This window comes from Candoia aspera, chromosome 9 (assembly GCF_035149785.1).
Source record: "Candoia aspera isolate rCanAsp1 chromosome 9, rCanAsp1.hap2, whole genome shotgun sequence".
In the NCBI taxonomy this organism is placed as follows: Eukaryota; Metazoa; Chordata; class Lepidosauria; order Squamata; family Boidae; genus Candoia; species Candoia aspera.
This window is the reverse complement of record NC_086161.1, coordinates 12,592,453-12,877,094: the sequence shown is the minus strand read 5'-3', so window position 1 is coordinate 12,877,094 and position 284,642 is coordinate 12,592,453. Positions and strand designations below refer to the sequence as shown.

The 284,642-nt window shown below is 42.6% G+C and overlaps 5 protein-coding genes across 9 annotated transcripts; all 5 read left to right on the top strand.

Annotated features, from left to right (window-relative positions):
- Positions 1-20,990: 20,990 nt before the first annotated feature.
- On the top strand, positions 20,991-74,246 carry OGDH (oxoglutarate dehydrogenase). 5 transcript variants are annotated; one of them, XM_063311157.1, is made up of 24 exons: positions 20,991-21,083; positions 27,918-28,166; positions 35,443-35,631; positions 39,263-39,365; positions 46,815-46,859; positions 49,400-49,515; positions 53,353-53,507; positions 56,918-57,064; positions 57,371-57,461; positions 58,144-58,323; positions 58,523-58,651; positions 60,207-60,386; positions 62,180-62,332; positions 63,877-63,979; positions 64,380-64,508; positions 65,117-65,267; positions 66,706-66,833; positions 66,951-67,129; positions 68,167-68,238; positions 68,711-68,833; positions 70,923-70,995; positions 72,271-72,434; positions 73,139-73,293; positions 73,976-74,246. In XM_063311157.1, the coding sequence occupies exons 2-24, from the start codon at positions 27,945-27,947 to the stop codon at positions 74,094-74,096; spliced, it is 3,108 nt and encodes a 1,035-aa protein (XP_063167227.1). In that variant the 5' UTR covers positions 20,991-21,083; positions 27,918-27,944; the 3' UTR covers positions 74,097-74,246. The 5 variants fall into 5 exon arrangements, with proteins under 5 accessions (XP_063167227.1, XP_063167229.1, XP_063167230.1 ...); XM_063311159.1 differs by lacking the exon at positions 39,263-39,365 and adding an exon at positions 39,041-39,131; XM_063311158.1 differs by having other exon boundaries at positions 21,021-21,083; positions 27,915-28,166.
- Positions 74,247-106,101: 31,855 nt separating this feature from the next.
- ZMIZ2 (zinc finger MIZ-type containing 2) lies at positions 106,102-188,750 on the top strand. Its single transcript, XM_063311397.1, has 19 exons — positions 106,102-106,457; positions 154,845-154,986; positions 155,896-156,010; positions 158,453-158,655; positions 161,821-162,013; positions 162,336-162,590; positions 164,913-165,092; positions 166,804-166,884; positions 168,842-169,046; positions 171,256-171,397; positions 172,696-172,906; positions 173,532-173,637; positions 174,929-175,086; positions 175,400-175,467; positions 176,497-176,565; positions 178,660-178,907; positions 179,301-179,467; positions 183,192-183,479; positions 186,973-188,750. Exons 2-19 carry the CDS (start codon positions 154,937-154,939, stop codon positions 187,078-187,080), a joined length of 2,847 nt encoding a protein of 948 aa, XP_063167467.1. The 5' UTR covers positions 106,102-106,457; positions 154,845-154,936; the 3' UTR covers positions 187,081-188,750.
- A 14,646-nt stretch (positions 188,751-203,396) lies between these two features.
- On the top strand, positions 203,397-206,615 carry PPIA (peptidylprolyl isomerase A). Its single transcript, XM_063310925.1, has 5 exons — positions 203,397-203,590; positions 205,454-205,484; positions 205,579-205,667; positions 205,917-206,089; positions 206,300-206,615. Exons 1-5 carry the CDS (start codon positions 203,522-203,524, stop codon positions 206,433-206,435), a joined length of 498 nt encoding a protein of 165 aa, XP_063166995.1. The 5' UTR covers positions 203,397-203,521; the 3' UTR covers positions 206,436-206,615.
- Positions 206,616-214,686: 8,071 nt separating this feature from the next.
- Positions 214,687-221,326, top strand: PGAM2 (phosphoglycerate mutase 2). The gene is made up of 3 exons (XM_063311206.1): positions 214,687-215,200; positions 217,626-217,806; positions 221,105-221,326. Exons 1-3 carry the CDS (start codon positions 214,787-214,789, stop codon positions 221,272-221,274), a joined length of 765 nt encoding a protein of 254 aa, XP_063167276.1. The 5' UTR covers positions 214,687-214,786; the 3' UTR covers positions 221,275-221,326.
- Positions 221,327-236,173: 14,847 nt separating this feature from the next.
- On the top strand, positions 236,174-281,696 carry NUDCD3 (NudC domain containing 3). The gene is made up of 6 exons (XM_063311546.1): positions 236,174-236,553; positions 239,410-239,723; positions 259,423-259,555; positions 265,903-266,046; positions 275,232-275,420; positions 276,972-281,696. The coding sequence occupies exons 1-6, from the start codon at positions 236,356-236,358 to the stop codon at positions 277,080-277,082; spliced, it is 1,089 nt and encodes a 362-aa protein (XP_063167616.1). The 5' UTR covers positions 236,174-236,355; the 3' UTR covers positions 277,083-281,696.
- The last annotated feature ends 2,946 nt before the right edge of the window (positions 281,697-284,642 follow it).

Sequence of the window (284,642 nt, the reverse complement as noted above, 5' to 3'; positions counted from 1 at the left end):
GTCCTGTTTGTTATCTCTCTCCAAACAAATCTCCCACTATCATCTCTATCCCAGCATTGTCTGCAGCAAGAGTGGGCAACTAGAACCGGGCATCTTGATAAACCAAATAGTAAACATCGAAATTTGGTAGGCTTTTGAGATTTTTTCGTATTAAATTGAAGTAAGAAACAAACTGGGTAAGCCCAGTCTTAATGTCCTTGGTGCTTTTGTTAAAAAAAACAAAAAAACAAATTTCCATTTAAACATTCCCAAAAATAAGAGGTCAAACAAAACTGCCTTGTTTCCTGGGGGGTTTGGAAGCTGGACAGAAAAGGAATTTGCCTGGTTTACACCTGAACCTCTTGTAAAACTCAGAATCAAAAATTGGCTGGCTGGGGAATTCTGGGAGTTGAAGTCCACACATCTTAAAGTTATCAGGGTTGAGAAACCCTGTTTTAAAGGAAAGGTATATTGGGGGTTGCTATGGTTATGCATGGTTTTGGGTGGGACATCCTTTAGTGGCATGCATGGTAGAGTTCTGAAGCTCTAACAAGATTTCCTAAAACCTTAAGCCTTTGGTTGACTTCTCCTGTTTTAAAGTCATAGGAGCATTTGTCAGCAATTTCACAACCTTTTGCAAGGCTCAGCTGCAGAGACAGCTATCGCCCACAGTATTTCTGACTTGGGAACGACGGCAGTTCTCCTTGCGTGGTTTTTAGACAGATAGAGAAATATATTGGGCAAAGAGGTTGGCCACAGTTTTCAAGGCACTATTTCCACAGACAGCTAACTTGGTAGGTAGGTCAATCTGCCAGAAGAAAACCATCTTCAGCACTAGCAAACAGAATGAGCTTTCTTTCAAACATTTGCGCAGGAGTGTCATGGGTTCTTTTTAAACTAGACCCAATTTGATTGCCTCAGGCTCAAAAGATCCCTCAAAAGCACTGGACCCTATGACAACTAGAGTTTTTCTCTCTCCCTATAAGGGTTGGGGAGATGTTTTATCTTAAACCAAAAAATATGTACAGTACAAAAGTGAAACTTAGAAGTATCTACAGTATGTGAGTGTTTTCTACAGCTATTATCTTAATCTCCTATCTTATACTCTATTTCTATTACTTATGAAACTATACTATACAAAGTTATCCTGTTATTACTTCACTATACTCTATACCAGTGTTGCTCAACCTTGGCAACTTTAAGATCTGTGGACTTCAACTCCTAGAATTCCCCTTTATACAAGATATTTGTAATCTAGTAATTAGATTAGGAGGACTGGGCCAAACCAGGCAAGTTTAGTGGGTGAATTGGGGAATGGTCATCATCTCTCACCTAACATACCTGTCAGGAGCAGCCCAAGAACAACCAAGAGTCAGTCCAGCCAAACTTCAGTTCTTTATTTGCTAATGCTGTATAGACAGAATCTTGCCAGACTAAAGCTACTCTACCTAACTTAAAAGGAAATAACCTGGGAAGGCTCTAGGGCAGGGCTATTCTGAACCTCTTGGTTTTCCCACAACTGCCCTCTGGACTATGTTTCCTTTTATCAATTTCACCTTCTTGGAACGTGCTCCTTCCTTCCTGGGAACCAGCAGCACTCCCAAATCTACCACAATACCTTAAAATATAGTTAACAGGATTAAATGGAGGGGGCGAGGTGTTTTAGTCATTTCCCACTAGTATCTGATACTATGGCATCAATATCTAACCATCACAGGGCCAAAATACGAGGCATATAATATAAAATATAATGAGGTCAGTATATGTCATGAGTGCCGTTGAGCTGAAGTCATCAGCGCAATGGCACACATGACAATAGCAAGGAAATAGGTGAAGGGGCTCAAGATAAGTAGCCATCAACCCACAACGACTAACGGCCAACAAACAATAACTAAACGGATCACGGAGCACACCCAAGCCATCAGCGCCAATACAACGGAGATCGCCCAGCTGACAGCAATCACCAGAGGAATAGAAAACCCGATGATGGCGATCCCGGAACGCCAGCGGGGCCTCACAACCCCTCACCCACCGGCAGGGCAACGTATTGGACAAAGGGGGGTGACGTGACTGCGAGTGAGGGGGCGCTGACCGGCGCGGGGTATTTAAACCCCGCACCGGCGCACTCCTGTCACTCTCAGCTTTTTTCTTCCGACGCTGTAACTGCGCTGTGAATAAATCAGAGCCTGATCCACGAACCAGTGTCTGAGTATTATTCAGAGGCAGGCAGCGCATGACATAAAGCTGAGAGTCATAAACTCAGCCTCGCCGAGCCCCACCGGACGACAACGAGCCGCGGGAGGAGTAGACGGCGAGAAGACCAGCAAGATGAGGCCGGAGCGGCGCGGGCAAGGAGCGCGAGCCGCGCGGCAAGAGACAGAGGAGGACCGACCAAGGCCAGAGGCACCGCGGACTCCCGGAGCCATGGACGCCCACCCCACCCGACCCGAGCCTCAGCTCCAACCCCAAGGGGAGATGGCGACGGAGGCAACCCGACCGCGGGAGGGAGCAGCACGACTTCCGAAACCAGCGGAGGACCCCGCGCCCCACATCGCACCCCAGCAACGGGCGTGGAGCGACAGCCCAACGGCGGTCAACACGGAGGAGGACGATGGAGACACCCAGCAGACGGCGGAGGAAGCGGACCCGCGGCAGAGGGAGGATGAACCCCGCCGGCAACCCACCCCCACGGACGCGCCAACGGAACCGGCCCCAGCGGCGGCGCGGGCTGTGGACGAGGAGGCACGAGCTGAACTCGCGGCCATGCGGGCTCAACTGACGGAACTCCGGACCATGCTCCAGTCGCTTATGCCCCCCGCGCCACCCAACGACGTCCCCGCACAGGCCCACACCCCGAGCGAAGCACCGAACCCCCACGGGCCAGCGGAGGGTCAGCAGACGGCACAGGCGGACGACACCACAGACCGGGAAGCGAGAGGCAGGGCCGCGCAAAACGCCCGGGCCCCAAAGGACTTCCCCATCTTCTTCGATGGGACCCCCACGAAACTCTCGTTCTTCGTCACGAACGCTAGGGAGTTCATGGGGAGGCACGGACACTCCTACGACTCCGAGGCTGACAAGATCGCCGCCGTGGCGATCAAACTCCAAGACAGGGCGGCGGACTGGTACGTCCAACTGTACGAGTCCAGCTCCCCCGCCCTCGCCACCTTCCCTGCTTTCATCAATGAGAAAACGGCCATTTGGGTGGTGAAGGACTACTTCTCAAAGCAGGCCCACTTCATCCCCTGCACGTCGGTCCCATCCGCACAACAGCTAGCCAAACTCTTCCTCATCCACGTGTACAGGCTACACGGATGTCCCGCACGTGTGGTGACCGACAGGGGCACACAGTTCACCTCCAAATTCTGGCGGGCCTTCCTAAAGCTGACGGGGACCCAACAGGCCCTATCTACGGCTTGGCACCCCCAGACGGACGGAGCCACAGAGGTTCTTAATGCCACCTTAGAGCAATTCATACGATCATATACTAACTACCACCAAGACGACTGGGCTGAACTGCTCCCGTTTGCCGAAGTCGCATACAACAACGCCGTCCACACGAGCACGGGGAAAACTCCGTTTGAAGTAGTCTCGGGGCGCGACTTCGTCCCCATACCGGAGCTACCTCAACCCCCGGAACCCCAGGTGGACGCTAGCGACTGGGGACGGAAGATCGCGGAAGCATGGCCAGTAATCACGGCGGCGCTGAAGGATGCACAGGCAGCCTACAAAGAGCAGGCCGACAAGCACCGGCGCCAACAACCGACGTTCCAAGCGGGGGATATGGCCTACCTATCCACCAAGTTCCTAAAGTCAACCCAACCCTCGAAAAAACTGGGGCCTAAGTACATCGGGCCATTCCGAGTCACGCAAATAGTGAACCCGGTAGCAATACGCTTGGACCTGCCACACAACCTACGGAGACTCCACCCGGTGTTCCACACCAGCCTCCTGAAACCGGCAACCACCTCCCGATGGCACCCAAGCACGCCACAGCCCTCACCGGTGATGATCGATGGGCAACACCACTTCGAGATAAGGGACATTCTCGACTCCCGCAAGCAACAAGGAACTCTACACTATCTGGTCAGGTGGAAACACTTCCCCCACCCGGAATGGGTGGCGGCGCACAACGTTAACGCGCCTGACCTAACCAGGGCATTTCACCGGGCATACCCCGACAAGCCACAACCAAGGTCAGCAAGCCAAACCCCCCCCCGCAGGCCCCCCCGCCTCCCGTGCCCCAAGGGAAAGGGCCCCCCCAAGCCCGCGACTTGGGTGGACCTCCCCCCCCGGGACTCACTCCCCCCGCCCCGGGCCCACGAGGTGGTGACAAGCGTTCGCCAGCACCCTCCCCCCGCCCCCCCGGCCGCGGGGGAGTGGCAAGCAAGTCAACAGGGCAACCTGGGGGCAACGCCCAGGAGATACAACAAAGGCGACGCACTTTAAATGGGAAAAAAAAAGAAGGGCCCTACCTGGAGCTGATAAGCACCCGACCAGCCACGCCTCTCTCCTCGCCGAACTGAGCCAAACAAACAGGGTGTGGTTGGAGCATGCGCACGCCAGGACGGGACCCGGGCATGCGCACCATGGACACACCCTGGGAAGGCACGTGGTAGAGGGAGGAGCAAAGGGAGGGGCGACAACTACTCCGGCGGGAATTTCGAAAAAAAAAAAAAAAAATTCCGTTTGACAGCTCCACCGGAAAAAAAAAAAAAAAAAAACCAGAAAACCGGGGGGGAGCACTATTCGGAAAGGGGGCAGTATGTCATGAGTGCCGTTGAGCTGAAGTCATCAGCGCAATGGCACACATGACAATAGCAAGGAAATAGGTGAAGGGGCTCAAGATAAGTAGCCATCAACCCACAACAACTAACGGCCAACAAACAATAACTAAACGGATCACGGAGCACACCCAAGCCATCAGCGCCAATACAACGGAGATCGCCCAGCTGACAGCAATCACCAGAGGAATAGAAAACCCGATGATGGCGATCCCGGAACGCCAGCGGGGCCTCACAACCCCTCACCCACCGGCAGGGCAATGTATTGGACAAAGGGGGGTGACGTGACCGCGAGTGAGGGGGCGCTGACCGGCGCGGGGTATTTAAACCCCGCACCGGCGCGCTCCTGTCACTCTCAGCTTTTTTCTTCCGACGCTGTAACTGCGCTGTGAATAAATCAGAGCCTGATCCACGAACCAGTGTCTGAGTATTATTCAGAGGCAGGCAGCGCATGACAGTATAATTTCAATGATGGCTGGGTGATGCTATGAAGATGCTGTACGTCCCCAGTAGGGAAACATCCTTTATGAAAAAATCCATTCCCACAACAATATTAGTCCCAGAGAAAATCCAAAGAAATGTTCAGATAAGGAACTGCATAGATGAGGCCAGCTCAAGCTTCCATTTTTCCTCTTAATTCTTTCTCTCAGCCCTAGGAAGAAGGCAATGGCAAACCACTTCTGAAAATCCTTGCCAAGAAAACTGCAGGGACTAGTCCAGGCAGTCACCATAAGTCAACACTGACTCAGGTCAACACTGACATGGCATCCTTTAATCTTGCTTGGGATTTTTACTCTGTAAGACTGGGTGTTGAATTCTCTCTCAGTCCTTTCATCCAATCTAAATCCTCTGTATTTTCTATTAACGGCAGAGATTTAGACTAGGAGGAATGATAGTTGGAGGACTTTGATCCCCAGCCTCACAGCCTAAACTAGTGCACAAATGGAAGAGAGAAATCTGAATGCTAAAAAAAGAAAGAAAGAAAGATAATAAGAAAAATAATAGGAACTTTAAAAAAAAAAAGTACCTGAGCAGATGGAATGAGTCCTGCTCAACTCTTGAGTTTTCTTCTGCTCTGGATTTTTGCCTGGTTTTGTGTAAGTTTTTACAGCCATCCAGAAATTGTACTTCCTTGATAAGTTGCAATCTCAGGCTTAGGGGAGGTGGTGAAAACATAGCAGGAAGTTGCCTTCCCTTAAAGTGGGAGGCTCAATATATTTTCTGCAAATTTTCACACTTTAACTCACCAGGGCTTTGGGTAGCTGCTTCATAAGGAGAGGAAGCTAACGTGGCATGTGGTGTGGAGTGATTTTCATGGTCTTTGTAAGAATCTTCCAACCTGAAAGGCTGCCACTAGCATGTATGAGGGGGAAAATCATTTTTTTAAAAGTGGTTGTCTAAGGTAGCTTTTGTTTGTTAGATTTTTATCCCGCCTTTATTTTTGGTCAACCCAAGGCAGTATATTATACCTAATATTCCCACTTCCTATTTTCCCCATAATAACCCATTAGGTTGGGTTGGGTTGGGTTGGGCTGAGAAAGAATAACTGGCCCAAAATTACCCAGCTGTCTTCATAACTAACAGAGGACTAGAATTCCCAGTCTCCTGGTTTCCAGCCTAGCACCTTAGCTGCTACACCAAACCAGCTCAAATGGCTTCCACATCTTTCTCTGTTAACACCCTTTGAATAAAAAACACAACATTCCTTCACTCCACTTCTATGAGCTGAAAAAATGTTCCAAGGCTGGGCCTCAGCTTCCGTAATTTTTAGTTAGCATTGAGATTTTAAGAGCTGCAGATCCAACCCCTTTGGGTGGTACTAGATTCAGAAACCCTGGCATACAGGAATCCAAGCTTTAACTTGGTGGGTAGGAATGAAATCAGCAGACACCCAGAGGTTGAGGATAAACCAATGAAAACCTAACTTTTCTGTTGGCTTCCTTATTCCTTTAGTTCCTGACATTGATTGCAAGGAACCTGACAGAGCTGTAGCTAACAAAGTAGGAAGCAAAAAGTCAGAAATCAGGCATTTTATTGCATCATAGACTCCGTTGGGAAAACTTGATTTTGAAAGTCAAGGTGCAGGTGTTAAAAAATAAATAAATGTTGAATGTTGTGGGCACTCCTCCAAATTAGCTTGCAATGGCAACCAGCCTGCTTATAAAATGGCTGCCATCACAGGGACTACATCTCTAAACCTTCATTCTCCAGAAGGCAAATTTGTAAGGTCGCTCCCCACTGCTCTCTGTAGCTTCTCAAAATACTTTTCAACGTACTTCTGTCATTCCTTTTCCTCAGCACTTTTCCAAATAAAACATGGAGGTGTAACCATCTGCTATTTTTATTTTCTGAGACTACTTTGGGGGCCTATGTGGTGACCCCAAACATTAAAGACACTTTCCTTTGCAGTACGTCAGCTCCTTTGTTTGTTCATTTTTTAAATCAGAAGGATCCTCAAAATCAGGTGAAGGAAAATGCCTGGCATCAACTCCATATTATTCCTGTAACTTCTCTGAATTACAGGGCTCATTTTATTGATCAGGCTTTACTGATAAATCACACCCTTGCAAGAAGTGGAACTTTTAAAACTAGTCAAACACCTCTGAAGTTACAAACCATCAACTGAAAACTTGAGAACCTAAACCGCAGAAAACATAGATGGGAGGGTGGGACCATTATGTAGTCTTATTAGAACTTGAACAAGCTTGATGCCTGAGTGGAAAATTACTAACAGTGCTAGCTAGCTAACAGGTGTTTTGTGGTTTTGGGTAGAAAGTCCCTAAAGTTCTCAGAAGAAAAGGAGAAAGAGGGTGGTTTAAAGGACAAGCTATAGAATATACTGCACATGCTTAATGAATATTATCTAACACACCTTCCATATCTAATGTACTCATTTTCATACACGTGCAATGTATGTACACGTATGAAAGGGGGAGAACCAGGAAATATGTAGAAGGCGGATGGACAGATTGTAACCTCATAGTACCTAAACCAATGGGGAACAAGAAGGGCTGTACCGATCAGGGCAGAGATGTATAAAAATAAGAGTTGTTGAAGTGTCGAGCTGAGCTGCTTGAAGGGAAGGAGTGGCTCGCATTTATTGCAATAAATGCTTGTATACTCTCCTCCTTGTGTTCAAGTGATTTATTAAATGCGGTGGGGACTCTTTGTCTCCAGTCGAAGTGATCTGGCCACCGCACAGCCAACACCCTTACCTTCACCTGCTACTGTGAGAATCTATTGCTAACAATCTGACAGTTGATCTGCAAGGATCCTGACCTCCACTATACAGATCACAACAATTTAGGTTTCTGTATTTTCAAGTTCAAATTGCTATATTTCATTCGCTCAACATTTAAATTAAAGTAGGTCATCCCCAAAAGATCTTCTGGAAAGCAATACATTAACAACTAGAATCTAAAGAATGATTAATTGCAAACTACATGTTAAGTAAGCTTAATTGCATCCTAATTGTTCAAAGATAGGGCAATTTGCTATTCTGTGCCCATAAACTTTGACTGCTTCCCTAAGGTTCCTCAACTGTTATGCCTCAAGTTATGATGTGTAGAACATGAGGCTGCACACAGTGCCTGTCTTCTTGTGAAATGGACATGACACACCAACTAAAATGAATCAAACTTGTTTATTCATCTATACCCATGTACCATTACAAGAAACATGAACGGAATGCTACAAAGCACCTGAAGGACACTTACAGATTGGTTGGTTGGTTGGTTGACTGATAAGTCATCCAACTCCATTTGGAGTTCTCTTCAGACAAAGCTCCTTGATACAGTATGAAAACATATGGCTGTGATCCCAAAGAAACTCTCCCCTCCCCTCCCCACTTTCAGCTTCCAATGCTATCAAATAAGCAAAATTCATCTCAATGACCTGGGCTGTGGTCTTTTTCAGGCAAAGGTCTACTTGCAACTAAGGACATAACAACGCAAGACCCTTCTACAGAAGAGGGTTTTTTTTTAAAAAAAAATACTTCTTATTGAAGCGTTTAACAATACTAAAGGATAATACAAACTGAAATCAGAAAGAGAAAAGAAAATAGAAAGAAATGCAGAGTGCAAAAAAAAGGAAAGAAAAAGAAAAAGGAAGAGAAGAGAAATTAGGAAAAAAAGAATATTTAAAGAAGTGACTCCCAATCTTGCAACAAGTGCAAGGAAATTTAATATCCCCTCCCCATAAGATTATATACCTAATTCACTTCTTCCCATAACCCCCTCCCCTTATCCATTCACAAATCCAAAAATCATTATCATTTCTGTCCAAGTATCAGCAAAAAGTCCATAAAGGGTTTCCAGAATTTTATAGAATTTTATAGAAAATGTATAAAAATTTAACCCTGATCAAACAAGTCAACTTTATATTCCTTTCTTTTGCATCTTGATCTTTAATTAATCAAATTGCTGTTGTAGGATAGATAGTTAGATAGACAGTTTATTCGGTCAATGACCAGCAACATAAAATTAGTAAGAACAATAAACAGCATCAAACTAAATCAAATGAATACAATTATACATAGACAACTAAAAATCAAAACAATTACAATATAATCTCTAAGTCCCTAGTAAAATGATAACATATTTGTTTATCTAAACATTAATAGATCTATTATATTAATACTATATTATTTTGTAAAATATATATCCTCTAGAAATTTTTAAAAAACATTAAAAAATTGCTAATCAAAATATTCGTAAAAATAGAAAAATGAGCAGAGATCCCTACTTCTTTAACCAGTTTTGCCTTATTATCATTGCGGCAGCACAAAATTTAGCTACTGCACGTGTGATGGCTGGATTTAAATCCTGAAGAAGATGGTTCTCATAAAAACTATCAGGTCTCCCAGGGAATATTTCTATTAAGGGGAATATATATATTGATCTTATATCCCTGTAATATTTACATCGTAATAAAACATGAGAGATGTTTTCAACCTCCTTAATGCCACATATACAGATTCTTTCTGCTAAGGGAGTTTTGTTATACCTGCCTTGCAAGAGTGCTGATGGGAGGATATTGAGTCTAGCTCTAAAAAATGCTATTCTGATCTTAGGAAAGGTTAGGTCTTCCAGATAGCTTGCTGGTTCCCATGTACCCCACCTTATCTGATTTCTACTGTGCCTCTTGTGCCGTAACTGGAGGCCAGTGAGGAATTTTGTCCAGATTAATGTGACTCTCCTTCATATCACAAGCAGGGTCCGTATACAACCCTCTAAAAAATTCTTCCCATGCATGTGATGGTACTTGATTAGGTGGGGATGGGAGCGATTTTCCCAAACCTCTAGTGATATGCCAAAAAAGGGATGTATTCACACACTCCCACACTCCTGCTCTCTCAAGGCTGAAGGAAGGGCGGCACACTTAGGAGTTGTCACGTCACCAAATAAAAATTTAACCTTTTTGTCACAAAAGACTCTGATAGAAAAAAATTGAAACAAAGCTAAATACGACCTCATCTTAAATAGCATCAAAGGGATGGTACACTGCTTGAAAGACAAGAGGATCCGCTTCCGATTTGGAACACTTGGGAGCCATTCTACAGCATGCAAATCTATCTGCCCCTGTTGGCAATGAAGAAGCTGACCCAGGGAAGTTACAATCGCTCTCCTAGTATTCCAGCGTCTGACATTATGTCTATTCATGGAGATAACAAGAGCAATCTGTTGCGTTTGCAGTAGACGATTTAATTTAGCAGGAAATGCTTTGTTTATTTCCAAAGAGTCTTTGTTGTATGTAATTGCCCCGCTCTTTGCCTTATCAGAAGTTAAAGGGCTGTTCTTTAGGAGCTGCAGCTTTTTATCTAATTGTTTAACTTTTCCTTTAGCTGCTTGCGCTTTATCAGCACACTTGCCTTGGGTGTGAGGCTTAGCTGCATCTGTTTCATGAGCTTTTATAAAAGTAGAAGGTTTAAATTCTTACTTTTGCACAAAAGCCCCAATATCTCCTTTCAACACATCCAGCTCATGTTTTATGTCTTGAGAGCTGCTCCAATATCGAGTTAACAGTTTGCACCGTGAGCAAGCATTGCTTTGCCATAAACTCCTTTGAGTTTTCCCATGGAAGTCTCTCCATATTCTGACTTTGTTTTTTATTTTTAGTATTAGACTTAATTTCAGATCCCCTGCGACAGATATTTGGGCTAAGTACTTGGAATGACGATGAACGAGGGGAACCCGCACCAAAGTCCTGGCTCTCATTTATCTCTTCCCTAACAGATAGGGATAGCTCTAATAACTGTTGATTCTCCGGCTCTGTTTGAAGATCCCATTCCAGTATTTCAAATTTGTTGGAGGTGGGAGGAATGTTTATTTTACTTACGTTTCCCTTTCGTGCAAAGCAATCTTAAATTCTTGGTTGTTTAGCAAGCTTCAGTGGAGGAAGGGAATTTGGGCTAACACCATTTCTTTTCTTCCGTTTACTCATGTCAATCAGTCCCGCATAAAATCCTTTAAATGAGCATTTATCCTGAAAGTCATCTTATCCAAACAAAGTTACTAAAATTAAAATAGGTCTAAAACTACTAAAAAGGGAAAAGAGAAAAAGGAATACTAAAAAATACTAAAAATAATTTAATCTATTTTAGAGTGGCAGGAGCTGCAAAAAACGTGTGCTATCAGGCTCACTGTTGTAGGATTGAATCTCCATTCAAGCATTCTTTCTCCCTTCTCAAATATTTCTTCAAGGCTTTAGAAATCTTTTGTAAATCCAAGGGTAAGTCCTTACCTAGCTCACTTTTCATCTCTTGGCTTATCATTTGTATTTCTACTTTGGCTGTCATCTCTGTCTTATAATCCAGTTTTTCATTATTTTCCAGTGTTTCTACCTCAGCTGGAATTTGTTTCACCTCTTCACCCTGTGGTCTATCAATTCTTCCACATTGTTCTCTTTCCCATCTTTTATTTCTTCTTTAGAATCTTCTTCAAAAATGCATTAGCAGGTACAGTAATTATTGCTGTCAGTTTAACTATAAGCTTCTCTCCCAATTCTTCAAAAATCCTTTGAAATGTCTCAAGTGTCATACCATTATCTGTCATTTTGTAAATTTCCCTCTTCCTCTTTTAGTTCCAAAATAAGACAGTTTTTTCCTCTCTCCTTACTCTTCTTTTTTTCTTTTTCTTACCTGGAATGTTAGTCCCTTTTAGTGTCCCATTTCTATAATCACAAGGTGTTAAGTCTTATGAGGTAGACCAGACAGGAAACATGACCAGATGAGCTTCATTCTATTATATTGTAAAGTTACATTAACAGAATCTTGCAAGTCTGAAGGTACTTCTCTCCCCGTCCCCTTTACATCCCAAAAACTAGGGAGGGCCTCCTCTGAGCTTCTTGCCCTGCCCATATTCCTGCTTCATGCTAAGCTACCTTTTATTTGACTGTTCCCTTGGTTGCATCTCACTGCCCTGTCTCCCAAGGTCATTCCCACATACCATTACACAGTCCCAAATCTGTTTCTTTATTTTCAAATTTCAACCAATCATCTGTTTCCTAATAGACTAAACAATTTATGTTCACATGAAGATATTGTTTTGCTTATTTAGTTATTTCAAAATTCTTAGCAAAAGTCCTAATATTCCAAATTCTTCTGGTCCCTTAATTCATTTAAAACTTTCTTGAATTAAATTCTTTTTTAGCTTTTTGCCATTTGTTTTACATTCATTAAATTCCTTAAGCTGGTGGTTAGTTTTTCCTCTATTTTGGGATGAAGTTTAACACACCAGGTAGATTTTCAAATCTGTTGCTCGGAAGACCGCTTTTGACTTTGAAATAATCATAAATCCAAAAGTGTTTAGAAAGTGAGGGTGGACAAATCCAGTGTCCTTAAAGGCTCTGCTTCAGTTGAGAGCTTGATGGTTTCCCTCATCTCCCGGTGCTCAGAACAAGTTGATCGCTGTCCTGCGGTCTCCTCATGAGGAGCAGCCATCTGGAGCACAAGTGGGCGATTTCTTATCCTCTCCTTGTCCAGAGAGGTTCCATCTCCAGTCCATCGGTCTCAGCCACAGTGGTGTCTCTGCTCCTCTGCAGACATCTTAGCTCACCATTGCCTCACCCAGAAGTTCCCATTTCTCCAGAAGAGTTTTTGTTAAGTATCTGAAATTACGGCTTTGATGCAGCTATAAAAACTTCAAAGAAATGCAAGCCACCAAATAAGTCCATGTAGATAAAGGTTCCCTATCGTCATGACAGAAAAGATTTAATACTTTGTTGGTATGAGATATTCCACAATGTACATTTGGCATGAGGTAAATTTTGTTTACTAAGAAGAATTTCAACCATTTTACTGTCAGCATCACCTGAAGAAATCGATGGCTGAATATCAGGGGAGATTTCTCAAGTTTTTGAATCTGTGTCTCTTCTTTGTTTGATATTTACTTTTTTTACATTGTTTAGGTACACACTTTTTACACTCCATCCATACTCTTACCTACAACTGTCAGTTATCAGTTTGGCCAGTTATTCCTACTATATTTTCATGGTTCTCTGCCCTGTAGGGAGATCCAAGGCTGCAAAAAAAAAAAAAAAAAGAGGACAACTATTGGTGGTAGCAAAATGTTAGCATTTCCGGTATCTCTGTTTTTATGTTATTTTAGCCATAACACTTGGTTGCCATGTTGTGGTTGTCTGGAGTTTAGCAGCCCAGATATGATAGCACAGTCCAATGTGATTCTACTCTGGAATTGTCAGCTTTCACCACTAGCCAGCTTGAACATTTGCAGGGCTGCAGCTGGTCTACCATGTGGTAGACAAACTGCACCACAATGGCTGAGCTTCACAACACAAAAAGCCAAAATCAAATAAACGATATTATGCTCTAATGTTATAAGTGAAGTTGTGAATAAAGCCAGTCTGGTGGGATGACTTAACAGATGACACTCCAAGAAGCATAGATCATAGAACAGCAAGCACAGAAGCAGCACCCACTTCAGGCTCTGGAGTCCTATCCCAAGGGCTGCTGGAATGAAGTTGCCTCTTCACTATTAAAAATACGAAATTCAAAAGCTTCTGCTCCTGTAAAAAGGTCTTTAGATCCACCTTTCCCAACCTTACCAGGAGGGGTTGAACCTTTGTTCCCAGTCAACATGTCCAACAGCCATCCAGATGGTATCAGGTTTGGGAAAGCTACCTTAGCACATCCTAAAAAGGTTAACATTTAAAAGTAGGATTCAAACAATCCTCCTGTTGGAAGAAATTAAGATCTCTCCCTGCCCTCCATGTTGTCTTCCCCCAGAACACTGTCTCCCTGCAATATTGCCTTCTCCTTAAGCAAGGTAAAAGGTTAAAGGTTACGAAGTAGAATGAGTTTGATGCAAAAAGGAGATGCCAGAGAGTAATATGTAAAAGGAAGCCCAACTGGTTAAACAAAGGATTCCCTTCCGATTCAATCAGAAACCTTGGAACACAAAGGGCCGCTCATTCACAGACTTTAGCAGAGCCCATTCAGGTAAAGGTTCTTCCCCAGCCAAACAGATCTCCATAATCCAGTCACAAAAGATCCCTTCCAAGGTGAACATTCCAAGCTAGTAGACAAAGCCACAGCCCTGCAGGGGACCCAGACGACCAGGACAGGAAATACCAACAGCAGGGGGCCTGACCATAGAGCGCCTCCTCTCTGAATTCGGGTAAACTGCACTTTCCTCAAGTTCCTAGGGGGCGGGAACACCTTTGCATAGCAACAGCCAAGTTCTCCTATATGAAGGGCTTGTGGGGGAAATACAGGTGTGGTGTGGCCACCTTCCAACTAGCATACTCTGTACATGCTCTTGAGAAATAAACCTTCAACCTCTGTTCCAGCAACTGCCTGCGTCTTTTCATTCCCAGCTGGGGACGAACCCTGGTAAGAATTCCTTCTAACACTCCTTTCCCCCTACATACACATTTATGGAAAGAAAACATGATAACGTCACAGAACCAATCAGACTAGCCATCTTCTCATTTCTGACCCAGACAGATACATCCTAAAATAAAATAACAAAGGCTGGTGCCAAGTAAAACCTCTCTTGGTTTTCATTAAAGCTATTTGGAGAAAAAAAGTTGAGTCATTGTGACTTGTGAACAGATTGTCCTCTGGCTCCCCCTTGTGAATCCAAGTGAAAATAAAAGCATCTTGTTTCAAGAGATTGTAGCAAATACATAAGGCTACCAGATCTGGGTTGCAAAACTCAGGTCAGCAAATGTTGCAGCAAAGAGATGCCGAAAACCCTTTCTGATGCCATGTAGTGGTCACCCAGATTTTTACAGCCCAGATTTGCTGGCTCTGCACTAAACTATGGCTTCCTTTATCATCGTTTCCTGAACAAACCAGTCAGCTTTGTTCAATCTGTTGTCCCAGGAACTCTGGGTTCTTTTAAACCTGGCATGCTACGCCAATTAACAGGCAAGGCGGAAATCTCTTTTATAGCTTTATTCTGCAGAAGAAAGGACACCCATGACTTTAGTTCCATAAGTGCTCCGAACTTGCAGATCAGCACAACTTTTATACACGTTTAGAACAAAGAGGTCCATGATTATTGGCAAGCAATAATTATTCACACCCTTGAGTGGGCAAAACACTCCCAAAAGGTGGGCACTTTCGCTGTTGCTGGGGAGAAATATGAGCTAGCTGTTACCCATCTCTTCCTGTTATGTGCAGAACTGACCACTTCCTCCTCCATTCCTTCTCTAGTTTGGGAGTGGGGGGTTACTGCCTTTCTCTTCTTGCACCTGGCTGACAGTGGGAAACACACTGGGAAGAGCTCCAGTCTTATCTATCAGCCTTTGAAATGCTCAAAGCAAATGAGCTGGGTGTTAGGGCAGCTGATTTCTGCTGCCTACTTCAAAATAACCCTAGAATCACCATTCCAACAAGTCAATATGCTAGCCACAAACAAGAAAAAAGGTAGTGCTGTTTAGCATGTGGCTTGCAACTAGCCACTAGCCTCAAATTTCACTCATCCCAACAGGTAAAAGGTTCCCATTTAGTCGTGTCCGACACTAGGGGGCGGTGCTCATCTCCATTTCATGGCCTGAGGAGCCAGCGTTGTACAAGACACTTCCGTGGTCACATGGCCAGCATTCGAAAGCATGCAAATGAGAGTAGATAAATAGGTACCATTTTGGCAGGAAAGTAACAGCTTTCCGTGACTGTCAGTCATCACAAGGGCCCCATTAATCCTATGGAAATGTTGTGGAAGGTCCTGAAGTGGGCAGTTCATGTGAGGAAGCCCACCAGCATCCTTGAGTTGGAGGTGTTCTGTCAGGAGGAATGGGCTCCAATGCCTCCAAGCCGATGTGCAGGACCGATCAACAGTTATCAGAATCGTTTAGTTGCAGTTATTGCTGCCCATGGCGATGGGGGGGGGGGCATACCAGTTACTGAAAGCAAAGGTCCACATACTTTTGCCACACACAAGTATGTTGCTTTGGACAATTTTCCTCAATAAATCACTGAACACGTATAATGTTTTGGATTCATTTGTTTCACTGGGTTGTCTTTATCTAGTTTTAGGACTTGTGTGGAGAACAGATCACAGTGTAGGTCCTGTTTATGCAGAAATATTGAACATTTCAAAGGGCTCATAAACTTTTAAGCACCACTGTATATAATTTTTTTTAAAAAAATAAACTTTACTGTGAAGCAAAGCCACTTTGGCCACTTCGCTGGCAGGGTTTTTTATTAACCAGAATGCCGATGCTTGGTTTTATTGCTGGGTGGAGCTGTAATATTTTTTCAAGATCATAGCTGGATGACATCATCTAGGAACCCTCTCTCACACAGTGTTTCTCAACCCTGGCTACTTTAAGCTGTGTGGACTTCAACTCCCAGAATTCTGGGGGATTCTGGAAGTTGAAGTCCATTGCTGGCTGGGGGATTCTGGGAGTTGAAGTCCATTGCTGGCTGGGGGATTCTGGGAGTTGAAGTCCACACTGCTTAAAGTTGCCAAGGCTGAGAAACACTGCACTATGAGGTGCTGAGATCCTGTGTTTCTTCTTTCTTCTCTCTCTGCTAAATCTAGTGGCCTTTCCTGGGGTGGGGGAGTCTTTCTCTTTGCTTCCCCTTCTCTTCTCTCTCCTTGACCAGCGGAGTCCTTTCTTTGCCCAGCAGAAAATCTTTCATACTTGCCCACTGTTCTCCCACTCCTCAGGTCATGGTGGGTGACCTGTTGGGAGACCTCCACTTGTTCTCCTCTACCCCAGCCTCTGCTGCCTGGCTTGCTCAGCATCAGCTCAGGATGCAGCTCCTGCCATGGAGTGCAAGAGCAGGTGGGGTCTTCCAAACTCTGGTGCTGCTGAAAGGAAGCCGCTCTGGATGGACGGTATGGTTCAACTGACCTGGCTCTGCTGTTGGCCGGAAGCGAGCTGCGAGGCCACTGCCCTCAGACGCTACCCTTTTGGAGTGTCTGTGCAGCATCTGGTGTCCACAGAAAATTCCTTTGAGGCCACCTGGGCTGTGAGTTTGAGACTCCTGCTATACACCATGGTTTACAAACCACACATTACCCTAAGCCAAAGCCAGCAAACCACACTGTGATTTAGTATGATGTGGTAATCATTAATTATCAGTTCCTAGGTGGAGCCCAATTTCAATTGTCTCCGTTGTTTCAATTCAGCAAACAACACCCTTGTCTTTCAAGTGCTTTTGAATACACCTTTATTTAGAAAATGATAAGCAAACAGCTGTCGTGTAGACTTTGGAAAAAAAAACTTTTTAAAAACCAAGTAAGTTTATAACTATTGTTTGTAACATAATTTTCAAATATTCTCAATTTGATGTTCAAGAGTACAGGGAGGCTGTGGAATTATGGAGTTCACTGGAGTTGGGCGGCCAATAAATTTAAATCAATATTAGCAGAATTAGAATGTCCAGTATATGAACATCAGGACTTCTATACATCTGTTTGTGATTGTTTCAACAAAATATATTATCCTTTTCAAGAGGAAATGGCTGAGCTAATTGTTAGTGCTTAAAATGCAACATTGGTTTCTTTGAAGTGGTGATGTGCATCTTTGGACATTTAGTGATTTCACTTATCAGTTTTGCATTTAGGAGATGCATTCACTTTGTAGATGCTCAGATTCTTGTGAATGATGGATCAGTTACATACCTGAAAGGAGGACAACAGAAAAACATACTGCAATTGTTGATTGCTGTATTGCCAAAATAGCCCCTGAAGAAGATTATCTGTTCTCCTTCAGCTGTATAAGGACCTAAAGAATTTCCCTCTTTCTATATTTGAACACACATATTATTACCAGGAGGACTAACTGGAAGTTTATTCAGAAATTTTGACTGCATTACTGTTTAATGAGAGGCACAGCTAAGATGGAGCAGCCGCTTCCCTGCTGGGCTCCTTATATTTTATTTGTTCTCTCCATTTTTTTATAAACAGCCTACCTACAAATCTTAATTTTTATCTAGCTTTAATGGGTTTAATCTTTTTTCTTCTCTTAAGAACAGTGATTTATATGTTAATAATTTAACTGCAAATATATGTAATACATATATTTACATAATTGGTATATACAAGAATATTAGTATATGAGAGCTGTAAATTTTCATGAGTCCTTTCCTTGTAAATGAACTCAAATCAGTCCGCATCCCACCTACCGCAAAACGCTGAGCAAAGAGAGGCCAAGCTTCGCTCTTGCGCACCTCTAGCGCCGCCGAAGACGGAAGCGGCTCCGTCTGCGCCGGTGGAACCAGGCCAGAGCGAACAAGACCGCGTGGAGACGGTCGGGAGTTTCCTGCCCTGAAACCGGCGGTCCCCGCTGTGCAACGGCATCCCGTATCAACGCGACGTTTCCCACCAAAGGGAAATCAGGCGAGGAGGCGACGCCCCGCGCTTCCAAGCCCCGCGGACTGGCCTGAAGGGGCGCCGGCGCTCCTGGAAACTTTTTGTCCAAAGTCCGGAGAACTCACGTTTGGCAGTCTGGTAAGTTCAGTGTTTTTCAACCTTGGCAACTTTAAGATGTGGGGACTTCAACTCCCAGAATTCCCCAGCCATCATCTGGCTGAGGAATTCTGGGAGTTGAAGTCCCCACATCTTAAAGTTGCCAAGGTTGAAAAACACTGGTTAGTTTGTAGCATCTGGTGCCTCGCCTGCCTTGCGAAATGCAGGCCTAGTCCGTTTGGTCAGTTTAGGATTCAGCGCGTGGGGTGAAGCGAGGAAATGGCTGCGTTCACCCAAGGTGTTGAATCAAGATTCTGAATTTAACCTGCTTCCTGCGTTTGCCCAGTGCAGTAAGCCATAAAGCGCCCCAGCAGGCATGAGTTCACCAAACCACCCAAAATTAACCAGGATTAGAACTACTCAAGCTCTGCATGGGTGCAGGCAGCCACTAGGTTTCTAACTGGCCTGGTTAAAGGTACTATGTGAACTCAGCTTAACTCGGTTACCAGGTTAAGTAGGTCCACCACCCGTTGCATTGTAATCACATGCGCTCTGTTGTAAAGGATACTGTAGTCCCCTATTTCAGCCTTTCCCAACCTGATCCCAGAATTCCCATTCACATGACTGGGAATCCCAATAGTTGGAAGTCCAGCCCATCTGGGGTCAGCTGGGGAACCCGCGGCTCAGCACACACTGATGACACGGACTTCACATTCCTGACCGTTGGCCATATTGGTTGGGGTTGGTGGGAGCCGCAGTTCAGTGGCAAATGAAGCTGCTTCAATTGAAGTCCATTTTAAAGATTGAGAACCTTGAAGGTACCTTCACCCTGGATTCTTTGTAAACTGGGGGGAAATCCATTCTTCAAACTGCTTCCGTCTCTACTGCTGTGGAGTTAGCAAAGCTGCTAACAGCAAAGGCATGTATTTTCCCTCATGTGATCAGTCAGAAGCAGGTTTGCTCCACAGAGATAAAAAAACGTGTTAGAGTGAACTTCTTCATTCATTTCCCAAATTTTCGTTGCAGTCTGTTTTCAAAATCCCTGGAGTGGGGGATGGAAAGAAGGGAAAGCGCCTTATGGAATTGAGGGAGAAATCCAGAATGTTTTTGTTCAGTCTAAGCAAAAGCCTTCCCCAAAAAGAGAGGAATACTCTTCTGACCATTTTTGCATTTTCTGGGTTTGTGTAAAGTTTTATTTCAGAATAAAACATTATTATAAATATTCCATAATTATTACATTATGGAACATTTATAAATAATTCTGACAATGCGGGTTCTTGCAAATAAGATCCCTCGTCCATATATTGTGGGAGAGCAGAGCAGGGCACTAGCATGTCTTACCACACCTCTGGTAAATAAATCTGGAGGAGTCTGGGAGCACCTTTTTCGACTCAAATTTTATTAGAAGGCATATGTTTTCTGCAGCTGACTTCATCAGATGCACGGAAGTCAACTGCAGCTCACAAAAGCTGATAACTTTTAATAAAATTTGTGAGTCAGAAAAGACTCCTCCTGAATGTTTGCCACCATGGACTAACACAGCTCTCTTCCAACACCAGCTCCGCAATGTAAGCCTGCTGTCCTGCAATTGGATGCAAGTCCCACTGAATTCACCATATCACTCCTTAATCTGAACAGACCAGTACAGCTTGGCATACTGTGTCTTTGGCCAGGATAGCAATCGTGACCACAGAAGTGTCAGGACCGCATTTCTGAGATCTGGAAGAATGAAACCAAGCCCAGCCTCAATTCAAGCAGCATGGATTTCCCAGAGTTTGCTGGGAGACAGGTGGCATAAAAATTTAATAAGCTGCTGTTGTTGTTGTTGTTGTTGTTGTTATTTGTCTTTAAATGTGTGTTCACTTGAAAACTCCAAAAGCAAAATTGCAACTTTTCACATGAAATAATGCCACCCCAGATTTGTCCACAAGGAAGCAAATCCCATAGAGTTCAGTGAAATTTACATCCAGGAAATAGTAAACATTGATTGGCTGCCCTTCTGTACCCACTGAGTAGGGAAGTAACCCCATTAAACTCAACTGTTATTTATCGAGATCTCCTGTTGGTGTCCCACCCAGCCTCTAACCAGGTCTGACTTTCCCTTGTGAAAGTCTTCCAGTTGAGCTCAGCTCCCGGTGCCTTCATGGAATTGCCCTTCAAGATCTCTCAGCCACAGTGCAGCCACCGGGAGGTTTTTCTGACTTCTCGGCCTAGCCTACCGTGCCAAGATTTCCTGGTGGTCTCCCTTCCGAGCCCGCCCCTGGGCACCGCCTTGAAAAATCAGGCGAGGTCGCTCCGTCTCTCCCTTTCTAACTCTAGGGCTGGCCTGCGTGCGTGATGACGCAGCGACGGGAGAGGCGGGGCCAGCTGTTGGCGCTGTCAAGGCTCGCTCCGAGCGCGCGGGGGGCGGCGGAGAACACTGAGGAGGCGCTGGCAGGTAACGGGCCGTGAGGGGGGCGCTGGGGCTGAGTCGCTAAGCGGGCCCCGTGGAAGCCGCCAGCACAGAGGAGGTGTCGGGGCGGCGACGGCCGCCGCCGCCCCTCTCAGAGGCCGGGGCGGACGTCCAGGCCGGAATGTCCTTGAGGCGACGTCCCTCGGGATGGAACGGTGGGTGGGCGAGCGGGCGGTCAGCCGGTCAGACCCCGCGCTCCTTCTCGCCTTCCCCGCGCATGCGCCGCCCCGCCGTCCTGCACCCCACCCCGGGAGTCGTGCCGGGCGGCTGGCTGGCTTCTTCCGCCTTTGCCAGAACGGTCCCGGTCGCCTTTCCCCGGGGCCTGGCGGGTGGGCCGGTTTCCGGGCGGAGAACCCGCTTGGGAACGGAATCGCGCGCGAAGCGGGCCACGAAGGCACCCTTGTCCTTTTTCCTTCTTATGAATGAAAGCCATGGGGCGGCGGGGGGGAGCGGCCAAGCCAGTAATTAGACCTCCTTCAAGGCTGAAGTAGATCGGACAGCAATACTGACAGTGATTTTTGATAGCGAAAGAGAAAAACGTAGCCATATGTGGGCTGCAAAAATGTGTAGCAGAGAGCTGCAGCAGTGTTTCTCAAACTTGGCAACTTTACTCTGCTGGCTGGGAATTCTGGAAGTGGAAGTCCACACATCTTAAAGTTGCCAAGTTTGAAAAACACTGAGTACAGAGAAGTCTTGTATAAGGCTTTGCTGCCTTATAGAGATCCGGATTTATGCGTTGAAAGATCTGGTGGTCCTATACACGCTTAAGCACCAACCACACAAGCCATGTTTGAGGTTAGCCTAGTGCTTGAACCCAGCTATTGTGGATTGTCAGCCCTGGTCTCTGCTTTACTGTATTTTGGGGATCTAGTGAGTTGTGATTTACACAATAAATTGTGGTTAAATGAATCATGGCTTAGTGCAATATGTAAATTAAGCACATACATCAAGGCCCATTGGGTTTAGGTAGGTCGTAACTACTGTACAATAAATACTTGGCCTTCTCATAAAGACTCTGGATACATGGCTGTAATAGAGAATGAAAGAGAAAAAATGTCGTATCAGTGATTTCAAAGTAAGTTTTAAGAAAAAGGACAATAACACTATTTACCAGAAAAATGGAGGGAGAAAATTTCAAATAAGAGAGTAAAGCATATTAAATGAAGATATTTTGGGGTACAGTAGCGTTGAAATACCATAAATAGTTATAATAAGTTTAAAAAGTTTTGCTTGGCACCTAAAAACTAGTAAAGTTGGCACTACATATAACTTCCAGTGAAGAATATTTTATAGTGAGTAATGTGATATGGGAGAAAGGCTCTCTTCCTCTTAACTAAATTCAGTTCTGAAGAGCTTATTTAAAGAAAAAGCATCAGCCAATAGGTTTTAGGAGAGGAGATACCCCCTGTACATGTTTGGGTCTCAAGCTTTTAAATGTGAACAGCAGCATGTTGAAAAGGTTAGAAGGAATTAGTGAATTCTTTTTTTTTTTCTTTAAACAAAATTGCCTAGCCAAATATTATTGGTGGTTACGTGGCTATAGGAGAGCCAGTTTGGTGTAACGGTGAAGACACCAGGCCAGAAACTGGGAGACTGTAAGTTCTAGTCCTGTCTTAGGCACGAAACCAGCTGGGTGACCTTGGGCCAGTCACTCTTTCTCAGCCCTTGGAAGGAGGCAATAGCAAACCACTTCCAAAAACCTTGCCAAGAAAACTGCAGTGACTTGTCCAGGCAGTCACCAGGAGTCAACGCTGACTCGAAGGCACACAGACACACACACACAGCTATAAATTGAGTCTCCTCTATTCAGGTTGGAACTTAACCACTGTACCATACAGTATTTATCATCTTGTGCAGAACACATTGTACTCAGCTAAAATTCAACTGGCTGTGGAAATTTAGCCATTGTCTTTGCCTGTTGTGTGAATCAGGCCATCGCATTAAGCTATAATATGGCTTGTTTGGGCATAGCACGTTATATAAAGATAGCAATTGTGTTTCATAAAGGTGGTTTTAAAATGTTCCATGAACTCAGCCAAAGTGTCTTAAGGGGCCCTAGAGCACAAGAAGAAATGAAATGTCAAGTACTGAGTTAAATAAAATACTGTAAAAGTATTATTTTGCTTACTCAGCCAATAGCAGAAAGACTAATTACATTTTAAGGAACTTAGGCACTAACTGTTTGATATGTGTTGCAAAAGAGGAAGATAGAGAAAGATAATCACTGGACATTTGGTTCAGTTTCAGGGGGGGAAAATGATAGGAATAGCTAGGGTGGTTACTGTACCTCATGGAAAAACAAAACTGTCTCCATACATTCTTTTCCAAGGTGACTCTTGAGTTGAGATTCCCTTCCTTGTGTTGTGATAAGGAAGGAAATTTCAGCTGATGAGATTTTCTCTCACTTAAAATTTAGGATTATGTAAATTGTATGTATATTGTTCCTTGATATGTGGTCATAGTCATTAATCCTACATAGATTTCTATCAGGCTGGATGAAGTCTTGGCGGTTGTAATTTGTATTTAATCTGGTTTTATATTCAGAGCTACTTTAAAATATTGCTGCTTCTCTTGTCTCTTGTAGGATGCATTGTTCTTTGAGCTCTGAACAGTAATAATAAAGGAAGCTTGCAGTCTCCTTTTATGAGAACTTGGTTCTGGAACTACCAAACCATATGACTGAGCAGCAGGTTTCTTGTGTACTTTTTTTTCTTAAAAAATTGGCTGACATAAACTACCGTGTGCTTTGTAGTGAGGTAACTTTTCCAGGTCTTGACAGGTCTTCTTCCTTTTGAGTATATTTGGCAAATACATGAAGATCTGACATTAAGCCAGATCATTTTATTAGGTACATTGTAAACTAATTCAGATTGTATCACTTTATATCACTTTATATCTATCAGATGAATAGAATGAAATATTGAATATCCCTTAGAGGCAGATCCCTTAAATATTGATATCCCTTTTCATGACTTTTAAACCAAGCCAAAAAGAATATAGATGTTAATTTTTGCATTATAACTAAGTAGATATTTTTGAAACAAGAAGCTTAAGGAAGCAATGTTTGTGCCTTCAAAACATACATATTAATACTAAATTGTCATGTGACTATATAAATGGTCTTAAAAGTATCTTAGGATTCTCTGTAGTATATAATATCATTCAGCACAAAGAACTATGATTCCCAGACATCCACCCACAAGAGACTCTGAAGGGGATGAAGGCCAGCAGAATGTTCTCTTTTTTTGTAAAGCAACTCTTTTGGAAAATTGTCACCTCGTAATTGCCATCTGAGTTAATGAACGAGTTTGTTCCCTGGAGCCAGCTTTCACATGTGTAAGCAAAACACGGTCTTTAAGGATATATCATTGTGTATCCATTAAGGACCTCCATCCCAATTGGCTTTAGCTATGTATACTGTGTACATGTTTCCTCCAGGAAATTAGAGAGATGCATCTTTTTCAGACAAATTATAGAGCAAAACAGTGGCATCAGGACAGAGCAAGTACAAGTATAGCAGTCATGTTTCATATTAATTGTATCAATCCAGATAAATTAGTCACGAAAATTACTTCTAATTAATGAGTGATGGCAGGATAAACTAAATTAACAATTTAATTTGCCAAGAAATATTCCGCTTTCCTTCTGAAATCTTGCTTTAAATAAAGGCTTCCATTTTCTAATTTCCAGAACCATTATGCTTGCCTTTGGTTGCAGAAACAGTAAAAATAGGTTTCTGTGCAATTACTGAAAATAGGCACATGATCTAAAACAGAAGATAATGATGAGCCTGGAATAATGCCCTACCTACTAAGAAGGAAGATAATAATTGGAAAGCAACTTGTATTTGTTTGGATTTATCTGTACTTATCAATGGGTTCCAGGCAAATTAAATATTGAAAATAAAACTTGTTCCAGTATCTCAAGGGAAGCTAAAGCATTTCACCACCCTATAGTTCAATAATTTAAATAGCAGCCCTGATTATTTTAATATTTGTCAGACACTTAACAGTTAAGTAGATGATCAAGAAATGAATAGATTTTAAAATAACTGATTTAGCTAAAGCAATGTGTTTCAAAGAATCAAAATAATCAATTTTTATAATAAACTTCATTTTAAACTTTAAAAGTCAAGTTAAAATCCACCATAAACGTTGGACTATTTAGATCTAATAAAAAGTACTGTACAGTAACTAGAAACAAGTATTATTTTTTTCCTTTTGGCAGTTGTATATTTACTAGTGGTGAGTAGAGTTTTGGATTCAGTTCCAAACATGTTCTTTGGAGAATGCAGGGGCACAAACATAATACCTGTCTGCAGCTCTTTAAAATAGTTGCACCTTTCCCCAGGATACTGCATGAACCTGGAAAAGATTCACGTGTTTTAAATAAGTTTTAAATAGGTACTATGTTTATGTTCATGCTCCCACATGCTCTGAAGCATCATTTTTTAATTGAATCAATGTTACTCAAATCAGGATGTTGTGATTTGTACAAACAGGTGAGCGTCCAAAAACACTGGGATAAAATTACCGATGTGTCATTTTGGAATATTTCATTATGTTGAATATGCAAGATATTGACAGAGGTTGGACTCTGGCATAGCATATTGATCTGGTGGGTGACTAGACATTTGTGCTTCTTAGTGTATCTGTTTCTAATTGGTCCTCATTAGTCAATATCAAAAGAAAGTTTCCAAAACATGCTTATGGCTTGAAGAGATCTTTGTCTACAGTTTTCTAACGCTTGATATATTTATTCCTCAGTGCAAATATTCTTGTCACTCATTTCATCCTGAAATTTCCCCATTCTTCAGATTCCACTTAATCCTTTATTAAATTGCTTCTCTTACAACTCTAGATCCTACTTTCATTTTTAGAAAATAAAGGAAATTCCAGGTGTGGTTGGCAGACTTCTAGTATATTGTTCCCTTTCATTATGATTATCACAAAGGATTGTTTGAAGCATATGTAATAAAGAAGGACTATCATATCAGTTTTAAGTACTGCCCTTCTAATTACTATGTTCTGTTAGTTCAGAACTTGTAACTCTGACACGAATTAAAAGAATGGCAAAGGACGATTGGGTGGGTTTACTTGATTAGAAGAATTAGGTCCTGAACACAGTTAACTTGTTGAATTATTCAGCTAGAGTTTTCTTTAAAGAAATAATAAAATTTGCCAGTGTTTACTAACCCAGGATGAAATAATTGGTCATGTCTCCAAGATTAGTTTATGTAACTGAGCTTTTTACCACATTTTCCAATAACAGAGAATTATGCAACTTGTTCTCCATCTTCACATGAGAATTATAATGGAAACAATGATTGTAGTACAGTTTTATCCTATGCTATCTATTTTCACCACCCAAAGTTCTGTCTGTTCTCAACTATATCAACGTTCACTTACAATTTGAGGGACTTAATGCGGAACACCCATATTAAAAGAAATGAATAATTTAATTTGTAGATCTCTAAATTACTTGCTTCTGTTGTTGTATCATAATTGTACATTAAAACTTAAATTTCACAGTTCTAGGTTTTTTACTCCTTTAAACTTCATACAAATACATGTCCCTATTAATTTTTTCAGGCAGGAATAAAATCACTGGTTTCCTCTGATGAAATGGACTGTGATCCATTGAAACAAAGGCAATAATAAATTGAGTTAGTTGTTAAGGTGTCCTAAGATTCTTGCTGTTTTTGATGCAAAACAGACTTAACAACACTACTCTTCTGGACATTGTTTCATGTTGAAATTCTTTAAGCTGTCTTATACTGTGTGACCTATAAATAGTTATCTGTTAGTATTAATCTATTTTGAGGCTGGTACAAAGGTATTCTTAAGGAAAATGATTTTAAACCTAATTGTAAGCAACTGCGTTTTAGAGTATTATACTAGAGAAAATTCAGGTGTTCAAATTGTGATATTCTCATGACTTTGCTGATGTGCAGAAAACTATATATGAAGGGAAAGTTAGCATTTGAATGGTGACTGGATTCATAGAGTGTTCATGGGGAAAACCTGAACTAGTATGAATAGATGCCATCTGTGGAAAATACATGCTTTGCAAGTGGAAGCTTTTGGGCTAAGAGCTTGCATCATCAGCTAAATTATAGATGGAAAATAGTTGTGCCAGTGAAAGTAGACAGTACTGTACAAGCTGAATAATTCACTGCCTAATATTGTTCAGCTCTTTGTTTTCCAGATCCATAAGAGAATCTAGTTAAGAATACAATTAAGGATTCTTAATCCTTAATCTTCAATTCATGATTAATCAGATCTACCATACCTCTTTTGTTCTCTGTATGAATAGTGAATGATTCGAAATATAAATTGCCATAGTTTCTGTTGTGGCTTGTATCATTGATGAGTCTTAACACTATTTCCTTTGGTCCTTATCCACCATTGTAACTTCTATCTCTAAATAATGGTGTTTGTTAATGAGCTATATTTTTCCTTCTCTTGCAATCAAATTGGCTGAAGTAGTTTGTTGCATCACTCAGGGCAGTCTATCAAAATGTCATTCACTGAAATTGTTAGGCTTCAGTGCACTTAACTGTTTGCTATACTGTATCTATTTTAAATGTTTATATAATGCCCTTCATTAGAGCTTTCAGGGTGATTTACAAAAACGTATTCATTATGATTTTCTCCACTTTATTACCGATTTATTGAATGAACATTAAGTAAATCTCTTGGCTGTATCATGGTATGAGAGTTCTGTAACTAATAATGAAATCAAATGAGCTTGATTATTTTATTAGCCTGTGTACTTTTGTTCAAGTCACTGACTCGGATTTTGTTTTTCTCCCAGCAGGAATCTGTCTGTTGCTGCAGGACAAAAATGTTTCACTTAAGGACTTGTGCTACTAAGCTAAGGCCACTGACAGCCTCACAGACTGTTAAGACAGTTTCTCAGAACAGACCAGCAGCGCCAAGGACGTTTCAACAGATCAGGTGCTACAGTGCACCTGTTGCTGCTGAGCCATTTTTGAGTGGGACTAGTTCAAATTATGTGGAGGAAATGTACTATGCTTGGTTGGAAAATCCAAAAAGTGTACATAAGGTAAGGAGTAGCCTCCCTGCAGTGAAGCTTTTCCTTCCGCACGTTGGTACTCAGGGTTTAAGGCTAAGCGTTTTCAGGTAAGTGCAATTGGTCAGAGCTGGAGCTCCATCTTGAAGATGAGGCTGGAATCTTTATGAATACATTCCAGTTTCAGTTGTGCAGAAACCTGGTCAACACAGGACAACACTGGTGAGAAAGGCAGCAGATTTGGAAGAAATTTGTCAAGTTTTGGGCCATCTTCCCCTGAAGAATTATTCTCCTGACTCCATCAAGGATACAAAAAAAAAAGGAAGAGCTATTTCCCTTGATTGTAATCTGAGGAATCACAAAGCAGCTGTGGATCTTTGCTTCTGAAGTAATAGAGATGGATCTTGGATTGGAGAAAAGCACTTGTACTCTTTACATTGTTTATATCCTAAACTCTTTATACTGTTGTATAATTTCTCTTTATACTGTTTATACTGTTTAATTACTTCAAGCCAAATTCAAGAACTACTGCAGGGTACAGTTTGCAAGGGCTGAGATTATGTTTAGTTGCAGTTTGTGCTAACAGTATTTCTATATTTCATGACACACCAGAAGATAAAACTGCATGTTATGAGATGTACAGCTGGTCCAATTTTTCTGTTGCTTTGTTTGCAAACTAAGTAATAGAGGACTCATTAGTATTGGTTACTCCTTTGAGGACGAAATCCTTTGTCTTGGATTCTAAACACGGCCATGAGAAAGAATTTGCCTGGAACAGGACATGAAGTCTATATTGCTCAGTTGGATTTAACTGGTGGTGATTACGTATTTGAACTTTGACGTTTCTGTCACAGCTCGAGATAGTTGCAACACCACATAGGTTCTCTAAACTTTTCTTAGAGAAAGTAGTCCCCGCCTTTTGAGATAAGACTAAATAAAAGCCTGGTGACTTGTTTGAAGGTCAAAGATTTATGGCATAGAAATCAGACCTGCTGACCTGTTGTAAAACTGGCTAGGTCAGGATGTAGTTTCCAAGGCAGTGACAGAGCAAAAAGGGAAGCATAGAACAAGATCATGTTAGAGATAGTTCAAGGATAAGCACAACAATAACGTTTGCATGGTAAATGGTCTGAAGCCCTGAAGTAATGTAGATAATTGAAGAGAAACACAGAACAAGACAAATTCAATTTGCTGATTATACTGACTGATACATGGCCTATTGAAATGTCTTCTTACACTAATCCATACTGCACCAACTGCCACTGGAAAATGAAGAAGCATAAAAAACAATACTGCTACTTTCTAGGCCAGCATAATTTGTATTGCCTTTTTTCAGAATATATGCCATTTATAAATGCCCACAAAATGCTGTAGAAATTAAGGTGACTCTACTCAATAGGGAACTATTCTGAAAGTACAACTTTGTTCCTCCCCGTACCTTTTGGGGTCTTGTATTTAAATATGAAAGTGCAGGTCCAAATATTCTCTGTTTTCTCTACAATGAGAAATTCATTAGAAATGGAGTGGTTTGCGAATAAAATCTGATATTCATATTTATATCTTTATTTGTATGCTGCCTACTCTGTAGTTTCTAGGCCACTTACAATCATAACAAACAAACATAAAAAGAGCCACTGTGCAGCGCTGCCCCCTTACCTAACTAGAGCGCCAAACAGTAGAGCGCCCCCCTCCCGATCTTTTGATGCTTTAAATAAGAATTGGGGAACCTATTGCCATCAAGACATTACTGTATATGATTCAGTGCAGCCTCAAGCAGTGTGGCCAATGGTGAGGAATGCTGGGAGTTGTAGCTCAACAATGCTTAAAGAACCATAATACGTAACCTCTTTCTAAATGCTCCCTCTCGCTTTCTGTTTTCCTTCTTCAGTAATTAAACTCAGTTTACTCTATAATTTCCTTTTAATCTTTCACCCAGTACTTATTTTGTAGTAAAGACTTTCTATATTTTACCCTTCCTATTCTCCTGTTATTCTTTTGGAAACATCTCTTGTCCACCTACTTTGTTTCCATGCTATACATAATCTATTAAATTTGAATAATCAGTTTATCCAATTCAGTGTTCCTTTTATGTCTCCACATTCCTGTAATTATCCCTGCAGTCTGGATTTTTTCCCTTTTAATTCTTTAGATCTCCTAAATTTTTATTTTCTCCTACTACCATCTCTAAAATTATTATTGGAAATGATTAATTGTCTCCTCCTCTAAGCCCCTCTAGGTAGACCAGAGCAGGAATCAACTCCACAGGAAGGCTACAACTATTATTGAGATTGGCTATAACAAAAGAATCTTACAAGTCTGATTATTCTGTACCACCTCATCCTTTTAGTTCAGTGAATTAAGGAGATGTCTGCCTGAGCTGCTTCCAAACGTTATCATGTTCTAGACTTAAAAAATGCTTTGGTCCCTTTTGCTTAGGCAACAGATCCTGCATAAGTTCATCAAGATCATCATCTTCCCTCTGTGCACTTCCTCCCTGCTCACCATGATGATCTCTAGATAAGGAGAGGGAAACTTGTTCCTAGGAAAGGCCTTTAACCCATGGCAGAATCCCAATCAGCTGCTGCAATTGATAGAACCAAGTCTAATGGAGAGCAACATTTGTAATATTACAGGACTTGCATAGGCAGAGGGTTGCAAAAAACTTTCCCTGCCTTCTTGTTTTGCATAAGGTGTTGCTTGCATTATTCAGGGCATGGGATGTTGCTCTTCAACTCTTTTACAGGCTTTCCAAATCAAGTAGAATACCATCCTATGTTCTGCCTCTATTTTCACCCCCAAAAGTTCTCCCAACTTGGCCAATTTTCATTACAGTCTAAGGGATTTAATGTAAGCTATAGCCATTCTGTGTCACCTAATTCAAAGACCATGTTTTCTATGCAACCTTTGGCAGATCCTTTGTTTCCTATCCCTAAAAACTTGGGTAAAATGAAAGCTAGAATGGCAGAGGAATCCAGAGTTCCTGGCAGAACATTTCAACAAGCCTTAAAGTCCTGTCAGCTACAAAGCAGCAGGATCACTTACTGCTGCTTTTTTCCTACTGGGGCAGAGGAAGGCGATTAGACAAGTGCTCAGATTGTTTAAATGTAAGTATTTGGGTCCTTAGCAAAAGATTTGCTGAGGATCCATTTAATATTTTTTTAGCCTTGCCTTAGCCCACCACACCTCCATTTGAGATACTCAGAGGCCAGAATAGTTGTCCGTAGAGGTCATGGAGGAGGTTGGATGAGGAAATAGGACCTTCTTTACCATTGAAAGGAGACTTCCCTGCTCTCCTCTTGATCTTTGATGGAACCCTTACATAAAAGAACATAACTATATGGGGAAGAATCATCTAACTTGACTACTTACTTAACTAATCACTCCTTTTCTAAGCCTACCAATAAAATATGATCTAATGCTAACTCCTAAAATTCCTTTACAATTGGTGGTCCACAGATTGCTAGAGTTTATCATCAATTATTACAGGAGGACGCAAAAGCTAGCTTGACCAGAGAAATGGCTAAGTATACCTGAAGAGTGTTATAGTTCAGCTGCACTTGCCTTTTTTTTTTTTTTTGGTAGGTTTAATTTGTTTCAGAAGACCAGGAAATGTCTAGAGGCAGTTTATTATTCTCTGTTCAGTTTCTGTTCATAATTACACTATGCTACTACCCTCCATGGAATGAGATTGGAGGAAAATGGGACTGCGCTTAGTGCCACTTGTTGAATAACTGTAAAAGATAAGCTCTTTTGTGTTGGACTAAGGTAATCACAAGTGTAACGGTAAAATTCTCCATAGTTTTAATGGCTTGAGATACTTTAGAATAGTGACCATCTAACAGTTGTCTGAACTATGAATTATTGGGTTGCTTTCACCTGAATTATATGAGATAATATAATTATATTATTTAATTATATATAATTACATAATTATATTATGAGAGCCAGTTTGGTCTAGTGGTTAAGGTTCTAGGCTAGAAACCAGGAGTCTGTGAGTTCTAGTCCCACCTTAGGCATGAAAGCTGGCTGGGTGTCATGCGCTGCCTGCCTCTGAATAATGCTCAGACACTGGTTCGATGGATCAGGCTCTGGTTTATTCACAGCGCAGTTACAGCGTCGGAAGAAAAAAGCTGAGAGTGACAGGAGCGCGCCGGTGCGGGGTTTAAATACCCCGCGCCGGTCAGCGCCCCCTCACTCGTGGTCACGTCACCCCCCTTTGTCCAATACGTTGCCCTGCCGGTGGGTGAGGGGTTGTGAGGCCCCGCTGGCGTTCCGGGATCGCCCATCATCGGGTTTTCTATTCATCCGGTGATTGCTGTCAGCTGGGCGATCTCCGTTGTATTGGCGCTGATGGCTTGGGTGTGCTCCGTGATCCGTTTAGTTATTGTTTGTTGGCCGTTAGTCGTTGTGAGTTGATGGCTACTTATCTTGAGCCCCTTCTCCTATTTCCTTGCTATTGTCATGTGTGCCATTGCGCTGATGACTTCAGCTCAACGGCACTCATGACACTGGGTGACCTTGGGCCAGTCCCCCTGTCTCAGCTCAAGAGCCAAGCAGCTGTAGAAGGAGAGTTCTAGTCCCGCCTTAGGCATGAAAGCCGGCTGGGTGACCTTGGGCCAGTCACTCCCTCTCAGCCCAACTGGGTGCAATGTAGACTAGCCTTCTCATGGTGCACCCCGGGCAATGTGTCTTGTCATGGCTAAATAGTCTACACATCTGGCTGCTGGACCTCACAAGGATTGCCCAGCAAGAAAAAGCAGCATGAACACCAAACGGCTATGCCACACAATTAAAAAAAAAACTAAACTGAATTATGTCATAGGTCATGTGTTGCTTTCATTTCCTCTCCTTTATTAATATGTACAAAATCTGAGATCACCCGTGTAACATACAGAATCTGCACTATTCCTGCAATCACCTCATTTAACAATTTAGAATTGCATGAACTTTGTTAAAAACTATTGAAGAGAAATAGAGAATTTAGTATGTTCCATTATAGAAAAAAACGTGTCTGCACTTGCAGCGTAGACATTTTTTTTCTCTTTAAGTTTTTCACAAGCAGGTTAGATTTTCCCTCATATTTGGAAAACCTAATAGCAGCATCAGGTATTCAAGGCTGAGAAAATGTCTTTGGTTTTCCTTAATCTGTGATGTTGAAGAAATGTCTGGGTGTGAAGAACGAAGAATGTGTGGGGGGCCTGCATTCATACACATGTATATATTACCATATGGATTTTATTGTGCAGGATCTTGCTTCATTTTAGGTGAGCTTAAACCTAAAGCATTTGCATGTTTGCAACTTAAATTTACTTGGTATACAGTAACTGAGTGTTAAAGTGTAATGATATTTAAGCGTTCTGTTTGCTTCTCTCCTTTGCCATGTTATAACCATTAGTCTAATAGTAGAAAACACTGAATTAAGTGTATTATAAGAATAATTATGAGCTTTCAAATCGCTGTATTCTATCTGTTCCATAAAGTTTTTCTTTTAAATAAAATTGTTAATGAAGTATTGATGAAATGGAGACCATATTGGAGAGGTTATGAAGAAATAGTACTCTTTGTCCTATGGGTCAATAAGAGTCCTAACCAATCTTTCTTACCGTATGTTGTCACATTTATGGCGGTCAGTTGAGCAATTTATTACAATAGAGGTCAAAGTTTTATATCAGGACTTGTGAGTCCTCTGTCTGATCCTTGTCTGCTTTTGTATCTGGCAGAGCAATAAGACAAAACCTTATCAAAAAAACTAACACTGAGAGCTGTTTTGTTTGGGGTTTTGCAAAAAGACTTGTTTTATGTCATGACAAAGCACGGGTTATTGCTTAGGCAAGAAACGTATCTGAAATTCCACGGGGACCAAGGCTATGTAGCCCTTTGGAAATAATCTGGAAAAGTTCTCCTTTGATTCCAAGAAAAGGTGCAGTTGCTGTAAACAGTTGCAGATAGGTGCTGTGTTTGTATTGTCTGAAGCACCATTTGGGAATCAAATCTGAAGCATTGTGTAATCATGGCCCAGAGTCTGTTTTTTCAAGATCCGTGTTGGTATGTCTTGATTTTGTCCTAAAATTCATCTTGTATAGTCGTGTGATACACAGTTTACATAAAAAGATGATGCTGAAAATAGGTTCAGCAGGAGATAACGGGGACTGATACTACTACGGTACTAAATTGGCAGGAGTTCATGAGATATCTTTTTCTCTTCTGACATCCAAGAAACCTTCTATAACAATGGTGCATATAATTATCAGATTCCTGTATTTATTCCTTGCCCATTTTACATTGATAGGTCCATGTAACAGACAAAGGCAGAGGTTCAACAGAAGTACCTTCTGTGAACTCAGCAATATTTAAATTTGAAAGCAAAATAACTTTTTGGTTACCTAAATTTCCTTTGAGAATCTAAACACTTTTTTTTTAAAAATGTGAGAGAACATGAATAAACTATGGTATTGTGGGCATGCCCCTTAGTTTAAAGAAGTGAGATTATTAAAATAATAATCTGTAAGTAAGTTATTACCATTGTTTCCTAACCATCAATATCCAGGGCAAAGTCATAGAATAGAAAACATGTTTCTTATCGCATATGCATTTAAGTACAACATGTGGTACATGCTTTGTGTTAGGTTATTCACTGATTTCTAGGAAGAAAATGCTGTCCTAAGCATTGCTTTTTCATTTAACTTTTGTTTATGTATATGTCAGAAGCAGGACTGAAAAAAATCTTGGTAGTTGTACTGACACTTTCTGTACACTTAAATTTCCTACTGAAGCCTTTGAACCTGCTATACCCTGTTGGCCCTCACTGCAAGGACCAATCGTTATTTTAGCAATTTGATCAGTGCAACAATGCTAGAGAGGTGTTGAACTATTTTGGTGTATTATTGTAAACTCCTGCCCCCCCCAATTGGACTAAATAATAGACAGACAGACAGATACGTAATTCTTCTGATTTTGATCCTTGTCTGTTGCAATCTGCTTATTTTTCTTTTCCAGATAGGTACCTTTTTTTGTTCTATTATAGCAGGACTAATATAGAGATTTAAATCAAAAGAACACCACAGAAGACAAGGGTTATCATTGCTATTCTCCATGTTCTACAACTCTTATCATATGAAATGAATTAAGGGGAGACGGTTAGACTCAGTCTCCAAACTACATTTTGGGTATCTCTAGTACTGTGTCTAGTAATGTACTACTGTGTAGAAGTTATAGAAATGTAATTCTGCATTTGCCTTTGTTAAAATAGATTAAGTTATTTGGAGAAGCAATTCCCTATAAAATGGATTTTTATTTTTATTTTCTTTAGTCATGGGACATATTCTTTCGCAATGCCAATGCTGGAGCTGCTCCAGGTACTGCTTACCAAAGCCCCCCTCCATTAAATACCAGCCTATCAACACTGACACATGCACAGTCGCTGGTTCAAGCACAGCCAAATGTAGATAAGTTGGTGGAAGATCATCTTGCAGTCCAATCACTTATTAGGGCATATCAGGTAAGGGGTTTTTTTTTAATTTTTTTTTTATTTGTATGTGACAGTTATTTTGTCAGCCACAAGTCTAGAGATTTGAACTTGGTGCTTAAAAAGAATGGAGCATTCTTGGTCAACTTGCTTTACTTTATTACAGTCACTGACCAGAATACAAGTTAGCAGCAGATGAAACAAACTAAAAAAGTATAGTTCATGGCAAGATAATTGATGCAATCAGAGTGTGTCTGGTTTTACAAACAGAATAGCGAAATTTGGACACTCACAGAAATTGAACCATACTGGCCTGATAATAGCATCTCTACATAGAATAAATCAGAATTGCCTGGATATTTTGTTAAATAGAGAATTATAAGGACTCTTGCATCCTATAGAAATGCAATATAGCAGAATCCAGAGTCTTAGTTCATACTGTAGTGGATTTTTAAAAAAAATTATGATCATTGGTTTAATTCTCCATTTCAGGTATTTTTCAGTATGGTTGTGCAAATAAAATTTGCCAAAATCTAATGAGATTCCTACCATATTTTTAAAAACTGAATAGGGTTCCAAGATCTGAAAAGTTGTCAGACCCTGTGTTATATAATTTGTATTATAATGTATTCAAAGCTTTTCAAAGCCTTTTTTTTCTCTTGATTAAAAAAGTAGTTTTGGTTACTCCATTTTTACTTTATTCTATATTTTCATTGAGATGTCTGTAATGGATCATGAAGCATTAATTAAAAATGTTTCAAATTCTTTCATATTTCAGAAAATTACCTGCTTAAGAACATTATTATGATTGCTCTTGTTATATTCATATTTTAGAATCCAATAACTGCTGTGGTAAATTGCCTTCTTCACACAAATGTTGTTACTAATTTGGAATCCAGATACCTGTTCCTTAAGCATCTTTTAGGAACAATATCTCCTTAAAAAAATATGTTTTGCTTTGAGATAGCACAGCTTAAAGAAACTTCTTCAAAGAAATGCTATAAAAGTCAAGAACATGATTCTTATACGTAAAACTAGAAGAAAAAAATTAATTTCATCATAGTTAAAACTGTTCCATACAGATAGGGTAAGATAAGTGCCTACCATACTTAGTAGTAGTAGTTTATTAATTGATTAGTCCTGTGACCTTATCAATAAAATAAAATTGAATTGTCTAATTCCAAAAAGAAATAAGAGAAAATACGTAATACAATACATATAAGGTAATACAAGGAGTCAGTAATCAGATGTATGAATCTCCCTTACAGGATACTCCAGTTCGTTCAGTGTATTGGGTTCTCATGACCACTGCCATAGTTATCATCTTAGCAGTTCTGTGTACAATATGCACATTAGAACCCAGAAGGAAATAAGGCTTGGATCCCAGTGTACTGTTCTTTCTAGTAGGGGTGATAGATATTTAAGCCTAATGGATACATATAATTGGCAATTGAACAAAAAATGAAAAATATTTATTTATTTATTATTCAGATTTCTATTACCGCCCATCTCCCCCCAAAGAGGAGGACGCTGAGCGGTTTACAATAAAATTATCCCTTTAAAAACCTCAGCATATAAAATTACAAAGTCAACATCCAAAATACTAAAATAATAAATATAAATATAAAATCCAAGTGGGAGAAATCACATTAGGTAGGGAGAACTCTATGCCACCAGCCACCCCCAGGAAGAGCTATTGCCCTTCCCGTCCCAGGTGAGGCGGCAGAACCAGGTCTTCAAACCCTTCCATACTTAGTCATATTTCTAGACATAACATTTATTTTCAAATCTGCATCCTGGTCTGGCCTCTCAGATTGCACCGGCCAAATTGTTTTTATGAGAAGAGTTACATGAGACCTTTTTGTTACTGCAAAGAGAGAGGTGACTGGATTTTCTTGAAGCTTAGCCCATTCAGAAGATTCCCAGTCAAAGTACTGTACATAAATATAGGGAAATAGGAAAAAAAATACCTTAACAGGATCAGTTTCAGAGAGATCATTATATTTTAATAAGATATGTTCCACCCTTGCTAGACTGAGGAAGTATCTATATCTAGCAAATGAAGAAATTGCACTACATCTCCCAGGATTTTATCTATTCACGTCCTTCAGATTTCCATCTGATGCATAGAACAGGGTAAAAACCCAGTCATCTATGGCTTCATCTGTGTGGATGTTGTCCAAGCATTCAAATCAACACAACACAGTAAATAGGAGAATTAGAATTAAATTGGTCTAATATAAATTGCATTCTTTGTGTGACTTTCTCAGAATAAACTTGTAAACATTAGCCACAGAAATTGTTTGTGTTTTTGTTTCTATTTTTCAAATGAGCATTGTTAAAATGAGCCACAAAAATAAACGATTATGAAGACTTTTTATTACTGTATTTCCTATGTTAAAGAAATAAATATCATTTCTCTTTTGCTGCCTAATAACAATATTCACAACATCGACTGGCATATTGGTTTGGACTAGCAGCATTTCAACAAATTTGATGGTGAAAAACCCCATAATTAATGTTTAAATATTTGTTGCAGATAAATCAGTTTGATATGCAAATATTAAAGACTGAATGAAATAAGGAGCAGGAGATCTCCATTTTGGGATACTGTCTTAACATCTTATTTCAACATTTCAACAGATCTTAGACTAAGGCTTATTCAACAAAGAATAATATTTTGGACTTATTGGACTTAAGTGTATTCGTATTAAAATGGAATTAGTAAATCATTGTATTGCTGGAGAGACAATGAGAATAATGTTTCATTCAAGCATACATTCCTTCACTTTTCCTAAAATAGTTATATTCTGGAAAGAGTTCTATCTCAGCGTTTATGAAACAGGTTTTAATGTTTTCAGATGCCCATATCTGTTTGGACTACGTATCTTTATACGTGGAAATTAGCAGCTGGACAGTGGAAATTGATTTTCCAAGTCCTTATTGCTAAGAGACTTGTGCTTCAACATTGGAAAGATAAATTTATGGCCCCAATTACTACTCAGTGGTCTGAAGACCTGATGTTACTTGCAACTTATAAATGAGTTGCGTATAGCAATAGATTATATGTGAATTATTATAATGAAATACAGTAATTATTTCATGAAACTTTTGTGTAAAATTGTGTGTGTGTGTGTGTATGAAATATCCTTCTGTATATCATTTTTGTTTGTTTTCTCTTATCTTTTTTTCCAGTTTAATTAAAGAAATCAAGGGAAATTTTTAAGTAATAAGAAGCCACACAACTCTTACTAAATACTTCACACTTTTTTTACTTCAAAGAAAAAATACATTAGTATTTGAATGCAGGCTAGTTTTAAAATTCATATTTCTGTTGAAATACAGCAGCACTGATTTGGATAAATTCAGTCCTTGCAGAAATCCTGCAATGGGAAGGATGATTGTTACCCAACTTCATGACTAATTTTGTTGTTGTTTCTAGGTCAGGGGTCACCACATTGCCAAGCTTGATCCTCTCGGCATTAGTTGTGTAAATTTTGATGATTCGACAGTAACTGATTCTCCAAACGTTGGTGAGAATTATTCTGCAAGTTAATTTTAATATAATGTTTAACTTTTATACCCCTTTCCTTTCCACCCTTCTTTCCCCCCATTTCCCTCTTTTGGTTTCCACTATCCTTTTCATTTCTGGCCCATTTCATAGATTCGAGGGCATCATGTAGCCCAGCTCGACCCATTGGGCATCTTGGATGCTGATCTGGACTCTTCCATTCCAGCCGATATTATCAGTTCCGCAGACAAACTGGGTGAGGGCTCCAAAAGCAGATAGTGCCGCATTGCTTGGGCTCCTCTCTCACTTTCACAGCTTCTAGTTAAATTGCTTCACTAAATTTGAAGGGAAAGGTCTTAAGTTTCCTTCCTAATGATCACTTTCAAAAAAATGAATGGTGGCAGCGTTGATCTCTCCCGAGTCACTTACTACTCTAGACGCAAGTGATAGCATACCTAGTTCAAGACAGCTTGCTCTCTCCTCCCTACAATTCTTGTGATTTGGAGTCCAGCTGTAAGAAGGTCTGACTAGCAACTGTGAACATTCTGCCACTCCAAGAAAATGAGTGTATTAGAGTGATGGACACATAAGCATCCCTTAACTGAAAGTATCCTAAAGGTCAGTAGAGCTCTTGTTTAGAGCTCTGGTGACTTCCTCAGCCTAGAGCTCTGTACTGATGGCTATTGTAGGAAGGAGTGGGGAAGAGAGACAGTTTCTCAGATGTCTTCCTCACTCACTTGAGGTAAATGCATGATTTAGGGCAAGCTGCACAGCTAAGAAGACACACATATACAGTTTCAACGTTGACTAATGACTCCATCAGTGATCATGATAAGGAAGCTTTGGAATGCATTCCCACATCTAATCAAAAGACTGAAATGATGCAGATCCTTGGCTGGAAAGGTGCATGTGTGGTACTCAGGTGAGGGTGTACTTGCTGAGCAATACTCGGAATTTGTTTTTCCAGTACAGCTCATTGTGTTCATTAATTCTGGCCACTATTTTTTCCTTCAGGACAAGGCAAAATATGGTGGCTGAGCTCTACTGATCTCTGGTGCTTTCCACAGGTTAATCAACCTGGCTCTGCAAATGCTTCTAAGTAGCATGCTTCTAACTTAGAATAGAATCACAATAATGACAACTAACCCCTTTCAAGACTAAAATGTGATTAGAATATTTGTGCATGTAAAATAAATGATGTGCTGTTGACTCATTCAGAATTGACTGTGTATCCATTAGAATGGGTATGAGTGTATTGGTGTATGTGTTGGTGAAATGGAAGGCATCTAAGAAAACAGCAACATAACTTTGATGAATGTGTAAGAACACATTGGGTGCAGGTGACTTTGCTAAAATTCCACTCTGAAGTTATTGCCCCTGTACATTAAGCAGGACTCCAAAACCCAGAAGGTTGTACCAGGCCCTAACAGATCTCCAATATTGGGGGTATATACTGTGGAATTCCTTCCACATTTCACAAACATTGAAGATTCTCCTTAAGCAAGCATAACTGTTTTAGGATAATGGAGTGCACTGGAGTGGTGGTAAGTTCAGAAGGAATTAAAGGTGTGCGTGTATGTGGGTGGGTGGCAGGTTTATAAGTTTGGCCCCTGAAGAATAAGAAATTTGACTCCATATCCATTTTTTTTACTTTGATATAATTGCTCAAGAGTAGCTCTATTGCTGTTGGTACTTTATCAATAGTACTGCATTTAAAGAGTCTCTCTTTTGCGGGGAGATGGGCAGTGGCAAAATTTGGTAAATAAATAAATAAATTTAAATATCAAGAGCCTATTTAGTTTATCATTACTGTCTTTTCTCATGGTATTCATCTATGTAAATCCTAAAGTATTAATTATTATTACTGTTCATAAATTCACTGTCTTCTCTGAAGAAGGTGTATATGAACTGCTTTGGATAACTTTAATAAGAGAGATCTAAGTATTTGAAACAATTCATTAGCTATAATTTTTTGAACTTCTATACAGAACCGTATACAGTTTTATTGGCCTCTCAGGGCAGGATTTGGAATATGTTCTGATAAATGTGAACCACCTCATATCCTGAGTCACCTATAGAGAGAATAGTACAAATTAAATTAGAGAGGATGCTAAAGTCATTCATATTACCAATTGTAACCAAATTGTTTTATTACCCTTGATGTAACAGTGGTGTTTCGGCCTATAGTATAATAATCAAGGCTAACTGCAGTTCCGTTGCAAAAAAGCTGAATTCCGCAACCTGAATTTAAATTAATAAAAATTAAAGCTGTTAAATGTGGTGTTTTCATTTTCTCCCTGTTTACCGTCATAACTTGTGAAACTTCTCCAGGTGTTAGTACACATTCCCCAACTTGTTCTAACTAGAAGAACTAGAAGATTTTTCAGGATTCCATATTCTTGCTTTATGTACCATGGCATATATTTCAAACTACTTTGTACTGCAGGCATTTGCCCTCACAGTTCAATATTTTGTTGTTGTTTTTTAAAGAATTTTATTAAGTTTCAAGACAAGGATAAAAGCTACAAGAAAAGAAAAAAGAACTAAAAGGGTGTGAAAACACAAGAGAATTTTTTTTTTTCAAAATTACAGAAAGATGTGACTTACAACTTTGAACAGCAAGGATATACAAAAATTTCCATAATCAATCTCTTACTCTATATTAAACCAAAACCACATTATTTCTATAAATCATTCTACTTTAGCACATGATAAAAATCTCTAAGTACAGTTACTCCCCCTTATATTAAAATAAAGAAAAAAATTCATATAACCTCCTAAACAACTTCCCCTCCAAAAGATAATACTTATTTAATTATTCCCATCCTACTACTATTCTATACATTTCTGTCTACTATAATAAAAACCAAACTAAAAAGCACATAAATTGTCTGCCATTATACTTAATAGTATAATAGTTTTAATAATCTTAATAAACCCATAAAACAAAAATAATTCAAAACAGTAGCCTTAAATCAAATCCGTAAAACCATCCAAATAAACATATTTTTGTATCCTAATAATCTTAATCCAAATCCTTAAAAGCAAATAACATCAGTTGAACCCTTAAAGCAATCCAGATAGACATTCTTTAACACTTATCCCACTTCAAAATAAACCAGAGCATTTACATATCCTTACAATGTGCACAGAGCTTTTCTCTTGAAAAAATCAAACAGCTCAACTGCCCCCCTCAAAAATTCCAGCTTCTCTTCAAAAAACCTCCCATACATAATGACCCCTTCCTTTTCATGGCATTCCACCAGAAAGTCAATTTCAGTTATTGCTTGCAGATCTCTCTCTCCCTTAAATTTCTCCAACTCCACTATCCAATCTTCTTCTAGCATCTTAATAGAAATCCCAGTCTCACTCTTAGAAGAAACATTTCTATCACTGTTGAATTCCTCAATTTCATCCACCACATCCCCAACCTGATGGCACATTTTAGAGCTCATATTTTCCACAATGTCCTGAATATCTTGCATAAAAGCTTGGTTGAAGTCACAAGAAATCTGTTTAAAATCTTCCATGTCTCACGCAGTAGATTGTAACACCCCCTAGGAGCTTAACCAGCGAAAGTCAAAGATATGGAAAAGTTCTGGAATGTATTTACACAAGCAAGAGTGAGATAGGCAGACAGTTCTCATGGGAAAATAGAAACAAATCTGAAGGTTCAAATCAGTGGATTCAATGTGTAGGAAAATGCTAATATCTTCAAATTTAATACAAAAATAATAACAGGAAAACAGTTGTTTACTCCCAGTCCTCCTTTATATTTGGAAGGAAAATGAAGTCCAAAACTTGGTTTTTTAAAAAAAGTAATCCCAAAAATAACGATAAGCACAAGACAGCCAGGTTCTCCTCACTGTAGAAAGCCTCTCTCAGGTTACGCATACTTTAAAAAAAAATCATAAATTTAATGATTTAGAAAGGGGTGGCCAGTCTTAGTGTCCCTTTAAGTCTACAGCGCGGCTTGGAAAATGATGGCAGCTCCACCTCCACCTCTTACCAGCCAAATGTGAAAAGCTGTTTGTGATCTTCTGGCTGCAAGCTGCCATCCGGAGGACAGATAGGATGATTCCAGTGTTCTCCTTTATCTGGAGAACATTTCTGGGCTTCAGGAAAACCTGCCCGAGCCCGGAAAAAATGCTGCGTTATCAGCAACACCCGCTAAGCCCCCGTGCACAGCTGCTCAGTCCGCCATTTCCCCCACCGGAAGTCATAGTTCAATATTTTGAATATTGCCTGGCAGTAGCTGTCCTCAATATCTGGTCTGAGATCTTCTGCAACACCTGCTACCTAATTCCTTTAAAGTGACAGTGGCAAAGGTTGAACCTGAGAATTTTGCATGTGCTTTGCCACTGAGCTATGTTCCTTCTCTCATAGCTAAAGAGTAAATAACTATACATCGCTGTTTCTTTATCATAGCTTAAGCTTTGATAGGCTGACTGAAAACTGGATTTTCTGTGATCTTGCTGGCTAGCAAGATTTCATATTTAAACAGACCCATTGTAAGGTAAGGGTGGACAATTACTGATGTTAAAATTGTTGGGTACAACTGGATGGTGCAAATATGGAATGTTGCCAAACAATATTGCTAAAATAACCAGCTGTGAGCTATGAAGTATTTTAAGTATCTTCGTAATGGGTGCTTCAAGCAGTTTCATCTGTGAATTACCTTCGCCTTCTGTTGAATGGTTGAAATTGTAACATGAATATTTTATTAGAATGTAGAAACTATGAGAATTTTTTGAATAAAAATTAAGCATTAAATTAATGCAGGATATTATTTAAGAAATTTAAGGATCATATTTTCTATATTATACCAGTCCAAAATACAAATATATTGTATCAAATATAAATAAATAGCATGGGCTCTGTGCGCAGTGGTGGTTGTCAGCCCTACAAGGTAGACCAGACACTGCCATGTTGATCAGTACTATTGTTATAACAGCTATAGTAACAGAATCTTGCAAGTCTGAATGTGCTTCCCCCTCCCTCCCTTTATCTCCAGGTGAACTAGGGAGGGGCTTCTCTGAGGTGTTTTCTCAAGTTACTTTCTTGACCCGTGCTCAGGCCCCTTTTATATGACCTTTGCCTTGGTAGCGGCTCTTCCTCCTGTCCTTCAAGGCCATTCCCTCGCCCTTTACATCATTCTGCTGCCACTTATTTATGAATGAAGGTCAGTACTTAGCTTGAAACCATATGCATACATTCAGAACAGGAAAACTGCATGAAAGATGGATGCCATTCATAATTGGTGGTAGGTAGGTAGGTGGATTATCAAGGAGCTGGGTAAAACACACCTCATCACATCTACTGATGAAAGAGATCCTCCAGTCAGATAGTACAGTACTTAACTTGTATATACTGTAGTTCAGGGGAACTCAGATAAGGATTGCTTTTGTCTCTGTAAATCTGAAACGAAATAAACTTTAGCTGAGACAGTTTATTGAAGAGATGTGCAACTTCTTTGAAATCTTAGTCAAGAGTTTGAGAAGGAAGCTAGCTAAGTTTGTATTATCTAAGAATGGTGACCAAAATCATATTCATATTAAGTGTTTCCCTTTTGATCCTTTCCCACATTTTATTTGCATTTTAATCTGTAAGAGCATTGCCCAGCCAGAACACCCTCCAGATATGTGGATTTCAACTCCCAGAATTCTCCAGGCAGCACAGTGATTGTGGGGAATTCTGGGAATTGAATTGCAACATATCTGAAGAATAGCAAATTGGGAAAACATAGTCCCTAACTTCAGAACAAGTCAGAACCTCTTACAACAAGGTTGTTATAATTGTCCCTGCTCCCTGCCATATGTAATGGATTGAGAGTTGAAGTGATACTTGGGAGAACAGGAGGAAGTCATCTCATAGCCAAGTAGGCAGGAAGACCCAGAAGCCCGTGAAGTTATTTGCTTCTAAATGTGGGATAAGACTTCAGGATCATATTGCAAAAGTAAGATTCAGAATATGGCATATAATTATTTTGATGATGCATAACTTAAAGTCCTCTCACCATTCTATAAAAGTTATCCTGTTCCCATCATAAATCCTATTGGAGAGTTGTTCCCAAGAAACTCCTAATTGCCCCATCTTTTAAAATCTCAGAAATATTAATTTAAAGAGGGTTGCGGGACTTCAGCTTTTTTGCTTGTTCTGTTAGACAATGCAGAATGTATAATGCTGCGAGTCATCCAGAAATACATAGTAGCTCAAGGGTCCCACATACCCTTATTCAAAAGCCACATAATCAGCTGCATCATTCTGGAACTGAAATGTCATGCTATATCTCTGGCATAGTGGTGAAAATCAGTGGCAGGATGAAATACGCAGTGGAGAAAAGGCAGCTGCTGTGCATCACCATATCCTTTTCTAAAAATGTAACAGGGCCTTTGTCCTAATCCTCCAGGCCAGTTAGACACCATAAGCAAAATAAAAGCTCATCCTAGTAACTGATATATGCTATCTCTGATATTGAAGGTTATAAAAGAGCCCGTTTGGCCTAGTGGTTAAGGCAACGGGCTAGAAACCAGGAGACTGAGAGTTCTAGTCCCAGCTTAGGCATGAAAGCCAGCTGGGTGACTATGGGCCAGTCACTCTCAGCCCAACTCACCTCACAGGGGGGTTGTTGTGGGGAAAAGAGGAGGAGGAAGGATTAGGTATGTTCGCTACCTTGAGTTATTTATAAAAATAATAAAGGTGGGATAGAAAATAAATAAATAACCATCAAGTAGCTGTTGATAATCTTTTCATCCATTCATTTACATAACACTTTTTAAATGCAAATTGGCAGAATTTAAAACATCCTGAAGAAAAGAATTCTGCAGTTTTAACTCTGTACTGTATGAAGACATCCAAGGAGATACAGAAACGTAGTTATGTCTGCAGACTACATCCAGTCAAATTACTGTTGGAGATCTCCTTGTCTGACAGAATTGTATTCTGTTTTATGGAGGAGTAGAGACAATCTAGAAGGAGAAGAATTCCGTTTATTTACAGAATCAAAAATATCGACTTGTTCTCAAAGGAAGTATGGTTCTCACTTGGATAAACAAATTAAAGATAAGAATAGGAAAGCTGGAATTGTCCTGGCTTAGATTGTTGACTTAAGGTTTAGGTATATAGACAAGACTATAAATTTTGCTAGTCTTTGATATATTTCAATTCTGTCTACAGTACAGGATATGGTAAGATAAAATACGTGAATCCTATGCAGTCCTATGCTTTGCAAATGCAGTGATTTACAAAATCTTAAAACACCACTGTCTCATGTAGAATGGGTGCAAGATTCTGTAATACATGTTCAGCTTTGATTTTTTTTGACTGGAAACTTGTCCTGGGGGAATTTTACAACTTTAATGTTTAGGATTTTTTTTTTATTCGCATAAACAATAAAATCCCAAACATGTAACTTAACTGCTATTATCTGCCAAGTGTAACTGCTGTGCTTATTTTATTCTTTTTGCGGTCAATATGGCTGGTTCTGAAAGATTCTTCAGATTTTCTCCAGGAGTACAGTCATCTCCCATTCTAACCTCTTTCTTTTGGTGGTTTTTGACTGTGTATGTGTGGATACTGTTTTTAAAAACTTACTTCCTCTTTATACGACTACTTTCTCAATTCTTTGGAATTTAAAAGAAAACTAACTTTGACTCAGTCTCTCTGTCTTCTCCTTTCTGCACCCCACCTTTCCCTCCTTCCCCAGATCTTGCTGTATTCAAGGAGCGGCTGAGAGTGCTAACAGTAGGAGGTATGCAAATAATGAGCGTTTAACCCTTCTGGAATTTAGGACTCTCTGAATAGTTGACTCTGGGCATGTACCGTGTAGGTAAAGTTACAACTTGCCCCATATTACAACAGTGTTTTTGTTTTTGTTTGGTTTCTTTGTTTTTTGTCTTTTCCCCTCAGAATCGCTTTCAGTGTTGACAGTGAGAGAGAAGTGTGTGATCAAAGTGCTTCATCAGTCACGCTCCTAAATTATGTTCTCTTTCATTGGGTTCATTGTGGTAGTTATTTTCTCTTTATTTGCTTTTGTTTGCTTGTATTGAATATTTCAGGAAGCATTGTTGTGCTTTAACACATCGGTCTCTGCTAAAATGTAGTTGTTAACTGGATGTTCATCAGAGCACATATAAAATTGATTGTGATGTGCCAGCCAAGTTTTACTTTTGTTTTATTTTGTGGTGTGGTATTTACTTTTGTTGTGCAGAATGTTCTTTGTGGATACTGAAGTTTAGGGTGTGATGTTCAGGTGGATAGCTGGATTTATCTGCATTGCTAAAAGAAAAAAGAAGTGCCGTCCTTTTGTAAGCCTGTTCTGTTTACTGGCAGAATAGCTGAGCACATTAATTGCAACCTTCTAGCTGAAAATGTGTATTTTTTCATCTAATGGTTGAAAGGAACAATGTTGATTTAAAATGTAAAAGCAGCCTACTGATGTTCAGCAGCCCATCTGGGTTTTTATTGTGATGGCTATGTGCATAACACGGTAGGGCACTGAGAAAATTCTCTATCTTTCATGCAGATTTTATGCCTATTTAAACTACCCTTCCAGTCACATTTCACAATGGAACTAACTGTACTTTGGCTTAAGGATGAGAATGACTTTTGGCTTTTTCATGCCAAGTATCTACAATGTGAAACGCTATTACATTTATTACAGTAGATCTCTATCTCACCTTCCATTCAGGAGTTCTAGGTGGCTGAATATAGATTTGGACCAAAAATATATATTTCAGAAACAAGCCATTCTCTACTACAGTAGGGAATTAACCAGCCAAACAATCCTCCTCTCCGGTCTCCCTGTCACACTTGTCTCATATTTTCTTTGCCATCATTCTGCATCATTGCTGGCAGCTGGTGTGTAAGCCTCATGGTATAGGTGACTAAACAGTGTAGCCAAAAGGTAAAAACAAGAACGGAGTGGCTCTTCTTGGTGTTGGCCCTATATGGAGCATCATCACATGAATTTATTTTTCCTGTTGATCTACTTTGAAGAATTTGTAATCTTGTTAAAGTGAGAAGAATGGAGTAGCCTCCTATGCAATCTTTTCCAACTGTTGAGGTCCAGTGTGTTTGGCTGCATCTGAAACATAGCTGGTAGAAATCTGGGGGAAAAGCCTTCTTGATGTAGCAACCAAGGTATAGAATTTGCTGCCCAGGAGTACTACGTCGCTTCCAGTAATGCAGTAGCTTTACCAACCTCTAGTGGTTCTTGTCCCCCATCAGGAATTTGGCCTTTATATGATTTTGACCTTTTATATAACCAGGGGTCTTTTGTCTGGTTTCTTTTGTGTTTTGTGATAATTCAGTGATTCTGTTGGATTTGTCCCTAATCCCTTTGGGTTTGCTGATATTAGCATTTAGTTGAAGTGAAAGGTGAGGGAGTAATTTCAAAATAGATGTATCTTGTCTATAATAGTTGCCTGACAGTTGATAGATGTGAAGATTTTTGCTTTTGTTCACATTGGGCTGCAGTACAGAACTGGCACTTCTGAAAATTTCTGTTTCTTTCTACCAGCATCTTTTTGGCTTTCAAAGCTATCTGATCATCAGCTGCAAAATTATTTTTAATTATTCCAGCAGCTGTTGCAGAAGTATATTAATGTTAGTACTGTTATAGTCTAGCTACACAATCATGTGTAGTCAATGTGGGAAGGAATTTTTGATAATAGCTCTTTAAGTGAATTGTCGAGAAATATTTTCAAGATGTCCAGAAGGTGACGTGTTTGTGAGGCTTATAGAAAGAGTTTTGCTTACATAGACACCACTTCGCTGTAGAATCATTGTTCCTTTGTAGTGAGCTATTCAGGAGAGTCCTTTGCAGCACCCTCTATCATCTTGCAGCTTTTCATACTTTTGGTTCTGGGAAATTGGTCCTTTAACTCTACATTTCCTGCTTCAATTTATTATAATTTTGAATATGTGGTGGAATGTGGTGGCAATATATGTTTGCAGTACTTGTATCCCTTTATGTTCTACAAATGTATGTGTGGAGGTCTAAATTTCTTATTAATTGCTTCCCTGGGTTTAATTACCAATTTTCATGGCAAGTATATTACTTATGTTCATATCCTGTGTTACTTTTATAATTCTTTTATTCTCATTTTACCTGTGCAATATTTTAATTCCTGCTTGTGTTTTGTTCATACAAACCTCCTTCATGCTTACTTTGTGCTGCTTTTCTTGTCCCTCCCTGTCTCTACCAAAAACCTGGTTCCTGTGTTACAACTGTCTTGAACACCTTCCCCAATCCTCCTTTGCCTTCTGCTACCCATGAAAATCCTGCAGGGTTTTATGGCCTAGATGAATCAGACCTCGACAAAGTCTTTCACTTGCCTACTACAACTTTCATTGGAGGAAATGAGTCTGCTCTTCCACTTCGGGAAATCATCCGCCGTTTAGAGGTAAGAAAGCCACCTAAGCATTTCTGGGGTCCTATGGACTGTTCTACCTTGTAGGCAAAGCCAGTCATGGACTTCTCTCTTGAACTGACAGCTACCCAAAGTGTGTTGAGTGAAAAAATGTGACAAAAATTGGCAGTCAAGTAGCATGAGACGTATTCCCAAGCTTGTTCCACACGTAGGAGGAACATGGGATATGAAGCAGTTCTCTGGAGCACAAGCTGTGGAACTGTTGCCACCAGCACTGTTTCTGATGATGATGTTCTACTCCTAACACAATTGGTAGGAGAGCACATTGGGCAAATTCAGTTCTGAAGACAGGATATGTTTTTTCCGTTTTCCTTCTGACATTCGAGAGAGACAGATTTTATTTCTGTCAATGATCAGCAAGTAACAAAATAAAATAGAATACAATACAATTAGGAATCCATACAACTATGAATACAGTATGAAATTATAACATAGAATTAAGAGCATTAAATCTGTAAAATCAGCAAGACTAATTTAAATAATTAAACCTAAAAGGAATCTGATATCCTAATATGTTGAAATGTCTATGCTAAGATGCAACAAAAATACTAACAACAGAATATGGATAGTGGAGTCCTTGGTACTCTCTGAGCCTTGTTGTTTGCTTGCAGATGTTTCATTGCCAGACTAGGCAACATCTTCAGTGCAAGCTGAATATGAATATGAATACTTTGTTACAGTTAGTGGCCACCTTTTTGCTTATTTACTTGTATCTGAGTGACTAATTAGTCTTGGAAAGGGTATACTTTATATTAGAGTATATTGAATCTTTATGTCTTAAAAGGGTTACATTTACTAGTTGATATTAGTGTTTTTTCCTCTTTTGGTTTTATTGAGGCATGGCTCATTCATATGAATCTCAGAATGAGCTGTACAGTGGTGGCATTCTTGTGGGATGTTCCCTTTGTATACCATCTGAACTAGTCTGGAAGCCATGGAGTAAATTAAAGCATAAGAGAGATAGGGAAAGCAGTGTGTGCATGTGTGTGTGTCTGTGAGAGGGAAAGAAAGAAAAGTGTGGAACATGTGCTAGCCACAACCTTAAAATCCCAGATTTTCCCCTTCCAACTTAGCAGCAGAAACAGGGCCTTTTCTTAGCATGCATTCAAACAGCGAGCCACTGTTTTTTGCACTATTTCACTAGAAAAGGCTATACTTCCTTTTTTTTTTTTTCTTTCCCTAGGACTTGTTCTAGCTTCAGTTTACTTAACTGGCTTCAGGTTTATTGATTAGTTTGAGTTCAAGTGAGAGAGGCTGACTGTGAGTCCAGATTACAGTTGCTTTGAACTGAGTTTGTGATTCTGATTAATTTTGTTGCCTTGATTCTGGGACAGCAGTGGTCATGTTGGCTGGGGGAATTCTGGGAGCTGAAGTCAACAGATTTGGAGGGCTCTCAGGTAGAAGATCTATAAACCAATAAGAAAGAAAGGTCCCCAGTCATTTTCTGACTCTGGGGAGCACCGCTTTCATGAGATTTTCTTGGCAGACTATAGAGCAGGGTGGTTTGCCATTGCCTTCCCCAGTCGTCACCTTCCCCAGCAAGCTGGGTACTCATTTTACCGACCTTGGAAGGATGAGAGGCTGAGCTGACCTGAGCCGGCTACCCGAGAATCCAGGTTCTGCTGGGATCAAACTCGGGTCATGGGGAGAGCTTCGGTTGCAATACTGCCGCCTACCACTCTGCATCACACGAGGCTCTAAACTACCGTTCTGCCACTCGAACCTAGTAAACAATCCAGTAAAACAATAAGCAATAGAAGAGGTTAGCGACTAGTAAAAAATCAAAATAATATGCCAGCACTGCAATCTGGCTTAATATAGGAGGAAGTTTGCTCTGTAGGGTGGACACCATTACAGAGAAGACCTGCCTCTGTGTCTGCAAGCTTTGGCATGAACAGAAGAATCTTTTAAAACTTTTGGAAAGCTTATGGATAAAGTTTCAGAAAAACTGCTGCCATGTATAATCTTAAACCTAAGAATCTATTTTAGGGAAATAAATTGTGGGGCTACTTGATATCTGGTAGCAGATCAGATCAGCCATGTTTTCATAACATTCTGCTGCATAATAAACTAAACCATGGTTTACCAAATTAACCCGATTGCCTGAGTTCATAAACACTGGCTGGGCTGCACTAACTGGTTCTCACACTACCCTGAAGTACAAACTAGCCAAACCTCTTTTAGCTAGCATGATGTGCAAGCCCAGCCACTATTTTCGAATGTCTGTAAAATAAAAACTAAAATGAGGTTCCCCATACCCTCAAAAACAATCAGGAAGGTGCAAAGCTGACCTAGTGAGTGCTCTATTCTACAAAAGGATGGAAAATGTGCACATATGAAGGCTTAATTTGCCATTCCCAAAGGAAGCACTTTTCTTCCTCTGTTTCCTGGCAGTCACAGTTTCCTTTGACAATAACGGGTGACTCTTTGCACAGTGTGTTTTTTAAAAAAAGCTGTTGCTGACTCTAAAAAAAACTGAAAAAGAGGAGGATATAGGAAAGGAAAGCAAAAAAAAAATCTCAAGGTCACAGTAACTCCTTTACGGACTCTGCTGTAATTGCCTTAGGTAGAAATGAAGCATCAGCTACCTCATTAGCAGTGCTTTTTCCCTGGCCCAGCTTCCCATTTATTCTGGGTTTTAGAGTTGTTCTCCTCTCCCCTGATAGCCAGCTTCTAATTTCCATCCCTCATTAAGTAGCACTACTTTCTGATGAAGGAAACAGTTCTCTGTCCTCTGCTCATGTTCTCAGCGTCACGACTGTGGCTAAAAATAATTTCCAACAAGGTTATTTAAATGCCATTTCTTGCCAAACATTCCTTGCTGCTCTGTTTATAGTTCCTCTACTCTATCCCTCCCTTGCATCACAAATATTCTCAGTTACCTGAAGTGTAAATTCAGTAGTTTTCAGATTCCTGCCTTCAAGCAGCACTTTGCACCTAGGTTCATCTTTCTTTGATTTTTAGCAAGTATTCAGATTATAGAGTGCACTGGACAGCAGACTGTGCTTGCTTTGAAAATTATTCAGAAGAGGTGCTTTGGAAAACATGGAAATATTATGCCTTTTTAAAGCACCTGCATCTTTTTTTTCCAGCTTCTTCATAAGCCTGAAAACAGACAAGGCCATTCTCATTAAAGTGCGGCTTCTTTAATAAGTCAGCTCCTTAAAGCAGTCATGTTCTTTTCAGGCAATTTTTAGCTAGAAGACTAAAGGAAAAAAATAGCATGGCTCTTTTTAAAGAAATGCCACAGTCATGCTCCCGCACATTTCAAACCATCTCATTTTGCCAGCATCTCATGTAAACTGGGCACACTCCAAAGCATATCAGCATTTCTGTGCAATAGCATGTTGCATGCATAAATCCATAGCTAACAATATTTTCCTAGGAAAATTGTCTGCCACAACTGATCTTTCCCCTTAGTAGTCCCTGATATCCACTGTTAACAGAAGATCTTGGAAATAACCAACTTTTTATTTTGTAATTGAATATAACTGCATAAACAATTTTCAAATGCCAAATCTTGACTGCTTACATCCTTCAGTAATAACGTAATGTCCAACTAGTGCGTAATTTGTTGAATTTGATTTGTCAGCACTTGGATTGAAATCCTAGTTTATCTGAAACTCCACTAACTGGCTTCGACCTTCTGTATTGACTTAATCATCACAGTATGTTTGTGTTATTAACTTAGTCATTAGAGGGAGAAAAAGAAACGAATAAGATTAACACATAGCTCATATAATTTTTTAATTTGTGCTTGGAGGTGGCTGAATCTTCTGATCTAACTTGCATCTTTCCTTTCTTTAACAGATGGCTTACTGTCAGCACATTGGAGTAGAATTCATGTTTATTAATGATCTTGAGCAATGTCAGTGGATAAGACAGAAATTTGAAACGCCTGGTATCATGCAGTTCTCTAATGAGGAGAAGCGCACCCTGCTGGCCAGACTAGTGCGTTCAACCAGGTATTTCCTTTTCATCGACTTGCATAATTACCATTGGTTGGAGGTAGAGGTGGTTCAGGTTTCATGGACACAATCAAGGACATAACACCTTCAGTAAATTGAGATGTAAAGTTTTATCCTAGCCATATTTATAACCTCACAGAGTGTCATTAGTGGCATTGGTGAAAGCATGTATCTCATGGAAAATGTTCTCCATATATGTTTAGACTGCAGGTCCCATCACTCTTGATCCTTACCTTTTTTGGGGAGAGATGATTGACTGTAATACAATATGTCTAGAGCAGTGTTTCTCAACCTTGGCAACTTTAAGCCTGGCTAGGGAATTCTGGAGTTGAAGTCCACACATCTTAAAGTTGCCAAGGTTGAGAAACACTGCTCTAGAGGGTATTAGGCTTGAAAAGGATAGTGTATGTTATTAAACAATGGCTAATCTTTTAATTGGCAATATAGAACTTCCCTGTCATGAGTAAGGATGGCGAGCAGGGGGCTCCCTTCCAGACTGTTAAGCGCATGCGTAGCACTGAGGAATTGGTGAGCCATTCCAAGAGGCACAGAGTGGGACCGCCTTAACCTGCGGGGTTATATGGCTGGGTTTTCCTACGTTTGTTCAGTTTGTTAGGATTACTGTTATGTATTATCAATAAAACATTAGAGACCAGATCCTTGTCTCAGAGTGTTTCCTGGGAGTTAGGACATTCCCTGACATAACAAGCAAAGTGGGTAATAAGATCTGTCAAATTGGATGACCACTTTTTTTTCTTAAGTACCTTCAACGTTTGACATGTTTTTGTTGGCAGTCTTGGTTGACATGATCCACCTACTGTCCAGCAGGGAACAAGGATGTCCCTGAAAGCTGAAAAGTTTTTTTTTAAAGCAAGATATAAGGGAGCAATGTCAGAGCTAGATGCAGTAGGTGAGAAAGGGAACTATGTTGTGATTTTAACAAAATAGGAAGGGACATTTGCAAGTGAGACTTCATGGGAAGTAAATGATTAACTCCATCATCCAAACTCCAGAACTGGAGTTGAGCATCCTTGAAATGGAAAACAGCTAAAGAGGAGAAGACTTCTGGGTGAGGAAATGACAAACTAGACCTCTCCAAAAGGGCAGTGACAACCAACAGACCACCAGTAAGCTCGGTCCAACAGAACCACTCCGGACAAGGAGAGGACGAGAGATCGCCCACTTATGCTCCAGGCAGCTGCTCCTTGCGAAGAGACCACAGAAAGTGGTCGTCTCACGGTCTGAGTGCCAGGAGATGAGGGAAGCCGTCAAGCTCTCAATCACAGCAGAGCCTTTAAGGACACTGGGTTCGTCTAACCTCATTTTCTAATCACTCTGGGATTTAAAATTATTTCAAAGTTAAAAGAGGTCTTCTAAACAACAAGTTTGAAAAGCTGCCTGGTGAGTAAAACTTCATCCCAAAAGAGAAGAAAAATTAACAGTTTAAAGAATTTGAAGAATATAAAATAAATGGCAAAAAGCTAAATAAGAATTTAATTTAAGAAAGTTTTAAATGAATTGAGGACCAGACAAATTTGGAATATTAGGACTTTTGCTAAGACTTTTGAAAAATTGAGTAAACAAAATAATATTTTTGTGGGAACATGAATTATTTAGTCTATTAGGAAAGATCATCGGTTGAAAGTTGAAAATAAGAACAAAGAAACTTGAGACTTTGTGAATACAGAAATAGGACACTAGAGGGGACTAAAGTTCCAGGCAGGAAAAAGAAAAGTGAAATTTACAAAATGATAGACAAAGGTATGACCCTTGAGACATTTCAAGGGATCTTTGAAGAAATGGGAGAGAAACTGATAACTAAACTGACAGCAATAATTTCTGCACCTGTAAATGCATTCTTTGAAGAAGATTCTAAGGAAGAAACGAAAGATGGAAAGAGAATAATATTGAAGAATTTATAGACTGACAGGATGAAGAGTTGAAACAAATCCCAGCTGATGTAGAAATACTGGAAAATAAAGAATTTGTGGATTATAAAACAGAGATGATAATCAGAGTGGAATTATAAATGATAAACAAAGAGATGAAAAATGACTTGGCAAGGACTTATTGTTGGATTTACAAAAGAGGGTTTCTAAAGCCTTGAAAAAATTTTGAGGAAGGAAAGTTTGAATGGAGATTCAATCTTACGACAGCAACTTGATGAATTAAAGATTAAGATTGTCAGAAACAAAAGAAAAGAATATAAATTTGACTTGTTTGATCTGGGTTAAAATAAGAATTATTTTTATAAAACTCTGGAAATCCTTTATGTACTTTTTGCTGACACTTGGACACAAATGACAATGATTTTTGGATTTCTGAATGGATAAGGGGGGTTATGGGAAGGAGTGAATTATGTATGTAATCTTATAGGGGGTGGGGAAATATTAGTTTGCCTATACTTGGGCAAAGAAGATCAGGAGTCGCTTCTTTGAATATTCTTTTTTCTATCTCTTTTCTCCTTTCTTTTCTTTTTCTTTTATCTTTTGCACTTTGTATTTCTTTTCTTTTTACTCTCCTTTTTCTCTCTGATTTCAGTTTGTATTATCTTTTAGTATTGTAAAACTCTTTAATAAAAAGTATTCTAACCAAAAATGACTAAAGAGGACTATTTCCAGGGAAGAATTATCAGGAATTTTCAGACTTTTAGGAGAGGGTGGAGGGTGGCTGTTTGGCATAGGTATACTGATCTACTTCTTTTACAGGACTGTAGATCTCCCAGGGGATCAATAGTTCTGTGAAACTATTAATAGATGCCAATTCTAATACATTCACTGGATGACCTCTAGGTGGCAGCATCTATGAATAGTCTTATCAGCAGAAAGGCTTGACACCTTCTACCATGTGTTCAGGAGAGCAAATGGTGGTTAGTTGACCTGCTGGTAGGTGACACTTGGGGCAGGGGGAGGAGGAAGGATGGCAGAGAATCCACTAATCAGTATCCTCAAGCTGCTCCACATTTCATTCTGTAAGGGCAGCAACACTGCCCAGCCTCATTCCTGAGATGCAGTGAGGTAGGCTATAAGAGCAACACAATTTATATCCATATATTCTCCTCACAAGAGCCAGTTTGGTGTAGTGGTGAAGGCACCAGGCCAGAAACTGGGAGGCTGTGAGTTCCAGTCCCACCTTAGGCACAAAGGCAGCTGGATGACCTTGGGCCAGTCACTTCCTCTCAGCCCTAGGAAGGAGGCAATGGCAAACCACTTCTGAAAAACCTTGCCAGGAAAACTGCAGGGACTTGTCCAGGCAGTCTCTGAGAATCAGACACGATTGAATGGATTAAAAAAAAAAGTCTCCTCACAAGGACAGGAGGGAAGCACATTAGCATGGCTTTGCAGAAGAGCCCAGAGACTCATACGGGTTATGTGACCGTTGTCTTTAAAGACATTTCTGTTTTCCAGGTTTGAGGAATTCCTGCACAGAAAGTGGTCTTCTGAGAAGCGATTTGGTTTGGAAGGCTGTGAGGTTCTGATTCCTGCTTTAAAGACAATAATTGACAAGTCGAGTGAGAAAGGAGTGGATTATGTTATCATGGGAATGCCTCACAGGTAATGTTGTGCTTGGAGGAAACTGGTTGAAGAGAGGGAAGTTGTGAAGAGAGAGTATGCCAGCTGTCAGGCTGTACTTCTGGGTTGTATTCCTCCTGTGGTTCATTTTTATGATTTTGCTCTTTTTTAAGTCCCAGCGCCTCACTTTTTTCAAATGAGAACGATGTTGGTATGACATAGGTTTGCCGTAAAGAGGTATACAAAATAGTAATCAAAGCCTTGTTTAAATCGGAAGTATTATCTCTCCTATAGCAGACTGAATGTATTCCATGTAGCTTCTGACTAAATACGGTTTTGGTTTTCTAGAGGGCGTCTGAATGTCCTTGCCAATGTTATCAGAAAGGAATTGGAGCAAATTTTCTGCCAGTTTGATTCTAAGCTAGAAGCTGCGGATGAAGTGAGTTGCTAAATTTATGACATCTATTTTACCTGACAGGAACTTTCTTCGTATTAGTTAGTAACTATTGTGCTTAATTTTGAGGACAATGAACAACGTCTGTGTCTGCCACTGCAACAAGTCAGGTGTGACCTCAGCAATGGGCTTCCAACATTTTTCCAGTTATTCTGGGGATCTTTCTCTGCTGTACCCACCCTGCAGTTTTCTTACTCTTCTACCATGCTTTTTCAAAATGGCTCTTGAATGTCCAGAATGAGGTTCCCGGGGCATTGAAGTGTTTTCATGTCAGCTTAAGCTTAAAGGGTAAATGCTGAAACCACCTCAAATGACTTAAAGAAACAGCTGAGTGTAAAAATGATAAGGATGTGTGATTCCTGGCAGCGAACACTAATACCATCTACAGACTGAGTAACAGTTCTGATACTGTGTATGCCAGTATCTCATTCTAACTAGATATATTCTGCTAAATCCTATTAATATAATCCAAAGTGAACACCCGTATCAGGAGTTTAAGTAGCAACCCCACTGCTGTCTTAATTCTGATTTGAATTTTAGACTCTACTCTAGCTGAATGTATTTTGGATCTCTGTTCATTTCCTTCTAAATTGCAAAGTAGCCATCATGAAGCTCTACAAATTCACAGAAAAAATATATCCCAGTTAATAATAATCTCTTTTCTCAGGGTTCAGGGGATGTAAAATACCACTTGGGAATGTATCACCGAAGGATTAACCGTGTCACTGACAGGACCATCACTCTTTCACTGGTTGCAAATCCTTCTCACTTGGAGGCAGCTGATCCTGTTGTTCAAGGCAAAACAAAGGCAGAACAGTTTTACTGTGGAGACACTGAAGGGAAGAAAGTAAGCAGGCATAGATAAAGTAGCTTCTCCTTTGCTCTTTTCTTTGCTGTTTTATGCATGTAAGTGTCCAGACGAAGAGATTCTTTTTTCTTTCGTTTTTACAGTATAAACTGTTGTGAGTGCTTCCTTTTTTCAGCCACTCTGACACCTAATGCTCCAAAGTTATTAACAGATCTTTAATTTGTTCTGGTCTAAAAAGGTGATGTCAATCCTTTTGCACGGAGATGCTGCTTTTGCTGGCCAAGGGATCGTTTATGAGACTTTCCATTTGAGCGACCTGCCTTCCTATACAACACATGGGACAGTTCATGTGGTGGTGAACAACCAGGTAAAATACGTATTCTTTTGTTACAATGTCAGATTCTCTAGCTTACTTTTCTAGGATAAATTTTACCAAGAACAAACAACAGATTAGGAGCTCCTTTGGTTTCATGTTGTTTGCGTTCTTAGTGGAACTTTAAAGATAGTGTTTTGGTTAAGTTTATTTACCTTTAAGCGATGGAAGAGTTGCGAGAGAATAAAAACCGAAGCAAATTCAACTCAGTGTTAAACTTGTCAGATGAAGACTGATTTCCTGATGGTTAGCCAAGAATTTTGAGTGTCCGAGTCCAACTCACGTTTCTTGCTTTCTGATTTGACAGGGAACTTTAATGCCAGTGATTGCGAAACTAAGTGATGGATCTGCACATTGCGCTGCCTTTATGGGCTTCTGATGATATTAATGGCTAATGAAAACCTCTTGAAGGGGATAACTTATCCTAAGTTGTTTGTTTTTGCCAGAGCAATTTGGGGGGATGGAACTTCTTATGGAATAGGGACACTACTGTGTTTAGCACTTAACAGCTGCTGCTGTCTGAAACTTAGGTATAAAATAAAGATCTTGCATCTTGTACTGCAAAACTCTGTAATTCCTTTTCTTGTCTTTCCTTGGTGAGACCCTCATTCCTATAAGGTGCCTTTGCATGGTAGTCCTTGAGAAACTTCCCTTCAGTTCTATCTTGACAGCTCTGTTTATTCCTGTAGGTGAAAGGCCTTTTGGAACAGGAAAGCAGTGGTCTTGGCCTTCTCTTTGTTAACCTGCAGCCTCCCTGGAAAAATTGTAGGAAAGAACAGCTTTAGGGTTCTAGGACATTGACTGCTGTTTGAATCAGAATGAAGAGTTGCCCAAACAGAAGGGTGAAGGTCAAATTGCTAGTCTTGGGAGTATAGAACTAGAAACAAAGGACAGAGCATACTTTGATTAGCTGTAACTCACCAGAACAAAAGAGGATCCTGGACATTGTGAGGGAAGAAGAAGAAGAAGAAAGATGATTGTTCAGAAGTATTTGACCGTAGCTTGATGGAATCATTATCTGGGAAGCCTACTTTTGATTTGGTTTGGGCATGACCAGAAGAACTGATAATATGGCTGATTGACCAGATGTCTCCTGGAGATAAGCTTGTCACATCTAGTCATTCTGCAGTGCACCCCGATGTAAATAAGGCTAGTTTAATTTTTTCCTTTTCCAGAAAGAAAAGTTAACCTTTTTTTAGAACTGTCAACAAAATTAAACTTTTCACAGAATACATCTCTTTACTCCTAGGACTCAGCCTGAGTACTCTTTTCATCTTCTGACTGTTCTTTCCAGAATCAGGACTGGAGAAATTACCTTTTAAAATCCATGCCTCATACTAAAGTCTCAGTATTTTTACTAATACACATCATCCTCAGTAAGGAATATTCTGCAAAAGTGGTTTAGCAACACCTTCCTGACTCCTTCAATATTTAACTGACTTTCCATTTATCACCTAAAGAATTTTGAGTCGGTGATGTATTAAGTCCTCTTATAGTTTGTATTACCTTTGTGGTTATTTTTTTAAAACGGCTTCTATCGTCATCTCAGATTGGATTCACTACCGATCCTCGTATGGCCCGTTCGTCTCCATACCCAACAGATGTGGCTCGTGTGGTTAATGCACCCATTTTCCATGTCAATGCTGATGATCCAGAGGCTGTGGTGTATGTGTGCAATGTGGCAGCTGAATGGCGAAGTACTTTCCACAAAGATGTAGTGGTGGATCTGGTAGGTAGTACTAATTCTTCTGACATACTGATAAACTTAGCTGGAACTATATAATGGGTTACTTAAGAAATTTACAAAAAAAAATAGGTATCTTGTGATATACATGCTGAAACTTATCATAAGTAAATGATAATAAATGTCCCTTGGTTGTTTAATGTTTTTAATGATTAAGGAATGCTTTGGATGATAGAGGTGTGTACATGGTGAAAAACTAGAACAAATTGATGAGTTTGTGTGCCTTGGTATATCTTTGCTAAAGATGGGAGATGATTGGAGAAATTTTAACAAGAGCAAATGCTAGCAGAAAGATGGTGGGTACTCTTTTACTAAAAGCAGAAAAAATATATGTGTGTATGCTTCTACAGACTTTATTATATAGAAATGAGAGCTGGCTATGTCAAGAGAAAAGTGAAAGTGAGTTGAATAGAGTGGGAATGCAGGACTTAAGAAATGTGTGTGGCAAAACCAGAAGAGAGAACTCTAGAATGATTTGCCTCTAAATGAATGTATAAGTGACTGATTAGTAGAAATGAAATATGCTAAAATGGCTTGGTCACATAGAGAGAATACATGAGGATCGAATTGCAGAATAAATGTACAGCGGAAGAATGAATGGGTTGAGAGGAACACGAAGAAATTTGTGACTGGATGCAGTTGATTATATCCTCAATAAGAAGAGATAAGTTTAAAGAGCAAATATCAGAGTGTGAAGTGGTATATTTTACTTTATTTTATTTTATTTATATCCTGCCTTTATTATTTTTTTTATAAGTAACTCAAGGCGGACAACATACCTAACACTCCTTCCTCCTCCTATTTTCCCCACAACAACAACCCTGTGAGGTGGGTTGGGCTGAGAGGGAGCGACTGGCCCAAGGTCACCCAGCCGACTTTCATGCCTAAGGCAGGACTAGAATTCTTAGTCTGCTGGTTTCTAGCCCATTGCCTTAACCACTAGACCAGGACAGAAAGGTATGGAGAAGTGTAGTGAGTGATTTGCTACAACCTAGATTAATTATGTTTCCTTTTCTTATTTATGCCTTTAATTCCTTTGGCATAATGTTTCTTACTCCCTTGTGCACTTCACCTAATGTTGTTTACTCCAAAGGAGAATAGTGTAAGAGGTATTTATGTTTGTGTGTATATCGTTTTAAGCCAGCTTTTAGAACCAGACCCTTCCATAGTGATATACTAAAACAATACAAATTACAGGTCACTGTCTCAGAAGAGATTTCCAGAATCAATCAGAGGTAACCTTTAACAGGCCAAAGGGCAGGGCTGAAGGACTGATGTATTGGTTGATTGGAAGGGAATCACACAGATCATTACTAAAAGCTTCGTAGTGTACCCATAGTGTGGGAAATTGAGGAAGAATTGGAGATTGAGTGGAGCAGAAGATTCCTGTTTTTTCACAATCTCCTCCGTGCTATAGTTGGGAGTCTGCATAAGTCAGTGGTATTTATGTTAGTAAATAAATAAATAGATACCTTGCTCCACTTAGCTATATCTACCATTCCTTGGAGGAGCTTTTTCAAAGGGCTTTGTGGAATGGTGGAAGGAGATTATGTAAAATGTAAAATCTTCCAAAGCTAGAAGGTTTTTCTTCTGTGATAACATTCCAGAAAACCTTGCTTTCCATTTTTGCTAATTTCTCATCATCTTACGCCATGCCTGTCTTCAGTTAAACGTTTCTCTACAATTATTCAGTTTGAAAACCTTTTTTGATTTGGGAAGTTGAATTATTTAGGTCAAGAATGAATATATGGGATTTTTCTCCCTTTCAAACATGCTAGGTGTGCTACCGGCGAAATGGACACAATGAGATGGATGAGCCAATGTTCACTCAGCCACTGATGTACAAGCAGATCCGAAAACAGAAGCCTGTGCTACAGAAGTATGCTGAGACACTGATTTCACAAGGGGTAGTAAATCAGCCAGAATATGAGGTACTTTCATTTATGGCTTAGCAGTCAATCTGTAGCTCAGCCATGCTTTAGACATTTTCTCCTCCTTTTCTTCCTCCTCCATTTTTTTTAATGAATAAACTGGGAAGGGGGTCAATTGGGGTCATAAGTGCAAACTAAGAATTACAGGAGTAGTTCCATAAAATAGCTTGATCCTCCTGTAATACATGATGACATCAACTATCGCTGTCCCAGGCTTTGTTCAAGGAATAATAGCAGCATCTCAAATATGGACTAGAAGGGAAGAAAGCTAATGTGGTATGAAGAGCAAATTGAAGACTCCTGGTAACCTCATGGAGATGTCCATGTAGTAGGCAACAATATGGAAGTGATTGCTATTGCCTGCAGACAGGGTTTTTTTAAAAATATATATTTATTTTTTCAATTTTGATCTATACCCCTGGAAGTTCCTGGTGATCTCCTGACTAACTGCTAAGCAGGACTGACCCTGCTTTTCAAGATCATCTTAACTCAGATAAAACCAGTTGAAGAAGCAGTCCATTAATTAAGGAGGAGAATGTAATCGAGAGCAAAGTATTACTCCTCTAGCTTGTGTCCTCCATTTTGGGATTGCTTGTGCAATTGCTTTTTGACTAACAGTCTTAGGAACTCTCCTCTTGGAAGCTCTTGTTCTCTTGTTTATTTAGACATTCCTTTTTTTGTAAATTGCCCTGTTCTCTTGCCATGACAGACACACCTTTTTCTATCTGGAAAGGTAATCACTAGCACGAATTAGTGTAATGGCATGTGGGAAAGACCTTGGGAGACTGAGCAAAGAGATGCTGCCAAGGGAATGGTCAGAGAAGAGACAGCATAGCCCGCAGCTGGATAGTGGGTGGGGCAAGAGGCTCAGAAGAGACCCTCCCTAGTTCCTTAGGCTGTAAAGGAGATGGGAGGGGGGGAAGAATTGTACATTCAGACTTGCAAGATTCTGTCAATGTAGCTTTACAATAAAATACGGTAAGCTTATCTGGTTATGTTTCCTATCTGGTTTGCCCCGCGAGGCCAACAGTTAGTGGGCAACTTGATATTCCTCATCCCATTATTGTACCTATCGTCTCACAATTTCAGAGACTTTTGACATTTGATATATATTACAATACGTGGCATAATACAGAAACATTCAGGACACAGCCAGGATTAGTCAATAGTCTCTCATTTTCCTATGGCAACTGGTAATGTTTCTCTGATACTGTGTATCTTATTGAAACTTGTTTAATCACATATACAGTATGCCATTGTGCATATGGAATGGCTTGTTATATAATAATTATCCCTTTCAGAAAGCCAACTGTGCTGGCTTTGGAAACAGCTTTTCATAAACAGACAAGTTTGCCCCAGCAGAAGCTCCAACTTTATTATACAGAAAATAGAGACTGATATTCCCAGCCCAGTAGATAAATTATAATTATTTGCTACTATCAGTTTTGACTGAGATAATTCTAAGGCGGCATTTATTTAGACTAAACTGTTGGAAATGTTTGTCCTCGGGCTCACCTCTTCATTATGCTCCTTTTGCATTTCAGGAGGAAATTTCCAAGTATGATAAAATCTGTGAAGAGGCTCATGCCAGATCTAAGGATGAAAAAATCCTTCACATCAAGCATTGGTTAGACTCACCATGGCCTGGTAAGTTACTGTCTGCTTGATAATGGCCATGGTTAAAAAACAGTTCTTGGCCAATAGATTACCCTTGCAGTTTCTGGCACAGAAATGAGTTGTACTTGCCTAGAACATCTAGTTCTGAAAATTCAGTACAAGGGTCATAGGCTATAGTAAGCATTATTAATAAACAAAATGTGCCTGCATTAAACTAAGAGGTACTTGATGAAGAACTGTTGTTCTTCTCACAGATGCTCTGGCAGGATGATCCAATAGTTTAATTGGACAGGATTTATTTGCCAAATGTCTTCTAAAAAAAAATTGGCAGTTAAGGACATCTTTTTAAAGTAATTGTTCTAGTAGCTCAATTGCTCTTCCTCTGTATATCTGCCTTACCTCTTTTTATGTCCTCTTCTTAAAATTCCAGGTTTCTTCACCCTGGATGGCCAACCTCGGAGCATGACTTGTCCTTCTACTGGCTTGAATGAAGAAGATTTGGTCCATATAGGAAAGGTGGCCAGCTCAGTTCCTGTTGAAAATTTTACCATTCATGGGGGTATGGTTTTCTATATATATATTTCCCTTGAGTTTCACTTTTTAAAGATTGCATTAGAAAATACAATGTCTTACTTGTATGGTGGGCTCTTTTGCAAAGTTTCCTTGAAGCCTCTTTTAGATAGATGTGCAGAACTGATGGACCATCAGTACTTTGCTTGTCTGTTACCTGTTTTAATTATTGTTAACAGGATTCCATGTATAATATATCCTAGTCCATTTGGGCCAATCTCTTAGCCAATCCGAATTGTCAGCAAATTAAGATGAAAAGAGATTCTGCTTCAGGACTTAGTCTTTCAGTTTTGCTCTTTTTCTACATTTTATGTTTGTGCTTTGATTTATAACAGCCTTACCTGAGCACCCTCTAGGCACGTGGATTTCAGCACCCAGAATTCCACAGCCAGCATGGTCACTGCTGAGGATTCTGGAATTGTAGTACATACATCTGAAGGGTACTCAGGTTATGGAAGTGATCTATGATGCAATATTCTTCACTGTGTGTTACCTGAAGCAAAAGACTTTAAAGGATCTGTAAACACATCTGTACATTTTGGAAAAGGCTACCATAAGGTTTTCAAGCAGACTGAAGACAATTGTTTTTCTCTGAAGGTTTAAGTAGGATTCTAAAAACGCGGGGAGAGATGGTTGCCAATAGGACTGTAGACTGGGCCTTAGCAGAGTATATGGCATTTGGCTCTCTTCTTAAAGAAGGAATCCATATTCGGCTGAGTGGACAAGATGTTGAAAGAGGAACATTCAGGTAAAGTATTTTGACTGTACATGGACAGTCTTTCTTTTACCAATACAGAGCTTTAGTGAAAATCCATAAAATTTGGGGGCAAATGCAAAATACGAATGTAACATTATGCTAGGCTTAGGCCATAATAGTGAGCAGCCAAATCACTTTGCATCGCCTATAGTAGGAAGGACATCAAATCAAGCCAATGAGAATGCCCTCCTATATTTAGGGATTGGAATTTGACATAGGTATCTAGCAGGTCTAAGGAGAGTGAACAAATTGGTCAGGAATATATCTTTGGAAAGACATGCCTTGTCTAATTGGGTATCAGTACCCAAACGTGCAAAGTTGGGTTAATGAAAATCCAGAAGCTCCATTTTTTTGCCTATTGCTTTAGGCCAGGATGACACAAAGTTGTCAGTAAGGATCCAAGGTATCAGACCTACAAGGTCAAAGTCTATTTTGGCCCAATACATGAAGGTAATTAATCAGGAATTAATCTCAATCTGATTGATGCTGGCTTTACTGCAAACAGCTGTGTTTGAGACAGAGCAGGGGACTTGAAATATGTCTGAACAATTTCTAGAGGACCAAAGGAATCAAATGGGTTGTACTCTAACTTTAACTGAGTACACTTGGTGTACAGCTGGGATGAATCAAGCCCCCTTAGTATAGAAAATGATTACAATATGTCTGGGACATGAAAAACTATGTTTAGGTATTTAAACAACTTAACCTGCTCAATAGGATGATTATTTAGAGTCCAAACATGATGGCATTTCACAAAGACCATCACCTTGGTCTTGTTGTAATTGATTTCCAGAGCTTCAGAAACACAATAATTGGCCAACACTTTCAGTGCCCTTCTTCGGCCCATCAGGGAAAGTAACGCTGCATTATTCGCATATAATAGGAGTGAAATATGTTTGTCTAGCTATGGTGGGTGGTGAGAGAGGTCATTCATCATGGCAACTAGTGCATTAATATAGTCGTTAAACAACAATGGGGCAAGAATGCAGCCTTGTCTGAGTTCTCTGTTAACAGGGGTCTCACTGATATAGTGTCCTTTGGAGCTTTATATAACTTTTATGATATTTTTATTATAGAGATCATAGACAGGCCCGCAACTAGGGTCTGTGTCACCCGGGGCAAACATGGATTCCGTGCCCATTTTGGCACCACCACCCCCAGCACTCATTTTGGTGCCACCCCAGCATGACACCCGGGGCACATGCCCCACTTGCCCCCCTTCCCCCATTGCAGCCCTGATTATAGATGAGTAGTAGCAGCCTTTTGTCTACGGAAGGAGTTTTGTAATTTGCACTACAGGTTGGGCCTAGAAGTCAGATTCAGAGCTGCTTTGAAGTCTGTGAAAGCTGCATAGACTGAAGCCCATGGTGCGGAGGAGTACTTTTCTGCCAGGGATTTGAATGACATTTTCACCTGTATTCTTCTTCAGCCATCGGCACCACGTCTTGCATGATCAGAACGTTGACAAGAGGACCTGTATTCCCATGAATCATCTGTGGCCAAATCAAGCTCCTTACACCGTCTGCAATAGTTCTCTCTCAGAATATGGAGTCCTAGGTATGTCCTTTCCTTACTAAGACTTAAGGAAGTTAAACTAAACTGTTGATTTTTAAGCCTATCTGCCACTGATAATCTTCTCCTCCAAAAACATGTTTTCCATTTGTATCACTGCAGGATTTGAGCTAGGCTTTGCTATGGCCAGTCCCAATGCTTTGGTAGTATGGGAAGCTCAATTTGGTGACTTCCACAATACAGCTCAGTGTATAATCGACCAGTTCATCTGCTCTGGGCAGGCCAAGTGGGTGAGGCAAAATGGCATTGTACTTCTTCTTCCCCATGGCATGGAGGGCATGGTAAGGAAGCATTTGTGTTGTTAATAATTCACCTTTTACCTGCCTGGTAGATTTAGACTTAAAATCTATATTTAGACTGCTAAATTAGATCCTACATAGAGACCATTTGCCCCACAGTGAAAGGTCTTTCATAGGTTGAGGTCGCCAGTGCATTAAAGGTGGTGTCTGCATAACAACATTGAAAATAAGAATATTAACTTTTGTTCCAATATCAGAGCACGTTCTAATGGTACATTGGAAAAATGCATACCAGTTTATACTAGAATTTGGGGTTTTGAATTCAGATTGATTTCATTATTGCTTGTTCATTTATTATTTTTTACACCTACCTTTTCTCTAAGTGTTTCAAGGCATCATATATTGGCTGACTCCTCATTTTATCTTAACAAGAACCTAGCAAGATAGGGCAAGTTGAGGGAGAATATAGGTAGTCCTTGCTTAACAACCACAACTGGAACTGGAATTTTGGTTGCTAAGCAAATCAGTCATTAAGCAAATCTGACCTGATCTTACAACCTTTTCTGTGGCAGTCATTAAGCAAATCACCATGGGTGTTAAGTAAACCACTTGGGCGTTAAGCAAATCATGCTGTTCCCCATTGTTTTTTCTTGCCAGAAGCTGGCTGGGAAGGTCAAAAATGGTGATCACGTGATGCTGCAATGGTCATAAATGTGAACTGCTTGCCAAGTGCCCAAATTGTGATCACATGACTACAGGGACGCTGCAACGGTCATAAGTGTGAGGACCGGTTGTAAGTCAGTTTTTAGCACAGTCATAAGTCCAAACCATCACTGAACAAATGGTTATTAAGCAAGGACTGCCTGTAATTGACCCAAAGAAATCCAGCTAATTCCGCTATTAAGAGGGGGCTTGAACATGGCTCGCTCTGCTTCCAATCCAGTACTCTAACCACTGCCCCACAGCAGCTCTTCTTCTAGAAGAAATGCTCACTTTTGCCACATGCTCAGTGTGACCTCAGTGTACCATTTAGCCAAGGAGAAGCTATTCCTCTTGAAAGTACCCTTATCTGTTTGCAGGGCCCTGAGCATTCTTCTGCTCGACCAGAACGATTCCTGCAAATGTGCAATGACGATCCAGATGTCTTCCCGGTGAGTTGGCTGTGAGTCTGCATGGGCCACACCTTTCTGTCCACGTGCCCCCTAGCCACATTTCTAAGAGGTCCAAGAAGGGTTTCTGGAAAAAAATCAGTCCAGAATCAGCTTCTTGTTGTAGACTGAGTGGCTCCTCGGTGTGTCCCTGAACTCTCCGTAATCATCCTGATGCTTTGCTTCAGGGTAGGCGGCCTGAGATACCAAGGATGTGTGCTGCCCTCCATCCACCCCCAACCTCTTTAACAAGTGCCACAGATTCCTAGCATTTTGAGATGGGCCATATCTGGCCTGCCCTAATTCTGATCTCACCCCGCTGTGTTCAAGTCATCCCTTGCTTCCCCCCACCTTTTAAGTGGAACCCCCTTCCCCAGTCCCAGAGATGTACGCTAGAAATTTCACAGCTGATTTCCAGGTTCTTTACGCATGCAGTTCTTCTATCGTTCTGAACTCCATCATCGTTTTCCTACAGAAACTGGATGACTTTGATGTTCGCCAGCTGTACGACTGCAATTGGATTGTTGTGAACTGCTCCACCCCAGCAAGCTTTTTCCACGTTATGCGGAGGCAGATACTTCTCCCCTTCCGGAAACCAGTCAGTATGAAGAATGACTTCCTTAGATGTGTTCTCCCTTCCTCCAGCGTAGCTTTCTAGCTCTAATTAGACCCTGAAGTCAAGGAGAGAGCTGTACATGATAAATAGTGAAATAATTCTGGACTTACCACTAGTCAAGGAAAAACACACTGCTGGATGGGGGGACTATAACCCAAGCGTAATTTGTAAAGAGCCTGTTTTGCTTGGAGGGTTCTGATTATCATGCCAGTTCTGTTCCTTGGTATTTTTACAGCACCCTGTTCACCACCTGGAGTTCTCTTTCCAATAAAAGCCAGTGGTAAATGATTTCACTTCCTCATTGAACCTCATGCCATATACATATTCATGCCTTGGAAAGGCTGATTAGCTAGTTACAGCTGATACGCTTTACTGAATATTAATATCCTATTTTTCAGGCAAATGATTTTAAATTGTACCTTAGAAAAGATTGTAACCCAATGACCTTGGAGCCCTTGTTTTTCTGGCTGGTGAAAAATATTTTTTTTTCCCAGCTATATAATATCAGAGCTGTTGAACCGAGTGGCAGCTATGAAGGGAGTATCAAATACAGGTAGTCCTCACTTAACAACCTTAATTGGGACCGGAATTTCTGTCACGAAGTGATGTGGTCATTAGGCAAAACATCACGTGACCACACCACTTAGTGATGCCAGTTTCAGTAGTCCCAGTTGTGGTCGTTAGGCCATCATCTCACACTTCTCCTGCCCTGCCGCGCTCGCCTCCATTTCAACTCTCCTCACCCTCCTGTCTATCCCCCATCTCTGCCCATTTGGCCGCCCTGTGCTCCACTGCCCCACCACCCTGCTTCCCTGCACTCCCACTGCCCCTGCCACCCCCACCACCCCGCGCTCCACCACCCCATGCTCTGCTACCCTGTGCTCTGCCCTGCACCAGCTGACCTTCGCCATTTTCTTCCTGCTGCTGCTGACAAGGTGCACCAGCAGCAGCCAGCAGCTGCCTCGTGAAGGGCCAGGCTGGGTGCACCTTGTCAGCAGCAGGAGGAAGATGTGAAGGTCAGCTGGGGGCAGCAGGGGCAGCAGAGCACAGGGCAGCCAAAAGGACAGAGATGTGGGGGAGTTAAGCAGGTAGGGGGGGTTGAAGTGCATGCTGCGGTTATAAATGAGGGTGAGCTGCCAAGCACCCAAATTTTGATCACATGACTGTGCAGGCACTGCAATAGCCATAACTTTGAGGACTATCGTAAATTTGAATGGTCACTGAACAAATGGTCATTAAGCAAGGACTACTTGTACTGAGTTCGCAGATTGGGGCACCTAGAATGGATCCAGTCCAGTGTTCTGATTCCTGTGGCTCTTAATCCAGTGCTTGTGGAAAGCCAAGAAACACAGACTTAAGACTGTAGCCCCCTCCCCCGATAGTCGCCCCCTTTGGCATCCAGGTTTACAGCTTCTGAAGATCGGAAGCCTGCATAGCCACTACAGCTGCTGCTAGACGAATCTTCCATTATTGTATTTTAAAGCCATCTCAGCCAGATTCCATCACTCACCTGAATCCATGAAATCTGCTGGCGTTCCTTCTGTTCATACTTTCTTGAGGCTTTCTTGCTTCAGAGCAATGTCTTTACTTTGCTAGTCCAAGTATGTTGCCATTCCAAAAGCTGAACCACAGATCCAAAATAATCTAGGATCTCTATAGCATCCCAGCAGGTGCACACTTTGGTTTTCACTCTAGCACCATTGGTAGTCTTATAAGAGATGAGGGATTACAAATCAAACATTTTCATGGTATCCCTAAGAATACTGTTACTGAAGGGAGCACTTTGATTGTTTTGCATTCAGGCTAAACATCTCACTGATGAGTATGAAAATTAATTGATCCTGGTGTATAGCATCATCTTACTGTGCGCTTTGTATTTCTCTTTGGTCAATGCTGTCCTAGTAACGTCAGGTGCAGTTCTGATAATATACAAAAGCAAAACCTTTGAATAACTAACTTCAGATTATTGGTCTTTCATTAAATTCTGAACACTCCGGTACTTACACTTCAATAATAATTAGGGGTTGTGTTCCCCTCTCTCTCTCCCTCCCTCCCTCTCTCTTTCTTTTAGCTGATAGTCTTCACTCCAAAGTCCTTGCTGCGTCACCCCGAAGCTCGGTCCAGCTTCGATGAAATGCTGCCAGGTACAGCAGGCTTGGGATCGGGGTTGGGAGGAATGTCTTCTCTTGTAGGAAGGAATATGTGACTGAATAGTTAGGCGAGGACATGGTAAGCATGACATGGAGCAGCTACGTCCCTATTAAAACCTCAGCTATTTTTTTCCTGGAGCAGCTACATCCCTATTAAAACCTCAGCTATTTTTTCTAAAGAGAGCAAGCTTCACTGATCAAATCTGTTCCCAGATTCCTATAACCTGGGCAATGTATGGAACTAGAAAAATAGTTGAAAGAGCTTTTTTTAAAAAAAAAAAAAAAATCACCCTTAGGGGACTGTTAAAGGGATTTGCTCCCTTTAAAAACCCCTTATTTTATCTGAGCTTGTTAGGTGAATACTGGATAATTTCCTAACGAACACTTGGAAATGCTACCAGAATGATTTGTGATAACAATCCAATAACACGTTTGCTTGATCCACTGAGGTTTTATTCTCTGGTACTGCTGAGATCTGGTCATGCATGGGACTCTCCTTCAATCTTATAGTTTGTCAGCCATGAGTACCAGTTACCCTCCTGACCCATACCAATTTGCAGCTCTGGAAATTCAACACAAGGCCACAGTGGCAACTCTGCCTGCCAGCGTTCCTCAAGACTGGTTAACTAACTAACTAACTTTCTTTCTCTATCTATCTATCAAATTTTATCACCGCACATCTCCCCCGCCCCCCCCCCCGAGCTTAGTGGGAGTAGGGGCAGTTTTGGATTTCTCGGTCTTCTGGGCTAGGAGAAATCATTACCATCTCTAAATGATACCCAGGGAAGGGGGCTGTATGCAGCAAAACATTTGGAGCTGTCATTTGCCTCTGACTCAGGGGCTTGGAACCTTGGCTTAAGGTGATGAATTTTGTGATTTTGCTCCTCCAAGGGGCAGCATAGCACTTTGCTTTTTACTTGGAGTTTCCTGTGAAGAAAGACACAGCAGGAATTAGTTCTCCGTTGCTGCACCAATACGCCAAATAATTACTTCTAATTAATCTTGATTTTTGTAAAACCGCATGGCATCAAAGAATAATCTGTTTTCTGTCAACCAAATCAGTTCTTTATGGAAAAGATACTCTGCTGTTAATTCTGTCCTTGGTAAGCTTAAGTAACTGCTTATGGCTTCCTGATTTGCCCACATCTCTGTATGTGTCCTCTTCATCTTTTTTTTCAGTCTTCAGTTCTGGTTTATAAGCTCCTTGGAGCAGATTTTACCATGCACACTGATGTATAATGAAAATTAATAACCTGCACTGCATTTCAGGCACCCATTTCCACCGTGTCATCCCAGACGCTAGTCTGGCAGCAGAGAATCCAGAACAGGTCAAACGAGTTCTCTTCTGCACTGGCAAAGTCTATTATGAACTTACTCGAGAACGGAAGACACGGAATATGGAAGCAGATGTGGCCATCACAAGGGTAGAGCAGGTACAGCCTTTGTGGAAATGGTATTGGTGGCTTACAAAATTAGGCCTCCTGTGTGCTTTTTGAAGTATTTCAACACTCAATAGAATTTTAGGGAGAGGAAGCTAAAGAATTCCAAACTGCTATTCCAAAATCCCATAGCTGGATGACTAAGTATTCCACTGGCAAAAGTAAAAATTAACAATGAGGCGTATTCTGGCCCTCTAGCTTTGTTCGGTGGACTACAGTTCTGAAGTAGAGTCAGGGTGGCTTGTTTGTTTGTTTTTTGCAACACTTTGCAGGTTTCTGACAGACAGCTGGTTCTGAAAAGAATCCTAAAAGGTTTGTGCAGCAAATATCTCAGTGGGTCTTATGGATTTACTCTTCACTCCTTCTAGCATATGAGCCAAGATGGAGGTTAAAGTGTGAGTGATCTGACTTTGCCTGCAGGGTATTGGGATTAGGCCCAACTTTTTGCTAAATGAAAGTCCTTTCTTGGCCTTAAAAACTTCTTAAATTTCAGGTATATTGCTGAGCCTTTTTTTTTTCCTGTTCAAGAAAATGTCTACTTAACTGTATAAATGTCTTATGGATTAAATGCTTGTTTTTCCATTTCCCCAAATGGAGCTTGTGAACCAGATTGACCTTTTTGTTTTCCTACTGCAATTTGTTTATATGGTAGAAGGCTGAAAATCATTCGTAATAAACCCGAGGCCTTTTGTTTCTAGCTGTCACCATTCCCTTTTGACCTCCTGCTGAAGGAATTCCATAAATACCCCAACGCAGACCTAGTTTGGTGTCAGGAAGAGCACAAAAACCAAGGATATTACGATTATGTGAAGCCTAGACTCCGCACAACCATTGACCGTGCAAAGCCAGTGTGGTAAGTGATGTCTTCTGGTGCTCTGATGGAGGGACAAGGTTTATATACCGGTAGTCCTCACTTAACGACCACAACGGGGACCGGAATTTTGGTTGCTAAGCAAAATTATCAAGTGAATCCGACCCGATTTTATGACCTTTTTTCCAGCAGTCATTAAGCAAATCACTACAGGCATTAAGTGCATGGTTGTTAAGTGAATCACGTAGTTCCCCATTGATTTTGCTTGCCAGAAGCTGGCCAGGAAGGTTGAAAAAGGCAATCACGTCACCCCGGGATGCTGCAACGGTCATAAATGCGAACCGGTTGCCAAATGCCCAAATCATGATCACATAACCGTGGGGATGCTGTGACAGTCGTAAGTGTGAGGACCGGCTGTAAGTCGGTTTCTTGAGCACCATTGTAAATCTGAACTGTCACTAAACGAATGGTTGTTAAGCAAGGACTACCCGCTCTGGCATAGTCAGTCCAATTCCACTGAGGGCACAGGAAAGGTCCGCTCTAGGAAAAAAGGAAAAGGAGCAACAGGGCTAACTCAGAGGGACTCGGGAGCCTAGCCCTTACTTCTGGGCACCAGACTCAGGAGAAGTGTAAAGCAGCAGTCCCCCAAATTCTGTACATGCCAGTCGATAAGCATGAGCAGCAATTGCAGGTAAGCACTTGTGCTTCTCTTTCCTCCCTCCAGGTACGCTGGCCGAGAACCTGCTGCTGCCCCGGCGACAGGCAACAAGAAAAACCACTTGACCGAACTGCAGCGCTTGCTGGACACTGCCTTCAACCTCGACTCTTTCAAGGGCTTGTCTTAGATACACTTGGACCTGGTTCTCTCCCAGCACCCTCTGTTTGTGGTGTTTCTCTCACTTCCTTTCTGTGTCCTTAACTATCGACCTTGTAAACTAACTTAAGGAGTCTGTTATTAACCTCTCCTTGCTGTTAAAGAAGTGCCCCATCAACAATCCCTGTCTGGATATCTGTGTTAAGTCTCCTGAGTGTTGCTGCAGCTCACCTGTTCCGGAGCAGCATGGGTTCACTCCTGCACAAACCCCTGGAGCTATCCTGCTCCGCTGCTCCAGGGGGAGAGCTTTGAAGGGACTAATATTTGCCTTCCAAAGGAACCTCCATGGTGGAAGCTCTGGTGGCTTTCAATTAATGCCTGATTCTTGCTCTTAATCCCAAAATGAATCTGGAGCTGGCCCTGCTTTTGGGCCCAGCGAGTAGCGAGACAAATTATGGTTTTCACCCCCCTTTCTGCTCAAGATGCATTTGATCTAATGCTTGAATTGGGTGACAATACCCCCTTTCCTTAAGCACCACTCCTCTGGCAGTGGATATCCTGGGCTAACAGCCTGTTCTACTGCTGCAACTAGCATTGTCTTTACTAAACATACAGACATGCCTCCTTGAGGGTGTTTTTGTGGAAGCCTTGCTTCTTTTCAGGAAGGAAGCAGAGTCATCCGCAAGGCACAGGCTTGGCTTCTTGTTTTACCAAATTGTAACCCTTACTAATTCAAATCACATCCTGGAAGAGGACCTGTTGGATATTGGAATCTAATACCCTTTTTTACATAGTCACCATAGCCATAACTAGATGGGCCTTCAGCTTCACTTAGCTTTCGGCTCTGATTCTGTATCTAGAAAAGGGTACACCTAAAAATTATGAAAATGCATTGGGTTCTAATGTCCCTTCTAAGAAAACTTACAGATGCTTAGCTCTTCTCTTTCCTCTGTAATTCTATATCACCAGTAAAAGTTGCTTCATTAGAGATTCTGTTCTGTCTCTTGAGCAGAAAGACAATCTTTTTTCCCCTCTCAGTGTATATTCACACCACCCATTTTCCCCTGAACTTCAGGCAAAAACGGTCAACCTTTGTTTTACACTCATTTAATATGGGGGGCATAATTCTTTCACGGCATTTACTTGAGGGTTCAGCAGTGTTTTAAGAAGTACTTGTGTATATGGAAATGACAGATTTAAGTAGTCTGAAAATCCACTTTTTGCCCATATAATACTTTGATTTGATTTGAAGAAACCTGGATCATAACTTGGGTCATGCTATTGATAAATAGCCACAAGTAATTTTTCAGTCCTGGTTTCCATCATGCGTAAGGTTTTCTGTGCATACAAATACATGGGTCAATAGGTTATAGACACACACACTGTTAGTTGCTGAAATACCACTAAACCTACATTATCTTAGTATTACGGGCATAAACTGTCAGCAGAGCTTAGATTGTGTGCGCTTTTGATTAGAGAAACAACTCATAGTGACTTTTCACTGTACAATTAATGCCATTGGTCATTGCCATTTCACTTCTGCCGAGTGAAATCAGTTACCCTTGAGGGCTTAAAACAAAGAATTTGGGAGGAAGCTCCAGACATCTGTTCTGTGACTGTCTCCAATTTGCTTTGTCCTTGTCTTCTGCCTTTTGGAGGTTCCCCAGGCATTGAGTTTCCTTGGTTTTCTCAGCACATACTTTACTATCTAAAGCAATATTCTTAAGGTAATTGCATTCTAAGAGCACTGAAAGGATCCCACCTAAACCTGAAAGTTTTTACTTAACTGAAGCACACAATGGAAAATTTAGATTGGCTTTACTTGTGAAGTCCAGAGCTCAAGAACCATCACTGTTCAATGCAAGCACGCATATCTTTTGTGGCAGGGGCTGCTGCTGCTGTTCAGCTTCTTTTATCCATCTAAGAACCGGTGGCTGCTTCCAGGTAACGGGGTTGTCGTCTGCCAGCACTGAAGTGTACCTCAGTGCTTTGGCTGAGGGCGGCAGAAGACTTTCTTGGCCAAGGGTGTCCAAGTGGTAAAATCCTGAATCCATTAGTGCCTGCTTTGGCCTCAAGATACAGCACGTGCAGTTTTGCTTTTTCTTCTATGTATGAACGGGTTCTCTGTCGCTCTCCTGAGCTTCCGAACGGCATGGTCCTATGCTACGTCAGCATTCCATACCTCCCAAAATACATGCACATACAAAGGCCTTGAAAACCATTTGGAAGAAACGCCTCAGATCTTGCACCAGCGCAATACCTCACTGCTGCTTGTTAAACACTCATGTCTTTTTCCAGCTTCCACACAGAAGCGTGGAACAAAGATGTGGCCTCTTCAAGAGAAGCATGGCCCTCGGAGAGTTGGACGTGCCTTTTCCAAGCCTGCGTAGACCCCTGAAAAAAGGATAGGTGATGCTGAGGAGTAGCAAAGAGGAGCTTTGTCCTTGCCGGTTCCAGAGCATTTCTGAATCATTTTCAGACCGCGCACAGCCCAGAGAGAATGAGAGATTTCGGGTTGCCGCCTTCCGTGCGACACATCCAACGTGGGTTCCACCTGGTCCCATTCTGGGCGTGGCCCAAAAGTGCAGCTTATGTCATGCCGCCTCTTGTGTGTGCTGCCAGCCATACTGAAAGAGTGAGCCATCTTACGAATAAAGACTGAATGTATCCGCGCTGCTGCTGTGCTAGTGGAAACAGCACGTGCCAAGCAATTCCTGCCATTGAGACAGAGAGGCTTTCAAGGCTGTGCTTGTATGGTTGCTCCCAGTGACGGTGCAGTGCATGCTCTTTTAGCCCAGCAAAGGGAGGAAGGAAAACGCTGGTGTGCCTAGCCTTTGCCAAAGCCAGAGGCCAGTGAGGGAGGAGGTTTGCCTATTCTGGGCCAGCTCTGCTCTGGATCTCCCGTCACCTCACAGCCTGATTTACTTATTTTGGTTTTGAAACAAACACTGAGCTGTGTGTGGCTTATACAATAAAGCCTGATCTTCTGGCTAGTGTGTGTCCAGCTGGCTTAGTTGTCTGAGGTTGATTCTTTTACTCAGTGCAAAAAAGACAGCCTGGTCCCACCTTTCTGGGCATACGGAATGAACCTCAGTAGGGGACCGTTCAGCCCATAACTTTGTGGGCTCAGTGCTGCGAGCAGGAAAGGCAGTACTGTAGATCGGTGTTTCTCGACCTCGGCAGCTTTAAGATGTGTAACCTTGGCTGGCTGGGGAATTCTGGGAGTCGAAGTCCACACATCTTAAAGTTGCCGAGGTCGAGAAACACTGCTGTAGATTATGCTTGCCTGAGTGACGTCCCAGCTGGTGTACGATAAACCCTCTTGATTCTGCACTGGGAACCACTCAAATGATGTCGCTCAAAGCCCTCGCGGCATTTTGGAGGTGCCCTTGTGCGTTAGGACTGTCCCTCGTCGCTCAAAGGAGCAGCAGCATTGCTACCCATTCAGTAGGGACGTTGGACTGTACTTCTCTTAAGGGCGGTGCACCTCACCTCAAGTCCAGAAATGTCACTCACAGACGGTAGTCCTCAATCAGAACTACTGTGAAAAGCTGGCCAAGAAAATAGAAGCAAGCGTACAGCAATTTATCCCATGAAGTGTCATCAAAAGAATTGTGGTTGATTGTAACCATAAAGCAAGGGAGGTCTATCTCAAGGCAGCTATTTTGTCAACGGAAGCACTTGTATTGCGATACAGGCTCATTAACCCACTGCATTCAATGAAGTCAGGGCCTATAATGGGACCCATGAGTGGATGAGTTCCAAGTTTCTCTCATGGAGCTGCAAATCTAATCCTCTGCCTTTCTCTAATGTTCTACGGCTGTCAAGCACGGAAAATTGCTTATTTTAAGAAAATTTATACAGGCGTGGGCTCATCTATAATTTTGTGAATTGGCCCTAATACCTAATGGCACAGTCTGATGCAGATAGGACTACAGCATTTAATGCTACAATTGATAACTTGTCCTCAATATTTAAAACATTTTAACAAGGGCTTATAACATGTTAGTTTTGACAACGAAAACTAATTAATTGGCATTTTCCCCCTTTCACATGTCAGGAAATTTAAGATGGTACTTATGCAGGTATCAACAAAGAGATCATAATCTACAGCTTCTGACAGCCAATGGTTTGCTTGACCTTTGGGCAAAACACACTACTGTAATTGGTTAAACTGAAAAGTGCTAAAGGGAGGATTTCTGCAGCTGCTTGTGCAAAATGCCTGCATAGCTTCAGCAAGATTATTTTTGTTTGGACTGCACCATAGGAAGATACACACTTTATCCGTGCTGTGATACTCACCCCCCACCCCCCAGGAAACAGCATAAGTGCTAACTAATGCAAAAATACATTGAACCAAATGCGTGGGCTGGCCCTCCAGTGGGGTTAGATTGAAAAATCGAAAATGTGTTCCCTTTGCAAAAAGTGAATGGTTCGGTTTGTCCTTGGCAGAGATGCAAGAGCAGTGCTAAGTTGCTTATTGATCTTTGAAGGTTCTTGCTTATTTCTTGACCTATTTTCATTTGGGTGAAGGTTCTTGGATTATATCGTATGGTGCTTGATCTGCTGAGAATAAGCCAAGAACACTTTGCATTTCCTTCCTCTTTGTATGATCACCTTAATCATTTCAATGTGTTCATGTTAAATCCAGTCCAGACGTAATGCTGCATTTGCACTACTGGTTGCCTTGAAAATGTGAGTTTGGGAAATCTACACTTTAAGTCTTGTCTCGATTGGAGACTTCTTATATGGGTCACTTTCTTAGCATCTTTTTTCCTTCTCCATTTGGGGGCATCTTTACCAGCCTGCCAAGTGAGCTTGCAAAGATTAGGAATGCATGTTTTAAGTTTGTTAATAGCAACTCTCATCTACCGAGAACAGAGAACAAAGCAACCGTGTCAAGCTGAACTTTGCATGCAGGATAGCTTATAACAAAAGAATTTGAGAAATGCCATGGTTATCACACCAGGAAATAGCATATGCACCTTGTAAGTGATGACCCCGAAATCACATCTTGGTAGATTCTCTTATGTAACTGTTAGACTAAAGTACTGCATTCCCCATGGATTTTATCAGTGTGTCCTTTGTCTAGAACAACTGTTCTCATGTAGATTTAGAGCAACTTTTCCCCTACTGTTGCAGGAGGAGAACCATACCACTCTAAGGTCCCCAACAATTTTAGGGAGTCTGGTAGCACACTTTCGGACTACCAAAAAGTCTGATACCTGCTGAAATGAGCTACAATTCAGGAAAAGGTGTGCCTTTTTAAAAAATGACTTGAGTCTGGAAAGATGCTACCAGATGATTCCTGATTTTTCCTCTACCAGTTGCCTTCCAGGGACTGTTAGCCCCAGGATTGCCAGCCATCATGGTCAGCAGCTTAGAATTCTGGAAGCTTTCATTCCAACATCAGGAGAACTCACAGGCTGAAGAAGACTAACTTAGTGATCCCATGCAATATAATGTGGTACTACATTTTTGTATTTCATTTCTGTCAGTTCCATCAAAGCAGTATAATGGTCTCTGGAGCAGTTGTGTATGTCCTATTGCAAGGAGGATATTCTATTCCATTCATCAACCAGTTTCCATGAGCCCAGCCTTGCCCAAGATGATGGTCTTCGGATGATTCGGTCTATATTCCTTTCCATCATCCTTAAGTTTTCTGCCAGCTGGCTGCAGTACAGAGTGGTGCTTAACTTTTTGGAAATGTCCAGACCTGGGAGGTGTTTTCTGTCTGTCAAGCTGGTATACCCAAGAGCCTTTCCAAAGAAGTGCTAAAGTATTTTATTGAAGTAGACCAGATCCTCATATAATTATGTTTATTCAGTTTTAATGAAGCACTAGATGGCAGCAGAATATTAGCACAGATGCGAGACAATATATTTCACGGGACCAAACATTACTTTAAAACGTATTGCAGCAAATACTTTAGTTCTAAAGAGCACTTCAACCAAAATGAATGCTCAGAGCACAGCAAGTGTTTGCACTTGTTATATCTCATGGAAAAATCAAAATGTTCTAGGACAGAAAGCTGCAGGTAACTCTGTCATCTCTCTCACCAATTGCTATGGGAGAAATTACATAACTTTACTATTTATTAAACAGGAGGACAACTTTGCAATAGTGTTTTACTGTTTTACTGTTTTCACTTAATGAGTTTTTGCACCTTTTGAATCTGCCTAGTTTTCTTGCTTGAGCTGAATGTCATCTCCCTCAAGTTGACTTGAAAAAAAAAAGTAGTACTGTTGACTTCAGATGGCACAGTTTTATTATACTAGATGTAATTTGACTACCGAAAAAAAGTTAGGATTATTATAAAACAGAGATTCTTATTAACTATAAGAAACCAAAGGGTTTTTTTTTTAAATGAGGAAACTTAAAACAAGGAATGGCTAGAATGAGAGGATTTGGAACAAGTTTGGTCTTGAAAATATTTGGGCTCTTCTTTCTAGTTGTTCTTAAAGTGGATATCTCACAAAAAGTCTGAGCTGACTAGGTATGAAGAATTACACGCAACCTTTTGAAGGACTTCCTAATCCCAGGGCTTCCAAGATATATGGTAGGAGCTGCTTACAAGTTTAGAATTGGGTTTAAATACAAGAGCAAGCATTGCAGATGCTTTCTTACTGATGGCACCTCTGCACAAATGACTCAGCTCATCGACAATCTGATTTTAACTGATGCTTATGTATATAGCCAGAAGAAAAGTGTTCTTCCAGGATGACACACATTTGGGGTTTGACCAGCCTCTGTGCCTCCAGTGCAGTGATCACAAAGTAGTAATTATACAATACAGGATGTAGACTAAATTGACCAGATGCAGCCTTCCCCAGTTGTAGTATACCAGATTCCATCAGCCTGGGCAGTAGGTCAGGGATGATGGGCAGTAATCCAAAACCTCTGGCACATAAGAGGTTGAGCCAGGCTGTTCTGCAACTTCCCCCTTCCAGAGACATCTGTCTGCAAGGGTTTGCTCCTTCCTCTGGTGATATCAATGGCCTATCAGGAAGCTCACAGAGGTCACAGGAAGGGCCTGGCTCTTCCCTTAAAGGGTTGCTTTCTCAAATGTGCTGGAGTGGGAAGCCCTTGAGATCATTATACTGGAGCTCTCCTTCCTGTATAGGTGAAACTGCAAAAGGCACCCTTTGGACTGCAGCCAATATTTGTGCCTAGAATGCTTCCATCTTCACTGCACCCTAGGGAATGTTTGAAGGTAGCTCCAGGGCTCTTGTCTTTCCCAGATTTGTACAAGGGCCTTTCATTTTGTTCTGGTCCTTGTAACAGCCTCTCCAGTACAAAAGCTGAAGGTGACTCCTGTCTTCTCACTCCCCCAACGTTAACAAACAAAAATCAATGGTAATTAATATAATGGAAGGTAAGGTCAATGAAGCCAAGTGGAGACAAATTGAAAAGCTGGAGAGCAATTCAAAGACAAAGGAGGCAGTGCCATAGGGCAAAAGAAACCCCAGGGCCAGGATGACCTCAGGGAGAAGCCATGATCTCTGGTGATCCATTGAGAAGTACTGAAAGCACCTGAAGTGAGTGGCCAGTTCCAGCCAGTGGGGATCAGGGAGGAAAAATTGTGCCTTGGTTGCTCCTTTATGGTGTGCCCCAGGGATTGGTTTCCTCCCCCTGTCATTTAACATCTATATGAAGCCACTGGGGGAGTTCCTCTGGCAGTCTGAGATCCAGTATCATTAGTTCGTTGACATATCCAGTTGTCCATCACAACCCCAGGTCCCAACGGGGACACTGTTTATTTTATTTCATTTAAAAGATTTGTATGGCCACCACCTTAAAGCACAACTCTGGGCAGCTCACAACAACAAAACCACCAAACCGTGACAACCATAAAACAAAAATTAAACATCCAATGCCTTAGCCATCCCCCTGGGATGCCCCAACAACAACAATGCCATCTTGTCACAGTGCCTGGAGGCTGCTGTTGGGGTCTGGATGGGAGAGACCAGGCTCAAGCTGAGTCCTGATAGGACGGAGCTCTGCTTGTCCCCCCAGGTTTATTGCCCACGGTTGCTGCTGGCAATGTGACAGCTGGGACACAATTCGCAGGTGCAAAAGGGCAAGAGACAGCTTCCCAGGTGGAGGAGGAGGACATCATGTAAGATCTTTCCCCACCACTTCACAGCAGGCCTGACTTTCACTGGGTGCACCAGGAGGAGCTGGCCAGGGATTCAACACCCTTAGGCTGTCAGTTAGGGAGACCAGCATGGCCAAGGACAAGGAAAGGTGGTGTGGTAACCCTGTGGTTGCCACGGCAATGGCTCTCTGGCCAGCCTGCCTGCCAGAAGGGAAGCAGAAGGCCTGTGGTCCCCAGGGCAGCATTCCTCTCTTCTCCAAAACTAGAGACAGACCAGGTTCCTCTGCTGTTTCTGGGAGGCCAGGGTTTGTTATCAGTTACCCCAGTACCATAATCCACTTCAAGACCTGCTGAAGCTCAAGCGAGAGAGACCCATATGCAGTTTTTGACTCATATGCGGAAGGTTCCTGTTCAGTCTCCAGCAGCTCCTGGCAGAGCTGGAAAACCATCCCATCTGCAATGCTGGAGAGTCGTTGCCAGCTGGTTTAAATTAAACTGGAAAAATGGTCTGGCTTGGTGGGATCCAGGCATTGCACCAGTTCAGTTAAGGGGTTGTGCGAAGCAGTCAAGGGTGATTTACTCCAAAAGCCTACTTAACCAATCCAAGCTTTATGCAGGAATGTAAAAGTGGGGAGGACCAGGAATGGTTGAAGGCCTTTAATGGGTAGCCCTGGTGCCTTCAGCACTTGCACAACTGAACATCCCCATTTTGCTGCAGAAAAAATGGGATATATTTTTGCTGCCACCCACTATGGGGACCACAAGAAAGGAGGCTGGCAAATCATCCACATTGGTCCTTCTGGCTTAGTACAACATGTGAAGCAAGTCACTTAAAGGCAGGCACTGTAGTCCTGTCCTGCTTCTATACTAGTTTATAAATACCCTCCTTTTTCCCTCATATAAATAACAAGGATGACAGTGGCTTACAGCCAACTAGTCATCTCTGGCATTTGCAAGAGGAGAGTGAAGATGCTTCACAAGTCCAGCTGTGCTGCCAGTTGGATTCACCTGGTACGGTAGGTGCAGGGGGAAATCTCTGGCCTTAACTTTTTAGTTGCATTTTTATACCAACTTTTTAATGATTGAGTAGCTTAGACAAAGTACCTTTTAGTACTTGCTCAGCAGGTTTGGGTTTGTTTTTTGTTTTAATGGATACACTGAGAACATAATGGGAGGTATTTGAAAAGAATACTGTATGATACACAAATACCAATTGAGAGTAAATGTTTAGAAAGGGAGGAAACTTCTGTTCAGCATGGGCTGCAATACAAAGTAGCAACATGGCAGCCCAGAGGTTAGTTGTGACTCCTATCAAATGTGTGAGAGAAGGTTCTTCCACTTTAATCTCTAGGAAAAGTGATCCAACACAGCACTGATGGAAATAGCATAGGTAAGCCACTGCCTATCCTAGTGTTTCTCAACCGTGGCAACTTTAAGACGGGTGGACTTCAACTCCCAGAATTCCTCAACCAGCCATGCTGGCTGGGGAATTCTGGGAGTTGAAGTCCACCCATCTTAAAGTTGCCAAGGTTGAGAAAAACTGTCCTATCCCTTTCTAAGCTTAGAAACACCTCACCTGTTGAATCTCCCACCAGCACCCTGTTGCCAAGTCCTGCCTATTTTTTGAGGAAAAAGCTTTTCCTGACTTGGTGCCCACTAGTTATGGTGGAATGTAGCTCGCATCATCCCCAGCCAGCTCAGCCAAGGGGTGTTCCTCACTCATCTTCAGTGCCAGCATGGCTTAGATGTTGAGCTTCACTCTGGCAGACCAAGTTAAACTCCCTCATAGACCATACAGATGACTGGGTCACAAGGTTGCCTCTGTGGGGCTGAGAGAGAGAGAGAGAGAGAGAACACACACATACAGTGAATAAATAAGGAAAGGGTGACGATCCTGAGGATATCTGCATATAACTGACATCTCCCAGCATTTTTCATCATTTGTCCTACAAGCTGATGCTACTGGGAATTGTAGTTCAGCAACTTCTAGAAGGCAATAAGCTTGCCATTCCTGCTCTACTACCTAGCTAAAATTCAGGAAGAGTCTGGAAGCACCTTTTTTGACTAACAAACATTACTGAAGGGGATAAGCTTATGCTTTTTAATAAAACATGTTAGTCAGAAAATACTCCTTCTGAACTGCGTTTACCATAGACTAACACACGTCTCCTCCTACAGTAATACTAAGCTACTAATCTTAGTTCATACTGCAGTAAGGGCTGGAGCATCTGTGCACTATCAAATGTAGCTCTCTGGGGAATTTTAGGTACCTGTGAAAAAGGACCAGCTCAGCACCCTCTTTCTGATAATAACAACCAGGTGCCCCTTAGAAGCTCCACAGCAAGGCAGGAAGCTAAAGCTTTTCCATCTCAGAGAAATGAGTATTTAGGAACTCCTGGAGACCCTATATGGCTATTACAACTGCAACCCACAGACAGATTTCTCCTCCCCCATTAATTTGTTCCCTTCTCCTTTAAAGCAGCCAAAGCTGGCAGCCCTCACTTCTTGTGGGCTAATATGACGTGGCACCAGATGGCCCCAGCCATGTTCCTGCTGTCACTGCTGGGGGCAGCTAGAGCAGACGTCAGCATATGGGGGAAGAAGCTTTTGAGGGCTGCTCCTTCAGAAGGCAGCTTCAGGATGACTAAGAGCTCTTCCCTCTGCCTGAACATGAGCTGGGCTTTAATTCAGCCCCTCAGAGTAGTTAATTTTCTGCTTTCTCAAGTGGAACTAGTTTAAGCAGAGCTGTAGGAGGTGAGCAGAATCAGTGGTGGCAATTAAGAGCCATTGTTCGTGTAACTAATGGCCTCTCTTGCTGCCCCAAGGTACGTGAATGGCTTTTGGTGTGGAAAGGATGCCCAGTACTGAGTCACAAGAGCAGCCATGTTAACAGGTGGCATATTACCCAGGTTACAGGTAAACCTGCTGTGGCTTTAAGCATGGGAAATGGAGAATTTTAAATCACTTCTGGCCCAGAGAGGTATCAGGTGCTGGAAAAAGAAGCAAGCTGGACAGGTCTGTACTACCACAGCAAAGGAACTGGGGACCCTGTGTGCATCACCTAATAACAAACCAGTAAAGAATCTTGGGACACCTTAGACTGTCCCATCAGCAGGAAGATCCACATTCATGTCCATCCTTAGCCATGGGCACTTAGTGGGCAATCTTGAGCCAGTAACCTCAGCCCAACCTACCCCAAAAGTTGCCGCAGTGGGATAACAAGGTGGCGAAGGCATGCAGAGCGAGGTGTTTGGAACTCTTTCCAATCCATTTACTAGCAGTGGCATCTATATTTTCTTTAGTGTAACAAATACTTGCACCTATCTGGGTGTGTTTCTGCTTTCCATGTTGTCACTATGTAGGCTTGCTGGATTTGTCTACTGGGTTTATGGGACTAGGGGTAGAAGGACAGTTGGCAATCCTCTGAGGATACCCAGCCAGAAGGATACATTGGGGAAACTGAGGGGGGATTTTTTTCCTCCACAGCGCCCAGCCAGATCTGGTCTGTTTTCAAACTCAGACTTCCTTTTGCTTCCTCCCTTCAGATTTAATTTGGTTCATTTAGTTCATTTGTTTACATTGTCATGCTGACAGATAGAATCCTGACCCCCTTTATATAACTTATTTCCATCATTCCATTAGGTTGGAAAGAATAAAAATGAAGGGAAGTTCCACCCTCATAAGCCACCTTGAATTCCTGAAGAACAGGCAGTAAATAACCTGATCAAACAACCGAAAAAGTATCTAGAGAATGTCGTCTTGGGGCTGTTTCAAACACTGGCAGGTGAGTTACCCAAGTCGTTTTGAAATATTCTAATAGAGGTTACCATTTTATTTGCCACATTAAGAATTCCTTTCTCTGGGAACTCAAAAGAGTGAACTCTCAAAAGAGCAGCTGTGTTTGTACAACATACAGTACTTACCCATGCTTAACTTAATTATGGTTTACTCAATATAATTATCAGGGTTCACCTAAGATACTGAACCTGCACTCCCATCACAAACATGAGATTAGCACAATATACTAATCTAAAATGAGGTTGCTAGCGTTGTTAAATAAGAGAGCCAGTTTGGTGTAATGGGTAAGGTGCTGGATTACAAATGGAGAGATTGAGTTTTAGTCCTGCCTGAGGCATGGAAGCCGGTGGGTGATTTGGGGCCAGTTACTCTCTCTCATCCCTAAGAATTAGGCAGTGGTGAGCCATTTCTAAAAAGGTTGCCAAGAAAACTGCACAGACTTGTCCCTGTAATCACTAGGAATCAAGGTTGACTTGATGGGCCACAACAACAACAAGGAGTTTTGCTAAGTATTATGTAGGTGTACTCAGAAGTAACTCCTCCTGGGACCCACAGCATATATTAGCATGCATAGCTTTGCTGTTTTAGGCTCCTTTTCCAGCTGTGAATTTCACAGCATGAAAACCTTAAGAGATTTTAACAAACACATCATCATCATCTGTGGCATTTCTGTCCATTTCTCTCTCACCTCACTATTTACAGTCCTCTTAACCATGAAGGTAATTCAGGGTTTGCATTTTGTCAACTAATGAAGTTGGCTATAGTCTGTAACAATTTATGTGCCAATACAATGGTTAAACTTTAAAATTCTTTGTTTGTGTTGCCTAAACTAATCTGTGCATGTCTCTGAAAACAGAAGTTTGACTATTTCTCTTTCTTGAAACTATTTTCCTATACCATTGCTTTATGCAATTAAAAATATTTATTTTATTTCCATTTATTTTTATTGAAGTAAATTTTCGTTCAGCCATTTCTTGCTTTACTTTTTGGGACGCGGTGGCGCTGCGGGTTAAACCGCTGAGCTGCTGAGCTTGCCAATCAGAAGGTTGGTGGTTCAAATCCGCGTGATGGGGGGAGCTCCCATTGCTAGTCCCAGCTCCTGCCAACCTAGCAGTTCAAAAACATGCAAATGTGAGATTAATAGGTACCGCTTCGGCGGGCAGGTAACGGCGTTCTGTGACTGTCATGCTGGCCACATGACCACGGAAGTGTCTACGGACAAACACCGGCTCTTCGGCTTTGAAATGGAGATGAGCACCGCCCCCTAGAGTCGGACACGACTGGACTTAATGTCAAGGGAAACCTTTACCTTTACCTTAGCAAGGGTAATAAGTTTTTAGCAAGGAACATTGCCAAACTCAAGCAGTGAGATGGTTCAAATCTGAGCAAGCAACAGGAGGCTGAAGTTTGTTTTTGCTTTGATCTGATACTAGTCATTTTTTTCTCCTAAAACAGAGAGGAAAAAATGTGTCTTTAACAACTGCCTGGCATGCAGAAAACAAGCAGGTTTCCATGTTTTTCCTAGGCTGGCCTTGGAAAACCCAATTATAAGGACAGCTAACCTCTGTTCAATTTTTGAAGGTTGTGAAAATTTAAAGGCACAGATCCTCAGGCTAAGAGAATGTATATTTGGGTGCAGCAATTTAGAGCAGATGGGCCTTATGTGTGGGTCAAAAACATGCAGTTGATATTAATCCAGTTAAAACTAGTTACCATGATTATATGTGATCTGTTACCTTCCCAACAACCCTGTAAAATAGGTGCAATACACCCTGTGTGCATTCAGATAGTATGACTATTTTCCACTAGGGCCTTACAGCATCATTCAGGCACAGCTGTTATTCTGTCCAAATAAATGACAGTTATTTTGGCACAACAATAAAAAATACTTTAAGTTGCTAGTGGGGAAATGATCGATATCTAAAACAGAGTGCCTGATCCTTGTGACTGCATATGGAACTGCTGTAGGTTCAGTGTTATTTATTAATGTCTCCAAAGGATGAACATGCTGGCAAAGGAAACTGGACTTGAAAGGCAGATGGCCCTGAATTTAAACTAATCCCCACCCAAAAAAGAATGATTAGACAGCCACTCATCTTCTGCTTTTGCTGCATTTTCTGTGAACTTAAAATAACCTTCTCTTTTTAAGGGGTAAATTATCTTGGGGGAAAATCCACCCTTCCTTTTGAGTATTGTTCTGTGTGATGATGCTGTAATAATTATTTGAGAAAGGGGATACCTCCCAGCAAAGAGACAAAGGACACTTTGGTGTCCAAAGTCTACATGTAATTATTTCAGAAGGGCTGGTGGGCCAGATCCAAGGTGTGGATGGGACTGACTTATAGGGGGAATTGGCAAATGCTCTTCATTTTTTAAAAACCAGATATGCCTATTGAAGGTGCCTAAGCACATTACCCTGTGTGTCCTACTTCGAAGTGGCAGGAAACTGGGGTGATCATTTTAAGTGATCACAGTCTGAGGGACCCCTTTGGGCTGCATTTTGCCCATCCCATCTCCCTACCAGCATCCCAGCTCTTTCAGCATCCAGCTAAATTCCCCAGTGAAATCTACAAGCATAAAGCAAATGTCATCTCTCTTCTCTCACTGATGGCCATACCTGCCATTCAAGTTGGTGGCAATACAAGATCTGTAAATGTATAAAGCTTGGCTGGCTAGGGAACTCTGGGAGTTGAAGTCCACACATCTTAAAGTTGCTGAGGTTGAGAAACACTGGTATAAAGGTTTGAATCAAAACCTTCTTTATGAGGGGGGAAAAATCCCTTTTATCCCTCTTAACTTCATTTGTTAAACCCAGATAGTAGTACCCTGAGGATGTAATGGTATGTGGGGATGAGCCCGGGGAAGGGCCACAGCCAGGGCAATGGTCAGATAACAGGCACCCGAGTCCGCAGCAGGAATGTGGGCATGGCGAACATCTCAGAAGGGACCCTGCCTGGTTTCTTGGGCTGTAAAGGTGACGGGGTGAGAATTGTACTTTCAGGCTTGCCAGGCTGGTAATGTAACCTTACAATAAAGCAGAATTAGCTCATCTGGCTGTGCTTCCTGTCTGGACTACCTTACAAGGCTGACAGAGAAAGAGGAAAAACTTCCCACGGGTGTCCAAGGAGGCTCAAATGAAAAAATGCGTGTGACAATGTAATCATACAAACACCAAGATTGGCGTACTTGCATTAGAAGTCTGAACACAAGTAGTTCTGTGATGTCACTGCACACCTATGGTCATTTTATCTTCATTATGCCATGCTGTGGATGCTGCTGGAAGTCTGTATTTCCTTACCACAATTGGTCATTTTAGAAACCTCTATCATACTTCCTTTTTACTGCCCAAGGTGTAACATCAGGTTGGAGATGCTTGATAATTTAGGCTTCAGTCTTTGGAATAACACTGTGCAAGAAAAGCTGCTGTTTTTGAGGGTACAGTGTTCTAGCCAGCCTAGAGTAGCAGTCAAGGTGCTGGACTTGAAAACAGGAGATCAGAGTTCGAGTCCTCCCTTAGGCATGAAAGCCAGGTGGGTGACTAATCTCTCAGGGTTATTGTTGTGGGCAAAATTGGAGGCAGGAGCATTACGTACCCCTGGAGTTTTGGAGTTGCACAAAATAGAGCAGGATATAAAATAATAATAATATCTTTACTGCAGCTGTGGTGCCATCAAGGCAGAAGACTAAGTCCCTTTTGATGGCGTAATTAAAAGAGACCTCAAATGCAGCAAGTCAGACTTACTATATGTTTAAATCAGTGAAGTAAATGCACATCACCATCTGGAGAGAAGCACAGCTAAGGCCCTAGTCTCAAAGCTGAACATTTCCAAATTGCAGCACATTCAGTTGGACCCAGGGTGACTTATGCCCAAGGACACGCGCAGAGGGCAGCCAGTTACATTACCTTTCTCCTTCCTGCCATGCAGTGCTCCAGGTACCTCTGACCCCAAAGATTGTCCCTGTTAAGTAAGAGGAAGCTGGGGAGACGGGGGCTCAGCTCTTCTCCCTCTAGGGCAGCATTTCTCAATCTTGGCAGCTTTAAGATGTGTGGACTTCAACTCTAGAATTCCCCAGCCAGCCATAGTTCCACATCTGTTTTTCAGAAGCTTTGGGGGAATTTCTTCTCCCCCCACCCCAAAGCAATCAGCAGTAAAAGCCAGCTGAGATCTGGGCTGCAAGAATCCAGACCACCAATAGAGGTTTCTTAACACCCAGCATTGTACAGTCCAGCAAAAATATGGACAGGTTTTATTTCTGATATGTTGTGGGGGAGGGGACAAGAGGTCAGCAATGCCATGGAAACTCATTGAGTGACTTTTGGTCAATTGCTCGTTCTCTCCCCAACCTACCTCACAGGGTTATTTTTTTGTAATATGATTTTTCTTGAAACTTAAAAAAAAAATGATAATTAATACAAACTAATATGAAGTAAGAAAGGAAAAAGAAAAGGAAAGAAAGCAAAAAGTTCAATAAAAGAAAAAAAGTGGAAGAAAAAAGATACACAGAAGTGGCTTCCAATATTCTTCACAGCAGTTATAAGTACAGTTATATTTTTCTACCTCACGGGGTTGTTAGGGGAAAAAAATCAGAAGAGGAAGGGCTATGCCTGCTGCCTTGAATGCCAGAAGGAAAGGCGGGAGGTAAATCTAACACATGAATATAAAAAATTGCAGCCCTCAGCTGCCCAACAGTGGCCTATCCCCAGTTTATGTTTCGCATCAGTATGACTTCTTCAGCAAAGGAGAGGTAAGACCAACCAGCTTTAGCCCAGCATGTGCATTCACCCGGTGTCCATGGGTTTGATTAGGCTGGCAATCAGCATGTTTCACCAGAGATCTTTTTGGTAAGTTATTGATGAAAAATCATGGAAGGATGCGGTAACCCTTCCCTGGCAAATCAACTCTTGTTTTGCTTTTTTGTCCCTAGGCAGACTGACTGGGGATTATGGGAGTTGCAATCAGAGCCCTTGGGAGACCCAGGGCACTGAGTTGAGCACTGCCTCTGAAGGGTGCCAGGAAGCTGCCTCCAAGCTACCCTTTCTCTCATCCCACCCATGTGCGCCGCCACGATGTTCTGACTGAAGAAACCACGTCAAGGAGAATTGCTGCTGAGTAACATTTCTCTGACATACACAGAGAAAGGTCAGCCAGGGTAAAAGCTGAGCTGCTGTGCCCTCCCTTAAGATTCCTGAGAAGTCTGCCACGGAGGAGGACATCTGCAGGGGTTGAGCCCTTCCTTCCCAAAGCCCCACATTTGCCCCAGAGCCACCCCTAGCCAAGGAGGAGGGGGAGAGACTCGGGCTGGAAATGCAGCAGTGAAGTTTCCAAGCCTGAGCAGTGACTGGTTTGGCCCTCCTCCCAAAGCTCTGGGATGGTTCAAGCTTAAAGCAGTGTCTGAAACTAGCTGTGGCTCATGAATCAGTGGGTTGCTCAAGAGTGGCTGGTGGTGGCTGATCCAGGAAGCTGTGGTTAAGAACAGCTTTCATGCAGTGTGTGAACCAGGTCAGTGCAGTACAATTTCCCTCAAGGCCACGCTGATAGCAGATTGCTGGCTTTCTCTCTTGCCACCTACCACTTTCAGTCTCTTTCTCCACCCTTACTTGCAGGCTGGATCAAGCAGTAGCAATGCCACCTTTTTTTCTCTCTTCCTTGATTCTGTTCTCACATCCAGCATCTTGGATCAGAGTCCATTGGAGTTGGGTAGCCAATACATTTAAATCTATCTATCTTGGTTTTATTGGCCATGTCTATTGGCCCTGTCTTGGTTTTATTGGACCTCCAGGGAACAGTACTTCAGCTGATTGTGTTTTGAAAAAGAAAATTAAAGACCTCTCTGGATCTGGACTGAGAGATCCTCCATGTTGTGGCCCCTGGACCATCACCCCTGGACTATCTTTGACACAAGGGAGCGGTTTCCAGTCAGTCTGGCAGCAGAAGGAAGTGCAGGGAAGCCCAAAGGAGCAATGAAAACTCCGAAGCAGGACACTGGCATTTGTGGGCAGAGGTTGGACACCTGGGGACCAAAAGCTTCACCTCTTTCTAAAGCTGAAGTCTGTTGCCAGTAGTGTCCCAGCCATCAAAGATACGGCTCATGTTTTGTTTGACGGTCAACTCTATACCCCTTTTAGGCTTAAATATTTAACTCCCCTACTTGAAAGAACAGCCCACTGGGACCTGAATCGCAGATTGTCCTATTTCCTCCTGGGCTCTAACATAGACTTTGTGAGCAGAACTGCCAAGTTTATAGACAAGGCAGTTCAGCTAAGAACCAGTTATATCGAACAGATCAGGGTTTCATGTAAAGGTGATGAATTTATCTGAATGCTGACTCTTTGTATTTACCACATAGGTATTTTATTATTGTGGCTTCTTTTATCCATTTGACCCTGGAATTTGATCCTGTATTTTACCTTTATTTTCTTTGATACAGTTGTAAGACTAATCAATTAATAAACTACTACTGCTGCTGCCAGTATGAATTTGGAACATCAGGCTATAGTCTGATCTAGTAGGAAACAGGTGGTAGGTCCTCACCCTCCAAAGTCATGGGAACCCAGGCAGCCTGCTGACCAAAGGCCAGAAGGTGGTTTCCATCACGCACACATCCCTGCATTTCCTCACTTATGATGGGAAGACTTGTCACTTATGGGGAAACAGACAATCTGGAGCCTTCAGGAGGTGACTACGACTCCCACATTCTCTCACCATTGGTCATACTGGTTAGGGTTGAGATTCAGTTCTTCTACAGAGGGGCCACATTGTGTTTTGTTTTTGTAAATCATGATTTATGGTTTTGCCCATTCAAATCCAGCCAACTGGATCTGATCCATAGCTCAGCACAATGTGCAAACTAGGTCAGTGTTTTCTTCTGTGTCTTATGAGTGGTTAACTTTTTGCAACACATATTCTATGTAGCTCATTTCATTAGCTATGAGGTGTCTCAGATTTGAACAAGGTGTGGCTTGTTGACTGAAACAAACATTTACTGCCCCTTCCACCTAAAAGGTTTAAGGATCATGGACTGAGAAATCACACAGTCCAGACAAGCTGGATTGCCATAGAAAAACATTGGGAATTACAACTGTTCAACAGGAAGTTCCAAAGTGTTAGATAATAGTATTTTATATCATCTAGAGAGTAATCTTCAGCAAAGGATTGTTACCTTGTCGTGGTGCTGGAGCTTGAGCACCTCAATGATGCCATGAGCTAAACCGTGAAGGGCCACCCAAGACGGGAAGGTCATGACAGAGAGGTCAGACTAAATGCGATCCCTGGGGAAGGTAATGGCAACCCACCCCAGTATTCTTGCCATGAAAACTAAATGGATCAGTACAACCAGAGATATGTCTAAAGGCAAAACTGAAATACTTTGGCCACATAATGAGAAGACAGGACAGCCTGGAGAAGATGCTGATGTTAGGGAGAGTGGAAGGCAAAAGGAAGAGGGGCCGACCAAGGGCAAGATGGATGGATGATATTCTAGAGGTGACGGACTCGTCCCTGGGGGAGCTGGGGGTGTTGACGACCGACAGGAAGCTCTGGCGTGGGCTGGTCCATGAAGTCACGAAGAGTCGGAAGCGACTAAACGAATAAACAACAAGAGAGTAATAGATTCCTCCCACACCAGAGTCCCCTGACATAGGGTGTACGCACACATTATTCAAAACCATGTTGTGGTTTGAGTTAGGTTAGTGTGTTAGGCTGAACACAGCCATTGAGATAGCTTAATAGGTTGCATGAACACAGCCAAGACTGTTTTTTTCAGCAGTGATGTAGCGCACTATATCAACACGAAAGTGTATGCAGGAGAGAATTTAGGCATTTACAGGATTGGTTTTGTTGACAGTTGTGACTCCATTATCCCAGTCAGAAGCAATAAGAAGTGAAAACTTGAGAAGGTGAGCAAATAATTGTGAAACAAGGTATATCTGAGTACACACTCAGCTCAGGAATTGGTTTCAGCAGCAAAAACTAGAGTTGTGCATAGATTTCTTCACGCACACATACACACCTGTGTTTTTATTTAGGAAGGGGGAAAGAGGACATTTCCTTACTCTCTCTCAATCTATTGGGAATTGGGAGACTTTGGCTGGGATCTTACAATATAAATTGCAGAAATATGTTCCTGTTGTTTCCAAGGTCCATTCTGTCAACACTTTCTTCAGCTGCTCATTCTTAAATTTTCTTAGTAGTTTGTATTTACAGCACAAAGGTAGAAAGTATAGTGCAGCAGGGCATGCTGGCTGGGGAATTCTGGGAGTTGAACTCCACACACCTTCAAGCTGCCAAGGTTGAGAAACTGGTGTAGGATGTACATCTAGGGCTGGTTCCCAGTCTATTGTCTGTTTTTTGCTGGCAAAAGCTGTTGTTTATGGATGTTAGGTCTTGAGCAGAAAACATGCCTTCCCAGATAACTCGCAAATGAGCATAGCTTTATATTTATATTTCTAAAAATACATTTATATTTATTTTCTTTTGGGAGAATGGAGTAGTGGTCCCTTGCTTGCAAACCTTTATATTCACATAAGATTGCCAATGAACACTAAGACTGGAATTAACTAGCACTGTATGGAGATTTGGGTTTCTTCTGAACAAACTGAAATGGCAGGGGTCCTCTGGCTCAAATATCTATAAGAAGCAAGAGAATTGCAGTAGCTGCATCCAGCTGCCAACCACGAGACTGCAACTGAGTAATCTCATTCACTGATTTGCAGTCAAGATTGTCTGGTGGAGCATCATTTCCTTTGAGTGGGCCTCTGCTAATGATGCTTGGAAAACTGGTGGACGGGCATGGTTTCAAAGGGAAGAATGTGCAGCATGCAGTTGCAAGCCCCTGTTGCCTTTTTGAGATAGCACCAAAAGTCTTCACATTCCTTCCATTTTTGCCTGGAGATTAATTGGAGAAGCAATGCCTTCTCTTTGGAACTGCGAGTCTGCATGGTGGGGTTTTCCACTGTATGGAAGGAAGTAAAGAAGGCCATCCTTGTTTGAAAGAAAAAAAAATCTGTTCTACAACCAGTTTTTCTGGAATCCAGGAGAGAAAAGTTGGTCACATATTAAGTTGTCGGTGGGGCTTGGAAATCCAGATGAACTGGAAAGGCTGCTCCAGGTCCTCTCTTTTAGGTTCAGCCCAATTAAACCTTCTCCGTGGTGGCCCCCAAACTGTGAAGCTGACCTGCAGTCTGCCCTGTGGGGTTTTAGTTCAGCCTTGACAGCCTGGGACTTGCCCAGTAGTTCACAACTCCAAGATGGTTCTCCTGGGGATTGTGGTCCTTACACAGGAGGGCACAAGGTTGGGAAAAACAACTTTACTTAATGGTGGCTTCAGACTTTGTAGAATTGGGTGAGAAATTCAATGGACTAATCTCTTCAAATGGACCCAGTCCTTCTTACCTGTGGTACATTTGTTTGCTAATCCCCTCTGTGCCCCCTGGACATCACTACCATGAGGAAAAGGCAAAGTACCTGCAGGTAGCAGTGCACTTCCTTGCAGATGTCACAGCCTGAACATCTGGAAAGGGCTTAAGAGATAGCAATATCAAAGAGAAGCAAGACCAGCAAGATCTAGGATCAGCAATGGGACACACATATTTTCACACCCCCATGGGAGTGTGGACCTTGACTGATTCCTGACACCTCCCTGCCTTTAGGAAGATCTTTCCTACCAAGGTCCCCCAATAGGGAAGTTAGGGTGTGAATTTGCTTCTATCTTTAGATTTGGCTCTTTGTTACTCTTTACCTTAAAGTCATATTTGATCATTTCTTTGGGTCATAGAAAAGCATACAGGAATTCCCATAAATCAAAATTAATGTGTGTTCACATACCTCCAATTTGCTGATGCGAGCAATGAATGGCACATTGGCTTGCATAGAATAGCATGAGCAGTAAAATTGAGCTTTGGTAACATTTGTAACATACTGGACAAAATGCACTGAATCTGATCCATACAATCCCTATCATTAGCAGGGAATTTTCCACTGATGCAGGTACAACTAAGGCTTGTAACCTAGTCTACACCTTCTTTGTGTTACTAAAAAGCATTATGTGAAAGCATTAAGTGATCAAAACCACAATAGGCACCTGTCAAGTGTAGTGGTCCATGGCAAATGGAAGACTGGGACTTGGAACACAGGAGTAATGATGGAGAAGAGCATGAAGTAACAAATGAAAGAAAGGAAAATAGATATACTGTCTGTGAATCCAAGTGAAAGGGAACATTGTAACTGATCTTGTGAAGTTTATGAATACATGACAGGAAATGAAAGTGTAGGTTTCATTATGAATGGGCTAAAACTGATATCAGAAAGTATGAATTGCTGTTTCTAGGTTGTCATGGATGCATATGAAAGTAGGAATTTGTTGGTGATAATTGCATGTTACACTTCACTGAATAGTAGTAATGAAACAACCATAGATGAATTGAACAATTATGCAACGTTCTAAATTAATGCAATCAAGGGGAAAACATTCTGTTTGATGATATGAATGGACAGGTGGGGACAACACCAGTTGTACTTAAAAAGTTACTTGGGCCATTGGGAGACCCAAGAAAAATGTGCAAGTATCTGCTTAGCAGACTGGTTCTGAACACATGGTTTAAGCATAAATCTATTAACAAGCGCACATGGTGAAAAAATGAATATCAATCTAAAAGCATGATTGATTTGGATGATGAATCATTCTGAATGTGGACTGACCTTTTTTGTAATGACACGAAAAGATCTTGGGAGAAAAAATACATGGAAGAAAAGGGAAAAAGTGAAAGAAACTAGAGTGAAAGTAGAATGATTGCAAGAAGACATAGTATGAATCCTGTTTTAAAAAGTATTAGCAAATAGACTAATCTCTCAACAGAATGAATGGGGACATAAGGAAAGAGAAGTTACTTGGAACAGAGTGAAAGGAATTATATTAGAGATGCCACAGAAATTGTGGAGTTACACTAACAGGAAAAAAGAAAAGGGCTGCTTAGTGAAATGATAAAAAAGCTGTAGATGAAAATGATTAATGCAAAAAGTAGAATGAGAGAATAATCCTGTATACGGTATATGAGAAAAACATACTTTCAAAGAACGTAATCAAAGAGAGCAAAGGTAACAACTGTACATTAAAAAGATCAGAATTTCCAGGGTGTTTTATGAAGTAAGGAGTTATAAGGCAGGCCCTTTAGTTCTTATAGAGAGTACAGTAGAGAAGGCCATGAGCTGCAGTTTCAACGGCCCCTTGTCCCCAGGGGCACAGTCTCAGCTCACAGGGGACTTTTTTGTATCAGCCCCTCAAAACTGCTGTTGGGAGAGCATTGCAGCGTGCTACAGTTAGTGTTCTTCGGAGTTTGGAAAGATTTATTTATTTATTTATCAAACTTTATCGCCGCCCATCTCCCTCCCAAGGAGGGACTGTTATGAAACAGTTAGGTGGTTTAAGTATCACGCTAGTTTCTGAAAAAGGGCTTGACTGCTCAGAAAGATGTTCTTAAGTAGAGCAGACTGGTCCTGTTGGGCTTCCAGGTCTCTGATACATTGTTTAAATGTGTTAAGTGGATGTTCATGACGCATCATTAGGAGCACCTCCCCAGCAAAGCCAAGATGTTGAAGTTTTTGTGAGACTGTCCTGAACCATATTGATCCGTAATTGTCCTCAAGGAATTATGTATTAGTGGCAAAAAAACAGAGCACATAAACCGATGTGTATGCCTCCACAGAATATTTACTGTCGATAGGAACATTTTAGAAGTGCAAATAGTGGTAGAAAGTAAATCTGCAGTGGGGAATAAAAGCTTATTGAAGGGGGGGAAAAAAGCAAAAATGACTTTGCACAGTGTGTATCTGCTGCGAGTGAGAATTGGGTATGTCAGGACAAACGTAAAAATTGAATAGCATGGGAATGCAGAAGCTAAGAAATGTGTATAGTAAAACCAGAAAAGATAAGAGTTGAGAATGAATGGCCTCTGGATGAATTCAAGTTGAATACAAAAGGGACCGATTTGTAAAAAAAAGAAATATGCTAAAGCAATTTGGTCACGTATAGAAAATCACAAGGATTGAATTGCAGAACAATCATGCAGTGGACGAGCGAATGATTTGAGAGGAAGACTAAGAAAGCTACGATTGGCTGGAGTTGATGAGATCCTCAATAAAACAGAGGTAAGTTTAAAGAGCAAAAGCCAGAGACTGGTGCATAGACACGGTGGAGAGTTTGCAAAGTTAGAAAGGTATGGAGATGCCTAATGAATAGCTTGCTACGAATTAGATCTAGTTATGTATCTTATTCTTATTTATGCCTCGAATTGCTTTGGCATATTTCTTACTCCCTTTCTGCATTTCGCAAAACTTTGCCTATGCTGGAAGGGAACGGTGTGATGGGTATACATGGAGGTAAGCTTCAGCTGCATGTCTTAAATGCTAGAAGCTGGGAACAAACTTCTTAAACCAATTTCAGTCCTACTTGTGAAAGATCTGGGTTTGTTATATTCATACATTTCATTTTCACACAACTAGAATAATAGTATAGGGACGCGGTGGCGCTGCGGGTTAAACCGCTGGGCTGTCGATCGGAAGGTCGGCGGTTCGAAACCGCGCGGCGGGGTGAGCTCCCGTTGCTCGTCCCGGCTCCTGCTCACCTAGCAGTTCGAAAACATGCAAATGTGAGTAGATCAATAGGTACCGCTTCGGCGGGAAGGTAACGGCGTTCCGAGTCGTCATGCTGGCCACATGACCCGGAAGTGTCTTTGGACAAACGCCGGCTCTTCGGCTTAGAAACGGAGATGAGCACCGCCCCCTAGAGTCGGACACGACTGGACTTTACGTCAAGGGAAACCTTTACCTTTACCTAGAATAATAGTAAAAAACTTCCAGCATGCAAATTAACTGACCGTCTGTGTTCCACATCACACTGAACCATGAACTGACCTCATTTTAGTCTGCCACGTCATGCAAACCCCAGATGGTGTAGTTACTTTATGGTTTGGTGCATTATGTGAACTCAGAAAATTGGCTGGAGTAAACCATGGCTCAGTTAATCACTGACAAGCATGCCACACCAAGACACAGTGTGTCTACCTAATAGTGTCATTGATAGGACAGAAGAAGGTAATCCACGTGCTCAATGGAAGAAATGGGCTGCAAATGTGATTAACAGTGATATGTTTGGTGGCTTTGTGTTTGTAGGCGTCTTGAGAATACGCATCACAGTTGTCTTGAGAAACATTTTCTTCTGACTCTTTATGTTCTTCTTTTCTTTCATCAGTTTATTTAAACCTTCCCCAATCTAACAGCCTTCAGCATTCTTGATTATAATTCCCATCAGCCCCATACTGGAAGGGATGCTGGGAGTTGCATCCCAATTGTGAAAATTAATTGGGGGAAAAAGATAAGACAACAGATATTTCTTGCTCTTTCTCCCATCTCTCTCTTTTTCTGTCTCTCCAAAAGCAAGCATACTTTACAGACAGTGCTCTGCTTTTTTATTTATTCTTACCATTTGGAGTACTGGTAGCCAAACATTATCCCACCCAAACTCATGACAGCATTTGGAAAAGGCTCCTTTGTGGGTTTTATGCGTTGCCCAACTGGTGAGGCTCTTCAGACTGATTCAGGCTCTTCATCTTTCTTCATGTAAGCTTCTGGCCTGGCAGTTCTGGATGGATATGCACTTGGGCAGGCAAGTGCTAATCTGAATAATCCAGTGTGATAACAGTCATTTCTCTGTCTAAGGACTGTCCCATGCAAGGTCTACTCTGTTTTTGCTTTGGTGGTTTTCAAGGTCACAGTCAACAATCCTAGCCTGATGCACAAGACAGTCTGAAAAGAATTCTAAAACCAGGAATTTGTTGAATGCCTTGCTTATCCCAAGCTTTCTTTTCAGGAATACATTTAGGATTGGGGCATATTGTTCAGCAAGAGGTCTACTGCATATGACCTGGAAATCTACCAGCAGCCTTTTATCTACCTCCTGCCCTTCCTTGGGCAAGTAAATTTCATCATCTCCTTTTCTGATAGCAATCCCTTACAAAATACCCTTCTGCAAATGCCTTTTGTCTCCAATCTCCCTCCCTGCATGTCCTGAGAGATTAAATCATGGGGCTTGGAGATAAAGGTACTCTGACCCCATTGTGTGCTTCTGTGCCCCAGGGTGAGGAACAGGTGAGGCATCCTTGGTTTACACCTCCTACTCAGGATCTCCAAGGTGTCCATCTCAATTTGTTGTTTATTCGTTTAGTCACTTCCAACTCTTTGTGACTTCATGGACCAGCCCATGCCAGAGCTTCCTGTCAGTCGTCAACACCCCCAGCTCCCCCAGGGATGAGTCCGTCACCTCTAGAATATCATCCATCCACCTTGCCCTTGGTCGGCCCCTCTTCCTTTTGCCCTCCACTCTCCCTAGCATCAGCATCTTCTCCAGGGTGTCCTGTCTTCTCATTATGTGGCCAAAGTATTTCCGTTTTGCCTTTAATATCATTCCCTCAAGTGAGCAGTCTGGCTTTATTTCCTGGAGGATGGACTGGTTTGATCTTCTTGCAGTCCAAGACACTCTCAGAATTTTCCTCCCACACCACAGTTCAAAGGCATCGATCTTCCTTCTCTCAGACTTCCTTATGGTCCAGCTCTCGCAGCCATGTGTTACTACAGGGAACACCATTGCTTTAACTATGCAGACCTTTGTTGACAGTGTGAGGTCTCTGCTCTTAACTATTTTATCGAGATTTGTCATTGCTCTTCTCCCAAGGATTAAGCGTCTTCTGATTTCCTGACTGCAGTCAGCATCTGCAGTAATCTTTGCACCCAGAAATACAAAGTCTTTCACTGCTTCTACATTTTCTCCCTCTATTTGCCAGTTATCAATCAAGCTGGTTGCCATAATCTTGGTTTTTTTGAGGTTTAGCTGCAAGCCAGCTTTTGCACTTCCTTCTTTCACCTTCATCATAAGGCTCCTCAGTTCCTCTTCGCTTTCAGCCATCAAAGTGGTATCATCTGCATATCTGAGATTGTCGATGTTTCCTCCAGCGATTTTAACTCCAGCCTTGGATTCCTCAAGCCCAGCGTGTCGCATGATGTGTTCTGCATACAAGTTGAATAGGTAGGGTGAGAGTATACAGCCCTGCCGTACTCCTTTCCCAATCTTAAACCAGTCTGTTGTTCCGTGGTCTGTTCTTACTGTTGCTACTTGGTCGTTATACAGATTCTTCAGGAGGCATACAAGATGACTTGGTATCCCCATACCGCTAAGAACTTGCCACAATTTGTTATGGTCCACACAGTCAAAGGCTTTAGAATAGTCAATAAAACAGAAATAGATGTTTTTCTGAAACTCCCTGGCTTTTTCCATTATCCAGCGGATATTGGCAATTTGGTTCCTAGTTCCTCTGCCTTTTCTAAACCCAGCTTGTACATCTGGCAATTCTCGCTCCATGAATTGCTGAAGTCTACCTTGCAGGATCTTGAGCATTACCTTACTGGCATGTGAAATGAGTGCCACTGTTCGATAGTTTGAACATTCTTTAGTGTTTCCCTTTTTTGGTATGGGGATATAAGTTGATTTTTTCCAGTCTGATGGCCATTCTTGTGTTTTCCAAATTTGCTGGCATATAGCATGCATTACCTTGACAGCAAGGTACGCGGTGGTGCTGCGGGTTAAACCACTGTGCTGCTGAGCTTGCCGATCAGAAGGTCGGCGGTTCGAAACCGCGCGGCGGGGTGAGCTCCCGTTGCTAGTCCCAGCTCCTGCTCACCTAGCAGTTCGAAAACATGCAAATGTGAGTAGATCAATAGGTACCGCTTCGGCGGGAAGGTAACGGTGTTCTGTGCAGTCATGCCGGCCACATGACCACGGATGGGTCCTTACAGACAACGCTGGCTCCAAGGCTTAGAAACGGAGATGAGCACCGCCCCCTAGATTCGGACACGACTGGACTTTACGTCAAGGGAAACCTTTTCCCTTTACTTTACCTTGACAGCATCATCTTGCAAGATTTTGAACAGTTCAGCTGGGATGCCGTCGTCTCCTGCTGCCTTGTTATTAGCAATGCTTCTTAAGGCCCATTCAACCTCACTCTTCAGGATGTCTGGCTCTAGCTCACTGACCACACTGTCAAAGCCATCCCCAATATTGTTATCCTTCCTATATAGATCTTCTGTATATTCTTGCCACCTTTTCTTGATCTCTTCTTCTTCTGTTAGGTCCTTGCCATCTTTGTTTTTGATCATACCCATTTTTGCCTGGAATTTACCTCCAATGTTTCTAATTTTCTGGAAGAGGTCTCTTGTCCTTCCTATTCTATTGTCTTCTTCCACTTCTGCGCACTGCTTGTTTAAAAATAATTCCTTATCTCTTCTGGCTAACCTCTGGAATTTTGCATTTAATTGGGCATATCTCCCCCTATCACTGTTGCCTTTTGCTTTCCTTCTTTCTTGGGCTACTTCTAGTGTCTCAGCAGACAGCCATTTTGCCTTCTTGGGTTTCTCTTTCTTTGGGATGTATTTTGTTGCCGCCTCTTGAACAATGTTGCGGACTTCTGTCCATAGTTCTTCCGGGACCCTATCTACTAAGTCCAGTCCCTTAAATCTATTCTTCACCTCCACTGCATATTCCTTAGGAATATTAGTGAGCTCATATCTAGCTGATCTGTGGGTCTTCCCTAATCTCTTTAGTCTGATCCTAAATTGTGCAAGAAGAAGTTCGTGATCTGAACTACAGTCAGCTCCAGGTCTTGTTTTTACCAACTGTATAGATGTCCGCCACCTTTGGCTGCAAAGGATGTAGTCAGTTCATCTCAAAGGCACATCCTATTAAGGGGTCCCTCTGTAACTTCATGGATGTTGCTTTCAGGTGTAAGGACCTCTCAGGGACTCAGTAAGATGGGGATCCATTTATTCTTATCTGTATTCTTCTTCCCTTCCCTTCTATAATTATTTTCCCTAAGTGGGCACCAACAAGTAGATAATTTTAGATATGGGACTTAATCATCTTAGGAAGCCTCTCTTCTTAAGATGATAAAATATGTATTAATTTACTTGTTTCAAAATGTGGTGAGTCAGCAGTGCTGCCTGTGGAAGAGAGACCTTCTCCTCCAGATCTGCTCCACAGATGCATCACTGCATCTAACCACCAAGCTACTGGGATAGTACTAATTAGTACTTTGTTTCTAAACAAACAAACAAACAAACAAACAAAAAACCTCTTTCAGTTTATGAAATGAATTGCTGAGTTATTGCTTACCCAAGGGTTAATATGGTTTGCAGCTTGCTTGATAAAGAAGCTACTTGATCTTTAAGGCAGGAATGTCACTAAGTTGATGCCTGAATTTTCTTTCAAGTGGATGAATCCACTTCACTAGCAAGCAGAGGTGGATGGGGCAAATCTTGTGCCAAGGTTTCGCGCAGTGTTTTTCAAACTTTTAAGATGTGTGGACTTCAACTCCCAGAATCCCCCAGCAAGCACGTTTTAAGATGTGTGGACTTCAACTCCTTCAACTTTCCCATGCTCGCTGGGGAATTCTGGGAGTTTGAAGTTGCCAAGTTTGAAAAACACTGGTTTAGGGGGTCTGGGTAGAAAAACAGAGAAAGGGAAAATATTATTTATATGCATGCTTGTTGAGGGGTGATGTCTCATTTGTTGCATGCTATCCAAACTTCTTCACTTCTGGGAGTTTTCCCATTTCAATGGCTATTCCCCTCTGCTCATTATTCCAGAAAATTTACTTTCACTGGAAAAAGTCATGTGTTTCTCCAAACAGGCTTTTTGCCATTTGGAGGGCAGGGTGGAATGCAGTTATGTGAGTTTCATGGGCACCTGCTAAATTATGTTGGTGACGCCACTAAACAGGGCCACTCCCTGCCACCCCAACCTCCAGGCTCTCATCACTTTACTCGTTGCTTTTTTTTAAGTTAATCATTTTGTTCTTTTCCAGTGGGTGGCTGTTCCCATCATAGACTTTAAAATCTCTCTTTCTAAATCATCCAAGAAGAGACACTTAATATGTTAGTCTATGGCAGTGTTTCTCAACCGTGGCAACTTTAAGATGTGTGCACTTCAACTCCCGGCAAGTTTCTTTCCTGCAATCCTAATCCCAAAATCTCTATACGGCCATATATAGGTCGGAGGTTAGTTTATGGCAGCAGCTGTGCTGCCTGGGGGATTATGGGACTTGAAGTCTATCACATCTGGAGGGCATCTTGTTGGTGAAAGAATATGTCTACTCTCTCTGGTGTTAGACTGGATATTATTGACTGGGAATAAAGCCCCACAATGACAGATTAGCTGTCTATTCTTAGATATACAATAGCACCATTCCTGGACAGGAAAGCACCAGGAGGAAGTTCTAGACAGCTTCATGGTGTCACCATTCAAGTGCAGTAGAACTTGGCTTCTTCAAGAAGTGCTAGGAAATCCAACTTCTGCCACTGCGGGATGATCATTTTGAGGAACCTTTGTCTTACTTAGTGCAGCAGGATACCTGTGTTCCTTGTTTCTGAAAAGTCACTCCTTCACAAAATGTAGGGCAGCCATGTTAGTCTATGGCAGTGTCCTTCAACCTTGGCAACTTCAAGATGTGTGGACTTCAACTCCCAGAATTCCTCAGCCAGCATGGCTGGCTGGCGAATTCTGGGAGTTGAAGTCCACACATCTTGAAGTTGCCAAGGTTGAGAAACACGTCTATGGAAAGCAAAAAGTCAAAAGCAGCCTGATGACATCTTTTCTGATGAACACATTTTATTAAAGGGCATCTGCTTTTGTAAGCTGCAGCTCACTTCATCGAATACATCCGATGCAACTCACGAAAGCGGATACTTTTTAATAAAATGTGTTAGTCAGAAAAAGTGCTCCCCAACTTTTATTTTTCTCCCTTTCTTTATTGGAGACGAAGTGGAAAAAGGTATTTCCAATGGTATAGACCCTACTGTCTTTTGTGCACTGCCTCTTCTATTCTCCCAGTTTTGAAAAACGTTTTAATCCTTAGATTCTCACACCGACCACATCACAGCTTAGTACAATGTGAGAACCTAGCCCCTGGTTCTTCAAAAACCAAATTAAAGCCTGCTTTTAAAGCTGAAACCACAATGCCAGGCTTCCAGATCTCCCTGATTCCTATTCTGATCCTTAAATAACTTCAGGGACTCTCAGCTGTTACTTAAATTTAAGTTGTAGATATACTGCAATTCTCTCTAGGCTCCTTTTGCACCAACCAGTTTATGGCTGGGAACTGGGAACTGGGCCACAACCTCCATCTTCCACACTAACGGGCAGATTGCAGGAGACTGGAGGTGTAGTCCAACCAGCATGGTGGACGCCTGGTTGGGGAAGGCGCTCCGTCCGGGGACGTCACTCCCTGCTGGGGGCTCCCTTACAGCAACCCCGTAAAGTCGGCCAGTCCAATCCAGACCCTCCCACCCCCCGGATCAACAAGTTCGGCGCGCGGCTCCTCGTCTCGAAGCGCGACGCCCGCCCAGCCTTTGCCGCCTGGACGCATCCGCGGCTGCAGCGAGCTTGAGACCGCGAGCGGCCGGCTGACCCTGCTCACCGCGGCGGCCGCTCTGCACAAAGGCAGCCGGGCTTCGCAGGAGCCGAAGGCGCTTCTCCCAGCTCCGCCGCCCCGTCCCGCCCCTCTCCTCCCCGCCTGCCGGGGACGCAGACAGCCCCCTGGCCTGCCCGCCCCCAGTCTAGGAGAGGCCCCGCGCGGCACCCGAGCCGTCGGCCCCCAGGGCTTGCCACCCGCTCCCGGCAAGCCCCGAGTGGCCGCAGGGCGGAAGCAGCGCGCCCAGGGCTCACGCGCCCAGCCCGCCTCTTCGCGGAGCGGAGGCCGCAGAGGGAGCCGGGGCGGGAGCCGGCCCTTCACCCTTTGTCTGCGCCTTCCCTCCGCGCAGCCCCGGGGGAGGCAGCTTCCCGCGGGCGCCCCCTCCTCCCCAGCATCTCACGTAGCCGCCGCCGCCGCCGCCGCGCGCACGTCACCTGCAATCCGACGCAATAGGTGCCGGGCGCGAAGGACGCGCCCCCCCTTCCCTTTCCCTCTCCCGTTCCCTCCTCCTCCTCCTCTCCTCCTCCTCGCGAGCCGGAGAGATAGGAGCTCTATTGCTCTAGCCTAAGCTCCGGGGGGGGAGGGGAGGGGAGGGGAGGGGGAGGGCGATGAATATTGATGAGGCTGCCCCGGCTCTATTGTGCAATTGGAGCGGCGAGGTGAAGGCGCAGCCGGAATGGAGGTGGGGAGCTGCGCGGCGCTCGTAGGTCGGGTGCTTCCGCGGCAGCAGTAGCGAGCCGCCGCCGCCTGCACAGGGGCTTTGTTCAGTCCGCCCGGCCGCCGCCATCCGCCTCGCCCTTCTTTCCCCGTCCCTCGCAGCCGAGGCGGGCGGCCACCATGGAACCGGGTCGGAAGGAGCTGTAGGGAGAAAGCGGACCCCCGAGGGAAGGCGACGGGAGAGAGAGCGGCTCGCCCCCGGAGCCTCCTGCTGCTGCTGCTCCTCCTCCTCCTCGATCCGCCGCGCCGAGAGGCCCCCGCGCCGGGAGGTAACGACCTCGAGGGCCATTTTAACGTGGCTGCCGGACGGCCCCGGGCTCCTTCGTTGGGGCGCTTGAAAAGCGGGGCGGGGGCGCGAGCCGGGTCTGTTGCTGCCGCTGCTGGTCGAGGCTGGAGGGGGGGATCGGAGGAGCGGCCGAACGGGCTCCCCAGAGGGTCGGGGAGAGGAGCGGGAGGCGGCGGGGATGGCTTGGCTGGGCGTATTTTGAACCGCGGCGGTGCTCTGGTGGGGCGGAAGGACCCCTCCTTTCCCACATCTTGATTGCAGCTCTCCCCCCCGCGGCCGCCGCCACCCGCCTTTCTCTGGTTTTGTCCCTCCTGGGTCCTGGGGTGGGCGCGTGGACCTGGAACAGAGCGCCACGCGCGCAGGCAGAGCGCGCCCGCTCCGGGTTTGGGGGCTGCCCATCCCAGCCCGGGGATTGCATGGTGGAATTGCTGGGGCTGATCCGGATCTTCCCCGTTGGGTTTGGGCCTTGGAAGCGAAGGTGTGTGCCCCCAAAAGTGAGTCTCCATGGTAACAGAAGCTGCCGGCCGTGGGGCGGTATGGCCGTGAAGTTGCCCCTGCCTTTTAAAGATGGGGCCACCCACAGCAGCGTGAGGATGCTGGTGGGGTGGTTGCAAAGGGCACCTGCTGCTGGGCCGGATGTGCCACGGACCCCGCGGTGGTATCACCTTGGTCTTCTTCTAGGAATCGGGGCATCGGCCGATTCCTAGAAGTGGAGTGGCCTGCATCTTCGCTTCTCAGAAAGGAAAGATGCTTTGATGCTTGGCAATAGTGCCCCAGGAATTTGGTCTGCTGTTGGGAGAATTGCAAGCATAACAGAGCTGCAGAAAGTAAGGCTAACCTGGCAGAAATACCCAGCACCCTGCTGGAAGGGATGGAAGTCAAGTATTACTGAAAAGCTCTATCAGGTTGCATTAGCTTTCAAGTTGGTGAATGATTTAAGACGCGGGAAGACTTCTGCAAGGTTTCGGTCATCTCTGGTGGCTGAAGGCTGGAGTTTTCCAAGCTGAGAAGATGTCCCCTTTCAGATTCCCTGCTGTTACTTGAGTCCTGCCCGCAACCCAAGGTTCCAGGGTAAGAGCATGGCAGGGCCCAAAATATTTGCAGTATTTGCTCAATTTAATCTGTTCCGGCTAGCTGAATGCTATCTTGAGATCCTATTCAGGAAAAAAAAAGTTCTTGCTGTACTTTTGATTGCATCTTTCTTCTGCTTTGTATATCAGCTGTGGGTTTTTTTTTTTTTTTTGGCTTTTGGGTCTTGTTTTTGAACTTTTTAAATCTTATATTTTATTGGTCAGGGTAGCTGAATAATGCAGGTGGAGAAGGAGTGTCTCTTTTCTGCAGCCAATTGCTAACTTGCTTTGTTATTACTGCTGCCCCCTCTGCTTCTAGAGATGCTGCTAGTCTTTCTGTGCTGGAGTTTTCTAGAGGGTTTGTGGGACAAGCACCCAGTTTTTTAAAAAAAAAGAATGGGAAGAAAGGAAGCCTCCCCGGTTGTATAAGAGGGAGGGGAGCTCCTTGTTCTTTCTTTAATTCCGTTTTTACAACTTTCAGTAGCCCACCTTGCTGTATCAGTTTAAACATCTGAGGCGGCTAACACTCAGGAAAAATACCGAACTCAAGTAAAACAAAAGCAGCAGTGCTGGAATAGAGAGACTAAAATGAGTGTTGAAGACAGTAATATCCTGTATTAACAGGGTTCTGTCCTCTAAACTTTTAAGTTTCCAAGGTCATATCTTTGTTCCATTTTAACTCAGTACTGACTGAGTTAAGACAGCCTTGTGTGGCTCAGAGTGGTAGGCGGCAGTATTGCAACCGAAACTCTCCCCACGACCCAAGTTTGACCCGACTTTGATCCCACTGGAAGCTGGATTCTTGGGGAGGCGACTCAGGTCCACTCAGCCTTCCATCCTTCCAAGGTCGGTGAAATGAGGACCCAGCCTCCTGGGGAAGGTGACGACTGGGGAAGGCAATGGCAAACCACCCCGCTATAGTCTGCCAAGAAAATGTCGCAAAAGCGGCATCCCCCCAAAGGGTCAGACATGACTCGGTGCTTGCACAGGGGACCTTTCACCTTTTTTTTTTCATTGACTGAGTTAGCATATCAGCCAAAGCCAAAAGGTAATCAAATCATTTTGTTTTGAGATAACGTGCTGTGTAAATTCAGTAATTGTGGTTTATTCATAAAGTCTTAGGACTAAGTGTTGTGTGTGAATGCAGGTAATTGAATATTACCCAACAAACCATGAAGTAGGGCAGGAATAAGCCACTCATAAGGCTCCCTCACAATCATATTGCTGGCATGGCAGCAAACTTATTTGCTTGCAATCTTGCAATTTTTGGCTCTTTTTAGCAACACAAAGGAAGATGCAAATGGGTGTTTTAGGCCTCTGCTTAAAAACAATCCTTAGAAAACAAATCAAAAGGGAGCTTCACATTTTCAGGTCTGCCCATCCCCACAATGTCACCAAGTTTCTGGACTTGTCTCCTTTGGTAGCCCCCAAGATTTCCCACCCTTGAATTAATGTGTGAAGCAACAGTCATCTCCATGTTTTCAGGTTGCGGCCTTTTCTGCTCTCCCTGGAGACACCAGGGATTGAACCCAGGGTCTTTTGTGCACAAACCATATGCCCTTCCACCATGTAACAGCTCCCCCCCCCCCCCCGCGCAGAACATGAAACTGAAGCAGAGATTTCTTCCTGGGTAGGATGGTCACAAAGGCTCTGCCCTGTGTACTCACCAATCTTGGTTCAGATATCAGTGGGACATAGGACATGGCTTATTGCCAGGCTGATGTGACAAGGTATCTCTCTCTCTCTCTCTTTCTCTCTCTGTTAAATCGCTAAGAAAAGTACAAAAATAAAGTTACTCCTGCCCTTTCATGAACGTTTGAATGAAGAGGGACATTTCAGAGCTAGGAACACTTAGCAGAAGTTTGGCTGGTTTGGTGGGTTGAGCAAAGCTCGTCTTGCTCTTTTCCTTTGGGTGTCTTGCTTTCTTTTACCACGTCGTTCGTTTCTGAAGCCTAATGCAGACCTACTAGCTGCTTCTGGATGAGTTGACTCAGAATTCTGCTTCTAGAGAAACAATCATATTAGTCTGCTGTGATTAAAACAACAGAGAAGCTGGGTTCCCACGTCATGCTAAGAATGAGGAGCTTTGCTTGGTTTTGGCATAATGTGTTGTGTTACGCAAACTCAGCCATTACAGCACAGCACCGAATTAGACAGGAAACACTTTACCAAAATAGAATCTGTCCATTCGGTTCGGACATCTAGGGAAGGCTAGTCGAGTTTCCTCTTGTGGGATGTGAATCAGGCAAGAGGCCTTTTGTGGTCCCCATCTTATCCCCAGAAGCACAGACAGCCCCAGCCTGCCTTGTGTTTAGGAAGCCAATTAATTTGGTCCTATTCCAGTGAGCTTTAGGTCTTTACTTTTGTTTGGGTCACTGTCCCAGAGAGCTGATTGCTGCTATTCTGATCCTAATTGTTCTGTTTTTTAATTGTATATTGAACTATTATGTGCCACTCAAAATTGGTGTGAATCGAGGCAGCTTATAAATACTGTTCAATCAATAGATAAATAAAACCTTATTCAAGAAACGATGGCTAGTGAACTCTACCAGGATCGTAAAGACTAACAAATGAGTTATTGTGTAAATGATTGTGGTAGTTCGCAAAAGCTTGTGGGATAGCCAGTTTGTTCCTGTTAAATGGAGAGTAGGTGCCAGAAGACTCTTGTTTCTGCTGGGAGGGTACTGGGTTGGGGAAGACTGTCCTAGGGCATGTAGTATTTTCCAGGCCTTGGGGAATCCCTGTCCATTCAGGCTCAAATATAGGCCAGAAGTTACAAAATTGTTATATTTGCTTCATGTGTTGGCCTGTATATATGCTCTTAAACTGAAAATAAAGAATAAAACTTAACTCTTTAATGTGAAGTTGCCTGAATTTGAAAAATTTAAAAAAATCTTGATCTCCCAGGGACCCCCTAGTGACCTCTTGCAGAACCCCAGGGTGCCACAGAACCCTGGTTGAGAAACCCTGCCTTAACCACTACACCAGACTGGCTCTCTATGCTAATATTTAGCTGTCTGCAAATGGATAAGGTGATCCGTTTTTCTTTCTATTAGTCCTTTTAATTAGCTAGTTATCTCAGATGTGGGTTGCAAAAGCTTCTGTGTTTCTTTGCTGCCATGCCATGCAGTGGCTATCTGGCTTTTAGCAGGCCAGATTTGGTGGCCATCTACACTGGCCCAATCTGTCCATTTTGATCATCATTACTGCTACCAGTTGCATCTCATCACAGTATCTTACAGTACGAGTGACTTTTGTTGGAAAGTATTTATGAGATGAGGTAACATGGCAGTTCTTTTTGGTGGGATTTGAGCTGTGAAGGTTTCCTTACTTGCAAGTAAACCTTAGGTACTGTATGATGACCTGGTTCAGATGTTTCTCTGAACCATAATGTAGTGTGTTGTGCTTCGGTTTCATATGATGTGGGAATCTAGCCATAATTCTAGTTTATGGCTTGCTGTCACATGTGAACTGAAAGCATTTGGGCCTGAAGCTCTCTAGTGTTTACAAAAGATTGCCTCATGGCAAAGATTTAAGTATTAGGGTCATTTTTCCTGGACAGAAATTGATTGATGTACTATGGCTGTTTAGTTTCCTGACAACCATCAAACTTTTGATGGTATTAGAGAGAAAAGCATACCAAAACTAGAGTTATGATCTGGAAGGAACACTTAGTGTTCTGAGGAAGCATTGATTATAGAACTATTACAAGATTTAAATCTGACATTTATTCATCTTTCAATTAGAAATGGCAGCATTTGTGTCTTGGGTTCAGATGAATGAAGCTACTGTGGCAACATCTTCCTACATCCCAACTTGGCTTCTTCCCAGCCTATGGCAACTAGAGCAATTAGGCTGAATAAACAATTGCCAATAATGTGATCCAGCAAGGAGTTGCACTGATGAACTCCTTATCCCTCATCCACCCCTCAGATTCTTTTGGGAGTGTAAATGAAGGGAAACTATGCATCACATTCTCCGGTGAGGAATGCCATTATTAACAAAGCAGTGGTGTCTACAAAGTGAGATCCAGTAAAACAATATTCCAATTTCCAGGGGAAAAAAAATTCTAAACCTTGGGAGCCATGCTAGACAACAGCTGGGTTCACACAACAACTAAGCCATTATTTTGTTAACCATGTTGCTGGATAAACCACACATTGGGGGCTGGGTTCACAAACTGGGTTGATTAATTCAAAATCAAATAACCCGTATTATGGGTCAATGAGACACAAACCGAACGGTAGTCATGCACAGAGTGGGTCTGCTAAAATCAGTGAAAATTAAGATAGTCATAACTAACTAGTTTCATTGAATTTGTTCACTAAATCCGAATCTAATCCTGTCCATGGATTTGTGGTGGTATTGAATCTACCTTCCTAACCTGAATCCCTGTGAATGTGTTAAGACTTCAACTCCCGTGATTCCTAGTTGGCAGGATGCCAGCTGCGGAAAGTTGGGTGGTATTTTGTCTAATGTGTATATAATGTGATATGACCAGCTATATGAAAAGGCTCTAGAATTCTAATCTTCAGCTTTGGAAAAAAGTATATTAAATTTAAAGAATCTTTAAGAGCAAACCTTGCAAGGATAGAATAAATAAAGCTATACCCAATAGTCTGGAATTTTTCCTACCCCGAATTAATGCTTTTCAACTTAAGGTCTGAAAACCTATGCTTGATCATGGTTTGATATAGTTTAGACATAAAGGATATTATAAACAAGCAAGTATTTTGCTTCTTTGTTGGTTCTTCTTGCCTTCATCAACTAGTGAGGGCAGTTGAGTAGGTTGATAAGACATTACATCTGAATCCAGGGCCTTAATTGTTGGTCTCAGAACAAGCTGTGTTGGCAGGCCAAGAATAAAATCTGGAATATATGAAACAATTGGGTTTTGTGAGCTTGGGTATTTTGTCATCCTGCTCACTTTATAGGTAAAGGTGCAGAAATTGTCCTAAAAGAACCTTTCGCAACCTGGTGCATGCTTTTCATGATGGACAGCTAGTGATACGGTTTTCTTAAAACATTTTTAACCATTTTCTTACACTTTTTATCACAACCTAGCATAATTTATTTTGGAAAACCAGTCAGAAAAAAAATCTGATCAATAACATCCCCAGCCTCTTGCATTCCAGCACAACCAAAGGGTACCAAACAGAGCTCATAAATCCCTATGGGTCTTAGGCTTAAGTACTCCTCTCCTCTCATCCAGGATCCCTTGTGAGAAGTTTGGAAACATTTGTTTCTGTTTTTTATTATTTAAGTGCATATGGTTGAGCCCAAATCTGACAAACTGTGAATCATATTAATTCTGGCTTGTAAACAAAATACCAGAAAAGAAAAATAAAAGGATTGCAGGTATATTGACCAAGGTTGTTTTAATATGATACTATGAATCCAGTTTTTAATCTCCAAAACAGTATACAAATACTTTGAGTAAGAATGTTAGGAGCCCTGCTGGATGAGGCTAATGGCTCATTCAGTCCAGCATCTATGTCCTGTAGTTGCCATCCAGTTGTTTATAGGAGGCTCACAAAGGTGAACAGATGAGTGATGTTCATCCATCTTCAGGGTTGCTTCTGAGCATTTGACATTCAAAACATGCCACTGAGATTCTGGAAGTCCAAGAATCAAGTAGTAGTCCGTTAATTTGTCCAGTCTCTCTTAAAAGCCATCTAAACTGGTAGCCGCCGCCACCTCTGATAGCTGTAAAGTTTTACTGCCCTTTTGTCAGTCCTAGATTTCTCCATATTTAGGTTCAGTAGATGACTCCAGTTTCCAACACTGTGACAGGAAAATTTATTTCCATGCAAGTTTTCCATACTACGCACGATTTATAAACTTCTGTCCCATCTCTCCATTCTGTTTTCATGCCAAGTAAATAGTGTCATGTGTTTGTGCTGCTGTTCTTATGTGACTGTACTCCTTAACTTGTAAGAAGACCCTAAGCATATTTATTCAGAAATTATTAACCAGTGTATTCAGTAATACTTGCTCTCTAGTAAATGTGCTTTTACAGGCTCAGATAAGTTTGCTTAAAATAGCTGTGATTAAAGCAGACATGGGGATTAATTTGCAAAGCACTGGAGACAATCTATTTGGTTAAAAGACAGGGAAACTGCTTGTTGGAGGATTTGATATTAGCCTTCTGAAACAAAAGTGTAGCCTCTCCAAGTTGTATAGGCTTAGAGCCAAGATAAACTGTCAACAGCCTTAAACCATGCATCTGTTTATTGGACTGTACTACTTCACTTTACCATGGGGAGATGATATTTTGAAATCACCCCCCTCAAAGGCTAGCACTCTCTCCAAAATATGTGTGTGTGTGTATGAACAAGGGAAAGTAGAAAGCTGTCAAATGTTGGATTGCTCATCTGACCATTGCATAGTTTGTTGATCATGTGGTACAGCACTTGGAGAATGATCTGCTGTTTTTCTTGTTTGGAATGCTTTGGAATAACTAGTTTGTATCTAGCTGAACTGGGACTGGAGTCAGAGAAGCAGGATGCAGTATTCTAAGAAGACTTGAGGAATGACCTGGCTTGATTTCCATGTCTCTTTTTAACAGCAGCTCTTAAGAAATTTAGCAAGTAAGTAAACAAGCATGTTGGCAGATCAAGCTTCTGTTAAGGACATAAAAGGAAGGCCAGTAAACAGCATTGGCAGCCGAGCAGAATATGTTTTGTTATCTTAATTATTATGGGGGCCTCCTAGGCCTGATCTGTCACTTAGCTTCTTTACAGCTGCAAGATACTCTCTTCTGTCTGTAGCAGATTTTTCAGCCATCCTTCAAGCACGGCTGTCCCAGTGAAGAAACTTAGATTTTTGAGAACCAACCTTATTTGAAGTAGCTTTTTTGTTCTTTGTCAGCCTTAGGTGTTCAGTTTTGAACCTGGGCAAAAATAGAGGTTTTCCTTTGAACTGAGGCTAACTTCACTTTTGCATTTCTGCCCAGTCCTTTTTGCTCCCCTGAAAAATCCTAAGTGTTCCCCTTTACTAACCTTGATGGCTGGAACTACCTCTCAGAATGCCTGTTTTAGGCCAACTTGCTTGTTTGCTTTTGAGCCTGTCTTCAAACCTCATTTTCTTTCATATTCTCAAGGACTACCTGCAGCCCTCGCAAATCTTGATGCTCTCCAGATGGCTTTCCAAGGCTTGTTCTTTGATTGTTCTGGGAACTGAAATCTACATATCTAGAAGGGGGCATAAGGCCTGGCTATCTGAAGGGTCCCCCCTGCCATTATTTCTGCCTATCCCAAAAGATGTAACAGAGTGGGCATGCTTCATGTCCCATCCATTAAATATGGTCACCTGGTGGGAAGTGTAGCTTCTGCATCACAGGATGGATTGCCTTGGCTCTGCAATCCTTTAATTTATCCTTGAAAACTTGTTTTTCCCCCCCAAGCTTTAGGATAGGTTAGGGTGTCCACCTGAATGTATTGTCTATTTGGGTAAAGGTACACATTTGTTGCCCTGTTGAATTTTACTCTCTTTTGTTTGGCTTTAGCTATTGTGCCTCTTTTAATTTGTATACTGCCCAGAGTCAATGTTGAGTTGGGAAGCCAAATAAATAAATAACCCAGATTAGAGAAAGGTCTGCAACTGGAACCTCCAAATATGCCCAAAATCCATAATTGGGTATTCACCTAGTTGAGAACAATCAACATTACACCAAAGAGTTTGCAGACTTTGGATTCTCTACAACGTTTCCTCCTCAATTAAAAAAAGCAGAGAAGAGTTCTAGAAAACTCAAACGCTTACACATTATTTTGGTATTGTTTTGACTGATCCCAAGTAAAGGGTGTTTTTTTTTAATAACCAACATGGCTATAATAGCTTTTTGTATTCCAAATAGGTGTAACTGAGATAATGCCATGTCTTCCAAGTGATTTCTACTTTTATTTTGTCTTTGTTGTATATGGTATTGTTCAGCACAAAGACTGCAAATTCTATACTCAATGATGATGACGCTATGTAAGCAGTTAAATATTTTGGATGCTTCCAACTGAGACATTATTGGAAAAAGACGCTGTCTTTTCTTAGAATACATCTTCCATTTCTACCAATGCTTTCTCAGGGCATCTTCCTTCTTTCTTCTTTTGCACAAAACAATTCATTAAAGGGGGGTAGGCTAAAATAGCTGGACAAAATGCTAGGGCCTGTTTGTTTGGAGTATCCTTTGAGGGAAGAAGAAGATGGATAAAGCACTGGGAAAATAAAGGCTGGGTGCCAGGGGCTGTTACTGTGCCTGCTTTCATCCCTGTAAATTCTAGGGTGGGGGGAATACATTTTAAATAACTTGCCTAGTTTGGAAGTACTGTTGGACGAATGGTGTTCATTCCAAACTGTGATAATGCAGAAATGTTGACAAGTGCATCCTGGTGTCACTGGGCAGAAGATGTGATCTAGTGTTTGCAAGAGCACAGGTTGTATCACTTGCGTCATGATGAACATGTCATCGTTTGCCCCCTTGGGTATACCTGTGCCATGGGCCAAGCTGCCCGTGGTGATGAGAATATGAGTGAGGCCTTCCTGGAGGAGATAGGTTGGGAAAGGTAGACTTTGCATTCCTACCCTTCAACATTAAGTTGCGAGGTACCCTATATGAGCATGGCCATATGAAATTTGGGAGGCTTCATATGGTGCACTGGATCACACTTTCCCAGTGGAGTCAGCCTGGTCAGTTTGATCTACCCAGAAAAAAAACTATAGCAGTGCCCCCCTTTATGTAGGTGAGGGGTCTGAAGTTCAGTGGTGCTGCTTTTCAGTGGTAGGCCTGGTCTCTGGAATGGCCTCCTAGAGAATATCTTGTTGGCTCCCACCCTGACTGCCTTCTGGAAGCTGCTTAAGATGGAATGATTTTGGGTCTTGACCCCATCTTGCTTTGGTTAATTTAACATTATTCTATGTATTTCATTAGTATGTGTATACTTTTTGTTTATGGCATAGTGTTTCTTATGTACCTTATTTTGTTTATATTGTTTCTTATGTATCTTATCTGTGCACCACCAAGAGTCCTTAGGGGTTTGATGGTCTACTACTACTGCTACTAATGGCTAAGCAAACCATGAGCAAGAGCCCACCCTTTTCTCTTGACAATTTTTTCAATCTATACAAAGCTGATAGCTGTTAAATGCTCTTTGGAGTTTCTTTATTTAATGTTCAGCCCTCCTGAAGTCCATTTCATGATGCAGTTCCCACCATGCACACTTTAAACTATTCATAGCCATCTATTTATATGGTTATTGTTCATGCTGGGTTTGCCCATTTGTCGGGCAAAGGTGAGGTCCATATGGTCAGTATGTACATTTGAAAGGAGACAGTACGATCCTGGAAACTGTCATGTCCGGATACAGATGCTCAGATTCTCATTCCAGTTCAGGCATGAAACTTACTGGGGATTTTTATCCAGTTGCTCATTTTAGCTTGATTTTCTTCGCAAGGTTGTTGTGAGGAGGATAACATGGGTGGTACATGGGAAGAAAGCTAAACCCATAATCTTGACCTGAGAGAAATGATAGGACAAATAGTTTGAGATGAATAGAGGTTGCTGCTGCTGCTGTCTCTTTTTCAAACTGTGCTTTGGCCCTGTAGCTTTTCTGGCCATGAAATCAAGTTGCTGCTAATGGCTGAGCTGCAAGCACTGATTGCACAGTTGGCAGTCTCATCTTACTCCCTTCCACACATGCAAAAAGAGCCAGTTTGGTGTAGTGGTTAAGGCACCAGGCTAGGAACCAGGACACTGTGAGTCCTAGTCCTGCATTGGGCACGAAGCCAGCTTGGTGACCTTGGGCCAATCCCCCTCTCAGCCCTAGGAAGGAGGCAATGGCAAGCCACTTCTGAAATCTTGCCAAGAAAATTGCCAGCACTTGTCCAGACAGTCACCAGGAGTCAACACTGACTTGAACAAACGCACACACACACACACAAAAACACCACGCACAACACCACGCATAAACTCTCTCCTTTTTTAAACCAGTTTTGTATTCCTGGTTAATCCACCTCCTCCCAGTGGTGGACAAAGCAGAGCAGGAGCAAATACTCCACCCATCCAGATAAGTGTTTGCTTGGTGAATGTCTGTTTGTTTTCAGGACTTGGGATGGAAAGCTTCCTGGTTTGCAGTGAGCGAGCAGAGATGCTTTGCTAGGTAACACAGTTAATAACAAGCATGTTTTGCTACTAAATAACATAGCACTGGACAGGGATAAAAGCAAAAGGTCTCCAGAGAAAACCTGCAACTTACTGTTTGCTTCTCTGTCACCTCACAGACACCTCTGTGATTTTTTTTTTAATCGTATGGCATAGCAGTTCAGTGTTCATGCTGCTTTTTTTTTTCCTTTGCTGGGCAATCCTCGTGAGGTCCAGCAGCCAGATGTGTAGACTATTTGGCCGTGGCAAGTCACATTGCCCGGGGTGCACCACGAGGAGGCTAGTCTACATTACACCGAGTTGGGCTGAGAGAAAGTGACCGGCCCAAGGTCACCCAGCCGGCTTTCAAGCCTAAGGTGGGACTAGAACTCACAGACTCCTGGTTTCTAGCCCAGCACCTTAACCACTAGACCAAACTGGCTCTCACCTCTATGAATTATGGGTTTATGGCTGGTACAAATGCTAGTGGCATTTGTCCCCAAACAAGATCACAAGGTAACTAGGTGAACTAGTCATCCACTAATTTTTGTAATGCTGGGAGGGAGCTTTTGAAGGGTGCATCCAATGGAGTTCACATACTTTGTAGCAGTACTGTAGCAGAAACCCTGACCTAGGCAAAGGGGCTGAAACATTAGTTAAGCCCTGAGAAATGAGGTAATATTTGGAAGTGGCAAGTGGGAAGTTGAGAAAACATCCTGATGGCCAATCAGTTCTGCATTGCTGCCAAGGAATCTACATGGATGTTTCATGTAATTACTAGATCACTTGATTTGAAGACTTTTTTTTAAACCCATGTAAATGCTTGAAAGCAAGCAAATCTTTCTGCCTTTTACTTCCATTCAGCCTGGGGCCAACCCCCTCCCAAACCCGTATTGGAGGAGGACTTGGCCTTTGAAGACCTGTAGGAATGCTTCCCATTCCAGAAGGCAAAGGGCCTTAGGTAAAGTGGGAGCAATTAGAAAGCACTAATTGGGGGGAAGGGGGAGAGAGCTTGCTGTTGCTTGAGCTTGGTATTCCCTGGCTAGGGGAAAGGGACAAGGCTGTGCTACCCCTCTGTTTGGCATGGATCTAGGGCAGAAAGAGGAGATAAGAATGTAAGCAAATAAAAAAAGTCCTGCTAGAGCCAGCCAGCATTTCATCTTACCTTGCATTCTGTGTTTCACTGTGGCCAGCCAAGTCCTCCAGAAAGCTGATGAGCATGGGCTTAGGTTTCTAGGTTATTTTTATCTTCCCTTTTCACCTTACATCTGTGCAGAAACAGTGGTTAGCACACTTCTGCTATTGCTTCCCCAGCAGCTGGTACCCATTTCAGTTTTCTGCCTGTGATTCCGGGGTGAGTAAACAGCTCTCCAGAGTGGGAGTAGCCAACCTAGGCAGATTCTTCAAGGACTGGTCCCTTTCAAAGCCATCTAAATGGGTGGCCATCACTCCCCTAATGGCAGTGGATTCTGTTCTGTGCCTGGCCTAAAAAACAAAACAAAACCAAAGGCTTCCTTTCATCACGTCCAGATCTTCTGGATTTTAGATTCACTTGGCTGATCCCAAGTGATTATGTAGTTAGGGAGAAAACTTTCTCTGTCTGCATTTTCTAAACCATACATGATTTTATATATCTGTATCCTATCTCATCTTGCCTGCCTTTGCCTTCAGCTAAAAAGTCCCAGACACTGTTGTCTGTCTTAGCAAGGAGTTTTTCTGGTCATGCAATTATTTTGGATGTCCTTTTCTGCCCTTATTCTTTCCAGCCCTGTTCATTCACACACACACACAAATACACACACACACACAGAGTGATCCAACTGGTAACAAAGAAGGTCTAATACATTACATATTGGTACTGTAGACTTCAGCAAGCCCCTACCTAAAACCTAAACACTGTGGCAAAAAGACAGACTGTTCTCTTGTGTTAATCTTAATTTCTTAGATTTTCCTTCCCTAAGGGGCAAACAGCCTCCATCCTTCCTCCATTTGCAAATATTAGAAGAAAAGTCTTCAGCCTGACCTCTTGGCTGTCTTTTATCCTTCCAGTGTGCATTATGAGGTCTGTATTCAAATAGAGACATCACCTCCAGTTGCTTTATAGTGAGTCTTAATCATCAGTCTCTCCTGGACAACTGCCCTCTTCCTTCCTTAAAATGTGTCAGACCGAAACTTTTGTTCTGGTTCCAGGGAACTGGAATGCTTCTGATTGGCTTGAGAACTACCTGACATGAAGTCATGACTCATACTGGGTTTTAAGCTCTTCCCCCTCCCAAATAATTGTATAGATTTACATTGACTGAGAAAGGAGGAAAGAACAAGTTATCTTTTTGTGGCTGAGTAACCTAGCTCAGCTGAGACATCATCACCCTGAAATATTTATCTCATCCCTCCAAAGAACTTGCAGTTCTCCTTCTTTATATAACATGTGTCTCCTACCTTCAAGGATCTCATTGTTCTCTCCTTTTTCCCGTTTTAGCCTTAGAACAGCCTTGTGACATTAGATTGACAAGATTGTGCCAGACACATGATGACTGAGTTCCCACATTGCACTAAGCTATAATGTGGTTTATTTGGTTTGGGGCTTAATGGGAACCCAGCTGTTGTGGCTAGTGAATCATAGCTTAGTGCATTGTTTGAACCCAGTACTGGGGGTCATGGCTAAATGGGGATTTGGATTCTGTGGGAAGGAAATCCATAGCAGGACAGGGGAGAACAGTACCCCTTGCAAGCCTCCCTAATTATTGGGGCCTGGAAACCTCCTGGCTTAATGCTGGAAGTAGTTCACCTTCTGTGTCCATTACATCTCCGTGGATGCTGCTGGACCTCTTCTACGTTGTGAATGCAAAGCTCTTGCTTAGAGTGCTTGGCATAGTTGATTTCATCTTCATATAGGAGTCAAAATCTGAGTATACAAAAGGGGATGTGGAACTCACTCTGCACTTTTTGGCAGTATTAATTTTATTCTTTCCCTCCTAAGCTGTCTACAGAACATGGAGGAGACTCTCTTCAAAACACTGTTCAAGAGAGGTGGGTCGGCCAAAATAAGAATCATTAGTAATAACAGTAACAAAATAACGGTTAACAAGAATTTCTAACTAATCTGAGGCAGTCCATCTTTGACTTTATGACTAATCGGGCAAAATCTATTGGTTTAGGACTTTATGCTAAGAAATGTCCAAGCTTTAGATGTGGCAGAAGTCTCTATGCGGCAAGTCCAGCTCACCTTCAATGGATTCGTTAGGGAGGGAAAGTAAGATGTACACTTAATACAGGACGCTTGGCAATGATATTCTTCGTACTGCTCTTGCCACTACACGTGGTTTGCTGTTGATGTATTTTGCTGGATTTTCAGTTGTAGTTTTGTTTTTCTAAACAGCTTTGAACTTGACCAAAGAAGCGATCTCGGATTTTCTGTGCTAAAGAGATCCTATTTAGACCCTCATATGCTGCCAGAGTTGTAAGAAAAGCTTTGGAAGTAGTTAGGTAAATGTTGAAAACTTGGCGGTTTCTGTATTTCCAGGGTTATATCTTGAAGGGAGTAGCTTCATCTCATGTTACTGTTGTGCACGTAGGACATCACAACAGGGATTAGATACAAGTATTTTCCAGTGCTGAGAAATCAGTGTTGTGAGAAGTGGTTTCAGTAGAAATTGGAAAAGCTGTGCTGCATATATAATCTGGGACAACAGCTGCTGTTTATCTGCATGTTCTTTGGAAGTGCATACTTCGAAAAATTACAAGATTCTCTCTCTCTCAAAAAAAAAAAAACCCAACCCCAAAGGGCTGTGGTCAGACTTGCCCTTACTTATAAGAAGAGTATCCCATTCCTTGGGGGATTCCCAAGGCAAAGATTTATATCATAACAGGAAGCTATTTTCCCCCGCCCACAACTTCTTTAAATTTGTCCTTCATGGATTACTATGTGTACTGTGGGGAACTTTGAAATCTTCTAGTTGGTGGGTTCAGACTTGATGAGTTTTGGGGGGCGTTTAAGAGCACTTTCAAGCCATCTGTACACCAATTCACAGGATAATACACCCTTTTTGGTGGACATTTATCCCTTTTCTGCAGTTATGTGGTGTTAAGTCAACTGAGGAGTGGACCAGGGCTGGATTCCCTCCCCCAATACACACTTAGAAGCACACGGTCACTCCCTCTTTCATTGCCTGCTTACTCACAGACATACAACAAGGACTGCGAAGGAATTGTGAAATAGAAATGATGTTGGCTAATTATTATGGAACTATTTACTGCTGCAAGTCAGAAGGAAATGCAGGTAGTCCTTGCTTAACGACCACAATTGGGACTAGAATTTTGGTTGCTAAGCGAAGTAGTCATTAAGCAAATCTGACCCAATTTTGCAGCCTTTTTGCAGCGGTCTTTAAGTGAATCACATGGTTGTTAAGCGAATCATGCATTTCCCCAATGATTTTTCTTGTCAGAAGCTGGCCAGGAAGATTGAAAATGGCAATCACGTAACCGTGAGATGCTGCAACAGTTGTCAATGCAAACTGGTTGCCAAGCACCTAAATTGTGATTACATGACCACAGGGACGCTGCAGCGTGAGGACCAGTCATAAGTCGTTTTTTTCAGCACCGTCATAAGTCCAAACCGTCACTAAACAAATGATTGTTAAGTGAGGACTACCGGTAGATCTTCTCTCTCTTTGGGTGGATTGACTTTACTCTCCTTATTTCTAAGGAGGAATAAAGTTACAGCTTGGAGAAGGGGACTGGTTGTTTATCAAGTGTTCTCAGCTTTCTAGGGATGGTCCTGGTGCTGTTTTAGTTAGTAGCTTTTCTCTTGCAGTTAAAAAAAAAAAGAGCATAGTTTACAGTGAGAACAATCAGGAAATTGGGCTGGAAAAGCATGCACATATGCTGATATACTGGAACGAAGGGGAGGGGAAGAGTTGAGATGAGAGGCCAGAGATGGGTGGGGAGAAGTTATGGAGTATCATCTGATCAGTTGTGGACTGGAAGGTTTTTGAAAATCTGGGTCAAAGCAGCTCTGGATTCCTCATGCAGGGGGATGGGCCCTGCTAACCAGATTAGATTTGGCAGCCAGGCTCCAGAGCCATGGATTCCTGCTCTTTTAGTCTCCTGTCCTGCAAGAGGAGGTGGAAATGCCTGGTCTGTGCGTTGTCTGCAGCACCACAGCAGCTGGTGAATGGCCCCCACTGTCGGAGGGCCTTTGGAAGCCTCCCTTGCAAGGTTTTGTCCTTCTCATCAGATCAACTAGCGGTGCTTGAGCAAATCCGGTATAAATCAGCGCACACCCCATTGAATAAGCTGCTGAAGGCCACACTCCCCAAAGCAGGCTGGGCCAGGACAGAGGAGTGAGGTCAGGTCAGAACTAAATTGATTTCATTCACATTTTCAGGGGATGAAAACCAAAATAATCCAGTGTCATTAATATGATTACTCCCTGTGTATTTAAGAATTTTCGCCTTCTGGCACATTTAGAAGGGCAACTTTTATAAAGATCCTGGGAGCCTCATTGAATATATGGAGGCTGTAAGAGAACCGTTTTTTGTTTGGTTTTCCTGGAAGCGATGGAAAAGGTCACTTAAAGGGGTTTTTATTTGTGGCTTTAAGATTTAGCTGGGGAAGTAGAATTTGAAGTTCTTGGAACTGGCCCCAGATTAATTTCTGAAACTGATATGAATCCTGAAAGTTAGTGCCATGTAGGATGACCTGAAGGGGAGTGGGGCAAGTGATCTGCACAGATTGAATAGCCAATGCATATTATTTTGCCACACCTCATACAATGGTAGCCTTTTAAAAAATATAAACTTACTACTAGGCAAATACTGGACAAGCAGCATGTAAAGCTAAAAAGGAGCTAGGAACTTGCTCACCGTCACAGAAAGACTTGATACTTGTCATTAACTAGAGGCAGATACAGAAAGCTTGCATGTTATTGAAGCCTCAGAAAAAATGTCATCAGCAAATGTTGTTCAGCTAAGTGTCCAAGGTTCATGCCTTAAGCTTCCCAGTGACTGTTGATTTGATTTCAAATTCTCATTATATGCGCATTTACTATGCATACATACGTATAGCCATACATTATCCTTCTTTAATTGCCTTGTGAGCCTTGTGATTCCTTCTTTGCTTTGTGACACTTGGAAACTTGGGGTTAAGACAAGCTCAGCAAGAGGCCTTGATCCTATAGGCTTTCTACTCTTTGTAACAGAAAAAAAAATCACATTTTGTGCTTGTAAACAGAGACTAAAGTAACATTGCCTGAAATACAAACTGAAGAATTACTTCAGAAAAACATTAGAACATAAGCAGTGCCCTGCTGGATCAGACACATGGGATTTCCATGAGATGCCCTGGTAAAATTGCTGGTACATGTTGTTCTTGTTGCAGCTTTTATTATTTCCCCTCCCTGGCTACTGATACATAAAAAAATAAACCTTAGGATGGTGGTGGAGCAAAAGGTGATGGAGAAATATTTTAATGAACTAAATGAGCAGTCCCTTCGGATTTCAACAGATACACATTGGGGAAATGCGCAAGTTCCAAAGCTGAACAACTTTAATATTTTGGCAGCTGACCAAAACACATAAGAAGTAAAGCCATAGTGGGAAAGACACCCCGGAGCCTCTATCCAGTGTGAGCCATTAAGGGTTTGGATTGGTGGCCCTAGAGGGCACCAGTAAGGGAATAGTGTTTCATGCCCAAACTTCCCCATCTTTTGAGATGTCGTTCATCTCTACAAATTCATGGTAGCAAGCAGTTATGTAAGGAAATGGAAAGAAAACCAAATAGTTCTAAGTCATCTAAGATTGAAGGGTTGACTTAGGAAAGTATAAGTAAGGTACAAGTAGTCCTTGACTTATGACCATAATCTTGGTCGCTAAGCGATGCGATCATTAAGTGAGGTATCATGTTGCCATGCTCAACTTTATTACCTTTTTTTGCCATGGGCGTTAAGCGAATTCGGCTTCCCCCAATGATTTTGCTTGTTGGAAGGAAGCTGGGAAGGTCGCAAATGGTGATTTACAGTATGTGACCCTGGGACACTGCAACCATCATAAATACATGCCGGTTGCCAAGCACTCAAATTTTGATCACGTGACAGTGGGGATGCTGCAATGGTGGTAAGTGTGAGGACCAGTTGTAAGTCACTTTTTTCAGTGCCATTGTAACTTCAAATCGTTGCTAAGCGAATGGTCATAAGTTGAGGACTGTCTTTATACAAAATAAGTCTTCTGCACAGCACTGTTGGGGGAAAGGGAGCCAGCCACGCTTTTTCCTTTATTTCTCTTCATATTAGGGGTGTATAGGCAATATCAGTGAAAGTGAATTATACTGCACAATTATACCAGTTGCTGGTTCACATTATGCTAAGTCAAACTTCGTTTAATCATACAGTGAATAAATTATGATTGGCTGGGTTTATCCATCAAAGTAAGCCAAAGCCCCATTGTGTCTTAGCATAGCATGAAAAAGCAGGCCTATACTTTTCACAGGATGGTTACAGACTGGCCAAGCCATCTCCCATTTGCCATCTCTCAGAGCTAATTTATAGAAGGAGTGGAGATGTGAGGACCCAACTCGCCACATTGTTTTGTTAAGTTAGCAACCTTTAAGTCTTACGTTGGCTCTGCCCAGCCTGGTATCCTCTGGATCTGTTGGGAGCACAGCTCCCAGAATATCCAGCCAGCATGGCTGAAGTGTTGTTAGAAAGATAAAAAGAGAATGGAAGAACCACATATATCCACAAGTCTCCTTCAAGTTGCGCTCAATGCCCATGATATCGTGGGCACATTCAGGTTATGTTTTTCCCCATTGGCTTTTTACTTTTCAGTCCAACAACTGCTCTGGTACTTCCTTTTCCAAGTACTTACTAGGTCTGCTTAGGTTTCAAGATCAGCCAAAGTCAGATTAATGCTACACTTAGCTGGGCCCTCCAGAGGTATTGTACTACATAACCCCATCACCCAGCACAGCCAGGTTGGGAAAGGCTAACATAAAAGGATGCATATCCTTTTGCACACAGCTGAACTGCCACCGTGAAGCATCCTACTCTTTCCAGCATCTTTTTCAGTGACCAAACAGTACATCTTGGGTGTTCAATGGATAGGCACTCTTCCTCCCCAACCATCACCACAACTTGTCTGGCTGCAGTTGGTCCATACATTATGCATTTATCTGCAACATGCCAGTCATTGCCCACAGGTCCATGCTGCCTCCTTATAGCAAAGGTGGAAAGTCTCAAGTTCCCCTTTTTCACAACTCAGAGGCGAGGTGCTGATAATGTCAGCTTTTGTGGGAGTAGAAAAGGGGATTGCTCATTCTTGGCATTCCCGGTGCTGATTAGCTTTAGCCCACTGGTCTGTGTCATTCCCTCCCTGGTTGAAAGGCATTGCAGCTCTTGGAGGGGAGAGAGAGACTGACTGCAGGTGACAGTGATTGACAGGGATAATCTGCAACCAGGCTAGAGGGTCCCATAAGCCTGTTCCCTTGCATCCCGTATAACACACAAAAGAGTGCTGCCAGATGGGTGGGTGGTTGATAAAATCAGTGCCAGCCTGTGCATTTGAAAGCATCTCCCTGGAAAAGCATTTTCTAAAAAGGAAAGCTGTCAGGGGAGGAAGGATTGAGTCTCGCTTATCACTTAACAGCTACTCTTCTTTGATGATGGAAAGGCAGTTTGCATGTGTTCAGAGAGAATGGAGGCGCACAGGAGCCATTTACCACCTGGATTTGCTAGTGATGCCAATAGCTGCTTGGTAAACCAGCTGGCTGTATCCCTAAAAGTTAGTCCCCCCCCCCCTCTTTACTTCAAATTCTTCCTCAACCCAGCTTTCCTAGGAACTCTCTGGAGCAGTGTTTCTCACCTTGGCAACTTTAAGATGTGTGGACTTCAACTCCCAGAATTCCCCAGCCAGCCATTGAAATCCACACATCTTAAAGTTGCCAAGGTTGAGAAACACTGCTCCGGAGCAACTTTTAGGTTTATCTTCAGTCTGGTAGAAGTACAACATGCAAAAGGACACAGCACTAAACCATAACTGCGAATGGTAAACTACACTGGCTCAGTTCACACAACCAGCTAAGCTGAATCCCAACCAAACTGTAGCATGGCTTAGTATGTTGTGTGAGCCTTTCAGAAGATCTCAGTGTAGGGGGCAGAATAATCTGGAGAAAGGCCATTCTTCAGAGAAGCAGTCCATTTTGGGGTTTTAGAATGGCAAACTGGCACTTTCAGTTTCACTTAGAAACAAACAGGCAGCAAAGGTGGGAGTAAGGAATGTAAATGTTCTCTCTCATCCCTATCAGAAGCCTGGCTTCTGCATCTGTATCCAGTGACATTTTCTAATCAGTGTTTGAGGGCAGTCCATCCTAGAGGGCATTGTGACTGGAATGGATAGCAGTAGCCAGATCAGAAGATCCCAGAAATCCAAAACTATTTGACTCCTACTTCCGCTATGTGAGATCAGAGGCCTTCTTGAACCCCTCAGAGTCCACCGAACGCTGATATTGTCATTTTTTAATACAACACTAACAACATTACTTGGACTCGTAAATTCAAATAATGTTAAACAGCTGCTTCAAGTGATTCTTGTGAAGTTACTGCTGAGTCGATCATCTTGAGAAGTTACTGCTGAGTCAGTTGTTTTGCGTGGACTCACTTTATGCACATACATTGCAGAATACATGGTTTAAATCGTATTGTTAAATATGACTTATCTGCAATGTTAGGTGCCAGTTCTTATTCAGTGTTTGTAAGTTGCTGGTTGGAGTGCTCTCAAATTAGAGCTGGCCCATTGCAAACTTAGCTTTTCTATTAGAGGAAGAGAACAATCAAATCTTACTGCTGGAAGTTCTGGAGCATATCATGGGCATCCACTCTGAAGGGATGGTGTGATGAAGATGGCTCAGTTTCTGGGATTCTGGACGAGTGGGGTTTGAAGACTACGGCTCAAGGGGAGTAATCATTTCAAATATTATTAAAGCACAGGAGCAAGAGGGAGGATCAGTTTTAACAATTATTGTAGAAATAGTGGAAAAATAATCCCACCTAGCTGAGAAAAAATGTGTCCTGCATCCATAACAGAGTGGAAGAGTTAAACAAGTGAGCTTCTGACAGGCTGAGAATTGTCGTAGTAACACACACACACACCCCATGTATATTGTAGTGTGTACACAAATGCCCACTGTGGATTAATATAAAAGAATTCTGATGGATCAGAGCAAAGGTCTGTCTAGTTGAGCCTTCCATCAAGGGGCCAGAAGATACCTAGATGCAAGGCCAACAGGGCGCACCCTCTTCTGCTGTTCCTCAGCACCTATAGAGGTGAGCTGTGTGCTTCGGATCCTGAGGGTATCAACAAGCCATTAGGAGTAGCAGCCCCTGATGAATTTCTCTGGGAAACAAGACTTCTTTCTGACAAAATAAAGTGGGGGGGAGGTCCCCAAGTGTTCTGTGCTAGAGGACATATTTGAAATGTTGATGGCATGTAATAAACTCTTTCAAAGAGTATTATAGGCAGTGACAAATCACTGATTTACCAAAGGCGAATGGGTGAAGTTGCTCTATATTACCTGGACATATTACCTATGTCACCTTTCTGTCTCTTTCTTTTCTTTTCAGAGGGAGGGAGGGAGTGGGTGTGCAGGTGGACACGTTTCCCCCCAAAGCACAGGGTTTGTATCTCTGTCATTTCCATTCTCTAAGAATGCTTCTGGTGTATATGCTGGGCTGGGAAAGATTATGGGAAATAAAAGTTATGATTGAGGCTGGCAATTTTCTAAGTTAGCATCACATTTGATTTATTTTCTTTTTAAATTTAAAATATCTCCAGAAATTAAAATCATATCAAATTGAACATGGAACCAGATGGACATCAAGGGTAGAGGCTGCAGACACCATACTAGGAAGAACCCAGGAGCTTCAGGGTTGGTGAATAATCCCATATTCTCCTGAAGTCAGACGGGAAGAAAGATAACTCAGTGATAAAGGAAATGTTTTCTGTGCAGAAGTTCCCAAATGCTGCTCCTCCCTAAAGTATTCACAATAGGGAAGAAGAAATGGGAACAATTGTGTCATTAAACCTTTTGAGAGTTGTTCCTAGAAAGGTTGGAAACTAGATGGACAAAAAAACTGGGTTCACACATCGTATTAAGCCATGATGAGGTTTGCTTCTTCGTGGCAGAGTGTGGTGCATTATAAACTTAGTTCCTGCAGTTAATAAATCATAGTTGATGGTTTATATGAATTCAGCCAGGCTTAGTCAACAGACTAGAGCTATGGTATATCATGATATGAACTTTGAGTTAATACAGGACAGCTATGGTTCCTGTGTCTTCTGAGATAGGCTCAATTAATCGTTTTCTCCCACTTCTTTATCAGTACAGAACCCTCCCTTCCCAGTAGTGAACAATTAATGGAGCAAGTATAGATTGGTCCTTTTGTTCTCAGCAGAGAAGGTGTTCAAGTTACACCCAAGCTCTTTTGTAATTCCTGCCAATCCACCTCTTGTTCTGGCAGCTTTAATGGAGATCAAGGACTTCTTGGCTCCCTTAACTAGCTAGTTCCTGCTGGGACAGGTTGAAGCTTGTTTTGGACAGTGGGGGAGAACAATGAAAAAAGGTAATGTGAATATAGCCTGGCCTACAATGCCTAGATTGATTGCCAAGGATTATCACTGGCAGATATTTCTAAAAGCAGGCTAGGCTGCCAACTGTTTTGCACACTACCTAACTTGTTCATTCAATATGTGTGTGTGGTGTAATTTTTACAGGGCAATGATTAGTAATGACTTGCTGCTTTACACTGATTACCTAATGCTTGCAGAAAAGTAAAGAACAGGAATAACTTAATGATTTTATTAAGGTAACTGATACGTTTTCCCTATATCTATTTTTATTTCAGTATAAAAGTAATGAAGGGGCTTGGAGAGTGAGGAAAGAGAGAAGTTCATGGGAATGAGGAATCTCCAGCTTCCAGATCTTAACATTTTTAAGAGAGAAAGGAGGTTAGAGTGAGCCTAGTGCAACTATCTCAGATTGCAGCAAGGAAGGCAGGTTGGGAGTTTGAAGAAACACTGGATGTTCTTTGAGCAGATAAAAGCCAGCTGTTCTTCACATCTGCCTTTTACAATCGAGCAGGTTTTTTTCCATGTCCCAAGTGCTACATATATGTATACTTTTTAAATTAAGCATTTTACACAGAGTGTAAGCAACACACATCATTTTGCACCAGCAGCTTCATTTAGGGCTGTTTCCCCAGGCACATTACGGTCTGTCTTTCCTTGCATTTGTATCTCATTCTTCCAGCAAAGAAGTCCACAGAGTAAAGGGAGCTCCAATAAGAATGGACAGAATCTATAAAGTTCAATTTCCTTCAATTTCTCACGTATCCAGCCTTGAGTTTGCTGCATCCCATTTCTTGCATTAGTTTGAAATTCATTCTCTTTTTAAAGCATCCGTGAAAAATTCATAAGCATTTTCACATGCGTTTCTCCTAATGCACACAGTTTAGTGCATAGTTTTCTTAATGCACCTATCTTTGCAAGCTATTTTTTCCCCATATAATGCACATTTGTGTATGATGTTCAGCAGCATCTACGTTCTTGGGATACTCTTCTCAAATCCATATTTCCTTGTTTAGAAAAGTTCATTTCAGAGTTTGGAAGAATGTAGACATGGAAGGATAATTGCAGTTGGGAAATAGCAATTAAATAAATTTCAGTCAGACTGTGATTTGAATAAACTTACCTTCCTTTTATAGTTTGCAGGCAGATTCCCACTTAAAACTGACCTGGGAGTGATTTACAACTACATCTATGGTGAATACCATCTTAACTTAGCAAATAACTTTAGCAACCTGGCCAACTTCTAGTCACCAGTGACTGTGTTACTAGGGAGGTCCTTAATGCTTTCTGTCAGTTGTACTCTCTGGGCCCATCCCTCTGAAAACTCTGCCAAAAGCAATCCTAAATCCAGCAGAGTGTGTCTACTGAGCAACCACGTGTCTAATTTGCTGATTTCTTTTACAAGTGATCAGTATTTGATAATCACAACAATTGTACGTGTATCTTTTCCTTTCTGTTAAAGTCATCTACAGCCAGCTTCTCCCTGGCCAGAAGCAATGGACTCTAATCTGACTCACATATAATGAAGAGAAATTGCACAAGGCGTGTTAAAATGGGAGGTACTGTGATACAGACACAAGTTCTCTCTCTTGTGGGCACTTGATCACTGTTATCGTTCAAAAGTAAATACAGGAGGGTATGATTAAGTGCTGCAGAAAGAATAGAATAAGCAGTGGAAACAGTGCAAAGCTAGAATAATATGTTCCCTTTGGAACGTTAAACCATATTTTTTGAGCACCTTTGCTTGAGCAAGCATTAATCGATTGACTACAGGTGGTCAGTTAGTTCATGCAGCTGAATAGGTTGGTGGAAGAGAGTGCACTGTTTGTCTGATGTTGAAACTAAACTAGCTACCAGAAGAGAAGCTCCTTTTTCCACACCCAGTTTAGACATTTAGCTCTGTCTCTTCCTTCATTCTCCAGTAGTGTAGCAATACATTTTGCAGGCTAGTATCATTTGTGGCAGGTGGAATCCTGCTTCCTACAAGCTAGCCACGCTAAGTTATGACCATTCATGCTGGGCTTTAGCAAGGCTCCCTATTGGTCCATCTCACTAACACATACCTCAAAGGTTGTGATATATTTGTGTGCGTTCTCTTTGCTTGCTTAAAGTCTATGTAGGGTTGGATTTTCACGTTGAACACTTAAATTCTCCCTTCCTCTGCAATACATGCACATAAAAATTGTGGAAGGAGGGCTATTGGTTGGGAAGGCAGCAAGATATTTTTGCGGGTCCTCTACCCCATGTTTTATTGCACGTGATAATATATGCATGGCAGGTCATCCAAGTGGTTACAGTCCACAGATTGTGAGCTAATGAACTCCAGACAATTACCCTTGGGAACCTAGTCCTGAGAGTTAATATTTTCCTAGGATTTGGCATATTAACAGTAGAATATTGACCTCATCAGGGCTGTCTTACCCATGACCCTATCACATCTTAGGAGTGGAAACAATAAAACTGGGGAAGGAACATGTTTTTCTAAGCCCCCCTCCCATCATCATGTCACAAACTGAACCTAAATGTCAGAGAGGAAGAAAAAACCCTTACTTCCTTGTTGACAAAAGTTGTAATAGTGTTGGAAGAGATGTGAAGGAAGAATAGCCTTTGTGTGCATTATTCCTTTTCTTCCATTTTCTCTGCACTGTATCAAGATGTTGTTTTCACCTGTGTAATACTAGCTGTGGACATGGGGTGGGGATTGAGGCCATTGTAATGATCTCTTACATAATAAATCTGAAGCATCTTCCTTTATTAGGCCTTTAGAACAGTCATTCGAATAACTCATTCTGAAAATTATGAGCAATAGTTGGCAATTGAGGCTATTACTGTTTGCATCAGTGGCAGATCTTAACATGCTTAACTGTTACGACAGGCTTGGTATGGTTTGTTCTCCCAATGTACGTAAGTGTAGGTTGCTGTGAAATATGCCTACTTCACAGCCTGGGGCACTGACATTAAAATAGCCTAGAAGTCCCAGGCATGATCACAGTAGGTGTGGAAATGGAGCCTTGGGTCAAAGCTGCCTACTCAGGACCCTAAGGACTACAGGTTGGGGAAAATAGTTGGGCTGAACAGGTGCTGAGCTAAATGTCTTACTGAGGGCCAAGAGAAATAATAATAAGCTCTGGGTTGGGAGTTTCACTGGGTTTCTTCACTTAAGATTGTAGGACAGCAAGACCGGGCTGGCATCTTGCCTCCTGGAAAGTCACCAGCATATTTGTCAGACTCCACAGTCAAATGATTGATGAATCGTCTGATCGTGTTCGTCTGCCATGTTGAGTCAATGTGTGTCAAGACCCAGTTGGGAGGGGGAATGCCAAGGAGTGTGAAACTATTCTGTTTGGACTAAGCTGGGGAAGTTAAGGTCATACCATCAGAGACATCTGTGCTTGCCATGCTAACCATTGAAATTAGGTGGGAAGAGATGTAAGGAGGGAGCGGGGTGTCTGCTAACTTTTAATTAGGTGGTTTAGGCGGGAATCTTTAATCACAACTTTTCTCTTCATCTGTACACATTCTCAACAAATCTGAAATCTGCAGTTTTCAACGGTGCATGAGTCAGGTCGTTATTGGGATCCAAAGTGTCAGTTCTCACAATATACAGTATATGCTGCTATTTAGGTCAAATTTCCCACAATACCACTATGTTAAAGCACAAGAGGGATTATGGGAAAATTTTACCTGTTGTTTCCAAGAAAGCTTAAGCAGCTTTGTTAAGGAAGGGAGTACATTACACACCCCCATCCAAAAAAAAACCCTCTACCTCCACCGCTACCCCTGCCATCCCTCCAGCTTTTTAAAACAGGATGCTATGCTGGGCTTTCTTTTTCTGCTGTAGTGGTATAAGAGGAGGCAGTGGACTGGCAGGAGGAAGATTTGAGGTTGCAGGACACAGAGTACATACAATGCAATTTTCTCAGCAGCCCTACTGAAAAACAGCCTAATAAAAGTGGTGCCTCCATTGAGTGCTGCATGGTGGTGGTGGTGGTGGTTCCCAACAACAAATATGGAGAGCTTGGGAAGAAATAACAGGAGGCAGAGGAAGGTCCCTCTCTACGTTCTTTGATTTTTCTAGGTATTTAACATCTCAGTGATGATCAGGTTCAGCTCTGGGGTCTGCAAAAGCCCTGTTTGGGGAGCAGGTAGAATGCAGAATCCTATCTTCCATTGTGCCTCAAGACTTAGGAGATTAAGGCAAATGCCTGAACAGAGCTGGGATTGATTGCTGAGCCAAATAAACATAATTAGGCTTCTAATTCAAACTTTATTATCAGTTATTGTCCTCTGCCAGTCCTTTGCTCATTTTTTTGGAGGACAGATGCCACCCATTTTGTGTGTGCCCCCTTCCCTCAAGCGTACAGCCCTTTCCTGGCCACAGCTTCCTAACTGAGCAGAATGCAGTGCATGTTGGGGCTTGTAGTTGCCAGAAGCAGGCATCTCCATGTGAAATGTAGGGAGAGCCGCCACCTGCTCTTTGGGCAGAGAAGCCACTGGGCACCCTTCTTGCAGGCAGTGGCAGACCGCCAGCCATGCTCTCAGCTGGAACTGGATGCGTCTGTGCCAAGACAAGGGTGGCTCCTTGTCCCTGGGATCAGGTGACCTGGCTGCAGCTGTTGCTTGGCCACACGCACTGGCGTCGTCATTGCTTGCTAGATAAGGCTCTCCTGTGGATAAGCCTGTCGAGACCCACCTCTCTGCTTAGGAAGCAGAGCTGTGGGAGGGAAGAAAGGCTGGTTGCAGGTTTGAAAGCATACACATTCTCCTTCAACCCAGCCCCCAAATGCTCCATGCTCATTCTTTGGGGAACAAGACCTGTCTCCTTTCACCAGGCTGCAGAGCGAGTGTGAAGTCGTAGGTAGACTGCCAGACTACGAGTGGAGAAACCAGAGTTCAGCTCCCACCGAGACACCCAGCTTGCAGGGCGGCTTCAATATTTGCATATTCTGTTGCTGGTCTCCTCTCGCCCAACCTGATCTTCCTTGCAGATAGTGTTGTTGTTCTGTGCATAAGGGAAAAGGAGGGTGAATCATTTATGCCACTTGGAGCTCCTGGGGGAGAAGGTGGAGATGAACATGTAATGCCTAACTCCCAGCCCAGAACTTGTTTGTCACACATTAGGCAGGTCTGGCCGGAAAAAAGGCAGGGGTATACCTCCTTGCATCTCCATAAAAAAGATACATGTGCTTGCAGTAGGGCATGGAACTACAAAACAACCTTAAAGAAAAATGCCGGATTGTTTCTGCTCCTGGTGTGACTGCTTCTTGTATCTCTACACAATTCCCAGACTTCCTAGCCCACCTGGATGTTGTAGTCTCAGTACATCTACCGTGCAATTTTATATGAATTCAGTAATGAATACTCTGTTTAAGGATCTAACTCTTCCTTTCCAAGCTGATGCCCTTTTGGTGTGCGGATTGCATCTTCCACCCCCAGAGGCCGTGCTGAGCAAGGATGATGGCAGGGGTGGGGTTGCAGTCCAGTGCATCTGGAGGCACCGAGTCAGCGGAAAGGCGAATCCATGCCTGGAATTCTTCCAGGGAAATCTGTTTTTGCTGATCCAAACTCTCTTCCCTACCAAATTCTCCCTACAGTACTGTAAGAGAAACATGGCACAACTCCAGTAAGGGAGCAAGGGTTCCTTGATCCCAAGGGGTATTGGATTACCCCCATTATTATTAGCCCTGTTTTAAAAAAGGTTATTTCCCTCCCTTGTGCAGTCATTTACTCCCAGACATGCACGGTGCTGCCCCCACAGCCTTGCTCTCAAGGGTGGAGGACCACCAGAGCCTGGTACAGGAAGTGGTGCCTCTAAAGCACTTCCTGACCTGTTAACCCTTTCCTCTCCTCTTCCCTTCAGGGTAGCTAGCACAGTTTCATGCTCTTTAGCCAGTTCTCCTAGTGCATCCGTTTCTTGCAGAAGATGCCAGGGCTGAGGTTTGCCTGCACATGAAATATCCTTTTGCCTGCAGTGGTACCAGGGCAAACGGGAGTCTGTGTAGAAGGGCAGAAGGGCACAAGCTCTCACTAATTGTGATTCCTGTTTTCAAAATGTATGTGCCACCTCTCCGCTAAACTGTGCTCACAACAGTTTAAAGGAAGGATTGCAAAATTCTCCAGGTATAAAATGCAGTCATCAATGGTTGCCCTAGAATGTGTTGGGGGCCTTCATCTGTATTATAACTTGCTGAAAGGTTGGAAGCCTTCTAAGGCAATTGTGTCTTTGAATATGGCTTTGTTAGAGAAATCCCATGTGCTCCTTTTACTTGAAAGACAGGTGAGGCTTCAGCGTTGCCTGGCAAAATATTGGCTACAGTCGGTTCTTCAAGCATAGCCTTGTAATAAGGTCTTGAAGGACTTTACAAAAGCCAAGAGAAACCACACTCAACATCTTTCCTGGTTTAGAATCTTGTTAAACCACATCAGGTCAAAGGCTAGATTCACAAGCTGAGCTATGGTTTCTTTAATCATGGCTTAGTGAAGAAAACACAGTTGGCTGCACTGCATGCAAAGCTATCTGTCACGTTGAACAAATGATGGCATCCAGGCTCACACGATGCTCCAAGCCCTAACCCACAAGAACTGGAAGGTGGAGTATTGCGATGATGTAGACCCATCTCCCCAGATGATGCTTTTCTAGCACAAATGGAGGGGGGTGTTAGAGAGAAATCGCTCTTAAAAAGGAAACTTGCTTTTCCTTCGGTCCTCACCCTGTAAGCCTTCAAATTGCCACTCTGAGGTTAGCAAAAACCTACCTTCCAGCAGAGGAAGTCACAGCGCATTCAAAAAGGCCTGGAAACTGAGACAAGAACCGGAAACCACCCTAACTCTAAGAGCCCATGTGGGGGAGCTGGCTCAAGAGGAGTAAGTAGAAATCGCTGCTTGGAGAGACAACAAGAGTAAGTTTTGTTCAGATCTCAGGCCATTTTGTCCTAGGGAAGAGTCTTTATTGGGGGGTGTTCTCCACTCTACAGAAGCATAATGGATGATGTTTGTTTTTCACCAGGCCAGGGAGAAAAAGTCCTCCTGCAGCTAGCCTAGAATCCGTTTATATGCCCTTTTGTAAAACTAGGTAGAAATCAAGCGCGCTGTTTAGTTTTTCTTGGTTGGATATAGCTCGGAAAGGAAGGGGGATGATTAAATTGAGGACAGCATTCTTTGCTCCTGGGTACAATCCGCTGCCTCAGGAGCCTCTCATCCCCAGCAGCGTTGTAGTTCCAGGCTGCAGTTCTGGGATGGAACAGTCTGTTTTTCCTTGTTCTCGGAACATATTCAGGGAGAGGCACTCGGCGTTCAGAGAATGAGCATGAGTACTTGCTGTGTCACACAGTGCGTTGGCGCTAGGCAGGAGGAGGGGGAGTGCAGCTGGACCCACCACAGTCTCGACGTTTGCTGCTAAAATCTGCATTGCTGGACCTTCTTGCCGTTCCACTGGGCTGGATTACCAGGGCACCCAAAACAACCAAGGATTCAGAACAAGCATAAGGAGAATTTACTTTTTGACGAGATCTTCACTTAGTCACGAGAACGTCAGATTGTGCACATATCAGCCAGCACAAATCCAATCCTGGAATTGTAGAGTGAAATGGATGGGCATTTAAGCCATCAGGTCCAATGCCTTGCTCAGTGGAAGAGGCCAAATAAAAGCATTCTCCAAAGATGTCCAGCAAAAGGGAGCCCAGCACCTCCCTCCATAATTGGTTGTTATCAAACTGCTCTTATTGTTAGATAGTTTATCCTAATAGCCAGAATCTTCTTGTAGTTTAAGGCTGTTATTCTATGGGTAGCAGTCAGGGACAATAGAGGATAATCTTGGCCACCCTTTCGGATGCCTGAAGTTTTTTATTATATCCCCCTTACCCTTTCTTTTCAAAGCTAAATATACCCCGTTTCTCAAACTTTCTTTATGGGACTGCATTTTCTGCATCCTGTCCCACCTTGTTTGGCACCTTGACTTCTGGTGCCCAGTTCTGGACATCATTCTCAAGGTGAGATGTAAACAGTGCAAATTATGGGAGGAACTGTTATCTTCTGCAAGTTGGAAAGTGTATTTTAGTTTTGCATGAGCTAAAGTCACTGATTAAAGGAGACAGTTGACATATCACAGCACAGCTTGTTGACTAAGTGAATGTTGGGTATCCATGTTTAGAGTGAGGCCACGAGTGAAATCCAGGGTTGTTCTGCTATGCAGCATTTTGTTTGAGTGAGGTCAACCAGAATATATAATAGGGTTCGCTTACGTTTTAGTCAACACTACCTGGTTATTTGGAACTTAGAGAAAGGAAATATACAACTGTCTGGGTCCACAGCAGGGTTTCTCAACCTTGGCCACTTTACGCTGTGTGAACTTCAACTCTCAGAATTCCCCAGCCAACAGAATTCTGGGAGTTGAAGTCCACACAGCTTAAAGTGGCCAAGGTTGAAAAACACTGATCTACAGGATGGAGTCTGGAACATTCAGGTCAGTGATAAGGAGTCAGTGGCCCTCTTGATGTTGCAGAACTACAATTCTCAGCAGTTCCAGCTGACATGACCAATGGTGAGGGATACTGGGAGATGTAGTTAACCTCCCACTCCTGGTCCGGTTATACTTCCCTTTTGAGTCACGCAGCATGCAGCAGGTTTCAGCAATGAGCATACCCTAAACCTTTGTTTTGCCTTTTCTATTCTTTTCTTTTCTTTCTAGCTAGCATTATTCATAGAGAGAACCCACACCAATTGCTTCTGTGGCAAGCAGTTGGTTGACACCTGAGTGCATTTTGGGGACAGGAAAGAATTAGAGGTGCTTCTGGTTAGGTGGTCTCGGATTTGGTTGTCCCTTTTCTTGAGAAATACAAAGAAGTGTAAAGGTGGTTTGGGATTGCTGGGAACTAATTAAATTCTCATTGCAACATGCAATCTGATTTTAGGCAAGTCTACTTAGCACTAAATTTCACCGTGCTGTAAGCAAACATGTATGGATGGGAGCCTTTCTATTGGAAGCAATACAGAATAAGGGTTTTTACTTCAGGAATGTTTTTTGGTGTTATTTATGGGACAGTCCCTGGTTTTCTAGGTCCTTATCTTCTTAGGACTTGGCCTTTGAGATTTTATGGGACTCCGAGTAAATATTTTTCCTTGCTGTGCTTTAATTATCTCTGGGATCCTCCCTTGCAAAGGATGGGTTAGTCTGCCTCCCCTTTCTTCTTTGCTGTTGCAAAGCCCTCCCCCCTTTCCTAGAAAACTCTGCATACCAAGTCCGACAGTTTTTCCCAAACTCAGCCTCTCACACCCAGCCCTTGCCAGTTGGAGCAGATCCAATTAACCCCTGCAGCCCCAGAATTGCTTTGTACAGCTCTGTAGGAAAGCTTTGTGGAAGTGCTTGCAGGACCTCAGAGGGGCTCCCTTTGTTCAGATGGGAGCCATTCCATCCAACAAGTGGCCTCCCCAAACACACAGAAGGGGGGAGAGAAATCACAAATCAAGGGCACCCCCCCCCTCCATCTTGTCTTTGTTTGACCAGTGCCAAAATCCAGAGAGTGGGCAATTAAAGTTGAGCTGCACACCATACAACAGTCCAGATTTAGAAACCCATGTGGGTTTATTTTGCTTTGTTTAGGTATAACCAAAACAGATCTTAATTCACATTTTCCTAAAAGTTGTGTCATCCTACAACAGTTCCATAAGAAATGGCAATTGAATCCCTTAGTGTTGCCTCTTTTATTTCTGAGAAGGGCCCAGTACCCTTGTACCACTGCAGGACTAACGAATTTGGATACCTCACTGTCAGTTTATCATGTTTTCCAAAAGTGAGATCAGGGAAGTGATCATAGTTAGCACAAAAATAGCAAATAAAATAATTCTGTGCTGTTCCAGGTCTTGTGCAAATTGCTTTTTAGCTTCAGTTTTCCTCTTCTGTAAAATGTGATTGTTTAATTTATTGCCTTTGACCATGTCTCTAGGCAGCTTCACCAACCAGTTTCAGTTAAGTGTTCCGTGTTCAGGTCAGTGATCTGCAGTGAGTTAGATGAAGATTTGTAATCGTGCGTGCAGGTTGCTTCAGTTTACAGTATATGACATCTCTCTGAAATCTAACTCACAGGGCTGATGTGCAAGTGAAATAGTGAAACAAGTATCTCCTCTGAGTTTTTAGCAAAAAGCAGGATTTTGAAAACAGTCATCTCAAAGTATATCTAAATCTTGAATATTTGGGCACAATCCAAGTTTAAAAACAGAACAAACCAAATGATCTGGAAGACTCTCTGTTTGACTAGATTGTTCACCATCAAGAATTCTATTTTTGGGACGCTTGTTTATTGTCACCAAGCTGGTAAGTAACCCCGAACCCTTATGTCAGGGCACCCTTACCATGAGCATGCAGAGAAACAAATGGATTTTATGCAGTTTTAAATACTGTTGAAATTGTGAGGAACCCAGTTGGATGGTCTTCCCAGCACTGAGGAGAGATTGCTCAACCGTCTTCCATCAAGTAGGAGTGGAATCCCCTCTACTAGGGCTTTTACCTCCTCACCTGTAGATTTATGATTGATACTATCAAAAGTTGCTTGGGAAACACATCATCTTCTACCCATGTCTTCAGCTAGGCCAAGGAATTGCCAAATCTGATTGAACTTAACATATGTCATCTGAAAGTTCTGGGTTTAGGTCATTTCAGCTCTTCTGTTATGCTCATAAGGTGATTTTTCTGCACATGTAATACAACCTTGTCATGCAAATGTTTAAAATTCTCCCTTTTCCCAGCAATTGTTCTAGGCATCTCGTAAAGCAAACACATACTGATATAATTAAAATGTGAACTGTGAGGGGGTTCTGACCCAGACAGTGACTGGGTTCTTACATTATAAGCTATAATGGGTATGGATGTGGGTGTACGTTTTTCAATCTAGCATGTTGTGTAAGTGCAGCCATTGTGATTTGCAAACTTTCAGCTTCATGTTATACGTGAACCTAGTCTCTTGCTGCTGCTTTTTTGTTGTTTTTTGCCTCTTCAGTGAACCTTGGTTAAACAAAACATGGTTCAGTGTGGCATGTGAACTTAGCCTGTGAGCTGGTATGAGTGGGTTCAGTTTTGACAGCATCAGGCACAAAACAAATTGTTGCATTTTATCCAGTAATCCATGGTTAAGCAAACTGTGCCTAGTGCAATGTGGGAACTCAGCCTAAAAAACAGAGTCCCTGCTCTTTCTTCTACAGCTCCTGTGTACAACCTACCTAAACAACCTGTTAATTAGATGAGTCAGAAAAGGAGGAGGTGGTAATCCTTACATTACATTAAATTAATACTTACATGTATTCATACTTACCAGTGACCTGAGGAGCACATTGGCAAAGAATTTCAGAAAAGGTCAGGCTAAGAGAAGACTCAGAAGCCACAGAAGGCAAGGGATATTATCTAGGTGTTTATCCAGGTTGGGAAAGACTGGGAATTGACACTGGGGAACAGTGATGGTTTCACTGGGGCCTTTCCTGAAAACAAACAGAAATCTCCTTATTCCCAAGGTTGGAATCTATTATCCTCGCCTGAACATACAATTTGAGCTATTTGCTTGGTTTCAGAGGCTTAGGATCATACAGTTCCTGCTTTTCCTGCCTGGCTCTTCACTGGTATTTTTTTAGTAGGTGAGAAAGTGAAATAAAGACTTTAAATATCCTCCTGTGGGTTGAATTGCCTCTAGTCCAGAGTTAGGTGGTCTCTTCCAGCATTTCTCTTTTATTTTCTGTAGCTATGTTATAGAATTTTGGTTTGCACCTTATAAAATGGGAGCAATCATAATCGGTGTACTGGTAAGGATAGGCTATCTGGTCAGAGATTGGGTGCACTTAGATTTCCATAGTCTTGGTCCAAGCTGGAGGGCTATTTTTGGGGTATTGTTGGACCTGACAGATTTTCTGTCTCAGCTCCCATGAGTCTTTATTGTCTCCTCTGCTACTTAAAAACCAAAGGGTAAAATTAACCAGAGGTAGGCATCCCTAGCTTGCAAATGATTTCTAGCTTCATTTCTGGGTTTTTTTAATCTGACCCATGTGGGACTATGGAATGGCTGAATTGATGCCTGGGATCAGTAATGTATCAGCTGGAGGTTTATCAACTGAAACTCATCCAGATTGGTGGTACTGATGCTGGGGGAAATAGGTGTTCTCCTTCTGGAAGTCTGCTGATTAATCTTGGAATCTAAAGGTACCTTGAAGATGCACCAGGACAAATGACCTTACCTGGACTAAAGCAGTATCCTATAATTTTAGGAGGAACTCATACTCAGTTGAATAAGATTCGTTTCCAAGTAAGTGTGCACGGGATTGCAACTTAACGGTTTGAACTAGAGTAACTCCCTTTTCCTCTACAGAACAAGCTGCACACACCCAAATCTTCTCTTAATACACCTATGAAGAGTACAGGGTTCCTCTCCCCCTTTCTTTGCTGTTCTTGCCATCTATTTTGTATGTACCTATTATACAGAAATTATAATTTCGCCTACAGAAATCTTCTTTTCTGTCCTAGGGAGTTTATTCTTCAGGGACATTCAAATTAAGTGTTGCTAGATCTCCCTTTTTCCCCGGGTCCATTCGTACTGTGTGATTGTTTTGTTTAATTTAAAACCAGCTCTATAGGTTTTTGGATAGGAGAAATTGCAGGCACTTTGTAACTTGGACTCTACCTCCTATAATCCATGAATGTTGACCATGCTGGCTAGAGAACTGTGGTCTGAAAAATGGAAAGATCTGAAAAGTGTTGGGTAGCCTTCTGTAGCATGTTTGGGCTCTAGATTTCATTTCATTAATGAATCCACGGGGTGAGGAAAGTTAATGCACATTAGGATCATTGACACATTTGCTTAGATGGAGAGAGAGAGATACGTACATACATACGGTGGTACCAAAGAGCTGGAATTGTGGGGAGATGGCAACTAGCTTTCAATGACAAGCAACTTTTAGGTAAATAAAGCAAATTGTAGTCATATTAGCAGAGGAAGCATCTTAGCGGAGTGATGTGGAAAAGGAGTTTAGGTGGAGGCAGGTTTGTCACATGGGGCTGACAAGTTGAACCTCCTCCCAAATTCCCTTCCTCTACATTAATTCTGGCTCTCCAGATAATATCTCCTTGCTGTGTCTGTCTTGCATAGTTTCTCCAGTTTTCTTGGAAACGGTTTTAAGACGCTAGGAAAAGAGTGTCTCCTAACCTTTTCCTAAACCTTTCATGTCTTAAGATCCTTCACCCTGGAGCTAGCAGTTGCCGAGAATCGAGTAGTATATAAAACACAAATCCTAACCTAGGTAATGTTTTGCACTGTTTATTCAATGATAGCTAACAAAAGAAGTATTTATCAACCAGACAGGCCAATTACGGCATTTGGCTTTTTTCCGCTGATCCTCCCAAAGACGTTTTTCCATTAAGAAGCATTCTTTTGCAGTTTTGTCTAGGTAGTGACAAGAACCTCACCCATTTCTACGTCTGTTGTATAGGGAACATCCACACAAACAGGTGTAGTACAACATCTGTTTTATGTGCAGAAGTAAATAATATTCTCCTCTTCCTCCTCCTCCTCCTCCTCACCATCATCCCTTTTTGGACTTAATGGCATCCAAGACAATTGCTGCTGTTATTTACTTAATCCACAATGTCTCCAGGTAAGATACTGTGAGGTGGTGGACAGCTGTGCATCTAAGAATTCATCTTGGCCCCAGAGGCCACAAGCTGGGGAATTCTGGGAGTTGAAGTCTGCACATCTTAAAGTTGCTGAGGTTGAAAAACTCTGATCTAGGGAATCCATGTTTTCTCTCCCTGGCTGCTCTTTGTCTCTCTCTCTTCTTCTGGAATGTCAGGGTCAGCTCAGCCCTGTCCTGCCCACCTCGTTCTGCATCAGATGCACAGGGTAGCTGTTGCTCCTGGGTGCTGTGGCAGCTCTCACTTCCTTTGGTCTGTTGCTGTCTGGCTACTTGGCTCCCTGCAGCTGGAGCAGGCTGAGCGAGCAGGACGTGCTGTTCCACTGTCTGCCTGATGCTCAGCCTGAAAGGGAAGGGGGGCAGAGGTGGAAATGTTGTGACACTGGGTCACCCACAGCAGCAGAGAGCCACTCCACTTTCTCTGCACAGGAACCAGATTGCTGGAGAAGAGAGAGAGAGACACACACACATCCACAGTACCTTGTATAGTTGTGCCAGAGAAAGGAGGAAAGATGAATTTGGGTGTAAATTTTCACCATCCTCCCTTCCTCTCTCTCTCTCTCTGTGTTTGTACAAATTAATAAAAAAAATGCCAGAGTTCTGTCATTTAAAATAACATAGTTTATAAGTATAGCTCCAGAGTCAAAAAAGTGCTTAATGGAATTTCCTCTCTTACTCAACTATTATAGGCATAGTTGGCAACTAATTGCCTATGGCTACTGAAGTTTCCACTGGGCACCTCCTGTACCATGTGTCCGGCTTCCTAATCTGCTTGACTTTGTAATACTATTTTACTCTTGAGAAAGAAAGGAACAGGGAGATGGCATGCTGCAGCGTAAAATGACAGCCTCTGGAATTATCTTGATTTGCAGGAATGTTCTGAGCTCAGTAGGCATTCGTAGAAAAGGAAGATGTCAGATGATTGCAGCCCAGAGATATGGAAAGACACATATCTCCTGGGGAGGGGAGGGGGAGAAAAGGATTTTAAAAGCTGTAGCCAGGGTCTTGGCAGGCTAGGAGGTCGCAGGGGGCAATTAATCAGTGTTCTCCTCAGGCATTTGGTGATTGCCAGATTTGTGAATGTGCAACCCACGACAGTCATCTTGTGAGAATGACTCTGACATGCTTTCAGAATTGCACGTCTGTACCCCAGCCCAGAAGGTTGCTTACCATGTTGAAAACTGTAGCAAGGAATCTGTGCCAGAGAGGTACAGCAAGCACAGCCTCTTGTCCCACGGCATCTTTTGATGGATTTCTTGGGGAGTAAGCTTCCATACATCTTAACACCCCATTTACAGGGAAGGCTCTGTGTTTATCCACATTTCTTCTGATGAAGTGGAGCCTTGCGTGGCTCAGCTTTATGCTTGTGGGGTTGACTTCCTTTGCTCTCTGATTCTGAGAGTCTCCAGTTGCAGCAAAATGCAAAATAATAGATGAAGTGGAGCCAGGTGTGTTCAAGGGGTAAATTCAGCAGGACTTTTTCATTGCTATGGTTGAAGCAAGTCAGAAGAGCTTGAAGGATTTATCGTGCATCATTTAGGCATGATTTGTCAATCTCCTTTCCTTCTCACTAGTTCTGCTCAAGAAACCCACCAGACTTCAAAATCCTACAAGATCTTAGTTAATGATACTAGAGGCATCCTGCAGTCTCATAGTTTTAGACAGAAAAAAGTTCAAGTGAGGATTAGTTTGGGTTCTCTTTATAATACACACTTGCACACACCCATAAGCATGTGTTACACTACAATGCCACTGATGAAAGAACCATCCTTGTTCCCCAAACCGGCCTTCTTGTTTCTGCCTGCATTGGCTGTTTCCTGATAAAACCCTAGATTATTCCTCTTCAGAGAAACACCCAAATAGTGGAAAAACAAAGAACAAATAAAGCTTCATTTAACTTAATTAAATGGGAGAGAGTGCCAGACTTTGAATGCTGAGCTGCTAAGGGCTGTGTTATACTTTGGACTCAGATATATTTGTCCCAATTAACTCCCTGTTGATTCTGCCCCTCCTGCGGGAGTGGTGGGGGGAGATCTAAGCCATTATCTATTGCGAAAAGCATCTTATTATTTGAGTTAACATGAGATGGCACTTCAGCTACTTGGCATTAAGGTTGGGAAGGTCTGTTCTTGTTACCCAAAGGGAAGGAGCTCTGTCAAAACATGCAGGATTAATCTGAGCCAGGCTTTAGTATCTGCATTCAGCATCGAGCACAGAGAGATGCATCGGGAATTCTAAAGAAATGCCAGCCTTCCAAGGTAGACCAGACTAGGAAACCAAAGTCATGCATGCTAATACTACTTTTATCATGCAATTGTAGTAACAGAGTCATGCAAGCCTGAATGCACTTCCCTGTTCCCTCCCTTCATGAGAACTAGGGAAGGCCTTCTCTGAGATGCTTTCTCAGGTTACAGTTCTGGCCTGGACTCAAATTTCTTTTATCTGACTGTTGTTTTGGTTGTAACTCTTCCTCCTCTTCCTCAAGGTTATTCCGTTTTCCCATTACAGGAACACAGTGCTTCCCAGCATGTGCAGAATGCCACTTCCTCTGTGTGAAATAACCACACTTGATATGTGCACATCCAGGATAAGTGGAGAATTAATCAGGCTTATGTGTAGAGTTTAGGTCAGGAGCAGAAAACTTGAAACCTATGCTCACCAGTGTGTTGTGGACACTTCTTCCTGGGACACCTGGCAGACACCTACATAACTTCCAATTTTTGAAAGAAGATCTTTAATTTTTTTTACAAAGCTGAAAAGCTGGCATGTTCCAAAGCAAAACTCACCTTCTAACATCAGCTTTATTTCCATGCAGGCTCTGCAGAAATTCTTAGAAAATTAAAATAGTAGGGGATTGCAGCTATGTGCTTTGTTTGGAAATGTCTTCACCTGCCTGGGAGGAAAAAAAAATGGTAAAAGCAGATAAACAAACAGTCCGGAAAGGTCAGCTCTCTGCTTTAGTCCAGAGTCACTGGGAGTCAGGCAGCATATAAATTTATTAAATTATTATTATTATTCATCTAGGAAGGGTATTAAGCTGGTAGCCTTCGGAAGGGCTGAAGTGGTATCCCACCACCCCTATGTGTACAGGATGCTTGAAGGCCTCTGTGCTTCACCCTGCTTTCTATCACTCTCCCCCTGAAAATGAAAGGAGGAAATCCACTGCTGATCATTAATTAATCTTTTAAAATCTTTTGGTGGATAAACATGGTGTTGGTTCTTTTTAATTATGCATAATCTGAAAAATTATGTACTGGGTAAACTAGAAGGAGCTTTAGCTTTCTGTTCTGTATTGCAGAACAAACGCAAGTGAACAAATGCTTCTAAGAGAGTATATACCTGACATGTCACATTTACAGGCAACAATAAACCAGGATCAGTTAAACAGCACCCATTCCTCCAGTCTGTTTCTTGTCTTCCTTTGCCTACTAAAATGGATTCTTTGACTTGTCTTCGAGACTGGGAGGTACTAGCTATTTGTACCTTTATATACCAGGTTTCCTAAGTGAAAATCACTCTTCCGCTTACAATCCTGTTAAAGGTTTGTAAGATTTTCAACCCTGTTAAAGGTTTAAAAGGCTACCAGTGTCAGATTTAGATAACACACTAAGCCAGTGCACCTCAACCTGGATGTCTAGGAAATATAACATCCACAATACCCAACCAGAATAGTCTTCGGGTTTAGTAGTTAGAATAGCAAATCTGTAGAGGAATACAGAGATGTCCTTGGAGAAAAAATGTGGTAACTGTTGGGAAAACATAAACTTAGTCCTGGAAAACAGGAAGGCATAAGAAAGAAACTTAAAATGGCCCCGCCTTGATTCTCTTTAGTATAAGAGGGAGCTACCGGGTTTTCAAGATTCTGTTATTATAGCCTATATCAATAAAGCAGAGTTCTTGGGTTTCTTGTGGTGCCTTTTTCCTGACCTGGTTTACTCCTAAAGGCTGACAGAATCCAAGAAAGATATTAACTAGGCAGAACTGGACTCTTGTTCACTGTGTTTACGCAAAGCAGGCGCTCCTGCTTCAGACTATATTAGAGCTACCAGATCTGAGTTGAAAAAATCCAAATGGCCACTAGATGGCAGCAAATTGCACCTGTGTGCTGCCATCTAGTGGTCATCTGCATTTTTTGCAGGCCATATGGCAGAGTAGACTTTTAAAAAAATATTTCCCCTTGTTTCACCTCCTTGTGGCTAAGGGAAAGCAACAGAAGTCAACAAAAATCTCCAATACATGGAGATTTGGGGGGGGGGTGAATATGATGCTGCCTGAACACAGAGCTGTAGTCCCTCCATGTTTAGATCAGCCTTCACCACTTACTTTGGGAGAGAGGTAGACATGGAAAATATAACCCCTGTCCACCTCAGTCCTTGTTTGTTTGTTTGTAAAATGCCTTTCTTAGAACTAACTAAAATGCTATGGAAATCCTTTGAATTTAGCAGAACTTTTGGATGTTGAAAAGTTCTGCATGTGCGTGTGTGTTTGTGGGTGTATAGACACACATTTGCGTACAATATCAGGTATTTCCTTTCCCATCAGTTTATGTTTCTGCTTTCAATAAGATGTGAATAGCAAAGAGATTAATATTACTTTTTTTTGAGTATGCATATCTTTTCATCTGCACATCCATTGAGTAATGATCTGGATGGTAGTCTTTAAGGCCAGGAGAGGGGACAAAAAGATTAATTTACTTACAGCTGCTTTTGGGGGGTGGAACGGGGACAACTTACATGTTCCCCCTCTGCATGCTTGCACAGCTAGCTAAGACTGCCAAATCATTTTGAAACCACTTGTGGGATGCATGCACTTGATTGGTTTTGCAAAAGAATTTGCAGAAGCACTATTTCTTTATCATGATTTTAAAAAAATACTTTGGAAGAGTTGTTAAAAAAACTTGGGTCAACTCAAAGTTTAGGTTTAGCTTAAAAAGAGACTTTGATAAAGTAGATATTCCTTTGATGCTCCAACTGTAGTTATGTTAGCTGGCTACATTTCAGCTGTTTTCAGTGTAGTATACCTTCCAGTCAACAAACACTTCTTGTGTCCCCAGGGCAATAAATGAGCAGCATGATGGCCAAAAATTCATAGTACAACCTACTGCCATTTTGAGGGGAGAAACGCACAGAAAGGTAGTGTAAAGCCTACAGCTGTCTTAATAGTATTTTTAAAAAAAACAGCCTCCCAAAAAAATAGGAAAAATATAAATTGTACCTTGCCCAATGTAATATCCTACTGCCTACATGGTGTCATAGGTATGGAATTAATCAAATAATGAGGGTAGCCCCACCCCTGTAACCATCTTCTCCCAAAGGATAAGGGTGATTCTCAGCCAACCACGTGCTGCCCTTTTTCAGAATGTCTCTTCACCTTTTAAGAGCAGCTTGTCTGTCTTAATCATCATTAGGTAAAGCTTGTTCATGTCAAGGAGATAAGCATGGATCGTCCATTAACATTTGCAGTTAGTGGGGATTAAGGAACAGGGGCCGGTTTTATTTTATTTAAATAAAAATCTGCAACTTGAACCCAGGGAAAAGCACTTCTGTCCTCAGAGAAAGGGGCAGACTCACAGAATGCTTCAGACTCCTATCTTCTGAAGTGCTGGGCTGGCATCTCTCCCCAAACGCCCAATATGAGGCACTTCTCATGGCTTTCTTGGGTGGGCTTATGGTAGTTGTTGTCCTACACATCAGACAGGCACCAAGTTGGTGAATCTGCACTGCAGAGTATAGCTGTGGGTGGGAGCAGCTTCAGAAATGACCAATTTTCTTCTCTCTTCCTCTGCGGTATAAGTGTTTATGTGTTTATATGTGGAGTCCTTGGTGCTCTCTGAGCATGATAGTTTGTTTGCAGATGTTTTGTTCCCCAACTAGGTCACATCATCAGTAGTTGGGGAACAAAACAAATGTCTGCAAAAACCAAGCTCAAAGAGAACCAAGAACTTTACAGTTCAACCCTGAGTTACACATAGTCTCTTCTGTTGGGTGTGTGTGTGTGTGTGTGTGTGTGTGTTCAGCATCTCTCTCTCTCTCTCTCTCTCTCTCTCTCTCTCTCTCTCTCTCTCTCTCTCTCTCTCTCCCTCCCTCTCCCTCTCCCTCTCCCTCTCCCTCTCCCTCTCCCTCTCCCTCTCCCTCCCTCTCTCTCCCTCTCTCTCCCTCTCTCTCCCTCTCCCTCCCTCTCCCTCCCTCTCCCTCTCTCTCTCTCTCTCTCTCTCTCTCTCTCTCTCTCTCTCTCCCTCTCTCTCTCATATTTCTTTCCATAGTGCAGAAGGATCTCTGACTGTAGCTTCCTACAAAACAATTGAGGGAGGGAATTTTCCTCCCTGTGGTCCTTGGTGCTCCACTCGTGTCACCATTTTGTCCTCCCATTGCAACCACCAATTGCCCCATTCTGCACTTTGCCTCTCTGCTCTTGCTGTGTTCTCTCCCCTTCCCTCTCACACACTGTGTGTGTTTGTATTCCCTTCCTCGGTAACCAATCCCACACTGCATTGCAAAAAGAACACCCTTTTTTTTCGTTAAATGTGCAGAAGAGCAGTTAAAAGACTTGTGGTCAGTCACAGATGAGGCAATGGCTTTGTCTGAGGGAAACGGGGTTTTGAACTGACAGTTGGAAGCTGTCAGATGGTATGTTTTGGTTAGCTGAGAAATGAACCTACTTTTCCTTCCCCTCCCTTTCCTGGGTTCCTCCCCACAGGCAAAACTTTCTTCCAAGCTGCTATCAGATGTTTTATGGGGAAGGGTCCCACCTTCCTCAACCCCCACAGTCCTCCACAAGAGTTGGCCTTCAATTCCCATAATCTGCAGCCTTGGTGGTTAGAGATTATGGGAACTGAAGGCCAGCACATCTGCAGGGCACTGCTTTTGGGAAGGCCACACAAGATGTAAGTCCTTTTTTTTCTCCCCACCCCAGATATCTAACTGAGAGTCTCTTTTCTGTCTGACACTCTGTCATCTTTTACTAGCTAATCCATTTTGGGGTTAAGCATTATTTCCTTCTGAAGGAGCTGTCCCAGTTAATAAAGTGTGTGTGTGTGTGTGTGTGCACCCTCAAACTGTGTTCACAGTTTTCCAGTAATATAGAGCCGAGAACCTGTTGCAGAAACAAGAGGAAGGACGGCTTTAGCTACACCAGTCCTATTTTCTTGGGCTCAGCGCGCTTTGATTAAGATCTGTCAGAAGGATACAGCAAGATAAATAAATAACCGATAGCTTTTGAAATAGTTAATAATAACAATAAAGGATCACCAATAATGGAAAGGGAAGACCAGAAGTGTAAGCCATTCCATAAACTTAACATGTCCTTGTTTAACCTGGCAGTCCCCGCTGATCAGAAGTGCACTGGCAAAGGAGGATGGCATGCTTTTCCTCACCTAACACAGAAATGCAGCTTTTCATTTCTTCCGCCAGTCCTCAGCTGGCTTGTTTAAATGAATGCAGGCAAGCAGTACTTTAAGGCAAGTTTACAAGGCTTCTATGCCCTTATGGATGGTTACACAGATCTAGGGAAGCTGCAGACATGTCAACAGGCATCTACCATCCATGTGGCATGAGCACCAGATTCAGTGCTCATTCAGTGGATTAGCTATAGCAGCCTTAAATGGGAGTATTCTTCTTGACAAGAGCCTTAGTCACTGTTCTGTCAGGCACACTTAATGCTGTTAAAATTAATAGAAATACCTGTTCTGTTACCTATATGCAAATTTATACTTTTCCCCACCATCATCCTTTTAAAAGGCAGAGATCAGTCCTGAACAAAACTCGTTGGAATCACTATAGAAGTAATTCTTTGTGCCAGACTTTCTTAAGAATTCCATCCCCTTTTCTTACTAGCAAAGTGATTTTTGCGTTACACGTGATGGGACGTCAATGGAAGCTGATTCCTGAGTCAATGAGATTTGCTCAGCCAAAAAATTGCAACTGCCACCCTCTTGCCTTGCTCTAAAAGCAACAAGAAACCTTTTATCCAGAACATGTTTCTATTCTTTTCACCTTCCGCCCCGCAACATAGTGATCTCCATTTTTTGGAGTGGGTGTGTGTCACTTTACTGAAACAAGCAAAAACATCAAGTCAAAAAAGTAGGTAACTAAAATGATCAAACAAAAAAGCAAAATATCCTAGGGGAGAGAGAATCAATATGCACACGCATAATGTGGGAACTTAGGGAGACGTGCAAATTATTTAAGCATCCACGTTTCATGTGCTTCCTCAACACCTTGTCCATGAAATTTGTTGAGTTTTGCTGTGTGATTTCTATCCTGCCTTCTGGGTCTAGCCAACTCATACACAATAGCAATCAGGCTAATCTAAAAAACATTAAAAACATCCAATTAAAGTATCCAATTAAAAATCAGCAAACCAAACTCCCCAAACCAAGGAGAGAATGCCCAAAGTTGGTGGCTGAAGAGACACCAGTTAACTAGCCCCTTGGAAGCAAGGCAGAATTATTTTGCCCTCTTCCAAAAGCTGGGAGAGATCTTAGCCTGGCAAGCATCCTGGGGTTTCCCCTCCATGTCTTCACCCCAGTCATGAACAAATAAGAGCATCTTTGTGGAGCTATTCCTGATTACATCTTCCCCCATTGATTTCAAAATGGATTTTAGCTATTCCTCTTTTAGCTGGTGGGGTGGAAACTCTTCTCTGACTCCTCACTGGTAGACATTTTCCTTGTCCCTGGAAAGGACCATACATGGAAAATCTGGGAACATCAGTATTGGAGGCATTAGAGTCTTTGTGTTGGGACCAGATGAGGATAGAAATCCTCCCAGTTTTATCTTTTGGTCAAAAGTTTTGTTTTGATTCTGCACATGATGAGTGGTGGGAAGAATCTGGGGGCCTTGGCACTTCTCTCCCTTATTTTCTCTTCAGTCTTGAAGGGGCTGGAAATGGGCTTTCCCGTGGTTCCTACCCGAAGCCAAGTGCAGATAATTCTATCTTGCTTGGCATGGTTGCTTTACTATTCTTACTGTCATTCCCACTATCTAGGAAAAGCAACAGAAGAAAGAGATGCCGGCTTTCCCAGCTTCTGGTCAAGGCAGTTGGGTTCACTCTAGGTGGTTCCTCCTCCTCCTCCTCCTCCTCCATCTAAAAACCCAAGCCTGTTATAGCAGTTCTAGTTGGAGACATTCCCCAAGGTGTCTGCATAGTTAAGAGTGCACATTTGCAACTGTGACCCAGAAGCAAAGAGGAAAAAAAACATCAAGGCTAGTTTGCAATGTTAAGTGGAGTCTGTGTTTGCAGTTTGGCCACAGGTTTTCTTCTTCAGTGATCTCAAGCAGAGCAGCCAGTTCTTGGGTGCCTCTATTATGGGAAGTGAAGACGGGAGCATTTACTGTATTTGGCAGGGTGGGTTGCAAGTCAGCTCACCAGGGTTGGCATCAGCGACTGATATTCTCAGGTGTCTTGCCAAGTCCTGTGCCTCCACGGGGGCTTTGTTAGGAAAGGTATATCTCTCCCCTTTCCCCGCCTTCAGTGAGCGAGCAATTGTATGGCGAATTTGAACCTCTTGCCAGCAAGGCTTCTAAGAGTATTTTCTGTCCCAAACGTTTGCCTGGGGATTTATGACAGTTATACATATAACTTATGTAGAGGGCACCATCTGGGGAAGAGGAATCTGCAACTCCACATAAATTGTCCCACTGTTTAGTATCCCCTACTCAAGGCACACTGCCAGTACCAGTCTGCCTCTATTAGTTGTCCTATTTTCAGAGCCATAGTTAAGCCTTGGGATGCAGCTCACAGGATTGTCATTGCTTGAAGAGAAAAATATGGCTTCGGTTGAAAGGTTTCCTTTTCCCTTCTCCGTGCATTGCAAAGCATGGGTAGGTGGGTCAAGGTACCCCATATGATCTAGAATCCCTTGTACAATCAGGGCTCTGAACTGCACAGGGCGCATAGAACTGCAAAGAGCAGACATGTTGGAAAAGTAGGAAAACAAGGACAGCTCCTTCCTCATGCAGAGGAGGCAACGTGTGAATAGGGCCTGTCCTGTCACCAGTAATGACACGGTGCTCCTGAGCATGTTGGTTGTGTCACAGTTTGGCCATCAAATTAAAACCAGTGTCCATGTACTGGGGCCTGAAAGGGGAGCGGGATTTAAGTAGGCATGAAACCTAATTGAGGCCATTTGTCCATTCGGCCTCATACTGTTTACTATCATGGTAGTGGCCCTCCATAGTCCCAAAGCAATATTTTATCTGGAGCTGGCAGGCAGTGAAACTTGCAAAACTTCTATTTTATCCTGAACTACCTCACCCCAAGAATGTTGGGGCAACTCTCTTACAGCCATACGGACTTTGCTTCACACACTCATGGATTCTTTACCCACAGTGTGCTGTCTACACCAAAATGGCTAGGTTTGCACCTCGTTCCTGGTGTGGCTTGCGCACGCAAAGTCAAAATCAGATGAAACCAACCCTGTGAAGGCTGAGCATGTTGTGTGAACCTAGCTGCGACTTTTAATGACAGGAAGGAGAACTTGTGGTCCTCTAGAGGTTTCTGAACTACACCTCCCAGGTGCCCTCACCATTGACCATGTTGACCAGCACTGCTGGAGATATAGTTCAGCATCTTCTAGGGTGTGGAATACAGGTTGTATATCGCAGCTGTTGAGAGAACAAACTGCTTTTCATGGTGGCATCCCCCCCCCCGCCCCCAGCATCTTCCTCTGTTTGATGTGATAACAAAGAATGGGATGACACTTCCAGGCTCCAAGGGCCAGATGTCCAGGTAGAGTGATGGATGTGCATTCCTGAGTGTGTTTGAAAGCTGTGGGCAACACAGAGTTAATCTGGTGTAACTAGGCCAGCTCGGCAGCTTGCTCCTGCCAGGACCTTGTTTTGCCATATCTGGGCAGTACGCCAAGTTCCTTCTGGCCGCTGTATAAAGTTGACGTAGTCAGAGCAGAAAGCCTCTGCTAAACAAATGGGGCCACTTCCCCTCAGGAAAACTAGGGGGAGAGAGCCACAGACAAATCATTGTGGAAGACAAGACACAAGAGGTGTGCACTTGGCTATCTGGCAGTTACCTGCATGGCCTAGATATTAAGCATGGGATCTTGGAAAGGGGTGGGGAGACTTTTGCTGCTCCAGAACAAAAGAGCTCAAAGTCGTGCTGACTGGGTGCCAGCTCTGCCACCCACTCCTGGCCTTGACTCTGCTGGAGAAGAAGAGGGTATCTGAGGACATGAGGGGAACCAATGAGGGAGGTCATATCATCAAGGCCAAGGGAAGAGAGCACATATTTTGTGAGAGAAGCTCTATATCTTGTTGTGTGTGTCTTGGGCAGTCAGCTCCACCCAGCCACTCTGGTTTGGAGAGGTTGCACTTGAGGGATCGGTCGTAAATTATAGGCAGGAGTATTGGTCTTGGAGAGGTGAAGCTCGTGCTCAAATATCTTCATTTGGGGACTTGGGCCCAGTCTCAATCTTTCTCAGTCTCACCTTCTTTGCAAGTGTGTTGAGAAGTTAAAATGGAAGAGGGAGAGAAGAGCCACCCCACCACAAGACCCTGGGGGAAGGTAGCAGGATGAAAATAGAGTAGATTCTGTACCAACTGGACTCACCCACTGGACTACATCAAAACACATGGTTTGGCATACCCCAGGCACTCAACTGCTTGTCTGGAACCCTGGGTAGATGCTGCCCATCTGTTTACAGCAGTGTTTTCCAACCTGGACAGCTTCCAGAGGTATGGGTATGGACTTCAACTCCCAGAATTCTCCACCAGCATGGTCATTGCTAGGAACTGCAGGAGTTGAAGTCCACATCTCTAGAAGCTGCCCAGGTTAGGAAATACTGTAGACAATTCTGGGATCAATAGTCTGACTTAGAATAAGAAACTTCCTCTGTTTCTGTGCAGCTGCTAATGTCTTGCTTCCTGCCTGCTTCCCTCTAGCCTATCTGCCACTGTGACATCTGAGAGGCAGTGACCGGTCTCCCTGTGTGGCCTTGGATCCTGCACCCAGCCCCTTTACCTCCCTGTAGCCAATGACCCCCATGAACCCAATGAAACCATCGCTCCCACCCACCCCGCATGGGTGAGTATGACAGCACTGGCCTCCTCTTTCAGCTTTTTACATGCCTCTTTCTGCCTGTCCCTGGAGGTATACCGTCCTGGGACCATGGGGCAACTCTGCACCAGGATCTTGTGATGTTGGCTCATTGCTCAGCATCCCGATGCCTTTCATTTCATTAAAGCCTCCAGCCCTGAGGGTTGCAAAAAAGCTGGAAATAGGTGATTCATGGATGGAATGTAGACTTTCCCATCCCTGAATTATCAGCAAGTCTTGTTTCTCATTTGGACATACTGCCTAATAAAAGGCAGGGGTGGGGAGCTTCCTTTTCGCAGCCAGGTCCAATAAGGTGCACTTTCAGTTGGCCACTAAGGAGACTGGCAATGTCACAGAGTGGGGGATGAACCAAAATTGTATTTTGGGGTGAGGGCTGGCTAGTTTAAGGTGCAAACTGGATGCTTAAGAGCACTGAAAAAAGGTGACCATGAAATCTGCAGGGGGCAAAATAGGGTTGGGGCCCTGCTTGCATCCAAGGAGCTGCCCCATTCTTGCTTATGAATCCAAAGGTTGATCTTGTCTGTGGGGGACAGGAGCTGCAGTGTAAGTAGCCTGTAAGTGCACCAGAGCAAGGGTCACCAGAAGTTCTGGAAAACCCACCACCCTAAAAGCTGCAGCTTTTCTCTGCAATTTTGCTGTCTTCCCCATTTCTGGAATTTCCTGAAAATGGAGACTTCACTTTCCAGTCGTGGCCAATAACTATCTAGCAGTCCTACTTTTGTATGCTGCTCAGGATGGCTCACCCATGGTTTCCTCTTATCCAGTTGCAAATATCTCCCACTCTTTTCCCCATGCCCCTTCCCCGAACACTTCCCCAGAGGTTCCTAATCACTGACATTGCGCATCAGTGATGTTTTGTTTTGCTTTCCTTCCTAGTGATGGTTCATATGCCTACGAGTCAGTTCCTTGGCAACAGAATACCAATCAGCCTGCAGGATCTCTCTCGGTGGTAACCACTGTTTGGGGCGTCAGCAACACATCCCAAAGCCAGGTACCCTTTGCAGCCTTCAGAGAGAGGTTGGAGAGAGGAGGGTGGGTGGGCAGGGAGTGGAAATGGGGCACCCAGGCTGGACCTCCTTTGGAATTTTGCCAAAGTAGAGCCTGGAGCAGACTTCCCCAGCCCATCACTTTCCACAGGCATTGGACCAAAGAATTGATTTTCACTTAAAATTACATTTAAGCTGCCCTTAAAAAAGTCCCCTACCAAGCTTGTTAATGCAGCCAGTGCAGCAATACACTGAAACAACGATATCAAAGGGGCAATTATCGGTAAAGCCAGCTGCCCAAAAATACAATTCATGAAAAACTCCAGTGAGAACAAGTGGGTTTTCAAAGCCCAAATCTTAATTTCTTTCTGGTGGAGATATTTTTTCATAAGCATCCTGCCTTTTCCTCAAAAGGCACCTTCAGTCACTCAGGTAAAGAGGAGAGAGGGGAAAGGGACTTCTGAAACGTGGACCAGAGAAGACTCATTTACATGGGAAACTTCCCAGCTGAGCCTTTTGCCTCCCCTGTTCCAGTGCATTCCATGAGGGTTCACGCTAGCAGAAAGCTGGGTGGATGATCTACCAAGTATCACACAAGGGACTTTCCCTGCCAAGTTCCATTCCACCCCAATCCTGATACAAAACATGTAAAGAAGAAAAAACGATCAGCTTTACTTCCAGGCCCTGTACCCAGTCTTTCCACAAAGACGTCTTGTTTTTGTTTATCTAAAACTCATCTACCAGCTTTAAGTCTGTCTTCTGGTATATTTAAATCTTCACCTGTTTTGCAGGGAACGTGGCCATGCTATGGAAAGCGAAAGTTTCCAAGGAAGTAGCTATGTTAATCTGTTATTGCAAAGGAAAACAGCACAGGGAGGCATTTAGCATTTCCAACTAATTTGTTTTCACATGGCCTTTTGTGGGAAGGCTGTTTCATCCAACTGGTAGAGCCAAAAGCTCAATCCACAGAAGAGACTTAATACATTTGTGGCTTAAGGGGAGATTAAATTGTTTGTATATACAAGTGAGCTTAAGTGAGAGCAAACAAATATATAAAATAAGCCATACCTAATTCAGCTCTGTACACTGCAAATTTTACAGCTCATTTTAAATTAACAGCATGGTTCTAAGCATTTCTACCTGTAAGTCCCACCAAGTTTGGTAGGTCTCATTCACACTTAAATGCAGTTAAAATTGCTGCAGTCAGTGAATGTACTTTCCTGGGAAATGAGTTTCTTCACTTGGGACTTGTGTCTGAGCAGCCGTTCCCAGGCATGAGTTGAATGCTGATTCTAACTGAATCTTTGTTAGATGTATATTCTACTTCTCCTCCAGGAGCTCAAAGCTGCATATTAGTAACTCATCCTTCCATTTTTCTACAACAAGCCTGTGAAGTAGGCTAGGCTGAGAGATAATGGCTGGGCCAAAATCATCCAGGGAGTTGAGGATGGACTTCAGTTTGAGCCTAAGCCAGCACCTTAATTTATATTACTCTGGCTCCTTCTCTGACATCTGCTGGTGAGATATTAGATTTGACCAGGAATTCCCAAAAATTCTCAACTGAATTCTCATCTGGTGAGAAGGAGATATTAGATTTTTCACAAGCAGCACATCATCTCTTCGAAATTCTGTTTCAGCTGTGAGGCCTGACAGTTTGGAGGAAAGAAAAAGTCTTTACAACATTTTTGCTTTCATTTGGTTGCTTTAAATGGGAACTGGATCTCAGAATGACCTAAGTCTCATCTGATTGCAAATTGAAGGAATTCAGAGAAACACACTTGTAAAAATTATCCCTTTGCTGCCCTTCTGAAAGAGTAGGGGAGTACAGCCCTCCTAACAGTCTTTCTAGCCATTTTCTGGGTTCCTTTATTCACTGATATTTAACTTAACAATATCAGACATTGCTATTTACTCCAGATTAAGTAGCCTGAGCAGATTACAAAGTTTGAGGCTTGGAAGACTCATTGACAGCAGGAATGTAGATAGACTGGGGCACCCCCTGAGTTTTCTCTGTTCTATAAATTTTATGTGGTTTTTAAAAGGCCAGAGAAGCTCCCCCTTTCTTTTCCCCCCTCTCCCCCAACACCCCATACTTTTAGGGGCTACAGGCCTGAATTCATTTAGTCCAAGAAGCAGCAAAAGGGAAATCCAGTCAATCTCTAGTGTTTTCTGCAGCAAGAAGTTGAGGTTCTCTAAGAAAAGGACTGTCAGCCATCCTCCCTAAATCTGGCTGCTGATGGATGCATTATGGAGAGGAGGCTGCTAAGAGTGAACGTAAACTCAGTTCTGATTTCTGGACTGACTGTATGCTTGGAAACACCTGATTCTTTTAACTGTCTGGATTCTGATCTCCTACCTCATCCCTCTTCACATCTTGCTGGACCACAAAGTAGATCCTTGCACTGCTGATCTAGTCCAATTTTCTCTCCTCCCTTGATCCTTTGCAGGTTTTTGGAAACCCCATGGGCCCTGGAGGAAACACCGCTGGCAATCCCATGATGCCCAGCGTGGCCAGCAGTGGCTCTGGCATGAACTCACCACAATTTATGGGACAGCAGCCTTTCCCTGAGGGTTCAACGGGCAAAGGTTACGTGCAGCCTGGGATGTACAGTCGCAGTTCATACCCTGGAGGGCCAGGCTTCACCACAAGGTAGGTCCTGGGTGGCAAGTTGGATCAGCAGGTATGGTGCCTTTGATGGGAAAGGAGCTTGCCTTGGTTGATTCAGCACAGCATGTTAAACCATAATTTGTTGAAACAACAACCACAGTAAGCCGAGTTCACACAAACATGAAGCCACAAGCCTGTGCTGGATGAGTTACACAACAGTGAGCCACTCACAAGCAAAGGTATAACCTCCATATTGTGATGTCCAGCTAGGATTTGGCCTGGTTGATTGTTCTTGGAATTATTAGTGTGCAATCAACTGGCCACGTGATCGTGCAGTGAACCAGGAAAGGTGGTTCATTGGTAGCCTTTCTCCTCTGCCTCAGTGATTTCACTGAGCTGTTGATTACTCATTTGTGCTTTATTTTTTTGGATAAACTCTCTAGCCAAGAACCTGGAAACAGCCTCTCAGAAGGTCTTCTCTGCACGTCTACAAGCCAAGTCTACAACTTCCATGTTTTGTGGAAGTTCCTCATGTCTTCCCCTCTCTCCTGCATGGAGACCATAATTCCAATCAGCATTTTTCAAGATCAGCAGCTTAGTTAAATCAGGGAGCAGTGCTATGCATGCCCCAAGAATTGATCCTCCTCAACAACACAGGGCTTATTTTTGAGCAAAATTCTGTAGAAATCCATTGCTGGTTTATCTAACCGATTAAACATTCACCTATAATTAATGATTGTCATATCTGGAGCTTGGAAGAAATTTCTACCCATTCCTCTCATTCATATCTGGCAAAAAGATGGCGTTCTTAAGAATTTCAGCTCACTGGAGCCACACACTCCTTATCTGAGTTTTCTCATTTTAAATTCCTAACCTGCCCTGTCTCAATAAACCCAGATAATGAAATTCCCAATTGCTTTTCTGAATTTAATATCCTCCACTACATATGCTCAATAGCTGCTTCACTCTGGGTACAAAAATCCTTCTACCCTAAAGACGGACGTCTTGCGGTGGTGTTGAAAAAAGTTCCAGCCTTCATAATTTGGTGGCTATTCCACACCTTCAGTGCAAGCACCAGAAATGTCTCTTGATGCACTCTGTGGTTATGGCACGGACTTGGCTCAAGGATGCCCAGATGACAAGCCATTGCAGGCAGTTTCTAAGTCTGGCATGATTTCCGACAGACCATGAATTCACAGCGCTTAGTGGGAGAGCTTAGGGGAGTACTAAAATTAAGCCAAATGACACACCTTTGAAACAGTTGGGTCAACATGCAGAAATGTCTCCTGCTGGACAGTTCAGACTGAATCCACACATTGAACTGAGCCATAACGTGGTTTGCTCTCTTGCACTTCGGTGTGTTGGGTAAACGCTGCCATTGTGATTTGTAAACCAGAGTTTGTGTGGTTAAGCAAACCATGAGTTAATGAGTCATGGGAACCCATTCTGAGAATCTCCCCACCCACCTCTGCCCTTTCTCTCTCTTGGGAAAAAGGTCATTTGCTTCCTTCCCTGGAATCCTAAAATAGTGAGAATGTTCTTTCTTTAACCTTCCCATATAATTAGTGAATCAACCCCGTGTGCCGGGAGAGGAGAATAGTCACCAGAGATATATGAAGAGAAGAGCTTGTTATTAATTGCACAAAGAGGCCCTTTCTGCTACGCCTGGTGCCACATCAGTGGGTGACAGGGTATGTGAGTGTGTAAGTGTGATGGCCGCCTCATAGTCATAGGCCTAGCCGCCTCGTCTCCTCAACGTTTTACTTGTACAGCATCATCCTTCCGTGCCTTGATGGGCTTCTCACCTCCTTGCACTGCATGCGAGCTGAAGGAATACTGGGAATTCTTATTGTATGTCCAAAACGTTTTGCCGAGGTGTAGAATCCAGACTGCCAGTGCCAACTGAAGAATCGGGTTTGGCAACAGGCGTCTTGGAAGCCTAGGAAGAAGCATGCTTTCTCTGTCTCTCTCTTTTTAACTTTGAGCACCCACGTCTTAGTTAAATTTCTTGGTTGGCCTTTTACTTGCCCCATGCCAATGACCGATGGGAGTGTACCTGTCCAGCAGCATTCCAAAAATAGCAACAGAAGATACCCCTATGTTTGCAGTTATAATTTGGACAGAAACAGAGAGAGGTGCAGTTTATGACCTATAGCATTTCAGTTTGAAATATTCATAGCCAGTACCTTTAAAAAGCAGGAGTCAACACTAGCCCTTCTCCTGCTCCATTCACGTTTCCTAAAGGTCACCAATCCAGGTGCTGGTCTCTCAAAGCAAACAGGCGCCTTCTGGTATTCAGTCTGCAGGTCCAGAAGAGAAGGTTCCTCAGTTGCCTTTGTTTCCATTGCTGACACTGTTTTATATTTTGTCAAGAAAAAAGGTCAGTTGAAATGTTCCTGGGTAGGCCTTTTTAATGTTTAAATTGTGACAAAAGACAATTTTTTACGTAAAATTGATACGAAAGCTTTCCGTTAAATGAAACTGCCTACTAATTCATTGCTCATTTGCATAAATAGGCATATAAGCTTGCTCCAGGCAAACCCTGGGAGCCACAGGGTGATTAGTGGTCAAGATGTTGGACTGTGATTGGGGATTCCATGGTCCTCAGCCATGGAAACTCACCAGGTGACTTTGGGCCAGTCATTTTCTCTTTGCCTAACTTCACTGGGTTGTTGTGGGGATAAACATGAAGATGGAATATTATGCATGGCTTCTTCAGCTCTTATAGGAATATGGTTCTTCCAAGTTCCTGGTGACTGCACTGTGCAGTTTTCTTGACAATAGTATGCAAGTACATTGCCATTGCCTCCTTCTGACGTTTTTCTGACTTCCTACTCTGTTCCCTGGTGGTCTTCCATCCATGTATCAAGCATGCCTGACCTAGATTAACTTTCAAGGCTGACAAGGCTGGCCAGGAGCTGACACCTGCTGAGGCTCTTTAATGAAAAGCAGGGTGTGAATCTTTTGTTGCTGTTGATGATGATGATGGCGACGACAATGCCACATAGAGGTTGCCCAAACCCAGTTCAGCCTTGGGCCCAAGTAGTGCCCATTGTCTCCTAATGTCAGTACTTGTTTTTCCTCCCATTTAGCAACAGTTCTGAGGTCCCCCAACTCAGCCTGGAGCTCTGTGCAAATGAGATTGGGGCCATCATTAGGGTGTGAAGAACATGTGCAACATGGCTATAAATCTCGCCTTTTCTCTAGTTATGCAGGCAGCCCAAACGGCCCAGGGGGAATGGGCATTCCTTCACATACTGGGAGACCCCCTGCAGACTTCACCCAAGCAGCCGCTGCAGCCGCCGTCGCAGCTGCTGCCGCAACAGCCACAGCCACGGCCACAGCCACAGTAGCTGCCTTGCAAGAAAAGCAGAGCCAGGAGCTGAGCCAGTATGGAGCGGTAAGCTGGGCATGTGACTGTTCACTGAGAATGAGCTGAGGCAAATTCACAAGGGCTTAGAGTTGAAATAACTGTGGGCCAAGGCGATAGGCCTGCAAATGAGAGTGCTACGGTCTACAGCTGACACGGCCTGCGTGCCGTTTCTTGTCTCGTCTAACGGTCTGTCTCGTGCTGAAGTGCAAGCTGAATCTAATAGAAAGGTTAGAACAGAGACTGCTAGAACATCAAGGGTGGTGTATCTTATCCTATGAACTGCTGTTCCCACAGAGTCTGGCTTTATCTCAAACCCTATTTAACTCCTTTCCTTTTTCTTTTTCTGGAGATGGGTGCTGGGCAGCCTTTCAACAATCAATTCCTTCCTCATTCGGGGCCCCGAGGACCAGCTGTACCTCCTGGGATGAATCCAGCCAACATGTTGAACGCTTCTGGAATGTCACCCATGAGCATGAGCACAGCAAGGAGTCCTGCCATGAGCGCCCTGTATGGTGGACAGAGGATGCCCCAGCATGGCTACCCTACGCCCCCACAAGGCCAGCAGATGCCCCGGCAAAGTGTCAAGAGAACTTATTCCAGCGAGGTGCGTGGCAGAGGTGGAAGGGTTTGAAGCTCAGGCTTTGGAGCCTTAGGTACATACAACCCTATGCCAAGGAGTGCCAACTTCCCCCACCAGTGTGCTGGAGCTGTAATTCTAAAATTCCCAGGCCATGTGGCCTTTGGCGACTGGGCATTGGGGGGCTGTAATTCCAGTACGCCAAAATAGCATGAGGTGATGGAAGGCTGCAGGAGATAAACCCATGGAGCCAATCTTAGGAAAGTGTATTAGAACTTGTAAATTGAACTGGGCATTCAGGACTCCCTCCTGAGACGTTTATAGCTGCCAATTTCCTGGGCCTGCAGATTTCATCCAGGTTCAGAATGAGTGGAATGGAGCATAGCAATTACATTCTCTGTCTGATCTGGATGCCTACAATTAGGGAACTTGCTCTGTCTCTAACTGGCGGAAAGAGTGCACTTGCTGAGTTGGTTAGCTTTACTGGCTGTACCCTGAAAGAAAATGACGGAGACCGCACCTGCCAACATCTAGAAAAGAAATAAATGCCAGGAAACAGTCCCAAGAAAGATTTGTGCCTGCCAGCAGAGTTCCCTGTAACCTTTTAGCACAGAGGTGGGCCAGTTGTAAGCCATCTGCAGCCCTCCAACTTCTATTTGGGGCTCTCCAAGCCATGCCAGGTTGGATGGGACAAACATCTTCTGACCCATTTTTCCTGGGTTTCAGCAGGTTATGGCCTCAGTGTGTAATGGAGACATAAAACACCCTTAAACCCTTCCCCTGAGTTGATTTTTCCAGAAGATGCCTTAACTCAGTGCAAGTCTTGATGTACTCCTTGTTAACCCCTTCCTCAATTTGTCTCTTCAGAAGACTTAACCTTCTACCCAGCTCACTGTGGTAACGTTTTAGCACTACCTACCAGGCTGTTTGCAGCCCCCAGCTGGGGCATGAAAGGGAAGTGTAGCTTCCTAGATGAAAAAAGTTGCCCATTCTTTCTTCTGCAGAATTAGGAGTCCATTGAACTTCTTGTGATGACTGCCTACTCAGCTTACCATTAAGTTCGATTCATATGTGGTTAAGTAGAAATCTCTTTAATGGAGTGTCGTGTGCAGTACAGTGAAAAAGTTGCAGATAGAAGTTCCTGTGCTTTCTCCAAGTTAAACAGCCCAATGAACTCAACCCCCTCCCCCTTCTTCGGTATGCAGCCCCCACTTTTTGTGCCAGTCTGTTCAGTTCTGTGCAGATGTCTCCAACAGCTCTGCCGGTTGACCTTGGATGCCAGGGATAGTCCAAACAAGATGCTTTCACGCTCCTGGCTTGTCCCCCTCCCACTTCTACTGACTGGCAAGCCTCAACACATGTTGACTCCATTCATGCATGCGAGTCGGATCAGATGTTCTGGGGACGTTTGATCTGGGAGCGTGACCCTTCTCCTCCCAAGGTTATCTGATGCCAGATGTGATGCTCTAGGCAGGCAGGTCACAAGATGCCAGCTAGCCCTGCTTCCCCATTTCCAGTGTGTGCTACAGCCCCACTCAGTCACAGGTTACATCCTCCCCCACCCCTTGCCCCCCTCCCAGCATCAAGAAAGACACAAGAAGTTTTCACTTTCCCGTGCCACTTAGCATGTGGTGAACTCCATTAGTGACTCATTCAGCTCAGCCCAGTTGAAGACCTTCTCTGACAATAGCAGGCCACAAAACCTTCACCACCATGATAGCATTTTCATCCTAACTTCCAGCAGAAGCTCACAGTGAGGTTTTGCAAGGCTTTTCAGATTGTTTGTTTCCTTTCTTAAGACAATTCTACGTCAGGGGTAGGGAATGCCTGTACCCTCTGTTTCTCATGTCCGTTCAGAGAAGGTACTGCTGATTCAGAAGGAAGACGGACTCATTCACCCTACACACTTATTCGTGGTTTAGCGTGTTGCAAGAACCTAGCCGTCATGGTTTATTCAATAAGCTATGAGTAGCTCTTATTCCCCAAAATTCATTCTTTTAGTTCATTTATGATTAACCCAGAATGTGTGTTTCTCATTCCATTGTATTTACTTCCATGGGAGGCCAGCCTGCTCAGCTGCTGCTCCAAGGCATCTTCCTACTAGTACAGGCTGTGCATTTGGGCTCCAGCCCTTTCAGTTATCAAACCGTTTGCTAGATCTTAGGCTTCTGTTTTCTGCTGGTTTGGTGCCGTTGCGGGATGCAGGCACTTACTGGATTGTTTTTAATCATTTTAATGGCCTGAATGTAATGTGACAACCTTCTCCTTGCTGAAAAGCAGTTTACTAATTTAGGCCACATAATTGTAAGTGGCCATCATTCACCCGCCCTTTCTCTGGATCTCTTCCAGGGTTATCCAGGACAACAATATATGCAAGGTGGACAGTACCCCTCCCAAGCCGGACAGTATGCCACAAATGTGCCTCAGCCATCTGCTCCATCCCCCTCCTATCCCGGTCACAGGTTGCCACTGCAACAGGGAGTGAGCCACTATCTCTCTGCCTCCAGTACCAGCGGCCCATACTATAAGGTACTCAGTTACTATGGTAACAGCTGTACAAGATTCTCAGTGAAGGTGAAAGAGACATACTGGCATTCATTCTGTAAGGAGAGAAAGCAGATCCCCAGTAGGAATGATAAATGCATCAAGAGAGCATCTCCCTGAGGAATGGGGGGAAACACCTGCATCTCCATTTGGTTTTTCGCTATTATTCTGGTGTTTCTCTAGGGAAGCCTTCTCCAACCCTCTGGATGTCTGGACTTCAGCTACCAAAATTCTGGACCATGATCACGGAGGATTCTAAAATTTGAAGCGCACCACTCAGAAAGTAGCCAGATGGGGAAAGATTGCTATGGGGTTTTTAAATATTCTGTTTGTTCTGATCTTCAGCCAGCAGTTGTAAGAACAACTCTTCCCACCGCGAGCTAATGCAGGTTGTTTGAATGATTTCACGGGGCAGAAGAAAATGTTCTCTCAGGGTTATAGAGTAAGTCAGCAATAAAAAAAACATTGTTTCCTGGGACTTAATCCAAGGATGCACAGTGCAGCCAGTTGTGCCTGGGTAAACTAAGATTCAGATCACTCTTCTGTTCATTCACTTGACTCCCATCTCACCCCGGTTGGATTCTCAATTTGGCTAAGATATTATATAGTTTGAGAACCAGTTTGGTGTAGTGATTAAGGCACCAGGCTAGAAACCAGGAGACTATGAGTTCTAGTCCCAGCTGGGTGACCTTGGGCCAGTCACACACACACAGCCCTAGGAAGGAGGCAATGACAAACCACTTCCGAAAAACCTTGCCAAGAAAACTGCAGGGACTTGTCCAGGCCGTTTTCTGGTTTACTGCACTGTATGAATCCAGTCTTTGTGATTTGCAAACCGTGGCTTGCAGTTAAGTTCAACTATTCTCAGCCTGGTTCTCTTTCAGATAGGCTCAATTTCCCCTCCCCAAATCTGTAGCCAGCATAGCCTCCCAATATGAAAGTTGCATGTATCTACAAAACACCCTGCTGGGCAAGGCCGACTTTCCATACTGTGCGAGCCCAACTAAGGTACAGATTGATGTGTTGTGTAATGCAAGTAAGTGAATGAATGAATGAATGTTCCTTTAATACAGCCTCAGGCCAGCGATATAAAATAGCCTACAAGAACAATAATACTATAGTATATAATAAGACGAAGAATTATATAAACACAATGTGGATGGAAGGACGTTAAATCAGGCCTGAGAGAAAGTTCTGTAATGGTTAGGCAATTCCAAGGTGATGCGATGTTTAGTTGGCTGCATGCTCCAGTCTCCTGGACCTCCCATTGTTAAGGACTTGATTCAATTCATTTGCCATTCAGTGTCCAGTACTCACCATTTAAGAAACACCTTAGCTTGTAAAATTGATTCCCAACAATAGCTCATGGACAGCAAAATCTCTGGAGAACTTAAGTCAGCAGTTTACACAGCTGAGCCCTCTTCTGGGCTGAAGAAAATTGATCAAAAAATTACTAGAGGGGCAGGACCCTAGTGTAACATGAGAACTCGGTTATCTTCAGTTTGCCGACTTCATTGGTGGTTCTTGGGATAAAATGAGACTGTAGAATCGTGAGACCTATTCAGTATCCTTTGGAGTAAAAATGGGATGTGAGCTGGATGGATGGATAACTGGTTACCCTGAAGCAACTCCTGCCTTGAGAATCAGGACCCAGGTTATTCTAGTAACAAATGGTTTTTGGCTTTTCTCTTTCTAGCCTACTGATCAGTTCAATGGTCAAAATGCCAATTTCAATGGTGGCAACTTCAGTAGCTATGGACAAGCTGCTATGAATGGGGTGAGTTTTATTGTTTGCTCCTGCTGAGGCTTTCTAAGGTATTTGGCAATGATGTAGAAGCCAGGTGTTATCTCTCTGCTGTATTTCCAGGATGAATTATTTATGTGTTTACATAGGTTCACAAAATTCCTCCTGGTTATTATCCACCCAGAGCACGCCTTCACACACTCATTAATCCGTTGCTCTTTCCCCTACCCACACAGCACAACACACAGTCTTCATTGGGTCATTTTTCTTGTTTCTTAAACAGAATTGGAGCAAACTATGCATTACATAAGCAAGACTTTGACTTTTTGTATTTTTATATTAGCCTAGAATTGCCATCAGCCTCTTGTTGGGTTCATTTCTTGGCTAGCACAAAGTGCATCTTTTCCATTCTTATCCAACCTTGAAAAAAATGGAGGAAAATTTCTACCAACTGTGTTAAAGGAAGGGGAGATAATGTGTTGACAAGTGCCAGTCTCTCTTGCATCTTTTGCCAGTTATGTTTTGTCCCTTTTAATTCCTTTTCCCCTGCGTCATCTCAGAGGGGGTAGCTCTTATTCCCTGTTATGGGTCATATTTGCCCTTTTCGCTCAAGGAGAATGATGCTATACTTTAACTTCCAACAGCCTCCGCTCTGTGGCCAATGGTGGGTGTATTTTTTTCCAATTGTTTTTAATTAGGAAAAAGAAATGGATTTGGGGGAAAATTGAAATATATGCAGCATGGGAGATAGTTTTCACATGGTTAGAAACACACAGCCTGATACCAGATCTTGCAGTTACCAGAACAAGATACAGATGACTGTCTCTCTCATCCAAAAGAGAGTTGTTTCTAGCCCTTTCCATAAAGTAGGTGGGAGAAACAGGCAAGAAACTGAACATTTATCAGAGTATAAATAGAACTTGTATTTGATACATAGAGATCACAAAGTCTCCTTAGCTTTTCTACAGTAAATCAGAAAGTCTTGTCTCTTTATGTCCCTGTTTACCCTATTCCAGTTCAACTTGCAGAGGAGAAGCCTGACACATAATACTTCTTTAAGGCAGTCTATAAAGTTAGAGAGCCAGTTTGGTATAGTGGTTAAGGCACCAGGCTAGAAACCAGGAGACCGTGAGTTCTAGTTCTGCCTTGGGCATGAAGTCAGCTGGGTGACCTTGGGCCAGTCCCCCTCTCTCAGCCCTAGGAAGGAGGCGATGGCAAGCCACTTCTGAAAAACCTTGCCAAGAAAACTGCAGGGACTTGTCCAGGTAGTCTACAAGAATTGGACACAATTGAACGGATAAAAATAAATAAATAAAGGAAATGGTTGCTTCTGTGAAATGCTTGGCCCATTCCCAGGATTTTGAGGACTGGTGAAAAGTGAGAACAGGCCTAAACCAGCTTCTGGTTGAAAAATCCAGAAGAAGAAACCAGTCATGAGCAAAGGCGGATTGAGTTCTTCTCTTTCTTGTGAAAATAATGCCACTGTCCCCAAGAGGAAGAAATACCTTCTTGATCTTGCGTTGAGAATTACATTATTTGGCTTGTCTTGTGCAGGATTGTAAGGATGCAGTACTTCAAATAGTCTTCCTATAATTCTTCCTATTGCATAAATTACCGCCCATCTCCCTCCTCCTCTTTTGGGGGAGATGGGCAGTAATTAAATTTGAATAATAAATAAATAAATAAATACTTTCAGGGAATAATGGCTGGCTGGGGGAGGCTCACAGAAAAAGGGGAGGAAAGCCTCAGCACATGCCCGTGCCCATTTTCCCCACTCCTTTGTGTCTGTGAGGTTCACACATCTCAAGAACATTAGCTTGGAAAATACGGGTTCAGTAGGATGTAAATGTAGCCATCCTTTTCCTTGTCCAATATTTAGAAGGCTTTCGACTTGTATTCCACTGTGTAAAGTTTGGGATTGCTTTTAATAGAACGTGGGCTGAAGCTTCATATGATTTAATAAAGTCTGACTATTATGTTCTCTTTTCAGCCGGGAAGATCCATGCCTGGCTATCCAAGCTCTCCCTTACCTGGTAATCCCACACCTCCAATGACTCCTGGAAGTAATATCCCTCCCTACATGTCCCCAGGACAGGAAGTGAAGTCACCATTCCTTCCAGACATCAAACCCAATATCAATTCTTTGCATCCTTCTCCATCTCCCAATATCAGTTCTTTGCATCCTTCTCCATCTGGTAAGTCTTTGATGCCAAGAAAGTCCTTCCATTCTGGCTGATTCATAGCTTCTCCCAGCTAAGGAGTGGATGGGGCACCATTTAATAATGACAACTCACTGGCTTGCTTGCTTATTTATTTATTTACAATATTTGTAGACCATCCCAGTTGTGAGACTCTGGGCAGTACACAATAAGGTAGGAAAACCAACACAAGCAGATTAAAATACAGCAAAAGCATACATCCCAAAATGAAGAGCTACAATCCCCACCCCCCACCCCCATTGGGGTTCTAAACACAGTTGATCTGTTTGTCCTTAATTATCAACCCAGCTATTCAAGTAAAGGAATATTGTATCTATGTTCACCAACACATTTAAACTGGTTGCCAAATTAACCCATTTTCTGCATTTATGCAATACGTTGAACCTGAAACTAATTAGCCCATGCAAAAAACTAAGCCACAGAAAGATTAATCAAGGTTAAAATTAACCTAGTTTAGTTATGCACGTGCAGCCTATAGGATTTCTGACTGATCTGCTTACACATGTTGTGTGTACATAGCCAATGACTTGGAGGCACATATCATGCTAAGCTGGGTTGTGCTTGCTTTGTTTTGGGCTTAGCCTGCTGGCACAGTGGAAGCCCAGCCTGCTATGGATTATTCAGCAATCCATGACTCCATGTGAATCCAACCAGTAAGTCAACTTTGCATTAGCAAGGAACACTTTTCAAAAGCAATTGCATCTTGAAGTATTCCCCTGTATCATGTCGTGATTCACAAGGCCAGATGAGAAATGCCCTTGGAATCCCATCCATGTCCCTCCTTTGCACAATAAGATCTATAGAAAAGCATTCTTTTTAGCTGCTAGGTCCTTCATTAGAAGTCCCTTCTTCGAATGATTAACCATAGCCCGAGGCGAACCATAATTCTGACTCATTAAAATTAATTTGGTGGCTCCATTGCTCATAATATTTATGTTACTAAAACTTACCAGTTTTGATTTTCCACTGCTGTACTTAGTCTAAGTGAAGTAATTTTACTGGACTTTAACAAAACGTGAACTGTGACATCTGTCTGTTAAAACAAAAACTGCTGCACAAGCTTGTTGCCTTCAAGGTGTGAACTACATTTTTCATCATCCATGACCATGCTGGTGGAGATGATGGAGTGGTACTCCAAACACATTGGGAAGAAAAATCAGATCAGGAAAGATTAATCCGCTGGTTTAATAAGCATGATGCTCATTTCCATTGGAGTATTTTTCTACAGTTGGACCCTAATGAGAGTCTTAGAGAGTGTGCTTCTCTTTTGTTCAAGGTGCTGGCTGCATTCATTTCCAAAATGCCTTTGTTATGCCTTTGAGCTTCCATAAGAGTTGGCACAAAAAGAATTTCAATGCACCCAATAATACATTTGTTTTGATGCAATCAGAGGGCCCTGTTGTACATTTAAAATTCAAGTGGTGAAGCTTTTCTTGACTGTACCACTCCATTTCACAACTTGGAGAGGTGCGCAAATGTTCTCACACACCTACAAAGTCCTTCGTGGAAACTCACATTTTTTTCAGCAAGAAAAGTTCAACCTGGCCTTCTCCCTCATTACTTTTTAATGAGTAGGGCACCTTTCCACAAAGAGGGTTTGAAAAATGAGGCAGCCAGTTCATATTCATGTGCCTGTGCACCTCTAAGCACCCCTGCAGCTCAAAGTGGTTGGGTCCTGGACAGGCTTTGCCTCTGGATTCTACATCTCGACTGGGCTCTGGACCTTGATGTGAATTTGGGACCGCTTGCAGAGTGATGGAATTTTGGGGACCAGAGGGGTTCCGTGGCAGTTAAGGAATGGCAGTTTGGTGCTGGGAAAAAGTCTTCAGAGACTTCCTTAACTTGCAGCAGGAATAGGCTAAGAGAAAGAAGGGAGGGTTGCCAAAATTCCTTCCCGAAATGCTTGCAAAGTTCAACAGAGTCGGGGGGAGGAAAGGAAATGAGAGCCCTGGTGGAGTCAAGGCAGGAGCCGGTCCTGTTCTTTACACCACCTGCAGCACCCTCCCACCTTCCTGCCCCTTGCTGTGCCCCACAGCCCAGACAATTCCTTGCTGTGTCCCCTGTTGCTGGGTCAGCCTGGCCTCCTCCATGCCTGCATTGGCCCCTCTGCCCCGTTTCATCCCTGCACCTATGGCCCTGCACCTTCCAGTCATGATCAGTCCACTCTCTTGTCTTGCCCCACCAGGAAACCCTTGTGATGAGTTGCGTTTGACCTTCCCTGTCCGGGATGGCGTGGTGCTGGAGCCTTTCCGCCTCCAGCACAACTTGGCGGTCAGCAACCATGTCTTCCAGCTCAGGGACTCTGTTTACAAGACTCTGATGCTCAGGTGAGACCGTCTTCCTTCTGTGATTTTCCCAGGTTTGTGTCAGTAAGAAAATACACAACCCTTTCTCTTCTTTGGCCTGAAATTGGCTGCTGCAGCCCTGATAGTTAAAATCAGGCAGCTTTTGGAAGGTGGGTGAAAGCTGTAACCAGAACACTGCATAGGTCTTTTTTAGTGGTGAGCGAGGAGCAGGAATAACTTGGAACTTGCCCCATCATTATTTGTGAGTCCACATTGGAGCAATAGGAAAAGAGCAAAGTTCTAAACTGTGTTATTTCCATCCTAACCCCAACAGTCCTGAAGACCAGAGAGGGTTCTTTGAACAGCCCTACTCATGTACTCCGTCCATCGTTCTGTATAATAGCAAATTTCTCCCCTGTTGAATCTACAGCCTGGTCCGAATCTCCTTTCTGAAATAGCACAGGACAGCTCTGCGAATCATCCATTGCACCTTAACATGGAACATTTTAATTGGCTGTATTTGGACTTCTTTTGAAAAGCAACAATGGGTTTATTGCTTTGTTCTGACTCTCTGGGCTGCGTCTGGCAATCAGTTGGACTCAGTGAGACCTTCTTTCATTTATGAACACAGATAGGTGAAAATTCTGGGAAAAGATACAAGTGAGGTTATTCAAGGATTTGCTTTGTCAGTGAGAAGCAGTGGAGGAAAAGTACTAGAGAGTTAGAGGGAAAAGAGTAGCTATCAAGTCGTTGTTAACCGCTTCCACCTCAGTTATCATTTAAGGTAGGTGTTCGGATATTATCCTGCTAATTTTGTTACAGTAGTTACTTCAGATAACTAGTTGATGGGTCTGTCTGTCTGTGACTTTCCAAAGATGTCACTGAAGAAACTCTAGTCCCTCTCTCTTAAGCACTTGTAGGACAAAAGGTCACTCTTTTGCTCTACAAATAACCCATTTCATAAGCCTTAGCCGATGAAGAAGGAAGTTTCCTTAGCTGGGAAGAACCTATTTTTTTCTCCTCTCTCTCTAGGGAGAGCTTCCACATTCCCGGGGAGAATAGTCTAGAATAGGGATGAGGAACTGTGGCCCTCCAGGTATTGATCCACTGCAGTTCTCAGCACGCACCGCTTTTGGCGGTGTTCCCTGGAGCAGCTGGGAGTTGTGCTCCAGCAACAGATGAGGACCACAGGTTCATGGCCAAAAAACGGTGGGACAAGGGAACATACCAGAGTTTTGTACCGTTGCAAGGTTCTTATCCCCTTGGTTTCCCTGCTTTTTCCAAGGCGCTGTGTATGTTTTCTTTAAAAAGGCATTTTACGGTTCCTCCCTGCTTCTCAGGCCTGACTTAGAGCTGCAGTTTAAGTGCTACCATCATGAGGACCGACAAATGAACACCAACTGGCCAGCCTCAGTCCAGGTCAGCGTGAATGCCACTCCTTTGACTATCGAGCGGGGAGACAACAAGACTTCACACAAGCCCCTCTACCTAAAGCAGGTGTGCCAGCCTGGCAGGAACACCATCCAGATCACAGTCACGGCTTGCTGCTGTGTAAGTTTGGCTTCTGTTTGTTTGGGAGCGATCTCTGGTCCTTAGGGTGAGGGGATCAGCTTCTCTGTGCCTCTGTTCTACTGTGAAGGACATTGGTACTACAGTCTGCTTCATAGCAGATGTCCACCTAGTGCCCCACTGCCAGTTGTCCTAATTCCAAAAATTCCTGTACCAGCTTTTTCCAATTTGAGGTCTATTGGGTGGGTGGAGACTGCAACTCCCAGATTCTTTCAGGACACAGAATTCTACAGATTGCAGTCCCAGCACACTCAGAGGGCACCAGGTGGGGGAAGGTGGTCCTGCCTACCCTTGCCTGGGTGAATTCTGCCTCTAAACCCACACAGGTGCAGGAAGTCCAGGAAAAAAGGGACTTTTCCTCCATTTTAAGCCAACTAAGCTACATTTGTCACTCCTTGCAGCAGCAAATTCTTAAGTCAGTTGTGTGCTACATGTGGTACTGTTTCCCTCTGTGTATCTGGAATAGCTTGTCACTCTGTTTTCATTGATTGGTCCCTGGGTTCAAATACTGTGGGAGCAGAAGCGCCTTTTTCTCTCCACTTTGTCATGTAATACAGGTAAGTGTTTAGCCCTCCATGTGGTGACTTCTCTTCTTTCTTCATTTTAGTCCCACCTTTTTGTCCTGCAATTGGTGCACAGGCCTTCGGTACGGTCCGTTTTGCAAGGCTTGATTAAGAAGAGGCTGCTGCCGGCCGAGCACTGCATCACCAAAAGTGAGTATATGCTCTTCTGCATCCACCCCCACCTGTAAATTCTGGCTAAAGAGCCAGGACTGTCTTGCCTGGTCCTTCAGGGGAGAAAAAGCCATAAGCAGGATTCCTCTAGAGCTCCATTATGCTGGGGCCAGAGATGCATAGCAATGGAACAGCTGCTTCACAAGCGCATGGCCCAGGAGGAGAAGGGGGAAATGCAGAAGTTTCCATGACTTATGCTGCCTGTATGTCATTGGAGTTTGCCCTATGGGAATCCGACCACTCTGACTATGCCAGATTAGAAAAGGCTGGTCTGAAGACCAGAGAGAAGGATGTAGAGTCTGTGCTTCTGTTACTAGCTATCATCTGTGTGATGTGATAAAGTCTGTCCTCCCCAGCTAGGATGTTCTCCAGATGTTTTGACTTAATTCCACATTGGCCCTGCATGCCTCTGGAGGATGCCCAGATTGCAGAAGGCTGATCTGAGCCCTAGCCCAGAATTATGAAACAAGCAGCACCAAATCTCAGGATGTTGCATTGTCCTCTCCTTCCCTGGCCCAGCTGCATGGAAGAGTTGAGAAACATTCACTTACAGTTTTTATTAATTGCTATTCATTGTCCCATCTCAACCACTAACATTTATTAACTTTAATGTAAAGTAGTACAGCAAACCAACTCCAAGCCATATGGGTTTAAACTAACTGTAGTTAAGATTACCCACTGAGTTTAGTCTGAGACAGAAGTATCTTGCTTTCATGCTATGATGGAAGAGGGGGGGAGGAAGGTGACCATTCCTCATTGGGCCTGATTGTTAATGCTTGTTGAACTCTTGCTTAGCACACCTTGGGTGCTAAGGCCAGTTATGTGCCTTTCAAATATTTAACTCCTATCATCCTCAGACAGCTTGGCTGTTAATTGTGGGAGTTCAGATCCATTGCATCTGGAGGGCAGCAGGTTGAGAGAAGGTCCCATCCAAATGCACCTGTGGAAGCCACTTCGAGAACTTTGCTTAGTAAGGAGGGCCGCATTGTTGGAGTAACCAGAGAAGTGGAATTGATTATGGGGATCCCCTGATGCACAGAACATCTGCTGTAGGAGGCTCTTACTGTTGTGAGCTGGGGTTGGAATACATAGGGTTGGACTATGGGCAATTTGGTAGAGGCAGGAAAAGCCAGGATGATAAAGGACAAGAAAAGGCCTTCTGTGTCTTGATCTCAACACTCTTCCAAGTCTGCTGGCCATCAGTCCTCCCATCCCACTAACAGAGGAGCTCCCTGTCTGCATTGACACCATTTTCCCTCTCCATACTTAGTCAAACGAAACTTTAGCAGCGGCACAATCCCTGGGACTCCTGGTCCAAATGGGGAAGATGGTGTGGAGCAGACCGCCATTAAGGTGTCTCTGAAGTGCCCCATTACTTTTCGGAGAATCCAGCTTCCTGCAAGGGGTCATGACTGCAGGCACATACAGGTGAGTCTCTGCTCACTTCCCGTGTCTTCCCATCCTCTCACTAATGGAGGAGGTGGAAGCAGAGCTCTGCAACAAGGACGGTTAACTGCTGGTTGACCATTAACTTGGTATATGCTAGAAAAGGGAGGAAAGCTGTTAAAGGGGACAGAGGAAGAAATCCCAGTCGTGATCCCCTTTGGAAGGGAAAGCTTGTAAGGGATCCAGTAGAGGTATCTTTTCCCAAGATTGGACGGTTGCCCTTGTCTCCAGTCTTCGGAGTTGTTTTCTGATGTCTTTTGCCCAACTGATTTCTGGTTTTTGTTTCTCTGTGCAGTGCTTCGACTTGGAATCCTATTTGCAGCTAAACTGTGAAAGGGGGACGTGGAGATGTCCTGTTTGCAAGTGAGCATCCACATTTGAGGGGGCTGTGGCATTTGTCAAAGACACTTTGGTCATTAAATGCAAGAACAGACCATTGTTAGGAAAACAGTGTACCAGATAAAGCCTCTGAAGCATTTTCTGTAGCTTCTTGTTGTGACCAGCCAGGTAATCCTGGGCTGGGAAGCTCAGAAGCACGATCTGAAAGCAGTAGTTCTCCCTCCATTGTTCTTCAGTGGTACAGCTGGCACAGGGCCATGGGGGTGAAGTCAGGAGTTGCTCACCAAATCCCTAACCAAGCACTTAAAGGATGGCAGCACATAGACCCAGCATTAATTCCTGGGCTGGACTGCACCCTCCTGACAAGGGCCCAAGGGGCAGACTTCGCTTGGCAGAGCATCCTTGTCCTATTATCTATATACTACTAAAACTCTTGTGACTGTTTGATACTTTGTAACCCTCAACTGGGCAAAACGGTGCATCGTAGGGTAACAATTTTTGAACCAAGGTACCTCGAATGAGTTAACTTACAGAATGCATCCAAAATCCAGGACCCATGATTCCCATGGAACTGAAATTTTATGAAACATTTTATGATATAAAAAGTGTCATAAAACATAATACAAAATGTCATAAAACATTTCCTGTGGTCAACTCCTGATGTTTGACTATGCTGTACAGTTCAATATGAATGACATGGGCTATTTTCAAGGGAGATACATCTCTGAATATCTCCCTGCATTTTTAAGAACTCTTCCATTGTTGGAGGCATTGAGGAATCTTGTAAGGAAATATCACAGAAACAATGACCCAGCGGGTCACGGGTTGTCTAGTTATGTTTTTAAATTATGATCAGGTGTCTGGATGACTATGTACTCAGAGAGTTTGCTTTATTTTTACTTTTAAAATCTTCCACAGCCAAAAGGAACACCCCACCCCACCTCCGCTCCCAGTAAGACCATTAAGTTTAGAGTTTGAAATTTTCCAGCTGCACCACAGCAGAGCGTTGCGTATGGTGACTCTCCCACACTTGTTTCTTCTTCTTCCTCTCAGTAAAACAGCCTTGTTGGAAGGACTTGAAGTGGACCAGTACATGTTGGGGATCCTGATTTACATTCAAAAGTAAGTCTCTTGGATTTGCTGCTTTTTCACTCTTGTACAAAAGGCAACTGAGGATAAGCCAGCTGTGGCGATGCTATTTTATGGCCACCAAGGGGCAGACAAGGACTATAATCCACCCACCCCAGTTTAGAGAAACTTCCACTTCGATGTTTGAGATTAGATGAAATTTAGTATATTAGAAGAGAAATAGAAATAGTATCCCTGAAGGGTACTAAGTTGTTGTGGGGGTGGGGGGGTGGTCAGAAAGAGAGAGACCTGCAGATCTTAGGAAGAAGCACTTTGAGAAGAAGACCGAATAAAGTGCCAGTCTCAACCCAAAACAAAGGCAAACGGGGGTTCAGGTTCCTGCATGGGAAGCCATAGAGCAGCAATCCATCCCCACAGGGGTGCTGAAAGGTTATTATGGGTTACCGAAGGGGAAGGGGTCAACATGTACTTGCTTTTTGTGCCTTGAAGGAAATATCAGTAGTCATCAAAACAAAACTAAGGGAGATGGCATCATTAATATTCACTTTGAGCAGATCTGAATTAGAACCAAAACCCAAACTGTCCATTCTTCTCTGCATGGTAGCTGAACCACATCTGAACTGGCTGCACCTTGTTGTCTGTTAACTTCATATCTTATTTCAGGGGAGCAAGAGCCAAGTTCACTTCTCTCTGAGAGAAATGTGCTTGCAAAGCGATTGGGACAGTCAATGAGAAAAGAATAACAAACATTTAGAAGTATTTTTCCCTTCACTTGGCCTCCTTCCACATCTTTCCCTCCCCCTCTCCCCCTCCCAAAAAGCCACCCCAGGAAACTTTGGCAATTAATCATAATCAAATCATAATCACAAGCAATTTGAGAATTGCAGGAGACAGGGCTAGGCCACCTCCAACCCGATTGCACCTTGAATGTTGCATTGGATGGGTTCAAAAAGGGGCTGAATGGGGATGGCCACACTACAGTTAAAGCAGGCTGTTCGGGAAGGGGTTGTCCTCCCAGTGAAAGATTAGGATTGTAGCCTAGGAAAGGTCCTCCATATTGCATTGTGCCTGGACTGTGACATTGACAAGGAGCCAGTTGTACAATTATTTACCTGATAGATATCCTTTTCATTCAGGAGCTTGAGTGCTTAGCACATCAGCTGTGACCAGTACTGAACTGGTTCCATCACATCTGGACTACTGTAACACACTCGAGGGGAGGGGGCTAAGGTTGAAGGGAAACCAGATCATTCCTTTATAGCAAAATGCAGCACAATATTATTCCATGCTGCTGGCACTCTTGTTTTATTAGGTATTTCCTCTAGGGGCCCAATTCCTCATTTGAATTCCCATACCATAACCAGGCTTGTATTTCTTATAACAGTGTTGGTAGAAAAAAACACTTCTCCAAGGAAGTTCATGGAACACACTAGAGCTTGTTCCTGGGTGGAGTAACAGTAGTACTCCTATGAACTATTGTTGGCATAATAGTACAACAGTACTCAGCTTACTTGACAAGCATTCTTTCTCAATCAAGAATAATACAAGTGGTGCACTGCATTCTGTCTTGTATTATTCCAAATGAAAGAATGTCTCTTGGTGAGCAAATTGACTTCTCATGGATTGCCAAGAACATGGGTGACAATCCTTGTAGCCTCAGAAATGTCAGCTGGTAGCCTGTGGAACCCCCTCAACATCAAGCCCCCCAAATTTTCATGGGGCATTTTACCACTAGTTATCAGCAGCTAACCACCACCTTAGTGTCACTTAGGGATTTTCTTTTTTAGAACTCTTTTGGATTCTGTTGGTTTGTTTGTTTTCCCGTTCTATTTTGACTTTTCCTCCCTGTGGGCCAGGCAATGGCCTCATAGCCGAACAAGGCTGGCAATAATGAAAGATAAAGCCTGGCAAGTCCTGTAGGCAGTTCAAGGTCACCAGGACATGATCAAGAAATCCTGTATAGATGCCTAAAGTCCTAGGGTTGGAAGGGGCCGTGTAGGCCACTGAGTCCAACCCCCTGCTCAACACAGCATGCTTTATGACATGTGAATAACTGTGTGAATGCATAACTCCACCATGTGTGAACACCATTGTTGAGTGTCACGTGCAAACACCCCATTTACCCAGCTCTGAATACGAAGAGATCACCATTGACCCAACGTGCAGCTGGAAGCCTGTCCCGATCAAGCCCGACATCCACATCAAGGAAGAACAGGATGGGCCCGTGCTGAAGCGTTGCCGCACCATGAGCCCCACCCACATGGTGATGCCCAGCGTCATGGAGATGATCGCAGCCCTGGGACCGGGCCCCTCCCCATTTGGAGCTTTGCAACCCTCTTCTGCTGGCGGTGGCAGCAGTGACTACACCAGCCAAAGTGAGTACGCCTCTGAGCCATGGGGGGAAAAGGCCCAGTTCTTGATGGGTAGGGTCTTCTCCTCCAAGAGAGAGGTCCCTCTTTCAGACCTCTCTGGTGCATGGAGCATGATAACCATTGAGAGATAGGAGTGTTGCATTTGGGTCATCAGGAAACAAGATATGCATAGAAATGCTGCTTAAGGGTTGCAAGGGATTGATACGAAGATATTGATTATATGATGATGTTGATTATTTGCCAAGTCCCTGCCCTACCTACCTAGACTGTTATATCTGAAAAAGAGAAAAAATAGAACTAATATTCATTCTCATGACCTACTATATGTACCTCAAGAGCCTTTTCTGGCAGATAATTTCTTTTTCCCTACTAGTGTTGCTGCTGCTGTTGTTTCAGATTCAAGCTTTTCTGGAACTTTCCCAGATTCATTCCCTACTGTGAACCCTGGCACCCCGACATTAAATGAATTCAACCCTGGGCCTCCTCCGATCTCCTATCAGTCTGACATTCCGGGCAGCCTGCTGACCCCTGAAAAGCCAACTGTTCCTTCCATCCCTGGACAGGTCAGCAAGAACTTCCTACTGGAAAGGATTGGGAGGTGGCAGTTACCAGGGGGTGGGGGTCGACGGCTGCTGTTCCTCCTGGGATCTTCAATCAGTAGCTTAAGTCCCTCTTAGTCTTCTTGAACAATTACATACTGTAGATTCCTCTCCCATTCCTCCTCATGACGGATCAGTCCTAGCATTGGATTTTAATGGATTCCACAGGCAGTGAGCTTCCAGAACTTGCCCTGTGGATCTGTGAAAGATTTTGGTGGTTTCTTAAATCTGGAAAGTTTGACTGCAAATGATGCCTTTGGAGGCATTCTACTGACCCATTTTAAAACTGTTCATAAAAACCTCACGAGTGATACCACAATCAGTTGGTAAGCCTTCATTTCTAAAGCTTCTGGCTACGAAGCAGTGATTTTCATAAAACTCATATGACAGTCGTGCATTTAGCCACCAGCATGTGAAAGCAGGGGTGAGCTCCCGTTGCCCATCCCAGCTCCTGCACACCAAGCAGTTCGAAAACATGCAAATGTGAGTAGATTAATTGGTACCGCTTCGGCGGGAAGGTAACGGCGTTCCGTGAGTCATGCTGGCCACATGACCCGGAAGTGTCCTATGGACAACGCCGGCTCCAAGGCTTTGAAACGGAGATGAGCACCGCCCCCTAGAGTCGGACACGACTGGACTTTACGTCAAGGGAAACCTTTACCTTTACCTATGTGAAAGCAAGAACAGGACAGGATTCTTTGGGTGATTCTCTGTATTAGCCACCAGGAGGTATTATAGGGCCAGCTGAACAAATGATGCATTTTCACCCTGTAATCATACAGTTTTTCCCAAGCTTACCAGGAGAATCCCCAAGAGAACATCAACAGAGAGATCTCTAGGGAGTCAGCAAGGCATGGATTATCAGCCAGCTTGCTGTGCTGCGCGAGACCTTAAAAACAAAGAAAAAAGAAAACACAAGGCATTGCCCATTCCAATCTGTTTTTGCAGAAAGGAAGAGCATCTGATCTTAGCTCCGAGCTTCTTGTTGTGGAACATCCATCCTCAATCCATTCCTTGAAATGTGTGTGGGTTGTAACTCCCATCACCCCTACCAGCATGGCCATGAATGGGAGTTGTAGTCCAACACCTGGGGAATCCTAGCCTGGAGAAAACTGCTGTTGAACTTTTAAGAGCCCACATACACCTACAAGGTTTATTCCTCATAGCCTTGTGAAAATGGATTAAAATTAGATGTGTCAGGAGGAGATGAAGAATTGATGCTAAAGGTTTGGTGTTAAAGCAACTAGAAGAGATTAGTGGGGCATTTCCCCCTTCCTAAAAATGTTATTTTGGTGAAACTGACCTTGCTATGGCCTAAGAGAAGAGTTGTATAAGCATAAATACACAGGAAGACCCAGGCCAGGAGAGACTGTTGGCCCCTCTAATCCAAAATCTATGTGCCATCTTGGTAGGAAGTCATAAGTGTCTATTAGAAGGCTCAGTGATGTAATTTGGGCCATGATGTCATCACACAAATGAGAAAACTGCATAATTTGCATCAGTCACATAAGTGTCATTTGCACAGTGATGTGATATGTGTGACATTAATTACTTAACCCCTTGTCTTCCCCAGCAAATACCTATATAAGAAGTCAGCTGTTATGCACACAACACACCAACATACTTTTGCTCTTCAGTGACTATTATACATTAATACCTTACAAAAGTGTGCCCCTCCCAGCCATGAGCATATGGTGCATCTCTGAGTTTATTGACTCTCCTTTTAGCATGTAAAGCAACAAATGCTATAAAATCCTCCTCTGTGCCACCTTTGTCTGCTCTGAATCAACCGCCGAATAGTTTTGGTTGGCTGATCTCCAGCCTTACCATACATGATGGAGAGAAGAAAATGTCCCAGTCTTCCTTTTTTTCCACACTAAGGGTTTCCCTTCCCTTAGCTCCATTATCATAAGGTACCTGCCCTGCCCTGTGTAAGAGGGAAGTACCATCAATTTCAAAAGAAGAATCCAGCCAAAATTCAGCCAGCTGCCCAGTAGCCCTGGATTCACAGGAGCATAGGAAGGTGCCTTACAAAGAATCTGAAATGTCAGTCCACCTTCCCAGTTACTGCCTGCAATGACTGGCAGCAAATCTACGGGGTTTCAAGCTGGACGATTCCCCAGGCCTTTCTAGAGAGAATGAACATTTGCCTTCCAAGGGAGCCCTGTGCCAACAGCTACAACCTTTCTCTTCTGCCCACCTCCCAGTCAAGGAGGCATCAAAGAACTTCGAGATTTGTTGGGCTTAGGCTTTACCCCTGCAGGGTGTGCGAAGTGAGGTATCGGCTGGGTAATTCAACCTCAGCAGATGCTAAAGCTGAAAGCCAGTCCAGACTCGGACTTTTCAGAGGTGCTGGGTGTGGCCGGATCCCAGCACTGCTGAAAGCAAGCCTTGAGAAGTGGCACATCGCCCACTCTGATGCGTGATGTCAGTTCTTGCCAAGCAGCTAATTCCCAACACTGTCATGCAGAAATGCAGCAGAACCACATTTTGCATCGCACGAATTGTCCTTCTTGGCCACTTCTGCTACTTGTGTCACCAACAGATTTCCTTTGAGTGGGATTCCAGGGTGAAGAAATGAATAATGAAGCAAACCAATAAACCAAAAACAAAATCACCAAAAGATTCAAATGATTCAATGTATAAAAGAAGCCTTGCGTTAAAAGTCTGTTAAAATAGGCCCTTAAGAAGAGCAGGTTTGTGCTACCGGCAATCCTCAGCCTACACCATGCAATTTTGAGTGGAATTTAATTTCAGGCAGCCCACTGAGCGAGAAGGGAAAGAAGGGGACTGTTTACTTCATCAGCATGGGGTCCCTGTCAGATTATCTCTGGGGGAAGGTGCTTTCTGCCAGAAAATCACGCCTCTGCCAGAGAGCTTAGAATCATTTGGAATTAAACAGTTCCTCTTTCAGGTGACAAAAATACTGAAGCTGTTTGATGCTGAAAGAAGTGCTAGGTAAACATTTCCTGGACCAAAGTGTGTGTGTGTGAGAGAGAGACAGACAGAGAGAGAGAGAGTGAGTGCACCTTTTTAATATAATGGATGAAAGCATCTCCCAGTCAGAACAAGGTGCTGCAACAGAACCAAAAATAAATCTCTGCAGTGCAGGAATCGAATCCCCGATGCACAGCATCCCAAAGTCAGGAAGACGAAGCCTAGATCACTTGCACCACCACCCTGGTGGCTGACTCAAGGCACGTCTGCGGCTGGATTCGTGGTTTGCTCTGAGAACGTGGATTTGGGTTGGTGGGGTGAGGGGACCAAACCTGTTGCCGTTGATCGTTTATTTAATTTATCCACTGCCCAATCTCGTTCAATGACGACTCTGGGCGGCTTATAATAATAAATAAAAGAATAAAAATTCATTATACAGTAGAGTAGAAATAAGTAGAAAATATAAAATGTAAAATATAACAAACAAAATATAAAATCCAAGATGGCCATGAGAAAGTTTAGCCCAGCACACAGACCCAGCCCATCCAGCGAAAAGTACGGCTTAGCGCCATGTGGGAACACGCTCCCCTTGGCCAGTGCACAGGGTGGGAAGGTGGCACGTTTGGGGACGAAGGTGTCTTCACCAGACAAAAGGACGTGGGATTGTGAAGTTCTCCCATGTTTGCAGCTCTGCCCGCCCCCCTGAACTGTTGTTTCTCAGTGGTTTCGTTTTCTTCTTTTGTGATTGCAGATGCCTCCATCAAGCAGGATGGACCCTTCCTCACACAATCCCGTGCAGCAGGGCCTAAACAACCCCAGCCTCAGCAACCAGCCAGGGCAGCAGCCACCACCACAGCAGCCGGCGCCACCACAGCCACAGCTCCATCACCGGAATCCACCCCCACCCCCACCATCGCGCCAGCCGGTGGGACAGTCGGGCACCGGAGGCCAAGCGCACGGAGGGGAACTCCCTTTCAACCCTGGTCCTGGGATGGGAGCACCACCTGGGCCAGTGGAAGGGCCTGAGCCTTCCCTTGATGTAAGTCGCGTGGTGCTGCTCTTCCCAGGCTCGCCTTCCCACCCCAATTTTGGGGTATGCCGGAAGCCCCAATCTGCCTTTCTCCCCGGCTTTGCCTAAGTGTAGGAACCAAGCCGGGTTGGCACCCCAAGGCAGCTGAACCTCAGAAGGTCTCCGAGTGGCCCGCGAGGTGGAGGGAAGGGGCCAAGGCCAGTGTCCATTGGATGGGGACTGTGCAAATCACAGGGGCTGGTGGGGAAGGTTAGGACTCAAAATGGGTACTGTAGAGGCTTCCACAAAAATCAGCCTGCTTGGGGGAGCAGAGTAAGGAATGAAATGAGCATCTTAGGTCTGTACAAGATCTGTTTTGCACCTAAAATCACACCCCAGTACAAAATAAAACTCTGTAAAATTCAGTTCTGCCCATTTTAAGAGGCACCTTGGGAAGCAGAAAAGGGCTGGGGGCTTGTTTGCCCACCCCAACTTTGTGCACGCTGCTTAATTTCCAGGTTCTTGGGTGTTTGCGCCATCAACCTCCTTCCCCTCCTTGTTCTGTCTCCGTTTTCCTCCAAAGAGCACCTCCTAGATATCCTTTCTTGCCTGAGACCTGCTCTCTTATAACAGTCATTCTTGCCACCACGTTGGGCCCAAACTGCCATATCCCAGAGCCAGAATGCTAGAACTACCTTGGCTGCCTCTTCACCGCCAGGCTGCATCAGTGGCAGCTTCCTCAAATTGCTGCCACAGCAGTTCCTTCATCGCTTCAGAGGCAGAATGAAGCTGTGATGGGGGAGAGAGCCCCTGCAGGCACCAGAGGAGAAAGGCTGGATCAATCCCACCAGCCAGCGTCTGGAGCCTGTCAGCCAAGAAAAGGGCTGGTTCCTCTCTGCCCTGTGTGTCTCCTGGAAAACTGTGGCTCTTAAATCAGGCCCCCAGGAAGGTTTGTCCAGGGCCTGAATCTTCCACCCAGCCTTCTTGCCCTTCACATACTCAGCTCTGCTTGTAGTCATACCCTACTGCCCAAATCTGCTTTGACTGAGCTTCACCAATTAACCTTTATTTCCTCCCTCTGTTCCTTCTCTGGTCAGCCCTAGTTAGACATTTGACCAGAGTACTAAAAGCATCCTCATTGGCCTTTCCAGATCCCTCTCTCTGTCCATGGTCTTGCCTGAAGGTTTAGGGGCTGGCCATTAGACAATTTGTGGAATCCAGAAGTTAGGACACTCAACCCATGTGAAGACCAGACAGCTGACTCTGTCAGTTCTCTGATGGAAAGAGGTAGCCTCATTTTGCTCGCTTCTCCAGACAGTTGCTGTGGAGCTGGCTTGTTCCTCCCATTATTTGGGGTTGTGAACCTAGAGCTTGGGGGTCAAAGGCAGTACTGTGCCTACCAGAACAAACCATTGCCTTCCAGAAGTTCTGCCAAATTGTTTTGGACCAGCTACAATGCCCAGAATCTTGGATTGTTCAAGGTTTTGGCCAAAGGAAATCTAGAGAACTCCTACTGTGATTTTTTAGCCTTGTGTGACGCAGAGTGGTAGGCGGCAGTATTGCAACCGAAGCTCTCCCCACAACCTGAGTTCAATCCTAGCAGAATCTGGATTCTCCCTCGGGTAGCTGGCTCAGGTCAACTTCCATCCTTCCGAGGTCGGGGAAACAAGTACCCAGCTTGCTGGGGAAGACAATGGCAAACCACCCTGCTCTATAGTCTGCCAAGAAAACGTTGCGAAATCAGCATCCCCCCAAAGGGTCAGACATGACTCAGTGCTTGCACAGGGGACACCATGATTTTATGGGATAGTTAGGGCAAGGCTGGTGTGTAGTTCTCTCTTTCTTCCCTCTCCTCGATCCACCAGTCCATCCCCTGATCTACCCAGTGTCTTCTCTTCCTTCCCTCCCCATGGCTTTCACTAATAGTGAAATTAGTGAAAGAGTCTATTAGTGTCTATTAGACACTAATAGAGTCCCCCTTTTGGGGGAGATGGGGGGTAGCAAAATTTGAATAATAAATAGATAAATAAATAATAGACTGGCCTGGGCACCTATTTCTTACTGTGGTGGTCTCAACTGTAAGGAATAGGCTCCCAGCCTCGCAAAACCCATTGGTCTGTGCATCCCCGCCCCCCATCTGCCCAATGCACTCCCTTCCCTTTCTCCCCCTCCATTCAGCCACTGCTATCAATGTCCTTGGCTTTTTCCCACTCTTAGCCCCCTACCACTAGCACTTCTGCCTTGAGCAATCAGGCTTGGGTTTATATCTAGAACAGGCACCTCATTTTATTCTGGATATGGAGAAAGCCAACCCATTCATTTTGATTCAGACACTTACCTTAAACCACCTGCTCTATGAAGAGAATGGTTCATGCACGTAACACTGTGCCTGTTCCTAACGACTTCCTTGCTCTGGGGATATTGGACTTGATGGCCTACAAGGCCCCTTTCAACTCTGTGGTTCTACGCTTTTCAGCTCAGATGGAATGCAGTACAAGGAAGAATAACCCCATCTCCCATACCCCGAATCATTTTCTCTTCTCTCCCCCATAAAATTCCCTGGATGTGTATGTTGGGCAGTGAGGGTTGTCTCCTTAGGCTCAGCCGCCACATTCATTCTAGTTCGACAGCAGTGGGATCTCAGAGACTTTGTTTGCTTTTGGAAGCCTTGTTCCTTCTTGTGCTGGTATTCTGTGAGCCACCAGGAAAACTGTACGGCTAGATGCGTTCTGTTCTGGAAGGTAGGACAGCGGTATTCTGCTTAGGAGGTGCCCCTGGGAGTGCCGAGAACTTTCCCTACAGCTTTGGGGCAACACTGAAATGGTTATGGCTTGGCCTGTTTAATAATTTATGTCTTCTTTTCAGCCATGGGCTTTTAATATAATTGCATACAATTTAAAATACAGGTCAAATAATAAAATCAGGCATATAAGAATCGAAAAGACGACAATTCACAGGACATTTGCAGCAATGTCGCCAGATGAGAAACACTACGGCATTCTAATCCTGCTAACTTGTCCAACAGAAGGCAGTCGTCTTCACCTTTTGCCAGAAAACAGAAGCAAGAACTAGGTGTGTCCTTTGAAGAGGGCATTCCAGCACAGAGAGACCCATCCTGCAGGCTTGCTAGTTTAATGTGTTTTGCTTTGTCACTCTCAGTGGCAGACAGATCTGTATCAGACAGTCAAGGCAGAAAAATGGCTTTGATTTAAACATTGATTATGTTGGGGTTGAAGGCTCAGCCCTAGAATTCATATAAAAATGTCTCCATTAGAAAAGGTGAACCACAAGGGCAAGAAGTCTCAGCCTGGCTGTTAGAATGTGATGCCCTCAGAATTCTACTCTGTGGGTAGTCACCATCTTCCTCCAGGCCTCTCACCTAAGACTTCAATGTCCTTTTTCTCCGTATCATTCTCTGATTGAATGTTTTTTTGATCCTGCAGCCTAGTCACGTTTGTGATGTTCTTTCATTTGCCATCTCCGAGCTGGCAGATAACTTTGATTCTTTCTGTCTTGTCCTCAGCTTCTTCCTGAGCTGACGAACCCAGATGAGCTGCTGTCCTACTTGGGGCCCCCTGACCTTCCCAATAATAGCAACGATGATCTGCTCTCATTGTTTGAGAACAATTGAAGCCACCCCATATGGAACACAGGCGTCATGCTCCACCCACCATGTACGCAATCTCTCTCTCTGTCACACACACACACACACTTTCACTCACAATCCATCCCATAGCTTCCGAGGCTCTCATCAAGAGAGAGACCTTGCCTTGCATCCCAGTGGTGGCCATGAAGTCCTGCTAATGAATCAGCCTGAGGGACTTTGGCCAGGCAGCCATCTCCTTTTGCTAGGATTGCTTCTTGTCTAAAAAAGGGCTCCCATGGACACTAGGAATGCTTGCTTTACTTGTTTTGGGAAATCCTTCCAGGCCAGGAGAGATGGTGCTGCTGCTGATTGGGACTGTTCTTGAAAAATGGGTTTTTATCATGTTGCTTAGGCCAGATCAGCTACAGGGCACTGTCTTATTTCTAATAATATTCCAAGATATCTCCTACAAACCTGCAGTCAGGAAAGGGAGAAATGCATCTGGATAGCCTTCTGAAATTTTAGTAGAACTGACAACTCCCTTCATGTGCATCATTCTTGATATCTTGGGAGGAGTAAGTCAGTCTGGTCATCTGAAGCTATGGAATGAAATTAACACCTCACACTTTATCCACTTTCCTCATGGATTTTAAAGAACAAACTCCAAGGAACATCAAAGCTCTGCTACATCTGGAAAAAGTAGATGAAGCTTGTCTGCTCTTACATCTCCCTGGATCTGGAGCCCTCCTCCCCATGAGCTAGTTCTACCTGTCGATTCTCCTCAGCCTTGATATGGACAGAGCAGCAGTTCATCCTAGCAGCTTCCAGCATCATGGATGTGGTGAGAGCAACCCAAAATCCAGATCAGCCCACCCACACACTCTTTTCAAAAGGAAGTTGTTCCCTACAGAAGGACCCTGGAAGAGTTCAAGCTAGGAAATGATCCCCTTTCTTCCCCATTGACTGCAAAGTGGAGAAATGCATCTCTGACTGAAAGAACTGACAGTTCCTCAGACACAGCCTGACAGATTGTCTCCATCGGTTGATGGATCCATCTACAAGCACAACAATGTACATAATGTAGAAACACTAAAGGAAACAAAAAGTGGGGGTGGGAGGAAACAAGGGTGGGAGGGATGGGAAAGAAATGTTTTAAAAACTCATCACTCTTGTTGTATAGTCTCACGGGGCTCCCCAGGCTTGGGGCAAAAGTCCTCTGTATAAATGTGCATAAGCTTCCTAGATTGTAATATAGACCATTCCACATGGGACAGAGTACACCATCCAGAGATGTGATGCTTTTAGCCATAGCTGGGGCCTGCCCCTTGCATTTAACATGATGGCATCCCACCAAAGGAGGATCTGGATGCTGAGATTTTACTCATTTTAATCCCGAGCCCCAGAAATTAAGTGGCAACGAGACAAATCCAAAAAGTAAGTTTAAAAATGTGTGTGTGTTGGCCTTCCATTCCCCTCCATCCTGCCCAGGAACCTACTTTGGTTAAGATTGCATTTGGGATGGTGGTGAAGAGGTCCCAAATGTGGTCTGTCTGTGAAGAATCAAGCCATTGTTTGTGGCCAGGTTTCCTGAGCCAGGGAGTCCCTGTGTCCAAGTGCTGACAGCTCTGTTGACTTTCGTGTATCTTGTTTCATTATTGCTATATATTAAAGGATTCTTTTTGGTGGGGCTCACCAAATAGCTTGTGGGCCATTGACTTTGAAGTTTTAATGCCTGCGACATCAAGGGTAAATGTGGAGAATATGGCAAATCACGCTGTATTTTCTCCTCTTCTGAAGAATGTAGAAACTAATTTCTTGAAGAGTCCAGTTGATGACCAACCCAAGGCCAAAAAATACTTAAATTGGCAGGAATTTCATAGAAATGAAGAAGTGACTGGGAGCACAATTTTAATTAGGGCATAACTGTAATAATTTCCCTGGTTGGAGATAATCATTGAGGGCAACTGAATACAAGTACTGCAGAGCTAACAACTTTGGAGTGGGAGAAACTTATTTTGGAGCTGTGCTAGAAGGATAAAAAGATGGGCTGAAAGGGTGCAGAGAAGGAAAATCTAGAAACAGCTATTAAAAAATACCTCTCAAACCGAGGGATGTTTCTCCCCTTTGAGAGAACCTGGTATCTTCTGGATCTTCCAGTAAAAACATCATCCAATCTCTTTTGGGTCTTTGTGCTGGAATTCAGTAAACTTTGGCCCATTTGCATTCAAATCTGGGTGTTTGAAGGAATGGAAACGCTTGGCTACACACTCCCATTCCCATCATTAGAATCATCCCAAACCCGCCAAAGGAGCCACCCAAAATCAGCTATTTTCCCACCGAATTGGAGGTGCAAATGTGGCATGCTGCAGTAGAACCAGATACGGTGCTGGGAATTTCATGCATACGCAAGTTAAGCACCTCTGTCCTGAGAGGAGCTGCAGGGCTTTGTCCATTTCAAGGAAGTAAACTACTGCAATATTAGTTGTCCTGGTAGGCCAAGGAGAGCGGAAAGTTAGAATTCTTCTGAGAGAGAAGGGGATGGCTCACAGCGCTGTCCCCTTTGTACTAAAGAAAGTCCCTAGATCAGTGATACAGCCCAGGTTTTGTCTACTGAAGATCCCAGAAGTTTCCAAAGTCTGCTGCAATTATAGAGATTTTTGCAGCAGCTGCAGGTGTGTTAATCAGCATAGATGGCACTGGGCTAGCTACTATAATGGCGGTGCCCAGTGAGCTGGATCTTGATGTATGCTCGCATAGAGACTATTAAAATTACTGGGATTTTAGTCATGTCTAGCTAAAGTCCCATCAATTTCAGATATGACTGAATCTGGATCCAGCTTTCTGTGGGTATGCATATTTCTGTGTGTGTTCTTGTCCATTTCAAGCCTAAGACCGCTGCCTCGCAGGTTCCCTTTAAAGTACTCCAAATAAGCCAGCACTGTGAGAAGAGCTTTTAGCAAGGCAAGTCTTGTTCCAAGACAGAGCCCAGGAGTTCAGCTGTCAGATGTTTTGAAATTGCCCTGGTGCCAATGTGCAAGAGTCTGAAGGTGCCCTGCATAATGGCAGAAGGGTCAGTGATAGAGCACTGTATCAAGGTTCAATCCCCCCATCTCCAGTTCAGCGGATTATGTTGCAAAATATATTTGTCTGGCATTCCGGGATGTCTCTGCCACTTTTTATAGGCAGTAGTTGGGGTAGATGGAATTACAACTGTTCTGATAGACTGCAGGTTCCTGTAACCCAGGAAAAAGAGACCAGGGTTAAATATATTCAAGTCTATTTCTAAGTAAAGGGGAGGCACAGAAAGCAGGCAATAGACAACCTGAATTCCAAAATCTGGATGAGTGCCAGATTGTCTCCAGGAAATGGAGGAAAGTTCAAAAATCCAAAGTTTGGCAGGGGAATGCAGGATGAAATTTTTGCTGGAGTGTTAAGCAGCCAGGGAAGTTTGAAAGGTGCTTGTTTGTGCCCAGATGGTTCTTGCGAGGGGACAAAACTGAGCTAAAGGCAGTCTTTGCCTATAAAAGTGCAAAGCTCAAGGAAGGCTTTTAGAACAAAGTGGAGAAACCATTAAGGACTAAAGAGATCTTGATTGCTTAGAATTAAATCTCTGTCTTCCAAAGGGAGGCGTGTGACAGACAGAACAGGAATGAGCATGTAGGAAGCACAGTAGAATGCCTAACTGTCACTAAGCACATCATTTTTCCAGATTATTGTGTCTGTTAGGATATTAATGATGTCGGGGTCCTGTGTGCTGAACTTCCCAGGGAAAGGAAGACAGCCAAGATGCCAATTTTTTTTTTAAATAGCAAGCCTTGGAAATAAGTTGGTATCTAAATTGAGCCTGCCTCTTGCGGTATTTAGAAAATTAATGCTGAGGATGATATGTGCAACTAGGCAGCAAGGAGGAGGATATGAGAATTCCCCCACCAAGTTGGAAGCTGATTTCCAGCTTGTTTGATCAGCAGTAACTGGAGAATTATTGGCATTAGGCAGCCTTGCAAATTTTGAACCTTCTGCCCCCTCGAGCCCCTTGAGCAGTCCCTTATCACCAACACATACCCAGAGAAATTTCCCATTCAGCACTTTTCCTTCCTTCATGTTCAGGCCATGAACAAAAGCAGCAGGAGATCATTTTGACTGATAACTCATAGCTCATGGTTTCAATATTCAGGTAAGATCATTGTTAGGAATCTCATGTGTTCAATTATGTAGGCCTACCAGATTTCCACCAATTAATAATGTACTAGATTATAATACATTATTCAGACTAAGACTCACTCTTTTTATCTTCTTTCTGCATTGCCTTGTATTTGTATTGCTGACCAGCACTGCCACTCCAGGGGACCTCCCAATGACCATCTTACGGGTTTCCCATTAAGGCATCATTGCTTATCAGCACATCAGCAAGTCTGAGCCCAAAGCAATTATGTTGGTGATAAATGTGCTGTGTCCTCCAAAAAGTGTAAAATCATCCCAAGGCAAGATGCTGCCAAAGGTCCCTGTCTTGGGTTTCTTGGGCCAATTTTATCCTAAGAGCCATGCACATATTCTTTTGCAGCTCTGAATTGCTATAAAAATATCTGCATAAAGGACATGTTGCTGCATACTGTCATCCTTTTCTCACCTGGTTATAATAAATAGATGGAACTCAATGAAAGGTTATTTCAGGTGAAGAACACAACTCTACCACTGATGTAGAAGCAGGCCATAATGAAGTTCTGAAAAAAGTGAAACTGAAAAGAACAGGTGAATCCATTTTTATCTACAGTACTATCAATCCATTTTCACTTCTTGATTCTAATTCTAGTTCATTTTTACTCTGGAAAGAGATGACTGGGGTCATGTATTACTTGCATGTATACAGACAGAGGCATGCCCCTCAGGGCATGTGAACAAATCCCATGCTGAATTACTTCATATTCTCAGCATCCAGAGGCTTCTGACAAAGAATACTTAGGTTAGTGAATGGTAGAAAATCTCCCCCCTCATGCTATTCACTTCAATGCTCTCTCAGCCCACCTCACCACACAGGGTTGTTGTGGGGAAAATAGGAGGAGGAAGGGGTATTAGGTATGGTCACCACCTTGAGTTATTTATAAAAATAATAAAGGTGGGATAGAAAAGAAATACATTTTACTGGCAGAAAGAAAAACATGAAACAGCCCCTCCCCCATCCCCACAAATGTATGCTGGATATGCTGGGCAACAACTCTCATAATCTCCATGTATGGCCAATGGGAATTATAATCCAGCACATCTGAACATCACCAAGCACAGCAATTAAATTCCTGGAGAGGACAATGCAAAAGACCAAGCAGCAGACCACGGTGCATGCTTGTCAATGCTGCAACTTTCTTCTGAAGTCCTTGATGGCTTAGCTTGCTATTTAATACAAAATTATTAATGTAGAAGAAATTGGCATTCATGCTACCTTATTGGGCAGTGGGCCAGAGGAATAAAATTAGGTTCTATTTCTTCAACCCAGGCGTGCTGTCCCACAAACCCATATTTTGCCTCCTGTTTCCCTATTCTAACTTGCCATCCTGGTAGCTGCCACCTGACATGGCACATGTGTTCCACTGAGCCTCCTGTTTCCCTATTCTAACTTGCCATCCTGGTAGCTGCCACCTGACATGGCACATGTGTTCCACTGAGCAAGCTCATCTGAGCAACACCATCCTGCAAGTCCTGACCTTCCTAGTCCTGAGGGGCTGCAGATTCAAGTTAAAACAGGTCTGGTCTAAAAAGATTTGGTTTTCCTTCACCTTTAAGTTTCATTGTTCAGTTAGGACAGACACTGTAGGGGTGCCTTTGGTGAGTACAGGTTACTTTCAAATATCAGTTGCCCAAACGATGGCTGAGTTCACACATTCCACTCAATCCATTGTTTATGTAAGGCACAGTTTATTGTATAAGGAGTAGTTGACTGGATTCGCACATCACACTAAGTCCTAAAACATGATTTAGAAACTGCAATGGTGGTTTTCACACCAAATCACATTAAAGCTTCGCACAGTGTGGAAACTGGAGTAGACATTTGAAGACTCAGTTTAGGTTGCGGATGTTTTTGTGGATAGTCATTCTGTGTTCTTCAGCATCAACGCACCGCAACAGATGGAAGTAGGCCCAGATCCAGTCCAAAAGCTTTAAGGAATCCATTTTAACCGCAGAAGGCTGAAAGCTCCTAAAGTTTTCACATAGCCCCATTTGAAAAGTACTCACTAGAGATCTTGTTGAAGCAGTTCCCGTGTCTGTGACTAAGAAACATAAAATCTTGGCAGCTGCTGGGTGGATTAAATCAGGAGCTTGTCCTTCGCGTAGCAGGGCTGCTCAGTGTGCCTGACTGCTGCGCCAGCACTCCCCCAGGGAACAGATGGCCCCTGCTCAGCTTCCAGCAACAGGTACTGTATGGGACAGGGACTTCTGCTCTGGAAATGGAAGGGGGAGAAATGAGGGAACAGGTCGGGGCCATATACCCTCATGGCTAATCCCCAAGGATTATTCTAGAATCCCTCTGAGAAATCCACTGTGCCGGAAGAACAGGCAGCTTCAGTTTTGGCCATGAGCATAACAAGCCCCCCGGCGCTGCATTCGCTTGGCTTTGTGTGTTGGTGCGATCGCAGCCGTGCAACATCCTTGCAGCTCTTTGGAGCATCTCTACAGGCAGTCAAGGAGATGTGCCAGACTGCACTTCCGATCAGTCAGAACTGCAATCCTACCGGGGAATGGTGGGAATCGTAGGCGGAAGGAAATTTCCACAATGGGGGATTTCATTTGCTCAACTTTGTTGTTGGCTTCCAAAAGAAAAAATAAAAGATTTTTCACTGGGGAGGGCAGGGGAAGCAGTATTTTTCCTTTTTCCGGGTTTAATTTTTTGATTGGCTTAACTTTCCTGGTTTATTTTCTCAGCCTTGACACCTGGCTTCCAGTTGCTCTTAAGCTCAGTCCTGATTTTTTTTTTTTAAAGCAACCATTAACTTAATATCTCAGGTTTTGTGAAAGCTGTAGTCCAACATATTTGGAGGGCACCAGAGTGGAGAGGGCTGGTTAAATGTGTATATTTTTGTTTCAGGAAAGGAGGCTCCAAACCTGTTTACCTATCCACTGATATTATGAAATCTTTTCAAGCCAATCCCAGGTTTAATGTGTATTAATTGCATGTCCGCTTCATATTGTGGGGTTAGGGTCCTATTGAGCTACTTAAATCTACTGAAGTAAAGATGAACCTTCTCGTTTTCCCCGCTCAAGCCAAATCTATGGAGGTAGCATTGGAGGGGGGGGGGGCTAGCAGCAGAATGGATAGCCATCCTTCAAGCAGTGGGATAAGAGTTTTGAAACTTAGATTTAAAAGACTGCAAAGGCGTTGTGGTGGTGCGAGTTGTTTGCATTACATACAACTCCCTGCATTTAGAAAATTAGCACAACTTCAAGTCCAGTCTAGCCACCCTTTTTCCCTGCTAGGTTTCTTCTGGTGTGGAACTACGATCTTTTTCTGAGAAAAAATTACCCTCTCTCTACAGTGTAATTCTGTTGCAAGTGTAGACCAGATCAGCTCTTCTAGATGGTAGGGTTTTCTGTGGACGTGAGTTTTCTTAGATGAATAATTGATTCATTTATTTGCTGACAGCAGTGATGCTGCATCTGTGACTGCATGCCTAAGGAGAAGGGCTGGGACTTTAGTCAGAAGTGATACCCTTTTCTCAGAATTGACTTGCCAATATCTTTTTTCAAAAAGAATCTAATCTGGGCCAGCAGTACCACTAGGCAGAGCAAAGCAAGCCTTGCTCTCAAATGTCATCTACAGTTTGCAGAATGTAAAGATGCAACAACAAAAAGTTGTGGGAGCTGTGTTCAGATATGAAAACTGAATACACGCACACACACAAAGAACTGGTATCTCAACCATCTAGTTTTCCTTTTCCATTCCCTTCTTTTCTCCTTTTCTGCATGTCTTTTTACATTACAAGTCTAACAACAAGAACAGCTTCTTTTTAGCAATCTGAAGACCGTTCCTGGAAGCTTTTTCAGCTGAAGAAGAAATGATTTTATATAAAATAATCTGGATTGTGCCTTCCAGAGTTAAGTACAGTACAAACTTACTGCCTTTTGTCACGTCAGCTGATGAGAGGATTCACTGCATCACAGCTAGTTATGATTTTGTTCTCCATGCTTCGGTACTTACTGTAACTGAGAGAGGGTCCTGTTGGGCAAATGTTGATCCTATTCCCTGGCAAATAATTCTTTTAACTATGCAGAGAACTGAATGTGAGGGCCTTGGGCCTACAGCATGTGTATATACTAATGAAATATAGCTTTGCAGGTTGCAAGTATGATACATGCATTGTTAGGAGAGCAGCAGCAATAAAAAGCTACACAAGAGGTCTGTACATGCCAGGCTTTTAGTAAGCATGGGCAAATTGATGGAGCTTCAAAATGCCCTTTATTTTTTTCTCAGACTCTAGGTCCCCCTTCTCACATTTTTTAAAAGACAAAAGAGAATTTAAACTGGATACCAAATCCCTCATGCAGATTCTAATCATCTTCTGCTTGTAACCATGTGAAACGCTTATTGAAACTTGGGTTATCAAAGGAAAGCTGTAAGATATACACAGGAAGCACTACCTGCCAGTTAGCTTCTACCGTGCATCCCAAGGGTCCTTGTGCTGCTGACAAAGCATTTCTCACACATCTTGCCACTTTAGCTAATTAAATACAGGCCAACCAATGAATGCCCCTGTTCTGTAGCCATGGATCTGCACATGGAGAAGATTAATGCTGATGCTGTTAGTACAGAGATCGAAAATGCTTTGTGGGCAGACAGAGGCTTCCCTAGCCATAATTATTATGCTTCCTTCAAATCTTTAGGGGAACACAAAGCCAAATAGCACTGTGTTGGCTGGCTTCATCCTTAATATGTCAAGCCAAGACCAACAGAGCAGAGCATGGCTTAGTATGATGACCAAACCTATGCACCCTACTGCACTCAATGCTCTCACCATGTAGTGTTCTGCTGAGTAAGGGCAAAAGGTGGCTTCTCCTGAAAGAAGCCTCATTTACTCTATGATCATAATCTTGTCCTCCTGTGGCCCTTTCTTCTGCCAAGTGCTCTCATATTCATGTGTATCATGTGTACCACTTATCTTGACAGATGTGATGTTACAAAGTAGGGAGGAGGAGGATTTAAAACACCGCTGGCATCTTTCCTCCAGCTTTCCTCAATAAAAGATACAATAGACTACCATCATCCAGGCTGGACCTCCTGACACCCCTTTGTCCGGCTGGGTAGAAGGCAAATGCTTCTCCCCGCTGCATCGTTCCTAACTACAGGTTCTGACTCAGCTTCTATAGGATGAGAAAAGGGAGATGGGGTTTTAATAGCTATTAAAATATAGGTGTCAAGACAATTACTGTTCTTTTTTTAACATCATGCCAGAGACACAGAGACTAAGTTTCAATGCAAGGTTCAGCTTAAAAAAATAGTTCTTGACTACTAAAGCAAGACAATTTATATCCAGCCTGTTGTTGTTTATTCGTTTAGTCGCTTCTGACTCTTCGTGACCTCATGGACCAGCCCACACCAGAGCTTCCTGTTAGTTGTTGCCATCCCCAGCTCCCCCAAGGTCAAGTCCATCACCTCTAGAATGTCATCCATCCACCTTGCCCTTGGTCGGCCCCTCTTCCTTTTGCCCTCCACTCTTCCTAGCATCAGCACCTTCTCCAGGGTGTCCTGTCTTCTCGTTATGTGGCCAAAGTATTTCAGTTTTGCCTTTAATATCATTCCCTCAAGCGAGCAGTCTGGCTTTATTTCCTGGAGGATGGACTGGTTTGATCTCCTTGCAGTCCAAGGCACTCTCAGGATTTTCCTCCAGCATCACAGTTCAAAAGCATCTCTCTTCTTTCTCTCAGCCTTCCTTATGGTCCAGCTCTCGCAGCCATATGTTACTACGGGGAACACCGCTGCTTTAACTATGCGGACCTTTGTTGTCAGTGTATATACTTAAAGATGAAATCCACTCTTTAGGGTTTTTTTCCTCATAAACGTACATAGAATTGCAATCTTCTCATAGATTCCTATGCATGCTTATGCAGAAGTAAGTCTACTTATGTAAGACTTACTTCCAGGTAAAAGAATACAGCATGGTAGTTTTCATGTTTTAAAATTATATGAGAGGAGGCCTACCTGTTGCAATAGAATAGAGAGCAGACTGCATTTTAGCACTGCCTCAATTCTGGATTAAAATTGTAGGAAAATATTCAAGAGACTAACTCCTTCAAAAAGCAAATGTTTAGTTTGTACTGTGTGCAAACAGTAAACGTGTAGTGGTAATTTGCTTCTTTCGCTTATCAAGACTTATGGTTAAGCATGGGATATGCCCACTGAAGCTTCTCATAACCTACACAGCTACAAAACAGCTGTCACTAGTTAGCTTTGGGCTGAACTTCAGGACTTTGCATGTCATCTCAACTCATGATGCATACCAGTTCAGGCCTCAACTAACTAGAAGGCAGCCGTAGAACAACCCAGGACAAGGCGCAGCTGCTTTAAGGCACTCCTAACAAGTGATATGTGAACACTCATGCGTGCTCCAGATCATTTTTTTTAAACTGTGATGTGACTGTGATGTGAAGCAACCTCACCCATTAGCCTTCTGATAAGGGAAGTTCTGACTCACCCCATCCACCATGTTAACTATTTTGTAAAAATCCCTTGGACATGTCCTCAACATTCCAAATGTGTTCAGCACCCCAAAAACATGGGGATCTCTGCACTAAGCCCTAAATTAATCAGTCACAGCTACTCATTAGCCATGCTATTCAAAAGAAGGAATACATGAGCATCCTCCAAGGCTACTGTAGTTTTTACAGTGCTCCTTAAATCCCACTTCATTAGTTGCTTTACTTGGGAGTTAAACATCAACCACTACAAAATATGCTTGCGATTTGCAACAGAACAGTATTAAAAATTAAGGTGAAATATTATTTCTACCAGAGCATCAAGCACAAATGGATCTGCTTCTAACAAAGGCGCAATAGTCTAGCTTGCATGCACAAACACATTTAAGAAAGCAGAAACAGTTCATAAATCTACCTGATTTATTCGCTGCAAGGGAGCATGGGAAGGTACAAAGCTTTTCGCTTCATGAAATATGCTGTTCAAGCAGCAAACTAAAGTACAGTGGAGGTGGTTATACGCATGTGATAGGGCAGAACCTGGAATTATAGGTGTGCATATTAGCACTGATGTAAGTATGAAGACTGCAGCTGTTTACTATAAAAAGTGTGAGAAGCCATACAAATTTATGATTTCTTTCTCCACCATCACATTGTCCTGCTCCAAACAGACAGATGGCATTCTTCAGTATCTCATTGGTTTCAACGTCCAAAATTCCTAGGCAAGCACAGTGGTAGCACAAAGATCCCATTTATGAGAGAGAAACATAGTTCTAAATATATGTGCTTATAACTGTAATCTTACGTGGCTTTCACATGAAATTAGTGTCTCTAGCTTATATGAAGCAGATAAGTTTACACCACAAAACCAAAAAAGAATTACATTTCACAGCTTTAGTCAAAGCTGAACAAGTTATGTTGTTCTCAAATCAATCCTGACAAGGATCTTCATAGCAATTTTTCATCCCACGTTTGTATAAAGAGCATCATTTGACCCAATCTTTTATCCATAACTCCTCCAATTGTTACTAATCAAATGGGCTGGGTTTTGTACAGACCAAAGACTTAACCAAGAGTAACATGGGTCAAATTTAGCATGTTGTGTGAATATAACTGCTAAACCTTCAACTTCCATGGAAATATGAACCCAGACAAAATGTGCCTATATAATGTACCCTAGTAATCTTTACCCTTTCCAAACTTGGCCATTTTTGACTAGTAGAAATCCAATTCTTTTAACTTCTCACAAGGCTTATTCCCAAGTAAATATGTGACCACCATGTTAGTGTCTCAGTCTCTTTCCTTAACTCAGTCTTCTTCAATGTGGGCCATTTACGTAACTTGGAGAACCACAGGCTGTCCTGGGTGGGAATTCTAAGACTTGTGGTCCAACACATCTGGACAGCACCAAGTTGGGCAGCCTTGACTTAAAAGTGACCCAATAAATAAATAAACAGTTCTTAAATGCTGATTTAAAAGTTCTCATTCTAAAGCAAATAGCCATAACCCCTGGCAACAGTATGAAAATAGAAATCAAAGAACAATCCAAAAAGTCAAGAATAGGTATAGGTACATCTTACCCAGATCTGCTTATACCACATGCCATGACTACCCCCAAGTTACGATAAAACAGGATACAGGATGTAAAAATCCATACAAACAGTGATCAATTTGAACAATTCTTGATATGGGCAGAAAGAAGGGGGACAGTCTTACACATTCAGCAGCAAAAGCTTGTAAAATCATTATGTCTGTTCCTGTTTGCTCAATGAAAATGGTTATCGTATAGTTGATAAATCCATACATGCATGTGGGAAAAAAAATACCCCCAAATCTTGTTCCACATATCTGTATCTTGTTCTCTTACAACTTGGACAACTTAATAGATGGCGGATAAATCATTGCACTAGAAGAACAAAATGTGAAGGTCAGAGGGGCATCTAAACTGTTGAGACAAAAGGGTTTGAATGGTCTCCCCATAAGAAACTTCATAGGACTGGCTAGTTTCAAAACAAGCTTTTGTGTAATTATTAAGTCTTCTGGAAAAGTGCCATGGTAGGGGACACAATGGACAGCAGACCCAAGCCTAAGCCAGTTGCATTTTAACAAATCTACATGAGAAGGCAGCCTCCAGGACCAGAATCTGGGATCGGTATTGTTGGGCATTTGTGAAGGCCCAGCCTTTAGAAGGGAGGCCACTGCTGATGTTTAGCATCACTGGTTTTGCTCCTTCTCAGTCTGTTTGTGATGACTGCTTATTCACATGCCCTACGAAGCACATGAACTGCTACATTAGCAACAGCCATCATTTATCTTGCCCCTTCCCACTGGATGGTAGGAGGGTTGGGCCACAGGACATACAAGATCCCTGTGATAAGGGAATTTATTTAGGCTAAGGTTGAAGTGCCATGGGGCTGCAAAGTGCCTTCCCTTAACATCTTGATCCTTCTTCTAAAGTGCATATGCATATAAGACTATAGGCCACTTGATCAATGACAGTTTTGTTAATATTATAGTCCTATTGTCACTTTAAAGAAAATAACTGGTGGAGTGGGTTAATTGTAAGAGTTTGCTTCACACCAGAAACATTCCAAGGTATCCTGGTGCAGCAGATAAATCAACCTAACTGGCATTTATTGTTTATTTGATGCTTACCTGTCAAATGACAGAATTTTAGAAATTTTCACACTGAAGTAATGAATCAAGTCCATTACTGTATACTCTATGTCTTGACCCTTTAGCTTATAAGACTAAGAATATATTAAATTTAATTCCTGGGATGGGGAAACCTAATTTCAGAATACAATAGTGTTTACCTTTTCAAACAAGGGAGAGAGATGACCATGTTCCTGTTGGGGAACACTTCTGCAATCATATAAACTCCATCTTCTGCCTTATCTATTGTCCCAGATCAAGTTATTGTTCAGCTTATGGAGGCAAGATCACCTCTTTCCCTGTAAAGCATTCAGTTACCTGTGTTGTTGCTACTCATACTAAAAAATGCCACAATCTCCTTGTGGAACATTCTCCCCCCTGAAGTTAGGCTCTCTCCTTCCCTGCTATTGTTTAGAAAGTCCCTCAAGACCTGGTTATGTCATCAGGCCTGGGGGTCTCTAGGAACCGGAGACATTCTTAGATGGCTCCACTGTGATTGATACTCCTGCTCTCTCCGTGGGGTTTGTGTATTTTAAAACTTTCGATATTTTTATTTTAACTACTTTTATCTTTTTATGATTGTTTTTACCTATTTGCTATTTTATCTCATTGTTGTATGCCGCTCAGAGTGTTTTGTGTGGGATGGGTAGCCATATAAATATGATTAATAAAATAAAATAATAGAAAAATTAGCAAGGCCAGGGAAAAAATATTAAGGATACTTGAACTGCTAGACTTGTAACTAAAAGAGCAATGAAGGGGTGGGAGGAGAGAAGGGAAGAAGACAGAAGTACAATTCACAACCACCCAGGAGAGTGTCCAAGTGCACCTAGGATAGTGCTACTAAAGAAGCCACATTTAGCAAGATTTCCATTCCCAACAGTATCCTTTTTTTTTAACCTGGTGCTCTCCACAGATGCTGGGATTAGTTAGGCGTGCCATACTGAAGGTTTGGAATAAATATAAACCAGTATTGTCTCCTAATGTACCTACGTGGTTGTCTCCTCAAGGTATAAGGAGGCATTTTATCAGTTTCAGGTCTATACTGATGCTAGACACTCTTCCTAGTCCAAGGACCACAAAAGCACCCTTTATTCCATTTTTCCAGTTGAGAACTAGGCAGCTATTTGCTAAAGGCTTTTTCCCAAATGTTTACTTACATTAAGGCGGCTTTCTTTAGAAGCAGGTGCACCCAAGTCAAAAAATGTGTGGAAAAATATTGACCCCAAAACACCACCAGAACCTGAGAAGAAAAGCAACATAAGCAATGAATGCACAGACAGCAAGTGAGCCTAACAGGCTTCGGTTCTGATCTAAATCACTTGCCCACTTGAATCCATCCTAGTGGTCTGATACTTTGAAGGAAGGACTGTCAGTTCTTATCTAGGCAGCACCTCGTAAACAGGAGCTGGAACAGTTTGCAGATTCAGAAACTAGGTTCTCATTATATTCTCTTGGGTTTGTCACCCTCTCAGTCTTATTCAAGCACATGCCTGTCTCACAACTGCAGTTTTAGCTGGTCACACATTTTAAATCTGTGGCTATCTTCACTCCAAACAAGCAGGTAATATGAATTCTGCAGCTTGCTTTACTGGAACAGGCTGAAGGACTCTCTTGACTGTTACTCTCAACATGTTATCTTTTACACAGAATTGGCTTTGCAGAGGTGGCAGAATAAATTCAGCAGCAGCTTTTTAAAATTTGGAACAAATGAAGGACACATAGATACTGCCTTATCTACTGCTGTTAGCCACATGCCAGTTACTAACACTCAAGTTCAAAGAAACCTACATCTAACACCATGCATTAGAATACAGATCTGGTACCTTCCGAAGGGGGAGAAAAGATCTTAATAAAGGCACTAACACTGATTCCAGAGATCACCTTGATACACAGCAAATTATTACCAATTTGAACTGGTATTTAAAAGTTTTTTTCTGAGAAATTTGCTCTAAATTATTTATTAGATTGCAGTGCAAAGTTAAAGATTACATACATATTTTAAAAAGAAAAAAGAAACGCTAGGTAATCAAGCCATAGTGATGCTGAAGAACAGCCATATCCATTGTAAACAGATTTGGGCCACCCTAAGGCTGAATCGACTTTTCAGGGCTGTTGCAGGAATAACATCGAAACACCATATACTGTAACCTTTCACTGCTCCTCGAGAAAGGGAGTTAACCACAGAAGAAACAACAAAACCAAGCCTCAAATAAAGGAACTGAACCCAGGTAGGGTCAATGTGCTGCAGCAGTCAATCTGGATCAAATTCTGGTTCAATTACGGGGTTGGGGGGCAGTTCCCAACTTGAATCCTAGCCTACTCCACAGGGCAGTTTATGGATAAAAGAAGTCGCTTGAACCACCTGAGGAAAAGGGGGGGGTGTAAAATACAATCAGCAGCAAATCAGCTTCCTCGGCCTGGATTGGGCGGACAAGCTGATTTCCAAGGCCTGGCTGCCGATCCCGAATCCCCGCCTGTCCCTCCCCCCGCGTCGCCTAATTAAAGATTTGCTTGCCACTCCCGCCTCGTCCCCTGCAGGGCATCTCCCCATTTGGGCTGCAACCTCGCGTGCTTTGCGGTCGAGAAAGAAGCCCGACCGAGTTCGAACCAGGCTTCCTTCCGAGCTGATTCCTGTAGGATGGGTGCAATTCCACTTTTTCCGCGCTCAATAAAATAGTATCAATTAAAATTAATGGCAAATAAGCGATTCCTTCACGAATTAATTTTCAAAAGCCCCCCCCACCGGCTGCAGCCCCTCCCTCTTTCACCCATCCTTCCCTTTACTCAACGCAGCCTAATACTGCGCATGCGCCAGATGCCTACCTTTCTTCGGTTCCCGCCTCTCGTTAAGGCCACGCCCCTACATCGAGGCGCGGGACGCGGGGAGCCCGCCTTTGCCCGCCGAGGAGAGCCCGGATTAGCCGGCGCTCCCTTCATTCCGCAAACCTACCCGTATTGTGATTGGCGGAAGGTCGCGTGAGGGAAAGTTCAGGCGGGGGGGCCGTCGACTATATAAGGGCTGTGAGCGGCCGCTTTCCTTCCCGCTGCGCCGCGCTCGCTGGTGTGGAGTTGTGGTCGCTGGCCCTTGTCTGTAGCTGGTGCTGTTTTTTTTTAAAACTTTTAAATTTCGCTCACGCGGTCCGTTTCCCCCGCTATGCCTAACCCTCTCGTTTTTTTCGATATCGCTGCCGACGGACAGCCCCTCGGGCGCATCATCTTCGAGGTACGGAGGCGGGAAATAGACCGTCGCGGAGGGAAAAGCCTGGTCTGAGGCGGACGCGCCGCCATTTCCTGCCTGGGTGGGAGCGCAGGGGCCATTTTGGGATGTCTCTGTATGTAGCGGGAGGGGAGGAAGCAGAAACCAGCCCCGGGCGGGGGAAGAAAGGCAGCTGCCTCACTGCCGCGCCGGAGAGGCTGCGCGCGCACCTGGGCGGTGTGGGCGGAGGGAGAGCGGGCGCGCGCGCGTCGCCGTCGCCTCCACGTGGCCTCCGCCGCCTGCCCGCTCGCTTTTGCAGTCGCCTTCCTCTTCCTCCCTCCGGAAGGGAAGGCTCGGCGGGACTTTTATAGGATCCGTGCAATCCTCCTGTCTCTCCCCGCCCCGCGTTTGATGTTTTCTTCTCTGCTCCTGCACGATTCCGGCTGCGCTTGTCCGCGCCCCGCCCTTCATGCAGCGATGCGGGGAGGGAGTGCCCACAATGCAGGAGGAGAAAATGGCTCCTTTCGCCTCTTAATCGGTTTTTTCTATTATAGGGCACTTCCCCTCCAAAATGGGACTGTTTAAAAAGTAGGGCGTGCTCCTTTGCTCTCCCCGTACAAAACCTAGCTATGACAGCGTCTCCAAAAGGCGAGAGAAGCTCTATAACTATACATCTAGAGATACAGATAGATTTATAGAGATATACAGAGCCTAGTCCCGCCTTTTGGAGACGCCCTCAGCTAGGTTTTGTGCGGGGAGAACAGAGGAGCAAGCCATAGATAAACGCTGATAGAAGATAACTCACGGTATACCCATCTCTATATAGATACCTTTATCTAGATATATGGAGATGGGTTACCTTGAGTTATCCTCTTATCAGCCTGGAGGGCTTGCTTCCTTTCATTGGGAGAATCCCCAGGGTCAGCTGCTGGAACAATTCTTGCTTCCTGTTACATTTGTATGATTAAAATGCCATATATGCAGAGGCAAATTCTAGATAACTTGTAAAGGAAAAGTAGTTGAGTGCAGCTACATTTAACTTGTGTTTGTCCTCTGTTAAGGGAGCTTGTTTCAGGCTAATTGCCTTTGATTTGGCTGCTCAGAATAAAATTGTGTGCTGAACACTTACATTCTTTAAAAGTTTATGCAGTGAGAAGGACATTCAGGTTTCTCAATACAAATTGCTAAACTGCAGTGCTTTGGGGAAGTGCTTATCTGAACAAGAGTCAATATATTACTAGGGTTGACAATCTGATTAGTATTCCATAAGTATAGTTTTCTCTTGGTACTTGCCTGAATTCTGGTATATTAAAGAAATGTCTGGATACAATTTGGATTTCTCCTGTATTTGCACTTTATTGAAACTTACATAGGAACATGCACACAAATGATTTTTACTCATGGGCCTATTTTCTGATGGTGGGCCAATAAACCACTTTAGAGTATTTCTCAATCTGACCTCATAAGTGAATTGTGCTAGTAGTATATGCTTTGATACCATTGATCACTATTGGCTTGCAAATACACAAGCATTTTCAGAACTCTTACAGCACTTAATGGAGTTCATGTGAATAAATAGGCCTCAGCTGTTGATCTCTGGGCAGACTTTAGGATGCAGTATGAATTATCTTAAAATGTATGCTGTTCAGTAGTTGTGTAGCATTCATGTGCCTTTTAACCTGAGACAGATTAAATTGTTCTCCCAGCAGGGGGGAAATGCATTGTTCAACAAAATCAATACCAAGTACTAGGAAGTACTTTTTTTTTTAAAGCAAACCCAAACAGTTCCTTGGTGAAAAGTATTTAAAGTGAGGTGATTAGTTGAACAAATGTATGCTCATTAGTATAGCAATGTATTGCATTAACTCTTATCTCACTTTTGTTCTATAGCTGTTTGCAGACACAGTTCCAAAGACAGCAGGTTGGTAAAGTTAGGAACATTTATTGGCATGTTCATTTGAATTTATACATTGTCAAGGATCTAAACAAATGCTGTGATCTATTTCTAATTATAGAAAACTTCCGTTTGTTGAGCACTGGGGAGAAAGGTTTCGGTTATAAGGGATCATGTTTTCACAGAGTCATTCCTGGATTCATGTGTCAGGTATATAGCTTCATCAATTTAGTGTGTGTTGTAATCTATGTTTTTAGTTGCTTCTTGAGAAGCCCTAACATCATTGCTTTGAATCATTACTAAAAGAACCAGCGTACATTATTATGGTAGCTAGTGGTCTGTTCTGTTCTAAAGTTCCTCAGTTGGATTGTTCACCTAGGCTGGAGGTGATGAGAAACATGATGAGGGAAAGCCTGGATAAATGGAGTTTTCAGCTGTACGTGGGATGTGTTTCTGCAGGGTGGTGACTTTACCCGCCATAATGGAACAGGCGGTAAATCTATTTATGGTGAGAAGTTTGCCGATGAAAACTTCGAACTCAAGCACACAGGCCCTGGCATTTTATCTATGGCAAATGCTGGTCCCAATACAAACGGGTCTCAGTTCTTCATCTGCACTGAGAAAACTGAGTGGTAAGTAGTACTTGGCTTGAGACTTGCTTGGTTCATTGAATTTGTTTAAGCAACAGGCCTGGAATAGAAAGCCTTGTCTGAAGTTGCATGAGTAAGTTAATTGTGTAATTCTTGCTAATATAGCTATTGCCATGCCCTGAATGCAGACAGGGCATTTGTTTGTGGAATTGCAGATTGTATTCACGATAGTATTCATCTCTACTTCCTTAGGTTGGATGGGAAACATGTGGTCTTTGGCCAAGTCAGAGAGGGAATGGACATTGTGAGGAAAATAGAGAGTTTTGGATCAAAGAATGGCAAGCCGAGCAAGAAGATCACCATCACTGAGTGTGGAGATCTGAAATAACATTCTGTTGTCTTAACAAATCGACCATTCCTTCTGTAGCTGGGGTTAGTCCCCTCTAAATCTTTATGCTCCTGACTTACTGCTGCGTTTCTATTGGTTTTCAAATTCTGCTCCCTCACAAGTCCAGCTGGACTGAAGACAAATTTGTTTGCAAAATGAAATAAAACAAGTTAAACCACATGCTGGTTTTGTGTTTTCTTCCTGCAGGGAAAGACTCACTGTATCAAATCTGATCAATTATGCCAAGAGCATAACAAATATTACAAACGTTGGGGATGGGCTACAAGTTGGGCAATAAGAGATAAAATGGAGTTTTTATTCCTGGTAAAGTTCATATTTTAATCACATGGCTGTAGAGGGGTCACTGTCAATTTACTAAAGCAAGATCTTGCTCTGCTGATAAGTTCAAATTTTCACAAACTTGAATTATTTCAAATATTGCCTATGGAAGATTCCAATTCATAGTTGGGGCAAGCATTATGTAACAGGCTGTACCTCCATAATCAGGCTGGCTAAGCTATACAGCCTTAGTAAGAATCAAAAGAATAAAGTTAAAATAGTGCTGTAATGGTTTGGTGTTTTGAACAAAAGCAGATGAAAAACTTCACTAGCACAAACAATGTAATGTGTTCAAGGCTTTCCCTCATAATCCATTAATGGAATTTCTTGCCGGGTCACAAAGGCAGATCAGTAACTTAGCAAGTGGTTGGCTTCAAATGGTTTTGATTTTTCTGAGGCTGTGGGTGCATATACTGCTCGCTTCTTTAGGCCTTCCTTGGTTGAAATGATTATTTCTTCATGACACTTTTTGTCATTCTGAAGTAACTCTCAGGTTAACTGCCTACAGCAGGGGTCAGTAACCTAGTACTTTCTGTGTGTTTGCCATGTGTGTGCTCACATCTGGGCTGCAATTTTTTGTCTGGTTGACTTTTCAGGCACAACATTCCTCCAGAGATCCATTTTTAAGTCTTTCAAGAAGCAGCATAAAAGCATTTCCTTACCCAGTATGCCTTCGTGGTAGGGCAAGCTCTATGTAATTACTGGGCTCCCATTTAATGCTACCAATTGCCTGCTATCAGGAGCTCTTTGTTCCAAGTATACAGTATTGGCAGGAGTAACAACTGACTAGAAAGGTGGTGCAAGCTGGTGTATACTATGGAATAAAATCTGGATTGCTTTGGCACTGCCTTCCAAAAGCTGGTTTCGTAACACTGGCTGTGAGCATGAAGACTGATTAATTGATTGGCTGTGTTCCACTGAGATCCTCTGGGCTCTTGTCAGTACCTTGTAAAATTCATTGGATAGAAACAGATTTTGCTGCAACGGGCATGCGAAGTTTTAACTATTTGACAGGGCAGCATGTACAGGAACGCAGTCCTAAGAATAGTGAAAAAGCCAGATGTGTTCCCAGTTATATGTAGATGATCTTAATTTGGACATTTAATATACATACACATTTTTTTAAGGTCCGAGTTCAAAAAAATCCTTCAATCTACAATTTGTAAATAATGTATTTCATTTTCCATCCTTGCTAATCTTACACAATATTGGTGATGCCCTCTATAGGCAGAGGTTTTGCTAGTGTTTTAACAGATTAATGCTTGGATGTGCTAACTTTGTAGAAATGGTTTTCCGTCGAAAAATGCAGGGTTGAGGTTCCTTTTTATTTATTTTTTTTAGTTTTGCACAGCTACAAGGTGTTCAATGCCAGAAGATGTTTTGGAGCACATACGCAAGACTGTAGTATCTATACCCTTTGCAGGCAACAGGAATCTTGCATTTCCTTTACCAAGATGTCACTAGAAAAGATGCCTTTTCCACAACAGAGCTGCATCTACAAGTGAAAAAGTGTGAATATTAACCTGAGCTGGCAGGTGTTAGCCCTTTCCTACATCTCCATGGATGTGATCAGTACCTATGTCACACACAAAACGGAGTTCCTCTCCATGAAAACAGAAGCCACTGCCGTGGATTACATCATTTGTTGATCATGTTGCCCACAAGAGCCAGGTTCACAGCAGTGCTAGAAGCTTTCGTGAGAAACATTCAGCAATCTCCCTCTTAAGAATACTGCTACAGGTCCTGAAAAGCCCTAGTTTGAAAGTACAGTGGGATAATCTGCAAAACATTGATTTTTTTATTTTATTTTCTTTCCAGAGTCCTATGATCTTGGCTCTAGAAAGCAGCTAAAGAATTGTGTGTGAATGTATGTCAGGTTCCCAAAGTTAACATTTCCTGATTTCCCCCTATAAAACTCACCTAGTTTTAAACCTTATCTAAACCAATACTGAAGTTAAAATGCAAAGTTGCATATAGTATCACCCAGGCTATTTTAAAGAACAAGCTGCATATGAACCATCACCCCTAATACTGTTTAGTGAAAACAATTCCTGTGAAAGATCTCTTGATTCCTTTCCTGTCCAGCTCATTCCTGGAAGCTCAAAAGATTTGAGGTCTTTCAGGACCAAGAGGAATACTGTGAGATTTGAATTGTTTTGACTCCAAACTGGCCTGCCCTCCATTGCCAAATGCCATTCAGAATGTTTGAACATACCCCTTAAATTCTTGAGCTCTCATAATGTTTCTGGCTCCTTAAAATACAGATGTGGCTTCAGTTTCTTCAGCAAGAAAGGAATTGGAATAAGGTGGGCATCCTTTCTCTTTGGATCTGATGCTTCTCCATCCAGCAGGTCAGTTGTCACATGCGTAAATCTGTTGATCCAAAACAGAGCTACCCTTGGGTCATTTTAAACTTCTAAGGAAGGGGCTCTGGGGTGGTGGTAGTATTTCCAAAATGTAGCAATCCAGCCTTGCAGTGTTTGGAAGGCCTTTGCATTTAAAGCTTTTGTGGAGGTCTCAAGGAGAGATTGACCTTGAGGTCCACACCCCACAGGATCAGCCTGTAACTTGAAGATCCCTTGGAAAGGCTAAAGGCTCCGCATTGACACTGGCAGCATTATCACAGTGATATTGGCAGCAGCATCGGACAGGGTTACGGTTTTCCAGTAAGACCAGTTCAATCATATGCTTTTCCCATCTCAGCTACTTGCTGGAGTAGAAGAATCAGCAGAAAACATCAGTTACTGTAAGTAGGGAATGTATCCCTCCCAGCAGAATGTCCTGGTTTTCACCCATTTTGTCAACCAGAGCGGTCAGTGCTTGACCCTTGAGATACTGCAACGGCAGCTCCCGTGAGCTGAAGGTCAGATGATTGCACGCCAGCAACATTGCCCCATGCTGCCAACTGCCTGCCCGTAACCACAAATCTTAAAGGAACAATGATCCCCAGCCAGCATGGCCATGCTGGGAGTTGCAGTCTCAACATGCCAGTGTGAGTGTGATGGAGTTGAAATCGAAGTTTGTAAGTAGGGGACGGGACCATTGATGTCTCCATCCTCTCTCTCCTCCCACCCCCCGAAAGGCAGCTTTGCGCGTTGCAAACGGAAAGGGAACTGCTAGAAGGCCTTCCTGGGACCAGGCCGCTCGGTCTCCGCAGAGCGGCAAGCCCACCGCAGGGGAGTCCCTTGGATGCTCTTGCTGCGACAAAGCCTTTTGCCATCTTATTCGGGAGTAGCCCCGGAGTTTTGCGCCCGCGCGGCTGAAACCGCCGCAATGCAACACGGCGCTGAGCCCGGACGGGGGGGGCGGTCCGCCGCCCGCCTCCTCGGAGCCCCAGCGGCGGCTTTCGGGCCCTGCTTCGGCTCCGGGCAAGGGCGTGACCGCCGCTGGCCAGGCTAGCAGAGGAGGCCGGGAGGACGGACGCGCAAAATCTCATCCGCAAAAGCGGGCAGGCTCTGCAGCGGGGCGAAGAGCTGTTCCCGCTTTCATCCTGCAGCAACGCAACACGCCCCTTCTTGCAGAAACCGAGAAAAGCCCCTAGCAAGCAAAGGCGAAGCCGGCGCCCTGCGCTGACTCATTCGGCTCCGTGGGCGGGAAAGGCCGAGATAGCTCCGGGGAATAACCCAGCCCGAAATGGGGCAGTGGAAATCTACCGCTCCCTTTCTTCCTTTTCCGACCGAGGCTCCCTTCCCACCCAACCTTAAGTCCCGAGGGCTCTCGCCGCCGCAGCGCCCGCATTAAAGGGGTTCGACCAGGCGCGCCCCCTAGCGGCCCTGGGAAGCTAAAGCAGGACTTCTGGGCAGCGCCGTTTTCTGCAGTTGAAACTTGCGAGTTTAACTCCAAAAATGACATCTTACCCTGCGTTTGTTTACAATGAGGTATCATTCGATTCTCCGTTTGAAAAAATCTCTCCCCTTCTCCGCCTTCAAGGTCATTTGGGGAGCGTTGGAACAACTTGCAACCGGCCAGATTAGATTTGATGTAAAATCAATCCCGCACTCATAACGTACTAATAATGCGATCTTCTGAGTTCTGCTAGGTAACGCTGTACAGCAGTGTTTCTCAACCTTGGCAACTTTAAGAAGTGTGGACTTCAACTCCCAGAATTCCCCAACCTGCTCTTAAGCCTAAAAAATTTCCGACAGGGTCTACTTGAACGGGTACAAACAACGAATTGCTAACAAAGAACATAGAATGACAACAGTAGCATGACAATCAAGTCCTGAACGTGTGCTTTGAAGGTACAAGCAAACAAAAATATTTCCACCAGGAAGTGAAAATAGCATTAGAAATGCTGCTAGATGAAGGGACTACTGCATAACCTTGAAGAAAGAATGCAAGGGCAGATACATATACATAAGCTTAGCCCTGAAAGAGAGGGGCCAGTGAGAAAGAAACCCAGGATTGCCCTGCCTTAATTCTCTTGGGCAGCCTTTCTTAACCTTTTGCCCCTGGAGGACCCCTTGAAATATTTTTCAGGCCTCAGGGAACCCCTGCAAATTCAGGCTCAAATATAGGCCAGTTGCTAAGCGAAGCAGTCATTAAGTGAATCTGACCCAATTTTATGACCTTTTTGTGGTGGTCAGTAAGCGAATCGCTGCAGTCATTAAGTGAACCATGTGGTCATTCCTCATTGATTTTGCTTGCCAGAAGCTGGCCAGGAAGATCAAAAATGGCAATTATGTGACCATGGGATGCTGCAGTGGTCATAAATGCAAACCAGTTGCCAAGTGCCCAAATTGTGATCACGTGACCGTGGGGAAGCTGTGACAGTCGTAAGTATGAGCACTGGTTGTCTTTTTTTTTTCAGCACCTTTGTAAGTCTGAACCATCACTAAATGAATGGTCATTAAGTGAGAACTACCTGTATATTTGTTTCATGCGTAGGCCTGTGTATATGCATTAACAGTGTTCTTAAACTAAAAATAAAGAATGAAACTTACCACTTTAATGTGAAGTTGCTCAAATTTGAAATAATTTTTTAAATAAATCATGATCTCCCAGGGAACCCCTAGTGACCTTTGCAGAACCCTAGGGTGCCACGGAACGCTGGTTGAGAAACCCTGCTCTTGGGTGTAAGAATGGGGGAGAAAGATGCTGTCAGGCTTTCCAGATTCGGTTATCTTGAACAGACTACGGCAACAATAGAGTTCCAGTAGTCCTTGTGGGATCTATTTCCTGGTCTGACCTATGTCGAAGGGCTGAGACTTGTTCAGCCAAAATCTGCCATCTGTAATTTAAGTCCATTCAATCTGCTTCCGATTTCTGGAGCCCCAGAAAAAGTGGGTGCCTGGAGCCCTTGGCTTTGGACCATAATGGAGGAGCTTACCTCCCTTGGAAATGTTTATGACCCAATTTGGTTGTCATTTGCATGGGGTGATGTGATTGGTTCAAGAAAAGTCAGTAGTAGATGCTGGAGCTGAGCAGGTAAGAGGCAGTTTCTTAATCAATACTTAACTGCAGTTTACACATCATACTCTTTCTTTAAACTAGGTATTGCCAATTTCATTTTTGTCTCCCCTTTCTTTCCTCCTGTATCAGATGAATACTTCTTGGTCCAAGATTGTAACAGACAGCTATGTATTTTTTTCTTTAGCTGGTTATTAATGAACAGAGATTAATCTTCTAAGGGATATTAACCCCGTATCTGCCACTGGCAAATATAGCAATTCTGGTTCTTTAAAGACTTGAGGACTTAAAAGACTTGAAGACTTTAAACTACAGCCTTGTTTACCCATCATGCAAAGCCACATTGTAATTGTTGTGGCATAGCATGGTGCTGAAAGCAAACAGTTGTCCAAGCATGGTTTTAAAAATCCCCACTGTATGTGATCTTGTCCAAATGTTGCACAAAGGGACTACCATTCTTTTGAGGAAAGACAGCATCCAAGGCTCCAATCTAGTGTCGTCTCAGAATATGTTCCTCCAAGCCACCAATAGCTTTGGCCCACAAGTTATACTTATAAGGCGCACATCTCAACTGGGAGAAAGGGAACAAAGCATATTCTAGTTTACCAATGGTATGTGAACACACCCAAAAGAATGGGAGAAGGTAATACATGGTATATACATACTTTGATGCAAAAAGTGCTGCAATCAAGTAAACCAGTAGACTACTTTCCTTAGCTGATAATCCCAACGAGCTGGAATTGGCTGGATTGGAGGAAGCTTTCAATCTGAGTCAGCCAAAATTGCCTGTTCTGCTCCTCATGTTAAATCTCCTATATTTCAGCCAAAGGAAGGAGATAAGGAACAGAGGCAGAGGTTCCTCTGTGACAACAGACATATCTTTCAGTGTATGCAGAGAGGGACATTTTTTTGTAATAGTTCGTAGCAGAGTACTGTATACTCAGAGACCATGATGCCATCTGGGAAGGACTCTGGGGATAAAGGCACGCTCCACTTGACAGACAAGGAGGTCGTATCAAAAGAGGAAGCCCGTAGAACAGCTCTTAAGTCCAAAGTCTAACATTATTTAAGTTCCCCTGGCCAGAGATTCCTCCTATCAAGATTCCAGTATTGTTCATGCCCCCTTGTGGCCACCAAGAAAGCAGCTTTCCTCAAACCTGATGTTTTTTCCATGGGTTGGACTTCAGCTCCCATAATTCCCAGACACAATATTTTTTGCCAAGAAAACAGAAGCCCAGCACCTTTGGAGGGCACCAGGTCGGGGACAATTGCAGCACTACAAACTTCTCACTGTGGCCCACAGTGCCATCTGGTGGCCCAGGTGGAAGCATTCTAGATTTTTATGGATCCTGCAGCTTTTGTTTCTCTTCCAATAATGGTGATGCTCCTGCGAGAAACCAAGTTGCACAAACCATCTCTTCCCCCTGTGGCAGTGCTCAGTGGCTCAGTGGCCTTTCTGTACCGCATTAGAGCTGGGCTGCCAATTATACAGAGGAAAAAAATAAAGCCTTGGCCTGCTCTTTTTGTCTTCAGTTTTAGCATTGGCCAAGATGCATGTTTAATCAGATCCAGCTTTAAGTATGCACAGCTCAATTCATATGTCAGATCAAGGTTTAATGTGTGGTGTGGGCCTAGCTGTTGTGATTTACCAGCCCTAGTTTCAAGCTGAATGGATTTGGGGAAACAATTTCATTGTCCTTTCCCTTGGAGGCTGCTCCCTAAATATTTTAGTGCAGTGTTTCTCAACCTTGGCAACTTGAAGATGGGTGGACTTCAACTCCCAGAATTCTCCATGCTGGCTAGGGAATTCTGGGAGTTAAGTCCACCCATCTTAAAGTTGCCAAGGTTGAGAAACACTCTTTTAGAGGGTGAGGTAAGCAAAGGGTGGAGCAATAAGAAAGGGAAAGAACAGTAAGATTTTGATAACTTCCAGCCTTTAACACTCTGCCTAAAATTCTCAAAGCTTTTTTTTGCCATGGCTCCTTCTTGATGTGGAGGATTATTACAGGAATCAGTGGAGTTGCTGCAAGGGAAGAAAGAGGCTTACAAAGCACCCACTGTGCTTCTGATCCAGAAATTCTCTGGACAGACTTGATTTTGTCTCTGCAGGAGAGAAGCCAAGTGATAAATACTCTCCATTAATCCAGGAGAGGGCTTTCTGCTTTGGCCCTAAGCCCAGATGGTAAGTGGCAGTTAAGAAAGGGGAGATTCCTCTCTGCTCCCAGATTGGTCACGGAGGGTGGGTCTCACCACCCCATTCCTCTCTTTCGATCTCGTAGTCGCAGGCCTCTGACCAGAAACCTCTCAGCCCTGCCAAGTCTCCAGCTATTTCTGGCCTACCCAGGAGAAGAAGATCTCTTCTAACTATTTTTAACCAGGAAGCCTTAGCCAGAATGGGAGGGCTGTTCTTCCGTCAGCATGAATGGCTCCGAAGATGGGGCTGCTTGGCCAGGAGGAGCGAGGTGGGCAGGGCAGGGCAGAGGACCTGTATAAATAGCATGAGCCTGGTCATTCCGGGTGCGGGTAGCTCAGGGCAGCAGCCAAACTCGGCTTTCAGTGCTGGCTCCTTGTTGAGGCCAACAGTATTTGTGTCCTCCAGAGTAATGCCAACCCACCGGCTCGTGATTGTGCGCCATGGCGAGAGCACCTGGAACCAGGAGAACCGTTTCTGCGGCTGGTTTGACGCTGAGCTGAGTGACAAGGGGAAGGAGGAGGCCAAGCGTGGGGCCCAGGCCATCAAGGAAGCAGGCTACGAGTTTGATTATTTCTACACCTCGGTGCTGAAGAGAGCCATCCGCACCCTCTGGTACATCATGGATGGCATTGACCAGATGTGGGTGCCCGTGGTGCGCACCTGGCGCCTGAATGAACGCCACTATGGGGGCCTGACGGGCCTCAACAAGGCTGAGACTGCAGCCAAGCACGGGGAGGAACAGGTCAAAATCTGGAGACGCTCCTATGACATTCCACCACCACCCATGGATGAAAAACACCCTTATTATAAAGTTATCAGCAAGGTCAGTGGCAGCACAGCTCTTGGCAGAGGACTAACGGGGTGGTGGTTGGAGTGGTAGGTTAGGACTGCAGAGAAGTAGATTCAAATACCCATTTGGGTAGGAAGTTTGGGGGTGACCTTGAGCCTGCCTGCCTTCCTGCCTGCCTTCCTCAGTCTAATCTGATTCTCAACAGGGCCATGAGAATAAAATGCATAGAGGGAAGGGAAGAGTTATTTTGCTGCTTGAATTATTGGAGGAAAGGTCCAAAATATGGGTAGCAAAAAGCTCATCAACCGGCTCTTACAACCTATTTAGAGGGAAACCTTCTTACGTTCCTGCAGCAAAGATCTTCCATCTGGGCCAAATACTGTGCAAGAAACATGGAGGGTTCATTCCTCCGGGAGGAAAAGTCCGTCTTAAAAAATGGAAAAGTCTAAGGCTTCACATAACCCTCTAATCTAAGCTATAATGTGCTTGGATTGGTTCTGGCTTGGCTGGCTGTAGGATATGTTAATCTAGGTGAGGTTTATTCAGCAAGCCATGGCTTACTTGGAAACACAGTTGGAAGTAATCTAACTCAGGTTCCTTATCAGTGCAGGATGAGATGATTGTATGATCTCTGCTTCAATATCCCCAGCAAAGAAGAGGTCAGCGTTTCCTGATATTTTTAAATTAGGAATGAAGAATTGATTGGGGAGGTTGAATGTGGGATTTATTATGCACGGGCTGTTCTACTCAGATCTCCTCCTCCTCCTCTGTACACCTTTAGTTTCCTGAGCCTGTCTTACACAACAGTAGCTTCTCTCTTTCTTAACACCTTAAACAAGTCTTAGCTATCCATGTAAAGGTAAGGGCTCTTATATCCCACATCTCTACAGCTGCTTTTTAAAAACTGAACTGAAGCTAGACCACTGGGAATTGTATGGCGCCCCTTTAAAAAAATACCTACAATAATTTTGAGAAAGATCACGATGTTGACCCAGAAGTGATTTTCAGTCCGGTCTTGGCCCAGAATTTTGACCCACAACAAGGTGGCGGGAGACTACAGGCCAACACTGCGTGTTTCACTCATTGCACTAAGACGTAATTTGCCTACCCTTTAGCATAATTTGCAGTGGTTAGTTATTTTATTTTATTTATTTTCGTATTTCTTTACTGCCCATCTCGTAACGACTAGTTGAATGAGCCATAATGCTCTGGGTTCACTTATCACTCTTAAGACATCAACCATGTTTTCTAAGCCATAATAGAGAATTGAACAAACCATGGTGTAATTTAATGAAACGTATAAAGTTAGTCTACAGGCAGTTAAGGATGCTACTTAATTAGCTCTTTAGAGGCTACTTTGCAAAGTCTGATATCCCCTGCCTCCGACTTCAAAGCTAATTGCAAAGAACATGGAAAAAGTGGATAGAAGACAAGAAATCTTATTTTCAAAATAGGCAGCATTAAACACCTTTGACCTCATGCATGTCATTTTTATTTAATAATTCAGTATTGAAGATACAGCTTTCCCTTTCTGTAGTGTATGAAAGCTTATGCCACAAGACATTCATTAATCTTTAACCTGATACATTTTGAAGATTAGTCAATCCTTAAAGAATATTTATTCTTTTTGATACAAAAGACTAACAAAGTAACTGTCTGGAAATTATTCAAATGCTATTAGTCATAATAAAAGAAAGGGAGGGAATCAAGCAGTCTCTATCACACCCTGGAATACATTATTCCAAAATGTCACAAATAGTTTGTTTTTTCTTGTATTCATCAGCATTTAACTCAGAACTCACACACACACACAGGTGCAAACATATCTCCACCTTCCAAATGTGCATTACAAATATTGGAAGAAAAATCATGCTCCCCCACATTTAAACTAGAATTGGAAAATACAGCAGATAGGTGTCTTCTCCTACACTGCTACTTTATTGTGCTATTTTTCAGCAATGTCCAAAAAATGCCTGCTGTATGCCATATTTGCAAGGACAGGTAGTCCTCATTTAGTGACTCCCTTGTTTAGCAACTGTTACAACGGTGATGAACAAGTAACTTTATGTCCAATCCTCGTATTTATGACCTTCACAGGTCTGTAAAGCAAAGGAAAGCTAAAGTAAGATTATAAGCACAGTGGCAGTTTCTCTTAATGACTGCTTTGCTTAAGAACCGAGTTGTGAGTCCCAAGTGTGGTCACTAATCATGGACTACCTGTACCAGATTAACACTGAGAGAACATGAATTGAAATCCATTGGAGTTCCCCAACCTGGATGGGAAGATCTGGTGAAGGAAGGCTATCATGCATATTTTGCTCACCGAGACATTTATTCTTTACCCTTGATCCCTCTCTCCCTCTAAGAAGTCATCCCCAAACTCTGCGGTTGACCCAAAGCTTTCTGGGCCCTCCCTCCCCAGCATTAACCATTGTCTTTTCTCTTTTGACCCACATAGGAACGAAGGTATGCAGGACTGAAGCCGGGGGAACTGCCAGCCTGTGAGAGCTTGAAAGATACCATCGCCCGGGCCCTGCCCTTCTGGAATGATGAGATTGCACCCAAGATCAAACAGGGCAACAGGGTGCTTATTGCTGCCCATGGCAACAGTCTTCGGGGGATTGTCAAGCACTTGGAAGGTAAGGCCCGCCACACATCTGCCGTCACCTTGCCATGGGCATAATCATAGCATTCATATATTTTTCCATCCCTCTTGCCTCATATGACCTCTGTCTTTGCTTGGATGGGGAGGGAGAGGTAGAAGCTGTCAAACCAGTTCCATTCATTCTTTTTTCAAGTATTTTCATCAGAGAAAAGCACCTTTGGATCTCACCCCCAGCTCTTTTGCTCTGGCCTCCAGATCATACATGTCAGTGTTGAACCATTAAGTGGTTTGCTTGTTTATGGTTTAATGAGTGTGCGCATCCAGCTAACAGGGTTGCTGTTGTGGGGAAAATAGGAGGAAGAAGGAATATTAGGTATGTTCACCGCCTTGAGTTATTTATAAAAAAAATAATAAAGGTGGGATATAAAATAAATAACTGTAGTTTGTTAAACAAACCATGATTTAGTATAATATGCAAAAGGTTAGCCCTCCTCTCGCTTTTCTGGATTTGAACTGAACACATGCTCTGACACACAGCCCCTTTCCGGTTGTTGCTCAGTCATACAGGTTAGGTCCTGGCACTCATTTAATGGTATATGCAATTCTGGTTGCCTGGACTGACCAACCAGGGTAGCTTAGAGAGTTGCTGTAAGGCACCACAGAACAGCTGAGTCCCGGCCTTCGTAAAGGAGTATATCACTTACAGGTGACCTTTAGACCGGCAGAGTGTCAGATTTGTGGCTTCTCAGATATGTACTCAGGCCCCTTCCTCCTTGAACCTTGAGGGCTTCTGTCTGCCTTCTCAGACAATCCTGACCTTTCTGCAGTATCTTCTGTACAAAGCATCTTCCTAGAGCACAGGGCCTGTGCAATCCATCTTAACAGAAGGAGAATGATGGTTGTACACCATTAGACCCAGCCAGTGCATCTGGCTTGGGAGTTTTCACATAATGGTCGCCATGCAGAGTATCATGTCTGCCCTTAGAATGGTTGACATAGTGGACATGGCCAGTTACTAGACTTATTTCCCAGAAGGCACAGTGGTAACCTTACTTTCTATCCCCCCTACTCTACCAAGTCTCTATCATCCAAACTCTCCCTTCCTTCCTTCCCTCCCTCCCTCCCTCCCTCCCTAAAAAGGCATTGGACTACATCCATCCCACCTTTTTATTTTTGAAGAGGTTCTATGGGCTGTATGTGGGTCCAGAGGCATCGTTGGCCATAAAAATGATGCCAGAGCAGCCTTCCCAGTTCAGTGTCCTCAAGGGCTGTGGACCAATTCCCAAAATTCTCTAGCCAGGTCATTGCTGAGAATTGGGGCTGAAGACTACACATCCTGAGAGCACCCAATTCGGAGAAGGCTGGACTAGTCCTTATTATAAGGAGGTTGGGAACACCAGCTGGGCACCAAGATGGGAGTCCAGGTCACTTTGGCAGCCCAGATCTCTCTGCTACCTACATTTCATTTATTGACACTCTTTCTGTATCAATGGTCCTGGAAAAGCTGCTCCCAAGCCTCGGCTGCGGTTTGAGAAGAATTGAATATACTTCGACATGCTGCCCTCTGAAGGTTGTGTTGCTATTTCCAGTCGGGTGTCACATTACAAAAGTTAAGAGGGCCAGTTGGGAGTGTTGCTCCTACATGTGGTTTCTTCCATCTCATTCTTGGGTCTCACTAGTAGCATTTCTGCCTCCCCTACCTCTTCCCCAAGAGCCTATTTCCCTAACATCCCCAAAAGTCATGAGTGTTGCGAGGACACTTCTCACAACTAAAGAGGAAGATAAGACATCATTTGCTTTGGCTCCAGCAAGTGTTCCAGCTCTTTCCAAACCTCTGCTAATGCCCTGCACTGGTAGCTGCTGAGATGCTTCATAAGGGTTCTCATATCTGAATTGCAGAAATCCTGACCACCACTAGATAGCATCTAAGACATACAGAAATATCTAACCCATTGCTTCGATCTGGATAGCAGTTCCAACAGAAGCTGTAAGAGGCTGCTTGTGTTTCCTCGCTACTTCTGGGGTTGTGACCTCAGCCAATTAGTAGCTACTCCCAAGGCTTTTCTCATCCCTCTTTGAAGCCCTCTGGACTCGATTTTGCCTTCTTTGGCTCATAGACCCAAACCCTCGTGGAGTCCTTTTTTAATTGCTTGTAAGATGAATTGCTTTCCATGGTTTATAATCTCAAAGCGGTGGAGAGGGATGGAGTTAAAAGCAAACCTCATGAAGATGCAATATGTTTAAACACTATGCGAACTGAGCATTTAGCAATTTAACTAATTGCCCTGGTGATCAAGAATTTCACGAAAGTGTGCGAAGAAGCTGGTGGGAAAGGAAAGATGGATTGGCAGCTATGGGGAAAGGAACTTCATTCATCAGATCATAGGAGTAGAGGGCATTTTGGCCTCTTGGGAAGCCTGGCTGGCTCCGATGCTGTCTAGTTTTAGATAATAGCAGAAGACATGCTTGTTTATCTTGACATTTGCAGAGGTAACAAGGGGCCTAACACCAAACTCGCTTCCAGTGAGTTATTGCATGAATTAAGACATTTATCAGTTTGATAAACGCTTTGAATTGTGGTAAGGTTAAGTGCCGCATTTTTCTTGTTTTTATGGTTTGGTCCTGTTGTCTGCTTTAAGTTGTTTTATTGTAAGATGTTTTCCCGTGCACCAGCCTGGACTCCTTGAGAGAAAGAGCCATGTATAGAGAAAGAACCTTTCTTTATTCAGTCCACAGAGCAGATGCTTCCCCTTTCCCACAACCTTCTTAGCCTGTAGATTTATAATGGGGGGAGAGGGGTAGTTATTTTTTTTAATCCCACCTTTATTATTTTTTATAAATAACTCAAGGCAGCGAACATACCTAACACTCCTTCCTCCTCCTCTTTTCCCCACAACAACCACCCTGTGAGGTGAGTTCGGCTGAGAGAGAGTGACTGGCCCCAGGTCACCCAGCCGACTTTCATTCCCAAGGCGGGTCTAGAACTCCCGGTCTCCTGGTTTCTAGCCTGATGCCTTAACCATACTGGCTCTCAGTTATTAGGCTGGCTGCATGAGAGCCAGTTTGGTGTAATGGTTAAGGCATCAGGCTAGAGACTGGGAGTTCTAGACCTGCCTTGGGCATGAAAGCCGGCTGGGTGACCTGGGGCCAGTCATTCTCTCTCAGCCCTAGGAAGGAGGCAGTGGCAAAAACCTTGCTGAGCAAACTGCAGGGTGTTGTCCAGGCAGTCTCTGAGAATTGTACATGATTGAATGGCTTAAAAAAAAAGCTGGCTGCAATGTAGAAGACTTCTGTGGATTATTATCTGACCTTGCTCCATTGTCTCTGCACAGGGATGTCTGATGCTGCCATCATGGAACTCAATCTTCCAACTGGGATTCCCATTGTGTATGAATTGGATGCCAACCTAAAACCTACAAAGCCCATGCAGTTCTTGGGTGATGAAGAGACCGTACGGAAGGCCATGGAGGCTGTGGCAGCTCAGGGCAAGGTCAAGAAGTGAGAGCAATAGCCAAGGGGCATTGGTGAAATTAAAAGAAAATGTGGAAACCCAACTTGTGTGAGTGAGATCTTTGTGTTTGGGAACAGCAAGGACAAAGGGTGAAGACTGTTGGACTTAGAAACGAGGTCCTTCTTGTTTTAGCAATCAGTGTGTTAATCATGGTGGCTTCCATACTGGAGCCCTTGAGTATTGCTGAGACCTGGGTCAGACAGTTCTCTTTCAGCCAGCTGCCACTAAAACAGAAGTTTCCCAGAAACACCAAGGTCTGCATGACTTAATGGCAGACCTTCTGCAAGCAGTCATTAAAAGTAGGAGGCTTCAAGGCACCAAAGTTAGTTTTGCAGGGAGGTACAGATCTCACTTCCGGCACCAGCCTCCTCTCCCCAACCAACCAGAGGGAAGATGCATTTCACAACCACAAAATACAAAGGGTTCGAAGGTCTTCTCTCCTTGCCAGTCAGCTAGGATTTAGCAAACCATGATTACAAAGCAATTCATGCAGCTCTGGCAGATGAGGCGACTGGAAACATTATCCAGATTGGCAGCTGTTTCAGAGAAAGCCACTGCTTTGCCTCACTTCCTGTGTGCATATGTGTGGGTGCGCACGTAGAGGGTGAATAAGAATGCCTTAATGTGCAGGCTGCTCTCCGGTACTGACACAGTTGGTTGGAAGATGCCTCCAGAAAATGTTACGTGGGAAAGAAGAGTCTTTAATTTGCAGCAGGAGTGTGGGTGTTTTGCTATCAGTGATTAATAAGGCTGTACTTTATATACACTGCTGCATTAGGAAAATGCCTTAGTCATTGTATAAGCTAACTTTATCTTAACCCCACAGGCTTCCTCCAGTCATGAAAGTAAGCATTGAGGAGTAGCCTCATTATGACTGGGGAGACCCAGATTCACGTCCATCCTCAACCATGGAAGGTCAGTGAATGGTCTAGTCGCTACCTTTCATCCCGACCTGCCTCAAAGGGTTTATTTTATTTATGGCATTATATTTCTGTACTAACTGCCAACACTTCTTGGGTGCTTCATCAAAATGTTATTCTAGATTACACCAATATTCATTCAATGCCCTTAATGAAAAACCCCTGGAGCAGCCTATGCTATGTCACTTTGGTTATCTGTAGCTGCAGATCATCATGTGCTGAATAAATACAAAAGGAAGACCATAACTGGACAAGAAGACACTTCCCCAGGAAAGTCTATGCAAGGCTGTCCAGGAGAGAATAAACAGGGGAGATGGATGTGACTCACAAAAGGGTTGCTTTCGTTAAACAGCAAGTTTTATAGCCCTTCAGCCTCTCTCCCTTCCCCCTGAAGTTGCTTAGTTTAGACATCAACAAGGGAAGGTTACATAATAATGAGGATTAACTACATTGCTAAGAGTCTGGCAGGTACTGTAATGGGCAGTAGAAATAACCTCCACGAACAGGACGAAGAGCCACAATGGTCAGATAAAAGAAATCTCATTCCGTGGCAGAAATGTAATTTGAGAAAGTGTCTCAGACAGGACCTCCCTAGTTCTCATGAAGATAAAGGAGGGAGGAGGGAGGCACATTCAGACGTGCAAGATCCCATTACTGTAACCTTATAATAACATAGTATTAACATTCATAACTCTGGCATCCTAGTCTGGTCTACCTTGAAGGGCTGACAGGTATTGGGCACCTAACAAAGACAAAAGGGGGAAAGAATTATCTAACTAGGGTTAGAGTGGAAAGCTTGCTACTGTGCAGCTCACAAGAGTAAATAGGAATAGGTGTTAATTAAAAAATGTGGTCAGTCACAGAATAGCATGTTGTGTGACATTTTCTAATAACTTTCCATTTCAATCATAGCGATTACTTCTAAATGTGAATCTAAGTTAGCACATGTGAATTTTGTGCCAAATTTGAGTGATGTTATTTCTCCTTCGTAGTGTTGCATCAGAGATGCCGTAGACTAGAAGTTGAGAGCTGGAAACCTTAGGCAATGTGCAGCCTTTGAAAATGTGGGTGTGTCTCTTGGACTTCTTCAGAAGTGGTTGACCAACTGGAAATGTTAAAGTGGACAGAAGGTGGAAAGGACTGAATTCATGCCCAGAGAGTTTGAATACAATATACACCTACATATTTAAATTTAATGAACATGGAAACAGAAATGAAACCAAATTTAATGTTAGTCCTGCCATTCCCAGTATGTTTTGGAACATGGCCCTCAAAAGTTGTCCATCCTGGCCTTAAGCTAAATGCAGCTCTCCTCTGAATCTTCACACCTAATGGCTCTGGAGCAGTTATTACTTTTCAGCAGGCTACTGTATTAACTTATTCCAGCTCCTACTTTCCTTCTATGGATGCAGCTGCACTGTGAAAGTTTTGAAGGCTATTTTGAAAAACCACCTACATTTTGTCCATTTATGCAAATGAAGTAGGCTGATCTACTTGGAGATACCAAGAATATAGAGCCAAAAACAGAAAAGAAGGCAAGTAACAAACATAGCCATTCAAAGTCCACTCCGGAAGGACAATTATGTCTAGATTTTAAAACTGTACAGAATTACTGCACAAACATTCCCCCAATCTGGCTTTGGAAACACAGGAAATTCTGTGTCCCGTCTTGTGTGTTGCAATTTTAAAATATCCATAAACCTTGCAAGAAGCTTTAGACTTCGTATGGTGTCCTTTATTTCTTTATTTTGAATCGTCTTAACCTTGGTGAGATTCCTTAACCCAGAAAGACAGCCTAGAATTCTCAGTTTTCAAAGGGCAACTCTGCTGGATCTCCATCAAGCACAAAAGCAGCCCCCCAGAGTGGCAATTTGGAGTGGCAGCGGAGGAGAGACACAGTGATGCCTAAGACAATTCTGTGGGAAGATGCAGATCCCGAAATGAATCATGAAAGTCCATGTTGCCAGCAAAATGGCTGGAATTTAATCTCTGCAATAGTGGGGAACCTCATCATCTGCTGATGAAAAGGATTGGAGGAAGAGGTAATAGTAGCAATGTCCTGCAAGGTGGCAGTTTATAAATAGTGCTGAATCTCCCCTCCATACCTGATAGAGACCATGGAATATCTTTATTCTATGCAAGTAATTTTCTTTCTTTTCTATATTCCAGCACATGTGATATGGAAGGTTTCTCTTATTTAATTTCCTAAAAGGGAGGGGGAACAGAGTCCTTCCCCCACCCGAAAAGGGAGGCTCAGCTATAGATAACATTTGTGCATGATAATATATATCTCTAGGGATCCACATTTAGAAATAATTGCAATTATAGAATTACCAATACTACTAATATAGTAATGTGGTGTTATATTAAACACAATAATAAAGATAGGAAAATTCTTCCTTGCGTGGGAAGGTGGGAAATCATCTAAGCAGGGTATAACCTACCCATGCTCTCCAAATGCCACTGTCCAAGTGCTCATCTGTTCCTCAAGTAACATGCATAGGCTGCATCCCCCAAAATAAGTGTGAGCGGAAGGGAAACAAAAAAGCAATTTAAGCGAAATGCCATCAATTTTACTTGCTTTCTGCATATTGAACCATTTCCTGTCACATTAAACATAATTCAGCATTACTTTTGGGAAGACTTGGTGGGAGAGGTCCCACCCATCCTGCTCTGCTGCAGCCCTTTCCTTCTCACAGTGGATAACAATAGGTTAAGCCAGTGTTTCTCAACCTTGGGAACTTTAGGATGGGTGGACTTCAATTCTCAGAATTCCCCAGCCAGGCTGAAAGTTGCCGAGGTTGAGCAACACTGGGTTAAGCTTTAAATTAAGCTAGTGGCTTTCTGGACATGCCCATGTAATCTTCTTGACAACAATATGGTGGTGTTTGCTGGGCCTCCTTTGGGGATGCTTTTCAACTTCCCAATCCAGCCTACAGAGTGCTTTTCCACTCAAGGGCTATGCTGGTCCAACCCTTGCTCTCCCACATTTTTCTAGAGGGCAGTCAAATTTTTTTCAACTCCAGATTTCTCCAGAAACCTATTCCAGGTCCCAGTTTTGCATCATACTCAACAGTTCTTTCCAAACCACATACAGCCATCCTTTGCTCTTGCATTCGCCTTTATTTTCAACTCTTTGCTTTCAGAAATGTCATCCTTCCAACTGATGACCTTTGCTATTTGTCAAGCAAAGTCAAGGGCTAAGGAAGAATGCTGCTGTTTGTTTGTTTGTTTAATTTCTATAGCTGCCCGTCTCAGCAAGTGACTCTGGGCAGCTTACTTTATGTTTCTAGAGCTCACTTCCTTGGAGAGGAATGGCTGTGCTGGCTGAAAATGGTGGGAATTATAGTATAGCACATCTTGGGGCTACTGAGTCTGGGAAGGTGGACTTTGATTAAAGAAGCCTTCCTGGGATTGGCTGTGTGCCACAACGCACTCAGTCAGCAACTTGCCAGTCCCATGTTCACCGAGGGTACAATAGAAGCTGGGCTTGGTGGTTAGTTCATGGATTAGTATCTGGGTTTGTACACTGTTTAGTTTAGGCTAAAAATGGAGGGTTGCTACTGGAGGTGAAGTCTGTTGGGTGAACCAAGCCACCATGTCAACCCATAATATGGTTTATGGCAGTTGGAGGCTTAGTATATTTTGTGAGTATAACGATAGCATTCTATTAACCTCGACTTAATGGGTGAACTCAGAAAGCTGGAATAATTCCCTGAACCAAGTGTGGAGGGATAGGGCAATAATCTTGATGAAGGAATGCAGGAGCCATTAGGGGAGGAGAAGCAACAATTCAGTTTTGGGGAAAAAACTCAAAATAACCTCACCTTGATTCTGTAGATATAAGAGGGAAACTCCAGTGGGTTTTCAAGATTCTGTTATCATACCCTAAAACAATGAAGTAGCATCCCTGTAATCCTTGTGGTGGCTGTCTCCTGACTTGGCCTACCTCAAAGGGCTGATACCATGTTAAGCTGATTGTGGGTAAGTATGTCACATAAGCAATAGATTCTGGGGAATGTGATGGCTGTCTATAGGCTTTCAGCCACTTCTTTCATTAAATGCATTTGATCACTGCAGGATTAGGGACATGGTGCCTGCAAGCAGCAAATGACTTGCTGTCCTCCAGGTTTCCTGTCATATCTGACCGCAACTGTCTTTAACGTTCATTACAATTTTTTTCTAAAAGAAAAATAGGTAAGTTGGCACGATGAAAAGCAAAGCACAAGTCTACAGCATCATGTTGATTCCCAAGAATGCCTCTACACCCCACAACTAAAAAAATAAGGAAGTGACTGCAGCCCAGTGCTTGCCTTCTCTGGGAAAGATGGCCAAGGGGATTCCTGAGAAGCTAGGTAGGCAGGCACATGGAAACAGCCTTGCCCCATTGCCCTCTGATAAATGGGTATAACTCTACCTCCTGTGGCAGACCTTTGCATACCAGCCAGTTGCTCTTGAAATGCCAAAAGCAAGCCAGGAACCCAACAAGTTGGCTATGCCATGCCAGTGAAACAGTCTTGGAACTGTAAAATTGGGCAGGACCACAAGGTTCAAACCTCTACAATTCAACTACTGTATCCATGAGGGGTGTCTGTCCAGTAGCCTCTTCTCAAGAACCTTTCAAAATGGAGAACCCACAATCTCCGTAAGTGGACTGTTGCAGTATGGGACAGATCGTAGTCATTGACTGGTAGACGTCAACTCGATGGGAGCCAGGTGAGGGGAAAGCTGGGAAGTGAAGTCTGTAGCCCAGTCTATAACTGGATTGCTAAATCTTGACATTTCCAAATTCAGTTGGGAAACTCTGGAGAGCTGCATTATGGATTATATGAGGTGGTCTGGCTTGACCTAAAGGCAGTGAATTCTCTTCAATGGAATGGAGGTTCTCAGCCTGATGCCCTCATATGAATTATACTTTATCTGCCAGGAGCAAAGCTGGCTGGAAATTCCAAACAGACCAAGTCAATCACCTGGAGAACCTTAAGTTGAGAAAGGCTGGCTGGGACTGAGGTGGGTTCATCCTTTGCATCAAACCATCCTTGGGTGTGCTTGGCCTGACCTTTGGGTGCTATGTGAATCTCTCCCTGTTGTGTCTGTCAAGTGGTTGTTGTTGACTCAGCTGGGTTGGGTAAACCAAGTCCTGTGGATCATTTAGCTTTGGTTAATCAAGCCACAGTTTGGCATAATGTCTGATCGTACCCTGATGGTGATGCAGCTGGCCCTCCTTGCGGTTGTAAGAAGAGTTGATGATCAAAGAGAAGGAGCTGTATGGAGGGCAGGGGAGACTGGGCTGACCTGTCCTTCCTCCCCCCCCCCCCCCGCAGGGTCCCACATCTGGCCTGCAGAACTCCAGACCACCTTTAAAGGGCTGCAAAAAGAATTCTCGTTGCTGTTCTCTCGTGGCCTCACAGAATTGCACAGTCCGGGCTGCGGGATGCGTAGGGATGAAGGCGCAGGGCGAGGCGTGGGTGGGCAGAGAGGCGGCCACCTCCCCCCACTTCCCCCTGTTCACCCCACCTGTTAGAAGGCTGACTGTCAGACAAAGATGAATAGCCTGCGACTCTTTTTAAAAGGAAGCCAAGGGGGTGGAAAGAGCGACCTGTATTGAGCAGTTCTTGGGGGTTGGATGATGATGATGATGATTAACGCAAAACAAAGCCAGACACAGAAGGTTATTCTCACCTCTCCTGGAAAGAAAGACCGTGGGAGTCAAACATCGGGCGGCAGCGAAGCTCCGCGCGCGAGAAAGATCGTGCGCACAGGCCAAGCAGGGGAACCGGAAGAGGGCTGCGCGTTCCCACGGTCAGCCGCGCACACATGTGTCTGCAGCAGCAGCAGGTGCTGCGACAGCGCGGCGAAAAGCCCGCGGTAAATCTTCTGCGACGGGGCCGGGAAGGGGAGGGTGGTCTCTCTCGGCGGCCGGACTCGGCTATTGCGGGATATAATTCGTCGCGGGAGTGGGCGCGCTTCTTCCTCCGCGCCGCCAGCAATCCCTGGCGCGCTTCTTCGGAAAGGAAAGCGGAGTGAAGCCGCTTTGATGGAGGGGAGTAAGAGGTCGGCGCGGGGGAGAAGGGACTTTTTTCTGGGCCGCTTTGCTTAGCGTCCGTCTCTTACCCGGCGCTAGCGCCTCTGCCAAGAGTGGGGTGGGCGGCTTGGAATCACGTGCCCCACCAAGTTGTCTTTAGTAGGTGTTGGTGGTGGGGTGTGTGTTTGTGTGATTTCTTAACCACAGGTAGATGCAGAAATCAGAAGGAAGGAATCTGGTAGCCCTTTTTCAGTCTAACCAATGTTATTCCAAGGCATCAGTTGCGGATTTCAGACTTCAGGCGTGGGGTAATTCAGGCTAGGGAGGGGTTGATGCATTTCAGGTTCCAGTTCAATGGAGGTGAATCCAACAAGGCCTTTTTAATGGGCTGGGATTCCTGGGGAGAAAGAATGTTTGGTTGCTGAGTTGTGGTTACGTGTTGGACTAGGACTGGGGAGACCCAGGTTCTGGTCTTCCTCTACCATGGAAGCTCCCTCTGGGACTTTGGGTCCCTCCTTCTCTGACAGCCCAGTGTATTCCGTGGGAGGCTGTTGTGGGGAAAAGCTGGAAGAAAGAGTGCTGTGGTCGCCCCTTTGGGTGGTTGGAGGAAAGGTGGGATGTAAAGAGAACACCATCTAGTGCAATTATGCAAGCAGAATCTACAGCAGTGTTTCTCAACCCTGGCAACTTGGAAGATGGGTGGACTTCATCTCCCAGAATTCCCCAGGCAGCATGAAATGAAGTCCACCCTCTTCAAGTTGCCAAGGTTGAGAAAGTTGCCAAGGATGAGAAAGATCAGTGTTTCTTAAACTTTTTGCTCTCAGGACCCCTTCCCACTTTTAAAACTTGTGGAGGACCCCCAAAAGAGCTTTTGTTTGTATGGGTTATATTGATCAACATTTACAGAATGAAAAATAAAAATTGGCCCATTCATAGGATGTTTATGTATTGAGTCATGTAAAAATAACAATATTAAACTCATAAGATATTAACATAAATAAAATATTTTTCATGGAAAAAAACCTTTTTTTTTAACCAATAAAAATAATAATGAATGATGTAAATTTTTGAAAACATCTTCCATATCTGGCAAATAATTTTGATTTCACGGACCCCTGAGAGGGTCTTGGGGGATCCCCAGGGGTCCTCGGACCACACTTCAAGAAATACTGGTTTAGATGATATAGTAGTAGTATTTTGCTCAGTGAAGTTCATCATCTCATGAAGAAGCATGAGAAAAATGGGGAAAAAAATGTAAAGAACTTTGGGAATAGTAGAATATGTATGTTTTCATTTAGCCATGTTTTCTATAGGAGATGAACTTTTCTGAATGGCCACATGTCTCTTCCCCAGGTATGTGGCAGTGGTGTACTCATCTACCCTTGGCCAGAAGCGGACCTTGCGCTGCACAGCGGTGATCAATGCTGGCATTTGGGCTGGAAGCTTGATTCTGGCTACTCCCGCAATGGGACAAAGGACAATCAAGCTGGGGAAGTTTTGCTCCCCTTGAGAGAGGTCTCCTTCAACTAGTATCCCCCAGATTGTGCTGAATTGTGATTACCATTATTCCCAGACAATTGTGGATGGCTAATCAGAAGGAAGTCTTTTCAATAGAATGCACCCCCTTTTCTGTGATGGAATACGATATCCTGAAAGTTTGAAACAGTGAAGTCTTCTTCAAATCAGCTTAAATTCCTGGAGATTTCATGGATATGTCCAAGGTAATTTCTTGATATGGAATTGGTTTGTCATTGCCTGTTTTTGGGGTGCTTTTCAACTTCCCAGCCTGGCATACCAGCGCTGAGATTTTTGTGGTGGTCTCTCATCCAAGTGCTAATCAGGCATAGTCCATTTTTGGGGTACCAGGCATAGAGTGTTTTGAGTTTTTTTTGTTTTTAATTCTCTGGCCTTATTTCTTTACACTTTATCCATTATGTGGTTGTTTTTACCTCTGTGGTATTTATAGTTTTAGCTCTTTTTCACTTGTTTTTAAGCCAATTGTTGTCCTTTTGTATTAGTTTACATCCTAACCTTTTTGGCTAGACTGGAAAGGAGATCAATGATCTTCCAAATATGGAAGCATTATGGCTCTGTGCCTCCCTTTCCATGAATCATTTTGGATGAAGTTGCTGGAAAAGGTAATTCGGCGACATCTAGAGCAGTGTTTCTCAACCTTGGCAACTTTAAGATGTGTGGACTTCAACTCCCAGAATTCCCTAGCCGGCATGGAGAATTCTGGGAGTTGAAGTCCCCACATCTTAAAGTTGCCAAGGTTGAGAAACACTGATCTAGACGGCTGCAGATTGACTAGTCTTTCTGGAACTTGATTTATATATATTGGAAAACCATCAAAATAAATGTGGCAAGTCGCTATCATATGGTTTCTCCTTTTTCACAGGTACTGCAAGTGTCTCACCAGGTGGACAACAATACAGGAACATCTTCCTTTTTCTACTGCAGAAATCACAGCTACAATGTATAGCCCGCAAGTGAGCCATTCTGTATCTCCGTGCAGCCATCATCACTTTGGGATAGAAATGCCTTTAAGTTCCATGAATGAGACAACCAGCTACACTAGGGCTGTCAGTGGGCATGGGGATTGCAAAGGAGCTTCAGATCGCCCTCTATGATTGTTGCTTATTTGAATGTAACCTAACAGTATTCTTCCTGGGGAAAAAAATGTTGCTTTTCATATTGTGTTCATACGTGAACACATAATGAAGAAGGTTGATGTTGTGATGAGGGTTCGCATTGTGGAGAGAAAGAGAAATGAACCATGAGTTTGAAAGGTGGAGGGGCACTTTGAGATAATGGACTCCAGTAATTGTATCCCATCAGTACGTTGACTGCCCCACTCATGGAATGCACAATATCCCAATACATCTTTCTAATGTATTCTTCCTCCAAAAGTGATTTTCCCCTAAGGGCTTTTCTGACTGGACTTTCAGGCACTCACTTCTTCCATGTCTTGCTGAATATGTGTTTTAAAGCGGTGATCATATCCATTTTATTTATTTATTTTTCAAATATTGTCACCGCCCATCACCGACTCTGGGTGGTTTTACTTGTTACCTGAAGAAAGGCTATTTAAGGTTGCAGAAGAAGGTTTCTGTCTACACTGTGAAACTGATTAAGGGGTTGTGAAATTGATGCGGTTGAGTTTTCTGAAGAGATCAGGTTGGAAAATGGAAGAGAAATTTTTCTACATTTCAGTCCTACTTGGGAGAATTTTGGTTGCAAAACTGTATCATTGAATTATAATACCTCTTGGAAAAACCTAATGAGAATATCTGCAGTGTGTTACCATGTTGTATTTTAAGAGGAATGAAATGCAGACTTCAGTGGCTTCACTTTTGTTTTTGATGCTTTGGTTATCATTCTGTTTAATTAAGAGATCTAAAGAACTTGAAAACTTACACACTATTTGGTGACTTGAACATGATTAATAAAGGTGTCCTAAAATAGATCCTGGAATTTTCTTATAATTAATATGGGTATCTTTATTGTGTGTGTGTGTGTGGTGGGGAATGAAATCCTAAGTATATTATATTAGGAAGTAAAGGATCAAACTATATGATAAATACAATCTAAGAAAATGTTACTTTTATGTGTACAGATGCCTTTCCTCCATTCCAGATACAGTATCAACCTCAGCTATTTTAAGATGGGTGGACTTCAATTCCCCTGCTGGCTAGGGAATTGTGAAGAGTTGAAGTCCACCCATCTTAAAGTAGCTGGGGTTGACGAACACTGTGGTAGAGGCTTAAAAATTACAGGATGGGAAAAAAATGGGTAGTTTTTTTGCTCCCCTCTTTATAACATTGCATTAATTTCATTCAGTGATTTGCCAACATCACTGAAATGACAATCTATGAAATTCTGTGATAGGATGTGTGTCTAACTTTGAGGAAAGTGGGTTGTTGTTGTTGTTTATTCGTTTAGTTGCTTCCAACTCTTCGTGACTTCATGGACCAGCCCACGCCAGAGCTTCCTGTCGGTCGTCAACACCCCCAGCTCCCCCAGGGACGAGTCCGTCACCTCTAGAATATCATCCATCCACCTTGCCCTTGGTCGGCCCCTCTTCCTTTTGCCTTCCACTCTCCCTAGCATCAGCATCTTCTCCAGGGTGTCCTGTCTTCTCATTATGTGGCCAAAGTATTTCAGTTTTGCCTTTAATACCATTCCCTCAAGTGAGCAGTCTGGCTTTATTTCCTGGAGGATGGACTGGTTTGATCTTCTTGCAGTCCAAGGCACTCTCAGAATTTTCCTCCAACACCACAGTTCAAAAGCATCAATCTTCCTTCTCTCAGCCTTCCTTATGGTCCAGCTCTCGCAGCCATATGTTACTACGGGGAACACCATTGCTTTAACTATGTGGACCTTTGTTGTCAGTGTGATGTCTCTGCTCTTAACTATTTTATCGAGATTTGTCATTGCTCTTCTCCTAAGGATTAAGCATCTTCTGATTTCCTGACTGCAGTCAGCATCTGCAGTAATCTTCGCACCTAGGAATACAAAGTCTTTCACTGCTTCTACATTTCCTCCCTCTATTTGCCAGTTATCAATCAAGCTGGTTGCCATAATCTTGGTTTTTTTGAGGTTTAGCTGCAAACCAGCTTTTGCACTTTCTTCTTTCACCTTCATCATAAGGCTGCTCAGTTCCTCTTCGCTTTCAGCCATCAAAGTGGTATCATCTGCATATCTGAGATTGTTAATGTTTCTTCCAGAGATTTTAACTCCAGCCTTGGATTCCTCAAGGCCAGCTTGTCGCATGATGTGTTCTGCATACAAGTTGAATAGGTAGGATGAGAGTATACAGCCCTGCCGTACTCCTTTCCCAATCTTAAACCAGTCCGTTGTTCCGTGGTCTGTTCTTACTGTTGCTACTTGGTCGTTATACAGATTCTTCAGGAGGCATACAAGATGACTTGGTATCCCCATACCACTAAGAACTTGCCACAATTTGTTATGGTCCACACAGTCAAAGGCTTTAGAATAGTCAATAAAACAGAAATAGATGTTTTTCTGAAACTCCCTGGCTTTTTCCATTATCCAGCGGATATTGGCAATTTGGTCCCTAGTTCCTCTGCCTTTTCTAAACCCAGCTTGTACATCTGGCAATTCTCGCTCCATGAACTGCTGAAGTCTACCTTGCAGGATCTTGAGCATTACCTTACTGGCATGTGAAATGAGTGCCACTGTTCGATAGTTTGAACAGTCTTTAGTGTTTCCCTTTTTTGGTATGGGGATATAAGTTGATTTTTTCCAATCTGATGGCCATTCTTGTGTTTTCCAAATTTGCTGGCATATAGCATGCATTACCTTGACAGCATCATCTTGCAAGATTTTGAACAGTTCAGCTGGGATGCCGTCGTCTCCTGCTGCCTTGTTATTAGCAATGCTTCTTAAGGCCCACTCAACCTCACTCTTCAGGATGTCTGGCTCTAGCTCACTGACCACACCGTCAAAGCTATCCCCGATATTGTTATCCTTCCTATACAGATCTTCTGTATATTCTTGCCACCTTTTCTTGATCTCTTCTTCTTCCGTTAGGTCCTTGCCATCTTTGTTTTTGATCATACCCATTTTGGCCTGGAATTTACCTCCAATGTTTCTAATTTTCTGGAAGAGGTCTCTTGTCCTTCCTATTCTATTGTCTTCTTCCACTTCCGCGCATTGCTTGTTTAAAAATAATTCCTTATCTCTTCTGGCTAACCTCTGGAATTTTGCATTTAATTGGGCATATCTCCCCCTGTCACTGTTGCCTTTTGCTTTCCTTCTTTCTTGGGCTACTTCTAGTGTCTCAGCAGACAGCCATTTTGCCTTCTTGGTTTTCTCTTTCTTTGGGATGTATTTTGTTGCCGCCTCCTGAACAATGCTGCCAACTTCTGTCCAGAGTTCTTCCGGGACTCTATCTACTAAGTCCAGTCCCTTAAATCTATTCTTCACCTCCACTGCATATTCCTTAGGAATATTAGTGAGCTCATATCTAGCTGATCTGTGGGTCTTCCCTAATCTCTTTAGTCTGATCCTAAATTGTGCAAGAAGAAGTTCGTGATCTGAACTACAGTCAGCTCCAGGCCTTGTTTTTACCGACTGTGCAGATGTCCACCACCTTTGGCTGCAAAGGATGTAGTCAATCTGATTTCGGTGTTGTCCATCTGGTGAAGTCCATGTATAAAGCCGTCTCTTAGGTTGTTGGAAGAGAGTGTTTGTTATGCAGAGTGAGTTGTCTTGGCAAAATTCTATCAGCCTATGTCCTGCTTCATTTTGTTCTCCCAGGCCATACTTACCTGTAATTCGAGGTGTCATTTGACTGCCCACCTTAGCATTCCAGTCTCCTGTGATGAAAATAACATCTCTTTTAGGCATGTTGTCCAGTAGGTGCTGCAGATCCTCATAGAACTGCTCTACTTCAGCTTCTTCAGCATTTGTGGTTGGGGCGTATATTTGGATCACTGTGATGTTAGATGGCTTGCCCTGAATTCGAATTGAGATCATTCTGTCGTTTTTTGGGTTGTATCCAAGCACTGCTTTAGCCACTTTACTATTAATTATGAAGGCTACTCCATTTCTTCTGTGGTCCTCTTGTCCACAGTAGTAGATCTGGTGGTCATTTGATGTGAAGTGGCCCATTCCAGTCCATTTCAGTTCACTGACGCCCAAAATGTCTATCTTTAATCTTGACATCTGAGGAAAGTGGATACATTTTTTTAAAAAATGTAATTTTTATTGAAGTAAATTTCAACAAGATAAACACAATACAAATATTAGAAAAGAAAGAAATATGGAATAATAGTGAATAAGAAAGAAAATAGAAAGAAGATTATAAAGAAAAGGCTTCTCACCTTTTTGACAGTGGTTATAATAGCATGTATATTTTACCCTATGTAATGTGTGGAAAGGGACGCGGTGGCACTGCGGGTTAAACCGCTGAGCTGTCGATCGGAAGGTCGGCGGTTCGAAACCGCGCGGCGGGGTGAGCTCCCGTTGCTCGTCCCAGCTCCTGCACACCAAGCAGTTCGAAAACATGCAAATGTGAGTAGATTAATTGGTACCGCTTCGGTGGGAAGGTAACGGCGTTCCGTGAGTCATGCTGGCCACATGACCCGGAAGTGTCCTATGGACAACGCCGGCTCCAAGGCTTTGAAACGGAGATGAGCACCGCCCCCTAGAGTCGGACACGACTGGACTTTACGTCAAGGGAAACCTTTACCTTTACCTTTACTAATGTGTGGAGCTCAGCTGCGGGAACTCCCCCACCAGCATGCTTTATGATGAGTGGACTTCAACTCCCAGAATTCCCCCACCAGTATGCTTTAAGATGTGTGGAGCTCAGCTCCCAAAAGTCCCCTGCCAGCATGCTGGCCGGGAAATTCTGGAAGTCCACCCACCTTACCAGTCGCCAAGGTTGAGAAATACTGGTCTAACCCAGCAAGGCTGTTGTGCACAGGCGCACAACTTCCCGTCCGGCTCTGCACCCACTTCCACGCTTCCGTCGCTCAGCAAAAGCGCAGCCATGGGGATGCCGAGTACCTTTTCCTGGGGTTGCGCCCTCTCGGAAGAAGACGCAACTTCGGAAGAGGCGGCGGGCCCGCGCAACGCACCTCGACCCCCTTTTCCCGCTCGGATCCCTATCGCTGCCCAGCCACCTTTCGAATCACGCTTTGCTCTCCCATTCCTCTACTTTCCAAGTTCTTGCAACTAACCCCCCCGCCCCGGAACGACTATTTAACAACATTCGCGTGGGGAGGGGGAGGGACCCCCTCGAGCAGCCCCCCCAGAGTTTAGCTCTAACGCGCAGCGCTCCTGAAAACACTTCCAGCCCAACACGCAGAGAGGCGCTAAAGGAAAACTTTTTAGGGGGAACCGCAGCGCTCGCTCAACCGGAAGCTGCTGGGGGAAACTTTTGGGGAAAGGACCGGAAAGGGTGGGTCGGTCACGTGACCGTGTTGCCCTTAGGGTTAGGGTTGCCGTGACAGCGGAACAGTCTTGGGTTCCAGAAAATCGTTGCCCAGGCAAGCGGGCGGGCGGGTTTGTTGGGGCGTCCGGGCGGCTGTCGCCTCGTTCCCGGGGAAAGGCGAGCGGGCCCTCCGCGCCCGGACGCGCTTTGTCCCCGCCGGCCTCATGGAGCGCGCCGGGGCCATGACGGACATGTACGACCAGGCGTTGCTGGGCATTTTGCAGCATGTGGGCAACGTCCAGGAGTTCCTGAACACCCTCTTCGGCTTCCTGTACCGCAAGACCGACTTCTACCGGCTGTTGTTGCAGCCGTCGGACCGGCTGGGCTTCCCGCCCGGCGTGGCGAAGAACATGGCCGTTCGGGTAAGCCTCGCTGGGTCTCCCTCCTCCCCAGCACCGACCGGTTCCCTTAGGGACGCCCGAATTGTCCTCCCCCGCCGGGTGGCTTAGCCAGAGTTCTTTCGGCAGCCGCTCAGATCAGATCCCCAGAACAGCCCCGTAAAGTAGGCCAGGCAAAGAGCGAACGGGGGTGCGGAAGCTTCTGGTTCAGCAGGCTGTGGGAACCAGGCGGCTAAACCATGAAATGATTGATTGGTTTGGATGCGGCGCTTTATGTGAAGACAGTCATGGTGCTTTGTTTACCGAGATTCAGGGCAGGTTTTTACCTTTTTTAAAAAATAGTGTTAGCAGCCCAGAGTGTTGTATTTGAGATGGGCAGCCATGTAAATATGTAACAAATAAATGTTGTGTGACCTGGCTAGTAAGTTTTGCTGGGCTCATAAACTGCGCTATGTGAAAATGGAGTTTAGGCTTAGTGTATAGGGCAAACTGAGCCAGTTACGACTTAAGGAAGGACAGACCATGGCTTCTTGAGATGTATATAGCAAATCTATGTGTCTCTGTGTGTAAAAAAGAATTGAGGGCACCCAGTGAGGTTCTTAGCTTTGAACCCATTTTTTTCTCTGATCTTAGATGAACACAGATCAAGTGCACTAAAGTCTAAAGTGAAATTCCTTCATTTGCTGCCTTCCTGATGATCTGGACTTCAGTTCTTTAATTTCTGTTTGTGTGCTGGTCTTGCACACCTTTATCCAGTTATACCTGAAAAAATGTTCAGGTTACCTGGTGTATGAAGAGTGAACTCTGATAGATATTTCTGTTTACAGTATTGATTCTCATCCACCCTTTACCCATCACTGATGTTAACATTTCAGAACATGTTGTTGTTAGTTGCCATCGAGTTGTTTACGACTCGTGGCGACCCTCTATATAACAGAACGAAATGCTGTTCAGTCGTGCACCATATGCCTGACTCTTCCAATGTTTGCATCCATTGTTGCTGTAACTATCAATCCATTGCATTGAAAAGAGGAAGGTCTTCCTCTTTTCCGCTGGCCCTCGACTTTACCAAACATGATGTCCTTTTCAAGCAATCGGTCTTTCCTGACGATGTGCCCAAAGAATGAAAGTCTAAGCCTAGTTGTCTTTGCCTCTAGGGAACATTCTGGTTGTGTTTCTTCTAAAACTGATTTGTTTGTTCTTCTGGCAGTCCATGGTATTTTCAATAATCTTTGCCAACACCACATAGAGCCTCATGTGGTACAGAGTGGTAGGTGGCAGTATTGCAACCAAAACTCTCCCCATGACCTGAGTCAATCCCAGTGGAAGCTGGATTCTCAGGTAGCCGGCCCAGGTCAACTCAGCCTTCCATCTTTCCAAGGTTGGTAAAATGAGTACCCAGCTTGCTGGGGGAAAGGTAATTATGACTGGGGAAGGCAATGGCAAACCACCCCACTATAGTCTGCCAAGAAAACATCGCAAAAGGAGTCAGAAAATGATTTGGGGGACTCGGGGACCTTTCAGAACATACCATCTTGATATTCAGGCACTGAAAACATATTCCTGTCCTATGTCTACTTCTTTCCATTTTTAGCACCCTGCTTTTTAATTTTCAGTGTATTTATACCATTTGGAGGGGGTACTATTTTTTGTGGCTCTGTAAAATTTAATAAATATCTAATTAAAAAATATGTATTGTACATAATGTTCAACATATGAGCATTGCATGCAAAGAAAACTTTATTTTTAAAGATGGTGGAGTGGGTGAGAAAGAAAGGTCCACACTTTTCCCCTGAACCTTCTTAGATCATATTAACTGTTAGTAACTATAGCTATTTTCTAGGATTGTTATGCTGCACAAAATTCCAGTTGTCTTTGCATTTTATTTATTTATTTATTGTATGGCACATTCACTTTGCAGTTCAATAGAATAAAAACACAGGAGATAAAATACAAGGTATAAAATATAGAGTATGGGCAGCCATGTAAATCTAATAAATAAATGTTGTGTGACCTGGCTAGTAAGTTTTGTGGGATCATAAAGTGTGCCACATGAAAATGGAGTTTAGGCTTAGTGTATAGGGCAAACTGAGCCAGTTATGACTTAAGGACAGAAGGTCCTTGCATGTAATCTGGAGATACTACAGTAGGCAGTCCCTTTCATTGGATACTGTGGATTGCCTTTTGATGGATTAAACTCTCTCCCCTTAAAAATTCCTCCTTTTTATATGCCTACAGTGATGCTCTTTTAGACAAAGTCTAGCCTTCAGATTAATATGTGTTCCAGCCTGATTTTTTCATACCTTCTATTTATTTATAGAACAATTCACTGCTTGATCATTGTTACTGAATTATTTTTGCCAGCTGCTTTATAAAAACTGGCTTTTGTCAGCATGAGTAGAGTAAATACTTGGATCCAAGTATGCTTATAAAATAGCTGTACGTAGTTACAAGTAGGAGGAGATTCTTCAGCTATATGCCTTATTTGGGTAACAGATTAAAACAAATACAGTTAAAGAGGTAGGCTAATTTGGCGCATGGGGAGTGCAGCTGTTTTTATTTAGTTTCATACCTGCAGTACAGTAGCAGACCTTCATTAACCTCTTAATCTGCATTTTTCTTTAAATCCAAATAGGAACAATGTCAGTTAATTTTCTTTATACATAAGGGACTTTGCCTTTTCTTTACACTCTCCATAAAATGCAGTGGATTCACTGCTTATGGCTATCAGGTATGTACTGTAGATAAATACTTGTTCTTGGGGCTGAGCTGATGAAAAAGCAATACTGTTATCTCCTTGAAATGTGGTGTTTGCTATTCTCTAATGATGGTCTGTGGGTTAACAATTGGGTTGTTGCTTGATTGCTGTTTTATTTTCAGGCATTCAAAACCTTTGAACATCTGGCCCGTCAAGATGATGAGAAAAGACAGCAAGAAATTGAGGAGAAGTTGAAGAAAAGAGAGGAGGACATGGTGGCTGCAGGAGAGAGATCAAAGGTGCCTTTTGCAGTTGAGGAGGTTGAGATCACCTCAGCAGTGGACCATGACTCTGGATTGGAAGGTGGAAAGCCTGCAGATTTGGAAGAGCCTGTGACACTAGAAGAAACAGTAGAAGCACAAGTCGCTAATACAACAGCCGAGCTGCCAGTATCTGTTGCTGCCCCTGTAGAAACTGAACAAACAGAATTCCCCAGGTTAGTGGCTCTAGTGGTGCTCTGACCATGTCAAACAGTTAGTGACAAAGTGCAGCCATTGTGACCTAGTAGACTTAGGATAGGTTTGCCTTTGCTAAAGGGGAGAGATTCTTAGGGAAACATGTATTGGTGTGAATAAGGGATAATCTTGCTGCTTCAAGGGACTGATTATGCACCCTTGTTCTAGTTGTGTGTCAAAGTGTGCAGTACTTCCTGCGTTTGGCTTGCTTTGACCAGGTGGCTTTTGCGGGAACTCTAGTAATGGTTGGAGCTTAATCTATGCAGTAGTAGTCTCTGAATGGCTAAAACAGATTGCATCAGTCAGGAACTTGGAAATCTGCCTTATATCTACAGTAGTCAGACTCTTTCCACCTAATCCAGAATAGTCTATTCTGACTTGCCACACCTTTCTTTCAGAAGGCTTTCTAATCATCTGCTGTCTGATCTATTTTAGATACTGGATTCACCAAAGTATATTACTGATACTTTATCAATGATTTGTGGACTGTGTCCTTCTCCAAGTGGAATAATTACATTTTTGTTTTTCAAATAAAATTCCTAACAAATTGAAAGCTAATGTATCAGCAAAGGGATAGGCCTGACTACTGTTCCTGACAGTAATACAAATATTTTTCTTTAAAAATAAATCCCTTCTACACAACATGTAAATAAGAGGCTGCCACTATCTTAGATTTAAGTGCAGTGATGTACTGGCCAAACTTCTTAGATCAGTATAACAATGACCTGGGGTGCCCAAGTCTAGTGGCCTGGAGAGAGATCTTGCCTAAGCCCAACCTATATAACTTATTATGCACTGGTTATAGATAAGGAACGGGCATTTAAAGCTAACTCTTTCACTGTGCTTCCATATAGGTTAAGCTCAAAAGCTAAATATTTACTGAAATTTCTGTGTTTTTTTTCAGTAGTCCATATCATTTTTGTTTTGCTGTCTGATTTTCAAAGGCTTCTACTTGTCTTAACATCCATTCCTAGTTTCTGAGATACCACAAAAGCATTGGGCTTTTGTTTTTACAAATACATAGTAATGAAGCTGGAAAGTTCTTGTACACGTTTAAAGGCAGTATAAAATAGATACGTCAGTAATAATGTGGGCTGTTACAGCATTTAGAACCCAAAATGTGACAATTACACCTGCCTGGTAACTGTTTAAAGTTGCTGTTCTAATCATGCACGTAGTAAAGTTAGCCTCTCTGAAAGTCAACAAATGTGTTTGTAAGTATTGAATCCTAAAACTGTAAATCATGTTGTGATTTAGTATCTAAGTAATTATTCAACAATTCACTGGACTCACAACCACTTTAGACATGCTATGTCAGCTGAATTTCAGTCACTGCTTTCCCTAGCCTGCAGGCTTTTTGGGAACTATTGAGAGAGAAGTAGATATCATCTACAGTGGCTATTGGTACAACAGACCCCGTTATCATGTGGCTGAGATTTTATGGGAATATCATTCACAAATCTCAAGTGCTGACTCAGAGCAAAAGGCTTAGAAAATCAAATGCACTACTTTGCTGAGGAATTATCACTTACATCCAGTTGTTCAACATCTTTATGTAATCTGATGCTTAATCGTAACCTGGCTCTGTCATTATGATTTTTAAAAACTAATAAAATATGTATAATAATGCTGTATTAATAAACAATAAAGGGAACATTGGCTTTAATGGCAGTGTTTAATTTGTGGTGCTGTTAATACCACTGTACTAGCTTACGTTATTATCAGACTCAAATTGAAGTAATGAATGAGACATTCTGATGTCTGGAATGATTCTTTGGATATGTACCCTCACTCTCCCCTACTTATGGGTATTAGTGAGTAATGTCTATAGAACTTCAGATTGACTTAAAAATCCAAGGTCCAAATGGGTAGTCTGGTTTACATTGTGATGTCACTTTATAAATGTCTTGCTATTTGACAGGTAGAAGTATGTCTTTCCGGCCAGTATATAATAAGTATAAGTTTGGTAGCATTTTATTGGACATATATAAAGCTGTTCTGAAGTGTTGTTGTGCAGATGACTTAGAACACTGATAGTTCAAACAGCTATTTCACTAATTAAGTTGGAAAACACAGCTGGCTGAAAGCCTGAAATTCCATTCTTTAGCATCCAAGCACCACTCTATGCTAGAGATGTTTAGAAGTGTTGTGTGACTGTGATGTTGAACTAAGTTTGGTGAGATCTGGGGAATGGATGGGGAATTCTGGGAGTTGAAGTCCACACTTCTTCAAATTGCCACGGTTGAGAAACACTGGGCTAGCGTGTGAGTACCTGTTGCCAAAGCACTCGTGGCCAGGATTTTTTGAGAACCATGTACAAAGTGATCTTTATTGCATATATGTCAGAATTATAGTAACTTTTCTATGCTTCCACTGGGTGGTGTCAGCGTCCACTGAATGCATCCTCAAATGCATATTAAAGTATTGTTATCTTTGAACTCTCTTAAGCTTCCCTCTAGACAAAATTTAGTCTAAAATTTTGGCTGATAAGATGTTATGAATAATGTGTTTTTTAGCCACAGATTGATGAAAACTGAGATGCAGTGTGATTTCTGTCTGTTTACCTGAAGGTAATAAGTATCAGTGATGAAAAACAGGAAATAGTTAATAAATGGAAGACGAAATCTTGCCTCTTCTAAATTTCTTTTTCTGATTTTAGTAGCGTTAAACAAAATTACTCATTCATACTTTCTGTACACGTCAAATTCTAGTTGAGATCAAGTCTATATTCAGTGAAAAATAAATTATGCATGATTACATGTAAGTGCCATTCAGCTTGGAGGTACATGGGCATCAGGTTCAGTTCATGTCTTGTCTCAAAAAAAGTTTTGCCTTTTTCAGTATTTGAGATATAAACATTTATCTTTTGAGATGTAACCAAATATATCAGTATGTTGCAGTTGGCTAGAGTAAAGCTTGATGAATTTCTACCTTTCTACTGCAGATGAGATATTTATGAATTTCCCCCCAACATTTTTATGACTTTAAGAAGGGTGATGAATATCTATTTTTGTGGAATATTCCACCTTCAAAATAATCACAAATGTTTGTGTTGTATCAGGTGATATTCTGGTGGGCAGGATGGCAAAGTCTGCACTTTGTCATAGAGTGTGGGCTTTGCATGCAAAAACCCAAAACGTATTTCAAACCCTGGAGAGCTGCTGCGGCTTAGTATAAGCTGTACTCAGCTAGATGGATCCAAAGGTCTGACTTGATAGCTTTTGAAAACTAAATACTTTTTTCCTCTTTCTGGTTCTGCTTCGGACAGCTAGCTTCAATCTCAAAAGGCAGCTTCGTTTTTCACTTCATCTGCTGTTGCAACCCTGTATGCCAACTTTGGCAGCTGCATTACAGCTCTTTAATATAGAATCAATACGATTCTTTCTACTTTTTCTGTTCTTAGACTATGATATAATACTTCATACCCTTGAGCACTTCTGTTAAGTAATGCTGAGGGGTACAGAATGCAATGCGATAATATATTTCAGTTGCTGAGCCCTATTAATTTGGCTTAACTGTCTAAACAATTCCCCATGGGAACAGAAACCCAATGATCATCATGTCTCCAAGTTCTGAACAATGAGAGGGAAGAATTGCCTATTTCATTACCATCTGGGTAGTGCAGAGCTGTTCTTTACACCCCTTTTCTGTGCTCAGACATTTCCATCTGTTTTGACAAGTAGTTCTCTTCATTCTCAATGTCTGAGCTCATCTGCTTTTTATTTTGAGTGCCCGCCTTCTCACTTGCCCTACTTATAGACTTGATTCTGCATACATTTGCCTGGCAGTATTTAAAATAAAGTTGCATGTGCCACTGAGCAACCTGCCTTCTGATTTCTATTTATGTTCCTTGACACGGATTCTAAATTCTTCTTTTTTATTATTTTTAATATACATAACTGCATTCCTCCATTTGTTCTTTTTGTTGGGATAGCCAATGCTTGGGAAGAAAGCCCTCTTGCTTGAAAATTGGACCTGGTCTGGAAGGAATAGGTTGTGAGGAAATCCATAACAGGTAGAAGGCAGTAACGGTGAAATAAATTTGTATTTAATTTAAAAAATTGGATTTTACTTGGTATTAAAATGAAAAGATTTTTAAAAAGCAGTTGAAGCTTCCAAAGACATAGCTAATGGTTTGGTCTAGATGGAAGAATCTTCAATATATCTAATTTACAGAAATCAATCCTATTTATCAAAATGGGCTTTGGATCATGTTCTTCTCAGAGCAGGTGAAGGAAGTGTAATAACATTTATTTATTGCCTTTTAATCTTAATCTTCTATTAGAAGGATTCTCAGAATGGCTTCTATACTATTAATAGAGAAGAGGTACTGTAGTCCTTACCTGTGGGTTTACAAGCTAAAACAAAGTGATGGGCACTGAAGAAAAAGAAATTTTAGCACTAATTCTTCAAGTTAAACCATTGACCCTTAAATAACTGGCAGTATATACATCTGGGGAGAGGAAGAGCTTAATGGAGCTGGTCTTTCAGCAGGGCAGATTGAAAGGTTCTCTATCACATCTTCTCTTGCTGCTGATTTTTCATCAGTCTGTCACAGGAGTGGAGAATTATTTATTGGTTTGAAACAATGAAAGAGAAGACTTGTCTGCCAAACATAGGCCATGAAACTGTAGCAGCTAACCTCCCTTTTTTTGCTAATCAGTCACCTATTCGGCATGACCTGCAAATGCACATCTGGCTTTCTATGAAAGGTGAAACCATATTGTGTTTAATCAAGGTTTGTTAAATAAATAACAGTTGTCTAGATCCATGCAATATCCAAAAAGACACTACATTTTATCTTATCGTAATGCAATGTACAAATAAAGCTAAGGATTATCCACAGGAATTAGCGCATACCCCAGTTGGTAACCAGCCTGGTTCACACAATTGGGTAAGCTATAATGAGATTTATTTGGTTTGAGCTTAATACAATATATTAACCAAACAAACATGATTTGTAGCATTGAAATGCTAAAGTAAGGCTAGACATGGAAGTATTTAGCTCTTGTGAGGCAAAACACTCCCATTTGCAGCCATGTGTGCGTGCATGTGTGTGTGCCTTCAAGTCCATGTTGACTCCTGGCAACGGCCTGGACTAGTCCCTGCAGTTTTCTTGGCAAGGTTTCAGAAATGGTTTGCCATTGCCTCCTTCCTAGGACTGAGGGAGAGTCACCCAACCGGCCCAAGGTCACCCAACCATAAACCATCCCCAAAACTGCTCCTTCCAATATAGAAATTAAAGCTTGGCTGAACATTTTCATCCCCTTATGCTTCCGCAGCTGCCAGTCAGAAAGATAAGTTGCAGCCCCCAGGCCAAAAATATTGTCTATCTCAGTGCAATATGCAAATAAGGCTGCAACTAACAATTGGAGGGCAAAGAAACTTGGCTTCTGGAAAAGAATGCATTTGCTGGTGCCCAATTTTGTCCATTCATCTTATTTATTTCCCAAGACTGTATTAGAAGGAAGAGAGTTGGAAGAACCTCTTGAAGTTCTTGGAGATAAAAGACTAAAATGCAGCACTAAATGTGGCATGGTAGAAGTAGTAGATGTCTCTGAAGGAAAGCAAGGGCTAATGATGGCAATCATCATTATAACCACAAGGGATTGTTTGCAAGTAGAGCTCATTTGAGTTCTTCTCTGTGGTAGGAAAGAATAAGGAGGAGTTGATATATATTGAGAAAAAGTAGGTTACATTGGAAGTGTAGAATTAATACACCTGTGAGGCCCATTTATTCCCCAAAGATTTGCCTGCCTTGAAGCTTTCTGTGACCCAGAACTTAATGTTTTTTTTTCCTCCCTCTCTGGCTGCTTGAATTCAAGGACACAGTTCCAGTATTGTAGAAGGTTCTCGGATTCAAGAGAAACAATTGAGTTGAATTCTTTCTGTTTTGTGGACATATGTGGATACACTTTTTCTATTACATGTTACTTAGCTCTTCCTGTTAAGTCTTGCACATCTCTTAGAAACATAATAGTAAGACGTATTTCTGTAACACACATTTCATGTTGTGTTGAGATATGCATGCTCCTGGTTTTCTTTGGGCATAGAACCATGGTCCATTATGCCTTCAAGTGCTGTATGTGGATTCGTCTGTTAGCTTTGCATGGTTGGTACTTTGTACAGGTAGACCCCATTGCCCTAAGGCAGTGTTTCTCAATCTTAGCAACTTTAAGATGTGTGGACTGCAATTCCCAGAATTCCCCAGCCAGCATGCCCTAAGGTATGGGAATGGATCTGTCAGCAGACTTGAGTATTTCACTTGTCCCAGTAAAATGAAATTGCACAGCATGGCAACTTTAGACCTGTCTACCATTTTTATGGATTATTTTTGGCAATTGCTCTTATGTTACATTTGTAATAATGAGACCTTTATCATTGTTGCAGAATCACAACCAGGTCTCAGTTGTCAAAGGATGGAACTTCAGCCAGATGCCAGAATTCAAAATGCAGTTGTAATCATTTATTTCATCTCACTGTTATGTTATGTGGTTTGGGAGTTGGGTGCCTGACTTTGGAAATGAGGACATGAAGTCCAATGGAAGCATAGGTTGAACTTGCATTTATATTCCTCTTGGTTGCTGCTTCGTTTAACTGAGATGCACTTTCTTTGCTGTAGGCAAGAGGACAGTGTGTGAATGACTTAAATAAAACATGACTTCTTTACTTACAATTGGCACTCATTAAAATGGAGAAACTTATAAAATCCTCACCAGAAGAGCCCCAATCCTGTCAATGCAGTATTGTGGCTTTAGAAGGGGTAATTCAAGTTACTTCCTGTTGTGCACAGTTTAGGCTTGTCTAGGCTTGAAAAGGCTTGCCTTGAAATCAGAGCTGGCAGAAAATAAATGTCTTCCTTAGGCATTCAAAGCTCATTTTTATTCCAATATATTTCGCACAATTCTCCCCAACAGCTTTTGCATGTGGACATTGTGTGCTCCATTAAGTTCTCAAGGGCTGCTTCCTGAGAGCAGCAGGTCTTTCTGCTTTTAGCCTTAATTTCTTAAGAGAAGTAAAGCTCAATTTCCTGGCAATGATCTTCTGGAGCTGCTTTGCCCACTAGGAGTTGCATGTTAACTCCTTGGTATCAGAAAAGTTGTCTTGCTGCAAGCTGTACCATAAACAACTCCAGTAACTTTCATTTGTCTGACTGAAATGATAAAGGACATGCATATCTTCTGTCCAGAAGTGTGTTTAAAGCGATCATTTTAAACATAAAAAGGAGTTTCGGCAAATATTGTGCTTCCCTGTATGTAGGAGATTTTAGTAAATAGGTCCATCCATGTACTTTATAGGTTTGACCTGGCTGGTTATGTAATGCACTACAGCATTTATTCCAAGTTCTGGAAACTTTTTTCAGTTGTGGGTTGGTTGTCCCGAGAACTCTAATTCCAATAGTTTTGAAGGGCACTAGGTTGGGGAAGGCTGTTAAAGGATGATGATGTTTCTGCCTTTTGAACTGGAGACTTATACATCATGCTGTGTTGTTTTGTTAATCATGACTTATTGAATAAACTCCAGTTAGAAGTGTTTGTCCAATATAGTAAGCCATAAGCAATGGTTTATAGACCACTGCAACCAGTTTTATACAGACTATGATTTAATGTGTTATATGAACCTAGCCATTTAGTCACTAATCAGTATTAGACTGAGAAATTGGGTAATGATTTACAGTTACGTTACCCATTTTTTCTTGGAAGTTACTCCATTTCCCTGAAGTAATGTCTGCATTGTAACAAATCCTTCACCTTGAATTGTTCAAGGTATCTATTTTTGCTGGAAATTTAATACAATCTAAAGCTTGTTTTGTTTGGAATAAAAAGCAAAATCAGTGATATTTGGTGGAAAAATCACATTAGTTCGTACATATATTAGGCCAACTGAAGGTGCATGAAATAGTATATAAATTACTGACTTCCCAAGAATTCTGGCAGATAAAGAGTCCTAGGAAGCTTGAAAGTTTGCATAAAGCTTGTAAACCTTTGGTCTTAATCTGGAATTTAATTTGTGTGAAATACAGTACTTGTTTGGGAAAGTAGAACCCTGAAATGCAGGACTTCTGCCAAATGTAATTGATGCTGAAATGCTCCTAAAACCCAAGCACTTTGGGTTCATTAATATTTATGAGGAGGCTATTGGGTGTACCCAACTTTATAATGATATCTAGGTTGCTGCCTTATGCAACTGGTGGTGACAGTATCTTAAGTGCCATACTAGGCATACTTGGTGGATATGCCCGTTCTGTTGTGGAAGAGACCTTGTGTTTGGAATAAAAGTTATGAAATAACTAAGGAAGCATATAATTTGTTAGATTTTGATCTTGATATTGCTCCAGTATGAAGGAGAAAAAAAAATGATTAGTGGGATACTGGTCAATGAATAAGAGACAATATTTAGCAGGGGAAACTTGCTAACCAGCTAGCGGAAGACCTTCCTAGATTCCTTTCTTTTAGAAGCTATCATTTTAATTGTATAAGTTATCTATAACCAGCTCATCACAATGTGTTCTGTGCCATGCAATGAGCAAACCTAATTCCTTTTTAAAGAGATAAAGCTAGTTGCCAACTTGTAGCATTTTAATTAATGACGTACTACTTTTTGGGCTGCCTTGAATCTCTCTACTTTCGACCATATTTTAACATGAGGCAGGAAAACATCATCTACTTTCTTTACATGGGGTGTAGTTTTGCTAAATGTATGTGTTTATTTTACAGTATTGATAACCTGTCCCAGTTCTAGCAGAATTTGTTTGGGGTACAACTGTAGTCAATTTCTATCACATTTTCCCCCCAAAACTATTCAGTCCAAAATATTTAAGCTTTCCTTGAAGAGATGGTACTTCCTTGCTCATTTTGATAACTTTTTTTTTTTTTTTTTTTAGAAAAGCCAGTTTGGTCTGGTGGTTAAGGCACCAGGCTAGAAACCAGGAGACTGTAAGTTCTAGTTCCACCTTAAGCATGAAAGCCAGCTGGGTGACCTTGGGCCAGTCCCTCTCTCTCAGCCCAACCCACCTCACAGGGTGGTTGTTGTGAGGAAAATAGGAGGAGGAGGAAGAAGTATTAGGTATGTTTGCTGCCTTGAGTTATTTGTAAAAATAAAAAAGGCAGGATTTAAAAAATCTTTAAAAAATACTTTTCCAGTTCTACAATAATCTGTTTTGAAATGCAGTAAGATTGTAAATGGAGCTGCATTGTAAACTTGATTAGATTGCTTTAGGACTAGCAGGTTGAAACCTCAGCTAAATTTGACGCAGGACTTGTGGCTCTGATACGGTTTCTAGGGCAGTTCACCACTGTGTGGAATCTAGTTTTGAGCCAAAAATCAAATAAATAAAGTTGGGATTTTTTCTTGGTTCAAGGCTTTCAGTTGATGAGTTATTTTTCTTGTGTGTTGCACAAAGTGCACTTATTGAAAATGTGGAATGGTGGAAATGTTATGGCATAACCATTATGCCTCTGCTCTCCTTCTGGAGGGTGAGGGCCTTTGTTTTCTTTTCCAGTGTTTCAAAGGGACTTGCATGATTTTCTGGATGGATCATGGCAGAATAAGGTGGTTTTTTTTTTTGTCCTGCTTCTTCTTCTGATCACCAGTAGATGGTGGTAGCATATGCTTCTGTGAGAGCTGTGCTATCTTAATTTGCAGCTCACTGCTTCTAAAGTGACTCAGATTTCAAAGAGCAGCAGTGTTTATCCTGACATACATAAGCTTTTATGGACCAGAGCCCCTTTAGCAAATACATAAAATACCTATGTAATTAGTTGTGTACATAGAAAAGAAACAGATTAAAACAAACAAAATAAATTGAGTCCTAGCAATAGACAAATGATCATGTTACTCTGTGGTGTATATTTCCTTTCAAACTGAATCATGGCTTTATGCATGTAAGTGAGCTTTGGTACTCTGATATCTGTGAGATAAAATAGAAAATAATCACATCCACAAGAGGAAAGTTTGGTTCAGAACCTTTTTAGATAGACTTTATATAAGTACAGTTATTTCTGTATTTAGGGAGAGGTGGTGTGTCTAAAAGTAATGCAAGAATAAGAGAAACTTACTGAGCAATATAACTTTAAAATACTTTTTAATTGGAGGCTGAAATTACATAGCACAGCTTCACCAACCAGGAGTCTTCTAGATGAATATGGACTGCAGTTCCCAGATTCCTAGCTATCATAATCTTTTTGGCTATGTAGGAGAATCAGGAGTTGCAATACCTATGCAAATGTGTACTGCCAGATTGAGGATAGCTGTCCATTTGCCATTTCACCCTGAAGCTATGTTGTATGTGGTTCAAAATCCCAATTTCAACAGTCTGAGAAATTTCAACTTTTAATATTCTGCCTATGTAGCCATAGAAAATGGCACTAAAAATTCCAGTGATTTTGCATCGGCATGATTGGCCATTGTTTTATTTAAGAGGGTCATATGCCCAGGTTTGGGAATTCTTTCCTAGTGTAGTAAAGAAAAAGGAAAGGGAATTGATGTTAAATTTTGGATTATAGATTGTGCAGGAGGAGAGGATATTTGGTGATATAAGATGGAGTGGCAAAAGATGATGTTGTCTTTTCCTCTGATTACTGAAAAGAACTCTTAGGACTCTTATCAGGTTCTCAGAATGTACACTCATACATTTTAAAAACTTGATCCCATGACAGCTATAAATACGATTTAAAAAAAAAAGATGTGAAGGATGAAATTGTGAGGAATCAGCTAGACAAGTGAATCTATCTGTACAAGGTTAGCTCTGGGATTTGCAGTATGATCTTCTCTTCGGTCAGATAAGAACTCAGCGGACATGTTACCTTTCCTGTAGGTATAGACAGAATTCTCCAAATTCGCAGGCAGAATTTGCATGTAGACCTGTACTTGGAGGTTCATGCAGATTAGTGTGTAGTCTGGCAGAGACAGGTTGGAGCTAATTGCCCCTTCTGTTCCCAGCATGGCGGGGGAACAGGACACCCATCCTCAAAGCCTTGCAATAGAAATTAAATCTTCCTTCCAGCTAGTATATTTTTTTGTAGGCTAGGTTCAGTGTGGCAACTCTTCCTAAATGTATTAAGTTAAGAGACAAGCTCTCTAGTGGTGAGCTGAGTAGCCTATTTGCAGATCCTTGCCTTTGAGAAGAAATAGGAATACAGTGATGTACAACAGCATTGCTGTTGATAGGAATGGATTTGTTGATGCTTATGTTTTTAAAGATTTCACTTTCCCCTTAATGACACACTGGTGTGAAAATAGAACAAGGCAGAACAGAGGGATCCTCCTGTCAGCTAAGCATGAGGAATACTCACCCCTTTATATAAAAGCTAATGTTTTATTCCACTGTCTCCCACAATGTCAGTGCCACAGGGTTTATAGCTACTGCTGCACTGCTTTGTTCCCATTTAGCTGACCAGTTTTGCTAATAGTTGAAGTGCTATGATCTAACTTGGTTGCTATGATTTCTCTTCTTTGAATCTTTATCTTTTGAGTCTCCCTGAACTCCAAGCTTTCGTATCAAACAGATTTGTGCTCCAGGAAGAAAAAACTCAACAAGCTGATATCTGCTTATGTCTATAAACAATGGTGAGAAAAGAAAATTAGATTTACTCTCCTGGGTTGGTTTTTGTTAGTCCATTATTTTTTCAGTTAACTGACAGGAAAAGAATGCGGCCCATGTTGAAAAACCAATGTTGCATTATGAAGAAACAAAATGTCTGAAACTGAATATAAAACTGAGTATATGTTTGGTTTCTAAGAGACCTCATTTCAGAGTTAACATTGTCTGCAACCATAAATAAAACATAACATTTAGGTGAACTGAAAAATGAATACTTATCATAGTCTAGAAAAATATTACCTAATCTGATCTCTTCCTGATATGTTGGAATTATACCTTCCAGAATTCCCCAATTTGCTGCCCAGCCTTGATAATGCCATACTCAGAAAGCCACAACCAGTCACATTAATTTTTTAATCAAGATTCACAGTCAGCCAATAGCAGCTTTCGAATAACTATTTGGGGGTACATATTATTTATTTATGGGACTTATATGGCTGCCCATCTTACCATAATCCTAGGTGGCTCACAACAACAGCCAATAAAAACAGAAAGATAAAAGAACAATCCAACCTTACAAGGAAAACAAAACATACCCTACCATGGCGCCACAACGTCCCATCAACTCCACATTTGCTGGGCTCACTCCCATCCTAGCCCAACACTTGGGGGAAGAACCAGGTCTTCACAGCCTTCTGGATGGCTAAGAGGGTGGGGGCCCTCCTTATGAATCAGAAGATAATGTTTTTAAAAGGCCAAACAAACCCAGGACTCAGTGTTGCCACCATGGAGTCACTTGTGTTTCAGCCTTGTAAACTGTCTTTTCCAATGGGATATTGAACCATGCTGGGATAAATATGGAACCTGGAGGTGTAATCCGCAGCTCCCATGAGACAGACCAGAACCCTCCATTAGGACATTCTAGAAATTGGCCTCGAATGATTTCAGTTTTCTGTCTTCTTCCTTCCTTGTACAGATGAGAAACCCTTCTCTTTTAAGCTTTTGAGAAGTAATGAAAGTTATTTTATTTATTTATTTCTCACATTTACGTGGCCACCCATCTCACACAAGGCGACTCTGGGCAGCGTACAACAATACAATAAAAACAGGTTAATTGCTTTAGTGGTGGGTGAGCCTGTAATAAGAATTCTTTTCCATCACAAGGGGCATGGGCATGTCCAATGTGCCCCCTATATACCAGAAAATAGCATTTTGGGGCCATTTCAGTGTTTATGAATCAAAACTATCAGAATTGTGCCTGAAAATCTAGAGCAGGCAGATATTAAGGACAGGCCCAACCCAGCCCTGTCAGCAGAGAAATTGCAATGTTTAACATTGCTGAAGTTTCTCCATTATTCAGGCTATAAGAACATTAACCAGTTCATGCTCTTGAAGTCAGTTTATATTTCCTGGGGATGGGGGTTGTGGGGGAGAAAAAGAGTTGTATTTATTGGAAGCCTAATACCTTCCCCCTGCTTTCCTGTTTTATTTGTCCTCCAATCTGTTTGGTTCCTGAAATCTCTAAGCATTTTAGGAAGCTGGGATCAGCAAGGTTTGTTCTGTGTTGCCATAACAACTGTCTCCATGGAAATGATGATCCAATGAGAGAACTTTTGTAGAGTCAGTTATGGCCCCCTCTTTATTTCTGCACCATTACAGAACCTGCTTTTTTTGTTTGTTTGTTTGTTTTGATAAATGTTGATAGCCAGCAGCAAGACTTCTAGTCCAAGTCATTCACTTCTGTTTCTTCTTCCCCACTTGGAATTGCATTAAACAACTAAATGTGAAGCACCACATTGGAGTATATTCCTAAGCATGAACGACAGTGTTACCGATAACTCCAGGCTTCCTGCAACCCAGGAAGAGAGTGGGAGACGCTGCATAATCTGGCACTCTGCCTTGGACAGCTTTGAAAAGCTAGAGATCAGCTGTCTGTCTTGCAAGGCTATCTGAGGCTTGATGCTGGCACGGAATATTTTCCTGTACTTATTTCAAGCCAGAAACGGAGGGAGAATGTGCCAGATTTGATTTCACAACTGAAAAGTAGAGTGCAAGCTTGCACATGCATTTTACCCTCCTGCTAGTAGCATTCCACAAGAGAATATTGCATTGTGGATGTTGCACAACTATTTTATGTGTGTCTAGTATTTAGCAACCTTCTTTTTGTGTGTGGATGGCCTTGTTTTTCATCCATAATTCTAACTGTGAGAATCCCACTTATTGAAGGTCAGTTCTGTTCCATGTTTTACTTACCCTTACATTTTGTGATGAAAGTCATGCATATATGTTTTAATTTTTTAAACAAACATACTTTTTTTTCTTTTTCACAAGTGTCTAAGTCCACCACATATTTTGGACAATGTTCCAAAATCCAAAGACATTACTATGTTGATTGGTAAGCACTGAAGCCTCAAACATTTGAAGGACAAGAAGTTCCTGTAGCTGATAGAAACCCAAGACTCATTGGTGTAACCTTGTGCTGTCTATTAATGTATTTTAAACAAAACTGGGCTCAGAGAATTTTCAATCTGGCAATATCATATAAACATCTCCATCATAAGGAAGATAGTGGGAGTATTAGAATTTTTTAGTTTATAGTGCTGTGATATTTCATCTCAGCTGCAGTGAGCTGTCTGTGGTAGTACAGACTGGGAAACAAATAATTTTGTATAGAGTGTGATTTCCTCCCTGAAATCTTCATAATCAGCAACCTCATTAAGAAGATAGTCAATTTGTCTTGTCTCATAGATAATATAAAAACACCTTACCCACCTGCAAAACAAAACATGCTCATCTTTCATTACAATGTACCTCTCTGGTATTGCTTATATAGCTCATCCGGTAGATACTGCAATTGTAAATTATTACTACTTCTGACTTGAAAAATAATGAATTGGCCATTTTATATTATGTAGCTATAATTACTTAATACATAACCATTTTCTTAATAATTGATATGCTTAAATGTTCTCTTTAAAATACCACAAACATAGATGCTGGATCAAGCTCATCATCTGTATGTTAAAAGCTTACATAGTTCAAGACAGTATTTGCCTTGACTCTTAACAGTAGAAAGAAGGAATATATTGATTTGAAAAGAAAGGGGATTATGGAATATAATGTACACCATTATAGGTATCCAGTCTTTCTAGCTATTGCACTGGACTATTTTCAGAATCCCTCTGATTCTTTTTTTTTATGATGAAGCTGACACTGAAATATTGTACCTTGACTATTTTAAGCAAGTGTGTCATTGTTGAGAGATTTGGGGTTTTTTTCTTTTTTGATCAATACAGCCTTAAAAACAGTTTTTACTTCCAAGAATATTAAATATTTGCATACTGGACCATTCGAAAGGCCCTGTAACCCAGAATTTGGTCTCCATCTGAGGTTTGTTAACTCTTCTGGATAGCTCACCAGCAAGTCATGATGGAGAGGCTACCTCCTATTGCTCTTAGCATTGGTTCATTGGAGTAATGCTGCCTTTGAGCTAGTAGCTCCCTTGCCAACCATGTTTGAGGTGGTAAACAATTTGACATTTTCTAGATTGACCTTACATGACTGCATCAGTCTGAATATATCTGAAAAGTGCCAGATAAGCTGGTATATAATTGCATAATCAAAAGTCTTCTTATTCTTGGTGTTCAGCAGTGTGTCATTACTTCTGGAGCAAAAAAGGCACCAACCCACAGGATAGAATTGGCTTATTTAGAGGAATTAAAAGTTTATAGAAAGTTTTTAATTTTCTTTTTTAGTCAGTCTTTGGTATACTAGAGGTGGGAGAGAGAACGGTGGAAGATATGATCCAAAGAAGAATAAGCTTGCTTTTCAGCCAGGGTCTGAGTCTTTGGTGCTGCAGGATAGAATGGAGTACCTTGAATCCTGAACAACAGTTCTATGCACTGCAACATTTTACTGTTGTCCTTTTTTTTTTAATAAGTGGTACAACATCTAGTGATCATGTATTCTATGCTAGAAGCTTTTCATTTTAATACTGTAGGAGAGGAAAATAAACCTCCCCCTATTTATTTGATTCCCCCTAAATTGAAAGGGCTTGGTCTCTTTAGCCTTTCCTCATAGGGATGATGATTAAACTGTGATAATTTTAGTTGCCCTTCTCAAGCTACAATATATACTCTGTCTGTGTGTGTATTTTCAAGATGAGGTTATCCCAAATTGTACACAATATTCTGTGTTTGAACCATCATGGAAAGACCATTGATTCTATTTTCTCCTCCTTTTCCTATTCCTGACACTGAATCTATCTTTCAGTAGTGCAGCAAAATAAATTGAATTTTTAATGAATTTTTAATAAACTTACTCCTGTGACAAAGAACTCTCCTGGGCATTAGGAGCCAATTAAGTTTGGTCAGTATAGACGTGACCTGTGAGTTCTGCATTTCACATTAACTTCAGCCTGTCACCAGAAGGCTGAGTTAACTGGAGCAGATTGTTTGAACATCTCCATCATCTACTTGAGTTTTCAGTGTTCTGAAACCTAGATCATTTTAGGGGTAAGCAATGCCTAGACATTTCTTCTGGCTTAGTATTTACTTATAAATGTGAAGTCCTCTCCCAAGTGACTAATATGAAAAACTGGAGGATTGATCTAGTTCTTATGCATCTTCAGTTCTCTTTATTTAAGCTCCTTGTCTGTCTGGCTCTATGGTATGTATTTCTGTACAAACATGACTACGTGATTACTTTAATTCCATTTTGTTTCTCTTTAAAGCAGCAAAAGAAAGGACTTGCTTGAAATTTTCGTTAAATTGGGCTGGATGTCAGCACCTGAGCATTTGAGCATTCACACAATCACAGTCAGGAGGCTGGGATTCCTTTAATTGTTTTAATGAAGCCTAATGAACGGTACAGAAGGCAAGCTGCGAATAAAGATTTCCCGCTCAAACCTAACTTAAAAACTACATTACCTTAGTTAGTCCCCTTTCCCATGAAACCATGTCACCCCCACTCCCATCCAGATGGTATTCCTGGCATATTTCAGCCCCATGTCCTTGATGTCCTCCATAGCCATAATAAACCACTTCACACTCCAACTTCACACCCCCTCCCATCTGGCGACACGGATTCCATTCCTTGGAGAAGCAAATGATGGTAGATGCTCTGATAAGGGTTTTTGTAAAACCTTTGATCGGGGGGATCTGACACTGGACTTCTTGGTAATTTGATCTTCATGTTGAACTTTGGTAACAATTGGGATATTATTTCCAACTAGTGTTCTGACTACTGTCTAGAATTAAACCAAAGTATTTCTAGTGAATTCCATCATCAAGTATCTTGAAGTATATTCCTGTATTTTATTCAGAACCCTTGCCACCAGTGGAATTTACCATCCATGGCCTGGTGCCATTTGGTGGTGTTGAAGTAGTTGAAGATGCACACTAATGCATTTTGCACTTCAGTATTGTTTTAACACAGTTTTATTTGAAATGTTATTCTTTGGACATGGATTTTTTATCTACAATAAATCTGCAGTGACTAAGGTTTTTTTCAATACTTCTAACGTGATAACATTTTATACTACTCAGGTGCACAGAATAGCTGCACTTCAGATTCTGTTTTGCTCTGTAAGTAAAGGTAAAGGTTTCCCTTGACGTTAAGTCCAGTTGTGTCTGACTCTAGGGGGCAGTGCTCATCTCTGTTTCAAAGCCGAAGAGCCGGCGTTTGTCCGTAGAGACTTCCATGGTCATGTGGCCGGCATGACTACACAGAACGCCGTTACCTGCCCGCCGAAGTGGTACCTATTAATCTACTCACATTTGCATGTTTTTGAACTTTTTTCCCATTTTCTTTTTCTGATATTTCACAAATTCTCATCACTGAGTAGGCATGAAAGTACATGTTGAATCAGTCTTGCAAACACTATTTGGTAGCCAAGGCATGCTCAATCCTTGAATTTGGAGACCACTTTAGAACCCTTGGGATATAAATGTAATATTTTTTATTAAAAATGTATAATAGGATAATAAACAGATGTGCTAACTTATATTTGGTTTCCAGTGAGAATTGACATATAAGGACACCAATCCCTGTAGCGAGACAGAAACAAAAGGAAATTCCCACTTTAAATATCTTGTTCAGGTATAATTTACATAAATGGCTTATTTTTTCTGAGCAGTTGAACACCCACAGTTCATTTGCATTAACCAAGCTAATTTATTTTCAAAAGTGTTTGAGATTTTAGTTTTGGTGAGCTGAAAGTCTGGTATATATTTTTCTGACAGCTTAGTGAATTTTGCTTTTTGCTTTTTTATCCTGAAGAGTTACATTATGCTGTCACTGAAAGTACTTTATAAGTTTGAGACATTATTTTGAGTTGTTATTTTTTGATATAAATGATCCATAGCTCTAAAAGTCTTCTGTTTCTCAGCAACATTCATTCATTCTTTCATCCAAACCAAACAATAAGTTGCAAAATACAATTTCAAATCTGGTAAACCCAACCGTCTTCTTTCCTTTGCATTGTATAATACTTTATATTTAACTCATGGTTTTTTCCCTTGCCATACAAATTTATATATATCTTTTTGCCATTGCTTAAATAGTACATCATTTGTCAAGACAATGAAGACACGATGAAAACTCCTTAATCTCACAACCCATGGACAGACTCAACCATAGTTTCAACTGGGAAACTGAGCATCCAAGACCAAGCTAAATCCAAAAATGCTAGGGAATCCCTGGAAGCTTGGTATTCAGGCAAATCAGCCATCAATAGACACATAGAAATAAACCACATTTACAAACCATTCAAGAGACAATAGAAAAGCTAAGAAGGAAACAAAAAGACCGGACCCCATCCTCTCCAACACCCAGATAGGCAGGGATTAACACCAGGCAAACAAGCAGAAAACAATGCCCTAATCAAGGGACTACCAAGGAGAAAACCACACCCCCACCAACACTGGCAGGGCAAGCTACTGTACATAAACAGGGAGCAAACCCCACCCTCCCTCGCACTGATGATGTTACCTAGTTGGGTAATGAAATGTCTGCAAGCCAACAACAAGGCTCAGAGAGCACCAAGCAGACCATATGGTGTAAAATAACCTGCAAGAGAATTTTGAGGCTTTTGGATTTCCGCACTGCTGTTTTTAGCTGTTGGTGCAGATGCCATCTTGCTTAGAGTTATTGTTTAGACACTTCCTGGTTGGCTGCTGGAGGTTGGTGAAGAGATTCTCATTGTGTGGAAGCTTCTGTATCTTCGCCCTGGATGACACCAGACCAAGGAGAATGTGCCTGGATTTTCCAGTGGCTCAGAAAGGGCAGCACCAAATGCCTGCCATTCCTGTGTTGTCTTCTGCCACTGTGGTCATATGTCACCCAATTCAGCAAACTTAAATGGTAGAAGTAAATCCAGATGTCATTTAAAGGAAAAAGAAGAAAACTGAGTGCCAAGTTAGCTTTCTGCTCAAACCTTTTGTAGGTTCCCTGGGCTCCATTGTCTCGTCTGGTCCCCATGTTATGATTCTGTCTTTTGGGAAGAAGGGATTTGTCTCCCATATTACCAAGTCTGACTGCTTACCGTTTTGTTTTGCTATTTTTAACTTCTTCTTTTGTCTTGGAGGCTGCCCAGAACTAGATAGATTTCTATATGAAGAGGGATGGAAGTTAGTGTGATTGAGTAACATAAGGAGATATAGCCGCCTTCTGAATAGAGATAATTACTCTTTTCTAGCATGATCAATTTCTGTTATTTGTTGTTTTCCGCCACAGAAGAGTATCAACTTGTCTTCTTTCTGGGAAAGCTCCATAGTCTAGTTTAAGCTGGCAGATCTGCCAGCCTTATGGAACTTGATGATGTAGACTAGCTTCTTCAGCTTGGATGTATTGGACTTCAAGGTTCTAAATTTCTATCTGTAGCCAATATAATTCTGCTGCCTAAAGAAACTGGGAGTGAAAAGCTAATACATCTAAATGTTGCAGGACTGGAGAAAGCTGATATAAACTGTCATGTAAGCTCTAAAGGTGATATGGGAGTGAGAGTTGTATCTTGGGAAGGGTTTGATGAAGGTGGACTTATGGAGTGATGCCCTCCTAGAATGGTATATTCCTTATATGGATTATTGCTATTCTTATGTCAGTCTGATTAATACTCAGTCTCTTTTCTTTTTCCTCAGGAAACAGGAACAATTCCAGGCAAATCCTGACAGTTACAATGGAGCTGTGCGAGAGAACTACACTTGGTCTCAAGACTATAGTGACCTGGAAATTAAAGTTCCAGTGCCCAAGCATATTCTGAAAGGCAGACAGGTAATGAAGTTATGATAAGTTATTTGGGACATTTGGCTGATAGATTCCCCACCTCCTAGTAAAATGTCTACCATAACACTGACATTCTGCCCTCACTTCCTCCATGGCTGAGAGCAATGATTCTGTCCTATAGCAATCCAAACTTGTTTAATGCTGCACCTGTTTCAAATCACCCTCCAGCATTAAACAAGTTTAGATTGCCACCAGCCAGATCAAATTATAAAGGGAGAGCTACAGTGTAATGATTGCAGAATATCCCAGGTCCAATGTCTGGTGTCTTCAGTTAGAACAGGCCTAGGAAGTTCCTGGGATGCATGCAGGTCTCCAATCTCCCCAGATTGTGAAGATTGTGTTGTCAAAATTTGGTGGCAAACGTTAATTTTTAGCTTCCCTCCCTCTCACTTTTAAATTAAAACAGCAATGAAAATAGGAGGCCCTGATGGGCTTAAGGCTGTGCTGGTTGCTACTGAAGTGCTCTGAAGTTCCTCAAAACATTAAAAAATGGGTCAAAACTGCTCCCTCCGGTGTCAGCCCTTCAAAGTAGGCCAGGTCAAGAAACAGGCATAGCAAGGATTCCAAGAATTCTCTTTATTGTAGTAAGTAGGTGTAGAGCAGTGTTTCTCAACCTTTAGCAACTTGAAGATGCACAGACTTCAATTCCCAGAATCCCCCAGCCAGCAAATCCATACGTCTTCAAGTTGCCAAGGTTGAGAAACACTGATGTAGAGAGCTGTGGAGATGTCCTCAAAGGGAATATCCAGAAACTGTTACAGAAACAAGGGCAGAAGCATTCCTTAAGCCCTGGGAAAGGAGGTAGTATTAGAAAGAGCCTCAGGTTGGATCCTCCCTGACTTAAAGGGGTATAAGAAGAAGGAAAGGTAAAACACAAGCAGACCTGCAAGATTATATTACTATAGCTCAGTGTTTCTCAACCATGGCAACTTTAAGATGTGTGGACTTCAATTCCCAGAATTTTGTAGCCAGCCATGCCAAGATTGAGAAACACTGCTATAGCCTATCTCAGTAGAGTTCTAGTCTTCCTCTGGAGTTGGTTTCCTGATCTGGTCCACCTTGTAAGGTTGGCAGTAGAATAGCATAATCTTTAAAGTCAAGTTCTTCTCTATCCCATCTTATGCCAAATAAAATTAAGGTAGGATTATGGTTAGTTTGAGTTTCATTCTCACCCTTTCCTCTGCTTATGGTATGCAGAAAAAAGTTCATATGCAGATTTATAATGGTCTCAAAAAGAAACCAGGGGAAGGTATCTTTAGGAGTTATTTTCCCTGGCATAATTACATAGTAATTTATTTACCTTTCTGACTTTACTCAGATGCAGTCTTTTAATGTGTAAAGTCTTTATCTTGATTTGCTACTTTTATCCATGAAAAAGGAGTAGAATGAACATCTCTGCTTGGGTGGAGACTATTTGTATAGAAACGTCAACCAATGCTGCTTTTGCAGTGATTATTGCCCAGCACTGTTAAGCTGACATAACCAACCAGAACAGGCCAACCATTGTGTAAACAACCTCATTGATTTTGACTAGATTTTCCTGAGGGATGTGATTTACCAGGATTCCTTTTCCACTCTGTGCCCTGGGACTATGCTTTGTAGAGTGTGAAGTATTTTTAAATGTTGGTGGCTAGATCTGCTTCTTCTGCAAACAAAGTGGCTCGTAAAGAGGATTTTAAGATGGTTGGTGTCTGTTCATAAAGCATCTAGCAGAGGTGAGTATCCAGTTCACTCCACGTGGCTTCCCTGGATCAGTGACTCAAAAGAAAGAGGAGTTAGATGACTCCTACTCTGGAGGGATCATTTGATTCCTCATAGGGTTACTTTGCTCTCAGGCTTCTGCTCCGGGGCTATCAGCAATCTTCCTGTGATGACTTTGCTATGAGAGAAGGCAGCATGCTTAGGTTGGGAGATCTCTGGGAAGGAGACCTGCTTTCCCTGGAGTCTTTCTCATGTTTGCTTAATAGCTAAGCAGGGTTGGATCTGGTTTGTACTTTCTGGGAGTCACTGGAAAATTCAAGGGAATAGACTGGAGTGGGAACTTGGAAAAAAACATCCCCAAGAAGGCAGGGTCTACCTACTTTTTTATTTTTGCCAAGGGAATTACACCAGTGTTTGTGAAGTCACCAAGAGACATACTTAGCTTGAAGGAATCTTTTTCTTTTTCCTAGTTTGCGCTACCTCTCCTTGCCCCTCTCCATCTTCCTACCATTTTCCTTGACTTTCTTTCAGAAGAGTAATGCAGTTTATTCTGTCAGTCTTAGATCGGCAGAGCTCTATTACAGTCCTCATACAGAGGGGGAGATGGACACAGGCAGAGGCAGTGTACTGACTGAAGTGGTTAGAGTATAGGCTTTTTTTAAAAATTTCCTGATATCAGAAGCACTATCAGAACAAGAAAGCTGTGTGATTTTTTTCCATTTGTTTTTCTTCTCTTGTGAATTCAGGGCAGCTGAATCAAGCATTCCCATTTGGTATATCTGCTTCAGCTTGCATTAGCTCTGTATCAGAACTGCAAGAGCATTAGCTGACACAGGCAGGATAATAAGGCTGTTTAGCAGGTCTCTGAAATCAGCAGAGGAAGCAGTACCTACAAAGGTGTCCACAGCAACACTTGCTGCTTTCAAAATGGTGGGTGTGGCAGGGCCAGGAAAGCCCTGCACCTTTTTACACGCATGCAGTGCCCATTAAAAAGGGGCAGGTCTTTGATCATCCAGTCATGCTCGCCATTTTGAGGCCAATGACTGTTGCTGTGGATGCCTCTGCTACATATTGATGATGAGGAAATAAACGTCTTATAGCCACACTTCCTGTCCTGCACATCCTATGCGCAAGTGGCAGAAAGCCTTGTATTGTGTCCTCCAACCTCCATTTCACCTCCAGCATAACTGAAGAAATAACTGAAGAAACGTTTGCTTCCATTTTCAACAAGCTACATTTTGTTAGATCCGAATTTGGACAAAGTAGGGTTATCAGGAGAACCAGTTTGGTGTAGCGGTTAAGGCATCAGGCTAGAAAATGGGAGACCGTGAGTTCCAGTACTGCCTTAGGCACAAAGCCAGCAGGATGACCTTGGGCCAGTCCCTCTCTCTCAGCCCCAGGAAGGAGGCAATGGCAAACAACTTCCAAAAATCTTGCCAAGAAAATTGCAGGGACTTGTCAAGGCAGTTGCCAGGAGTCAACACTGACTCGAAGGCACCTAAATAAATAAACAAACAAACAAAGGGGGTGGTACCTTATGTATGGCTTAAGGAAACAAATCAACTTTAAACTATACTTGGCTTTTCCTAAACTGTAATTAACCACAGTTTTGATTCATATGTACAAAGCAACCATATTTAATTGAAAGCAGAACCTAAGACTTCCAAATCAGTTACAGCTTTGCCAGAAGAGAAGACGGGAAGGGGGGGAACATAAACCCAAAGTTATACATTGAACATTCAACTGTGGTTAAGTTTTAGGTTTATATCTGAGCTAGAACAGCTTATCCTAGGGTCAGTATCCTGTGTATCAAGCTGAAGGTCAAGTGTTTCCAGGAAATTCTCCATAGTTGTCAATTGGTTGTTCCCACTTAGTGGCATATTGCCTCTGAACACGAAGGCTTCATTAAACTGTCTTAGGCAATACCTATTTATAGCCCTTCCTCTATAAATTTGTCTACTCTTGAAATTTAAAGCAGTCTAAACAATTGGTCTTCTTGTGGCAGAAGATGCCATAAATTGTGCACTGTATGAAAAACTGTTTTCCTTAAAGCATTCAAGGAGAACCTTAGCCAAGGAAACTGAAAAAGGGCTGCTCCCTCCCCACACGAAGCAAGGCAGGAGCCTTTCCTTTGATCGCAGATTTAGAACAGTGGAAGGAAATGCTGTCCTGTCCACAGCCTGGAGGGCTGCCCACTGCACCGTGACCAGGTTCAGTTCCTCACACTGAAGATTTTAGGCCTTGACCTCCCTTCTGCTCCACAGAGTCACAGTGGCCACATTTTTTCCCACTATAATATGGAAGAAGTGGCAGTTTCTTCCTCCTTGGGTAGTGCAGCATCTTGTGCTAGCCCTGGTAAGGATTCAGTTGGATTCAGAAAATGGGAAGCAATAAATCAGGGTTGGGGGTGGGTGGGTTGTGTTTTGTTTTTCAACCTCAGCTTTATTTATTTATTATTATTAATTGTTCAAGATATAATTAAGGCACGTAATGCAGAATATAAGACTGATAGAATACAAGTCTAAAAAAGAAACAGGAAAAGCTCAACTTTTTCAATGAACAGCCCAATGAAAGCAGCGAGGACACCTACTGTCCCTGCAATCCACAGTTGGACAACTGTTGTAGTCACTTAATGTTATTTTCTAATTTTACTGTTTGTTCCCCTGAATATAAATCCACCTGCCAAACTTTTGCTAAGAAAGACTAATCCTTGTAATCAGGAAACAAAACTGGCAAAAGTGCTTTTTTTTTTTTTTTTTACCGATGTATGATACTGAAACTAAATTGATTTAGCGCTGACCACATTTACGTGTGGCTTGCTCTGAGAGGAGCATGCTTAGAGTCCCTAGTTCACTCTAACTGATTCTCCTTCACCTGCTCAGTGACAAATTGGTGAGCTGAAAAAAATGCTGTGAGCTCCCTCTTCCTGTTTCTTCTGTGTCCAGGTTAACCTGTTGAAATCTTGGGCTCTTTGGCTTCTGGGGATATGTCAAATTACTAGTATATAAAAAGCAACATGTACAATTCGTTACTTCCATTTGCATCCACCCTTTATAATAGCTCTCTCAGGACAAGTAAGACCAATAGTGCAGGGGGAGGGAATCTTTGGTTCTAAGGATGTGTTGGACTCCCCAGCCCTATAAGCACCAGATAGTATTGTTGCTGAGCGGGGAAGGTGATGGTCAGTGATAGGTTACTACTCCAGGCTTAATGGAATAATACTATGTGGACTGATAACTGTTATCTGCCCGGCATTAGGATGGAGTGATACAAATATTAGTATCGCATTAATAACTCTGGCAAGGGACTTGTACTTTGAACATGTTGATCTGGGTTATGCAGTTGTGTTGTGCATTACGTACCTACAGAAATTGCAGTCCTTATTTGTCTGTATCTTAGACCAGAAAAAAAAGGCTTCTTATTCATGTGGTATTTATAGTTGTAGGACTGTGTGCATTTTGTATCTTAGCAAGATGACAAGGTTGTAAACCTTATGACTGACCCCAGGTATGGCCATTGTCACAAATGTTCTAACCCAATGAAACGCTGATCACAATTCAGAGCTACTTGTTTGTTCTGTCCGTGATTCCTTTTATTAAACCAGCTGTCTTTCTAGAAAGCAATGACTGTACAAAATACCTTTTCTATTTACTACTAAACCCAGGAAGTCCTAAATAACAGAGATAGGGGACCCATGACCCTCCAAGGATTGTTGAACTATAACTCCTCAATCCTAATCAGCTTGACCAGTATAAAAGGAAGGTGGGAGCTGGTAGTTCAGCATAATTTGGAGGGTTCTATTATTTAAATCCCATTGGACTTAATAGCACTTACTTCAGAGTAAACATGTATAAAATTATACTGTAAAATATCATTTAAATAATGAATTATGCAGGAGCACTTACAATGAGAACCTCAGAGACAATGCAAAGGGAAAAAAACATGGATGATTCAGTTGCTAAATGTCTGCTTTTAAATGCTTGTTTGTTTGAAGAGGAGGGCCAGATCTGAGGAAATAGCTCAGTAAGGCCAATTTCTTACTGAGTTACTCCCAGTTTTAGTACAAAAAAGGAATAATATTTAATGCTGCTAATACAATGCCTGCCTCCTGGAAGCGGTGAGGCACCTGTACCATATACTTGACAGTATATCTCATAGAGTTGCCATTGCTGTTGTGTATGAGGAACCTGACTTCCCCATGGAGGGAGCTGCTTGCAATAAAAGGATTAGCCTCCCACCTTTTCCCCTTGCAATTCTGGACCGTGTTCTGTGAAAGAACAGCTTCCCTACTGCTTGTTTTCATTTTCCACTCAACCTGGTTTTGCAAACTGCTACTTTAAATGGGTCCTACACAGGGCACGTGTGCTTCTTTCTGTCTTCTGTTAAACAAAGCGCAAGCCACTCCCACGCAACTTGACCCATTCCTCCGATCGTTTATGAATAATCCTTTTATATCTTGTAGAACTTGTGGACTCGGTAAGATAACAAATGCTAGAAGTCCATAAATTAGAAATTCAAAAGTGTGGTTTCCTTTGTACTGCATTGCGATTCTATTCCAATCTTCTTCTGTAACCCTGAAAGGAGTACTAAGGGATGAGTCACCTTGCTAATTCATTTTTCTATGTTTTTTTCAGGTTTCTGTGGACATCAGCAGTAGTTCAATCCATGTGGCAGTGGTAGAGGGAAGTGGACGCCGTGTGCTCATGGAAGGCACCCTTACCCACAAGATCAACACAGAGAACTCTGTCTGGAGTCTAGAACCTGGAAAATGCATTCTAGTAAGGTCATTTCATTTCGATGTGTGTGCACGCGCATGTATATACGCTCACACGTGCACACACAGTTATTTATTTATTTTTTAAAAACTGAATGTGAACCGCTTGTAGCTTAATATGGTAGACAGATACTCCTTTTGAAGAACTCAATGGAGGCATTGCTAATCTTTGCTGCAAAAATGTCAAGCGTAACTGCATATATGATTCCACAGTTTTGTTTTTTATGTCTGATACTCTTCTTTGCTATCGTAGAACTCAAGGCTTTTGCATGTGCTCTGTCATCAAGACACTAACCAGACCTGAAATGTTATCCTTTAACAGAAGTGCTTCATCTTGAAATTTCAGATCATGTTCTTCCTTTTACTTTAAAAGACTGGCACAGTCTTTTAACTTCTGCTTCTTATGTCAATTTTTTTTATTATGGGTCTGTTTCTCCTTCCCTTTCTTTTCTCTAAGGCCTTGTAGCTCTTTAAATGGCCTCAGGCTTCTCTGTCCCTTATCCTTACTGTTCTGTTGGATGGCTGAATATAAAATGCGAGTTGGACCATGAATCCACTCTGGAATCCTTGGAGGAGGGGTTATAAAATAATAGAGAATCTTCAGATGTCTGAAAGAGGAGAGGGTAGAAAAATTAACTCTTTCCAATGTGCAAAGATTTCTCTCCTTGGACATTAGGATCATAGGGAGTTGCTGTATCCTGAGTCAAATGAATGGTCTAAGTCAGGGGTGAACAGCCATATCAGAAGTGGACATCCTGAACCCCCATGTCTACATTGCAACCCTCAGTCCCCACTTATTTTTGTTGCAATCCTTGGAACTTCTTCCGACTACAGTTGCCAAAAGTTAGCAGCATTTTAAAATGGGAAACATATTAAAATGGTTGTGTGAGCCCCAAAATAGACATCATAATGTTACAAAGAAAAATGTTCCCAAACAGAAGAAAAATCTGGCTCTGCCTACAGATGTGATATGTTCCCATCAACTTTGCTTCGTTGTTATGCCCATTCCAACCTTCACCTGTCCAAAAAAATATTGAGGTGGCAAGGCGTTAAAAAGTAGCTGGTGGTTTCCAGATGATAAAACCTTAAGTCAAGGGCAGTGTAAATATGCTTTGTTGACTAATATCAAGAAGACATATCCCTAATCAAATAGGGATATAACATTTGCTTTAGAGAAATTTATATATTGGGAAGAATTAGGAGAAAGAGAAGCACAACTAAACCAAGGAAAAGTAGCTATTCAGTTCAGTTGCACACCCTTCATTTGGGTAGGGATTGAGAGGTATGATATTGGGCAATGGAGTTCATGGATAAGGTTGTCTTGGGCAAGAAGGTTTGAAGGAGTAGACATAAAGATTTGTGGCATTATGAATGTTGTTTTTGGAGTTCCTGGCATAAGTGACATTGACAGAGAGCAAAGTTGCTTCTACTTTGCATTTAGGCTCATCTTACCTTCCTTTAGATCTGGATTGCATGACATGCTGAGCCATGGCTTGGCTAAACCTTGCATGACATTGGAATTTGGACTAGAATCAAATAATGGTTAAGGAAGGCTGGCCTACTTTTTTATTAATTTTTTTAAATTTTAAATTGAATAGTAACAGAAAAAGAACAAAACACAAGGTTGGCCTACTTTAATCATAGCTCTGTGACCAGATTTCTGACTAGATTTGGGGATGGGTAATACTAGCCTAAGATTATCTTACCTTTTCAGTCTCTGGACATAAGGACAGGAGTCAGGAGTGGCTGCAGACTGAAGCTGTTCCAGTCACAGCATCTCTTTTGTTCCATTTATTATTAGTATTACTATTATTTTGCAGACAAGGGTGTAGAGCCTCAGCCTTTTCTGCCTGGAGACTGTGACCTCAGTTGGATTCCTGGAGATCAACCAACAAACTGGCTGATCAGATTTAGCTTCAGCATGTCATAAACATATTCTCTTGGAGTTCTGGGTATGCTCTGATATTTCTTATACATAGAGCCTGCTGCTGCAAATTTTGCTGGAGGAGAAAGCTTTCATGGCTGTGCTGTATTAATAAATTTAGATTTAATCAGCAATAGTTGGTGCTGAAGGCAGGTTCTGCAGCAATTTTAATCAGCTGTTGTGATTTCTGGTATGTGAGTGTGATAATTAGACAAAGCCGTAGCCAACTGGCATTTGATTTCGTATCCTGCTCAAATGAAAGTCTTCAGTGTGATAAAAATGATATGGAGACCTGAATGTTAGTCATTACAGATTTTGTCTACTTTTGCTTGTACGGTTTCTAGATCAAATTTGCTCAGCTTTCAGAATGATCTCAGGTAGTATGGATTAGGTTGCAGGTGCTAGTTTATGTCAAAAAAAGAAAATAATATTTCTGACCAATTACTTTTGAAAGACTCTTTAAAACCTTGCCCTTTAAACTTATTTTCAGATATGGGCATTTAACAGTTTGTTTCAGTGAAATGAACAGATTTTAGCAAAGCATTGTAGAAGAATGAGGGGATCCTTCTGCCCTGGGGAAGGATTTTATCTAATTATATGTAGCAGTGTATTATCAAGATGATATGTTCCAGTGAAGTCACCCATATATTATTGGTGACTGCTCAAGCGTACTTGTGATGTGCTGGTAGCGTTATACTCTGCCAGTGAGTATGTGCCTGCCATGCATTTGAATTACAAATGAAACTTCCTGGAAGACAGGTAAGTATCCCCAAGTTAGCTTCTAATGCAGATTCTTCACTTCTGGATCGCTGTAGGGGTTGAACATAGGAAATACAGTAAAATCTTTGGAGATATCTTTGAAAGAAGGGATACTCCTTCCAACATTTCTAGGAGGCTACGACCTGTGTGAAAGAAATGTCGCAGAGGTATTTATATGAGATAATATAGAGCAGTGGCTGAAATGTCTGCATTCCTGTGGACATCCTAAACATTTCTTCATGTTGTTTAAATCAAGTGATTAAAGTTTGCAGTTGTTCTTTAAGGAGCTATTGCTAACATTGATCTGTAGGTTCCAGGACTTCTAGAGAAGCAACATCTTTTAGTACAGCCTTCCCCAACTTGGGTATTCTTCAAATGCTTTGGACTTGAACTATTATAATTTCCAGCAAATTTGATGAACATCAAGTTGAGGAAAGCTGATTTACTATCTTAACTATCAATTGCCTTTATCTTACCTTACTGCAACTGTCCTTTGATCTTAGAGGGCTGTCATGCTCCTGCTTGGTTGGGAGATCACTTATCATTTATTTTATTGCTGGATTATCAAAAAAGCAATAGGTTATTTACCTTCCAGGTGTGTTAGGGCTAGAAGCTATCTCTTAGCTTTGTTTTGGCCTTCTCAATGATGTGTACACATTTCCACATTTTTTCTCTGTTTCTGTAGAGTCTACAAACTTGTGTTTGCTTTAAAAGTGTAATTTTTATTGTGAATCTGATGTTTACTTTTTGACTGAAGCTCACTGCTTTGATAGCACTTCAAGAATATTCTAAAAACATATGCTTAAAGCAAAATAAAATGAAAACCAGCTCAGTGACACAGATTGGTGCTCTCCTTGTCAATCCACCTCCTTCCTCCATCTGATGGATTCCTTTATCAAGGACTAATTGTTGGAAGAACAGACCACCCTGCCAGGCCAGAAACAATCCTGTGACTCTATTCACCCATCTCCCTCTCCTGGGTTCTAAGATGAGATTTGAAGTGACAAATTCTGCACCAGGTACTAGAGGTCATGAGTGACCCTGTTACTAATTGGAATATCTTTATGCCTCATTTTTATTGCATCTGATAATTAAAAATTATGTCAGTAGTAAGACTTTCTGTGCAGAAAACAGCTAAGCAACCAAAGAGCAGGACGTTTTTGTCTTGCGGGTGATTTCCAAATCATTTGTTCATCAGCTTTAGAGTTCAGAAATTCATGATCAGGCAGTTCTTAGAACTGATTGCTGTAACTGCTTTAAATCTTATTTTTTTCCATTGTAAAGTAGTTCTGGTGCTGCTTTCTGATATGGTGAAAACTCTATGGGGAAGGAAGCGTTAATATAAATCAAGCATATCTCAAGAGGAAATTGTACTTTTGAATTCTTTAATTCAATTTAAGTCAGCCACTTGGAAGAGTAGTATTACTTCTGTCTCTTGCTCACATGCACTTCCCCAAACTCCTGGCCTCATAAGTAATATTTCTCTATGTAACCCTTCTCCATTACCCTAGTTTGTGTGTTGGAGAGCAGGATTAAAATAGATTCACCAGAGCTGTTTTTAGAACTTGTTCTGGGTGTTGGGCACAACCATTTTTGTTTCTGCTTTTACTAGCTCACAGTAACAAGCTGCTTGGCTTCTATCTATAAACCTGTTTAGAAACACTCTTTCATTGCCTTTTGGTACATGGACAATTCTAACCCATTTAGGTTTTTGGAGAGAAACTCCAAAAGCAAAAATGGTGAGAATATCCATAATCACAATGGATTGAATGAATAATTGATTTTTAGTGGAAAATATAAGCTTGGAATTTTTCCAAGCAGTTGTCTTGGAAATTCATAAACAGTGCGTCACATTACTGTCATCTTTAGGAAATCATCTAATGCTTACTATATGTCTGCTTCAAAGGAGTTGATTTGACAGGATGATTAGGGACAGGATTTGTGAACAAAAACACATGATGTGCACTTTTGCAGGGAAGAAGTTATACTATAGGATCATAGTATACTATCCTATGAACTGAGGAATCCAAAACCACACATTTGAGAAAATGTCTACAGAGCCTTTTGGTTGAAATTGGCCTGGTTCTGTCCTAACAACCAGGAAACACACTGAGACAATGAACTGGTCTCTAATATTTATTGCTAGTACTTAACAGGAATCCTAACAAACTGAAGAAGCGTGGGAAAACCCAGACATATAACCCCCAAGGGTTAAGGCGGTCCCGATCTGTGTCTCTTTGAATGGCTGAACAATTCCTCCGTGCTACGCATGCGCTTGACAGTCTGGATGGGAGCCCCCTGCTCGCCATCCTTACTCATGACAGGTTCGCATGTAATCTTGGGTTTGTGTATTCGTCTTCCTAGGTATTTGCAGGCTCCAATTCAATTGACTTCTTCCTCTCGTGCAATTCATAGTTTGGTTTGGAAGAGTGGTGTGTGTTTGTGTGTGTATGTTGGCTTGTTTGTAATAGCAAATAATGATATGCATTACAGAGGAGAAAGTAACCCAGTCCTCACATTAGACTAATACCACTATTAAAATGATCAAAGATGTCAAGAGAAAAATAAGTTCTCTAGAATGTCTTTTTTAAAGAAAATGTTAAGCCAAATGGAGTGGGCAGGGTAGGGAGGCAAAAAAGAGCACTGAGTGGTCTTAGCTATTTGAACTAAGAAGCCACCATGTCTTCCTCCTGCCCCCACCTCCCCCCCCCCTTTTGAAAGCGAAGACTTAGTATTTGATCAGAACTGTATTCCAGTACAAACCATAACACACAGCTCTCTATTAAGACAGAGATCTTTATTAAGGTGGGGCTTACATTTTACATAGTGTATTAGGAATAGAAATTAAAGAATTATTAATCTATAATAATAAACTAAGAAATAATTTATGTTCTTTCTATGTCAGTTATACATGTGTTTTATCCTAAATATGTTTCATTCAGCTTTAGAATAAATCTCTGAATTTGTTTTTTCAGGGCATTAGAAAAATTTGCACGTACAATTGCATGCAGCTTTCCTGAGTATAACCCGTGCTTGCGCAAATTTTGAGCTGCAAAATTCAAAGAAGTGTGTCAACTAAAAAACGATTGGGTCTGTTTGGACTGGGAAGTGCAGATTAAATCAATTGGTTTACAAATGTTTATCCATTCCGAATTAGAAGTCAAATTTGAATATTAGCTAGTTGGTGGAGACCAGCTCCAGGTCCCTTCTATTAAACATTGTTATCTTGTTGGACCTGGGGAAGCATGCTTTCTCTGTTGCTGCCCCTGTCCTTTGGAACAGTATCCCCCCTGAGATAGGGATGGCACCCACTCTCCTGGGGTTCCAGAAAGCCCTTAAAACCCATATCTGTTTCCAGGCCTGAGGTTAATGTGCTCAGGGGGCACCTGTTAGTCTGGGTTGTCTTGTTCTGTAGTATGTTTTTAACTGTTTTACTCATGTATTGAATTTTGTAAGCCACCCAGAGTCTACTGGAGTGGGCAGCCTAAATAAATAAACAAGCAAGCAAGCAAGCAAGCCTATACTTCTGCACCTGCTTCTTCAGGTGTTTGAAGAATATCTTCTTAAATGTTTTAAACTGAGTTTTGAGATAGTTGTAAGAGAAGTAGTAGTTAACTGAATCTAAGTATATGAGATGAAAAGGGAAGAGTTTGCAAAAATAAGGCTGGTTTGCATAGTGCCACACTGCACAATGCCATCTTGTGCTGCAGATGGGACGGTGTATTATTTGATTGGAATGGTAAGAATACCAGCTTAACTTTTTCACAGTATGGCATTGCCAACTTCTGCTCTTGACAGTTACCCCAGCATTATTAGTAGCTCGGTTATTGTGTACTTTAATAATTTTGAAACTCTTGTAAGTTTTTGAGGGTAAAGGAAGAATAGGCTCAAGCCTCTTTTAAGGTAAATTGTTTTCATTCTAGGTGCAGAACTGACTTGCAGACATGCAGTCTGATAGTGTATAAATCAAGTGAATATTTAGGTGAAAGGTATTGTGACAACTCACATTTGATGAGTCAGCTAGCACTTCTTTGCTTGTGTGGAGTCTGAATTTTGAAAAAAAAAATCCTCTACCACATTCAGTGGAACACAGCAATGCAACTATAGAATAAATTCTATATATTGTCTCTCTACCAGGTTATTTAGAACCTCCTTTTTCCCCTTACCTATATCTATTTTTGCTCTTTCTTCTTGCCCCACAACTTTTCTGCTGTTCAATAGACTACTATTTCTGCTGTGTGGGTATCTCCCTCTCGTTTTCATGAAGATCTGCATTCAGTTCAGCTCTGCAAGTGAACTGAATGTGAATTCATGTTGCTTTCATCTGCTTCCTCTTAAAGTCTTTACCACAGATAATCTGGTACTTTCAGAATTTTTCAGAGGCTACTATATTTGTGGCTTTCCTTCTTCTCTGACATGGAATGCAATGGTTGGAAGCTTCCACCCTTGTTCAGTTCAAATATTGTATTAGGTTACTATTTGTTTACCCATAGTGTGTTGAATAAACCACCAGTGGCTGAATTCATATGATATACTAAGCCATAAATTGTGGTTTACTAACCACAGTGTCTGAGTTCACACCATGCACAACTTTCTAAACTTCTGGTCTGTTCCCCTTCTCTTTTTGACAACTGAAAAGTCTTCAGTGCTTTAGCCTTTTTGTTAAGATGAAGGTCCTTATTTGCTTTTTGTGTTACGGGATGGATCAAGCTGTGCACAATTGTGGTCTCACCTTCATTTATGTGGGAAAAAAATGGTAATAATGGCAGTTTTACAGAGTTCTACAAGTCTGAATACTTTTAGAGAAAAGTGTAAATGTGTGGGATTACACCCGGAACATTCTGGAGATGATTGCTGATGCACTGAGAAACAAACCATAGCTCTAGCTCGCATGAGAAACAGTGCTCCTTCAATTTGCATTTGAAAATTGCAATTTTTTTTCTTTGGGGTTCCTTTTTTTTCTTTTGGGCTCCTAAGTATGATTCTGTTACGCATCAATCTCTCTGAAACCTTCAGTTTCAATTTGGCAATTGACAAAAGTTATCAGCTTTTCTATTGTTAATTAAACAATGTACTCATCAATAATTTCTCCTTCTTGCAACATATGGTATTGGTGAATTCTTGGTTTCTCCCAACAGCCTCCCAAACAGCAGCTCTCTTTTTCCTGCCAGATTACTGTTTCTTAAACAACTGTATTGGTTGTCACAGAACAGGATCTTCTCTCTATAGATACCCTTTAACCATACAGTCCTGTTGCACATGAGGAGTGGCAACTAAATTTGTAGCCCCCTTCAGGCATCATTCCCTCCTACTCTTGTTTGCTTCAATGAATCCTATGCAAGTTTAACCACACTTCCTTTCTATATTATGGATATGTGAAACTCCTTTCTTGGTATATGCCAATTGATTCACTTCATGAGTACAGTTGATTTTAATTTTCCATTCAATGTGTGTTTGTATAAAAGAGCCACCTAATTCAGCCTTCCTCCAACTTTTGTCCTACAGAAGCATCGGTCATGCTGGCTGGCATTGATATAAATTATAAAATAATATATCTAGGAGTCACAAGGATGGGGAAAAAGAAGGCAATAGCTCTTCTTTATGTTTTACTTCACCTGGGAAATACATCCTCTAGATACTGAAGTTTTTTTTTTTATTAGTCTTACATCACACATCCATTAATTTTACTAACCCTTTTTTGAAAGCTATCCTGTAGCTTGAGTAATACAAGGAAATTATTTTCCTGTTCTTTATTATTTTGTAAACATTTCTGTGATTTTGGTATCTCACTTGCCTCAGCTGAAAAAAAGGTGCTTCAAATAGGAAAGACATTTCAATTATAGATCCCTTTAAGAAAACCTCTTTTATATTGAGGACTGCATTCTTTTGGAAGTATTCTATAAAAGGCTGCCTAATTGCTGGGCAATTAGGGACGCGGTGGCGCTGCGGGTTAAACCGCTGAGCTGTCGATCGGAAGGTCGGCGGTTCGAAACCGCGCGGCGGGGTGAGCTCCCGTTGTTAATCCCAGCTCCTGCTCACCTAGCAGTTCGAAAACATGCAAATGTGAGTAGATCAATAGGTACCGCTTCGGCGGGAAGGTAACGGCGTTCCGAGTCGTCATGCTGGCCACATGACCCGGAAGTGTCTATGACAACACCGGCTCCAAGGCTTAGAAACGGAGATGAGCACTGCCCCCTAGAGTCGGATTCGACTGGACTTTACGTCAAGGGAAACCTTTACCTTTTTAATTGCTGGGCAATTCATTGAATCTACTCTTTTTAAAATAACCTTTCCTAACCTGTGAAATTCATAATGTCCAACTAGTATGGCCAGTGGCAAAGGACTGTAGGAACTGTACTACAAGACAAGACTTCTGGAGGGCACCAGGCTGAGGAAAGCCATTTCACAATCCCAGGTGGTAATAGCTGCAGCTCCAAGGATGACCTCCTCTTTGGTTGTCACTAGCTACTTCAGTCCCAGCTAATGTTGCTTCTGTCTCATCCTAGATTAACCTGAGCAAAGTAGGTGAATACTGGTGGAGTGCCATTTTGGAAGGCGAAGAACAGATTGACATTGATAAAATCAATAAGGAGCGTTCCATGGCCACAGTGGATGAAGAAGAGCATGCAGTGCTGGACAGACTGTCTTTTGATTATCATCAGAAGCTTCAGGGCAAGCCCCAAAGCCATGAGATGGTATGTTTTATAGAACTCCACTGCCCTATGTTAAAGTGGGAAACTAATTACAGTTTGCTGACTGTTCCTTGCTGCTATTGATGATGGTTCTTTTCTCTCTTTAAAACATGCTTAATATTGGGTATTACCATTCTGGGGTTTTTTTTAGCTGAACTGCTAAATAAAAGGGATGTTTGGTGGTGTTCTTTCTCAAAGGGCAACTAGAAGGTAAACTCAAGTCTGCAGCTCTTTGTGTGAACTATGTAGAAAATACCAGGATGTAGTACCTCCACCCTGCAAACCAGCTGAATTCAGAATGTATTTACTTTTGTAAATACAGCAAGACCTTCTGTAGGAACTAAAAATCTTTTCATCTTGATAAATTAAAAAATGGAAACCACTGTTTAAAAAACAACAACCTGTAAATGTTGAAACACTCCTGAACATAACATACAGATAAAAAATACAAAACAAATCAGAAGCATTACCTTTCCTACAAAACACAACCATATCATGCTTGGTATTTAATGCCTGCTTCAAATGTAGAGATACTAGCACCTCTGCATTTGAATCTAAACAATGATTAATCTTAATACTTTATTGAAGCAGTTGAATAAATCATGGTTTAAAGACGGCATTGAAGTTGATACAAGTTCACAAATCTGGTGAACTTAAACAACTGTTCCACAGAAGCAGGCTGGCAAGAAATAAGGACAGCGTGAGCTTAGAAAGAGACAGCATACACAGCAAAGACTGATTGCTTTGACTTCCAGTAATCAAGGTCTGTATAGATACAGGATCTGTTTGGACATATATGTATGCTTTCTAGCATAAACACTGATGACACTGTAAACCAAGATCTCATTCATACTGTGTATCCAAAGTAACATAATGTCCTGTTGGAACTCCATCCTAAACCATGATTTATTGTGATGGGAATAAACTTCGTGTCTTTTCCTTGTCTCCTTTATGTGCTGCTCTTCCTGGCATAGCTGTAAATTCATACCCAGATGTTTTTGGTTCCATTAGCTGTGGCTTGCTGTACTATTCAACTTCAAACCATGATTTATGAAAGTGTTGCCACCAACTATTAAGAATAATCACACTTTAGAATTGAGAGGGAAGGAATAAATTGTCTATCCCAACCTGCACTTTCTAAACTTACTGGAGCTGCAACTTCCAAAATTCCCAACCATCGTTATCCAAACCATCTTCAAAGCATTGTCCTGTTCTAGCTGAAAATTCTGGGAAATGCAGCTCCCAATCTCTGGAGGGTTCCAGATAGGGAAGGTTGCACCAAACTGTTGAAAACTCTGGAGCTCCTCACTGGATAGAGGGCTGAACTAATGAGTTTGGTAGTGATATTCATGGCTCTTACCCATGAGAATAAACCATGGGCTGAATGCAGCCTGAGCCATTCTTGGTTTCCTTGAATACTTTAAATATCTGGCTGCAATCTGTTGAAAATGCCTGACCAATCATTTAAACTGTGGGCCGCCTTCGCGGGGGTGAATTCTTCTAGTAAGCTTTTGAATCTCGCCCAGCCCCATCATAACTCTGCCCTGCTTTCAGAAAGTCCACGAGATGCTGAAGAAGGGCTGGGATGCCGAAGGCTCTCCATTCCGAGGGCAGAAGTTTGACCCCTCCATGTTCAACATCTCTCCGGGGGCCGTGCATTTTTGATGGTCGCGAGTGAGGAGGGGGACATCGCCTTCGTCCTTGGGATGAACCTGACACGACTGCCAGACTCTTCCATCCGGTGACATCGAAGGGTCCCTTTTTTGTCCCTGCTTGTTCTTTGGGCTTCTTTGTAAAATGACAGACTGTTAAAATGGTTGGTGTGTGTGGGCTTGGTTTTGGGGAGGGGGCAGAGAGGGAACTGAAGTGCGAACGTGGGTGTAAGTCCTTCCCTCCAGCGCCAGGTTGGTGCTTTTGATATTTATGTGGGGGAAGCCTAGCAAAAGCAGCATTACGTACTGTGTCACCACGGCAACCAGCAGCTGCTGGTAGCATTTCCTCTTCTCCTTAATGGATTCATTTGTTGCTTGGGGTTGTGGGGGGAGAGGAGAGGTTGGTTGAAGGTATTCCTCCTCCCCTTTTCAGAAATAGATACAGCTGGATGAAATGTTGACAGCTTCTCTCTGGCTTCCTTGAAACCGCCTTCTGCGTGTATGTCTCCCCGTACCAGCTCTAGGGAACCCGCAGTCCTCATGGCATTGGGCAGCGACAGCCCTCTCTAAGCCCTGACAATCTGCAATCAGTGTCATTTGAGCACCATCTAAATTGTTGGGTTTGGTCCTTGAGTCCCAAGGAGTGGGAGGTGAACGTTGGAGGCTCAGGCAAGTCCCTGAAAAGGACCCAGCGCGGAAGGTGGCACTTGCTCCAGCGTTTCTGTGATGGTCTGCGAAGCCCAGCCATAAGATAACCCAGTACAAAAGAGCACACTGGAGTTCTTCATGCTGTGGTTTTGCTTGTTCGTTTCCTTTTGTTTTTGTGATTCAGTGATTTAATGCTCAGAAAACTGCAGGGGTTTTTTTCTTTCTTTCTTTCTCTCTCTCTCATTTTGGTTTTACCCAAATGTTCTTGCTAGGAAGCTTTCTGAGCTCATGCCCCCATTTTCCTCATTTCCCCATCTATGATTATATGAAGTGCATAATTGTATTTTATGCATTTCTGGGATTTCTATCAACAGGAGATGGGGGTAATCAGGACCCTCTGGCAGAGGTTTTAAGAACCCTTTTTGTGTATAGCAGTCCCAACAAAATTGGCCTCCCCTCCCCCAGCTGCTGTTTACCCAGAAAGAAAACTGATATTAAGACCAATAGTAATTTTCCTCCTAGGTCAAAGCAATTTCCATATGTGTGTATGCATGTGGCCATTGTGATTACCTTCTCTAGCTCTTTTTTTTTTATAAAGAGTATCAAACAAGGAAAAGTTGTGAAGTGCAGTCTCACATTTTACTAGTGATCTAGTTTGTTTCTTAAAGGCATACAATTTTCTTTGAATCCAGGCTACCAGCTTTCAGGAAGCAAAGACAGCTGCTCCTAAGGAGGACTGTCCTCCTATGGCTGGGCAGGCTAGATCTTTTTAGGGATCTTTTAACCATCCCCATACTTGTAGCACTATATAAGAACCCTTTTGGTATAAATTGTGTAAGTAACAAGAAATAGCTATACACAAAAAGGAAATGAAGAGATGGTACATTTCCATTTGTCTATTTATAACAAAAGGCCCACCCTGTCAAAAGATTAAAAAGCACATTTTAGGTGAGTTGTATCTGTAAATAGGCTACTCAGAGACTAAAAGACCTATCTCCTCTATTCTATATTGAAGAAGGGGTCTGCTGATAGAACACATACTGCTTGGGAGCTCAGTTTCCCTGAGGGAATTATAATTTTGACAACAAAGTTCATCAAATAACTGTAGAGTCTAATTTCACTGAGGAGGTATCCTTCCAGAAGGTGTTCCACCCTGTGACAGCTGGGCAAAGAATTGACAAAAAGATTTGCTTATTCAGAGGCGATATTTTCCTTCCAGCAAGCTGAAAGCAAATTGAAGAATTATTTCCAATATGGGATGTCAGCTGGTTCCTTATTGCTGCAACTGATGTGTTAATGACTGATCAGTAGGAGAGAAAACAGAATGAAGATGTCATATAAGGAACCAGAAAGCAGCATATAATGTCAAGGAATATGGATCTAGAGAACTTTGTTTGACTTGGAAACATGTTGGTTATCTGCATCATTTTAGACTATGACTGAGTAAAATATTGGGCTGCACAAAATATCCTATTAAAACATACGATTGGCTTAGAGGCAAATGCATTCACTAGGTCTCTCTGTGAGTAGGTTGGCTAATGAACCATCTATGGTTTGATTAGCCACACTTAGCATGACATGCAACTGCAGGATTCTAGAAAGAAATGGGAGAACATAGCCATGGTTTATTTTTAGTTTAATGACAGCATCATTCCTGAATTCTTCTAGGCAGATGAAGCCAGAGTCAGCTTGTTGGTCATACCTGCTTGACGGCAGAGATAGTGAGCTCTTGAACCAACTCTTATGGCTTACGGGCATGTGCAAAAGTTGAATCACCCTGTAGCTGATGTAGGGAGAATATCAGTCCTTGGATTGCTCCGATTTTCATAGCGAGGAAACACCTCACCTCTTTTTTGAGAAATATAGCTAACTGCTCCCTTTAACAGAAGGCTGTCCACAATGTGAGTTTTTTGGAAGTGTCCTAGACAAGAGTTCAGCAATCCATTCAGAAGAGACAGAGTGCTGTGGCCATTGTGGCAAGATAGTACACAAGAACCATTACCTTGGCAGAGAGCAGCCATTCTGTTATGTGCTTTCTGGTGTATTACATGCCCCCAGGGCAGCAGCTGCAGGGCCACAAAAGCAGCAACTGAAGCAGGCAAACATTCAGCTGTGATGTGATGGGCAGGGCTGGAATTCCAACCCGACACACGCAAGTCAAGGGCCCCTTTGATATGGGCCTGCACATGCTTCAGAAGATGGTGGCATCAGCTGCCACAGGAAACAGATAATGTAGTTTATTCAGCAGTAGCCGTTCCTGCACAATCCAGTTGCTGAGGAAAGGAAAGCGGTATGTTGGCTGTGGAAAGTGGGCCTGGACAATCCTGCGCTCTCTGGATTTTTAAATATTTTTTTCTCCTTCAGGAGACCTGCACTTAATATTATAGCCATTTTCTGCCAAGGGGTGAGTCCTCACTCACATATGCCATCAACTGTACGCCATAGCCCTTTTATGAATGCCTGTGTCCCAAACAGCACTTCGTGTTAGACCAGCTTCCTTTAAGCAATCAGCCTCTAATTACGTATAGGTAACAGTATTTTGTTGTTCTAGTGTCTAATCTTTTTCCTTAAAGGAAAAGAGCTAAAGAGTTGAGAGCTCAACTGCCAGTAAGTGCTTCTCTGTTTTACATAATTTATTATTTCTAAAGCACCTACAGTAAAATCAACCAGGCAAGGGCTTTGAGGTTTGTCTAAAGTGCGGTGCGTGGTTCCTAGGAGCACATTATTCTGAAGAGCTTCACAAGACCTGCTACCGACTTGTATTTTGTCCCCTGTCCACCCACACATTCATTGTTGAAAAAGGCCTTGGATCTTAGAAACACATTTGTGGGCATTTCTGAGTTTTGAGTTTCCGTAGAAATGAAGCGCTTCTAGTTCCAGTGTGCTTGAGGGTGGCTCGCTTAACAAATCTCAAGAAGGATAATTCAAAGGGGGGTGGCTCTCTGTAAGAGAAATGCATCCTCCCTTTCTAGAACTAAAAGAGCCTGTTCAGTTCACTAAACAAAGCAGTTCAGTGGTTTTGGTTAAGTTTCCAGCTAAGAAAAAAAGCAGGAGTGCACTGTGTTGATCATTCCAGCGAGTCTATGTAATGGCTGTTAACAGAAAGTAAATGATCAAAACTTTACCATGAATAGCTTGCTACCATACAGGTTTGTAGCAAAATGGGAATGGGAAACAACATGCTAAAAAACTCAGTGATTATATCAACTTGATTTTAGTCCTACAAGTATTCTGGGAAGCAGACAATACAAAGTATTTGCCATTACTGTCCCACAGTATATCTTCTGTCCAAATAATACACAATTATTGAATTAGAACTGGAGTGGGGAGGTGGGAGGAATTGAAGCTGTCCTACAAAAGTGGGGCCACCTGGAGAAATGTGGTTTTACTTTTAATATCTAATCTTCAACCCAACTATTGTATAGAGCCAGGTCATTCAGCATTCGGTTGGAGATTACCCTGCACTGTGGCCTAGCTTTCTGTTAGCAGAAGATAGTCCCCAGGATGCTTAGTTTCTAGGAGAAATGCCTCTGCTTATTCTGTATCCATTCAGTGTTTTGCTTTCTCTTCTCATCAAGTCAAGAATCCAATGCATGGGGTGACTCTTTCCAGCTTTATACAGCCCTCCAGTTCTCTACTGCAGCCTTTGTTAAACTCAGTTCTGCTCTCTCACTGAAAACATGATGTGGAAGGAGGGTTGTTAAGCACTTAGTAAGCCTACAGTTCAAAAATGCCACAAATTCTGTATGCTTGGAGCAAGCTTATTTCTGATTTTTTTATTTTATCTTATTCCTTGGAAAATGGATGATGTTTCTAGCTGTTGTTGAGGGCATCCTGTTACATTTTGATCCTTCTAAGAACTGCAGTGCTGCTGTTGCCATCCAAGACTAACAAAAGAGATGTGGTGCTTCAGACATTCAATTAGTAGAATGTTCTCTCTATCTACCTGCTTGCAATAAAAAGGTTTTTTATGCAAGGGTTCATGTGTCAGAAACTTAATTCAAAAGAACCTATTCTGTCATTTGGGCAGTGTACACTCCGTCTCTGTCTGTCTGTCTCTCTCTCTCTCATTGTAGCACTCTCAGAAAAATTACTGTGTTAGAACTTTTACTGGTGGGCTAATGTTAAATTTGCTTGGCTCTCAAGTTCAAAGAGGTCTCTTGAACAGAATGCTTCATGTTGTTCAAAGATGAATCAAGGTGCCAGAAATGCATCTGTTTTTCAAGCACAACCTATACACTGTTCTTCATCTATTCAAGCTCAGAAGACAAAACTTTTAAAAATTATACCAAACTTTCTTCTGTAGGACTTGGGGTTGGCTATTTGGATGATAGCAGGTAGGTGGAGGTCAAGAGAGATCTTGCTTCATGCAACTTGATATTTTGATAATTGGAGACATTGAGGTCAAAATCTAGGATGTTCTGCTTTGTCCCTGATCTATGGAATCCAATTCTGCCACTGTTTGGCTGCATAAGATCCAGTATGTGAAGAACCGAGATCTCTAATCAGCATTTATGACAAAATAAAGTTTTACAAGCCTTATGTCATTTACAAAGATGCAGTACATCAAACAATTGTTATTTACTTCTCTCCCTCCCTAGCTTTGATGATGGACGTTCATAATCCAATTAAATATTGCAACAACTCTATTAGAGAAGCTGTTTTTGAGATACTTGTAATCTATTTTTCCACAGTTGTTGACAGAATTTGTGATTGTTCTTACCAAGGCCTATCCATCCAAATGCAAAAATAATATCAATTCCAAAACATAGCAGTCTCTTGACAAAAGCAACAACAAAACACAATACTGGAAGACTTCAAAACATTGCAGGGGGGGGGGCAATTGCTTGACTTGTGCAAATAACATTTCCATTATTACAACAAATTCTCTGGATATTGTATTAATGTCATATACACTTTACAGAGTAATTAGTTTTACTGACATGATCTCTCTACAGCTCAGTCAAAAATGCTGATAATACTGTTAAATTAATCTTAATCAGCTTCAACACTTTTCTAACTATTTAGGATGGGGGAAAGTGGCTTATAACATTTTTGAGGCTATTTAGATTTGATCTTCACAACGCATAAGCCATAGTTCATTTAACCACAGTTTACTGAGGGAATAAATGTGACAGGGCTTGCCCAACTTGCAAATCCATCAGCCATGGTTTGCAAAGTGTATATTTTTATTTATAATTTCAGTTTCTAAGGCCACCCACTCACCAACGACTCTGAGCAACTCACAGAGGATTAAAAGCATTGAAAATACATTTTGGTTTAATGCAACATGTGAGCCAGGCTCTTGGATCATCTCTCAGTTCAGAAGAAGTGTTAGAAATATTAGGGAAGGACAAGTGTTGCAGCTCTAGTGAGAAAGCGAACATATCTGTTTTGTGTCAAAAGAAATACAAAGGCCTGTGGCTAATGTAGGAAACTGGTTCAGAAAGAGCCTCCCTTAAGGGAAAAGGCCTGGGATAATGGGTCTGAACCATGAGATGAACACATCTATCATTTATATTCCTGCTAATATGAATACACTCTGTACTGTATTAATAACATAACCATCTAGAAAAAGAAATTCTGTCATGGTTGTAAAACTGTCAAATTACAAAGATGCACAACTCAATTCCTGTTTGCAGTTTATATCAATTTTCTGCCAGGACCATCTTAAAACCTACTAATTTAAATGGTTATAGTAATGATAGGACAAGCTACCCTGTGTATAGAAAGACTTAAGATTTTTCCTAAAAATGCAGAGATTCGTTTTGAACCTACCTAATAATGAAAGAAAGGGAATCAAATTATTCTATCTGCCTGATAGCTGGGGAAGTTGTTGCTGTAGACGGTGTTGGGCTAAGGGAACCCCTGTGCTAACCTCTTTTATTTTGTTATAAACACTACAAAGGACCTATTGCAGACCAATCTTGACCCAACTTTCCAGAAGGCTTTATTCTAAAGCTACCCCAACAAGTTTGATCGCACCCCAAAGCATATGTGGAAGAAAATTACGCTTTTGATACTAGGGTTAGTTTCATTGGACATTGGAAGAATGATCTACTCTCTAAAATGTGATTCCATAAAAACAGCATCCTGAATTAAGGTGAGTATATATTGGGACAGAAAAAGATCTGGCCTGGGTGACAGAATATATTAAGGTATGGTTTAAGCATGTTTAATAAATAAACCACAACTGACAGGGTTTATATTATTCACTAAGTCCTTAAACATGACTTGCAAAAAAATAGTGCTGGGTTTTGCCCAAACCAAACCACAGTATGGCTTAGCATGTTATGTGAATTAGACATTGAATTCAACGAATTGGTCCTTCAAAACACCAAAACATAAATCAAATTGGAAGCATTTGGTTAGCTTTGGAAAGCGGGTGGGATGGGCAGGTCAAGGACAGTGTCATTTCCTTAACTGACTGAGGAGAAAAAAATGTTCCCACTCGTTTCTCTCCCACCAAATGAAATGTTTGGGGAATGGATCATTTCTCACATTCAGCCTGGGCTTTGCCACCCTAGCTTGCTTATACCCAGCTGCACTGCTACTCCCCAGAAACTTAAGTGATAATTCCTTTATGGTTAGAATAAAAATATCTGTTAGCAACATGCAGCCCCCACATACGCCCACGGTGCCCATGGCAACAGGTAGACATGGGCAGGCAAGGATGCTGGGGGACTTAGGTTTGCTTGGGCTCAGAGGGTGCCATCATCTGCTCTGAAGGAGTCTAAAACTTGGGAATCCGTTCTCTTCCTGCTTTATGCTCTGCAAGCCAGGTTCAAAGAGAATTTAGTCAGCATTCCCAGATACTCTTCAGTTTGACCAGTGTGACTGTTCAACTTAACAATTCCTAGCCCTTTGCCTTATACAGCGTGTGAGCATCAACAAGGAGATGTTTTAGCAGGAGTGAGGACCCAGG

What these genes read in the sequence shown, in the direction of transcription:
- OGDH (XM_063311157.1), top strand. Translation starts at nt 27,945, where the DNA reads ATGTTTCACTTAAGGACTTGTGCTACTAAGCTAAGGCCACTGACAGCC. An exon ending in GAGACACTGAAGGGAAGAAA is followed by an intron (nt 58,324 to 58,522) that starts GTAAGCAGGCAT and finishes TGGTCTAAAAAG; the next exon opens with GTGATGTCAATCCTTTTGCA. An exon ending in GTTAGACTCACCATGGCCTG is followed by an intron (nt 63,980 to 64,379) that starts GTAAGTTACTGT and finishes TTAAAATTCCAG; the next exon opens with GTTTCTTCACCCTGGATGGC.
- NUDCD3 (XM_063311546.1), top strand. Translation starts at nt 236,356, where the DNA reads ATGGAGCGCGCCGGGGCCATGACGGACATGTACGACCAGGCGTTGCTG. An exon ending in AACCTGGAAAATGCATTCTA is followed by an intron (nt 266,047 to 275,231) that starts GTAAGGTCATTT and finishes GTCTCATCCTAG; the next exon opens with ATTAACCTGAGCAAAGTAGG. An exon ending in AGCCCCAAAGCCATGAGATG is followed by an intron (nt 275,421 to 276,971) that starts GTATGTTTTATA and finishes CCCTGCTTTCAG; the next exon opens with AAAGTCCACGAGATGCTGAA.
- PPIA (XM_063310925.1), top strand. Translation starts at nt 203,522, where the DNA reads ATGCCTAACCCTCTCGTTTTTTTCGATATCGCTGCCGACGGACAGCCC. An exon ending in CACAGTTCCAAAGACAGCAG is followed by an intron (nt 205,485 to 205,578) that starts GTTGGTAAAGTT and finishes TTCTAATTATAG; the next exon opens with AAAACTTCCGTTTGTTGAGC. An exon ending in TTCCTGGATTCATGTGTCAG is followed by an intron (nt 205,668 to 205,916) that starts GTATATAGCTTC and finishes GTGTTTCTGCAG; the next exon opens with GGTGGTGACTTTACCCGCCA.
- PGAM2 (XM_063311206.1), top strand. Translation starts at nt 214,787, where the DNA reads ATGCCAACCCACCGGCTCGTGATTGTGCGCCATGGCGAGAGCACCTGG. An exon ending in ATTATAAAGTTATCAGCAAG is followed by an intron (nt 215,201 to 217,625) that starts GTCAGTGGCAGC and finishes TGACCCACATAG; the next exon opens with GAACGAAGGTATGCAGGACT. An exon ending in GATTGTCAAGCACTTGGAAG is followed by an intron (nt 217,807 to 221,104) that starts GTAAGGCCCGCC and finishes GTCTCTGCACAG; the next exon opens with GGATGTCTGATGCTGCCATC.
- ZMIZ2 (XM_063311397.1), top strand. Translation starts at nt 154,937, where the DNA reads ATGACCCCCATGAACCCAATGAAACCATCGCTCCCACCCACCCCGCAT. An exon ending in AGAGAACTTATTCCAGCGAG is followed by an intron (nt 162,591 to 164,912) that starts GTGCGTGGCAGA and finishes GATCTCTTCCAG; the next exon opens with GGTTATCCAGGACAACAATA. An exon ending in TGGAGATGTCCTGTTTGCAA is followed by an intron (nt 175,468 to 176,496) that starts GTGAGCATCCAC and finishes TCTTCCTCTCAG; the next exon opens with TAAAACAGCCTTGTTGGAAG.